Source organism: Manis pentadactyla, chromosome 10 (assembly GCF_030020395.1).
Source record: "Manis pentadactyla isolate mManPen7 chromosome 10, mManPen7.hap1, whole genome shotgun sequence".
NCBI classification, from domain to species: domain Eukaryota; kingdom Metazoa; phylum Chordata; class Mammalia; order Pholidota; family Manidae; genus Manis; species Manis pentadactyla.
In genome coordinates, this window is record NC_080028.1 from 86020669 (window position 1) to 86309026 (window position 288358).

Genomic DNA, 288358 nt, shown 5'->3' on the forward strand with positions numbered 1-288358 from the left:
GTCCAAGGGATACTGAGGCCAGGCCTGAGAGCAAAGAAAGACTAATTTCCATTTGAAAACTTCCTGGGACAAATATAGAGTAGCCAAATTAGAAATGAGACACCGCAATGGGGTCTGAGCCTCTGTGTTTGAGGGCTGCTTCCCCATGTCTGTGCCACTCCCCAACTAATCCTGCTGAGAGGAGCGCCCAGCATCCCATGTGCACCAAGCCAGGGAAGATGGCCTGGGAGCCTGGGTGGGGGACATCTCCCACCCTGCAGGGCCAGGGGTGGGTATCCCAGATGCCCGCAGCAGATGGGCTGGATGCCCAGAGTCTGGATGCCCCAACCTGGATGTAGCTATGATTTCGGATGGACCAGGTAAAATGGAGTTAGGAAGGGAAACAGACTGGGGGAAACTGAGGGACTCACCAGAAAATAGTCCATGCTGCGGAGAGCAGGCTGAAGTCCCAGGTTGGGGAAGGAGGGGGCAGGGCCGTTGATGGCTGCTCAGAGCCCCAAGCTCACGCTCCTTCCTGGTTTTTTTTGGCACCAAATGTAAGATAAATTCTAGCCAAAACAAGCAGGTGATGAGAGGCAACAAAGGGCCAGGCAGTTTATTTGAATGCAATTCCCAGGCGAGGTTCCCCAGTCTACAAAAATAGAGGCTGGAGAAGTCATGCCCGGTCAGGGAGGTGGGGGCTTATAAGGGGTTAGGAGGGGGAGGAGTGGGGAAGCTATCCTAGGGGGCATGGAGAAGTATGATTGGCTAAAGGTGACATGATAGACAACTAGAAACTTTATTTCCTTCCAAGAGGGAGGAGGCTGACATCCGGCTCTTAGTTGGCACATCAGAAGGATGGAATTCAGGAAGAGCTGTCCCCTTTCCATATAAATCATGGGCCTTGGGGTCTGGTCTGTTCTTCTTTTATGGTATCTCTCTGTTCTGTTTGCATGTCCTTGTTTTTCCTTCCTCCAGCCTAACACTTAATTTTTAATATTCAGGAACCTCTTAACAAGTTCACACTCCTAAACTCTTTTTCACATTCTCAAAAAATCCTCAACAGCCTATAAAACTCCCTGGACAACGCACCACTATGGACTTTCTTGTCCCCTCCTGGCATGAGCTGGGAGCTCTGTCCTTTCACTTTATCTCTAAATAAAAGCCTGTACCTTGCTCTCCTATCTTGACTGTTTGTGAAGCTCATTCTTCAGCTCCACAAACAAGAACCCTAGTATCACTGAGGTAACTTACTTTATCTGGGAAATATTCAAACATTCCAGGCCAAGTTGCTCTTGGCTTTTTGAGCTTTAATTGATTCATTTTGAGTCTTTTTATTGGACTTTCTGGCCTTTTTCTCTTTCCACCCCACTCATATGTATTTTCCTGCCTAACAGTTTTATTGCTGCTATTATTGTATGTTATTAGTCTGATCTTAATGCTCCAGTTTCTCACTCAGGGAACATCATAGAAGGAGGGGAATGAGTAGATTGTAAGGCGAGATTTCTGGAGGAGTGGCCTGTGGGTAAAATTGTAACATTTCCAGAATATCTTGCCTTGCTTTAGTGCATTTACATATCCTCAGGGGTGGAGAGAAGTTCATCTCCATATCAGTGGGTAATTACCTGGGCAACTAAGGGCTTATCTGAACCTGAGAGGTTAGGGGGAGGTCCTTGCCTGCTTCTGCTAGAGCAGGAGCAGGAGAGAGATGGCCCTGGACAGTAGTTTGTAAGCAATAAATGGGTTTTAAACTATTTCTCCCTTTGACTCATTTTGGTTTTAGAGGTATTTTGCCCCAGAATTTCCTCTCCCCAGACTTACAATTATATAAAGAGCAAATGTTTGCCTTATATTACTAAATCAACTTGTTCTCTACTTTTGGAAATGAATGAAAAATAACACACACATTATATTTAGGTTGAATATTCCTGATAAACTATATACAAATTTCCAATTATAAAATAAATTAGTTATGGGAATAGAAGTACAGCAGAGGGAATATAGTCAATAATATTGTAAATACTTTATATGTTGATAGATGGTAACTACCCTTATAATGGTGATCAATAATATATAATTGTTGAATCACTATGTTGTACATTTGAAACACACATAACATTGTATATAAAATATATTTCAATAAAAACTAAAAATAATGAAATGGAAAAAGATATGGATTGTGATATAGTTACCCAAAAACTCCATTATCATATTCAAGAGTGATCTTTATAGTTAATTTTGTTTATTATGTGATATAATTATTGGTGATTTCAGTTTAATAAGACTACTGTAGAAAAATAAGATGAATGTCCCTTAGCAGGATAACTCAGTAGCATGTTGAAAAGCAGAAACAAGTTATATTAGTTATCTTCTAAAAGTCAAAAATCTAAACTAAACCATCTATGCATGTAATATAGTTTATGTAATATTATTATTTATTGAATGAATACGGTTAATGTGCTATTATTGTGTTTATTTATTGAATGAACAATTGCCACTAAGTGCCAGGCACTGTTCTAAGCCTAAGAAAAAGATTCTAGTCCATGTAGCTTACATGAAATTTCATATAATAGCCTTTTTTCTTTCCCAAAACTATAAAATCTGTAAGATGATTTAATGACATATATAGAAAACACTGGATATACCATCATGTCCCAAAAATTTCAAACTTTTTCAAGAAGTATTATAATCAGAGATTATATGTTCACAAAAATTTTGAGACTAAATTACAATATTCTGATACACAAAAAAAAATGCTGCCTTTGAAATGAATGTAGTGATAAAATTACAACAGAGACAAACATTGTTCAGGAACAGGAAATATCTGTTCACTATTCCAGATGTTTTTGGAATCAACAAAAATGCTCCATGGTAACATTGTAATAGAATGGGTCATGGTGAAGGTCAACCACACAAACAGGTGTCCTGACATTGTAAATGCAGAAATTTCAGGATGTATATTCAGAAGGAAATTTTGAAATGGCAAAAAACAATCCACCTTATTTTCTAACATGATAAATTTAGTTTTAACATATATCCAAAATTGGTAAGACATACTATTATCATCTAAATATTGCTCATGGTTTCCCATTGTTCTCTGACTCTATCTAACTTCTGAAGTTTTTATTCCAATAAGTTTTTATTCCAACAAGGTATAACAATAAGGCATAGGAGTTCTAATAAAAACTCAATCTTTGATAATAATAAAAACTATCAATAAATCACTATCAGTAGAATTTGATAAGGGAAATTAGTCCTAAGAAATTGTTTATTATATGTGAGAAACACACTCACTGGTCCAAATTCAATAAGTGGACATGGAGACAAAGAGAACAGTGGAGCGAGGCTTTAATGATGGTCTTGCAAGATTGGGTGTCTGGTGGGCAGGCACAACTGGGGAGTTAGGCACCAGTAATTTATTTCCTAGTGCGTAAGTCCCTCCCCTGGTTCCTCATTGGCTGAGTACTACTGGGTTCACATTCTTCCCCAGATGTCACCTAAGCCCATTATATCTTTCCTTTACATTTGTCTTAACCTTATCGGTAGGTTTAGAAAAAATCAAACAGGTATCACCAGACCCATATCAATTCCCCCACCCCCACTTGGCCCAAGCAGCTTCCACCATGTGGCACTTTGTTAATACCTTACTGTTAAAAATGTTGAAACATCCTAGTGGGAATAAATTACATTTAGGTTTTATACTCTTTGCTAACATTATACCATAACATTTTACGCCTATGACTTCCTGACAAATCACGTACATATATTTAGATAAGAAAAATATCATACCTGTGCACTGGAGCCACAGTCAGGGTTAAATAGAAAATCAAGATTTTGTGCACTGTTATACATATTTCTTTTTCATCTTATAAAATATTTATTGAGTGCCATCTCTGTGCTAGCTTCTGTTATGAATACTGAGGATATAGCATCTAAAGTTACCTTCTCTCAAGGAGATCACATTCTATTTTAGGAGAATATGCAATAAGAAAACATTTTAAACAGTAGGAGAGCTTCTAGTGCTATGAAGGCACTCTCATAGGAAGATAGGGTCAAAGAGTAACAGGGCAAAATGGAAATACTGACATCACACAAAATGGTAAGAGAGGACTATTTCTTATGATCTTTTCTCTTCTTTATATTTGTGCAGATCTGAGTCTGCAGTGTTTCAGAGGAAGCCTTCATTTTATGAAAATGCATTATTTCTTCTTCCAGTTGTCTTCTCTTCTTCTCAAATTTCATTGTCTTCTCTTGTTGGACTCTTTTAAGATGCTCAAACTTGTCCATTAGCTGTAAAACAAATGTGCAGTTGTGACTCAAAGCACACTATGGTGGCACATCTCCAGGAATATACTTGTCTTTTTTCTTGTTATCAAACATAATCATCAGAGTTTGATCTTAATAACAGCCTCAAAATTTCATGATCAGAGCAAAAAATCATATATGAAATTTAATTTTTGATTTAAACTTTAAGTGCGTCCCCATTGAGTCCACAGCTATGAAAACCCTCAAATTTAAAACACTTTAGTTTTCCTGAAGTACATTTTCTGTCTACATTTCCCAACAAATCTCACCAAATAAACTTGAAAGATCCATGCTCACTAAAAATACATATATTAAAATATAGCATGAATTAGGACAAATTTGTTGATACTTTAATTAGTAAAGACTTTTTGAAAGAAAGCCTGATAAGTTCTTCATTAACTGAAATTAGGATAATTTTAGAAAGAAAAAACTTAAAGGACCACATTCAGTTACTTTTTATTTACTTGTGAGGTCTTATTAAATCTGTGGGACTTAAAATTAGTCACATGAAGGAGATAATATAACTTTTTTTTTTTTTTTTTAAGGGTAGTTGACAACAGCATTGCATTACATTAGTTTCAGGTGTACAACACAGCGACTCAACATTTATATACATGATATTTCTAGGTACCAGGTATCACCATACCAAGTTGTTACAATATTTTGACTATATTCCTTATGCTATACATTACATCCCGGTTACTTATTTATTTTACAATTGGAAGTGTGTTTATATATATATATATATATATATATATATATATATATACATATATATATATATATATATTGTGAGGGCATCTCTCATATTTATTGATCAAATAGTTGTTAACCACAACAAATCTCTGTATAGGGGGGTCAGTACTCAATGCACAATCATTAATCCACCCCAAGCCCAATTTTCGTCAGTCTCCAATCTTCTGATGCATAACGAACAAATTCTTACATGGAGTACAAATTCTTACATAGTGAATAAGTTACATGGTGAACAGTGCAAGGGCAGTCATCACAGAAGCTTTCGGTTTTGTTAATGCATTATGAACTATAAACAGTCAGTTCAAATATGAATACTCATTTGATTTTTAAACCTGATTTATATGTGGATACCACATTTCTCTATTATTATTATTTTTAATAAAATGCTGAAGTGGTAGGTAGATACGAGATAAAGGTAGGAAACAGAGTTTAGTGTTGTAAGAGAGCAAATGTAGATGATCAGGTGTGTGCCTGTAGACTATGCGTTAATCCGTGCTAGACGAGGGCAATAAACATCCATGTATGCAGAAGATTTCTCTCAGAATATGAGGGGGGAGGTTCTAAGCCTCACCTCTGCTGCTCCCCATTTTCTCACCAGATGGCCCCCTGCGACTATGCCTGTCTTAGGTTGTTCCTCCCTTGAGGAATCTTACCCGTCTCTGGCTAACCAGTCATCTTCCGGGGCCATACAGGGAAATGTGAATTTGGTAAGTGAGAGAGAAGCCTTATCGTTTGAAAAGGTTAGCTTTTTACTTCTTTGCATATTTATGCCCTGTGGCTTCTATGGCCAGCATTTGTCTTGAGGTGTCTTTACCACTTGGAAGAATTATGATACTCGGTAAATTCGACATGTGGCACGAGTTCTATTTAAAGGTTGTGATTAGGTAGGAAGAAGAAAAGCTACAGAAGTAGCAGGCAGAAGAAAACCTGGGAAGATTGATTATTTCTTTGACATATCTTCTTGTAGAGTAACTTCAGCATGGATAGGTTTTAAACGACTAATTAAATTGTGCACACACATTAACATAATAGGAATATAGTTACCTAACCAAAGCATACCTGTAGTTACCAGCCATCTCCAGTGAAACCAAGAAAGCCAGTTAGGCACCTTAGGCATTTGTGAAAACTTATCTATGATATGGTGGATATTGTCCGACTGAACTAAAACAGTCTGAGAGAATTCAGATAAACTAGAACACCCCATTCCTGGGGACTGTTCATATCCCATATGTTCTTTTAACGATAAATAGTCTGTGGTTGTAAGATTTTGGAGTGCTACAATTTGCACTTCTCCTAATTCTTGGTTGAGTTCCAACAGTATAGATCCAGTCCAATTTTTGTTTTACTGCATGCACAGGCCAGCTTAGATATCTCCTTCATCTTTCAGATGGCAAGTCCAGGAACTGGAGGGATGAGTGCATCTACACCTGTGACAGTGTGTGGATCTCTGTTGAAGTTTTTTTTTTTTTTTTTTTTTTTCTGTTCATCTTCTGTCATGAGTCTTCCCGAGAGTGCTGATGTTGGAAGTTCTTTTTCATATCGTATCTTAGTTCATTTTCGGGGTAGCCAAATTAGGCTTTGATCCTCTGTATAAACACAAACAGACCCTTTGCATACACTTTTATATGTCCTTTATATCATTGTGTAGAACACATTAGAGGTCACCACATAGGAACTGCATTTTTTTTTAATCATTAATCTACACTTACATGATGAATACTTTGTTTACTAGGCTCTCCCCTATACCAGGTCCCCCCTATATACACCTTTACAGTCACTGTCCATCAGCGTAGCAACCTGTTGTAGAATCACTACTTGTCTTCTCTGTGTTGTACAGCCCTCCCCTTTCTCCCACCCCGCTATGGATGCTAATCTTAATACCCCCCTACTTTTCCCCCCCTTATCCCTCCCTACCCACCCATCCTCCCCAGTCCCTTTCCCTTTGGTACCTGTTAGTCCATTCTTGAGTTCTGTGATTCTGCTGCTGTTTTGTTCCTTCAGTTTTTCCTTTGTTCTTATATTCCACAGATGAGTGAAATCATTTGGTATTTCTCTTTCTCTGCTTGGCTTGTTTCACTGAGCAAAATACCCTCCAGCTCCATCCATGTTGCTGCAAATGGTTGGATTTGCCCTTTTCTTATGGCTGAGTAGTATTCCATTGTGTATATGTACCACATCTTCTTTATCCATTCATCTATCGATGGACATTTAGGTTGCTTCCAATTCTTGGCTATTGTAAATAGTGCTGCGATAAACATAGGGGTGCACTGATCTTTCTCATACTTGATTGCTGCATTCTTAGGGTAAATTCCTAGGAGTGCAATTCCTGGGTCAAATGGTAAGTCTGTTTTGAGCATTTTGATGTACCTCCATACTGCTTTCCACAATGGTTGAACAAGTTTACATTCCCATCAGCAGTGTAGGAGGGTTCCCCTTTCTCCACAGCCTCGCCAACATTTGTTGTTGTTTGTCTTTTGGATGGCAGCCATCCTTACTGGTGTGAGGTGATACCTCATTGTAGTTTTAATTTGCATTTCTCTGATAATTAGCGATGTGGAGCATCTTTTCATGTGTCTGTTGGCCATCTCTATTTCTTTTTTGGAGAACCGTCTGTTCAGTTCCTTTGCCCATTTTTTAATTGGGTTATTTGTTTTTTGTTTGTTGAGGCGTGTGAGCTCTTTATATATTCTGGACATCAAGCCTTTATCGGATGTGTCATTTTCAAAGATATTCTCCCATACTGTAGGGTTTCTTTTTGTTCTATTGATGGTGTCTTTTGCTGTACAGAAGCTTTTCAGCTTAATATAGTCCCACTTGTTCATTTTTGCTGTTGTTTTCCTTGCCCGGGGAGATATGTTCAAGAAGAGGTCACTCATGTTTATGTCTAAGAGGTTTGTGCCTATGTTTTCTTCCAAGAGTTTAATGGTTTCATGACTTACATTCAGGTCTTTCAACCATTTTGAGTTTACTTTTGTATATGGGGTTAGACGATGGTCCAGTTTCATTCTCCTACATGTAGCTGTCCAGTTTTGCCAGCACCATCTGTTGAAGAGACTGTCATTTCGCCATTGTATATCCATGGCTCCTTTATCAAATATTAATTGACCATATACGTCTGAGTTAATGTCTGGATTGTCTAGTCTGTTCCATTGGTCTGTGGCTCTGTTCTTGTGCCAGTACCAAATTGTCTTGATTACTATGGCTTTATAATAGAGCTTGAAGTTGGGGAGTGAGATCCCCCCTACTTTATTCTTCTTTCTCAGGATTGCTTTGGCTATTCGGGGTCTTTGGTGGTTCCATATGAATTTTTGAATTATTTGTTCCAGTTCATTGAAGAATGTTGCTGGTAGTTTCATAGGGATTGCATCAAATCTGTATATTGCTTTGGGCAGGATGGCCATTTTGACGATATTAATTCTTCCTAGCCATGAGCATGGGATGCGTTTCCATCTGTTAGTGTCCCCTTTAATTTCTTTTAAGAGTGACTTGTAGTTTTCAGAATATAAGTCTTTCACTTCTTTGATTAGGTTTATTCCTAGGTATTTTATTTTTTTTGATGCAATTGTGAATGGAGTTGTTTTCCTGATTTCTCTTTCTGTTGGTTCATTGTTGTTATATAGGAAAGCCACAGATTTCTGTGTGTTGATTTTGTATCCTGCAACTTTGCTGTATTCCGATATCAGTTCTAGTAGTTCTGGGGTGGAGTCTTTAGGGTTTTTTATGTACAGTATCATGTCATCTGCAAATAGTGACAGTTTGACTTCTTCTTTGCCAATCTGGATTCCTTGTATTTTTTTGTTTTGTCTGATTGCCGTGGCTAGGACCTCTAGTACAATGTTAAATAACAGTGGGGAGACTGGGCATCCCTGTCTAGTTCCCGATCTCAGCGGAAATGCTTTCAGCTTCTCGCTATTCAATATAATGTTGGCTGTGGGTTTTTCATAGATGGCCTTTATTATGTTGAGGTACTTGCTCTCTATTCCCATTTTGCTGAGAGTTTTTATCATGAATGGATGTTGAACTTTGTCAAATGCTTTTTCAGCATCTATGGAGATGAACATGTGGTTTTTGTCTTTCTTTTTGTTGATGTGGTGGATGATATTGTTGGACTTTCGAACGTTGTGCCATCCTTGCATCCCTGGGATGAATCCCACTTGGTCATGGTGTACGATGGTTTTGATGTATTTTTGAATTCGGTTTGCTAAAATTTTGTTGAGTATTTTTGCGTCTACGTTCATCAGGGATATTGGTCTGTAGTTTTCTTTTTTGGTGGTGTCTTTGCCTGGTTTTGGTATTAGGGTGATGTTAGCTTCATAGAATGAGTTTGGGAGTATCCCCTCCTCTTCTATTTCTTGGAAAACTTTAAGGAGAATGGGTATTATGTGTTCCCTGTATGTCTGATAAAATTCCGAGGTAAATCCATCTGGCCCGGGGGTTTTGTTCTTTGGTAGTTTTTTGATTACCGCTTCAATTTCGTTGCTGGTAATTGGTCTGTTTAGATTTTCTGTTTCTTTTTGGGTCAGTCTTGGAAGGTTGTATTTTTCTAGGAAGTTGTCCATTTCTCCTAGGTTTCCCAGCTTGTTAGCATATAGGTTTTCATAGTAGTCTCTAATAATTCTTTGTATTTCTGCGGGATCTGTTGTGATTTTTCCTTTCTCATTTCTGATACTGTTGATTTGTGTTGACTCTCTTTTCCTCTTAATAAGTCTGGCTAGAGGCTTATCTATTTTGTTTATTTTCTCGAAGAACCAGCTCTTGGTTTCATTGATTTTTGCTATTGTTTTATTCTTCTCAATTTTATTTATTTCTTCTCTGATCTTTATTATGTCCCTCCTTCTGCTGACATTAGGCCTCATTTGTTCTTCTTTTTCCAATTTTGATAGTTGTGACATTAGACCGTTCATTTGGGATTGCTCTTCCTTTTTTAAATATGCTTGGAGTGCTATATACTTTCCTCTTAAGACTGCTTTTGCTGTGTCCCACAGAAGTTGGGGCTTAGTGTTGTTGTTGTCATTTGTTTCTGTATATTGCTGGATCTCCATTTTGATTTGGTCATTGATCCATTGATTATTTAGGAGCGTTTTGTTTAGCCTCCATGTGTTTGTGAGCCTTTTTGCTTTCTTTGAACAGTTTATTTCTAGTTTAATGCCTTTGTGGTCTGAAAAGTTGGTTGGTAGGATTTCAATCTTTTGGAATTTACTGAGGCTCTTTTTGTGTCCTAGTATGTGGTCTATTCTGGAGAGTGTTCCATGTGCACTTGAGAAGAACGTGTATCCTGTTGCTTTTGGATGTAGAGTTCTGTAGATGTCTATTAGGTCCATCTGTTCTAGTGTGTTGTTCAGTGTCTCTGTGTCCTTACTTATTTTCTGTCTGGTGGATCTGTCCTTTGGAGTGAGTGGTGTGTTGAAGTCTCCTAGAATGAATGCATTGCATTCTATTTCCTCCTTTAGTTCTGTTAATATTTGTTTCAGGTATGTTGGTGCTCCTGTGTTGGGTGCATATATATTTATAATGGTTATATCCTCTTGATGGACTGAGCCCTTTATCATTATGTAATGTCCTTCTTTGTCTTTTGTTACTTTCTTTATTTTGAAGTCTGTTTTGTCTGATACCAGAATTGCAACACCTGCTTTCTTCTCTCTGTTGTTTGCTTGAAATATCTTTTTCCATCCCTTGACTTTAAGTCTGTGCATGTCTTTGGGTTTGAGGTGAGTCTCTTGTAAGCAGCATATGGATGGATCTTGCTTTTTTATCCATTCTATTACTCTGTGTCTTTTGATTGGTGCATTCAGTCCATTTACATTTAGGGTGATTATTGAAAGGTATGAATTTATTGCCATTGCAGGCTTTAAGTTTGTGGTTACCAAAGGTTTAGGGTTAGCTTCTTTACTGTCTTACTGTCTAACTTAACTCGCTTGTTGAGCTATTATAAACACAATCTGATGATTCTTTATTTCTCTCCCTTCTTATTCCTCCTCCTCCCTTCTTCATATGTTGGGTGTTCTGTTGTGTGCTCTTTTTAGGAGTGCTCCCATCTAGAGCAGTCCCTGTAGGATGCCCTGTGGAGGTGGTCTGTGGGAAGCAAATTCCCTCAACTTTTGCTTGTCTGGGAATTGTTTAATCCCTCCTTCATATTTAAATGATATTCGTGCTGGATACAGTAGTCTTGGTTCGAGGCCCTTCTGTTTCATTGCATTAAGTATATCATGCCATTCTCTTCTGGCCTGTAGGGTTTCTGTTGAGAAGTCTGATGATAGCCTGATGGGTTTTCCTTTGTAGGTAACCTTTTTTTTCTCTCTGGCTGCTTGTAATACTTTGTCCTTGTCTTTGATCTTTGCCATTTTAATTATTATGTGTCTTGGTGTTGCCCTCCTTGGATCCCTTGTCATGGGAGTTCTGTGTACCTCTGTGGTCTGAGAGGCCATTTCTTCCCCTAGTTTGGGGAAATTTTCAGCAATTATTTCTTCAAAGACATTTTCTATCCCCTTTTCTCTCTCTACTTCTTTTGGAATGCCTATGATTCTTATATTATTCCTTTTAGATTGATCACTCAGCTCTCTTAAAATTCTTTCATTCCTGGAGATCCTTTTAACTCTCTCTGCATCAGCTTCTCTGCGTTCCTGTTCTCTGTTTTCTAGTCCATTAATGGTCTCTTGCATCTCGTCCATTCTGTTTTGAAGTCCTTCCAGAGCTTGTTTTATTTCTGAATTTTCCTTCCTTAGTTCTTGCATATTTCTCTGCAAGTCCATCAGCATGGTTATGACTTTTGTTTTGAATTCTTTTTCAGGTAGACTGGCTAAATCTATCTCCCCAGATTCCTTCTCAGGGGAAGATGTAGCAGATGCTGAAGCTGTCTGGGTTAGTCTTGTCTGGATCATATTTTTTTGCCTTTTCATGTTGACAGGTGCTATTGACTGTCAGCTGGGAGGGCCAAAATTTTCACTTGCTACTGGCCTTTCTTTACTGGGGCAACTACGACCCCTAGTGGCTTGGTTTGGGTAATTGCGTGTAGAGTGGGTCTTTGTGTCTTGCCTGGCCGGAAGGGAGAAATTTCCCTTTCTGTGGGCGGAATTTGTCTCTGGCTGATTCTCTGCTTTCGCAGCGCCCGGTGGGGTAATGGATGGGGGGCTGCTTGTCTGTTTGCCTCCGTGAGGGGTCTCAGAGCTGTTGCCCAGGGGGTTAGTGCACCCGGTTTTCCCTGTAGTTTCCAGCTGCTGTACTGTGACCTGGGTTGTTTCCGTCAAGCTGTTAAGTCCCTGTCCCTTTAAGACTTTAAAGAAGCCCCCGCTTTTCTTTGTCACAGGGGCATCAGCTTCGGCACCCGCTCAGAGGTCTTACTCCCTGTTCCCCCAGTATCCAGGGCCCCCTGGGCATGTACTGTGTCTGCACTCTGGCCCGGATGGCTGGGGCTGGGTGTTCGGCAGTCCTGGGCTCCGTCTCCCTCCCGCTCTGCCTATTGTTCTCCCGCTGGGAGCTGGGGGGAGGGGCGCACGTGTCCCGCCGGGCCGGGGCTTGTATCTTACCCCTTTCACCAGTCACTGGGTTCTCACTGGTGTAGCTGCAGTCTGGCCACTGTCCTGCGTCTTCTGGTCTCTCTTTTAGGGCTAGTTGTGTTTGTTGTATTTTCAAAAGTATATATGTTTTTGGGAGGAGATTCCCACTGTCCTACTTACGCCGCCATGTTGGCTCCGCCTCGATAATATCACTTTTAATTCCATTAGAGACAGGTCTGGGTCTTTGACATGACTTTACTCAACAACAAAAGGATTATCTGCTCAAAATAAAGTATATTTTTAAAAGTTATGGTTTGCATGGCATAAAACTGAAGTACAGGTTTATTTGCTGATTAACTTCTTGAAAAACAAATAGGCTAGGAGTTCCCATTGCTATATTAATGTCTATTTATTTATTTATATTTATTAATATAAATGGATTATATGTCTTTGAAGAACACAAGCACAGTGTAACATTAATGTTTCTCACCCCAAAGTATACATTAGAATTATTCAATAAGCTTATAAATCTCCCAGTGCTTGGGCTGTACACAGATCGATTGTGTCAGACTATCTGGAGCTAAAATTCAGGCATCAGTGTTTTAAAAGATTCTCCAGGTGATTTTATTATGCAGCAAAGGCTGAGATCCATGGTTTTAAATGATGTATTTCTTCTGCTCCAATCAGCTCTTGGGATTACATTTTCATCTCTGAGAGCCTAATAAGCATGTACGCACAATGGCAAGAAGAATGACTAAAAAGACTGAAGATGTGATAATGTGGCATATATAACTGAAAAAATCAGAGAAAATGTTGAATATGGGAGAGTGAAGATAAATATTAGAGAAAGATAAATTCCACCTTAATATATGAACATCTCAAAAATTAACTACTCTAGTGAAAAAGTCAAACTTTTCCTCCAAATCAGGTAACAAGGCAAAGATATTCCCTCTTACCACTTCTTTTCAACATTGTCCTGGAAATCCTTGCTAATGCAAAAAAGCAAGAGGAGCAAGTAAATTGTATACAGACTGTAAGGAAGATATAAAACTGTCCTTGCAGATAACATGATCATCTATATAGAAAATCCAGAAGAATAATAAAAAAAAACACTTCTGGAACTAATAACAGATTGTACCAAGATTGCAGGATACAAGATTAATATACACAAATTAATTTATTTTTATATATCTGCAACGAAATAGAGGAATTTGAAATTAAAAACACAATGCCAATTGCATTAACACCCAAAAGATGAAATACTTAAATATAAGTATATACAAAATGCATGAGGAAAACCGTGATAAAAAAAATCACAGAACAAATAAATGGTGATATACCCCATGTTTGTGGACAGAAAGACTCAATATTTTCATTATGTCAATTAATTCTTCCCACTTCATCTAGAAATTCAATGCATTCCAGTCAATATCCCAGCAAGTTACTTTATAGATATCATCAAATGATCCTAAAGTTTATTTGTCAAAACAAAAGACTCAGAAGATATAACATAATATTGAGGGGGAAGAACAAAGTTGGAGGGCAGCTGCTACCTGATATAAAGACTGACTATGGTAATCTGACTAAAGTGGAAGAGAAAAATAGAACAGTGGAATGAAATTAATGGCCTACAAATAGATGCACACAAATACAACCAATTATACAAAGCAAGTATGAAGTTAAAAAATCACAACTATACAAAAGATATATAGATTACAACATACTATACATAAAGTATGGGGGAGGAACAATAAAAAAGCAGTACCTTCAGAATGGGTTCAAAATTGAGTAGCCATCAACTTAATATAGGCAGTTACATATTTAGGAAACTATCTATGAACCTTATGGTAACCACAATCCTAAAGCCTATAATAGACACACACACAAAAATAAAGGAATCCAAGCATAATGCTAAGGAAAATCATCAAATCACAAAAGAGAGTATAAGAGAGGAAGAAAGGAACAGAGAACTACAAAACCAAATAATAATTAATAAAATGGCAATATGTACATATCTATCCATAGCTACCTTAAATAGAAATGAACCAAAGACACAAATCAAAAGACAGGTGGCAGAATGGATAAAGAAACAAGACCCATCTATATGCTGAATAAAAGAGACTCATCTCAGACCTAAAGACATATAGAATGAAAGTGAAGGGATGGAAAAGATATTTGATGAAAATAATAGGGAGAAAAAGGCAAGAGTGGAAGTATTTATATCAGATTAAATAGATTTCAAAACAAAGAAAATCACAAGAGACAGAGAAGGATATTATGTAAGGATAAAAGTATCAGTCCAAGAGGTTATAACAATTATAAATATCCATGCATCGAACATAGGAGCACCTAAATTTATAAAAGAAAAATTAACAGATTTAAAGAGAGAAAGACAGTAATAAAGTCATATAATATTTTAATCCCCCCACTTACATCAATGGATAGATCATCCAGACAGAAAATAAATAAGGAAACAGAGACATTGATTAACACAATAAACCAGATGGACTTAAAGTACAGGTAGAAAATTCCACACCAAGCAGCAGGATAGACATTTTTCTAAAATGCATATGGAATGTTTTCCATTTAGACCACATAGTAGGACACAAAAAGAGCCTCAATAAATTTAAAAAGACTGAAATTGTATCAAGCATCTTTTCAGGCCACATTGGTATGAAATAAGAAATCAATTATATGAAGCAAAATAATGCAAAAACACATGAAGGGAAACAACATGCTTCTAAATAATCAGTGGACCAGTGGAAAAATCAAAGAGGAAATCATACAATATATGGAGACAAATGAAAACAGAAACATAACAGTTCAAAATATTTGGGATGCAGCAGAAGCAGTTCTAAGAGGGCAGTATGTAACAATACAGGCCTACCTCAAGAAACAAGAACAATCCCAAATAATCTGATCTCACAACTAAAGGAACTAGGACAAGAACAAAGAAAGATGAAAGTTAGGGAAGGAGGGACTAATAATAAATATCAGAGCAGAGATAAATAACAGAGAATAAGAAAACATACAAAAACTAAATAAAACAAAAAAACAGTTCGTAAAGAAGATAAACAAAACAGACAAACCCATAGCCATACTTACCAAGAAAATAAGCACAAAAAGAGAGAGAATTGAAAAAGGAGAAGTTACAGCTGACACCACCAAAATTCAAAGAATTACAAGAAAATTCTATGAAAATTATAAGCTAAAAATTGGACAAACTTGGAAAAAATGAAAAATTCCTAGAAATGTACAATCATTCAAGATTGACCCACAAAGAAATGGAAAGTCTGAAGAGACTGATTGTCAGTAATGAAATTGAATTAGTAATAAAAAAAACTCCCAACAAACAAAAGTCTAGGACTGCTGGAGTCCGGCTCCAGCGAGTCCAGGGGTTCGTGAAGAAGGAATGGCACCAGCAAGTGAGAACACAGACACTAGCAGAGATGCTAAGTTGGCCTGTTTATTGATAGAAACTTCAAGCAATATATAGGGGATGCGTTACATAAAATCATCATAAAGCATGTGTCATTAGGTGATTTATGGCATAATCTACTTCTCAGAATGTTTCCCTGCTTTCCCAACCATGAAAGGTCATTATGGTCTTTTCCTCAAGATTTTTCTGTTGCTCCAATCTCAGGTTAAATTTCTACAAGGCACCACAATGTCTTTTGAATGTGTCTTAAAACTTGCTTAACTGGACTCCCACCTAGGCTTGCTGTGGGGGCATGTTTTTTCCATAGTTCCCTGAAACCATTTACAGTAGAATGAGCAGCACTCATTCTGTTGATCTTGACTATAACAATGCATGCTTTAATTTCTATAGTAATGATTCATAAGGGGACTCTACCAAGATTTTTCCACCTGATTTTCTGACCCATACCTCATGATGCTCATCTCTTCCTCCACCTGGGGGCCAAGTTAGCCTGGGAGCTGTACCCTGAATTCACCTGAACTTTCTTCTATTCCCAGTCTAGGGATAATAACCCACCGGCCTGAGGGGAATGTGCAGGGTCACAAGCTGAGTTTTATGATTGCTCTATGGTTCCTAACAGTCCTTTCTCTAGGGGATTTTTCTGATTCATGAGAGCCGTTCAAATCTAGGGGAATAGTCAAAATAAGCAATAGAAGAGATATCAGTAGCTTTCCCTTTGAAGGTCCACTGTGCAGCCTCCATCCATTGGCCTCCTGGGCTATGCCATCAGGCAGGCAGAGTAGGTCAGCTCCTGGCACAGGACCATATGGCTTCACAGGTGAATTCTGCCAAATATTTAAGGAAGAGATGATATCCATCCTTCTTAAAGAATCCCAAAAAACAGAAGAGGAGGGATTACATTCAAACTCATTCTATGAGGCCAGCATCACTCTAATACTAAAACTAGAAAAAGATGTGACAAAGAAGAAATAGACCAATGTCCCTTATAAACATAGATGTAAAAATCCTAAACAAAATATTAGGAAACTGAATTCAAAAATACATTAAAAAATGGACCATTGGAAAAGAATGTGCCATGAGAGGTGAGATAGAAACTTCCTTCCAAAACCATATATAATATGAAAATATAGCAAATACAACTGATCCTAAAAGAGCAATGGGAAAGAAGCCTGTGCCAGACTGCCTACATCTGGGAAAAAGAGCAGACTTCACAGAAAAGGGTAAAATAGCAAAGCCACCATCCAGAAGGACTGAATTCCTTCCCCCATCCCAGCTCACCAGTGGGAGGAAGAGAAATGGAGCACGGAGGGGGTGGAGGCCTAGGACTGCTGAACACACAGCCCTGGAGATCTGCAATGGGAGCATGAACCTACATTACATGGTGCTCTGGACATTAGTGGGGCTGGAAAGCTAAAACAGGCAGAATACTTAGAGAGACTGAGGTTCCAGCTGCTAATGGAGAGCAGGAACCCAAAACGGCCACTCTGGAACAAAAGAAATGAAGGCACTCTGAGAGACTTCCCAACAGTGAAAGGGCTGCTAAAGGGGCAAGGATTGAACAGAGTTTGCTGCTCAGGAGAAAGCAGGTGGACAAAATTGTCCCAGTGCACTCAGCCTAGCAGGTTGGGAACTTTCAGGAGCTTCAGGTGCTCCATGCCCTGGCTGGCAACACAGCTCTAATGCCTCCCATCATGATACATAGCCTGCCACACCTTCACTGTGGCCAGTACAAGTTCACAAACCTGTGCACCTGGCATTGAACCAGGACAGCCAGAGGGTGGTCCTGCTTATGGCAGCTACAAGAGCATAGCATACAGGCTTTTCCTTGCACACACAGCCAACCGGCCCTGGCAGTGGAGGAAGGCACTGCAGCCAGGAAGCAGGAAAGAATTCTTCCTCCTAGCAGGCAAGAGTGCTGCTGGCCTGTGACCCCCACGATTGCTCCAGGGACTCAGCAGCTCAAGGGAATAGAGCTTCTGGGCACTAAAGGGTGCCACCTACAAAATGTAATTACTACAAATATGAAATATCAAAAGAACTTGGTACAGACCAAAAACCCACAAACGCCAGAAAGAGAGCCAAGTGAAACTGAACTCACTATCTTCCTGAAAGAGATGTAAAAAATAAAAATAAAGACCATGCCTATGGAGATACAGAAAAGTATTCAAGACTTCAGGGAGGAATTCAAGAAAGAGATAGAAACTTTGAAAAATACAGTGGAGCATTTAAAAGTAAATTAGATGAAGTAGAGGAGACAGTAAATGAAATAGAAATTTAAGCAAAGGAACACGAAGAAGCTGAGGCACAGAGAGAAAAAAGGATTTCTAGGAATGAAAGACAAGAGAACTGTGACCAATCCAAAGTGAACAACATTCACATTATAGGGGTACCAGAAGAAGAAGAGAGAGAAAGGGGATAGAAAATGTCTTTGAGAAGGTAATTGTTAAGAACTTCCCCAATCTGGGGAAGTAGGTAGTCTCCCAGACCATGGAGGTGCACAGATCTCCCAACACAAGGGAGCCAAGGAAGACAACATGAAGACATATAATAATTAAAATGGTAAAGATCAAGGATAGCAACAGAGCATTAAAAGCAGCCAGAGAGAGAAAAAACATCACATACAAAGGAAAACCCATCAGGATATTATCAGACTCAACAGAAACCTTATAGGCCAGAAGGCAGTGGCATGATATATTTAATACAGTGACACACAAGGACCTCAAACTAAGAATACTCTACCCAGAAAGATTATCATTTAAATTTGAGGAGGGATTGAACAGTTTGTAGATAAGTAAAAGTTGAGAGAATTTAACTCCCTACAAAACTATATTTTGGGGGGCTGCTATAGGTAGAAGAGCTCCTAAGGGTAAATAGCTGCCACCAGAGAAAATAAACCTACACTAAAGGAAGTAGACCAATTAACTAATAAGCAAATGTAAAAATAAATCAACTACCCCCAAAGTCAGTCAAGGGATACACTAAGAGTACAGAATATGACACCTAACATACAAAGACTGGAGGAAGAAGAAAAGAGGGGAAAAAATAAATCTTTAGATTGTGTTTGTAGTAGCATACTAAGGGAGCTAAGTTAGACTGTTAGAAAGTAAAGAAGCTCCCCTTGAAACTTTAATAACCATGAATCTAAAGCCTTCAATGGTAACAAGTATATATCTATCGATAATCAGCCTAAATGTAAATGGTCTGAATGTACCAATCATATGACATAGAGTCACTGAATAGATAAAAAATCATAACCCATGCATATGCAGCTTACAAGAGACTCACTTGAAACCGAAAGACATACACAGACTAAAAGTGAAGAGATGGAAAAAGATATTTTATGCAACTAATAGGGAGAAAAACGCAGGAGTTGCAGTACTTGTATCAGACAAAATAGACTTCAAAACAAAGAAAGTAAGAAGAGACAAAGAAAGGCATTACATAATGATAAAGGGGTCAGTCCAACAAGAGGATATAACCATTATAAATATCTATGCACCCAACGAAGAGTACCTACATATGTGAAACAAATACTAACAGAACTAAACGGGTAAATAGAATGCAATGCATTCATTTAAGGAAACTTCAACACACCACTCAGTTCAAAGGACAGATCAACCAGACATAAAATAAGTAAGGACACAGAGGCATTGAAAAACACATTAGAACAGATGGACCTAACAGACATCTACAGAACACTCCACCCGAAAGCAGCAGAATACATATTCTTCTCAAGTGCACATGGAACATTTACAAGAATAGATCATATACCAGGCCACAAAAAGAGCCTCAGGCCATTCAGAAAGATTGAAATTGCACCAACCATCTTCTCAGACCATAAAGCTGTGAAACTAGAAATAAATTATGAAAAGAAAACAAAAAATTCCACAAACACATGGAGGGTTAACATGCTACTAAATAATCAATAGATCAATGACAAAATAAAAACAGAGATCAAGCAATATATGGAGACAAATGACAACAATAATTCAATACTGCAAAATGTGTGGGACTCAGAGAAGGCCATGCTAAGAGGGAAGTATATTGCAATAGAGGCATAACTCAGGAGTGAAAAACAATCCCAAATAAACAGTCTAAAGTCACAATTAATGAAACTAGAAAAAGAATAAATGAGGCCCAAAGTCAGTATAAGGAGGGATGTAATAAAGACTAGAGCAAAAATAAATAAAATTGAGAAGAATAAAGCAATAGAAATAATAAATGAAAGGAGTGGTGCTTCAAGAAAATAAAACAGATAAACCACTAGCCAGACTTATCAAGAAAAAATGAGAGTCTACTGAATAATCTCAATCAGAAATGAGAAATGAAAAATCAGTACAGACACCACAGAAATACAAAGAATTATTAGAAAATACTATGAAAAATTATATGCTAACAAATTGTATATCCTAGAAGAAATGGATAAATGTCTAGGAAAGTACAACCTTCCAAGGCTGGTGCAGGAAGAAACTGAAAATATGAACAGACCAATTACCAGTAACAAAACTGAATTGGTAATAAAAAAAACTACCTAAGAACAAAACTCCTGGACCAGATGGCTTCACCACTGAATTTTATCAAACATTTAGTGAAGACCTAATTTCCATCCTCCTTAAAGTTTTCCAAAAAGTGGAAGAGGAGGAAATACTTACAACCTCATTCTATGAGTCCAGCATCACTCTAAAACCAAAATCAAAGACACCACAAAAAAAGAAAATTACAGACCAATATCTCAGATGAACATATGATGAAAAATCCTAAACAAAATATGAGCAAGACGAATTAAAAAATACATCAAAAAGATCATCCATCATGATCAGGTGAGATTTGTTCCAGGGATTCAAGGATAGTACAACATTCTAAAATCCACTGGCATTATACACCAAATAAACAAAAAGAGGGACAAAAATCACATGATCATCTCTAGAGATGCACAAAAAGCATTCAACAGAATTCAACATTCATTCATGATAAAAACTCTCAACAAAATGGGTATAGAGGGCAAGTACCTCAAAATAATTGTGGCCAAATATGACAAACCCACAACCAACATCATACATAACAGTGAGAAACTGAAAGCCTTTGCTCTAAGATCTGGAAAAAGACAAGTATGTCCACTCTCTTCACTTTTATTCAACATAGTTCTGGAGGTCCTAGCCATGGCAATCAGACAACACAAAGAAATAAAAGGCATCCAGATTGGCAAGGAAAAAGTTAGCTTGTGTTTGCAGATGACATTATATTGTACATAAAAACCCTAAATAATTCACCAACATACTACTAGATCTAATATCTGAATTCAGCAAAGTTGCAGGATACAAATGTAATACTCAGAAATCTGTTGCATTCCTATACACTAATGATGAACTAGCAGAAAGGAAATCAGGAAAACAATTCCATTCATAAATGCATCAGAAAGAATAAAATACCTAGGAATAAACCTAACCAAGGTATTGAAAGACCTATGCCCTGAAAACCAGAAGACACTCATGAGATTAATTAAAGAACATACAAGTAAGTGGAAATATATCCCATCCTCATGGGTAGGAACAATTAATATTGTCAAAATGACCACCCTGCCTAAAGCAATCCACAGATTTAATGCAATAACTATCAAATTACCAACAGCATGTTTCAAAGAATTGGAACAAATTCTTCTAAACTTCATATGGAACCACCAAAGACCCCGAAGAGACAAAGCAATCCTGAGAAGGAAGAATAAAGTAGGAGGAATTTCACTCCCCAATTTCAAGCTCTACTACAAAATAACAGTAATCAAGAAAATTTGGTACTGGCACAAGAAGAGATCCATAGATCAATGGATTAGAATAGAGGGTCCAGATATAAACGCACACACATATGAGAAATTAATATATGATAGAGGAGCCATGAATATACAATGGAGAAATGACAGCCTTTTCAAGAACTGGTTTTGGCAATACTGGACAGCTTTATGTAAGAGAGTGAAACTAGATTAATGTGTAACCCAACACACAAAGGTAACTTGAAATGGATCAAAGACCTGAATGTAAGTCATGAAACCATAAAACTCTTAGAAGAAAACATAGCCAAAGTCTCTTGATTATAAACATGGGCAACTTTTTCATGAACAGCTCCTTGGGTAAGGGAAACAAAAGCAAAAGTGTGCAAATGGGATTACATGAAACTAAAAAGCTTCTTTACAGCAAAGGACACTTTTTGTTCAGTAGAACAAAAACGCCTCCTACAGTATGGGAGAATATATTCATAAATGGCAAATCTGATAAGGGGTTCTCATCCAAAATATATAAAGAACTCACACACCTCAAAAATCAAAAAGCAAATAACCAGATTAAAAAATTGGCAGAGGATCTGAACAGACACTTCTCCAAAGAAGAAATTCAGATGACCAACAGACACATGAAAAGATGCTCCACATTGCTAATTATGATGGACATGCAAATTAAAACCACAATGAGATATCACCTCACACCAGTTAGGATGGCCAGCATCCAAAAGACAATGACAGCAAATGCTGGCAAGGATGTGGGAAAGGGGAACCCTCCTACACTGCTGGTGGGAATGTAAACGAATTCAACCATTGTGGAAAGCAATATGGAGGTTCCTCAAAAAGTTAAAAATAGAAATACCATTTGACCCAGGAATCCCAATCCTAGGAATTTACATAAAGAAAACAAGATCCCAGATTCAAAAAGACATATGCAAGAGGCTGTTTAAGATGGCAGTGTGAGAAGGACAGCAGAAATCTCCTTCCCAAAACATATGTATTTTTGAAACTACAACAAATACAACTATTCTTAAAAGAGAGACCAGGAGATACAGGATAATAGCCAGGCTACATCTACACCTGCGATAACCCAGCGCCTCATGAAGGGAGTAAGATACAAGCCACGGCCCAGCAGTACCTGAGTGTTCCCCTCACCCCAGCTCCCAGTGGGAGGAGTGGAGTCAGAGTGGGGAGGGAGAGGGTGCCCAGGACTGCTAAATACCCAGCCCTAGACATTCGCACTGGGAGCACAGACACACACTGCATGGCATGCCAGATACAAGAGAAATGGGACAGTAAAACCTGCAAGTGGGTCCCCACAGCCAGTGTCCCTGGGACAAAAGAAAAGCAAGTGCTTTTTGAAAGTCTTAAAGGGACAGGAGCCTCACAGCAGGATGGAAGCATCACAGTGCACCCAGGCCAGAAGCTGGGAATCCTGGGGAACTCTGGGTGCACTAACCCCCAGGGTGGCAGGGCAGCTCTGAGGGCCCTAACAGTGAATACAGCCTCCCGCCCATTCCCCATCCGGTGTGGACCCGCCATAGCAGAGCAGCCACCTGAGGCCGGCCACACCCACAGCAACTGCACAGAGCTCCACAGTGGCCTGGGCAAGAATCAGAGACCCTGTCTGCATGCAAATGCCCAAAACAAGCTTCTAGGGTTTGCTGTTTTCCCAGGAGAGGAAGGCCAGGAGCAAGTGGAAAGGGACTTGGTTCTCCCAGATGACACATGAACCAACTGTCTACAACTACCTCTACCACCATGAAAAGGCAGAAAAATGTGATACAGACCAGACTAACCCAGACATCCTCCCCTGAGAAGGAATGTGAGGAGATAGATTGAACCAATATTCCTGAAAAATAATTCAAAATAAAGGTCATGAACATGCTGAAGGACTTGCAAAGAAATATGCAAGAGCTAATTAGGGAGAATACAAAAATAAAACAATCTCTGGAAGGACTTAAAAGCAGAATGGACGAGATGCAAGAGGCCATTAATGGAATAGAAATCAGAGAACAGGAACACAGAGAAGCTGATGAAGAGAGAGATAAAAGGATCTCCAGGAATCAAAAACTATTAAAAGAAGTGTGTGACTGACCAATCAAAACAGAACAATATATGCATTATAGGGGTACAAGAAGAAGAGAGAAAAAGTGATAGAAAGTGTCTTTGAAGAAATAATTGCTGAAAACTTCCCCAAACTGGGAGAGGAAATAGCCTCTCAGACCATGGAAGCACACAGAACTCCCAACACAAGGGACCCAAAGAGGACAACACCAAGACACATAATAATTAAAATGACAAAGATAAAAAACAAGGACAGAGTACTAAAGGCTGCCAGAGAGATAAAAAAGGTCACCTACAAAGGACAACCCATAAGGTTATCATCAGACTTCTTAATATAAACCTTACAGGCCAGAAGAGAATGGAATGATATATTTAATGCAATGAAACAGAAGGGCCTTGAAACAAGGATACTGTATCCAGCACAATTATCATTTAACTATGAAGGAGAGATTAAAGAATTCCCAGACAAGCAAAAGTTGAGGGAATTTGCCTCCCACAAACCACCTCTACAGGGTATTTTAGAAGGACTGCTCTAGATGGAAGCACTCCTAAGGATAAACAGATGTCACCAGGGAGAATAAAATCAGAGCAAAGAAAGCAGAACACTGAAATACTAACTAAAGGCAGAAAATAAAATCAACTACACACAAAAGCATTCAAAGGAAACAAAAAAGAGCACACACACACACAAACCACCACCAAACATACAAAGAATGGAGGAGGAGGAATAAGAATGGAGAAATATAAAGAATCACCACATTGTGTTTATAATAGCTCAATAAGTGAGTTAAGTTAGACAGTAAGATAGTAAAGAAGCTAACCTTGAACCTTTGGTAACCACAAACCTAAAGCCTGCAATGGCAATAAGTACATATCTTTCAATAATTACCCTAAATGCAAATTGACTGAATGCATCAATCAAAAGACATAGAGTAAAAGAATGGATAAAATACAAGACCCATCTATATGCTGCTTACAAGAAACTCACCTCAAACACAAAGATATTCATAGACTAAAAGTCAAGGGATGGAAAAAGATATTTCATGCAAACAACAGGGAGAAGAAAGCAGGTGTTGCAATACTAGTATCAGACAAAACAGACTTCAAAACAAAGAAAGTAACAAGAGATAAAGAAGGACATTACATAATGATAAAGGGTTCAGTCCAACAAGAGGATATAACCAACAAGAGGATATAAACAAATACTAACAGAACTAAAGGAGGAAATAGAATGCAATGCTTTAGGAGACTTCAACACACCACTCACTCCAAAGGACAGATCCACCAGACAGAAAATAAGTAAGAACACAGAGGCACTGAACAACACACTAGAACAGATGTACCTAAAAGACATCTATGGAAATCTGCACCCAAAAGCAACAGGATACACATTCTTCTCAAGTGCACATGGAACATTCTCCAAAATAGTCCACACAATAGGAAACAAAGAGCGCCTCAGTAAGTTCAAAGAGATTGAAATTCTACCAACCAACTTCTAAGAACACAAAGGTATAAAACCAGAAATAAACTGTACAAAGAAAGCAAAAAGGCTCACAAACAAATGGAGGATTAAAAACATACTCCTAAATAATCAATGGATCAATGAACAAATCAAAATAGAGATCAAGAAATATATGGAAAAAAATAACAACAACACAAAGCCCCAACTTCTGTGGGACGCAGTAAAAGCAGTTTTAAGAGGAAAGTATATAGCATTCAGTGCATATTTAAAGAAGGAAGAACAATCCCAAATGAATAGTCTACAGACACAATTATCAAAATAGTAAAAAGAAGAATAAATGAGGCCTAAAGTCAGCAGAAGGAGGGACATAATAAAGATCAGAGAAGAAAGAAATAAAATTGAGAAGAATAAAACAATACAATAGAAAAAATCAATGAAACCAAAATCTGGTTCTTTGAGAAAATAAACAAATTAGACAAGCCCCTAGCCAGACTTATAAAAAAGAAAAAGAGAATCTACACACATAAACAGAATTGGAAATGAGAAAGGAAAAATGATGATGGACCCCACAGAAATACAAAGAATTATTAGAGAATACTGCAAAAAATTATATGCTAACAAGCTGGAAAACATAGAAGAAATAGACAATTTAATGGAAAAATACAACCTTCCAAGACTGACCAAAGAAGAAACAGAAAATCTAAACAGACCAATAACCAGCAAAGAAATTGAATCAGTAATAAAAAAACCTACCCTAGAGCAAACCTACCGGGCCAGATGTATTTACCACAGAGTTTTATCAGACATACAGAGAAGACATAATACCATTCCCCTTAAAGTTGTCCAAAAAATAGAAGAAGAGGGCATACCTCCAGACTCGTTCTATGAAGCCAGCATCACCCTAATACTGAAACCGGGCAAAGACCCCACCAAAAAAGAAAATTACAGACCAATATCACTGATGAACATACATGCAATATACTCAACAAAATATTAGCAAACCGAATTCAAAAAAACATCAAAAGGATCATACACCATGATCAACTGGGATTCATCTCAGGGATGCAAGGATGGTACAACATTCAAAAATCCATCAACATCATCCACCACATCAACAAAAAGAAGGACAAAAATCACATGATCATCTCCATAGACACTGAAACAGCATTTGACAAATTCAACATCCATTCATGATAAATACTCCCAGCAAAATGGGTATACAGGGCAAGTACCTCAACATAATAAAGGCCATATACAACAAACCCACAGCCAACATCATACTGAACAGTGAGAAGCTGAAAGCATTTCCTCTAAGATTGGGAACAAGACAGGGATGCTCACTCTCCCCACTGTTATTCAACATAGTACTGGAGGTCCTAGCCATGGCAATTAAACAAAACAAAGAAATACGAGGAATCCAGATTGGTAAAGAAGGAGTCAAAGTATCACTATCTGCAGATGACATGACAGTGTGCCTAAGAAACCCTAAACACTCCACTCCAAATCTACTAGAACTGATATCAGAATATAGAAAGCTGCAGGATACAAAATTAATACACAGAAATCTGAGGCTTTCCTATACACTAACAATAAATTAATAGAAAGAAACCAGGAAAACAATTCCATTCACAATTGCATCCAGAAAAATAAAATACCTAGGAATAAACCTAACCAAGGAAGTGAAAGACTATACCCCAAAAACTACAAGACTTTCTTGAGAGAAATTAAAGAGAACATGAACAAATGGAACCCCACCCCATGCTCTTGGCTAGCAAGAATTAATATCGTCAAAATGGCCATCCTGCCCAAAGCAATCTACAGATTTAATGCAATAACTATCAAATTACCAACAGGATTTTTCAAAGAATTGGAACAAATTCTTCTAAAATTCATATGGAACCACCAAAGACCCTGAAGAGACAAAGCAATCCTGAGAAGGAAGAATAAAGTAGGAGGAATTTCACTCCCCAATTTTAAGCTCTACTACAAAGCCACAGTAATCAGGACAATGTGGTACTGGCACAAGAACAGAGCCACAGACCAGTGGAACAGACTAGAGTCTCCAGAAATTGACCCAAACATATATGGTCAATTAATATTTGATAAAGAAGTCATGGACATACAATGGCGAAATGACAGTCTCTTCAACAGATGGTGCTGGCAAAACTGGACAGCTACATGTAGGAGAATGAAACTGGACCATTGTCTAACCCCATATACAAAAGTAAATTCAAAATGGATCAAAGACCTGAATGTAAGTCATGAAAAAATTCAACTCTTGGAAGAAAACATAGGCAAAAACTTCTTAGACATAACATGAGTGACCTCTTCTTGAACATATCTCCCCGTGCAAGGAAAACAACAGCAAAAATGAACAAGTGGGACTATATTAAGCTGGAAAGCTTCTGTACAGCAAAAGACACTATCAATAGAACAAAAAGAAACCTACAGTATGGAAGAATATATTTGTAAATGACAGATACGATAAAGGCCGGACATCCAAAATATATAAAGAGCTCACATACCTCAACAACAACAACAACAAAATAATCCAATTAAAAAATGGGCAGAGGAACTGGAAAGACAGTTCTCCAAAAAAGAAATACAGATGGCCAAAAGACACATGAAAAGATGCTCCACATCACTAATTATCAGAGAAATGCAAATTAAAACTACAATGAGGTATCACCTCACACCAGTAAAGATGGCTGCCATCCAAAAGACAAACAACAACAAATGTTGGCGAGACTGTGGAGAATGGGGAACCCTCCTACACTGCTGGTGGGAATGTAAATTAGTTCAAGCATTGTGGAAAGCAGTATGGAGGTACATCAAAATGCTCAAAACAGACTTACCATTTGACCCAGGAATTGCACTCCTAGGAATTTACCCTAAGAATGCAGCAATCAAGTATGAGAAAGACCAATGCACCCCTACGTTTATCGCAGCACTATTTACAATAGCCAAGAATTGGAAGCAACCTAAATGTCCATCGATAGATGAATGGATAAAGAAGATGTGGTACATATACACAATGGAATACTACTCAGCCATAAGAAAAGGGCAAATCCAATCATTTGCAGCAACATGGATGGAGCTGGAGGGTATTATGCTCAGTGAAACAAGCCAAGCGGAGAAAGAGAAATACCAAATGATTTCACTCATCTGTGGAGTATAAGAACAAAGGAAAAACTGAAGGAACAAAACAGCAGCAGAATCACAGAACTCAAGTATGGACTAACAGGTACCAAAGGGAAAGGGACTGGGGAGGATGGGTGGGTAGGGAGGGATAAGGTGGGGGTGAGAAAAAGAGGGGTATTAAGATTAGCATGCATGGGGTGGTGGGAGAAAGGGGAGGGCTGTACAACACAGAGAAGACAAGTAGTGATTCTACAACATTTTGCTACGCTGATGGACAGTAACTATAAAGGGGTATATAAGGGGACCTGGTATTGTGGAGAGCCTAGGAAACAAAATATTCATCAAGTAAGTGTAGATTAATGATAAAAAAAAAAGCAGTTCCTGTGTGGTGACCTCCAGTGAGTTCTACACAATGATATAAAGGGCATATAAAAGTGTAGGCAAAGGGTCTGTTTGTGTTTATACAGAGGATCAAAGCCTAATTTGGCTACCTCGAAAATAAACTAAGATATGATGTGAAAAAGAACTTCCAACATCAGCATTCTCGGGAAGACTCAGGCCAGAAGATGATCATCAAAAAACCCCAACAAAAATCCACGCACTGCTACAGGTGTAGAAGCACTCATCCCACCAATTCCTGGACTTCCCATGGGAATGAAGAAGGAGACATCTAAGCTGGCCTGTGCATACAATAAAACAACAAATTTGACTGGATCTATACTGTTGGAACTCAACCAAGAATTAGGTGAAGTGCAAATTGTAGCGCTCCAAAATCTTACAACTACAGACTATTCACTGTTAAGAGAACATATGGGTTGTGAACAGTCCCCAGGAAAGGGTTGTTTTAATTTGCCTGATTTCTCTCAGACTGTTCAAGTTCAGTTGGACAATATTCACCGTGTCATAGATAAGTTTTCACAAATGCCTAAGGTGCCAAACTGGTTTTCTTGGCTTCACTGGAGATGGCTGGTAATTACAGGTATGCTTTGGTTACTTAACTGTACTCCTATTACGTTAATGTGTGTGTGCAATTTAATTAGTAGTTTAAAACCTATACATGCTGAAGTTACTGTACAAGAAGCTATGTCAAAGAAATAATCAATCCTCCCATGTTTTCTTACACCTGCTACTTCTATAGCTTTTCTTCCTTCCTAATTACAACACTTAAATAGAATTCATGCCTCATATCGAATTAACCGAGTATCATAAATTTTCCAAGTGGTAAAGACACCTCAAGACAAATGCTGGGCATAGAAGCCACAGGGCATAAATATGCAAAGAAGTAAAAAGCTAACCTTTTCAAACAATATTCTTCTCTCCCACTTACCAACTTTACATTTCCCTGTATGGCCCCCAGAAGATGACGGGTTAGCCAGAGACGGGTAAGATTCCTCAAGGGAGGAACAACCTAAGACATGCACAGTCGCAGGGCGGCCATCAGGTGAGAAATTGGGGATCAACAGAGGTGAGGCATAGAAACTCACCCCCGCTGTTTTGAGAGAAATCTTCTGCAACTGTGGATGTTATATTGCCCTTCTCTAGCTTGGACTAACACAGTCTACAGGCACACACCTGATCATCTACATTTGCTCTCTTACAACACTAAACTATGTTTTCTACCTTTACCTTGCATCTACCTACCACTTCAGCATTTTATTAAAAAAATATATAAAATAATAATAATAAGGGAGAAATGTGGAATTCACATATATATCAAGTATAAAAATCAAACAAATATTCATATTTGACCTGATTGTTTAAAGTTCATAATGTGTGAACAAAACCGAAAGTTTCTGTGATGACTGCCCTTGTACTGTTCACCATGTAGGAACTTATTCACTATGTAAGAATTTGTTCACCATGTAAGAACTTGTTCGTTATGCTTCAGAAGATTGGAGACTGACGAGAATTAGGCTTGGGGTGGATTAATGATTGTGCATTGAGCATTGAGTCCCCTATACAGAATTTTATTGTTGTTAACAACCATTTGATCAATAAATATGAGAGATGCCCTCTCAAAAAAAAAAAATGAACAATGGGACTATATCAAGCTGAAAAGCTTCTGTACAGCAAAGGACACCATCAATAGAACTAAAAGGTATCCTAGAGTATGGAAGAATATATTCATTAATAACAGATCTGATAAAGGGTTGACATCCAAAATATATAAAGAAGTCATGCACCTCAACAAACAAAAGCAAATAATCCAATTAAAAAACAGGCAGAGGTGTTGAACAGTTCTCCAAAGAAGAAATTCAAATGGCCAACAGACACATGAAAATATGCTCCACATAGCTAGTCATCAGAGAAATGCACATTAAAACCACAATGAGATATCACCTCACACCAGTAAGGATTGCCACCATCCAAAGGACAAACAACAACACATGTTGGCAAGGTTGTAGAGAAAGGGGAACCCTCCTACACTGCTGGTAGGAATGTAAATTAGTTCAACCTTTATGGAAAGCAGTATGGAGGTTCCTCAAAATTCTCAAAATAGAAATACCATTTGACCCAGGAATCCCACTTATAGGAATTTATGCTAAGAATGCAGCAGCCCAATTTGAAAAAGAGAGATGCACCCCTATGTTTATCACAGCACTATTTACAATAGCCAAGAAATGGAAGCATCCTAAGTGTCCATCAGTAGATGAATAGATAAAGAAGATTGGTACATGTATACAATGGAATATTATTCAACGATAAGAAGAAAACAAATCCTACCACTTGCAACAACATGGATGGAGATATAGGGTATTATTCTCAGTAAAATAAGCCAGGCAGAGAAAGACAATTACCAAAAGATTTCACTCATATGTGGTATATAAGAACAAAGGAAAAACTGAAGGAACAAAACAGCAGCAGAAACACAGAACCCAAGAAAGGACTAACATTTACCATAGGGAAAGGGCTTGGGGAGGATGGGTGGGAAAGGAGGGAGAAGGGGGAGGAAGAAGAAATGAGGCCTTATGATTAGCATCTGTAATGTGTGGGGGGGCATGGGGAGGGCTGTGCAACACAGAGAAGACCAATAGTGATTTTACAGGTTCTTACTACTCTTTTTTACAGTGACTAATGAAGTATGTGGGGATGGGAGGGGTGGAGGATTTGGTGAAAGGGGGAGTCTAGTAAACGTAATGTTGTTCCTCATGTAATTATAGATTAATGATACAAAAAAAGTAAAAAAAATAGCCCATACTAAGCCACAAAAAGGAATGAAATTCTGATACACGTTAAAATGTGGATGAACCTTGAACGCACTGTGCTACATGAAATAAATCGTTCTCAAAGGACAAATATGGTATGATTCCACTTAGATGCCATATGCAGGTTACTAGAGCAGTGAGAATCCTAGAGACCAGAAGCAAATTAGTGGTTAAGAGGGGCTGGGAGAGGGAAAGTGGAGAGTTACCGTTTAATGACTACAAAGGCTCTGTTTGTGTTGATAAGACAGTTTTGGATATGGTAGTGATGGGTGTACAACATTGTGAATGTACTTGATGCCACTGAACTGTACACTTAAAAATGGGCTAAAATGGAAAAAAAAGACTTTTGCACCCCTGTATTTATATCAAAACTATTTACAATAGCCAAGATATGGAAGCAATCAGTAGATGAATGGATAAAGAAGGTGTGGTACATATACACAATGAAATATTATTCAGTCATAAGAAGAAAACAAATCCTATCATTTGCAATATAATCGATGGAGCTAGAGGGTGTTATGCTCAGTGAAATAAGCCAGGCAGAGAAAGACGAGTACCAAATGATTTCACTCATCTGTGGAGTATATCAACAAAGCAAAAGCTGAAGGAACAGAAGAGCAGCAGATTCATGGAACCCAAGAGTGGACTAGCGGTTACCAAAGGGAAAAGGGTTAGGGAGGGTCGGTGGAAAGTTAGGGAAAAGGGGATTAAGGGGTATTCTGGTTAGCACACATAATATAGTGTGGGCACAGGCAAGGCAGTATAGCATAGAGAAGACAAGAAGTGACTCTATAACATCTTACTTTGCTGATGGACAGTGACTGTAATGGGGTATGTGGTGGAGACTTGATAATAGGGGGGAATGTAGTAACCACAATGTTGCTCATGTGAAACATTCATAAGATTGTATATCAATGATACCTTAATAAAAAAAATTCTTCCTTGAAAGTGCAAAAAAAAACCTAAAGAGCACTCTTTAATGTGTAAAGAACTATAAATCAATGAGAGAAAAACTAAGAAACATTATAAACAGGCAACTCTGTGAAAAAATACAAGTAGGAAATTCAAATATGTAAAGACTGAACTCTATAGTACTGGGATATATAGAAACTTACCAGTTTTTAATTATTTGAGAAACTTAAATATGTAATTTAAGTCTAACTAATCCATTTTCTAGGTATGCTTAGAAAGTTTACTTTGCCTCTGTGAGCCACCACTTTCCTGATCAGCTATTCAGAATGTTACTTACTTACCATGTTTTAAATAACTGGTATTCATACTCTGAGAAAACCCAGGTGGGCCTGTTTCTCTGTCACCTTGTCATCTGTGGGTACCTTTACATTCCTTGTTATTTTATTTATATCAGAAATTCATTTGCTTTTTTCTACAGGCATTATAAACCCTATTAAGAACCTTTGCTGCTCATCATTTCCACAATCAATTTTAGGCTGTGGTGGTTCTTCCTGAGGGGACATATTCTTGAAAAATGAGGAAAGAGTGATCTCCAGAGAGCAAAAATGAAGATGCAAAGATAAATACCATAACTAATGGGAATGAGGTAGGGGAGAAATAGAGAATTTAAATGTTTGATTTAGTTTCTGGTCATTCCTACTCTGGGTTTAAGTCCTTATGAGATTCAGCTGTTTCCTGTTCTTGGCTGCTGTAAGATACACTTTAATACTTCTAAAACTTTACCTTTATACCTAAGGTAGTGGAATTCCTGTTCCTTATAGTTCATTTGCTCTGACTGAGATATCTGGTACACAGACCTAGTTACTACCTTGTTTCTATGGAAAAGGAAGTTCAAGTTCATATTTTCCTACTAAAACTAAATTTCTTAAGTTGAAACCATACGTACTTGAGAGCAAGATATTTATAACTGCAAATATATTCCTTTCTCAAATATTTATAATGTGAATATATTCCTTCATCACCAAATATATTGGTGGCAAAAAAAATCAAAACTATATTATATTCTTTTTACATTTCATTAGAAACCAAGTGCAATTCATTGAAAAGGGAATCCACATAATTCACTGACTAAAAGTTCTTTAATTAATCAAGGCTTGCATTAACCAACATTTATGTGCTTATTTATAAAAGTGAAGAAATTTTTCTAGTACAGTATTAGTGTTAGAAAGTAACGACTCTTCACAGAAGTCAAAGTTTCAATTTGTTACAAATCAAACTTTATGCATGAAAATTCACATAAATAAAAGTAAATAGATTTTACAAAATTATTTTAGGGATTATTTAAAAACCAAATTCTCCTCCAACGACTTCTACACAAGGGTATAAAGGGCATATAAAAGTGTAGGCAAAGGGTCTGTTTGTGTTTATACAGAGGATCAAAGCTTAATTGGGCTACCCTGAAAATGAACTAAGATACGATATGAAAGAGAACTTCCAACATCAGCACTCTCTGGAAGACTCATGCCAGAAGATGATCATCAAAAAACCCCAACAAAGATCCATGCACAGCTACAGCTGTAGATGCACTCATCCCACCAGTTCCTGGACTTGCCATGGGAATGAAGAAGGAGATATCTAAGCTGGCCTGTGCATACAGTAAAACAACAAATTTGACTGGATCTATATTGTTGGAACTCAACCAAGAATTTGGAGAAGTGCAAATTGTAGCGCTCCAAAGTCTTACAACTATAAACTATTTACTATTAAAAGAACATATGGCATGTGAACAGTCCCCAGGAATGGGTTGTTTTAATTTGTCTGATTTCTCTCAGACTGTTCAAGCTCAGTTGGACAATATCCACCACATCATAGATAAGTTTTCACAAATGCCTAGGGTGCCTAACTGGTTTTCTTGGTTTCAGTGTAGATGGCTGGTAATTACAGATATGCTTTGGTTATGTAACTATACTCCTATTATGTTAATGTGTGTGCACAATTTAATTAGTAGTTTAAACCCTATACATGCTGAAGTTACTCTACAAGAAGATATATCAAAGAAATAATCAATCTTCCCATGTTTTCTTCCGCCTGCTACTTCTATAGCTTTTCTTCTTCCTTCCTAATTACAACCCTTAAATAGAATTCGTGCCTCATATCAAATTTACCGAGTATCATAATTCTTCCAAGTGGTAAAGATACCTCAAGACAAATGCTGGGCATAGAAGCCACAAGGCATAAATATGCAAAGAAGTAAAAAGCTAACCTTTTCAAACAATAAGGCTTCTCTCTCACTTACCAACTTTACATTTCCCTGTATGGCCCTGGAAGATGACTGGTTAGCCAGAGACGGGTAAGATTCCTCATGGGAGGAACAACCTAAGACAGGCACAGTCGCAGGGGGGCCATCAGGTGAGAAATTGGGGATCTACAGAGGTGAGGATGAGAACCTCACCCCCCCGTTCTGAGAGAAATCTTCTGCATACGTGGATGTTTTACTGCCCTTGTCTAGCTTGGATTAACACATAGTCTACAGGCACACACCTGATCATCTACATTTGCTCTCTTACAACACTAAACTATGTTTTCTACCTTTATCTTGTATCTACCTACCACTTCAGCATTTTATTAAAAATAATAATAATAAAGAGAGAAATGTGGTATCCACATATAAATCAAGTATAAAAACCAAATGAGTATTCATATTTTAACTGACTGTTTATAGTCATAATGCATGAGCAAAACCGAAAGTTTCTGTGATGACTGCCCTTGTACTGTTCACTATGTAACTTATTCATTATGTAAGAATTTGTTCTACGTGTAAAAACTTGTTTGTTATGCCTCAGAAGATTGGAGACTGACAAAAATTAGGCTTGGGGTGGATTAATGATTGTGCATTGAGCACTGACTCCCCTATACAGAATTTTATTGTCGTTAACAACCATTTGATCAATAAATATGAGAGATGCCCTCACAAAAAAAAAAAAAAGGACAGACTTCCAATGGTAAAATAAATAAGTAACCGGGATGTAATGTATAGCATAAGGAATATAGTCAAGATATTGTAACAGCTTGGTAGGGTGATAGCTGGAACCTAGAATTATGTATATAAATGTTCTACCACTGTGTTGTACACTTGAAACTAGTGTAATGTAATACTGTGTGTCTACTACCCTTCAATAAAAAATAATTATTAAAAAAAAAACCAAAAAAAAAAAAACACAAATTCTCCACATGCTGTAGAAAAAATAAAATTACAGAGTATAATGTTTAAAGTCTGTTTCCAAAACCTATAAGGTAAATAGCTATTTTTAGAATAGCAAATATCTTCCAAAAACATCAACTCAACTCTTGAGATTAAAACCCCCAAATTAATAACTTCTAATAAATTCCTATAACAAATGAATACAAATTATATCAGATTAGCAATACTTGCCTCTTTTTCAGCTTCTTTAAATGTTGTTTCTTTCTCCTTTACTCGCTGCATAAATTTCTGTTTCAACTCTTCTTCTTCCTTCTGACATTGATCATAGAACTCCCATCTTTTGGCTTCACAGATCTCTTGAAAACTTAAATTTTTATTATTCTCATATTAAAATGCCAATATAAATAAACGTATAAAATATATGTTGTATGTTAAGTCCCACATAAAGACACTTACCAATATTCTCTCATGTATAGAAATGGACATTCCTTTATCACAAAATGTTAAAAAGTGAAGTTCAATATTGGGTATGAGTTTATACAGAGTATGTATAAAGATACTAGAATTTTGAAATGCTTATAGTGGTGATTTCTTGTTCCTGTCACTTTTCAATATTTCACACTTCTTCACATCTTTTAACAGTGAAATTTGGGGAATCCTCTAATTCATAAGACTCTCAAAATATTTAAAATAAAGCCAGAAAAATTTCAAACTATGATTCATTTAAGATAGCAAGTTCAATTTTGGTTGTCTTCAAAGTACCATAACATATATAACTGGGGTATACTATACTCTCATACTGTTGTAGCCTAAATCCTATTCCTCTTCAGTATAGCTAAATACACCACTGGCTCTCAAACTGTTTTCACTTGCCTTCCATGACATTACACTTTTGTTTTTCCTCCTTCCCTCAATGTCCTTTACAACCTTTGTAAATCATTGCCAATCTCCTTCCTGAACTTCTGTTTCATATAAAATGTAAAAATGAGCAAAATAATGTTTTTCTTTTGGATATGCATTTCACCCTAAACATAAATTAGATACTCATATATCAGCATATAAATGAACCCTTGTATTATGTTGTTCTACTAAGTCTTTCTATCTGTCTGAGGATGATTTATAGAAATTCAAGATGGCCCAGCATGTGAGAAGCATAGTTATTCTTGTTTCCAAATGAGGTGCAGTTGTAGGAGATACCCAAATCATCCTTTAGCTTATTCTAGCAATATCTTAACTCACCTAACTGTCTGGTTATCTGAGGCCACATCGGTAAAGCCCATTTCCTGCAGTCTGTAGCACCTGTAACATTCATAATGCTGAATATGGGTTTGTTCTTTCAGGTCTTCCATATTTGTATAAAGAAGCACATCCCGGAGCTTAACAAAGTCACAGTGATTTTCATTTTCCACTAGGCAGAAATACAATAAAGCCACAATACTCATTATCAATCTCTGGCACACAATGAGCATGCTTGAATGAATACATGCATGAAAAACACATTTAAAATAACAGCTAAGAGATAATTCTGATTAATAGCTATAATTCTTTGAAGCATATAACTATGGTTATGTGGTACACATCAATTAAAGGCAGTTTATTTATAGATAGGAAATTTGCTTTAAAATGATTAGCCAAAGAATATATAGAAAACAGTGAAATAACATGTTATATTATATTATATTACTAATGGTGTAGTTTCTCATTAATAATTGCTAGTATTTTACAAACAATCTTCCAGGTATTTAAGAGTGCTAAAAAAGAATGTATTATAATTCTACTACAGTAATTTCATTAAACTAAACCCTGATAACACAAAGGCCTATACTTTAGTTATTAAAATCTGTTTATGTACCACATTTATGAGACTGAATTAGTCAATATTCAAAAATCAACCAATAAATTCACAAGGCTCTCTTCTATATCTGTCATAACCAGAAGATCGTTTATAATGTTATGTATTGTTTATTATATAGTAATTAAATGTAATGCCCACAAAACATGCTTTTAAGTACTTTTCATAAATTAAAATGTTTCTAATATATCAAGAAAGCAAAAAATTTTGGAAACTAGTGAAGGTAGAGGCAGCCCAATTCCCAATAATTACTATCAAAAGTATAAGAACCAGAAGTATATGACTGCCTATTACAATATTCCAACTCATCATGATTCTAGGTAACAAATATAAATATCCAGGTATAATTTATGCAAATATAAATATTGGCTCAAGTTAAAATATTTTGAGACTATGACATTATATTTATTTTTATATAGATCCATATAAAATTAGATAAATAACATTAGATTACATGAAAATTATACAAATATAATCTTAAAGTCTCAATATATCATTTTAACCAAAGCCAATATTGGTTAACTCTTGCTAAACAATGAAATTATCAATTATTATAATCATTCCAGACCAAGTCTGTTTGCTTTCATATATTTACCTTGTAAAACTCCCCAAGGATACTGACGACCTCTGACCAACCTTTTTCCAACTTTCACCTCATCCATACTCCCAACTACAGCAAAAGGTAACTGTTCCTAGAAAGTAAGAAAAATTTAAATTATGTTCTATTATACCAATATGGCTATCCTTTTACTCTTATTCCTGTTGTGAAAAATAACAGAAGCAAGGACATCATGTTCATAATTAAAACAAAGGATCTGCCCTGCTTCATATTTTATTAGTTGGAAGTAAATATGTGCAAATTGATTTCTGCAGGCATTAGTGTCACACCATGCACACAATTGAAAAATGTCTACTGAGTAGAACCTAAAGCAAGGCAGTCTTCCATGGGGATACAAAGAAAAAAGACTTTTAGCAGACCTATCATTTTTCTCACATTCTTTACCCTGAAACACAAAGATGTTGAGGAAATGATATTCAAATCAGTTTTAACTCTGGTATACAAATTAAAAGAAAAAATATGAAAAATAACTACAACAATCAGTTAATAGATATATAATATAAATGTGTTAATAAATAGCACTGTGTATGTTTAATGAATTCTAAATATAAATAAAGGTTCATTCTGGGCAGTGAGTGGCAAATTTGAAAAGTGAGGTGTAATTAAAGGGAGATATGGAAAGGTGGTAAGTAAAGTAGGAAGAGAAATTGTATGTAAGATGTTTTGAACAGGAAATAGAGGAAGAAATATTTAAGATAGATTCATGATCTGTTGGAAGTTAAATAGATTGTATATCTGAATAGAAGGGTAGATACACAGGAAATATCTAAAGTAAAAGTTAATAAGTATCATGTTAAATATTTAACAATAGTATGTAATCTATTAATTAGCTTTGATAAAATAATCCCTATAAGTTCCCAGAGGTAAAATTAGGTAGAAGAAACCAAATTCTTAGACAAGATCTACAGAAAATATAACACAGAATAAATAAAAATTTTACATTATTCAGCTTTGAACTCAGAAATATTCCCTATTTAGTTCATGATACTTAAAACAAATTGGGTATGAAAAATAAGAAAAGAGAAATGGAAGAAATGAAACAAACATCTATCAGCCACTTTACAATGTGTCAGCCACTTCACAATGATTCTGGCATTTTTACCTCACAAGAAGTATCAATAGAGGTATCAGTGATCCCACAGTGTAGGTAAGTGTACAATCTCAAGGAAGATAGGAAATGTACAGGATCGTGTGGATTTTAAGTAGAGAAGTGAGAACTGAAATCTATGTTTCTCTAACATCAAAGCTTATCCAATGTTGTATATATTAGCATGAAACTTATATAACATGGAAAAAAGAACTTAGTCATTCTGTGTTTCCCTGATACCAAAACATCAAACAGATAGTACAGCATTTCATATTTGGTCCCCAACTGCATGTGCCTGAAATTAAGTATGGCTTAAGCTCCCTCTACCTTCAAGCCCCATTTGAGTAACAATGGCTCTACCTTAGGTGAAGCACATGGAGCAGACTGGGGCCCTGATTATCCTCACCCCAGGTGTGAAACCATGGCTAGTGAGGCAAGCCACAGAAACTCAGGCTGTTGCCCATCTCCCTTGAGCACTCAGTTATTACAGCGGGCTGACACTCAGGAAAAAACTTGCCAATGTCCCCACTTCCAACTCTAGAAATCTTCTCCAGAGATTTTTCCTCAAGGAGAGAGAAGCAGGCCATAAAACAGAGAGCATCTAATTTCCTCCCCAAAAGAGGTGACTTGATTTGCAATACAGGAGAAAGACAAACCTAAGGGCAATCTGAAAAACAGAGAAGTTGACCTCTCGTTTCTTTTCTGGCGTGTAAGGCGGTTGGAATATTACACACCTATTCAACACCAAGAAAAAGGCTTAGAAACTGAAATCAATAGCAGAAAGAAAAATGGAAAATCCAGAAATATGTGGACATTAAATAACACACTCACAAACAACTAATGGGTGGAAGAAGAAATCACAGAAGAAGTTACAATATATCTCTATAGAGAAAAAGGGTAACAAAACTTTTATGTCTCTATAGAGAAAAAGGGTAACAGCAAAGCACTACTACAAGGGCAGTTTATAGCTATGAACACTTTAAAAAGAAAGACCTTAAATCAACAACCTCAAGGAACTAGAGAAAAACAAAATGCAAAACTTGCACAAAAAGGAAATTATAAGTAGAGTAGTGATACATAAAATAGAGAATAGAAACAGTAGAAAGTTGATAAAGATAAGTTGTTTTAGATAAGATAAACAAAATTGATCAACTGACAGATTAAGAAAAAAGGAAAATAGACTCAAATAAAATATGAAATGAAAAGGACATTAAAATGTCACAGAAATAAAAAGGATTACAAACCCAAGAAAAATGTTACAAACAATGTGGATAGTCTACAAGAAACGGATAAATTTCTAGACACACAGTGTACCAAGACAAAATTGTGAAGAAATAGAAAAAGTGAACAAACCTATCACTAGTTAGGAGATTGAAGAATTAATCAAAACATCACAAAGTAAAGACCAGGAAAGATGGCTTCACTGGAGAATTGTATCAAACATTCACAGAGGAATTATAACAGAGTCTATAATCCTCCTGTACTCTTGCAGAAAACATCAAAGAGGAAGAAACAATCCCAAGCTCATTCTATTAAATTAATGCCAAAGCCAAAGTCAATAAAGGAAAAAAAAGCTATAGAGAAAAATCCATGATGAATATTGATGCAGAAAATGTAAATAAGTACTAGGAAACTGAATTAAACAACATATTAAATGATTATACACAATGACCAAGAAGGATTTATCCTGGAATGCAATAATGCTTTATTATATGAAAAATCAATTAATGTAATACACCATGTTGATAGAATGAAGAACAGAAACTATGATCATCTCAATTGATACTTAACAACATGATAAAAGTCAACACATAATAAAAACACTCAACAATCTAGGAATATAAGGCAACTACTTCAACATAACAAACATCATTTATGCAAATTCCACAATGAAAATTTTGAAAATTCAAAAATGAAAACCTGAAAGCTTTCTAATATCCAAGATAAGGCAATGATGCCCATTCTCATCTCTTCTATTCAACTAGCCAGAGCAGTTAGACAAAACAATGAAAAAAGAAATAAAACACACCCAAATCAGAAAGAAATAAGTAAAATTGTCTCTGTTTATGGATGACATGATTTTTATATGTATTTAATTTTTTGAGATATATACAATAAAATGCACAAATCTTGATGTGTATAGCTCAATGCATTTTGCCATGCATATACATTCTTGTAAGCATCACCAAGATCAAGATATTAAACATTTTCACTAATTTTTCCCTTTCACCTATTTTACCCATTCTCCTCCTCTATAAGAACTACATGTATTAAACACATGGAATATATTTAAATTGAGATAAAATTGATGTATAATATATTAGTTTCAGGTATACAGCATAATGATTTGGTATTTGTATGTGTTGTGAAATAGCAGAGACAGTCTGTTTAACATCTATCACCTCACATACTTGTTTTTTCTTGAGATGAGATATTTTAAGATCTCTCTTTTAACTTTCAAATATACCAGTGTTATTAACTATAGTCAACATGCCATACATTACATCCCCAGGACTTATCGATTTTATAACTAGAAGTTTATAATTTTAACTAACTCCATCCATTTTTTTCATGATAAATCATTTAATAACTGATAGCCACTAGCAGACATGTAATAAAGGAATAAGTAACTACGTTTTTGTGTATGTAGAAGAATCAATTATATGTCTCCTTAGAAACATTTTATCTGTTGATAAGAATAAATACAGAAATGCTTCTATAACTAAATCACAATCATTTAACAACGAATTTTAATATGTATTTTCTAGAATTAATATAGTTTGGTAAATTTAAATATCCTACAAAATATAAACAGGCACATAAAGACAGGGAACAGTTTGGTGGTTACCACTGACAGGGGACATATAAAATACGCATATATGAAAGAGTTACAAACTTCAATTTATTAAACAACTTAGTCACAGGGATGTAAGTACAGCACAGGCAATAGAGCTAATAATATTGCATATTTATGGTGACATAATAACTACACTTATCATGGTGAGGCTTTGGTACCATAAACAATTGATGGATCATTTTGTAGTTCATCTGAAACCAATATCATCATGTTTATAATCATTTATATTTCAACGTTTTAAGGAATAAAGGAAGAATAAAATGGCTGATAGTGTCTAAAGGTGAAGAAACTAGAGAAATAGATTCACATCATATTCAGTTCTCATTCTCCTTAAAACAAACATTCCAACATGTGTCTAATTACTCAAGGAAATATGAGGTCACAAACTTATGAATGATTGAAGCTCTTGTTCATGGCAACTCCTTTAATTTTTAAATTGCATTTGTATGTATTTTTAAAAGACCTCATAATCATAATGTTCAAAACTATAAAAACCACTTAACTGAAGGTCTGACAATCAGTACTGCTATGGATTGTTCTGCTACATTGAAAGCCATATAAATTTTTAATATCAGATCTGGGTGACAGATTAACAGGAAGATGATAAGACGATAAAATATAAACATCAGTTTCCATGATTCAACCTCCACATTTACTTTGTCTACTGGAAATTGTTAATGATATATTTGCTCAGAGAAAATGTATAGTATAAGTAATACAGATTATGTATAATGATTTATTTTTACAAATGGAATGAAATTATTTTCTATGAACTATTTTTAATGCCATAGGTCTTCATATTCTTTCCTTTCTTTCCTTCCTTTCTTCATTCTTTCTTTCTGTCTGTCTGTCTCCTGGAAGCTACAGAACTCATTTCGGTTGACAAACAAGTTTTTTTGTTTTCATTAATCTACAATTACATGAAGAACATTATCTTTACTAGACTCCCCCGTTCACCAAGTCCCCCTCACACACCCCATTACAGTCACTGTCCATCAGCATAGTAAGATGCTGTAGCATCACTACTTCTCTTCATTGTGTTGCATACCCTCCCCATGCCCCCACCTACATGCTAATTACACATGCTAATCATAATACCCCCTTTCTTTTTCCTCGCCCTTATCCCTCCCTTCCCACCCATCTTCCCTAGTCCCTTTCCCTTTGGTAACTGTTAGTCCATTCTTGGGTTCTGTAATTATGCTGCTGGTTTGTTCCCTCAGTTTTTCTTTATTCTGATACTCCACATATGAGTGAAATCATCTGATACTTGTCTTTCTCTGCCTGGCTTATTTCACTGAGCATAATACTCTCTAGGTCCATCCATGTTGCTGCAAGTGATAGGATATGTTTTCTTCTTATAGCTGAACAATATTCCATTGTGTATATGTAACACATCTTCTTTATCCATTCATCTACTCATGGACACTTAGGTTGCATCCATTTCTTGGCTATTGTAAATAGTGCTGTGATAAACATGGGGTGCATCTGTCCTTTTCAAATTGGGCTACTGCATTCTTTGGGTAAATTCCTAGAAGTGGGATTCCTGGGTCAAATGGTATTTCTATTTTGAGCATTTTGAAGAACCTCCATACTGCTTTCCACAATGGTTGAACTAATTGACATTCCCACCAGCAGTGTAGGAGGGTTCCCCTTTCTCCACAACCTCACCAACATGTGTTGTTGTTTGTCTTTTGGATGGTGGCGATCCTTACTGGTGTGAGGTGATATCTCATTGTGGTTTTAATTTGCATTTCTCTGATGACTAGCAATGTGGAGCACCTTTTCATGTTTCTGTTGACCATCCGAATTTCTTCTTTGGAGAACTGTCTGTTCAGCTCCTCTGTCCATTTTTTAATTGGATTATTTGATTTTTGTTTGTTGAGGTGCATGAGCTCTTTATATATTTTGGATGTCAACCCTTCATTGGATCTGTCATTTATGAATATATTCTCCCATACTGTAGGGTAACTTTTTGTTCTCTTGATGGTGTCCTTTGCTCTACAGAAGCTTTGCAGCTTGATATAGTCCCATTTGTTCATTTTTGCTTTTGTTTCCCTTGCCTGGGGAGATATGCTCATGAAGAAGTTGCTTATGTTTATGTCCAAGAGATTTCTGCCTATGTTTTTTTCTAGGAGTTTTATGGTTTCATAACATACATTCAGGTCTTTGACCCATTTTGACTTTACTTTTGTTTATGGGATTAGACAATGATCCAGTTTCATTCTCTTACATGTAGCTGTCCAGTTTTGCCAGCACCTTCTGTTGAAGAAACTGTCATTTCCCCTTTGTATGTTCATGGCTCCTTTATTGTATATTAATTGACTATATATGTTTGGATTAATGTCTGGAGACTATTCTGTTCCACTGGTCTGTGGGTCTGTTCTTGTGCCAGTACCAAATTGTCCTGATTACTGTGGCTTTGTAGTAGAGCTTGAAGTTGGGGAGCGAGATCCTTCCCCCCACACAGTTTATTCTTCCTTCTCAGGATTGCTATGGCTATTCGGGGTCGTTGGTGGTTCCATATGAATTTTTGAACTATTTGTTCCAGTTCATTGAAGAATGTTTTTGGTAATTTAATAGGAATTGCATCAAATCTGTATATTGCTTTGGGCAGGATGGCCATTTTAATGATATTAATTCTTCCTAGCCAAGAGCATGGGATGAGTTTCCATTTGTTAGTGTGCTCTTTAATTTCTCCTTAGAGTGTCTTATAGGTTTCAGTGTATAAGTCTTTTACTTCCTTGGTTAGGCTTATTCCTAGGTATTTTATTCTTTTTGATGCAATTGTGAATGGAATTCTTTTTCTGATATCTCCTTCTATTAGTTCATTCTTAGTGTATAGGAAAGCCTCAGATTTCTGTGTGTTAATTTTGTATCCTGCAACTTTGCTGTATTCCGATATCAGTTCTAGTAGTTTTGGAGTGGAGTCTTTAGGGCTTTTTGTGTACAGTATCATGTCATCTGCAAATAGTGACAGTTTAACTTCTTCTTTACCAATACGGATTGGTTGTATTTCTTTGTTTTGTCTAATTGACATGGCTAGGACATCCAGTACTATGTTGAATAACAGTGGGGAGAGTGGGCATCCCTGTCTTGTTCCCAAACTCAGAGAAAAAGCTTTCAGCTTCTCACTGTTCAGTATGCTGTTGGCTGTGGGCTTATCATATATGGCCTTTATTATGTTGAGGTACTTGCCCTCTATGCCCATTTTGCTGAGAGTTTTCATTATGAATGGATGTTGAATTTTATCGAATGCTTTTTCAGCATCTATGGAGATGATCATGTGATTTTGTCTTTCTTTTTGTTTATGTGGTGGGTGATGTTGATGGATTTTCTAATGATGTATCATCCTTGCATCCCTGGGATGAATCCCACTTGGTCATGGTGTATGATCCTTTTGATGTATTTTTGAATTCGCTTTGCTAATATTTCGTTGAATATTTTTGCATCTACATTCATCATGGATATTGCTCTGTAATTTTCTGTTTTGGTGGCATCTTTGCCTGGTTTTGGTATTAGGATAATGCTGGCTTCATAGAATGAGTTTGGGAGTATTCCTTCCTCTTCTATTTTTTGGAAAACTTAAAGGAGAATGGGTATTATGTTTTCTCTGTAGGTCTGATAAAATTCCGAGGTAAATCCATCTGGCCCGGGTGTTTTGTTCTTTGGTAGTTTTTTGATTACCGCTTCAATTTTGTTGCTGATAATTGGTCTGCTTAGATTTTCTCTTTCTTTATTGGTCAGTCTTGGAAGGTTGTATTTTTCTAGGAAGTTATCCATTTCTCCTAGGTTTTCCATCCCGTTAGCATATAGGTTTTCATAGTATTCTCTAATAATGCTTTGTATTTCTGTTGGGTCTGTCATGATTTTTCCTTTCTCATTTCTGATTCTGTTGATGTGTATTGATTCTCTTTTTCTCTTAATAAGTCTGACTAGAGGCTGATCTATTTTCTTAATTTTCTTGAAGAACCAGCTCTTGGTTTCATTGATTTTTTTCTACTGTTTTATGTTCTGTTTTATTTCTTTCTTCTCTGATCTTTATTATGTCCCTCCTTCTGCTGACTTTATGCCTCATTTGTTCTTCTTTTTCCAATTTTGATAATTGTGATGTTAGACTATTCATTTGGTATTGTTCTTCCTTCTTTAAATATGCCTGGATTGCTATATACTTTCCTCTTAAGACTGCTTTCACTTCGTCCCACAGAAGTTGGGGCTTTGTGTTGCTGTTGTCATTTATTTCCATATATTGTTGGATCTCCATTTCAATTTGGTTGTTGATCCATTGATTATTTAGGAGCATGTTGTTAAGCTTCCATGTGTTTGTGATCCTTTCTGCATTCTTTGTACAATTTATTTCTAGTTTTATATCTTTGTGATCTGAAAGACTGGTTGGTAGGATTTCAATCTTTTTTAATTTACTGAGGCTATTTTTGTTACCTAGTATGGGGTCTATTTTGGAGAATGTTCCATGTGCACTTGAGAAGAATGTGTATCGTGTTGCTTTTGGATGTAGAGTTCTAAAGATGTTTATTAGGTCTATCTGTTCTAGTGTGTTGCTCAATGCCTCTGTGTCCTTACTTATTTTCTCTCTGGTGGCTCTATCCTTTGGTGTGAGTGGTGTGTTGTAGTCTCCTAAACTTTGCATTCTATTTTCTCCTTTAATTCTGTTAGTATTTGTTTCACATATGCTGGTGCTCCTGTGTTGGGTGCATATATATTTATAATTGTTATATCCTCTTGTTGGACTGAGCCCTTTATCATTATGGAATGTTCTTCTTTATCTCTTTTTACTTTCTTTGTTTTGAAGTCTATTTTGTCTGATACTAGTATTTCAACACCTGCTTTTTTCTCTCTGTTGATTGCATGAAATATCTTTTTCCAACCCTTGACTTTTAGTCTATGCATGTCTTTGGGTTTGAGATGAGTTTCTTGTAAGCAGCATATAGATGGGTCTTGCTTTTTATCCATTCTATTACTCTGTGTTGTTGGGACCTTTTGCCTCTTTTAGGCTTGTAACCAAGAAAAGGCCGCAGGCTGGAGGTTTCCACCCTCCCTCATTACTTCCGCATTTGTGGCCCATCTGAGTTCCCGCACGCACACTCTTAGCCCTAACTCCGCCTCCCCACCTAACCTAAAACCTAAGACCCTAGTGACAGATGAGATAATCAATTCCCATTGGTTTCTGCTACTTCCTTATCTTCCCCTATATAACTAAGCTTCTGATTCAATAAAGCTGAGTTTGCTGTGCCTCCAAGGCTGACACATCTCCCGGCTTGGTGTGGTTTTGTTTTCCCTGGAGCTCTGGGGAGGGTGACCGAGCCATCGACACTTGCCCTCTCAGCCCCTGGGGATAACATGCTGATTCTGCTTGTCCCCCCCACCACACCTTCTTGCTGCGGAGGAGCAACACTGTGTCTTTTGATTGGTGCATTCAGTCAATTTACAATTAGGGTGATTATTGAAGGATATGTACTTATTGCCATTGCAGCCTTTAGATTCATGGTTACCAAAGGTTCAGGGTTAGCTTCTTTCGTATCTTACTGCCTAACTTAACTCACTTATTGAGCTATTATAGACACTGGTGATTGATTCTTTATTCCTCTCCCTTCTTATTCCTCCTCCTCCATTCTTTATATGTTGGTTGTTTAATTCTGTGCTCTTTTCTGTTTCCATTAACTGCTTTTGTGGGTAGTTGGTTTTATTTTTTGTCTTTAGTTAGTATTTGTTTGGTCTGCTTTCTTTACTGTGATTTTATTTTCTCTGGTGACATCTGTTTAGCCTTAGGAGTGCTCCTATCTAGAGCAGTTCCTCTAAAATACCCTGTAGATGTGGTTTGTGGGAGGCAAATTCCCTCAACTTTTGCTTGTTGGGGAATTGTTTAATCCCTCCTTCACATTTAAATGATAATCGTGCTGAATACAATATTCTTGGTTCAAGGCCCTTCTGTTTCATTGCTTTAAATATATCATGCCATTCTCTTCTAGCCTGTAAGGTTTCTGTTGAGAAGTCTGATGATAACCTGGTGGGTTTTCCTTTGTAGGTGACCTTTTCCTCTCTCTAGCTGCCTTTAGAACTCTGTCCTTGTCCTTGATATTTGCCATTTTAATTATTATGTTTCTTGGTGTTTTCCTCCTTGTGTCCTTTCTGTTGGGAGTTCTGTGTATTTCCATGATCTCTTCGATTATTTCCTCCCCCAGTTTAGGAAGTTTTCACCAATTATCTTTTCAAATACACTTTCTATCCACTTTTATCTCTCTTCTTCTTCTGGTACCCCTATAATGCGAATATTGTTCCGTTTTGTTTGGTCATACCATTCTCTTAGTATTGATTCATTTTGGAGATCCTTTTATCTCTCTCTGCATCAGCTTCTATGCATTCCTGTCCTCTGGTTTCTTTTCCATCAATGGCCTCTTGCATCTTATCCATTCTACTTATAAATCCTTCCAGAGATTGTTTCATTTCTGTAATCTCCTTCCAGACGTCATCCCTTAGCTCTTGCATATTTCTCTGCAGCTCCATCAGCATGGTTATGACCTTTATTTTGAATTCTTTTTCAGGGAGATTGGTTAGATCTATCTCCCCAGATTCCCTTTCAGGGGAGGATGTCTGGGTTAATCTGGTCTGTGTCAAATTCTTCTGCCTTGTCTTGGCGATAGAGATGGTTGCGGGAAGCTGGTGCGTGTGTCAGCTGGGAGAACATCCCTTCTTGCTGATTTGTGCCCTTCCTCTCCTGGAAGAACAGCGACCCCTAGTGGCTTATGCTGGGTAGCTGCATGCAGACGGGGTTTCTAATTCTTGCCAAGCCTCTGTGAAAGAAGCACTGCCCTGTTGCCTCAGGCTGCTGCTCCATTATGTTGGAGTGGCATCAGAGGGAAAACAGGCAGGAAGGTTTCTCCAAACTGTGCTGCCACCCAGTGAGTTAGGGTGCCCGGAGTTCCCTGGGATTCCCAGCTGCTGGGCTTAGTGTCCTGGGATGTTTCTGTCCAGCTGTGGGGTCCCTGTCCCTTTAAATCTTTCAAAAAGCACTAGCTTTTCTTTGTGTTAATGTCACCAGCTGCGGGGACCCACTCGCAGGTTTTACTGTCCCATTTCCCTAGTATCCAGCACCCCACACACTGTGTGTCTGCTTTCCCAATGTGAATGTCTAGGGTTGGGTATTTATCAGTCCTGGTCTCCCTCTCCCTCCCTGCTCAGACTCCTCTCCTCCTGCCAGTAGCTGGCATGATGGGTGCTCGGGTCCTGCCAGGCTGCAGCTTGTAACTAACCCCCTTCATGTGGCACTGGGTTCCTGCACGTGTAGGTGTAGCCTGACTCTTGTCCTGTATCTTCTGGTCTCTCTTTTAGGGATAGTTGTATTTATTGAATTTTTAAAAATATATGCGGTTTTGGGAGGAGATTTCTGCTGCTCTACTCACGCCACCATCTTGGCTCCACCCTCCAACTCCATCCACTTTACTTATCCTCCACATTTCTTTAGCAATCACCATGCTCTGTATCTATGAGTTCAGGTTTTATTTGCCTTTTTAATTCCATATATTTGATGTCATACAGCATTTGGCTTTCTCTGGTCTGACTTATTTCACTTAGTAAAATCCCTTCAAGATACATCAGTGTTTTGATGACAACATTTCATTATTTTTCATGGCTAAGCAATATTCATGTGTGGGAGTGTGTGTGTATAACACTTTTTTTATCCATTCATCCATGGATGGACACTTATGTTTCTTCTATGTCTTGGCTATTATAAATAATGCTACAATGCACATGCAGATTCAGATTAGTATTGTCATTTTCTTCACATAAATACTCAGAATTGGCATTGCTGGGTGATTTGATAGTTCTATTTTTATTTTTTGAGGAAACTTCATACTGTTTTCCATAGTATTTGTACAAATTTCCATTCCCACCAACAATGCATAAGGGTTCTCTACCTCCTCACCAACATAGTTTTTCTTGTCTCTGATAGTAGCCACTCTAACAGTGTGAGGTGATATCTCATTGTGGTTTGATTTGCTTTCCTCTGATAACTGGTGATGTTGAGCATCTTTTCACGTACTTGGCCAACTGTACATATTCTTGGCATCAAGTAGTTTTAAATATGTTAAGTTTATGGTCACTTAACTTTGAAGATGTTCTAACAACACTATATTTTTTATTCTCCATCTTCCATATCATATATATGGTGTCTTCTTGTACACTTCTTAATTTAATGATTTCCAGAACTAATTTTTGGAAATGATTGGTTTTTTCTGGTTTTGTCTTTTAACCTTCATACTAGCTTTTAAATGATTAATCTACTACCTTTGCCATATGTATTACTTTATCAAATTATTTTATGAAACTTTTCATAATTTTATCACTTCAATTTAATGGCATTCCTTCTCTCTTAAAGAAGTCCCTCTACATTTCTTTTTAGGTAGTTTAGTGGTGGTGAACTCCTTTAACTTGGGAAGACTTTTATCTCCCTTTCAATTCTCAATGATATAACCTTGCCAGAGGGTATATTCTCAATCACGGTTTGTTTCCTTTCATCACTTTGAATATATCATGCCACTTCCTTCCATCCTGTTGAGTTTCTGCTGAAAAATCAGCTGTTAGCCTCATGGGATTTCCCTTGTATGTAACCCACTATTCCTCTCACGTTAGCCTTATAGGATTTCCCTTGTATGTAACCCACTGTTCCTTTCACAGCATTCTTTTGACTTTTATCTTTGACATTTTAATTATTTTGTGTCTTGGTGTGGACCTCCTTAGGTTCATTTTGTTTGGGGCCCTTTGTGCTACCTGGAAGTTTCCTTTCCAGGTTATGGAAATTTTCAGGTATTATTTCTTCAAATAATATTTCCACCCCTTTCTCTCTTCTCCTTCTGGGACTCCTATAATACAAATGTTAGGACTTTCAATGTTGTCCTAGTGGGCCCTTAACCTATCCTCATTTCTTGTTATTCTTTTTCTTTGTGCTGTCCAACTTGACTTCTTTCCATTACTCTTCTAGACTGCTGATCTATTCTGCCTCTTCTAACCTGATGTTGAATCTTGCTATATATCTTACATTTAATTTATTGTATTCTTCATGTCCAATTGTTTCTTTTTAAAATTTTCTATGTCATTATTTCTGTTCTCACTGAATTCCTTTATTCTTCTCTCAAGTCTGGTGAGCATCTTTATAATCATTACTTTAAACTCTTTATTGGATAGATTGCTTAATACTGTTTCATTTAATGTTTTTTCTGAAGTTTTTCCATATTGTTTCAAATATGTTCCATGAAAAATAATTGTATGTGGGATTCACATACAAATAATGTATAAAATCAAATGAATAATCATATCTGACTTGATTGTTTATAGTTCATGATGCGTGATCAAAACTGAAAGTTTCTGTGATATGACAGCCCTTGCACTGTTCAACATTTAAGAACTTATTCACTATGTAAGAACTTGTTCACCATGTAAGAACTTGTTTGTTATGTTTCAGAAGATTGGAGACTGTTGAGAATTAGGCTTCGGGTTAACTAATGATTGTGCACTGAGTCCCCTATACAGAATTTTATTGGTGTTAACAACCATTTGATCAATAAATATGAGAGATGCCCTCTCAAAAAAAAATGTTCCTTGGTCTTCTCATTTTGTTTGACTTCCTGTGTTTTCTTTTGTAGGTTAAATGAAAGGGCTATCTTCCCCAGTCTTGAAGTTATAGAGTTTTATAAGAATGTTCCCTGGGTAGACTGTGTAGGTCTGGCAGTTTTTGCTAGATGGCTGGAGGCTGGGTGGGCATGGGCCATTGTGCCCCAAGGCAGAACTCCCAGTGTATGAGCAGGGGGCTTCTCAAGTGGGCATTGGTGTCATATGAATGAAACACTTTTGGTCTCCCAAGGGAGAAATTGGTCATTCCTCACTGTAGGTGGGACTGGGGGTGGAAAGACATGGTCAGGAAGTCTGCTTTGTGGACACTGGCCAGGGCCATGCTAATAGGTGGCTTGGGCAGACTGGTGCCCTCTGGGGACTTCTGAGATTTTGCTGGCCAGTGTCACACTGGTGGGTGAGACACTATCTGTAGGTATCCTGTGGTGAAGGGTCACTATCTGTAGGTATCCTGTATAGGCATCTGCTGGAGATGTACTAATGGATTGACAGGGGAAAAAGGGTATAAGAATGATGAACCTGTGTGAGGCTATGCTATTGATAATTAAATAGGACTTGTGAATCTCTGTCAGGTGTATTTGAGCATAAGAAGGGTCTAGGAAACTGCCTTGATTAAGTCTGGAGCTGGTGTGTTCAGCTTGCCCCATTCATGCCTGTACTATCAATATGCAGGTTGTTATGTGGGAATGGTACTGTTTTTGCTCCTCTCTGCACTATCAATGTGAGTGGGGTATAAACAGTGGTGTTCCCTTTACTCCCATCCATTCTATTAACGTGTGAGGGGAATGTAAACAGTGGTACTCACCGCCATTTCCATTCCCAGAGAGAGAGAAGTTGCCCTGACATTTGGTGGGTACTTTAGTTCTGAAAATTGGTTTCCTTTCCTTATAGCTTAGGTTACCTTTAATCTGCAAACCATGGACTTTTTTTCTGTGTCCCTTGGCAGGCTATGGTCTCTCCCAACTTCAGGGCCACTTTAGGGATGGGGATTCCTACATTACCATATGTCTGTCTCTCCTGCCATTTTATGTGGTCTTTTAATCCCTTATTGTACAGCATGTGTTCACTCAGGTCTCAATGTATGTAGGTATAGATTTGGTGTATACATTAGAAAAGTTGTTTTCAGGTTCTTTCTATGCTGCTACCTTGGAGCTGCTTCCTATATAAACTTAAGAACTGCTCCTAGAGGGAACAAGGAATATGGAACACGTGAATCCATAGAAAAATTATGAGATGGCTTTACAATTCATTGCTTAAATGACTGGCAAAGATATTAATATCTAGAAGCAAGTTATCAAAAACTGTAGGAGGTGACTCCTTCTTTAAATGTAAAAACAGCCAGGGACGTCAAGGAACAAGAAAAATCAAGGACATTTAGCACTACTAAAGGAACAGGATACTTTTCTAGAAAGCTTCCTCAAAGAAAGGAAGTCCCATAAAATGCATGACAATTCAAAATAATTTAACAAGATACAAGGGGGCAAAGATATAGAACTCAATGAAATCAGGAAACAGTACATGAATGGAAAGAGAAGTATAATAAAGAGATGGAAATTGTAAAAAGAATCAAGCAAATTTAGGCCCTATTGAATAGAATGAATAAAATAAAAAATGCAGTGGACAGGATCAACAGCAGGTGTGATGAAGCAGATGAAACAGTGAACTTTAAGACAAGTTTTTCTCCAGTCAGTGGAGAAATAAAAAAAGATGAAAGCAAATGAAGGAGGAATATGGGATAAATAAGATATCTAAAAAATATTTATATATGCATTATAGGAGTCACAAAAGGGGAAGAGAAAGAAAGGGCAGAAATCTTAAAGAAATAATGACTAAAAGCTTCCCAGATCTAAAGAAAGAAATGGGCATCCATGCACATAAAACTCTAGACTCTGAATAGGTTGAACCTAAAAAAGACTTTATAAATACTTTGTAAGTATTATACTTTCAAAATCAAAGATAAAGAATTTTGAAAGCAGCAAAATAAATCAAATTGTCACATACTAGGACAGTTCAGTTATCAGCAAATTTCTCAGCAGAAACTTTACAGGCCAAGAAAGTACTGAAATAAAATAAAAGCCAACTTAGAATACTTTAACCAGAATACATGTGTCTTAGAAATAAAGGAGAGATAAAGACTTTTCCAGAGAAATGAACAGGACTTCATCACCACTAGACCTGCCTTACATAAAATGCTAAAGGAAGTTATTCATCCTGAAATGAAAGGATGTTAATAATATGAAAATATATGAAAGTATAAATCTCAACCTGTAAGTGCATAAAGGTTGAGTTTAAATCTCTTTATTTTGTAATATACATGGTAGAAGACATAACTGATAAAAATAACTATAACTGTAATAATTTATTAACGGATACACAGGATAAAAAGATGCAAATTGTGACATCAAAATAAATTATTGGTGGAGAATAAAAAGCAGTTTTGTATGATATGAAAGTTAAGTTGATGTAATAATATGTTTTATGTAAACCTGTGACATCTACCAAATAAACTACTGGCTATACACAAAAGATAAAGAAGAGGGAATCAAAGCATATCACTATAGAAAATCATCAAATCAAATGGAAAGAGAAGGAACAGAAGAAACAAATAATTCACAAAACTCAGATAATAATTCACAAAATGGCAATAGAAGCCTCTGTCTAGCAATAGATAGTACTTAAAATGTCAAAGTATTAATGAGGATAAAATGAAAGTTCCTGTGGCCAGGATTCTCACCTGGCCCTGTTTGGCTAGCTCACTGCACACATGTGGGCAATATGTTGCTATTGACTCCATATAAAGAGCTCTGCCCAATGCACTGAGTGACAGGATAGCACAGTTGCAGGAGAGCAGAGCAGAGACTGAAGTGGTGACAGCACTGAGGACAGATGCCCAGAAGATGGCTGTGCAGGCATAGAAGCCCAGAGGCAGAGACTGGTTTGTTGCATGCAGACTCACTCTGAGTGGATGGGATTCTAGTGATTGACCTGCCACCATGGAAATAATAAAGTTGGGTATAACCCTTTCACCCCAAGAATGTTCTACTGTCATTTCTTTGGTCACACTGAATCCATAATGAACTTTCCCAGGGCTAAAACCCATTGGCAAGACAATTAGATTTTCTAATCAAAAGATAGAGTGGATGAATGGATAAAAAAATACCTATTGAAATGCTACCTACAAATACGTCAGCCTTAAGGACACAGGCTCAAAGTGAAGGGTAGAAAAAAATCCTTTCAAATTGAAACCAAAAGACAGCAATGGTGGTTATATTATGTTACACAAACTATGTTTTAAGTCCAAATATATAGCAAGGACTAAGTCAGTATATAATTATAAAAAAGATCAATTCATCAAGATGATATCACCATTATAAATATTATATAAATTCAACATTGAAGGGCAGAGGCAAGATGGCAGAGTGAGTAGAACAGTGGAAATCTAGTCCCCAAACCACATATTTTTGAAAATACAACAAAGACCACTCTTCCTAAAAGAGAGACCAGAAGACACAGGACAACAGCCAGACTACATCCACACCTGCGAGAACTCAGAGCCTCATGAAGGGGGTAAGATACAAGCTGTGGCCTGGTGGGATGCGAGCACCCCTCAACCCAGCTCCTGGTGTGAGAAGAGGAGTCGGAGCAGGAAGGGAGAGGGAGCCCAGGATTGCTGAATAGCCAGCCCTAGCCATCCGCACCAGAGCGCAGACACAAAGTGCATGCATAGGGTGCTGGAGACTAGGGAAATGGGACAGTAAGACCTGTGAGTGGGTCCCCGCAGCTGGCGCCCCTGGGACAAAGAAATGAGAGTGCTTTTTGAAAGTCTTAAAGGGACAGGGACCCCATGGCTGGAGGGAAACATCCCGGGACACTTAGCCCAGCAGCTGAGAATCCCGAGGAACACTGGGCACCCTAATCCCCTGGACAGCAGGGTAGCTCAGAGGCCCCTCATGGAGATAAACAGCCTCATGGCCGTTTCCCCTGTGAGGAGGCTCTGCTATATTGGAGCAGCAGCGAGAGGCAGGCCACACCCACAGCAAAAACGGAGCTAAGCACCATAGCCGCCAGCCAAGAATCAGAAGTCCCATCTGCATGCAGCTGCCCAGCACAAGCTGCTAGAGGTCGCTGTTCTCCAAGGAAAGGAAGGCCACAAACCAACAAGAAGGGACGTTCTCGCAGCCGTCACTTGCACCAGCTACAAAAACAATCTCTATCGCCATGAAAAGGCAAAAGAATTTGATACAGAACAAAATGACAACCCCTGAGAAGGAGATAGACCTAACATGTCTTCCTGAAAAAGAATTCAAAATAAAAATCATAAACATGCTGACGGAGCTGCAGAGAAATATACAAGAGCTAAGGGATGATGTCTGGAGGGAGATTACAGAAGTGAAAAAATCTCTGGATTTATAAGCAGAATGGATAAGATGCAAGAGGCCACTGATGGAAAAGAAACCAGAGAACAGGAATGCATAGAAGCTGATGCAGAGAGAGATAAAACGATCTCCAGGAATGAAACAATATTAAGAGAACTGTGTGACCAATCCAAAAGGAACAATATCTGCATTACAGGGGTAAGAGAAGAAGAAGAGAGAGAAAAAGGGATATAAAGGGTGTTTGAACAAATAATTGCTGAGAACTTCCCCAAACTGGGGGAGAAAATAGTTGCTCAGACTACGGAGGCACACAGAACTCCTGAGAGATGGGACCCAAAGAGGACAACACCAAGACACATAATAATTAAAATCGCAAAGATCAAGGACAAGGACAGAGTATTAAAGGCAGCCAGACAGAAAAAAGGTCACCTACAAAGGAAAACCCATCAGGCTATCATCAGACTTCTCAACAGAAACCTTACAGGCCAGAAGAGAATGGCATACATTTAATGCAATGAAACAGAAGGGCCTTGAATCAAGGATACTGTAGCCAGTACGATTATCATTTAAATATGAAGGAGGGATAAAACAATTCCCAGACAAGCAAAAGTTGAGGGAATTTGCGTCCCACAAACCACCTCTACAGGGTATTTTAGAGGGACTGCTCCAGATGGGAGCACACCTAAAAGAGCAGAGAACAAAACACCTCACATATGAAGAAAAGAGGAGGAGGAGGAATAAGAAGGGGAATAGCTCAATAAGCGAGCTAAGTTAGACAGTAAGTTAGCAAAGAAGCTAACTTGAACTTTGATAACCATGAATCTAAAGCCTGCAATGGCAATAAGTACATCTTTCAATAATCACCCTAAATGTAAAAGGACTGAATGCACCAATCAAAAGACACAGAGTAATAGAAGGATAAAAAAGCAAGACCCATCTATATACTGCTTACAAGAGAATCACCTTAAAACCAAAGACATGCACAGATTAAAAGTCAAGGGATGGAAAAGGATATTTCATGTAAACAACAGGAAGAAAAAAGCAGGTGTTGCAATACTAGTATCAGACAAAATAGACTTCAAAACAAAGAAAGTAACAAGAGATAAAGAAGGAGAGAACATAATGATAAACGGCTCCGTCCAACAAGAGGATATAACCATTATAAACACATATGCACCCAATACAGGAGCACCAACATATGTGAAACAAATACTAACAGACTTAAAGGAGGAAATAGAATGCAATGCATTCATTATGGGAGACTTTAACACACCACTCACTCCAAAGGACTGATCCACCAGACAGAAAATAAGTAAGGACCCAGAGGCACTGAACAACTCACTAGAACAGATGGACCTAATAGACATCTGTGGATCCCCACATCCAAAAGCAACAGGAAACACATTTTTCTCAAGTGAACATGAAACATTCTCCAGAATAGACCACATACTAGGCCACAAAAAGAGCCTCAGTAAATTCCAAAAGATTGAAATCCTACCAACCAACTTTTCAGAGCCAAAGGTATAAACCTAGAAATAAATTGTACAAAGAGAACAAAAAGGCTCACAAACACATGGAGGCTTAATAACATGCTCCTAAAGAATCAATGGATCAAAGACTAAATTAAAATGGAGATCCAGCAATATATGGAAAAAAATGACGACAACACAAAGCCCCATCTTCTGTGGGAAGCAGATCTTAAGAGGAAAGTATACAGCAATCCAGGCATACTTAAAGAAGGAAGAACAATCCCAAATGAATAGTCTAATGTCACAATTATTGAAATTGGAATAAGAAAAACAAATGAGGCCTACGGTCAGCAGAAGGAGGGACATAATAAAGATCAGAGAATAAATAAATAAAATTGAGAAGAATAAAACAATAGAAAAAAGTCAATGAAACCAAGAGCGGGTTCTTCGAGAAAATAAACAAAATAGATAAGCCTCTAGCCAGACTTATTAAGAAGAAAAGAGAGTCAACACACATCAACAGAATCAGAAATGAGAAAGGAAAAATCACGATGGACCCCACAGAAATAAAAAGAATTATTAGAGAATACCATGAAGATCTATATGCTAACAAGCTGGAAAACCTAGGAGAAATGGACAACTTCTTAGAAAAATACAACCTTCCAAGACTGACCCAGAAAGAAACACAAAATCTAAACAGACCAATTACCAGCAACAAAATTGAAGCAGTAATCAAAAAACTACCCAAGAACAAAACACCCAGAATTTTACCTCAGATGGATTTACCTCAGAATTTTATCAAACATACAGAGAAGACAATACCCATTCCCCTTAAATATTTCAAAAAAATAGAAGAGGAGGGAATACTCCCAAACTCATTCTATGAAGCCAATATCACCCTAATACCAAAACCAGGCAAAGACCCCACCAAAAAAGAAAACTACAGATCAACATCCCTGATGAATGTAGATACAGAAATACTCTACAAAATATTAGCAAAGCGAATTCAAAAATACATCAAAAGGATCATACACCATGACCAAGTGGGATTCATCCCAGGGATGCAAGGATGGTACAACATTCAAAAATCCATCAACATCATCCACCACATCAACAAAAAGAAGGACAAAAAAAAATTATCATTTCCATAGATTCTGAAAAAGCATTCGACAAAATTCAACATCCATTCCTGATAAAAACTCTCAACAAAATGGGCATAGAGGCAAGTACCTCAAGATAATAAAGGCCATATATGATAAACCCACAGCTAACATCATACTGAACAGAGAGAGGATGAAAGCTTTTCCTCTGAGATCGGGAACAAGACAAGGATGCCCACTCTCCCCACTTTTATTCAACATAGTACTGGAGGTCCTAACCACTTAGGAATACTTAGGAATAAACCTAACCAAGGAAGTGAAAGACCTATACCCTGAAAACTACAAGACACTCTTAAGAGAAATTAAAGAGGATACTAACAAATGGAAATTCATCCCATGCTCCTGGCTAGGAAGAATTAATATCGTTAAAATGGCCATCCTGCCCAAAGCAATATACAGATTCGAAGCAATCCCTATCAAATAACCAACAGCATTCTTCAATGAACTGGAGCAAATAGTTCAAAAATTCATATGGAACCACCAAAGACCTTGAATAGCCAAAGCAATCCTGAGAAAGAAGAATAAAGTGGGGAGTATCTCGCTTCCCAACCTCAAGCTCTACTACAAAGCCACTGTAATCAGGACAATTTGGTACTGGCACAAGGACAGAGTCACAGATCAGTGTAACAGACTAGAGACTCCAAACATTAACCCAAACATATATGGCCAATTAATATATGATAAAGGAGCCATGGACAAACAATGGGGAAATGGTCTCTTCAACAGATGGTGCTGGCAAAACTGGACAGCTACATGTAAGAGACTGAAACTGGACCATTGTCTAACCCCATACACAAAAGTAAATTCGAAATGGATCAAAGACCTGAATGTAAGCCATGAAATCATTAACCTCTAAGAAAAAAACATAGGCAAAAGTCTCATGGACATAAACATGAGGGACTTCTTCATGATCATATGTCCCCCGGCAAGGAAAACAAAAGCAAAAATGAACAAGTGGGACTACATCAAGCTAAAAAGCTTCTGTACAGCAAAGGACACCATCAATAGAACAAAAAGGTATCCTACAGTATGGGAGAATATCTATTCATAAATGACATATTTGATAAAGGGTTGACATCCAAAATATATAAAGAGCTCACACAACTCAACAAACCAAAAGCAAATAATCCAATTAAAAAATGGACAGAGGAGCTGAATAGACAGTTCTACAAAGAAGAAATTCAGATGGCCAACAGACACACGAAAAGATGCTCTACATTACTAGTCATCAGAGAAATGCAAATTAGAACCACAATGAGATATCACCTCACACCAGTAAGGATCCCAATCATTGAAAAGACAAACAACCACAAATGTTGGTGAGGTTGTGGAGAAAGGGAAACCCTCCTACACTGTTAGTGGGTATGTAAATTAGCTCAACCATTGTGGAAAGCAGTATGGAGGTTCTTCAAAATGCTGAAAATAGAAATACCATTTGACCCAGGAATTCCACTTCTAGGAATTTACCCTAAGAATGCAGAACTCCAGTTTGTAAAAGACAGATGCACCCCTATATTTATTCCTGCACTATTTACAATAGCCAAGATATGGAAGCAACCTAAATGCCCATCAGTAGATGAATGGATAAAGAAGATGTGGTACATATACACAATGAAATATTACTCAGCCATAAGAAAAAAACAGATCCTACCATTTGCAGCCACATTTATCAAGTACCAAATGATTTCACTCATATGTGGAGTATAATAACAAAGGAAAACTGAAGGAACAAAATAGCAGCAGAATTACAGAACCCAAGAATGGACTAATAGTTATCAAAGGGAAAGGGACTGGGGAGGATGGGTGTGAAGGGAGGTACAAGGGTGGGGTAAAAGAAAGGGAGCATTATGATTAGCATGTATAGTGTGGGGGAGCATGGGAAGGGCTGTGCAACACAGAGAAGACAAGTAGTGATTTTACAGCATCTTACTACGCTGATGGACATTGACTGTGAAGGGGTATGTGGGGGGTACTTGGTGAAGGTGGGAGCCTAGTAAACATAATGTTCTTCATGTAATTGTAGATTAATGATTCCAAAAAGAAAATTCAACATTACAGCACCAAAATATATAAAGCAAATATCAATATCTAAAGGAAGAAATAAACTATACAATACTAAGGGACTTCAATACAACACCTTCAGAAATGGATAGACATTCTATATAGAAAATCAATAAGGAAACAATGGACATGAATTAAAATTTAGACAAAATGATCCTAATATATATACAGAATAGTTCATCCCCAAACAGAAAAGTACAAATTCTCAAAAAAAAATGGGGCATTCTTCTGTAATAATCATATGTTAGGTCACAAAACAAGTCTTAAAATTTTTAAGAAGACTGAAATCATATCAAAAATCTTTTAATATCTATTGATATTCACAATAATATCAAACTAGAAATTAATAACAGAAGGAAAACTTGATACTTCAAATATGTGGAAATTAAAGAACGCACTCAAATAACCAGTGTATCAGAGAATAAATCAGAAGAGAAATTTAAAAATATCTCCAAATAAATTAAAATTGAAACATATCAAAACAGATGGGATGCAGCAAAAGCAGCTCTCAGACTAGTATATAGCAATAAGTATGTATATTAAGAAAAAAAATCTTATTAATGGTGGCAATATAGGAGGCTCCTGAACTCACCTCCTCTAACACATAGAATCTATAATACATATGGAGCACTTCCTGTGAAAAAATCCAGAAACCAGCTCAGTGACTCCTGCATATTGAGGGAATGAATAAAAAAAAAACTTCAGTTGAAATGAGTAGGCAAAGCTGAGACACAATCTCACCATAAAGCCAAACCCCAGAGAGGCGGCATACTTCCAGAAGGGAACTCCCAACTCCCAACTCCTCCCTGATGAGTAAAGGGTTTGGACCTTATATCTGGTGCCCCAACTTTTAATACATTCACCTGAGAGCAGGGCCTCAAAATATTTATGTCTAAAATGCACTGGGGCTTGCATCCAAGAGACCCACAAGGCTGTAGCAAAGAAAGAAACAGTTTTTCACAGACTCATGTGGACTCACTGTGATTATCCCCCAAGGGCCGAGCACAGGGGGAGCAGGTGAAACCACTCTTTCCACGGAAGAGGGTTATTTGCTTATTTTAACATCTGTAGCCTTTATGGAAAGCTTCTAATTTAACACTCACCTAGGGACAGACTTCAATACTGCCTAGGTATGAGGGAGACCATTTTTGTGCTCTCCATCTTAATCCAGTTCATTGGTATTTCCTAGTCTAGAGCTTCTCTGGGGTCCTAGCTTCTGCAGCTGCCACACAGAAGACACACTCTGATTACCTGATTCTGATGATAAGTGGGACATACATTTTCAGTTCCCACAGAACTGTAACAAGCAAAGAAACTGCCCTTAACAGAACTGTCTCCCCAAGACCAAGTATAGAGGAAACAGACTGACAGCAATTTGTCTGAGAAATAAAACATTCCTTTTCTTAAAAGCTGTTTCATTATGGGCAGGATTCTAATTTAACACTCATCTAGTTGCTGACTGAAATACTCTCCAGAGACCTGGGAGACCAGAAGTTGCCATCTTTATATTCTCTCTATGGAAAGGTGCCCCACATCACAAATAACCAGGGAATTGCAAATAAAAACCACTATGAGGTATCACCTCACACCACTCAGAAAGGCCACTAACCAAAAGACAAGGAATAACAAGTGTAGGAGAAGTTGTGAAGAAAACGGAACCCTCCTACACTGTTAGTGGGAATGTAAAGTGGTACAGCCAGTGTGGAAAGCAGTGTGCAGGTTCCTCAAAACACTAAAAACAGAATTACCACACAACCTAGTAACTCCACATTTAGGGACTTCCCTGAAGAAAACAAAATCTCTGATTCAGGAAGATATATGCAACCCTATGTTAAGTGCCACTTTATTTACAATAACCAAGACACTGAGATAACAAAATGTCCATCAATAGATGGCTGGACAAAGAAGATGTGGTACATATACAAAATGGAGCATTATTCAGTCATGAAAAGAAAGAAATCCTGCCATTTGCAACAACATGGATTGATTTAGAGTGCAATTTGCAAAGTGAAAATGAGACAAGAAAAGACAAATACATGTTTTCACTTATATCTGAAGTATAAACAAAGCAAAACAAACAAAATGAATAAACAGCAGTAGTCTTATAGACACTGAAATGTGACCAGTGGTTGCCATGTGGAAGGTGTTCTGATGGGTCAGAGAAATGGGTGAAGGGGATTAAGAAGCACAAAACCTTAATCATGGTACAAATTAGTCACACTGATGAATGGACACAATGGATTATATAGTCAATAATTCGGTAACATATTTGTATGTTGACACATAGTAAACACACTAGTAGGGGTGAGCATTTAATAGTATAAGTAACTGTTGAAGCGCTATTTTGTACACCTGAAACCAATATAACATTGTATATCAACAATACTTCAATTTTAAAAGAAGAAATACTCAGTGGAAGGGAGAAACCAAGAGGAGTATGGGACCATATTTGGATCCTGAGGCACCTCCTCCTATTGACAGTCCAAGGCAACAAACATATATAACGAAACTCTCTGAAATCAACCTGAATAATAGCAAAGCAATCTTCCACAGCTAATGACATAAACAAGTCACATTGAGAAGGGTAGGAGGGCCAGAACTGCTGTGAGGAACCAAACCCCTGGTGTGGCAACCAAAATTAGGAGGGATGTAAGAGATGTAGAGGTTTTCCCTGAAGGCTCAGGAGATCAAGTCCAGCACCAGACAGCCCCGTTTCTGGGAAACTGCACCAGGAGAACAAGCCCCATAATTTCAGGTTTTGAAAATCAGCAGGGCTTTACTCTAGGAGAGCCAGTGGTCTATAGAATAACAGACTTCTGCTCCTAAAGGGCCAACACACTTGGTATGAGCCCCAGCAAAGTACCAGCAATTTGTAAAGTGCCTGGGTTTACTGTAAATATTTATTGACTATTTCCGGGGCTTGTGCTTAAGATGCAGAGACCTATAGGACTTTTTTCCAGGAGTTGAAGTGCTGGTGTGTGTCATTTTTCTTGCTTTTTTTCATCCTGGCTGGCAGATGCATGTGAGAGTCAGTTCTGACATTCTCCATCTGCGTTGCTAGTACCACTTGCCCCAACCCAGCATGCTTATGTGGATCCACTTCCTCAGGTACTTCTCTAAATAAGCTTCCACACCAGTACACCAGGTGGGAAGCCTCAGTTGGAACCAGAATCCCTTCAAACAACTAATACCCTGCCAAACATAGAAGGTAGCACTGGCAGGGACTTTTGGCTTCCCAAAGTTACTCCTGCATGGGAAAAGGGCTACCAACCTCTTCCACCAGCATACCCTCAGCAGTGTCTGCCAGATCTCTCACCCATCTATGCTGGGAACTAACAACCACCAGGAAGACTACAGTAGCTAGAGCCAGGCCTTTCAAGCAATCATGCAAGGGACTATTCCTGCCCACCAGTGTGATCACAAGCAGTTATAACCAGTCATTGCAATCAGGTGGGCTTGAAGTCAGAGAATGTGATAGCCCCAGTCTGGTTCTTCTTTCTCAAGATTGCTTTGGCTATTCAGGATCTTTTGTGGTTTCCTATAAATTTTAGGGTTCTTTACTCTAGTTCATTGAAAATGTCATTGGTACTTTGATAAACATTTCACTGAAACTGTAAATTGCTCAGGAAGGAATAATAAAATATTAATTAATAAAATAATTAATAAAAATTGCCATATGAAAATATTAATTCTTCCCATTTATGACCATAGCACAGACTTCTGTTTACTTATGTCTTCAAATTCTTTCATCAGTGTCTTATAGTTCTCAGAACATAGGCCTTTCATCTCCTTTTATTCCCAGGTATTGTACTGTTTTTGAAGCAATTGTAAACTTAATTGTTTACATTCTTTTCCTGACTTCTCTTTCTGCTAGATCACTGTTAGTGTATAAGAATTCAACCAATTTCTGTTTATTTATTTTGTATCCTGAGACTTTGCTGAGTCAGATGATTAGTTCTAAGTTTCTTAGTGGAGTCTGCAGGGATTTCTTTATATAATATCATGTTATTTGCAAATAGTGACTGTTTTACTTCTTCCTTGCTAGTTTGGATGCCTTGTCACTTATTTCTTTTTCTTGTCTGATTGCCATGGCTAGGACTTCTTCTACTATGATGAATAAAAGTGGTGAGATTGTGCACCCTTGTATTTTTTTCACATCTTAGTGGAAAACCTTTTAGCTTTTACCATTATGTTAGTTCTGTATATGTCATATATGGCATTTTTGTAATGAGGTATTGTCTTGCGAATGGGTTTCAGCCCCAGGCAAGTTTGCTATGGATTCAATATGACCAAAGAAATTGACAGCAAAACATTCTTGGGGTGAAAGGGATACACCCAATTTTATTTCCAGTTGGCAGGTCAGTCACCAGAATCCCACTCACTCAGTCTGCATGCAGCAAGCCAGTTTCTGCCTCTGGGTCCCTATGTATGCACAGCTGTCCTCTGGGCCTCTCTGCTTGCACAGTCATCCCACACAGCCATCCTCTGGGCCCCTCTGCACAGTCATCCCACATAGACATCATCTGGGCCTCTGTCCCCAGTGCTGCCACCACTCCAGCCTCTGTTCTGCTTTCCTGCAGCCTTGCCACCCTGCCACCATGTCATGTGCAGAGCACTGGGAGGAGCTCTTTATATAGAGTCAAGAGCCATGTATTGCCCACAGGTGTATAGAGCACTAGTCAACCAGGGCCAGGTGAGAATCCTGGCCACAGGAACTCTCATTTTATCCGTGAGTATATTCTCTATACCAATTTTGTTAAGAGCTTTTATCACAGATTAAAGATGGCAGCATGAGAGGTAAAACAGAGTCCTCCTACCAAAACCACATATAATATGAAAATATAATTAATACAACGAATCCTGAAAGAGCAAAAGGAAAGAAGGCTGATCCAGACTTCATACACTTGGAGAAAAGAACAGACCTCACAGAACAGGGTAACATACCAAAGCTGTGATACAGTGGGACCCAAGCCCTTCCACGACCCAGCTCACCAGCAGAAGGAAGAGAAACTGAGTGGGAAGGGAGTGGAAGCCTGGAACTGCTGAACACCTAGCCCCGGAGATCTGCTCTTGGAGCATAAACCTACATTGCATGGTGCTCTAGAGATTAGTGGGGTTGGAAAGTGAAGACAGGCAGAATACCTGGAGAGACTGAGATTCCAGCTGCTTGTGGAAAAGAGGAATCCATCTCTAGCTGATCTGGGACAAAAGAAAGGCAGGCAGTCAGAGAGACTTCCTAACTACAAGAGGGCTGCTGAAGGGGTAAGGATCACACAGAGCTTACTTTTCAGGAGAAAGGACATGTAGACAAAATTGGGCTCACTCTTCCCAACAGTGTAGGAACATTCAGGAGCTTCAACTGCTCCATCACACTGGCTGGCTATGCAGCTCCAAGGACACCCCCACCCAGTGCTAAGCAGGCTGTTGCACCTGCAACTGGCTCACAAACAGGCAGACCCAGCCCTGGCATCAGGCCAGCCAGAGGAAAGCTCAACCTATGGCAGGTACAAACACAAAGCATAGAGGCTTACACCAAAGCATAGTGTGTTTGGCCCACTGGTTCTGACAGTGGAGACAGGCATAGCAGCCGGGAAGCAGGAAACATCTCTTTACTCCCTCTAGGCACCAGCACCACTTCTGCAACACCTGACATTGCTTCACGAACTGAGTGGCTCCAGAGAGAAGAGCTACTAGGCACTAGAGGGCGCTATATACAAGTATGAAATGTCAGAGGAACCTCGTTGAAACCCAAATCCCACAAACCCCAGAAAAAGAATCAAGCAAAACTGAACTCATCAAACTTCCTGAAAGAGATTTCAAAATAAAAATAAACATGCTCATGGAGGTACAGAAAAATATTCACTAACTCAGGAATGAATTCAGAACAGAGATCAAACCATTATGGAATACAATGGAGGGATTTAAAAGCAGAGTAGATACAGTGGAGGAGACAATAAATGAAATAGAAATTATAGAAGAGGGATACAAAGAAGCTGAGGCACAGAGAGAAAAAAGGCTCTCTAGGAATAAAAGAATATTGAGAGAAATGTGCAACCAATGCAAATGGAACAATATTCGCATTATAGGTGGTAACAGAAGAAGATGAGAGGGAAAAGGGATAGAAAGTGTTTGTGAGGAGGTAATAGCTGAAGACTTACCCAATCTGGAGAAGGAGCCACTCTCTCAGGCCATGGAGGTGCATAGATCTCTCAACACAAGGGACCCAAGGAAGACGACACCAAGACATATAGTAATTAAAATGGAAAAGATTTAAGATAAGGACAGACTATTAAAAGAAGCCAGAGAGAGAAAAAAGATCACATACAAAGTAAAAACCATCAGGCTATCATCAGACTTCTCAGCAGAAACCTTAAAGGCCAGAAAGGAGTGGCATGATATATTTAATGCAACAAAGACTACTCTACCGGCAAGGTCATCATTTATATTTGAAGGAGGGATTAAGCAATTTCCAGAAAAGCAGAAGCTGAGATAATTTACCTACCACAAACCATCTTGACACCGTATTTTGGAGTGACTTCTCTAGATGTTACTAATGTTAAATAGCTACCACCAGAGAAAATGAAACCACAGTAAAAAAAAAAGTAGAACAGTTAATTACTAAGCAGATGCAAAATCAAATCAACCAACCACAAAGTCAGTCAAGGGACAGACAAAGAGCACAGAATATGATACCCAATATATAAAGAATGGAGGGGAAAGAAAAAAAAAGAACATTTGGATTTTGTTTGTAATAGCATACTAAGTGAGTTAAGTTAGACTCTTAGGTAGTAAGGATGTTAACTTTGAACCTTTGGTAATGAAGAATCTAAAGCCTGCAATGGCAATAAGTACATACCTATCAATAATTATCCTAAATGTAAGTGGTCTGAATGGACAAATCAAAAGACATAGAGTCACTGAATGGATAAAAAACATGACTCATCTATATGCTGCCTACAAGAGACTCACTTCAAACCCAAAGACATATACAGACTGAAAATGAAGGGATGGAAAAAGATATTTCATGCAACTAATAGGGTGAAAAAAACCGGTGGTGCAGTACTTGTATCAGACAAAATAGACTTCAAAACAAAGAAAGTCACAGAGACAAAGAAGAACATTACATAATGATAAAGGGGTCAGTCCAAAAAGAGGATATAACCATTATAAATATATATGCACCCAACACAAGAGCATGTACATATGGGAAATAAATACTAACAGAATTAAAAGGGGAAATAGCATGCAACGTATTCATTCTAGGGGACTTCAATACTCCACTCACTCCAAAGGACAGATCAACCAGACAGAAAATAAATAAGGAGACAGAGGCATTGAACAACACATAAGAACAGATGGACCCTAACAGACATCTACAGAAAACTCCACCCCAAAGAGGCAGGATACGCATTCTTATCAAGTGCACATGGAACATTTTCAAGAATAGGTCATATACTAGGCCACAAAAAGAGCCTCAGTAAACTCAAAAAGATTGAAATTGTACCAACCAGCTTCTCAGATCACAAAGGTATGAAACTAGAAATAAATTATTCAAAGAAAACAAAAAAGCCCACAAATGTATGGAGGCTTCGCTCCTAAATAACCAATAGGTCAATGAACAAATAAAAACAGAGATCAAGCAACATATGGAGACAAATAACAACAATAATTCAACACTGAAAATCTGTGGGAAGCAGTAAAGGTGGTGCTAAGAGGGAAATGCACTGCAATACAGGACTACCTCAGGAAAGAAGAAAAATCCCATATGAACATTATAAACTCACAATTAACAAAACTAGGAAAAGAATAACAAATGAGGCCAAAAGTCAGTAGAAGGAGGGACATAATAAAGATTAGAGCAGAAATAAATAAAATCGAGAAAAATAATAGAAAGAAACAATGAAAGTAGAAGCTGGTTCTTTGAGAATATTAACAAAGTAGATAACCCCCTAGCCAGATGTATGGAGAAAAAAATGAGTCTACACACTTAACCAGACTCAGAAATGAGAAAGGAAAAGTCACTACACACACCACAGAAATTCAAAAGTTATCAGAGAATACTATGAAAAATTACACGTTAAGAAATTGGATAAACTAGAAGAAATGGACAACTTTCTAGAAAAACACAGCCTTCAAAGACTGACCAAAGAAGAAAGAGAAAATCTGAATAGACCAATTACCAGCAACAAAATTGAATGGGTAATCAAAAAACTACCTAAGAACAAAATCCCTGGACCAGATGGCTTCACTGCTGAATTTTACCAAATATTTCGTGAAGACTTAATACTAATCCTCCTTAAAGTTTTCCAAAAACTGGAAGAGGAGGGAATACTTCCAAATGCATTCTATGAGGCCAGTGTAACTCTAATACCAAAATCAGGCAAAGACATCACAAAAAAAGAAAATTACAGACCAATATCCCTGATGAACATAGATGCAAAAATATTCAACAAAATATTAACAAACCAAATTCAAAAATGCATCAAAAAGATCATCATGATCAAGTAGGATTTATTCCAGGGATGCAAGGATGGTGCAATATTAGAATATCCATTAACATCATCCACCACATCAACAAAAAGGAGGACAAAACTCACACGATCATCTCCACAGATGTCGAAAAAGCATTTGACAAAATTCAACATTCATTCATGGTAAAAACTCTCAATAAAATGGATATGGGGGGCTCAACATAATAAAGGCCATATATGATAAACCCACAGCCAACAACATACTTAACAGTCAGAAGCTAAAAGCCTTTCCTTTAAGATCAGGAACAAGACAAGGCTGCCACCCTTTCCACTTTTATTCAACATAGTTCTGGAGGTTCTTGCCATGGCAATCAGAAAACACAAAGAAATAAAAGGTATACAGAGTGTAAAGATAAAGGTAATCTGTCACTCTTTGCAGATGACATGATATTGTACATAAAAATTTCTAAAGAATCCACTCCAAAACTGCTACATTTAATATCTAAATTCAGCAAAGTTGCAGGATACAAAGTTAATACACAGAAATCTGTTGCATTCCTATACATGAATGATGAACTAGCAGAAAGAGAAATCAGCAAAATAATTCCATTCACAATTGCATCAAAAAGAACAAAATACCTAGCAATAAACCTAAACAAGGAATGAAAGACCTATACACTGAAAACCACAAGACTCACATGAGAGAAATTAAAGAAGATACCAATAAATGGAAACACATCCCATACTCATGGATAGGAAGAATTAATACTGTCAAAATGGCCATCCTGTGTAAAGCAATCTATAGATTCTATTCAATCCCTATCAAAATACCAACAGCTTTCTTCAACAAACTAGAGAAAATAGTTCTAAAATTCATATGGAACCATAAAAGACCCTGAATAGCCAAAGAAATCCAGAGAAGGAAGAAGAAAGCTGGAGGGACTATGCTCCCCAATTTCAACTCTACTACAAAGCCACAGTAAACAAGACAGTTTGGTACTGGGACAAGAACAGACCCATAGACCAATGGAACAGACTAGAGAGCCCAGACATAAAACCAAGCATATATGGTTGATTAATATACAATAAAGGAGCCATGGACATACAATGGAGAAATGACAGCCTCTTCAACAACTGGTATTACAAAACTGGACAGCTATATGCAAGAGAATAAAATTCGATTATTGTCTAACCCCATACACAAAAGTAAACTCGAAATGGATCAAAGACTTGAATGTAAGTCATGAAACCATCAAGCTCTTAGAAGGCAACATAGGAAAAACTCTTCTGAATATGAACATGAGCAATTTTTCCTGAACGCACCTCCTTAAGCAAGGCAAACAAAATAAAAAATGAACACTTGCGACTACATCAAACTAAAAAGCTTCTGTACAGCAAAGCTTATGTACAAAAATACCATCAGCAGAACAAAAAGGCATCCTACGGTATGGGAAAATATATCTGTAAATGACATATCTGACAATGGGTTAACATCCAAAACACATAAAGAACTCATACACCTTCAAAGCCAAAAAGCAAATAACCTCATTAAAAAATGGGCAGAGAATATGAACAGACACTTCTTCAAAGAAGAAATTCAGATGGCCAACAGGCACATGAAGAGATGCTCCACATCACTGATTATCAGGGAAGTGCAAATAAAAAGCACAATGAGATATCACCTCACACCAGTTAGGATGGTCAGCATCAAAAAGACTAAAAGTAACAAATGGTGGCAATGTTGTGGAGAAAGGGGAACCCTCCTATACTGCTGGTTGGAATGTAAGCTAGTTTAACCTTTGTGGAAAGAAATACAAAGGTTCCTCAAAAACCTAAGAATAGAAATACCATTTAATCCAGGAATTCCACTTCTAGGAATTTACCTTAAGAATGCAGCAGCCCAGTTTGAAAAAGACAGATGCACCCCTATGTTTATCACAGCACTCTTTACAGTAGCCAAAAAATGGAAGCAATCTAAGTGTCTGTCTGTAGATGAATGGATAAAGAAGATGTGGTACATATACACAATGGAATATTACTCAGCCATAAGAAGAAAACAAATCCTACCATTTGCAACAACATGGATGGAACTAGAGGGTATGGTGCTCAGTGAAATAAGCCAGGTTGAGAAAGACAAATATCAAATGATTTCACTCATCTGTGGAGTATAAGAACAAAGCAAAAACTGAAGGAACAAAACAGCAGCAGACTCACAGAACCCAAACATGGACTAACAGTTGCCAAAGGGAAAGGGACTGGGGAGGATGGGTAGGAAGGGAAGGATAAGGTGGGAAAAGGGGCATTACAATTAGCACACCTAATGTAGCTGGGATTGACACAGGAAAGGCTGTATATACAGAGAAGACAAGTAATGATTCTATAGCATCTTACTATGCTGATGAACAGTGACTGTAATGGAGTATGTTGAGGGGACTTGATAATAGGGGGCGTCTAGTAACCATAATGTTGTTCAAGTAATTGTATATTAAGGATATCAAAATTTTAAAAATTAAGAATATAAAAAAATAGAATATACATTCCATTCTTACTTGGATTTAAAATTGTGAGGTGAAAGAACATTGCTACATATACATTTTTCCAAATATTGAGTTTTGGGGAAGACAAGCCATAATTTTTATTATCCTTGTGGTTTCATATAAACAATGATGTCAACTGTGCAAATATTAACAAACAGATTATTTTTACCTTATTTATATGTATGCACACACATGCATATTTTTTAAATACACATGGATTATCTAGGATAGGCCATATGATAGGAAACAAAATTAAATTCAATAAATAGAAAAGTATAGAAAAAATTAAAAGTATGACCTCCACAGTGGAATGATATTATAAATCAATAAGGGAATATTGGTACAGTCTCAAATATGTGGTTATGAATGCACACAACCTTAAATACTCAAAATGAAAATAAGGTCAAAAAGAAAATCAGAAAAAATTCTAAGGTAAATGATAATGAAGATACAATACATCAACACTTAAGTGAGGCAGCCCATGCAATGCTTAGAGGGAAATTTATAGATACAAATGCCTACAAAGAAAAAAGAAAGTTCTGAAATCAGTAACCTAACTATCCGTCTTAAGACACTGAAAAAAAGAAGTAGGAACGAAACCCAAAAGAATCAGAATATATGTCATAAAGATTAAAGAAGAAATTAATGAAATAAAGAATAGGAAAATCAAGGAAATCAAAAGCTTCTTACATAAAAGAACAACAAAACCCACAAATGTTTAGCTAGATCAACCAAGATAAAAAGAGAAAACTCAAATTACCAGAATCAGAAATGAAAGAAACACATTACTAACAACACTGCAGAAAGAAAAAAAAGATAAATGTGTACTACAGACAACTGTACACCAATAAATCTGACAACTTAGATGATATGGACATGTAGACATTTCTCCAAAGAGGATATACAAATGGCCAATAAGCCATGAAAAGATGTTCAACATCACTAATCATTAAGGAAATTCAAATCACAACCACAATGAGATAGCACTTCATATCATAAGATAAGCTTGTATTTTTAAAAAGAGAAACAATAACAAGTGGTGAGAATGTGAAGAAATTTAAATATTTACACACTGTTGGTGGGTATATAAAATAACGCAGCCATTGAGGAAAATAGTATGGCAGTCCCTTAAATAATTAAACAGAATTACCATAAAATCTATCAATTCCACTTCTTGACATATACCCAAAAGAACTGAAAGAAGAACTCAAATATATTTACACAGGAATAAAAGGACAAATATTGTATAATTCCATTTTTAGGAAGTACCTTGAGTAGTTAAATTCATATGCAGAAAGTACAATGATCATTTCCAGGGGCTTAGGGAAGGGTAATGGGAGTTATATTTTATTAGATAAGGAATTTCAGTTTTGCAAGCTAGAAAGAGTTGTATGGATAGATGGTGATGGGAGCACAGCAATGTGAATGTATAAAATGTCACTTAACTCTACACTTTAAATTGTTTAAGATAATAATTTCACATTATGTATATTTTACCACAAGTTTTAAATTGTGTTCTGAGAAGAAAACATAAGTAAACCTTGGTTACTTGGAATTGGCAAAATATTCTTATATATGTCGCAAAAACCCAAGCAACACCAATAGATAAATTGGACTTCATCAAAATTAAAAACTTTAGTGTTTTCAAAAGATACCAAAAACAAAGTGAAAAGATGACCCACAGGTTTGGAGAAAATATTTGCAAATCCTGTATCTCATAAGGAAAGTGTATCCAGATTAAAGATATCAATAAAAAAATACTACAATAAAATAAAACTATGATACAACTCAATAATAAATGAGAAAACCTCAATTTAAAATGGACAAATGATCTGAGTAAATGTTTCTCCCAAGAAGATGTAACAACCAGTAGCACATGAAAACACTAAATTTATATAATTCCATTCATATGCTATGTCTAGAAAAGAGAAATCTACAAAGAAGTTGCCTAGGATTGGTGAAGAAAGATGAAGATAGTGGTGAAGAAGAGCTAAAGAAAATAAATAAACCTGGAAAATAAAATAATTCCCATTCATGAGCATGGAATATCTTTCCATTTATTTGTGTCATCTTCAGTTTCTTTCATCAGTCTTACAGGTTTCAGAATACAGGTCTTTCACCTCCTTGATTAGATTTATTCCCACTGGATTTGGGGAGGGAAAAAGGCCTTATTAATAGCCTCTTTGCCAGAGACAAGTGACAATATATTACAAATAGTGTTACTTGTGTTATATTTTTCATTTCCACATAAAACAGAAATTGATTTTCAATAATCAGAATCTTACATTCATTGAAGAGTTCACTTGAGCAGTAGTTCCATCTTCTGTTGGGAACTTGTATATCTGGATGCCATTATTAACCAATTCAGTCATTATCTTACACTTAAATTGCTGTAAATCATTTTTAGAAATTGTATCTGCTTTGGCAATCAGTGGTATAATGTTCACCTGTTAAGAAGGAAGCAAACAAAATCCCACCATTGAGACTGATTGTTAATCATGGAAATTTTACAGTAAAAACTGCACAATTTCTGACAACTTTTTATAACTCAGTATTCACTGGCTGTCATGCCTTCCTCAAAAATTGCTTTCTGTACTCATCAGTACCTCTAAATATTAATCTTTTATCAGAATTCAGGCTTAGAAGTCTTGATTTTATTTTTCTTCTCAAACTTTCTTACACTTCCACAATTTCTGGAGTGAGAAAAATATAAGTAGCAAAGTGAAGAACCCTACTCAATTCATTACCAATTTTATTTATTATTAAATTAAGTGTTAAGAAGTCAGAGACCTTTCATCAAAATAGAAAAAACAGATTAACTTTGTTCTTCTACCTATCATTTCTTTACATCACCTTCTCCAAATTGCATTCTTAATTCTCCACTGTCACAGATCTTCACTCTACCTAGGTGTCTTTGCAGAATATTTGCTTATGCTTTCCAAAGACCTCTTAAAAATAAGACTTTTGTTACCACATTTTAAGTGCTAAGTGTGTGCCTGTGTGTGTTTAGCATCTTGCTGACAAATACATTCATTTGTAATTTATGAAAAGTAATTATTTCATATTGTATATTTCAGCTTGAAATTTTATTCATAAATTTTTCTTCCTTCTTCTACAATATGATCACTCCTGTTTCCACGCATTTACCTTTCTAATTAAGTTTTGTAGAAAATAGCGATATGCAAAGATCTAAAATATGTTTCATTATTGTTAAAATAACATCTTATTAAATCATAGATACACAATGTCATGTTCTGAGATATAGTAGGATGGGTAAAAGTCAGTTTCAGTATGTTTAGTTTTAGATTCTTCAAAGAACATTTAAAAAAATTCCTTGTGCAAATCAAGAGCATCAATATTATAACACAGATGTTGAAACATTGTCTAAAAAAAACTTAAATAACAGCTCTCACAGTAAAAAGCAGACAACTGCTAAGGTAGATTTAAGACTAAAATAAATGTCTTGAAATATCTCAAAAAATTGCGTTAGTGAGAAAGCTGAATAAAGCTATCTTCTAGTGATAGTAAATCACTAACACATGGGAAATGGAAACTTTCCACATCCATAATTCCTCAGGTGTTTATATTTGAGAGCTAAAAGTCACTTATTGCAAGGAGAGCTGATTACCTGGAAGACAACAGATACACACACACACACACACACACACACACACACCCTTGCTCACAGCTTTATGTAATGTGGTCTTACAAAAATTAACAATTTTCTGTATATGGCAATAGCTTGGTGACTACAGCTGCCCATAAAATTAATAATAAAACTGTGTGTTCCTGACTACTTAATGTCCCACTAATCAAGAAACTGAAATTGCTCTTAATTTTAACTAGAAATCTAACTTCCTTAATTAGTTGACATTATGAGATGAAGTACATGTGTTTCTAGCTTGAAAAATACATAGCAAAATTCAGGCTTTCTTTGATAAAGGGAACCGAATTTTAGAACTTTCCTCCCTTCCACTAAATAAAGTTGAAGAAAGCATGTTTTATCAGGGCTAAGTGTAATAAAGAATTTCATGACATAACAGTTTCTTTCATATGTATACAAACCCTCCATATTGCATTCTGCATCCTCTCTGATTGGACCAGTAGCCAGAATCATCAAAAGTTTGTTTCACACCATCAGTGGTACCAGTTAAATATTAATGGTATTATTTATAGAACTATAGAGTACATTTAGTACTATAAGGTATTTTATAGTGTTATAGAGTAAATTCAAATTAAAAAATACAGACAAATGACCATAATCTGATTTATCATTTAATCACAAAAAACCTAATTTTTAATTTTTAACCTGTATCTCATTTTCCTAACTGCTAAATAAATTTGCTAAATAAAATTCCCTGGAAAGAAAGCTAGGGTGAACAATATCAATGTGCTTTGATATATTTGAACTATCAGATGATGTTAGGGACTGAATAAGACTCCCTCCCAGTGCATATGTTGAAGCCCTAATCCTCAGTGTCTCAGGTTGTGACTGTATTTGGAGATAGACAGAATATTTAAAGTGATGATTAAATTAAAATAATGCTTTTATAAGGATAGGCCCTAATACAATCTGACTGATATCTTAACAAGAAAGGGAAATTTGGGCAAAGGGTCATCAGATGTATGCACAGAGGAAAGATCATGCTGAATACATGATGAGAGTGCATACATCTGCCAACCAAGAAGACAGATCTCAGAAGAAAAAAACTTGATGACATCTTGATATGGGACTTCTAGCTTTCAGAACTGTAATAAAAATTAATTATGATGTCTAAGCCATTAAGTCTTTGTGTAATAGTATCCCTAGGAAATCAAAATAAATCATTTAAAGATTAATGGAAAAATATGATATATACACACATTACAAAATAAAAAATTCTTGTATGCAAAGGCTTTAAAAATACATATTCTCTCAAAATAATGATTAAATCTTCATAGGTTGATGGATTTACCAAACACACCTTACTGTCAATGTTCTTCATGGTCAACAGATCAAGGGACTTCAGAGAATGTCCTGTAGGTGAAATGAAGTAAAGGCATACATGTACACGAGAATCATGGTAGTCAGTGAAGGAACGTTTAATTTTCAATTCTTCTTGAAGATAGGCTTCAAACTGGGACTCTATGTAGTCAACTATTGGTTGGTAGCTGAAAAACATTAAACTTTTATAATAACCGATTAATAACATCTGAAGACTGAATTTTCACCATTTAAAAAATAGTTATTATGTGCACTCAGTAGTCTGCCATAATGATAAAAAATATGCATAAGATGTCCTTACAAAGAAACCAATTACAAAACAGTAAAAGGCCCACACTTTGTTTACAGAAATTGCAAAACGATCTATTAATTCAATGCAGCCCCAATCAGAAACCAAATTTTTGAAGTGTATATGTACACAGAAGTGTAAAGGACTAAGAATGCTCAAGATATACTGAAGAAAACAAGACATATGTTCTTCATGTGTCAGATCTTATCATGAAGCTAAACTAATTAATATGGTGTGGTAGATAGGCTAAAGAACAAGAAAATTTTAGGTTGTGAAATAACTGTTCTACATCACCAATGAAGGGTGGATACACAACTGTACATTCTTAAAAACCTGCATAAGTATACACCACAAAAAGTGAGTCTTACTGGATATAAAACTTAAGAAGAGTATTGTCAGGGCATTGTGGCAGCAAATACATCCTTCCTTTTTGTTCTACCTTTTGACTCCAGAAAGTTGAATCCATCCATGAACAAAAGGACCATATGCCATGGGACCAGGAGGATTATTTCCCAACTCTAAGTTTAGTTTTGGCAGACAGACCTCTGTATAGTCTGTGGATGCAGCAGAAGCCAGCAAACCTGCTGCAATTCCTTTTGCCAGTAGTCAGATAAAAACTGAAGAGTGGTGACTTGGGCATGCATCCAGAGATGAGAGACTTGTATAAATTTGGCAACCCAGATGTGAGATTCCAGTGCTCCACTGGGAAAAATTTGGATGCAATGGAAATGATAAGAGAAATTTTGCCAGTGCCAACTGTCCCCCAAGGTAAAATTGCATGGGGCTGGAATAGCCAGTGTCGACATCTCACAAATGGAAAAAGGAGAATGGTGAGTGAGTGTCTTGTTATCCTAGCTGTGCAGGATACAAATGGAGAATAACATTTATGCACAGCAGCACCCAGAATACTGAGGTAGGAACTCCATGACTTGGGGTGAGGGGTTCAGGAGGAGATCAGGAAACAAGTAGATAAGAATATCAAAGGAAATTAAAGGGCATGGTCTGGGCTGACAGACTCAGGACTTCATCAGGAAGTCCACTTATGAACCTATGGATGAAACTTATCTGATGATTTCCACTGAACCCATGGGCACTCCCAATACATGAGTGCCAAACTTACACAAACCTCCACTCTGCAGCTGGTTCTGTGTGCACACTCCTAGTGTGGTGGCAAGAGTGAGACCTGGTAAATAGAGTGTGTCAGAAAAATCAGACCAGGGTCTGTGAGCAAGGAAGAAACCACTTTCTGGAAAAAACATGAGGTGTAACACCACTTTTGGGGAATAAAAGATTCCATCAGCCAACCAGGTGAATTGTAAGAACCAGATAAGACACAAGAGCTCAAGAACTTTCCCACAAGAGGGAGTAAGAAGTGTGGAGTTGAGGTCGCCATACAAAGAGAAAGCATCAAGATATAATAGGATCAATGAATAGTATATCCCCACTGTATGCAAATAGTAAAGATTTGAGGAGGTGTCCATTACCTTAATGCAAAGTCATCAATGCAAAAATACAAGAAACATGAAAAATCAATGAAACATATCATCATCAAAGGATAATTAATAACTGAATCAAAGGAATGGAATTTTGCAATTTATCTGGTAAAAATTTGAAAAGAGCTGCTTTAAGGAAATCCAATGAGATATAAGAAAGAAAATTTTAAAAAATCAGGACAAGAGTGCATGAGCAAAATGAAAAATTCAAGAAAGAGCTAGAAATCATAAAACAAGATAAAGACAGAAATTCTGGAACTAAAGAATTCAATGAATGAATGGAAAAGTTCAATAGAGAGAATCTATTGCAGAATAAACCAAGCAGAGGATAGAATCATTGAGCTAGAGAAAAGGAACTTTGAAATAACCAAAGCAGAGTAGAACAAAGAAAAAAAAAACAAGTGAAAAAAGAAACATAGAGAGCCTTTGTGATCTAAAGGACTCAGTAAAACATAAAAATTAGAATAATTGGAGTTCCAGAAGAAGAAAGGGAGAAGGTACAAAGAGTTTATTGAAAGAAATAATAGCTGAGAACTTACCAAACTTGGAGAGAGATTTAAATATCTTAGGTCACAAACCTAATAGATTTCCACATATCTCAATGCAAAAAGACCTTCTCTAAGACACATTATAATAAAACTTACAAAAATAAAAGATAGAGAGAGTCAGAAAGCAGCAGTAGAAAAAACATTGTAACCTACAAACGAATGTCCCCTAGGCTACTGCAAATTTCTCAGCAGAAACCTGACAGGCCAAGGGTAGTTGGAAAGACATACTGAAAGTGTTGAAAGATAAAAGTTACCAGACAAGAATACTCTATTTGGCAAAGTTACCCTTCAGATATACTGGAGAAATAATGACTTTCCCAAACAAACAAAAAAGCTGAGTAACTTTACCAGATCCACCTTGCAAGAAAAGCTGAAAAATGATCAGGCATAAACAAAAACTGCCAATTAGTTCATGAAAACAAAAGAAAATTTTACATTACACTGGTAAAGGTAATTATACAGCTAGCTTTAGCCATATCAAATTCTGTGATAGGATGGTCTGTTAACTACTTAATAATACAAAAGTTAAGGACAAAAATATTGACAGTAGCTAAACACAGTGTAATTTTTTCATGAATACACAACATAAAAATAGGTAAATTGTGACATCAAAAATATAAATGAGGAGTGTAAAAGCATGAAGCTTTGGATGTGATCAAAGTACCTATCACATATAATATACTCTGTTATTTACTCTTGATAACCACAAAGCAAAACCTAGAGTATATTCTCAAAAGATAAACAAAAGGGTATCAGAACACACCACACACAAAATCACCAATTTATAAATATAAATAGAAACAGAGAAAGAAATAATCCGACTACAAAAGAGCTAGAACACAATAAAATGCATTAGTAAGTCATTACATGTCAATAGTTACTCTATATATAAACAGATTAAACTCACCATCAAAAGGCACAGAATGTCTAGAAAGATAAAGAAAAAAATGAGACCCAACTATGTGATGCATAAAAAAGGACTCATATAAGTTCAAAGTAAAGGAATGGGAAAATATTTATTATACATGTGTAATAAACAAAAATAAAGCAGAGGTGACCATATTTACATCAGAAAAAATATACCAAAGGGGTAATAAGAGACAAAGAAGGTCATTATAAAATGATAAAATGGGTCAATTCATCAAGAGAATATAACAATCATAAATATATACACACCCAACAAGGAAGCACAGAAACATATTAAGCAAATGCTAACAGATCTGAGGAGAGAAACAGACAACCATACCCTTATTATTTTGTAAGGGACTTAAATACTCCACTTTCAGCAATGGATAGATCACTGAGACAGAAAATCAACAAGGAAGCATTGAGCTTGAACCATCATTAGATTAAATGGGCCCGAAAGACATACATAAAATGTTCCATCCAACAGCAGCAGAGTACACATTCTTCTCAAGTACATGAAACATTGTCTAGGACAGATCATATGATGGGCACAAAACAGTCTTAGCAAACGTTAAAAAGTGAAATTCTACCAAATATCTTCTGTAACACAATGATATGAAACTAGGAAAACAACAAGGAAACAAAAATGTATAAGGAAGTGGTGAATAAACAACACACTCCTGAACAGCCATTGGGTCAAAGAAGAGATTAAAACAACAAATGTATTGAATTAATGAAAATGGAGACACAACACACCAAAACCTAAGACATACTGAAGAAAATCCTACAGGGAAGTTTATAGTAAAAACTCATACTAAAATAGTAGAAAGATTATACATAACTTTACACCTCAAGGAACTTGATAAAAAGAACTAAGCACAAAATTAATAAAAGGAAGAAAAATATTAGAGGGGAAATAAATGTAAGAGAGCAGGAAAACAACAGAAAACAATGAAACTGAGGTGGCTTTTGAAAAAAATTAAAAATTGACAAACTTTTAAGAAGACCAAATAGAAAAAAAGAGAGATGACTCAAAATCAGAAATGAAAGAGGATACATTATAACTGATACCACAGATATATAATGCGATCATAGCAGACTAACACATCCAACAAATTGAATAACAAATAAGAAATAGATGAATTACAAGAAACATACCATCTACCAAGACTGAATCATGGGGAAATAGAAAATCTGAACAAATTAAAAGTAAGGATATTGAATCAATAATCAGAAACTTCCCAACACAGGAAATCCCAGGACCAGGTGGCTTCTCCAGTGAATACAAACAAACATTTAAAGATGAATCAATGCTGATTCCTTACACACTCAAAAATTAAGGAAGATGAACACCCTCAACTTCATTTTATAAAGCCAGCATTGCCTTAATAACAAAGTCATAGGACAGTTCAAAAACATTAAAAGTAGAAAAACATCCCCAATGAATATAGATGCAAAAATTCTCAACAAAATATGAGCAATAAACTAAAAGGATCATACATCATGACCAATAGTTTTATCACTGAGATGCAAGGCTAGCACAATATACACAAGTCAATAAATGTAATATAGACTAAAGTATATAAAATAGAGTATTTATGAATATGATAGAATAAAATAATCATATAATTTCCAAAGATGTAGAATAAGCCTTTGACAAAACACAAAATCCCTTCATGGTAAAAACCCTCAATAAAATGAGGATACAGACAATAGGGAGGAGCCAAGATGGTGGCGTGAGTAGGGCAGTGGAAATCTTCTCCCAAAACCATATATATTTTTGAAAATACAACAAATACAACTATTCCTAAGAGAGAGACCAGTGGATACAGTATAACAGCCAGGTTACATCTACATCCATAAGAACTCAGCATCTCACAAAGGGGGTAAGATACAAGCCTCAGCCTGGCAGGACCTAAGCGCTACCCCCAGCCCAGTTATCCAGTGGGAGGCAATGAGTCAGTGTGGTGAGGGAGTGAAAGCCCAGGGCTGCTAAACAACCAGCTCTAGTAATCCACACCAGGAGTGCAGACACACAGTGCACAGTGTGCTGGATATTAGAGAAATGGAAAAGTAAAATCAGAGAACAGGTACCTGCAACTGGTTCCCCTAGGACAAAAGAAAAGCGAGTGCTTTTTGAAAGTCTTAAAGGGACAGGGATCTCACAGCTGGATGGAATCATCCTGGCACACTCAGCCCAGCATCTGGAAATACTGGGGAACTCCAGGCGCCCTAACCACCTGGGTGGCAGCACAGCTATGAAGCCAGTCATGGTGATAAGAAGCCTGCCAGTCATTTCCTGGCTGGCACAGCCCCTGACACAGCAGCGCAGTAGCCTGAGAGCAGTGGTGGTGGAGTGACCTGGGAGTGGGTGCGTGAGCTGATGGCGGCAGCAACTGAACAGCCTGGGAGAGGTTGTGTGTGCCCATGGTGGGAATGGAGTGGCTGAGGAGTGGCTGTGCATATCCATGGTGGTGGTAGAGCTGCCCAGGAGTGGCCAGGACCCCACCAGCTGCCCAGAATCTCCTCCCATGGTGCAGCCACCCGGGTCAGACCCAAAGGCTGCCACCAGTGCCCAGACGCATGGCACAGGCAGAAGAAACTGGGGCAAGGTGTGAAGGGGTGCTGCTCTCACAGGAGAGCACACCCAGTGTGCCTGCCACTCCCCACATGGCTCTGGGTTACCCTGAAGGTGACCCCACCCATGGCAGTTTAGGGAATTAATCCAGAGGCTACTCCAGGAGCTCAGGTAATGGACACAGGCAGTGGAGAAGGGCAAGGAGACCAGAAAACAGGAAGGACTTTGTTTGCCCAGCTGACACATGCCCTACCTGCCTGCAGCTACCTCTATCACCATGAAAAGGCAGAAGAATTTGATCCAGTCCAGAATTACCCAGACAACCGCCAAGAGAGGGCTCAGGGAGATAGGTTTGACCAGTCTTCCTGAAAAAGAATTCAAAATAAAGGTCATAACCATGCTGATGGACCTGCAGAGAAATATGCAAGAGCTAAAGAAGCAAGTAGGGAGGGAGGATACAGAAATAAAACAATCTCCGGAAGAACTTATGAGAAGACTGGATGAATTGCAAGAGGCCATTAATGGAATAGAAATAATAGAACAGGGAAGATGAGAAATAATAGAATAGGGAAGATGAGGCAGAGAGAGATAAAAGGATCTCCAGGAATGAATATTAAGAGAACTGGGTGACCAATCCAAACAGAACAATACTTGCATTATAAGAGTACCAGAAGAAAACAAGGGAGAAAAAGGGATAGAAAGTGTCTTTGAAGAAATAATTGCTGAAAACTTCCCCAAACTGGGGGAGGAAATACACTCTCAGACCATGGAGGCCCACAGAACTCCTAAAACTAGGGACCCCAGGAGGACAACACCAAGATATATAATAATTAAAATGGCAAATATCAAAGACAAGGACAGAGTATTAAAGGCAGCCAGAGAGAGAAAAAAGGCCACTTACAAGGGCAAACTCATCAGGCTATCATCAGACTTCTCAATAGAAACCTTACAGGCCAGAAGAGAATGGCATGATACATTTAATGCAGTGAAACAGAAGGGCCTTGAACCAAGAATACTGTATTTAGCATGATTATCATTTAAATATGAAGAAGGGATTAACCAATTCCCAGACAAACAAAAGTTGAGGGAATTTGCCTCCCAAAAATTGTCTCTACAGGATATTTTAAAGGGACGGTTCTAGATGGAAGCACTCCTAAGGCTAAATACACATCAACAGAGAAAATAAAATCACAGCAAAGAAAGCAGATTAACTAAAGGCAAAAAAAAACCCAACTACTCACAAAGGCAATCAAAGGTAACACAAAAGAGTACAGAATAAACTACCTAACATATAAAAAATGGAGGAGGAGGAATAAGAAGGGAGAGAAATAAAGAATCATCACACTGTATTTATGATAGCTTAATAAAAGAGCTAAGTTAGATGGCTAGATAGTAAAGAGGCTATCCTTGTACCTTTGGTAACCACGAATCTAAAGCCTGCAATGGCAATAAGTACATATCTTCCAATAATCACCATAAATGTACACGGAGTGAAAATGCCAATCAAAAGACACAGATTAACAGAATGAATAAAAGAGCAAGAACCATCTATATGCTGCTTACAAGAGACTCACTCAAACCCAAAGACATACACAGACTAAACGTGAAGGGATGGAAAGAGATATTTCACGGAAACAACATGGAGAAAAAAGGTGTTGCAGTACCTGTATCAGACAAAATAGATATCAAAAGAAAGAAAGTAACAAGAGATAAAGAAGGACATTACATAATGATAAAGGGGTCAGTCTAACAAGAGGATATAACCATTATAAATATATGTGCACCCAATAAAGGAGCACCAACATGTGTGAAACAAATGCTAACAGAATTAAAGGAGGTAATAGAATGCAATGCCTTTGTTCTAGGAGACTTCAACACACCACTCACTCCAAAGGACAGATCCATCAGACAGAAATTAAGTAAGGACAAAGAGGCACTGAACAACACATTAGAACAGATGGACTTAACAGACATCTACAGAACTCTACACCCAAAAGCAGCAGGATACAGATTCTTCTCCAGTGCACATGGAACATTCTCCAGAATAGACCACATACTAGGCCACAAAAAGAGCCTAAGTAAATTCAAAAAGACTGAAATTCTACCAACCAACTTCTCAGAACACAAAGGCATAAAACTAGAAATAAATTGTGCAAAGAAAACAAAAAGGCTCACAAATACATGGAGTCTTAACAACATGCTCCTAAATAATCAATGGATCAATGACCAAGTTAAAACAGAGATCAAGTAATATCTGGAGACAAATGACAACAACAGTATAAAGCCCCAACTTCTGTGGGACACAGCTAAGGCAGTTCTAAGAGGAAAGGATATAGCTATCCAAGGCTATATAAAGAAGGAAGAACAATCCCAAATGAATAGTCTAAAGTCGCAATTATTGAAACTGGAAAAAGAAGAACAAATGAGGTCCAAACTCAGCAGAAGGAGGGATATAATAAAGGTCAGAGAAAAAATAAATAAAATTGAGAAAAATAAAACAATAGAAAAAAATCAATGAAACCAAGAGCTGGTTCTTTGAAAAAATAAATAAAATAGATAAGACCCAAGCCAGACTTATTAAGAGAAAAAGAGAATCTACACACATCAACAGAATCAGAAATGAGAAAGGAAAAATCATGACAGACCCCACAGAAATACAAAAAATTACTAGAGAATACTATGAAAATCTATATGCTAGCAAGCTGGGAAACCCAGAATAAATGGACAAGTTCTTAGAAAAATACAACCTTCCAAGACTGGACAAGAAAGAAAGAGAAAATCTAAACAGACCATTTACCAGCAAAGAAATTGAGTCAGTAATCAAAAAACTACCCAGGAACAAAATCACTGGTCCAGATGGATTCACCACTGAATTTTAGTAGACATATAGAGAAGACATAATACCCATCCTCCTTAAAGTTTTCCAAAAAATAGAAAAGGAGAGTACACTTCCAAACTCATTCTATGAAGGCAGCATAACTCTAATACCCAAACCAAAGACCCCACCAAAAAAGAAAATTACAGACCAATATCCCTGATGAGCATACATGCTAAAATACTCCAGGAAATATTATCAAACTAAATTCAAACATACATCAAGAGGATTGTACACCATGACCAAGTGGGATTCATCTCAGGGATGCTAGGATGGTACAACATTCGAAAAATCCAACAACATCAACCACCACATCAACAAAAAGAAGGATAAAAACCACATGATCATTTCCATAGGTGCTGAAAAAACATTCAACAAAACTCAGTATCCATTAATGATTAAAAACTCTCAGCAAAATGGGTATACAGGCAAGTACCTCAACATAATAAAGGCCATATATGACAAATCCACAGCCAACTTCATACTTAACAGCAAGAAGCTGAAAGCTTTTCCTCTGAGATTGGGAACAAGGCAGGGATGCCCTCTCTCCCCACTGTTATTCAACATAGAACTGGAGGTCCTAGCCACAGAAATCAGGCAAGACAAAGAAATACAAAACATCCAAATTGGTAAAGAAGAAGTCAAACTGTCACTATTTGCAGATGACATGATATTGTACATAAAAAACCCTAATGACTTCATTCCAAAACTACTAGAACTAATATATGAATTCAGGAAAGTTGCAGGATACAAAATTAATGCACAGAAATCTGTTGCATTCGTATACACAAATGATGAACTAACAGGAAGAGAAATCAGGAAAACAATTCCATTCACAATTGCATCAAAAAGAATAAAATACCTAGGAATAAACCTAACCAAGGAAATGAAGGACATATACCCTGAAAACTACAAGACACTCTTAAGAGAAATTAAAGAGGATACTAACAAATGGAAACTCATTCCATGTTCTTGGCTAGGAACAATTAATATTGTCAAAATGGCCATCCTGCCTAAAGCAATCTATAGATTCATTGCAATGCCTATCAAAATACCAACAACATTCCTCAAAGAACTGGAACAAATAGTTTTAAAATTCATATGAAATGGCAAAAGACTCTGAATAGCCAAATCAATCCTGAGAAGGAAGCATAAAGCAGGGGCCATCTCACTTTCCAGCTTCAAGCTCTACTACAAAGCCACCGTAATCAAGACAATTTGGTACTGGCACAAGAACAGACCCAAAGACCAGTGGAACAGAATAGAGAGTCCAGATATTAACCCAAATATATATGGTAAATTAATATATGATAGAGGAGCCATGGACATGCAATGGGGAATTGACAGCCTTTTCAACAGCTGGTGTTGGCAAAACTGGACAGCTAAATTTAAGAAAATGAAACTGGATCATTGTCTAATCCCAGGCACAAAAGTAAATTCAAAATGGATCAAAGACCTGAATGTAAGTCATGAAATCATAAAACTCTTAGAAAAAAACATAGGCAAAACCTCTTGGACATAAACATGAGTGACTCCTTCATGAACATTTCTCCCCAGGTAAGGGAAACAAAAGCAAAAATGAACAAGTGGGACTATATCATGCTGAAATGCTTCTGTACTGCAAAGGCATCCTACAGTATGGGAGACTATATTCACAAATGATAGATCCAATAAAGTGTTGACATCCAAAATTAATATAAAGAGCACATGCACCTCAACAAACAAAAAGCAAATAATCCAATTAAAATATAGGCAGAAGAGCTGAACAGACAGTTCTCCAAAGAAGAAATTCAGATGGCCAACAGACACATGAAAAGATGCTCCACACTGCTAATCATCAGAGAAATGCAAATTAAAACCACAATGAGATATCACCTCATACCAGTAAGGATCACCACCACCCAAAAGACAAACAACAGCAAATATTGGTGAGTTTGTGGAGAAAGGGGAACCCTCCTACACTGCTGGTGGTAATGTAGATTAGTTCAACCATTGTGGAAAGCAGTATAGAGGTTCCTCAAAAGCTCAAAATAGACATACCTTTTGACCCAGGAATTCCACTTCTAGGAATTTACCCTAAGAATGCAGCAGCCCAGTTTGAAAAAGACATAAGTATCCCTATGTTTATCATAGCACTGTTTACAGTAGCCAAGAAATGGAAGCAACCTAAGTGTCCATCAGTAGATGAATGGATAAAGAAGATGTGGTACATATACACAATGGAATATTATTCAGCCATAAGAAGAAAACAAATCCTACCACTTGCAGCAACATGGATGGAGCTAGACAGTATTATGTTCAGTGAAATAAGGCAGGCAGAGAAAGACAAGTACCAAATGATTTCACTAATCTGTGTAGCATAAGAACAAATCAAAAACTGAAGGAACAAAACAGCAGCAGAATCACAGAACCCAAGAATGGACTAACAGTAACCAAAGGGAAAGGGCCTGGTGAGGATGGGTGGGAAAGGAGGGATAAGGTGGGGGAGAAAGAAAGGGGCCTTCATGATTGGCATGTATAATGTGGTGGGGTGGCACGGGGAGCACTGTGCAATACAGAGAAGACAAGTAATGGTTCTACAGCATCTTACCATGTTGATGGACAGTGACTCTAATAGGATTTGTGGAGGGGACTTGTTGATTGGGGGAATCTAGTAAACATAATGTTCCTCATGTAATTGTAGATTAATGATACCAAAATTTAAAAAATGAGAATACAGGGAAAATGTCAACAAAACGAAGGTCATGTATGAGAAACCCACAGCTAACATTTTATTCAATGTTGAAAGGTTGAGGAGAGGGGTTGGAGGAAGATGGCAAAATAGGAGGTCACTATACTGACCTCCTCCCACATACACACACAGGAAGAAGTTATGTGAAATACAACAAACCCTGAAAATGACCAAAGCCTCCAGAACAGATCACGTATACCCAGCAAAGTAGAGAACATGACATCGAGAATCTTAAAGGGGCAGAACTGCAACGAGTCAGGAACCAAGACCTTCTACAGTCTCAGACAAGAAGTTGGGGATAGAGGAACAGAGTGGGTATGCCATAAATGCTCAGGAACCCAGCAGACCTGTACCCATGAATCTGCCCTGGGAAGATGAATCCAAATTGCATTGGGCTTTGAAGATTAACAGGGAAGGACAGCAGAGAGAGTTGTAGTGATATGGGAGGCCCAAATCCTGTCACATGTGAGAAATAGCATGCTCTATCAGTCCTGCTGAAACCCAGATCAGAGGCAGCAGTTTGGAAGATTTATCAGCTGAGGAAATTGCTAGAAGGGAAATTGAATCTGAGAGAAATGTCTCTGGAGGAGTAAGGGCAGGTGGACAACACTTTCCCAGGCCTCCTAAAGTCCAAATGGCCAGACACTTGTGGAAGCCAGCTCTGAATTCTCCACCTGCCTGTGTCTCAGTCCCAGCATTTCCCTGCATACATGCCCCTCCAGCACAATCAGTTCAGCAGTGGTTTCCTTGCTAATGGACAGTCAGGAGGATGCCTTGAACACAATGAATACAAGCAGAAAAACCTCATATCACACAAATGGCATGCAGAGGCTAGGTGTGGGGATCTGCCATTACTGACAGGAGACACACAAATAGCAAAGGGGATGGGTCATTTTTGGCAGAGAGACAGGAAGGTGTACTCTGCCTGCAGCCTAACATTAGTAGATGTGGCTCAACCAAAACAGAGAACTGGGATCTGGAGATCAGGGTGTTCTGTAATTCTGATCATCATGGGATGCATACTACATAGAGCCTCTAATTTCAAGACCAGGTTGTACAGGTGATCTATCTAATACAAAGGAAGAAACATGGAAACAAAATGAGGAGACAGGAGAACTTATTTCAAAAATAAAAATAAAAAGACAAAACACCAGAAAAAGTGCAAAATGAAATAGAGATAAGCAATCTTTGTGATAAAGAATTCAAGGTAAACACCATAAAAGTGCTCACTGAACATAGGAAAAGAATGGATAATCTCAGTGCAAATTTCAAGAAAGAGAAAAAAATTTTTAAAGAACTATTAAGAACTGAAGAAAAAACTGAAATGTAAAATACAATAGAGGGATTAATAGTAGGTTTCAGGAGGCAGAGGAACCGAGCAGTGAACTGGAAGACAGTGTAGTAGAAAGTAACCAAGCAGAGAACACAGAGAAAAATAATTCCTAAAAATGAGAAGATGCTAAGAGAGTTCTGTGACAATGCCAAATGAAAACAGTATTTCCAAAACAGGGGTCCCAGAATGATAGAGAGATAAAGGGGCAGAAAGTCTATTTGAAGAAATAATCATTGAAAAGTATCCCCACCTGGGGAAGAAAGCAGACATCCAGGGCCAGGAAGCAAAAAGAGCCCCTAACAAGATGAACCCAAGGAGGTCCACATGAAGACAATTACAATGATGACTGTTAAAGGTAAAGAGAGAATCTTAAAAGCAGCAAGAGAAAGTCAGTTATCTGCAAGGCCATCAGCAGATTTCTCAGCAGAAACTTATGGCCAGAAGGGAGTGGTATGAAATATTCAAGAATTGAAAGGGAAGAACATACAACAAAGAATCCTCTACCCAGCAAGTTTATTATTAAGAACTAAAGAGATTACAAATTTTTCAGATAAGTGAAGGTTAAAGGAGTTCATAACCACTAAATTGGCCTTACAGGATTATGTTAAAGGGACTACTTTAGATGGAGCTGTTCTTGTCTAAATATTTTTCATTTTAAAAATAAACCTACAGTAAAGATAGACCAAGTATGTACTGAGCCACTATGAGTTCAAAAAACTAAAGAAATAAAATGAGTTATGCAAAAAGTTACTTAGGGATACCCAAAAGATGTAGATTATGACATACATAGCGTGGAGAAGGAAGAAGAATACAAAGTAGTACATTTAGATTGTGTTTGAAATCAGGTAACAATCAACTTAATTAATATAGACTGTTATGTATTTGGAAACTATCTATGAAACTTATGGTAAGCACAAAGCTAAATGCAATAATAGACATACAGAAAAAAAGGGAGTCCAAGCATGACACTAAAAAAAAAAAATCGAATAACAAATAGTATAACAGAGGAAGAAAAGACAAGAACTACAAAAACAGCCAGAAAATAAATGGCAATAAGTATATACCTATCAATAATTGCATTAAATATGTATGGACTAAATGTACCAATCAAAGGACACAGGGTAGCAGAATAGGTAAGGAAACAAGATCCACCTATATGCTACCTACAAGAAACTCATTTCAGACCTAAAGGTATACATAGAAAGTAAAGGGTTGAAAAAAGATATTTCATGCAAATAAAAGGGAGAAAAAGAAGGTGTAGTAGTACCTGTATCAAAACAAAGAAAGTAACAGTAGAAAAAAGACATTATCTAATGATAAAGGAATAAGTTCAACAAGAGGATACAACAAATATCAATGAACCAACATGGGAGCACCTAAATATAAAAAACATCTAAATGGAGAAATAGACAGCAACACATTCATACCAGGGGACTTTAACACTTCACTGACATATCATCAGGATAGAAAATAAATAAGGAAAGAGAGACACTGGATGACACATTAGAACAGATCGACTTAACAGATATATAAAGAACATTTCATACCAAAGCAGTAGGATACACATTTTCTCAAGTGTACAAGGAAATTTCTGCAGCATAGAACACATACTGTAACAAAAAGAGGACGAATAAATTTTAAAAGTTTGATATTGTTTCAAGTATATTTTAATACCAGAGCGGTATGAAACTAGAAATGAGTTACATGAAGAAAACCAAAGTAATAAAGCACAAACACATGGAGACTAAACAACATGCTTCTCAATAATCAATGGATCAATGAACAAATCAAATAGGAAATCAAGCAATCAGTGGAGAAAAATAAAAACAGAAACACAACAGATCAAATACCTCAAAACTGGTTCTCAAAGGGAAGGATATAGCAATACAGGCCTACCACTAGAAACAAGAACATTCCCAAATGAACAATCTAACCTCACAAAAAAGGGAACTAAGAAAAGAATAAAAAGAACACGGATGAATATAATAAAGAGCAGAGAGAAATAAATAACACAGAAATTAATAAAACAATAGAAAAATACCAGTGAAACCAAGAACTGTTTCCTTGAAAAGATAAATGATATAGAGAAGCCCCTAGAGAGACTTAATAAAATAAAAAGAAAAAGGACACAAATAAAATCAGCAGAAAGAGGATACAACAGCCACCACAAAAATACAAATAATTATAGAATTCTACAAAAAAAAATGACATGCTAGTAAATTTGAAAACCTAGAAGAAATGGACAAATTCATACAAACATGCAATATTCCAAGACTGACCCATGAAGAAACAGAAAATCTGAACAGATCAAAATCAAAATGGTAACTGAAAAACTCCCAACAAACAAAATCCAGTACCTGATGGCTTCACAGATGAATTCTACCAAACATTTAGAGAAGAGCTAATACCAGTCCTTCTTAAAGTATTCCAAAAAACAGAAGAGGGAATATTCCAACCTAATTCTATGAGGATAGAGTCACTCTAATACCAAAACTTGAAAGACACGCACACACACACAAAGAAAATTACAGACCAATATCCATGGTGAACATAGATGCAATCCTCAACAAAATATTGGCAGACCAAATTAAAAATTGCATCAAAAGGAACATACATAAAACCAAATGGAAAATTTTCCAGGAAATCAAGGAGGATACAATGTTCATAAATCAATCAATGTGATATGCCACATTAACAAGAGGAAAGATAAAAATCATATGACCCTCTCAATAGATTATGGAAAGCACTTGACAAATTTCAATGTTTATTCATGACAAACACTTTACACAAAATAGGTATAGAGGGAACATACCTCATTATATTAAAGGCCATATATAACAAACCCACAGGTAACATCACATTCAGTGGTGAAAAGCTGAATATTTTTCTTCTAAGATTGGTAATAAAAAATGTATGCCCACTGTCACCACTCTTAATTGAAGCATATTTAATATGCAACAAAGTGATTCAAGTGTTACCAACATTATTAAATCCTCATCCCAATTACTGTAGTCACACTCTAACATAGAAAGATGTTTAGTACTGACTATATTCTCCATGCTTCACTTCCACACCAGGGACCACCACATATTATTGAGATTTTTGTGCCTCTTTATGCCCCTCACCCACCTCATCCACCCACCCTCAACCCCTCACCCACAGTAACCACAAGTCACTTCTCAGTCTATGCATCTACTGCTGTTTTGATCATTTTGTTTTCTTTGCTTTCAGATTCCATTTGTAAGTGAAATCATAAGGTATTTGTCTTTCTCCACCTGGCATATTTCACTTAGCATAATACCTAGGTGCATTCATGCTATTGCAAATGGCAGAATTTATTATTATGGCTGAATAATATTTAATTGTGTATATGTACCACCTCTTCTTTATCCATTCATCTATTAATGGACACTTTGCTTGCATCCATATCTTAGCTACTCATGTGGCAATAAACTCAGGGGTACATACACCTTTTAAAATCAGGTATTTTGTTTTCTTTGGATAAATTCTTAGAAGTGGAATTGCTGGATTTATGGTATTTCTGTTTTTAGTTTTTTGATGATCCTCCATACTGCTTTCCATAGTAGCTGCACCAATTTATATTATCACCACCAGTGTAGGAGGGCTCCTTTTACCCACATTCTCCCCAACACTTCTTATTTCTTGTCTTTGGATAGTGACCATTCTGACTGGTGTGAGATGATATGTAGTAGAGCTTGATGTCAGAGAGCATAATCTTTGTTATTTCACAGGATTGTTTTGATTTGCATTTCCCTGATGATTAGTGTTATAGAACATCTTTTCATGTGCCTGTTGGCCACTTGTATTTCTTTGGAAAAATGTTCAGGTTGTCTGCCCATTTTTTAATGGGGCTATTTGTTTTTTGATGTTGAGGTGTATGACACCTTTATTTCTTTTGAATGTTAACCCCTAATCAGGTAAGTTATTTACAAATATATTTTCCCACAATATAAGATGACTTTGTGATTTGTTCATGGCATCCTTTTCTGTAAAGAAGCTTTTTAGTTTGATGTAGTCCTTCTTATTCATTTTTGATTTTGATTCCCTTGCTGGGAAAACATATCCCCCCCAAAATTGCTCATGTTTATGATCAAGAGATTTTGCCTATGTTTTCTCTCGAAGAGTTTTATGGTTTCATGTCTTATATTTGAGCCTTTAATCCATTTCAAGTTAACTTTTTAATGGTGTCAAGGTGTAACCCGGTTTCATTCTCTTGCATGTACTTGTCTGGTTTTTCCAACACCAGTTATTGGGGGAGACTGTCATTTCCCACTGTATATTCATGGCTCCTTTATTTTATTTTAATTTACCATATATCAATGGGTTTATTTATGGGCTCTCTTTTCTGTTCCATTCATCTATGGGTCTGTTGTTGTGCCGGTACCATAGTTTTTTTTATTTCTGTAGCTTTGTAGTAGAGTTTGATGTCAGGGAGCATAATCTGTTATTTCTCAGGATTGTTTTGGCTATTCAGGGTCTTTTGTGGTTCCTTATGAATTTAAGGATTATTTGCCCTAGTTCACTGGAAATACCACTGATATAATCATAGGGATTGCCTTTAGTCTGTAAACTGCTGTAAGTGAGCCATTTTGACAATATTAAGTCTTCCTATCCGTGAGCATGGGATAAATAGCCATTTATTTGTGTCTTCCTTGGTTTCTTTCATCAGTGTCTCATAGTATTCAGACTTCAGGTCTTTTACCTTGGTTTGTTTTATTCTTGGGTATTGTATTCTTTTTGGTGAAACTATAATTAGTTTCCTGATTTCTCTTTCTGCTAGTTCATTGTTACCATATAGGAATGCAACAGATTTCTGTGTTTATTTTGTATCCTATGATTTTGCTTAATCCAGTTATTAGTTCTAATAGTTTTTTTTTGTAGACTCTAGAGTTTTCTATATATAGTATCATGTCATCTGCAAATGGTGACAGTTTTACTGCTTCCATACCAATTTGGATAGCTTTTATCTCTATTTCTTGTCTGACTACTGTGGCTGGAACTTCCAGTACTATGTTGAATAAAAGTGGATGAATGGACAACCTTGTCTTTTTCCTGTTCTTAGAGGAGAGTCTTTCAGCTTTTCACCATTGAGTATGTTATCTTTGGGTTTGTCATATACAACTCTTATTATGTTGAGGTATGTTCTCTCTACACCCATTTCCTGGAGAGGGTCATGAATAGATGTTGAACTTACAAGATGCTTTTTCAGCATGTATTGAGATGGCCATATGGTTTTTATCTTTCCTTTTGTTAATGTGGTGTATCAGTTTGGTTTATGAATATTGTATTGTTCTTACATTCCTGGAATAAATTCCACTTGGTCGTGATGGAAAGTATTGCTGATGTATTTTTTAATTCAGTTCAGTTTTCTAATATTTTGTTGAGGATTTTTTCATCTATGTTCATCAGGGATAACGGTCTGCACTTATTTTTGTAGTGTTTTTGGTTTTGGTGTTAGAGTGATGTGGAAATATTCCCTCTACTTCTATATTTTGAATACTTTAAGAAGGATTGGTATTAGCTCTTCTTAAATATTTGGTAGAATTCAACTGTGAAGATATCTGGCCCTAAAATTTTGTTTGTTGAGAATGTTTTGGTTACCAATTCAATTTCATGATTAGTAATTGGTCTGTTCAGTTTTTCTGTTTCTTCCCAGGTCAATCTTGGAAGGTTTTACTTTTCTAAGAATTTGTGCATTTCTTCTAGGTTGTCCTATTCATTGATATATATTTTTCATAGAATTCTCTAATATTATTTGTTTTTCTGTGATATCAGTTGTAACTTCTCCTTTTTTCTGATTATGAATATTTGTGTCCTCTCGTTTTACTTGATAAGTTTGGATAGTGGTTTGTCTATTTTGTTTATCTTCTCAAAGAACCATCTGTTGGTTTCATGGATTTTTTCTTTTGTTTTATTATTCTGTTTTATTTGTTTATGCTCTGATCCTTATTATGTCCTTCCTTCTACTAACTTTGGCCTTTATTTGTTCTTTTTCAAATTTCTTTAGTTATGAATTTAGACTATTTTTTTTAAGGATTGTTCTTCCTTCTTGAGCCTGAATTTCTATGCAATTGCCTCTTAGAGATGCTTTTGTGGCACATATTTTGTGCTTTTGCCCACATATTTTGAACTGTTTTATTTTTGTTTTCATTTGTCCCCATGTACTGCTCAATTTCTTCTTCAATTTTTTCACTGATCCATTGATTATTTAGAAGCATGTTAGCCTCCATATGTTGTGTTTTGCTTACTTCATGTAATTTCTAATTTCATACCATTGTGATCCGAAAAGATGCTTGATACAATTTCAATCTCTTTTAGTTTATTGAGGCTCTTTATATGTTCTAATATGTGATCTATTCTGGAGAATGTTCCGTATGCTCTTGAGAAAAATTGCCTTCTGCTGATTTTTGGTGAAAAGTTCTGTATATATCTGTTAAGTCCATCTAGTCTAAAGTGTTCAACACCTCTGTTTCCTTATTTATTTTCTCTCTGGATGTCCATTGATGTAAGTCTGGTGCTAAATTCTGCTAATATGTTTGTGGCTATTTCCCCCTTTAAGTCTCTTTAGTATTTTTTTTATGTACTTAGGCACTTCTATTTTGGGTACACAGATATTTGCAGTCATTATATCTTCTTGTTGGATTGATCCTTTTATCATTATATAACACATATTTGTCTCTTTTGAAATTTTGTGTGATATAAATGTATTCCTGCTTTTGCATGAAATATCTTTTTCTGTCCTTTCACTTTCAGTCTATATATGTCTTTGAGTCTGAAGTGAGTCTTTTGCAGGCAGTGTATAGATTGGTTTTGTTTCTTTATTCAGTCTGTCACTTTATGTCTGTTGACTGGGCAGTTAGCCCATTTACATTTAAGGTAATTATTGACATGTATGTAACTATTGCCATTTTATTTATTGTTTTCTGGCTATTTTGTAGTTCCTCTCTGTTCCTTTCTGCCTCTGTTATACTCTTGTTAGTAGATGATGTTCTTTAGTATTTTACTTGACTAATTTAAAAAAAAATTTTTATTAAGGTATGATTGTTATACACTCCTATGAAGGTTTCACATGAAAAAACAATGTGGTTACTACATTTACCCATATTATCAATGCAGTCACTGTCCATCAGTGCAGCAAGTTGCCAGAGATATTTTGCTTGGATTAATTTTTAAAAGAATTTTTGTGTGCATCTTTTGCAGGCTTTAGGCTGTGGTTACCATAACATTCACAGAATGTTTCCTAAATATAACAGTCTATATTAAGTTGATGGTTGCTCCGTTTAGAACACAATCTAAAAGTACCTTTTTTTATTATTCTTCCTCCACACTTTATAAAATGTCATAATCTACATCTTTTTTTGTATCCTTTGGTTGATATTGCTTATACTTGACTTACTTTTAGGTTTTTCTTAATACACTCTTAGTAGGTAACTGGTTTACTACATTTAATGTAGGTTTGTTTTCACTGATAAAAAAACATTAGATTTAAAAACATTTCCATCAACAGTAGACCCTGTAAGGCCAGTTTAGTGATGATGAATTCTTTTAAGTTTTGTTTATCTGGGAATCTTTTAACCTCTCCTTCCATTCTGAATGAAAACATTTCTGAACAGAGAATACTTGGTTGTAGGTTATTCTCTCAATATCTGAAATATTTCAGGACATTCCCTTCTGGCCTGTAAAGTTTCTGTTGCAAAATCTGTTCAATAGCCTTACAGAGTACCCCTTATGAATAACTGTCTGCCTGTCTTTCTGCTTTTAAGAGTATCTCTTTTTACCTTTAGTATTTGCAGTTCTAATTTCTATATCTTAGTATTATCTTCCTGGGGTTCCTTTTGTTAGGGACCCTCTTCCCTTCCAGGACATTTGTGTCTATTTCATTACCCAACTGGGGAAGTTTTAGCCATTATTTCCTCAAAGAGATTTTTAACTCTATTGTCTCTCTTCTCCTGTGACCCCTATTATGTGAACATTGTTTCTTTTGGAGGTGTCACACAGCTCTCAGCCTCTTCTTATTTTTAGAAATTCTTTTTCTATTATTCAGCTTGGTTGTTTTCCTGATCCCTAATTTCCATCTCATTGATTGTCTCCCTGTCTTCCAGCAATCTGTTATTCATTTCCTCCATTGTATTTTTTCATTTATGTTTTTGTAGTCCTCAGTTCTGTGTGGCTCTTTTCAAATATTCTATCTGTTGAAATTTTCAGATATCATTAAATATTTCCCCAGGTCAGTGAGCATCTATATGATTATTACTCTGAAATAGTCAAAATTGGTAATCTGTAATTCATTTAGAACTCTTTCTGTTGTCTAATTTTGTTGTTTTGTTTGAGACTGCTTCCCATATCTCCTCATTTTTTCTGGGCTTCTATGTTTCTTCTTTTTAATTTGATATATCTGCTATGCCTCCTTCTCTAGAAAATAATGTCTTCCTGTGGTGCATAGGAACTCAAGACATTGCTCAGCAGTGCCTGCTTAACCTTTGTGGTGGAGCTGCAGTTACTTATGGTTGTGAGCAGGGATGCATTTCTGCCTGCACACATGCAGTGGTTGATCTCTGTCAGCAGAGACAGACATCTTACCTCAGTGGGTCCTTTGTGTGTCCTGTGGTCCTAAGATCATTGTGGGTGGGGCAACCATCTGCCAGCCAGGCAGTAATGGTGCTGCTGCTGAGTAATTGGTGTGGTTGGGTCAGGTGAACAGGTGAGTGCCCACATGAGGATTAGCAGCCAGTGAGGGAAAAGGAGGGTTTTGAGCTGGTACTCTCAGGCACCTGAACAGTTGGGGTGATAGAGGACCAAGAAACCTGGGAAAACTTCCTTCTGCATGCTGGCCAATACTAGGCCAAATGGTCCAGGTGGATGGGTTCAGTGGGGACTGTTTAGTGGAGTGTACATTGTGGCTTAGCTGCCATAAAGGAAGATGGAGCATTTGGAGATGATTTATTTTCAGCAGAGGGAGGTCTGTGGGAGTATCATACACCTTCCCTGTATCCTCCAGAGATAGGTACTTCCAAACCCCACCCTTCTGGCACACTTCCCACTGTTGGTAAATCCTTTCAACTGTACCTCACAGCATGCAGCAGTGGAGCATGACTATTTTCCTCAAGGAACAATTACCCTCCCAGAATTCTCCAATTCTCTCTGCAGTCCAGCCCCATTAATCAGCAAAGCCTAATGCAATGTGTCCAGGACCAGATGTGCAGGAGTGCTGATTCCCTCCCACTCCATCCATCTCCCTCCCACAGGCTTGGGCCCTGATCAACATTCTCACCACTTTTATTCAACATAGTCCTGGAAGTCCTGTCCACAGCAATCAGACAAGTAAAAGAAATAAAAGGCACCCAAATTGGTAAGGAACAATTAAAACTCTCTATTTGCAGATGACAAGACAGACAGTTTATACAAAAAATCTTAAATATTCCACCAAATAACTGGATTCAGCAAAGTTGCAGGACACAACATCAAAATACAGAAATCAGTTGCATTCCTGTATATTAAAAACAAATGAGCAGAAAGAGAAATAAAAAAACAACTGTATTTACAATTGAATCAAATAGAGTAAAATTCCCAGTAATATACCTAACCAAAGAGATGAACATGGGTAAGAGGTTGAGGGAGGGTGGATGAGGTGGGTGAGGGTCATAAAGAGAAAAAAAATATGAATCATAATAAAACTTAGTCATGGGGATGAAAGTACATAACAGAGAATATAGTAGTTCTGCAACTTCTTCCTATTATTTTAAATTTGATATCATTAATCAAAATTACATGAGCAAGATTATGGTTACTACACTCCCCCCATCATCAAGTCCCCACCACATAATTTATTATAGTCACTGTCCACCAGCTTAGTAAGATGATGAAGAATCACTACATGTCTTCTCTGTGTTGTACAGCCCCCCCAGTGCCTCCCACCCCCTACATTATCTCTGCTAATTGTAATGCCCCTTTTCCCACCTTGTCCCTCCTCTCCCACCCATCCTCCCCACTCCCTTTCCTTTTGGTAACTCTTAGTCCATTCTTGGGTTCTGTGAGTCTGCTGCTGATTTATTCCATCAGTTTTTCTCCTGTTCTTATACTCCACAGATGAATGAAATCATTTCATACTTGTTTTTCTCCACCTGACTTATTTCACTGAGCATAATAACCTCTAGCTCCATCCATGTTGTTGTGAATGATAGGATTTGTTTTCTTCTTATGGCTGAATAATATTCCATTGTGTATATGTACCACATCTTTACCCATTCATCTACTGATGGACACTTAAGTTGCTTCCATTTCTTGGCTATTGTGAATAGAAATGCAACAAACATAGGGGTGCATATGTATTTTTCAAACTGGGCTCCTGCATTCTTAGAGAAAATTTCTAGTAGTGGGACCTATGGTTCAAATGGTATTTCTATTTTGAGGAACCTCCATACTACTTTCCACAATGGTGGGACTAATTAACATTCCCACCAGCAATGTAGGAGGGTTCCCCTTTCCCCACATCCTCGCCAACATTTGTTGTTGTTTGTCTTTTGGATGTTGGCCATCCTATCTGGTGTGAGATATCTTATTGTGGTTTCAATTTGCATTTCTCTGATGATAAGTGATGTGGAGCATCGTTTCATCTGCCTATTGGCATCTGAATTTCTTCTTTGGAAAAGTGTCTGTTCATATCCTCTGCCCATTTTTAATTGGATTATTTGCCTTTTGTTTGTTGAGGTGTGTGAGCTCTTTATATATTTTGTATGCCAACTCTTTATCGGATATGTAATTTATGTATATATTTTCCCATACTGTAGAATGTCTTTTTGATCTATTGGTGCTGCCCTTTGCTGTACAGAAGCTCTTCAGCTTGATATAGTCCCATTTATTCATCTTTGATATGTTCATAAAGAAGTTGCTCTTGTTTATGTCCAAGAAATTTTGCCTATGTTTTTTCCTAAGACTTTTATGGTTTCAAGACTTACATTCAGGTCTTTGATCCATTTTGAATTTACTTTTGTGTATGGGGTTAGACAGTGATCCAGTTTCATTCTCTTATATGTAGCTATCCAATTTTGACAATACCAGCTGTTGAAAAGGCTGTCATTTCCCCATTGTATATCCATGGCTCCTTTGTCATATATTAATTGACCGTATTATGTTTGGGTTAATATCTGGACTCTCCATTCTGTTCCACTGGTCTTTGGGTCTGTTCTTCTGCCAGTACCAAACTGTCTTGATTACTGTGGCTTTGTACTTGAGCTTGAAGTTGGGAAGTGAGATACACCACGCTTTATTCTTCCTTCTCAGGATTGCTTTGGCTATTCGGGGTCTTTTGCAGTTCCATATGAATTTTAGAACTATTTGTTCCAGTTCATTGAAGAATGCTGTTGGTATTTTGATAGGGATTGCATTGAACCTGTAGATTTTTTTAGGCAGGATGGCCATTTTCACAATATTAATTCTTCCTAGCCAAGAGCATGGGATGAATTTCCATTTATTAGTGTCCTTTTTATTTTCTCTTAGGAGTGTCTTGTAGTTTTCAGAGTATAGGTTTTTCACTTACTTGGTTAGGTTTATTCCTAGGTATTTTACTCTTTTTGATACAACTGTGAACAGAATTATTTTCCTGATTTGTCTTTCTGCTGGCTCATCATTAGTGTATAGGAAAGCCACAGATTTCTGTGTATTAATTTTGTATCCTGCAACTTTACTGAGTTCAGATATTAGTTCTAGTAGTCTTGGAGTTGATTCATTAGGGTTTTTTATGTACAATGTCATGTCACCTGCAAATAGTGACAGTTTGACTTCTTTACCAATCTGTATACCTTGTATTTCTTTGTATTGTCTGATTGCCGTGGCTAGGACCTCCAGTACTATGTTGAAGAACAGTAGGGAGTGTGGGCATCACTGTCTTGTTGCCAATCTTTAAAAAAAAACTTTCAGCTTCTCACTGTTAAGTATAATGTTCGTTGTGGTTTGTCATATATGGCCTTTATTATGTTGGGGTAGTTGCCCTCTATACCCATTTTGTTGAGAGTTTTTATCATGAATGGATGTTGAATTTTGTTGAATGCTTTTTCAGCATCTTTGGAGAAGATCATTTGGTTTTTATCCTTCTTTTTGTTGATGTGTTTGATGATGTTGATGGATTTTCGGATGTTGTACCATCCTTAACATCTTTCTATTTTGACAGATACAATTATTATTGGGTTAAGGATTTAATGTATATGCAACTGTTGTGTCACTATATTGTATACTTGAGACCAATGTAACATTGTATGTCAACTGTACACAATTTTAACTGTGTATTAGCAGAAAAAACAAAAGAGCTCCCCCCAAGATAATATATGGATAAAATGGTATCACAGCTAAATTCTTCCAAACCTTTAAAGAAAGTTCAAAAACTAGACAAGGAAGGAATACTTCCACATTCATTCTATGATGCTAGAGTTACCCTAACACCAAAACCAGACAAAGACACTACAAAAGAAGAGAAATTCATAGACTAATATCTAGGTGTAACATAATCTAAAAATCCTAAACAAAATATTAGCCAAAAATTCAAAAATATATCAAAAGCATCATTCATTTTGACCAAGTGAAATTTAATCCAGGAATGCAAGGATGGTACAATATTTGTAAATAAATCAATGTGATACATCACATTAACAAAAGGAAGGATTAAAATTTATATAAGCTTCTTAATGGATGATGTAAATGCATTTGACAAAATATAACATCCATTCATGATAACAACTCTCAACAGAATGTGCATAGAGAGAACATAACTCAACATACTACAGGCCATATACAACAAAACCACAGCTATCATCATACTCATTGGTGAAAAGCTGAACACTTTTCCTCTAAGATCCGTTAGCAAGACAAGGATGTCCACTTTCACCACTTTTGCTCAACAGAGTCCTAGAAGTCCTAGGCACAAGGACCAGACAAGAAAAAGATAAAAGGCATCCAATTTTGTAAGGCAACATTATAGCTGTCACTATTTGTAGATCACATGATAGCATATGTAGAAAATGCTAAACACTTCATGAAAGAAACTATTAGAACTCACAAATGAATTTAGTAAGATTGAAAGGCACAAAATCAACATACAGAAATCTATTGCATTTCTATTTAGTAATAATATACTAGCAGAAAAATTAAGAAAATAATTCCATTTACAATTGTATAAAAGAGAATAATATACCTAGTAATAAATGTAACCAAAATGTTTAAAGACCTGTACTCTGAAAACTGTAAAACATTGGTGAAAGAAATTAAAGATACAAATAAATGGAAAGCCATTCCATGATTGTAGGTGGGAAGAATAAATATTCTCAAAATGGCCATACTCCCCCCTAAATCTACAGATTTGATGCAGTCATTATCAAAATGTCAATGGCATTTTTCATGGAACTATAGAAAACAATCTTGAAATTTGAATGGAATCACAAAAGACCTCAAACAGAAAGCAATCTTGAGAATGATCAAATCTATGGGTAGCACAATTCCTGGGCTCAAGCTATTCTATAAAACTACAGTGATCAAAACAGTATGGTACTGTTTTGGCATAAGAATAGACACAAAGATCAATGGAGCAGAATAGAGAGTGAAGATATAAATCCATGCTTATGTGGTCAATAAATGAAAGAGGAGTATACAATTGGGAAAAGAAAGTCTCTTTGTAAATGGTACGGGGAAACCTGAAATGCTACATACAAAAGAATGGATTGCTGTCTTATACTATATACAAAAATAAAATCAAAATAGATTAAAGACATAATTGTAAGTCCTCACAGAATTAAACAATAATGAGGAAACTTTGAGACATCAGCATTAGTAACTTTTCTCTGAATATGTCCCCTCAAGCAGAGAAACAAAAGCAAAAATAAATGAGACTGCATCAAACTACAATACTGCTGCACAGCAAAGGAAACCATCAACAAAATGATAACATAAACTACTATATGGGGGAACATATTCATAAATAATACTATCTGATAAATGGCTAATATCAAAAATATATAAATAATTCATAAAAGTCAATACCAAAAAAAAAATCCAGAAAAGAACAAAAAGGAAATAATCTGATTTTTAAAATGTGCTGAGAACCTGAAAAGACATATTTCCAAAAAAGACATACAATTAGCCAAAATTCACATGGAAAGATGATCAATATCATTAATCATAAGGGAAAAGGACCTCAAAACACAGTGAGATATCACCTGCACCAGTCAGAATGTCTACTATCCAAAAGACAAGAAATAATAAGTATTAGTAAGGATGTGTAAAAAAATGGAACACTCTTGTGCTATTGATGGCAGTATAAATTGATGCAGCCACAATGGAAAGCAGTATGGAGCTTCCCCAAAATACTACAAGTAGAAATACTATGTAACCCAGTAATTCCACTTTTGGAGATACAGCCAAAGAAGCCCAAATCATTGACTCATTAAAATAATAAAGATATATATACTCCTGCATTTATTGCTGCATTTTGTACAATAGCCAAAGTGTGGAAGCATCAAAAGTTTACATTAAAGATGAATGGATAAAGATGTGGTGTATATATGAAATGAAATATTACTCAGCCATAAGTAATGATATCTTGCCTTTTGTGACAATATGGATGGATCTAGAGTGCATTAGACTACGTGAAATAATCCAGGCTGAAAAATACTAATACCATGTGTACATAGAAAGTAAAAAACAAACGAACAAAAACAGAAATAGACAGATGGTTGATAAGATTGGATTAAAGGTGGCAGTGTGAGAGGAGAGACAGAGGCTAACTCCTAAAACTGGATACAATTAGAAAATATAGTTGGCGCAACTAATCCTGAGAGAGCAAGAGGAAAGAGGGTGGTGCCAGACTACATATACCTGGAGAAAAGAGCAGACCTCACGGAACAGGGTAACATACCAAAACTGTGGCCAGGCAAGACCCAAGCCCTTCCCCCACCACAGCTCACCAGCGAGAGGAAGAGAAATGGAGCAGGGAGGGAGTGGAAGGCCTGGGACTGCTGAATACCTAGCTCCAGATCTGCCCTGGGAGCACAAAACTACATTTCATGCTGCTTTTATGATACTCGCATGACTACTGGGTAGGAAAGTTAATACAGGCAGAATTCCTGGAGAAACTGAGATTCCAGCCACTTGTGGAAAGCAGGGATCCATATCCGGCTGCTCTGTGACAAAAGCTTAGACCTGTGTGCTCAGCCCATTGGCTAAGGCAGTAGAGACAGGCACAGCAGCCAAAAAGCAGGTAACAGCTCTTTCCACCCCCAGGCACCAAAACTGCTCCCTGTGACCCCCAACATTGCTTCAGGGGTGGAGCAGCTCCAGAGTAGACCTCCTGGACAATAGAGGGTGCCATATGCAAATATGAAATGCCAAAGGAACCTGTTCCAGAGTAAAATTAATATAACTCTGGAGAAAGATTTAAATGACATGGACCTTATGACTCTTCTTGAAAGGGAGTTCAAAATAAAAATCATCAACATGCTAATGTAGATATGGAAAGAACTCAGGAATGAATTCAGTTCAGAGATCCATTCACTGAAGAGTACAATGGATGGTATTCAGGGGTGGAGCAGCTCCAGAGTAGACCTCCTGGACAATAGAGGGTGCCATACGCAAATATGAAATGCCAAAGGAACCTGTTACAGAGTAAAATTAATATAACTCTGGAGAAAGAGTTAAATGACATGGACCTTATGACTCTTCTTGAAAGGGAGTTCAAAATAAAAATCATCAACATGCTAATGGAGATATGGAAAGAACTCAGGAATGAATTCAGTTCAGAGATCCATTCACTGAAGAGTACAATGGAGGGTATTAAAAGCCAGTTGGATCCAGTGGGGGAGATGATAAATGAAATAGAAACTAGAGAAGAGGAATACAAAGAATCTGAGGCACAAAGAGATAAAAGGATCTCTAAGAATGAAAGAATACTGAGAGAACTGTGTGACCAATCCAAATGGAACAATATTCACATTATAGGGATAACAGAAGAAGAAGAGAAAGAGAAAGGGATAGAAAGTGTCTTTGAGGAGGTAGTTGCTGAAAACTTCCCCAGTCTGGGGAAGGAGATATTCTCTCAGGCCATGGAGATCCACAGATCTCCCAACACAAGGGACCCAAGGAAGACAACACCTAGACATATAGTAATTAAAATGGCAAAGATCAAGGATAAGGACAGACTATTGAAAGCAGCCAGAGAAAGAAATATGATCACATACAAAGGCAATCCCACTAGGCTAACATTAGACTTCTCAGCAGAAACCTTACACACCAGAAGGGAGTGGCATGATGTATTTAATACAATGAAGCAGAAGGGCCTGGAATGAAGATTACTTTATCTGGCAAGATTATCATTTAAATTTGAAAGAGGGATTAAACAATTTTCAGATAAGCAAAAGCTCAGAGAATTTACCTCCCACAAACCATCTGTACAGTCTATTTTGGAGGGACTGCTATAGACGGAAGTGTTCCTAAGGTTTAATAGCTGTCACCAGAGGAAATAAAACCACAGTAAAGAAAGTAAAACAGATAATTACTAAGAAAATGCAAAATTAAATTAACTATCCCCAAAGTCAATCAAGGGATAGACAAAGAATACAGAATATGATACCTGATATATAAAGAATGGAGGAGGAAGAAAAAGGAGGAGAAAAAGAAAAGAACCTTTAGACTGTGTTAAGTTAGACTCTTAGATAGTAAGGAAATTAACCTTGAACCTTTGGTAAACACGAATCTAAAGTCTGCAATGGCAATAAGTACATATCTATCAATAATCACCCTAAATGTAAATGGACTGAATGCACAATTCAAAAGACATAGAGTCACTGAATGGATAAAAAAACAAGACCCATCTATACGGTTCCTGCAAGAGACTCACTTTAAACCCAAAGACATACACAGACTAGAAGTGAAGGGTTGGAAAAATATATTTCATGGAACTAACAGAGAGAAAAAAGCAGGAGTTGTGATACTTGTATCAGACAAAATAGACTTCAAAACACAGAAAGTAACAAGGGACAAAGAAGGACATTACATAATGATAAAGGGGTCAATCCAACAAGAGGATAGAACCATTATAAATATCTATGCTCCCAACACAGGAGCACCCACATATGTGAAACAAATACTAACAGAATTAAAAGGGGAAATAGAATGCAATGCATTTATTCTAGGAGACTTCAACACTACACTCACTCTGAAGGACAGATCAACGACACAGAGATAAGTAAGGAGACAGAGGCACTGAACAACACAATAGAACACATGGACCTAACAGACATCTACAGAACTCTACACCCAAAAGCAACAGAATACACATTCTTCTCAAGTGCACATGGAGCATTTTCAAGAATAGATCATACACTAGGCCACAAAAAGAGCTTCAGTAAATTCAAAAATACTGAAATTGTACCAACCATTTTCTCAGATCACAAACCTATAAAAGTAGAAATAAATTATGCAAACAAAATGAAAAATCCCAGAAACACATGGAGGATTCACAACATGCTCCTAAATAACCTTTGGATCAATAACCAAATAAAAACAGAGATCAAGCAATATATGGAGACAAATGACAATAATTCAACACCACAAAATCGGTGGGATGCAGCCAAGGCTGTGCTAAGAGGAAAGTGTATTTCAATACAGGCCTACCTCAAAAAAGAAGAACAGTCCCATATAAGCAGTCTAAACTCACAATTAATGAAACTAGAAAAAGAACAACAAACAAGGCCCAAAGTCAGTAGAAGGAGGGACATAATAAAGATATGAGCAGAAATAAATAACATTGAGAAGACTAAAACAATAGAAAGAATCAATGAAAGCAAAAGCTGGTTCTTCAAGAGTATAAACAAAATAGATAAATGCCTAGCCAGACTTATCAAGAAAAAAAGAGTGTCTACAAACATAAAGAGAATCAGCAATGAGAAAGGAAAAATCGCTATGGACACCAGAGAAATAAAAAGAATTATGAGACAATACTATGAAAAATTATATGCTAACAAAATGGATGACCTAGAAGAAATGGACAACTTTCTTGAAAAATACAACCTTCCAAGGCTGACCAAGAAAGAAACAGAAAATCTGAACACACCAATTAAAAGGCACAAAATGAACTGATAATCAAAAACCTACATAAGAACAAAACTCCTGGACCCGATGGCTTCACCACTGAATTTTTATGAAACATTTAGTGAAGACCTAATACACATTCTCCTTAAAGTTTTGCAAAAAATAGAAGAGAAGGGAATACTTCCAAAGTCATTCTATGAGGCCAGCATCACTTTAATACCAAAACCAGGAAAAGACACCACAAAAAAAGAAAATTACAGACCAATATCCCTGATGAACATAGATGCAAAAATACTCAACAAAATATTAGCAAACCAAATTCAAAAATACATCAGAAAGATCATCCGTCATGATCAAGTTGGAATTATGCCAGGGATGCAAGTATGGTACAACATTCGAAAATCCATCAACATCATCCACCACATCAACAAAAGAAGGACAAAAACCTCATAATCATCTCTATAGATGCTGAAAAAGCATTTGACAAAATTCAACATCCATTCATGATAAAAACTCTCAACAAAACGGGTATTGACAGCAAGTACCCCAACATAATAAAGACCACATATGACAAACCCACAGCCAGCATTATACTTAACAGGAAGAAGCTGAAAGCTTTTCCTTTAAGATCGGGAAAAAGACAAGGATGCCCACTCTCCATACTTCCATTCAACATAGTACTGGAGGTCCTAGCCACAGTAATCAGACAACACAAAGAAATAAAACTCATCCAGATTGGCAAGGAAGAAGTTAAACTCTCCCTCTTTGTAGATGACATGATATTGTACATAACAAACCCTAAAGAATCCACTCCAAAACTACTGGATCTAATATCTGAATTCAGCAAAGCTGAAGGATACAAAACTAATACACAGAAATATGTGGCATTCCTATACACTAACAATGAACTAGCAGAGAGAAAAACCAGGAAAACAATTCCATTCACAGTTGCATCAAAAAGAATAAAATACCTAGGAATAAACCTAACCAAGGAAGTGAAAGACCTATGCTCTGAAAACTACAAGACACTCATGAGAGAACTTAAAGAAGATAGCAATAAATGGAAACATATCCTATGCTCATGGATAGGAAGAATTAATATTGTCAAAATGGCCATCCTGCCTTAAACAATCTATAGATTCAATGCAATTCCTATCAAAATACCAAAAGCATCCTTCAACGATCTAGAGAAAGTCATCCTCAAATTCATATGGAACCACAAAAGACCTCAAATAGCCAAAGCATTCCTGAGAAGGAAGAATAAAGCAGGGGGGATTATGCTCCCCAACTTCAAGATCTACTACAAAACCACAGTAATCAAGACAATTTGGTACTGGCACAAGAACAGACCCATAGACCAATGGAACACACTAGAGAGCCCTGATATAAACCCAACCAAATATCGTCAATTAATATATGATAAAGGAGCCATGGACATACAATGGGGAAATGACAGCCTCTTCAACAGCTGGTGTTGGCAAAATTGGACAGCTACATGCAAGAGAATGAAGCTGAATTCTTGTTTAACCCCATCAACAAAAGTAAACTCAAAATGGATTAAAGACCTGAATGTAAGTCATGAAACCATAAAACTGTTAGAAGACAACATGAGCAACTTCTTCCTGAACCCATCTCCTCGAGAAAGAGAAAAAAAAGCAAAAATGAACTCATGGGACTACATCAAAGTAAAAAGGCTTTGTATGGCAATGGACATCATCAAGAAAACAAAAATGCTTCTATGGTATGGGAGAATATATTTGTAAATGACATATCTGACAAGGGGTTAACATCCAAAATATATAAAGAACTTACACACCTCAACTCCCAAAGAGCAAATAACCTGATTAACAAATGGGCAGAGGATATGAAGAGATGGTTCTTCAAAGAAGAAATTCAGATGACCAACAGATACATGGGAAGATGCTCCACAACACTAATCATCAGGAAAATGCAAATTAAAACCACAATGAGATATCACCTCACACCAGTAAGGATGGCCAGCATTGAAAAGACTAAGAACAACAAATGTTGGTGAGGATGTGGAGAAAAGGGAACCCTCCTACACTGTTGGTGGGAATGTAAGCTAGTTCAACCATTGTGAAAAGCAATATGGAGGTTCCTCAAAAAACTAAAAATAGAAATACCATTTGACCCTAGAATCCCACTTCTTGGAATATCCCCAAAGAATACAACTTCTCAGACTCAAAAAGACATATGCACACATATGTTCATCGCAGCGCTTTTTACAATAGCCAAGATATGGAAGCAACCTTAGTGTCCATCTGTAGATGAATGGATAAAGAAGAGGTGGTACATGTATACAATGGAATACTATTTAGCCAAAAAAGAAACAAATCCTACCATTTGCAACAACATGGATGGAGCTGGAGGACATTATGCTCAGTGAAATAAGCCAGGCAGAGAAAGACAAATGCCAAATGATTTCCCTCATTTGTGGAGTATAACAATGAAGCAAAGCTAAAGGAACAAAATGGCAGCAGACTCAGAGACTCCAAGAATTAACTCGTGTTGTTACCAAAGGGTAAGGATGTGGGAGAGCATGTGGGGAGGGAGGGAGAAGTGAACTGAGGGGTATTATGTTTAGTACACATGGTGTGGGGGATTACAGGGAGAACAGTGTATCACAGAGAAGGGACATAGTGGATCTCTGGCATACCTGCTGCACTGATGGACAGTGACTGCATTAGGGTATGGGTGGGGACTTGATAATATGGGTAAATGTAGTAACCACATTGTTTTTTCATGTTAAACCTTCATAAGAGTGTATATTAATCATACCTTAATAAAAATTAAAAAAGCCCTTCATGAAAAAAGAAATAGATGTTTGTCACTGGAGAAATAGTTGTGGTGGTGGATAAAATAGATGAAGGGGAAGCACAAAATTCCAATTATAATATAAATTGTCACAGAAATGAAAGTACAACATAAAGAATATAGTAAATAATATTCTAATCTTTGTACATTGATAGATGGTAACTACATTTATTGGGTTGAGCACTTAATAATATAAATAACTGGGAAATTACTATGTTGTATACCTGAAACTAATATAATATTGTATTTCAGTTATACTTGAATAAAAATTATAATAAAAGTAGGCATGCTTCCAAACAGCAATGAAAAACGTTTATTGCTAAAAGCCATCTGAACTTTCACTGTTATCTTTTTGCAATGGAGTATCTTGCCTGGATGTTTATGGATGCTGACTTATCAGATTGGTGGCTAAGGTTGGAGTGGATGTGGCAATTTAAAAAAATAAGGAATCATGAAGTTTATATTCTGTTGACTGATCATTTCTCTATAGCATATGCTGCTGGTTTATAACATTTTACCCATATATAAATTTTTGAAAATAGAAGTCAATGCTCTCAAAAAACTTGTGCTCCTTTATCAACTATGTTTTGGAACATTCAAAATCGTTTTTTGTCATTTTGACAATCTTATTAGTATCTACATCAGTAGTAGATCCCATCTCATGAAACCGCTTTGCTTATCCATAGGAAGCAACTCCTCATCCACTGAAGTTTTATCATGAGATTGTAGCAATTCAGTGACAACTTCAGTTGCCATTTTTATTTCTAATTCTCATATCTGCAGTTATTTCTTCCACTGAAGTCTTGACTCCCCCACTAAAATAATCCATGTAGGTTGGAATAAATATCTCCCAAACTGTTAATGTTGATATTTTGACATTTTCCCATGAATCACCTGTGTCCTGAATGGCATTTAAAATGATGATACCAGAAGATTTTCAATTTGCTTTTCCAAGTTTCATCAGAAGATTCACTATCTACACCAGTTATAGTATTACAAAATGTAATTCTTACATAATAAGACTTGAAAGCTGAAATTATTCCTTGACCCATAGGCTAAACAATGGATGTTGTGTTAGCAAGCATGAAAACATTAATCTTGTTATCCATCTCCATCAGAAATCTTTGGTGATAAGGTGCATTGTTAATGTACAGTAATATTTTGAAAGGAATCTTTTGTTTGGAGCAGTACATCTCAACAGTGGATTAAAAATATTCAGTTGACCATGTTTTAAACAGATGTGCTGTCATCCAGGCTTTGTTCCATTTATAGAGCAAGGAAGAGTAGATTTAGCATAATTCTAAGGATCCTAGGATTTTTGGAACAGTAAGTGAGCTGAAAAGCAAAGTCTGCGACTAAGACTGTGAACAGGTTCCTACAGCAAGCTGCCCTAGGACAAAAGAAAAGCAGGCACTTTAAAAGACTTCTCAACAGTTAGAAGGCTGCTAAAGGGGCAAGTGTTTAGGAGAATGAACAGGTGGACAAAATCATCCTGGCACACTCAGCCCAGCAGGCTGGGAACTTTCAGGAACTTCAGGCACCCACTACCTCTAGGTTGGCAATGCAGCCCTGAGGCCCCCCACCATGATAAGCAGTCTACTGCTCCTTCCTCACTGCTGGCACTTGCATGCAAACCACTGTCCCCGCCATTGCTGCAGAGCAGCCAGAAGGCAGCCCTGCCTACAGCAACTAAACAGCTTAACAGAGGCTTCTCCCTGCATACAGCTAACTGTCCCAGACCTAGAGGCTGCTCCCTGTTCGTGGTTAACTAGAACAGACAGCAGACACAGATGCCAATATTGGGAAACACAAAGGGGCTTTGTTCTCATGGCAGAACCTGTGCACTCACCAGCATCCCCTGCCATCACCCTAGGACATCCCAAAGGCCACCCCACCCATGGGAGTTTAGGGGATTAACCCAGAGGCTGCTCCCTGTGCACAGTTAACCAGCACAAACAGCAGAGAAAGGCACAGTGACCAGCAAGCAGGAAGGGACTTTGTCCTTCCAACTAACACCAGTAGCACTTGCCTGTGAACACTCCCATTGCTTGAGGTCTATGAAAAGGCAGAAGAACCTGGTTCAACCCCAAATCCCTCAAACACCAGAAAGAGGACTCAGTGAGACTGAAATCACCAATCTTCCTGAAAAAGAATTCAAAATAAATTATAAGCATGCTAATGGAGCTACAAAAAAATATTCAGGAGCTAAGGGACTAATTCAGGAGGGAGAAAACTAAAACGAGACAAACAATGGATGGATTTAAAAGCAGATTGGGTGAGGTAGAGGAGATAGCAAATGGAATAGAAATCAGAGAACAGGAATACAATGAAGCTGAAGCAGAGAGAGAAAAAATGATCTCTAGGAATGAAAGAATATTAAGAGAACTGTGTGACCAATCCATATGGAACAATATTCACATTATAGGCATACCAGAAGAAGAAGAGAGAAAAAAAAGGGATAGAAAGTGTCTTTGAAGAAATAATTGCTGAAAACTTCCCCTGTCTGGGGAAGGAAATAGTCTTTCAGGCCACGGAAGTCCACAAATCTCCCAACACAAGGGACCCAAGAAAGACAACACCAAGACATGTAATTATTTAAATGGCAAAGATCAAGGACAAGGAGAGAGTATTGAAAGCAGCAACAGAGAGAAAAAGATTGCATGCAAAGGAAAACCCACAAGGCTATCATCAGACTTTTAAGCAGAAACCTTACAGGCCAGAAGAGAATGGCATGATATATTCAATGCAATCAAACAGAAGGGCCTTCAACCAAGAATACTCCACCTAGAAGATCATCATTTAAATTTGAAGGAGGGATTAAACAATTCCCAGATAAACAAAAATTGAGGGAATTTACCTCCCACAAATGATCGCTACAGTGTATTTTAAAGGGACTGCTCTAGATGGAAGTGTGCCTAAGACTAAACAGCTGTCACCAGAGAAAATAAAACCACAGCAAAGGAAGTAGACCAACTGAATACTAACTAAATGTAAAATTGAATCAGCTACACAGAAAGTCATTCAAGGGATAAAAAAGAGTATAGAATATGACACTTAACATATAGAGTGGAGGAGGAAGAAAAAGAAGGGAGATCGAAATTGATCAAAGACATAAAAGAAAGTCATGAAATCATAAAACACTTAGAAGAAAACACACACAAAACTCTCTTGAATATAAACATGACCAACTTTTTCATGAACATATCTACCCAGGCAAGGGAAACAAAATAAAAAATGAGCAAGTGGGACTATATCAAATGAAAAACTTTTGCACAACAAAGAACAACAGTAGGAAAAAAAAGCATCCTATAGAATGGGAGAATCTATTCATAAATGACATAGCTGATAAGGGATTGACATCCAAAATATGTAAAGAGCTCACATGCCTGAACAACCAAAAAGCAAATAACCCAATTGAAAAATGGGCGAGGACCTGAACAGACACTTCTCCAAAGAAGAAATTCAGTTGGCCAACAGACACATGAAAAGATGCTCCACATTGCTAATCATCACAGAAATGCAAATTAAAGCCACAATAAGAAATCACTTCACACCAGTTAGGATGGCCAATATTCAAAAGACAAACAGCAACAAATGCTGGCAATGATGTGGAGAAAGGGAACCCTCCTACACTGCTTGTCGGAATGTAAATTAGTTCAACCACTGTAGAAAGCAGTATGGAGGTTCCTCAGAAACTAAAAATAAAAATACCATTTGACACAGGAATTCCACTCCTAGGAATTTACCCTAAGAAAACAGAATCTCAGATTGAAAAAGACATGCACCGCTATGTTTATCAAAGCACTATTTACAATAGCCAAGAAATGGAAGCAACCTAAGTGTCCATCAGTAGATGAATGGATAAAGAAGATGGAATATTATTCAGCCATAAGAAGAAAATAAATCCTACCATTTGCAACAACATGGATAAAGCTAGAGGGTATTATGCTCAGTGAAGTAAGCCAGGTGGAGAAAGAAAAGAACCAAATCATTTCACTCATCTGTAGAGTATAACAACAAAGCAAAAACTGAAGGAACAAAACAGCAGCAGACTCACAGAACCCAAAAATGGACTAACAGTTACCAAAGGGAAGAGACTGAGAAGGATGGGTGTGAAGGTAAGGATAAAGGGATTAAAGGGCATTATGATTAGTATACATAAGGTAGGGAGGGCACAGAGAAAGAAGTATAGCATAGAGAAGACAGTAGTGACTCTATGGCATTTTACTATGCTGCTGGACAGTGACTGTAATGTGGTATGTGGTGGGAACTTGATAATATGGGGGAATATAGTAACCACAATGTTGCCCATGTGATTGTATATCAATGATACCTTAAATAAATAAATAAATAAGTAGGACTACATCCACCAGACTGAAAGCCTTCTGCACAGCAAAGGAAACCATCAACCAAAGCAATATGCAAACTACTGTATGGGAGAACATATTTTAAAATAATATATCCAATACTTGGCTAATATCCAAAATAAATAACTCATACAAGCAAACAAAAACAAATAACCCAATTAAAAAATGGACAGAGGACCTAAATTGACATTTTTTAACTGAAAATATGCTCCATATCACTAATCATCATGGAAATGCAAATAAAAACCTTACTGAGGTATCAAGTCACACCAATCAGAGTGTCTACTATCCAAAATACAACAAATAAAAAGTGTTGGTGAAGCGGGATTAAAGATAGTGGTGTGAGAGGTGAGACAGAGGCTTCCTACTAAAACCACACATAATACGAAAATATAATTAATACAACTAATCCTGAAAAAGCAACAGGAAAGAGGACTGCGCCAGACTACATATACCTGGAGAAAAGAGTAAACCTAATGGAACAGGACAACATACTAAAGCTGTGGCCTGGCAAGACCCAAGCCCTTCCCCCACACCAGCTCACTGTCAGGAGAAGAGAAATTGAGCAGGGAGGGAGTGGTGGCTTGGAACTACTGAATACCTAACTCTGGAGATCTACTCTGGGAGCAAAAACCTACATTTCATTGTGCTTCTGGACACTAGAGGGCACCATATACAAATATGAAATGCCAAAGGAACCTGGTTCAGACTGAAATTATTAATACAACTCCTGAGAAAGATTTAAATGACATTGATCTCATGACTTTTCCCAAAAGGGAGTTGAAAATAAAAATGATTAACATGCTCATAGAGGTACAGAAAGATATTCAAGAAAACAGGAATGATTTCCAGTCAGAGATCCAACTGGTGAAGAGCACAATCGAGGGTACTAAAAGCAGATTGGATGTAGTGGAGGAGATGAAAAATGAAATAGAAATTAGAGAAGAGGAATACAAAGAAGCAGAGGCAGAGAGAGAATAAAGGATCTCAAAGAATGAAAGAACATAGAACTATGTGACCATTCCAAATGGAACAATATTTGAATTATAGTGGTACCAGAAGAGGATGAGAGAGAAAAAGGGATAGAAAGTGTCTTTGAGGAGGTATTTGCAGAAAACTTCCCCAATCTGGGGAAGGAGATAGTCTCTCAGGCCATAGAGGTGCACAGATCTCCAAACACAAGGGACCAAGGAAGACAACGCCAAGACATATAGTAATTAAAATGGCAAAGACCAAGAATAAGGACAGGTTATTAAAAGCAGCCAAAGAGAGAAATAAGATCACATACTAAGAAAAGCCCATCAGGCTTTCATAAGACTTCACAAGAGAAACATTACAGGCCAGAAGGGAATGGCATGATGTGTTTAATGCAATGAAGCAGAAGGGTGTTGAACCAAGATTACTTTATCCAGCAAGATTATCATTTAAATTTGAAGAAGGGATTAAACAATTTCCAGATAAGCAAAAGCTGAGAGAATTTACCTCCCACAAACCATCTCTACAGTCTATTTTGGAGGGACTGCTAGAGATGGAAGTGTTCCTAAGGTTTAATAGCTGTCACCAGAGGTAATAAAACCACAGTAAAGAAAGTAGAACAGCTAATTACTAAGCAAATGCAAAATTAGATGAAATATCCCCAAAGTCAATCAAGGGATAGACAAAGAGTACAGAAAATGATACCTAATATATAAAGAATGGAGGAGGAAGAAAATGGAGGAGAAAAAAAAGAACCTTTAGATTGTGTTTGTAATAGCATTTTAAGTGACTTAAGTTAGACTCTTAGATAGTAAGGAGCTTAACGTTGACCTTTGGTAACCATGAATCTAAAGTCTGCAATGGCAATAAGTACATACCTATCGATAATCACCCTAAATGTAAATGGACTGAATGCTCCAATAAAAAGATATAGAGCCACTGAATGGATAAAAAAAGAAGACCCATATATATATGCTGCCTACAAGGGATTTATTTGAAACCTAAAGACATACACAGACAAAAAGTGAAGGGATGGAGAAAGCTATTTCATGCAACTCATAAGGAGAAAAAAGCAGGAGTTGCAGTACTTGTATCAGACAAAATAGACTTCACAACAAAGAAAGTCACAAGAGACAAAGACGGACATTATATAATGATAAAAGGGTCAATCCAACAAGAAGATATAACCATTATAAATATCTATATGCCCAACCCAGGAGTACCTACTTATGTGAAACAAATACTAACAGAATTAAAAGGGGAAATAGAATGCAGTGCATTCATTCTAGGAGACTTCAACACTCCACTCACTCTGAAGGGCAGGATCAACCAAATGGAAAAGAAGTAAGGAGACAGAGGAACTCAACAACACATTAGAACAGATGGAACTAACAGACATCTACAGAACTCTACACCCAAAGCAAAAGAATACACATTCTTCTCAAGTGCACATGGAACATTTTCAAGAATAGATCATATACTAGGCCACAAAAAGAGCCTCAGTATATTCAGAAAGATGGAAATTGTACCAACCAGTTTCTCAGACCACAAAGGTATGAAACTAGAAATAAATTACGTAAAGAAAATGAAAATTCCCACAAACACATGGAGGCTTCACAACATGCTCCTAAATAACCAATGGATCAATGACAAAATAAAAACAGAGGTCAAACAATATATGGAGGCAAATGACAACAGTAATTCAACACTGAAAAATCTGTGGATTACAGTGAAGGCCGTGGAAATAGAAAGGTATATTGCAATACAGGCCTACCTCAGGAAAGAAGAACAATCCCATTGTTGAGCAAGCTAAACTCACTATTAATGAAACTATAACAAGAAGAAGAAATGAGACTCAAAGTCAGTAGAAGGAGGGACATAATAAAGACAAAAGCAGAAATAAATAAAATCGAGGAGAATAAAACAATAGAAAGAATGAATGAAAGTAAGAGGTGGTTCTTTGAGAAAATAAATGAAATAGTTAAACCCCTAGCCAAACTTATCAAGAAAAAAGAGAGTCTGAAAGGAAAGGAGCGACACACAGCAGCAATTCACCAGAGAATTCCGCTTTATTGGGGAAAGGTGCTGGGTTATATAGGAAGGGGCATGGGGTGATTGTGGTGTTACTTCTATGGGGCTGGTGGCTATTGGCTAGGTGCTGGGAGTGGGAGTGGGGAGAGAGGTGATTGGTCTTTAGGTGGCGCCAACGGGAACTGAGGACCCGGAAGAGAAGCCGGAAGTTTGCCATCTTACTGGTGGGGGCCCTTCATTCCCCCCTTTCTCCTCTATGGGATTGTGGACGTTGCTTTCTTTCTGACTGCTTCCTGCTGAACGGGGGTGGAGAAGGGAGTGAGGGCTTGAGGATTGGGGGGAAAGGGTTGATAGGACTCCCCACAGTAAGGACGAGTAGATGTGGACTTCTTCAGGTTGGAAATCAATGAATGTTCCTTGTAACTATAGGTCGAGGACTTGTTGATTCCAATGGTACCAGGAGGATATGGGTGCCAGAAGCCAGGTGTCTGTGGCCATTGTTTCAAGGAACAGTTTCTAGTGGAGAGTGGGGTCCATCTCAGCGTGTGGTGAGGAGGTTATGTGAGGGTGAGGGATCTTCTGTGGCCAGAAGCTGATAGTTTCTGAGTAAAAGCTGGTTGAAAGTTGGATTAGAGATTTTTCCGACTTGGGATTTGATGAAGTTCATTATACAGGGTAAGAAGAGACAGGCGAGAAGAATGATTATTATGGGGCCTGCAATGGGCCAGAGTCAGGTAAGGAGGGGGTTTGTTAGTATTGAAGAGAATGGGTTGGAATTGGAAGCAGAGTGGAGGCTGGAGGCAAGGTTGGTGAGTTTGGTAATGTCAGTTTCTACAATGCCAGATTCGTTGATGTAATAGCAGCACTCTTCTCGAAGGAAGACACAGGTGCCGCCCTTTTTGGCTGTAAGCAGATCTAAGGCCCGCCAGTTTTGAAGGGTGACTTTAGCTAGCAAAGTGATCTGTCTTTGGAGGTCAGGGAATCGGCAGTGGATGTCAGGGCTCTTTCAAGTTTGGCCTTGAGATCTCTAATTGCCCATAGAGAGTGACCCAAGACTCCTCCCGAAAACCCTGCCCCAATGGCTGAGGTGGTCAAAGAGATACCGACCGTGATGGGAAGGAAAGCAGCCCTTTTTGTGCATGAGGGCAAGGGAGGTTGGAGCTCAAGAAATTCTGCCATGCTGTAAAGTGTAAGCTGTGGGATTAGGGTGATGAGAATGCAGGGTATATTGGAGTTGGGAGGCAGTGAGTTGATAAGACTTCCATTACACTAAAAGAAGTGTCCCGGTTGAGTGAAAGTCTTAGAGCCGGAGGTAGGGGTGTAGATAGAGACGCAGTGAAGTGCGCTGGAGGGGGGTGGCGCTGGGCCTACACAGTGGTGGATGGTGAGATTATCTGCGTATTTTGGTTCCCATAGGGGTATGTCTGCCGGGGGGGTGGAGGGGTTGTCCTTCTGCATGGAAGGAGTAGTTGGAAATATTAAGGGGCACGGTGGCCAGCAATGGGCGCTGTAGTGATGCACACCAGAAACAATTGGCGGTGTTGAGGGTGTGGTTGAGAAAGATGGTGGTGTCTTGAATAAGCTGTAACTAAGAGTAGGAGGAATAAGAAGATGAAGAAGTGCCATCAAGAGTTTGGATAACGACTTTTTCGGAATGTCCGATATCTGATGCAACTTGAGAGATCTGGGAGTGAGAGGGAATATACTCTCGAGAGATATGAAGGGTACCGTGGCGGGTCAAGGACCCCCCGTAGTAAACTGAGGCTGTGACTCCGGCGGCCCATCGAGAGTCCCAGGGATCTGGGATTGATAAGGAGAATGAGCCATTGGGGTATTTCATGAAACGGTTGGAGGAGTAATACTGTGGGTACTGGGAGTTACTCATGTAGTGAATGGTGCAAGACCAGTAGGGACATCCCCCATAGGTGTCTGGCCATCGCCTGCAATAGGCTTGTCTTTGGTCATAGAGGAAGCAGAGGTAGGGAGAATAAAGGTAGCTGCTAGTGAACACTTCAGTGGAGGGAGGAAAGTGGAGGTATAAAGGCTCAGAGCAGCTTTTCAGAGGGCAGTCTGATGTGGCAATGAGGGCAGTAACTTTTGTTTGATGCTGTGTGTAAGTCTGTCTTACTTTGAATCGAATGAGGAGAAAAAGCAAGAGAGCAGTAAAGAAGGAAAAAGTCATGATTCAGGTAAGGATGGCAATGGGGGTGAACGGGATTTTGGAGGAAAGAGGACATAAGATCAGGAGTCTGGAGGGAGGGAAAGTCTGTAAACTTTTGAAGGTTAAGAGATCTTTAAGGTGATGTGGGGACAGAATGGTAAGGGGCGCCCCGAATGTCAGTTTATGAGCTTCCTTCTGCAAGAGCTGTCCAGCGGCTAATGCCCGTAGGCAGGGGGCTCATCCCCGAACTGTGAGATCTAATTGCTTGGAAAGATAAGCTACTGGGGCAACAGATGGGCTATAATATTGGCCTAGGACTCCTAGAGCTTGACTGGACTTCTCATGAATGTATAATGAGAAGGGCTTCGACAAATCAGGAAGATGGAGAGCTGGGGCTTCCACAAGGGCTCAACGGAGCTTAATGAAGTAGTGTCGGGGTGAGAAGGATAATGGTTCTTTAGGGGGGCCCTTGCTGAGGTCGTATAGGGGTCTTGCCAACAGGGAGAAGTTAGGGATCTATGCTCTAAAATACCCAGCCAGGCCTAGAAAGGAAAGGATTTCTGTCTTGGTTTTGGGAACAGGCAGGTCAGCGAGGAGCGGTTTTCTGTCTAAGGTAATGGACTTTCTTTGTTGAGATAGAAGAAATTGGAGGTAAGTGACAGAAGGGGAAGAGATTTGAGCTTTGACAGGGGATACCCTGTAACTTCTGGAAGCTAGAAGGTTAAGTAGGGAGGCAGTGTCAAGTTGAGACTGTTCCCACGAGGGAGTGCAGAGTAGAAGATCGTCCATGTATTTTAATAAGTGGACTCGGAAGACTTGTGGCAAAACTGTCCAAGTGAGTCGTTCAGAATGTCTTGTGTATGGGTCCGTCCAGGTGAAGGCAAAACAATCTTGGGAGGAGGGGTCTCGGGAGGCTAAGGCAGGGCAGCGATAAAAGGGTGTATGGATTTGGGACTAAGGGATGGATAGGGACAATGGCCATGTTGATGAGGTGAAGGTCTTGGACGAGGCGGAAAGATCCGTTGGTTTTTTAAACAGCTAATACGGGGGTATTAAATGGGGAGTGAGTGGGTCTAAGGTAATTTTTGTTTAAGAGATCTTGGATGATGGGTTGAAGGCCTATGAGGGCTGAAGTGGTTAGGGGGTATTGGGCCTGACAGATATACTGAGAGGGGTCACATAATTTGATGGAGGCAGGAGTACATAGAGCTACGGAGGGGCTTGTAATGTCCCAAATTCTGGGATTCACAGGGTGTATGAGGGCGGAACTGGAGCTTTCATTGGGTAGAGGGGGGTCGTCGGCTATGAGGGCCATTGGAAAGGGAGTACTGGGGGCTGTGGGAGTGGATATAGTTGTGGAAACATGGAGGAGAGAAAGGATGTCTCATTCTACTAAGGGGATGGGACACTGGGGAATAACCAGGAAGGAGTGGGAGAAAGGTATGGGATTGTCTTGGATTGTGCATAAAAGGGGGAGGTTTAACGCGAAAATCTGTTTCCTTCCTACCCTGACTATAGGAGTAATGGCAGGTGTGGTAGGGCCCCGGTATTCCTGCAAGACTGAGAAGGTGGCTATTGTATCTAGGAGGAAGGAGATGGGGCGACCGTCTATTACTGAAGTAACCCTGGGCTCCTATTTGGTGATGGAAATGGTCGGGTGAGAAGCCCCCGGGCCCCGTCAATCTTCTTCTGCCAGCCCCACTACGGTGGGCTTAGAATGGGGGTTGTTCGTCCAGCCTCCCCTTCGGGTGGCTGGGCAATCAGACCTCTAGTGGCCTTTTTTGTGGCATCTGGGGCATAGGGTGGTAGGAAATCTGGGGTAGGGCCGTGCCCTTGACCAATGTCCTTCTTGTCTGCACTTGAAACAAGCTCCTGTGGGGGGCTTGTTTGTAGAAGAGTGCCCAGGTTGTGGTTTTATCAGCTGGGCTAACATTTGGAAATTGGCCTGATCAGCCTTCCATTTATGGCATTCCTTCTCCTCCTCCTGGTTATGGAAGACTTTAAAGGCCACTTTTAAGATCTCAGTCTCTGGGGTAGCGGGGCCCTGTTCTAACTTTTTGAGTTTAGCTTTAATGTCAGGATAGCTTTGAGCTAAGACGTATGTCATAAGGACGTGTCTTCCATCAGGCGTTTCTGGGTCTAGGCTGGTATAGTGTAATAGGGCTTGAGTGAATCTGTCTAGGAACTCGGAGGGAGCTTTTGAAAATTGATTATTTATGAGCTGTTTTTTTTCAGACTTGCTATTAAGCAGCAGGCGAAGATATCTCGAGAGCGGAGACTCACAGTGGTGTTATAATCTCAGTGTGGGTCTTGTTCGGGGACAGATGTGGGGCCAGAGGGATAGGTGGGGTCAGTCCTGTGGGTTTAGGTGGCGTGCGTTTGGGCGAAGTGTCAAACTCATCTATGCTCTTCAGGAAGGAGGGTATTGGCTAGGAGCATGAAAATGTCATGATGTGTGAGGCTGTACGACTGGAGGGTCTATTGAAACTCTGATATATGTTGTGGGATCAGTGGAAAGGAACTTAGGCGTTTGTCAAGTTGGGCTAAATCTCTTAAGGAGAAAGGGACGTGAACGCGCACGATGTCTTCGGATCTTGCTACTTCTTGGAGGGTGGGCGATAATTTTGGGAGGCCCTCAGGACTGAGTCTGAGGAGGACTGAAGGGTTCTGGCTCAGTCTGTGGGGGAGAAACAGGTGATGGGGGCAAAGACAGAGGAGGCTGTTGGAACTTAGAGGGGAGCTGAAAGGCTCAGGCTTGATCTGCAGGGGGGTGAGGTGGGGGAGGAGATAGTGGTGGAGGAAGGGGGAGGGGCTGTTGTAGGAGAGGAGGGGAAGGGAGTGAACGGGAAGCTTCGGTGGGAGAGATGGCTTGCAGGCTAGGAGAACTTGGGGTGAGGTGGGGGAGGAGGCGGCGGCAGCTGCGAGGGAGGCGGGAGGAGAAGGGGAAAGGGAGTGAATGGGAGGCTTTTGCCGGGGAGACGGCTTGCAGGCTAGGAGAACTTGGGGGGAGGCGGGGGAGGAGGCGGAAAACTTTGGTATAGGGAATCTCCTTCCAGTTTTTCAGGCGCTGGCAGTAGTTAAAGAGATTGCAAGTGATGTTAGGATCAAGAGTTTCCCCTGCAGGCCATTGGTTGTTATTTTTTAGGGGCTATGTTGGCCAATCTTGGGAGCAGTATTTGCAGAGAAGTTTTGGTTTTATATCAGGCGTCAGGGAGAGGGTGGCTAGATACTTGAGCAGGCATTCAAGAGGTGAACTTCCAGGTAGGGATGAGGAGGCTCCCATGGCTAAAGGACAGAGAAGGAGACAAACAGGAGAAGACGAACAGAGATCCTCGGACTGGGAACAGACCGCAGGGAGACAAAGGGCGTCCCCGATGATCCTTGGTGGTCTGCAGAAACTCGTATACGAGTCAGTTTCTTAGGAAGTGTGGGTCGTCACCCAGACTTCTCTAAGACGGCAGAGTGCCAGAGTGCGAGGTACCTAGTACTAGGAGTTTTTGGCGGATGGAACAGATTTCGGCAGGTAAAATGGAAGAAAGGAGTGGAAAAGGGAGCGTTCTCATCCACAAAGGAGTCACCTCATTTATGGCTGTTGGAGGAGGGTCCTGAGGGTCTGTCACAGCTGTGAAGGCCTGAGGTGGGGTTTATGGCTGTTGGAGGGGGGGCCTGAGGGTCTACTGCAGCCGTGAAGGCCGGAGACGGCAATTTATGGCTGTTGGAGGGGGGCCTGAGTGTCTGAAGCAGCCGTGAAGGCCGGAGGTGGCAATTTATGGCTGTTGGAGGGGGACCTGAGGGTCTGCTGCAGCCGTGAAGGCCGGAGGCAGGGAGAGTTCTTTCTTCGTCCCCAAGCATCAGGGCCTTGCCTGACGATCACAGTCAATGGCACTGCGATAGCTTGGGGAAGAGTGGCCCACTCTGGGGGAAAAATTACCTAAAGGCCAAAGAGGAGTAGTGAGTGTGAGGAGCCAGCACCAGAAAAAGAGGACGAGGGCAAGCTGCTGCTGGTGTCGGGGGGGAAGACAGGGACGAGTTGGGCTGTCCCGTCTCCCAGGTTTCGGCACCAATGAAAGGAAAGGAGTGACACACAGCAGCAATTCACCGGAGAATTCCGCTTTATTGGGGAAAGGTGCTGGGTTATATAGGAAGGGGCATGGGGTGATTGTGGTGTTACTTCTACGGGGCAGGTGGCTATTGGCTAGGTGCTGGGAGTGGGAGTGGGGAGAGAGGTGATTGGTCTTTAGGTGGCGCCGTTGGGAACTGAGGACCCGGAAGAGAAGCTGGAAGTTCGCCATCTTACTGGTGGGGGCCCTTCAGAGTCTACACACATAAACAGAATCAGAAATGGGAAAGGAAAAATCACTACAGACACCACAGAAATACAAAGAGTTATTAAGAGAATACTATGAAAAATTTCATGCTAACAAACTGGATAACCTAGAAGAAATGGACAACTTTCTAGAAAAATACAACCTTCCAAGGCTGACCCAGAAAGAAAAAGAAAATCTGAACAGACCAATTACCAGCAATGAAATTGAACTGGTAATCAAAAACCTACCTAAGAACAAAACCCTTAGACCAGGTAGCTACACAACTGAATTTCACCAAACATTTAGTGGAGACCTAATTCCCACCCTCCTTTAAGTTTTCCAAAGAGTCAAAGAAGAGGGAATACTTCCAAACTAATTCTATGAGGCCAGCGTCACTCTAATACCAAAACCAGGAAAAGATACCACAAAAAATGAAAATTACAGACCAATATCCCTGGTGAACATAGATGTAAAAATACACAAAAAATATTAGCAAACCAAATTCAAAAGTACAAAAACATGATCATCCATCATGATCAAATATGATTTCTTACAGGGATTCAAGGATGGTACAACATTCGAAAATCCATCATCATCCACCACATCAACAGAAAGAGGGACAAAAGCCACACGATCATCTCCATAGATGCTGAAAAAGCATTTGACAAAATTCAACATCCATTCATGATAAAAACTCTCAACAAAATGGGTATAGAGGGCAAGTACCTCAACATAATTAAGACTATATATGACAAACCCACAGCCAACATCATACTTAACAGTGAGAAGCTGGAAGATTTTCCTTTAAGATCGGGAACAGGACAAGGATGCCGACTCTACCCACTTCTATTCAACATAGTACTGGAGGTCCTAGCCACAGCAATCAGACAACACACAGAAATAAAAGACATCCAGATTTTCAAGGAAGTAGTTAAACTGTCCCTGTTTGCAGATGATATGATATTGTACATAAAAAAAACCCTACAGAATCCACTCCCAAACTACTAGATCTAATATCTGAATCCAGCAAAGTTGCGGGATACAAAATTAATACACAGAAATCTGTGGCATTCCTATACACTAACAATGGAACTAGCAGATAGAGAAATCAGGAAAACAATTCCATTCACAGTTGCATCAAAAATTATAAAATACCTCTGAATAAACCAAACCAAGGAATTGAAACACCTATACACTGAAAACTATAAAACACTCTTGAGAGAAATTAAAGAACATACCAGTAAGTGGAAGTAAATGCCGTGCTCATGGATAGGAAGAATTAATATTGTCAAAATGGCCATCCTGCCTAAAGCAATCTATAGATTCAAAAAGCAATTCCTATCAAAATACCAACAGCATTCTTCAAAGAATGGAGAATATGCTCCCCAACTTCAAGCTCTACTACAAAGCCCCAGTAATCAAGACAATTTGGTACTGGCACAAGAAACGACCCATAGACCAATAAAACAGACTATAGAGCCCTGATATAAACCCAACCATAGATAGTCAATTAGTAAGATACAGGAGCCATGGACATACAGTATGGAAAGGACACCCTCATCAACAGCTGGTGTTGGCAAAACCAGACAGCTACATGCAAGGGAATGAAACTGGATTATTGCTTAACCACATACACTAAAGTAAACTCAAAATGGATCAAAGACCTGAATGTAACTCATGAAACTGAAAAACTCTTAGAAGAAAACATAGGCAAGTATCTCCTGAATATAAGCATGAGCAACTACCTAAACGTATCTCCTCGAGCAAGGGAAACAAAAGTAAAAATGAACTCATGGGACTACATCAAACTAAAAAGTTTCTGTATGGCAAAAGACACCATCAACAGAACAAAAAGGCATCCTACAGTATGGGAGAATATATTTGTAAACAACATATCTGACAAGGGATTAACATCCAAAATATATAAAGAACTTACATGCCTCAACACCCAAAAAGCAAATAACCCAATTAGCAAATGCAATTAACAAATGGGCAGAGGATATGAAGAGGTTGTTCTGCAAAGAAGAAATTCAGATGGCCAACAGATAGATGAAAAGATGCTCCACATCACTAATCATCAGGGAAATGCAAACCACAGTGAAATATCACCTCACACCAGTAAGGATGCTGAGCATCGAAAAGACTAAGAACAACAAATGCTGGCAAGAATGTGGAGAAAGGGGAACCCTCCTACACTGCTGGTCGGAATGTAAGCTAGTCCAAACATTGTACTAAACAATATAGAGGTTCCTCAAAAAACTAAAAATAGAAATACCATTTGACCCAGGAATCCCACTCCTTGGAATTTACCCAAAGAATACAACTTCTCAGATTCAAACAGACATATGCAACCCTATGTTTACTGCAGCACTTTTTACAATAGCAAAGATATGGAAGCAACCTAACTGTCCATCAGTAGATGAATGGATGAAGAATATGTGGTACATATACACATAGAATATTATTCAACCATAAGAGAGAAACAAATTCTACCATTTGCAACAACATGGATGGAGCTGGAGGATATTATGCTCATTGAAATAAGCCAGTTGGAGAAAGACAAATGCTAAACGATTTCTATCATTTATGGAGCACAACAATGATGCAAAGCTGAAGGAACAAAATAGCAGCAGACTCAGAAACTCCCAGAAGGAACTAGTGGTTACCAAAGGGGAGGGTTTGGGAGGGCAGGTGGTTAGGGAGGGAGAACGGGATTGAGGGGTATTATGTTTATTACACATGGTGTGGGGGATCACGGGGAAAACAGTGTAGCACATAGAAGGCAAATAGTGAATCTGTGGCATCTTCCTACACTGGTGAACAGTGACTGCATTCGGGTAAGGGTGGGGACTTGACAATATGGGTAAATGTAGTAATAACATTGTTTTTTAATGTGAATCCTTCATAATGAGACAGGGACTGTGTATATAGTCAGAGTAGGGTGAGGGCCTCTGGAAAAAGCAAGGCAAGGTATTTGCAGTCAGAGCAATGTAACTACATGCAAGGAAATCCCCCTACTAAAACTCTATGATGAACATTAAGCTCTAGAGTCATTCTTCAGTGAGATCAGTTAATGTTCCCCAGATAAAGAAGATTAGCACATGTTTTATTATGCTAATCATTTGTAATCATGTGTAAGATTCACTTTAACATACTAAAAGGCCCAGGCCTATGTGCTGTCTTTCCTCCTTCATATCTGATGAGGTGATTTTGCAAACTGAGCAACTAATTTAGCATACAGATCCAGCTGTAAACAGCTTAGTAAAAGGCAGGAAGAATTCCATCTTAAAGATAAGATTGCATTTTAACACCCAGGAAGTTTAAGAGGCAAGATTTTTTAGCAAATAGACAATACCTCAGCCCACCTTAGGGGCTGGGCAGGCAGCCTTTTGATAAGTTCCCAGACCAAGAAACCAGTATCCCAGAGAGAAATCAAGGCAAAAAATTCCTTATGTTAAGTTAATGTTTAATATTCAAAGACCACTTAACAAGTCCACACCCCTAAGCTTTTTTACACATTCCCAAATATCCTCAACTGCCTATAAAACCCCTAGACAATGCACCACCACGAGCTCTTGCCTCCTCCTGGCTCATGCCAGGAGCTCTGTCTGTCCTCTCACTGTATCTCTCAATAAAAGTCTCCCTGGCTCTCCTACCTTGACTGTTTGCTAAGTTTATTCTTCAACTCTGCAAACAAAAACTCTAGCAACAATAAGAGTGTATATCAATAATACCTTAATAAAAAATAAATATTTTAAAAAGTGTTGGTGAGAATGTGTAGAAAAGGGAACACTTCTACACTGTTGGTGGGAATGTAAATTGGTGCAGCTGAGACAGGGACCGTGGGTGTAGTCAGAGTAGGGTGAGGACCTCTAGGAAAAGACCCCTACCAAAACTCCATATTAAGCAACTAAATGAAGAAAAAGTCACATTACTTCTCTAAAGTAAAATATCAAGCTAAGAATATAAGCATTCTTCAGTGAAGATTAGTTAAAACTAAAAAGACAGGAATAACCTGGCCTGGAAGGTTTGAACATCCCCCAGATAAGAAAATTCCGCAGCATAGCTCATGTCTTGTTTGTATCAATTAAATGAGACTACTGTAAAATTAACTTTAACCTGCTAAAAAGCCCAGTTTATTTTAACTTTATCCAGACGCTACTTTCCCTCCTACAGCCCTTAAACAAGTAATATATAACCTGGGCAATTAATGTCACAGGCAGGCCCAGCCATAAACAACGTAGTGAAGGGCAGGAAGAATTCCATCTTAAGTATAAGAAATTAAGACTATTTAACAAACAGACAATAACTCAGCCCACCCTGAAAGAAAAACAAGCAGCCTTGATTAATACGCTCCCAAACCAAAAAACTGCTATTCTAAGAAAGAATCAAAACAGTAAATTTCTTATGTTAACTCCGCAAAATAGTCTGGAAAACTGATTAGAAACTTAGTGTCTCTTTAAAAATAAACACTTAAAGACCATCTGGTGGAACTCTTCGTCTCTCAACCGTCTATAAATCCCCTAGACAATGCACCACCGTGGACTCTCTTGTCCCCTCCTGGTGTAAGCTGGCAGCTCTGTCCTTTCACTGTATCTCTAAATAAAAGCCTGTACTTTACTACCTTGACTGTTTGTGAAGCTCATTCTTTGGCTTTGTGAACAAGAATCCCGGCATCATCTTTGGGGGCTCGTCGGGGATAACTTCAGAGGTGAGTTTTGGCATCCAAGCCTGCCTTTTCTTTTGCTCTCCTTATAGAAGGAAGCTGTCTGTGGCACACAACATCGGGCGCTTGTCAGCCACTTAAATGGGACTAGCCTGGCTGCCAATCTCAAAGTCTCAAGCGACAGGTTCCCCTGCATCTCCCTCAGTGGATCCCCTGTCTCCCTTGGGAGCTGGGAATGTCAGCTGAGTGGAGGCCAGGATTCCTTTTCAGAGGCATCTTCTTGGATGCAAGGGACTGAGGAAAGCCGTGGGCAACTGCAACAGTCTAGGCTGAGGATACACTTCAGCGGCTTCTCAAAGGCCTGCATGTCTGGAATCAGACCCCGACAGCCCAACTGGGTATCCATGAGGAGCGTCTCTCTCTGTCTCTGACTTCCAGCCTGCTTCTTCAGGCTGCCCTGGCCTCTCAGTGAGGCAGGGGGCATTCCTAACTCACTTGTAACTTCATCAATTTCATGGAGCCCAATGCTCACCGCTGCAAGGTCGGAGGACCTATGCTTAGCTCTTATTCCTGACTAAATGCTGCACTTTTTATCTCATAAAAATGTGTCTGGGCACCCGTTAGCCACTTAAAAGATGATTAGCATCGGCTACCAGTCTTAAGTCTCGGGTGAAAGGTTTCTCGGTGTCTGCCGCTCCTTGACCGCCTGCCTCCAGATGGACGGGAATGTCGGGGAGTGGCTGAGCCGATTTCCTACTTCCCTATCCTTATCTGTGGACTCTGAGGGCAGACCGGACTAGTAGACAGTGGTTCTGAGATCTCAGCCCCGGCCGATTGATCCCATGGCGCTGAGTCAACCTCCGGCTAGGCTGCTGCCTATGCGAGAGTCGCAGATGATACCTGACCTCTTGTCTCAGTGATCAGATTTATTATAATGGGTGACTGGTGAGATAATTCCCAAGCAGTGGCAGAAACTGGTGTTTGAGAGAGTACAGACCCCCCATAAGTGCCCATGGCAGCCCCTGAATTTTATTTCTGGCCTTAGCAAAAAGTTCCCTTGATCCCCATTCAAAGCAGTCCTCTTAGGCCTGCGCCGCTTTCTCCTGTGTAATGTAAATGATGTCTGCAAAGTAATCAAGCTGAAACTGAGACCAACATGTAAATGGCTCTATTCTGTTGATCTCCTTTCATTAGAGGCAGTCGCCCTGCGGCTAGGCATTTCCTTTTCTGCAGCCCTGGGAAAGCAAGACAGGCTTGTGACTTAGATCAGGGCTCTGGCAGCAAGAAGTCACACAGTCCCTGCACTTATCAGACAGGCAGGGGCCTCTCAAGGAAAGCTCATGCAGAGAAAACTAAGGAATCTCCCAAAAGGTGTAAAGTAGGAGCACACTGGTAAGGTCCCACTAAATCCAGAGTTCCAAAGTGACTCCTGCCTAGTGGGAAGGCAAGAGGGAAATCAAGGCAAAGTACAGGCCACACTGGTAAAGAGTGGTTAATTCCAGTAGGCCGACAGAGGGGGTGACTAACCACTGTCACCTAAGCTCCAAGGCAATGGGACGCCCTCACAGAGAGAAAGGCTGATCAGGTGTTAGACACCTGTCTTTCTCTCTCTCTCTTATAGATGGGAGCATCCTCTTCAAGTCTAATGCCAGACATGCCTCTAGCATGCATTCTGAAGAACTGGGAGCAATTCGATCCCCAGACCCTGAAGAAGAAATGCCTTATCTTCTTCTGCACACAAGCTTGGCATCAATACAAACTTTCTGATGGGGAGTCCTGGCCCCCGAGGGAAGTATACTGTATAATAAGGTCTAGCAGCTGGAGTTATTTTGCTGCAAGGAAGAGAAATGGTCAGAAATCCCATATGTACAAGCTGTCTTTGCCCTTAGGGAAAGTAAGGGACTATGCCAGAAAGGTGGATTAATTCCTGACCCTACTCCAAACCCTAATTCAGCCCTATTGGCTCTGCCATGCCCACCTTATCCAGATCCAAGTCCACTTGCTGAGAATCCTGAAAGTCAGACCACAACAGAACTTCCACCCCAAGCATCATTAGCCCAATCACCCTTACAAGCTTCCAGGGGGTGAAGAAAAGACAGTTATACCCATCTTTATTGCCCTTACAGGAAGTAGCCAATGGAGAGTGGGGACCGGCTCAGGTCCACATCCCCTTCTCACTCTAAGACCTGAGACAAATTAAACAGGATATGGGTAAATTTTCAGATGACCCAGACAAGTACATAGAAGCCTTTCAAGGGCTTACTTTAACTTTTGAACTAGCCTGGAAAGATGTTATGCTTATACTGAACCAGACCCTTACTGGAGGGGAGAAAGAGAAAGTAATTAGAGAGGCCTTAGAGTTTGGAGATGAATGGTATACTATAAATGCAAGTGGCAAATCTCCAGAGGAGCTAACCCGAGTCCCCACCCCCTTCTCACTCTAAGACCTGAGACAAATTAAACAGGATATGGGTAAATTTTCAGATGACCCAGACAAGTACATAGAAGCCTTTCAAGGGCTTACTTTAACTTTTGAACTAGCCTGGAAAGATGTTATGCTTATACTGAACCAGACCCTTACTGGAGGGGAGAAAGAGAAAGTAATTAGAGAGGCCTTAGAGTTTGGAGATGAATGGTATACTATAAATGCAAGTGGCAAATCTCCAGAGGAGCTAACCCGAGTCCCCACTGGCTGTCAGGCAGTGCCATTCACTGACCCAGAGTGGACCAAGATACAGACGATGCTGATAACTGGTACAGGAACCACTTTATAACTTGTATTTTAGAAGGGCTGAAAAGAGCACCAGTAAAACCTATAAATTACTCTAAATTATCAGCTGTGATGTAAGAAGGAAAAGAAAGCCCCTTGGCCTTTCTGGAGTGGCTCAGGGAGGCACTGGTGAAGCACACTTATATGTTCCCAGAGTCCCCAAAGGCCAAGTCATTCTCAAAGATAAAATCATCACTCAATTGGCCCCAGATATCAGGAGGAAGTTACAAAAATTGGCATTTGGCCCAGAGCAGAATCTGGAGATCCTCCTGAAGGTCGCCACCTCAGTTTTCTATAATAGAGATGAGGAGGAAAGGAGGGACCCGGATAGGAGAGACAACTGAAAGGCAGAGGCATTAGCCATGGCCTTGCAGAGAGTTAACTTTAGGCCTCCAAGGTTGGAGAAAGGGAGACCAGCCTCAGGGACCGGGCCCCAGGCAGCTTGTTTCCTCTGTGGCAGAGAGGGCCATTTTAAGAGAGAATGCCCTAAAGGTAGGCGCTCCAAGCCACCAACACCCTGCCCAATCTCTCAAGGGACCCCTGGAAGCGACACTGCCCTCAGAGGTGTAGGCAACTGGGGTCGGACTTGCAACAAGGTGGTCAGGACTGAAAGGGCCCGGGGCTATCCATACTGGCTCCTGTCACCATCATAACTCCACAGGAGCCCCGGGTGATTCTCTCTGTAGGAGGCCACACCATCAATTTCCTGCTCGATACAGGAGCCGCCTATTCAGTCCTCCTCCATAATCCTGGCCCTCCCTCCTCCCAGCCAACTACTGTTAGAGGTGTATCTGGGAAGCCCATGACCAAATATTTTACTCAGCTTTAAGTTGTGAGTGGGACTCAGTGATGTTCTCCCATGCCTTCCTAGTAGTCCCAGAAAGTCCAACGCCACTTCTAGGCCATAATATACTTTCTAAAGTACAAGTCTCTGTGCATATGAACATAGAAAGAGATGAGTGATGTCTTCCCCTAGTGGAAGTAGACATTAATCCTGAAGTCTGGGCAACTAATGGAATCATTGGAAAAGCAAAATCAGCCTAACCAGTGCAAGTCCATCTTAAAAACCCTAATTATTTCCCTCATAAAAGGCAGTATCCCTTAAAACCAGAAGTTCGTGAAGGTTTAAAGCCAATTATTAATAACCTAAAAACTCAAGGTCTCTTGATAGCCTGTAACAGTCCCTGAAACACTTCCATGTTAGGAGTACAAAAGCCAGATGGGAGCCGGCACCTTGTACAAGACCTACGATCCATTGATGAGGCAGTTGTGCCCCTATATCCTGTAGTACCTAATCCCTATACCCTCTTATGCAGAATTCCTGAGGGAGCAACATGATTTACTGTGCTAGACCTAAATGATGCTCTCTTTTGCATCCCGCTTGCACCTGAATCCCAATTTCTCTTTGCCTTTGAGGATCCTGTAAATCCCTCAGCTCAATTAACCTGGACAGTTTTGCCCCAGGGATTCAGAGATAGCCCACATCTATTTGGGCAAGTCTTAGCCAAGGACCTGGCCTCCTTTGATTCAAGAGAGGCAGAAATCATCCAATATGTGGATGATATACTTCTCTGCACTACCACAGAGATGGAGTGTCAAGAAAATACTCAGAGATTACTGAACTTTCTAGCTGATTGTGGCTATAAGGTCTCTCGTCAGAAAGCACAGATCTGTCAGCAGCAAGTGAAATATCTAGGCCTTAACCTCTCTCAAGGAACTAGAGCGCTGGGGGAACAGAGAATCCAACCCATTCTCCACCACCCGTTGCCCTCTACTATCAGACGTCTGAGAGGATTCTTGGGCATCACTGGGTATTGCAGAATTTGGGTCCCTAGATATGGGGAGTTAGCCAAATCCCTCTACCAACTCCTTAAAGAAGCCCAAAAAGAAGGCACTGTAAAACTCCAGTTGGAACCTGATGCTATCAAAGCTTATGAGGCTTTGAAGAAAGCCCTGCTCCAGGCCTCCACCTTAAGCCTGCCCACTGGAAGTCAATTTAACCTATTTGTTACTGAGAGATCGGGAGTGGCACTGGGAGTACTAACTCAACCTCGAGGAGAAATGCAGCAACCTGTAGCCTATCTAAGTAAGGAATTAGACCCAGTAGCTAAAGGCTGGCCACACTGTCTGAGGTCTGTGGCAGTCATTGCCCTGCTAGTACCTGAAGCCACAAAATTGACCCTGGGAAGAGATTTGATAGTGCATGTACCCCATAACATCACCAGCTTACTGAACACCCAGGGAGACCTGTGGCTGTCAGACAGCATGCTACTAAAATATCAGTCGCTCCTCCTTGAGGGCCCTGTCACCCAGCTGCGGACATGCTCCACCCTAAACCCAGCTACCTTTCTAACTGAATCCATGAGCAAAGGACCTGAACATAACTGCCAACAGGTCCTTGCCCTAAACTATTCTGTCAGAGAAGACCTAAAAGACACCCCCTTAGAGAACACAGAGCTTGTCCTCTCCACAGACGGCAACTACTTTATTAAGCAGGGCCAGCAGAAAGCTGGCTATGCAGTTGTCACTCTGTGGGATACTATCGAGTGCCAACCACTTCCACCACACATGAGTGGCCAGCTGGCAGAATTAATAGCCCTCACTAGAGCCCTTAAAATAGGGAAAGGAAGGAGAATCAATATATATACTGACTCTAAGTATGCCTACCTAGTGCTGCATGCCCATGCAGCCATATGGAAAGAAATAAATGTTTTAAATTCTGAAGGTTCCCCCATCAAGTGCCATAGTGAGATTAACCAGTGAATACAAGCTGTGCATGAGCCTAAAGAGGTAGCAGTTATTCACTGCAGAGGCCACCAGAAAGGAATGGATGAAATAACAGAAGGAAACAGGTGAGCTGATACAAAATCCAAAGAGGCAGCTCGAGAGACTTATAAGGCACCTATCCAAGCCCCTCTCTTATGGACAGGTGTGCCAGCTGATATTATCCCCAGCTATACTAAAAAAGAGCTGCAAGATGGCCTCTCCAAAGGTGGCTCTCTCCTTCCCTCTGGTTGGCTTCAGACAGAAGATGAGAAAATTTATTTACCTCAAAGTACAGAATGGAAAGTTCTTAAAACTTTACACCAGACTTTCCACTTAGGTATAGAAAATACCTATCAGATGGCCAAAAATATTTTTGCAGGCAATAGCCTATTAAAAACCATAGAGCAAATCACTAAAATTTGTGAAATTTGTCAAAGAAATAACCCATTAAGTAGAAAAGCCGCTCCTCCTGGTTTACAGCAAACAGGCAGATACCCAGGAGAAGACTGGCAAATTGATTTCACACATATGCCAAAGGCAAAAAGATTCCAGTATCTTTTTGTGTGGATAGATACATTCACAGGATGGGTTGAGGCCTTCCCCTGTAAAACTGAACAAGCAAAAGAAGTAGTAAAAGTACTCTTACATGAAATTATTCCCCACTTTGGAATGCCCCAAGGATTGCAAAGTGACAGTGGCCCAGCATTTAAAGCAGCCATGACTCAAGGAGTGTCCCAAGCTCTCAGTATACAGTATAATTTACATTGTGCTTGGAGGCCACAATCCTCAGGTAAAGTAGAAAAAACTAATGATATTATTAAAAGACACCTAAGAAAGCTGTCACAAGAAACTCACTTGCCCTGGCCTGACCTACTACCTTTAGCCATGATGAGTAAGAAATACTCCCAAAATTTCAGGGTTAAACCCCTTTGAAATACTCTAAGGAAGACCTTTCTTAAAGAATGATTTAATCGTGGACAGAGAAGTCACAGAGATAATCCGATATGTGACACACCTCGCTAAATTCCAGACACTCCTTCAAAACCTAACTGAAGGACAGAACAGAACCTCTAGGGAAGCCCTCTTTGAACCAGGAGACAAAGTCCTAATTAAGTCAATTCCTTCTAATTCTCCAACTCTTAATCCAGTCTGCGAAGGGCCCCACACTGTTATACTCTCTTCTCCTATGGCTGTCAAGGTCACAGGTATCGAAGCTTGGATTCACCATTCCAGAGTAAAGGCCTGGGAATGTTCCTCCCAAGACCTCCCAGACAACACAGATACATAAAAACCTATTACCAAAGTTCAAGAACCCGAGTATGCCTGTGAACCTATAGAAGACCTAAAACTACTGTTCAAAAGAAAATCCTCAACTACCAGTATTTGATAAGTATCCCATAACTTCTAAATACTACATGTTTTTTTTCTTTTTTCCTCTTTTGAGTAATCAATATGAGATCAACATTGGTTTTTTATTTGCTACTCTCTAATGCTCCTTTCATAATAAATGAATCTAATTCTTTCTTACTAATATTTGGCCCCTGTATACTTAACCTAATAACACGATTTGTCCTGCCTCGCCTAGAAGCCATAAAACTGCAAATGGTGATGGAAATGGAACCCAAGATGGAAATGCCCACCTTCCGAGGCCCTCTTGACCAACCACTGGTGGAGACCTAACTGCACCCCTTATTGCATCCCTTCTCAGCATGAAGCAGCCAGAGTGGTCATCGCCCCCTACCCCTAGCAGCAGCTAGGGTCTCCATCTATAGAAGGGGGAATGAGACAGGGACTGTGGGTATAGTCAGAGTAGGGTGAGGGCCTCTAGAAAAAGACCCCTACTCAAAACTCCATATTAAACAATTAAATGAAGAAAAAGTCACATTAATTCTCTAAAGTAAAATATCAAGCTAAGAATATAAACATTCTTCAGTGAAGTTTAGTTAAAACTAAAAAGACAGGAATAACCTGGCCTGGAAGGTTTGAACATCCCCCAGATAAGAAAATTCCGCAGCATAGCTCATGTCTTGTTTGTATCAATTAAATGAGACTACTGTAAAATTAACTTTAACCTGCTAAAAAGCCCAGTTTATTTTAACTTTATCCAGACGCTACTTTTCCTCCTACAGCCCTTAATCAAGTAATATATAACCTGGGCAATTAATATCACAGGCAGGCCCAGCCATAAACAACGTAGTGAAGGGCAGGAAGAATTCCATCTTAAGGATAAGAAATTAAGACTATTTAACAAACAGACAATAACTCAGCCCACTCTGAAAGAAAAACAAGCAGCCTTGATTAATACGCTCCCAAACCAAGAAACTGCTGTTCTAAGACAGAATCAAAACAGTAAATTTCTTATGTTAACTCCGCAAAACAGTCTGGAAAACTGATTAGAAACTTAGTGTCTCTTTAAAAATAAACACTTAAAGACCATCTGGTGGAACTCTTTGTCTCTCAACTGCCTATAAATCCCCTAGACAATGCACCACTTTTCCCCTCCTGGAATAAGCCGGGAGATCTGTCCTTTCACTGTATCTCTAAATAAAAGCCTGTACTTTGCTCTCCTACCTTAACTGTTTGTGAAGCTCATTCTTCGGCTTCATGAACAAGAACCCCGGCATCACAGCCACTTTGGAAGATAGTATGGATATTCCTCAAAACACTAAAAATGAAAATCCATACAACCAGTAATTCCACTTCTGTGAATTAAGCCAAAGAAAAATTATTGATTCGAAAAGATATATGCACTCATATGTTTAATGCTGCATTGTTTAAAATAGCCAACATATGTTAGGAACCAACGTGTCCCTCAACAGAAGAATGGATAAGGAAGATTGGCACATATACGCAATAGAATATTGTTTACCCATAAAAAATAATCGTTCTATTTGCAATACTGGTGGTCCTAGTTTTTCTTATTCTATGTGAAATAAGGCAGGCAGAGTAACCAAATATCATATGATTTCACTTATATTGTAGAATCTAAAAAACCACACAAAACAAACAAAATGAATGAAACTGAAATAAACTCACAGACACAGAGAAGAGACTGGTGGTTACCATGTGGGTGGATGTGAAATAGGTGAAAAGGATGAAGAGGCACAAAATCTAAATTGTAGTATAAATTAGTCTTTGGGATTAAAGAACAATATAGAGAATATTGTCAAGAATACTCTATTATCTTTCTATTTTGACAATAACCATGCTTTTAGCGGTGAGGATTTACTTATATAGATAGATGTCAAATCACTATGTTGCAAACCTGAATCCAATATAATGCATATCAACTTGTAAGTCCGGGAAGAGGAAATCCTGGAGCAAAATACCTCTGAAAACCTAAATCAAAGGGAGTAATAAAGGTTAGAATCCGTTTATCACTCACAAACTGCAGTCTGGGGCTGTTTCTCTCTTTCCTGCTCCAGCAGAAGCCAACACCTGGCTCCCCTCCCCTCTCAGGTATAGATAAGCCTTCCTTTGCTCAGGTAATTATCCATTGATATGGAGATGAACTTCTCTCCACCTCTGAAGAAGGATGCAAATGCAGTAAAGCCATACTTCTTTCCCCCTCTGAGTGCCTGTTGATATGCAGATGTACTAAAGGGCCGCCAGATATTCTAGAAATGTTACAATTTTACCCACACAATTATACTTCAATTAAAAAGAGAATGATGCAATTGTTGTAAGGGAGGCACAATCCAAGAATTGCAAGCAGCATGTAGAAACTGGAAAAGGCAAGTAACAGATTCTCCCCAGAGACTGCAGAAGAAAAGCAGCCCTGTCATTATGTTGATTTAGTCTGATAAGACCTATTGCATATTTATGACTTCCAAGATAACACATTTGTGGATTTTTTAAAATATATATTCATTTATGATTTGAAGTATTGTATAAAAAAAGCAAGCAAACAAAATTTTAAGACAGTAATTTATATTTACATGCCTACAATTCTCAGCATAATTAGCATATCACATATCATTTTCAAAGGATAATTATCACATTTACCCATCCGACAGTGTCTTTTAACACAGTGCTATGAGAGATGACCTGATGTTCAACATGGAATTATCATTTCAATATTGATTAGAAAGATACATGTGCGTTATACAGGTTCATTATATATTAGAAATGGATAGCTTGCTTAAAAGTAACAATAATTAGAATTTCTAAAAAACAGAACATAATAATAGTACTTATTAAGTTTTTTAATGTCGATATTAACATAATTTATAATATCTTCTGGGAGATAACAGAGAATCAGGGTATCATCAGAAATGTTTTAAAAAATGATTTGTAAACTAAACCCATAAAATATACATAGATTTTAGAAATAAAAATAATATCAGATATCCCCTTTACTGATTGTTCATATTATCTTCATGAACATGTGATTACTTAGCATTTTATATTTTTGCTTAATAAAGTTTTTTTAATTGTAACAGAAATGTAGCTATGCAATTTTGACCAACCATGAGGAATGCTGTATTAAAAAGCAAAAATGCATTACTGCAGATATATAATGTTAAACGTTTCAATTTGATTTTGTTATTTTTATGATTACAAAGTCACTGTAAATAGAAAAAAACTAATAAAAATTGTTAGATTTGCTTTTTTAAAAAGAAAAAAGCAAGCAGTCCAAGTAAATAAATAGGAAAAGTCAATTTTTGAAAAATTTAAATAACAACACATGTAAAGGATTGAATATAGTGGATTGAAAGATGATTACCAAAAGGATATGCCTGCATCCTAATCCTTGGAACCAGTAAGTGTAATCTTATTTTAAAAAGAGTCTTTGCAGATATAGTTAAGAGATTCAATGTGCGATCATCCTGCATTATCTGGGTACACATTAAATACAATAACAAATGTCCTTAAGAGATGTATGTTGAACATAAAAGAGGGTCATGTGGTGATGGAGGCAGATATTGGAGTGATACAGCCAGAGGGAATGCCAACACCCAACTGAAGTTGAAAAAACTAAGGGAAGATTCTCTCCTAGAGACTCCTAATAGAGTGTGGCTCTGCCAATAACTTAATTTTGATTGGGTTCCTGTACTCTGACAGAATAGCTTTCTGTTGTTTTAAGCTACCCATTTTATGGAAACTTTTATGGTAGATTTAGGCAATTAAGGAGACACCACATGTTGTGTGTCTTATTCCACAATACAATGAAATTCCGAATGCATTAAGCATATTGACCTTTGGCTTAATCCTGCATTAAAAATACTACCAGAAATATTGACTATTAATACTTAAAATTAATAACTATTTAAAGCAAGGTATCATCTGTCTTTGTTTCAGCCCCTTTTCTAGTGTCTATTCTTTTCTTAAGTTTTACACAAATCATTTTCATATTTAAGTTAGAACTTAAGTATTTGTTTAAAAAGTTGCCTTTAGCTAGTGGTATGCTAGTGAATGTTTAAAATATGGATATCTGGAAGGAAAAATAACTTTGATTTGTAGGGTTTGCTGACTTCTGTGGTGTGAATACTGTACTGTATTTTATGTCAATCTACTGAAATAGTATAATTGCATGTAGAACTGAGATGAATGCAATTTGCTTTCACAAGCTTGTATGAAACAGCACACTGCAGAATCTAATGTTAAGTTACACACACAAAAAGTCAGTAAATGAAAAATGTATTCACTTGAAAGCTAACTTTATCTAACTGGAGAGTAATCTATAATAATAAATATGCAAGAAAACCATATCTATGGCTTCCCCATATGTACATAATTAAACTTTGTTTTTTTCCTGTTAAAAAAAATAATAAATATAAATCCATTTCAAAAAGGAGTAAGAATCTAAAGCTATTCCTATATCATAATTTATTTCCCTTTTACACAGATGGTTTACATCTGATATAGGAACTATAAAAATCTTTGTAGTCCCAAAGGAGAAATAAGAAAATTAACTGAAACTGTTAGACAGAAATGAGCAGGATGAAAAGGAGAAAAGGCCCCCCAAAGATGACTCAGGGAGTTGATCAAATAGAACCAGAAAGCCAGAAATGACTCAAAGAGTTAATCAGATGAAGCCACAGGGTCCAAGAGTGACTCAGGAAATGTCCAGGGTTCCCCCAGATAAGAAATATCAGAGGCACAGGCACAGCACAGCCCCTGTCCCCATTTCACCAATCAGAACAAGCCTAGAGAAATGACAGCTGTCAATCAAGGATCTCTCTGCCCTGCCACAAACCACATAAAAGAAGCTTCAGAATGAGAATCCATGCCTGCCTGTCTTAACTTAGGCAGGCCCACTCTGTTACTCTATACAGAGTGTATTAAAACTTACTTTGCTTTCTTGACTTTAGTCTCTCATCTCTCTATATCTGACTTCCCTGAGACACTGAGTCGAGTCCTTTCCTGCCTAACAAATTTTGGTGCTCTGACTCATAGAAAGCAGTAGCAAGTCACTCTTCCTTTCAAGTTCTGTTGGGCAGCCATTTCGGCCAAAAGTAGGCACGGGTTGGCCACACTAAAATGCTACTAAGGCAGGCTGCTGCTAGAAGACTCCCATGACAGGATAAGGTAGCCACAGATTGGAGACAGAGCATTAGGTTCCCTGCCATCTGCAAGACAACATCTGTGCAACCAGGCACACAGTAAATCACACCTAATTCCAACCCCTAGCCATCTCCCAAATAAGTTTTTTGCTGCCTGACACTATCTCCTTTCCAGTTTCCATTTGGTTGAGCCACATTCTGGCTCCCACAAAGACCTTCTGACAACCTTGATATCCACTGTATCTAGCTCCTGGGATCTCAGAAAATGGTAAGCCCCCTTAACCCTTCACCAGGAAGCCATAAGACTAGTTCTCCATATCCCACTTGGAGATGTCTGAGGCGGAATGCATTAAAGTCCTGGGCAGTCGGCTGTGCCAGGACCTATGGGATAGACCCTGGGACACTGGGCTTTCTAACCCATTATGCAGGATTATTTGAGTAATCTGTCCTGTTGCTGGAGATGTATGAAACAGGAATAGATTTACAGGTCTTGGGACCCTGAGACCTCCAGGACAGACCCTGGGATGCTAGGCTCTCTAACCCATTTGTTTATTCCTAGTTGGGAAACCAGGAATCCATTCTAGATAGCATGCCACTGGGCTGAATCCTTTCTCATAGGTCCCAGATAAATGCAGAGATGCTTAAAAAGAAAAGACTAATCTCTTTTGCAACACAGCCTGGCCCCATATCAATTAGGGGGCCAGGAACAGTGGCCAATTAAGGGAAATCTTAACCCTAACACCCTCATGCAGCTTGAACCTTTTATGCAAAAAGCTGGGTAAATGGGCAGACATCCCATATGTTCAGGGTTTCTTCTATCTTATAATCTGAGAGGATCTCTGCTGGACTTGTAAGATAAAAAGTCCTCACACACTTCCAGGCAAAATGGCGGTGTGCATAGGGCAGCATAAATCTCCTAGCAAAACCATATATGTTTTTGAAAATACAACAAATACAACTATCCCTTAAAAAGAGAACAGACAATACAGTACAATAGCCAGACTACATCTACACCAGCGAGAACCCAGTGCCTCATGAAGAGGATAAGATACAAGCCACGGCCCGGCAGGATCTGAGCATGCTCCTCATCCTAACTCCGCAGTGGGAGGAGAGGAGTTGGAGTGGGGAGAGAGAGGGAGCCCAGGACTGCTGAATACCCAGCCCTAGTCATCCACACCAGGAGCACAGACACACAGAGCATGGTGTGCTGGATACTAGGGAAATGGAAGAGCAAAATCTTCAAGTGGGTCCCCACAGCCACCACCCTTGGGACAAAAGAAAAGCGAGTGCTTTTTGAAAGTCTTAAAGGGACAGAAGCCTCACAGCTGGATGGAAGCATCCCAGCACACTCAGCCCAGAAGATGGGAAGCCCAGGGAACTCCAGGGGCCCTAACCCCCTGGGTGGCAGCACATATCTGGGGTCCCTCACGGCAATAAACAGCTTCCTGCCCATTCCCCCTCTGGCATGGCCCTGCCATAGCGGAGCAGCAGCCTGAGACTGGCCACACCCACAGCAGTCATGCAGAGCCTACACCACAGCCACCCAGGCCAGACCCAGAGACTCCGGTGGGGTGCAGCTGCCCAGCACAAGCCTCTATGGGACTCCATTCTCACAGAAGAAGGTGACTGGCAAGCTGGAACAGAATTTGTTCTCCCAGCTGACACTCGTGACAACGGCCCACGACCACCTCTATTGCTATGAAAAAGCAGAAGAATTTGATCCAGACCAAAATCACAGAGACATCCTCCCATGAGAGGGAATCTGGGGAGATAGACTTCAACAATCTTCCTGAAAGAGAATTCAAAATAAAGGTCATAAACATGCTGATAGAGCTGCAGAGAAATATGCAAGAGCTAAAGGAGCAACTTGACAGGGAGAATACAGAAATAAAACAGTCTCTGGAAGGACTTAAAAGTAGAATGGATGAGACGCAAGAGGCTGTTAATGGAATAGATATCAGAGAACAGGAATGCAGAGAAGTTTATGCACAGAGAGATAAAAAGATCGCCAGGAATGAAAGAATATTATGAGAACTGTGTGACCAATCCAAATGGAACAATATCCACATTATAGGGGTACCAGAAGAAGAAGAGAGAGAAAAAGGGATAGAAAGTGCTTTGAAGAAATAATTGCTGAAAACTTACCCAAACTGGGGGAGGAAATGATCAGAGCATGGAAGCCCAGAGAACTCCCAATAGAAGGGACCCAAGGAGGACACCAAGACACATAATAATTAAAATGGCAAAGATCAAGGATAAGGACAGAATATTAAAGGTAGCCAGAGAAAGAAAAAAATGTCATGTACAAAGGAAAACCCATCAGGCTATCATCAGACTTCTCAGCAGAAACCTTACAGGCCTGAAGAGAATGGCATGATATATTTAATGCAATGAAACAGAAGGGCCTTGAACCAAGAATATTGTATCCAGCATGACTATCATATAAACATAAATGGGGGAATAAACAATTCCCAGACAAGCAAAAGTTGAGGGAATTTGCCTCCCACAAACCACCTCTATAGGGCGTTTTAGAGGGACTGCTCTAGATAGGAACATTCCTAAGGCTAAACAGATGTCACCGAGAAAATAAAACCACAGCAAAGAAAGCACACCAAACTAATGCTAACTAAAGGCAAAGAATAAAATCAACTACCCACAAAAGCAGTTAAAGGAAACACAAATAGCACAGAATAAAACACCCAACATATAAAGAATGGAGGAGGAGGAATAAAAAGGGAGAGAAATAAAGAATCATCAGACTGTGTTTATAATAGCTCAATAAGTGAGCTAAGTTAGATGGTAAAATAGTAAAGAAGCTAACCTTGAAACTTTGGTAACCACGAATCTAAAGCCTGCAATGGCAATAAGTGCATATCTTTCAAGAATCACCCTAAATGTAAATGGAGTGAATGCACCAATCAAAAGACACAGAGTAATAGACTGGATTAAAAAAAAGCAAGACCCATCTATATGCTGCTTACAAGAGACTCACCTCAAACCCAAAGACATGCGCAGACTAAAAGTCAAGGAATGGAAAAAGATATTTCATGCAAACAACAGGGAGAAAAACGTTGGTTTTGCAGTACTAACATCAGACAAATTAGAGTACAAAACAAAGAAAGTAACAAGAGATAAAGGAAGACATTACATAATGACAAAGGGGTCAGTCCAATAAGAGGATATAACTATTATAAATATATATGCACCCAATACAGGAGCACCAACATATGTGAAACAAATACAAACAGAATTAAAGGAGGAAATAGAATGCAATGCATTCATTCTAGGAGACTTCAACACACCACTAGCCCCAAAGGACAGATCCACCAAATTCTACACCGAAAAGCAACAGGATACACATTCTTCTCAAGTGCACATGGAACATTTTCCAGAATAGACCACATACTAGGCCACAAAAAAAAGCTTCAGTAAATTCAAAATGATTGAAATTCAACCAACCAACTTCTCAGACCACAAAGGTATAAAACTAGAAATAAATTGTACAAAGAAAGCAAAAAGGCTCACAAGCACATGGAAGCTTAAGAACATGCTCCTAAATAATCAATGGATCAACACCAAATTAAAATAGAGATCAAGCAATATATGGAAACAAACGACAACAACACAAAGCCTCAACTTCTCTGAGACACAACAAAAGCAGTCTTAAGAGGAAAGTATATATCAATCCAGGTATATTTAAAGAAGGAAGAACAATCCCAAATGCAGAGTCTAAAGTCACAATTATTGAAATTGGAAAAAGAAGAACAAATGAGGCATACAGTCAACAGAAGGAGGGACATAATAAATATCAGAGAAGAAATAAATAAAATTGAGAAGCATAAAACAATAAAAAAGATCAATGAAATGAAGAGCTGGTTTTTTGAGATAAGCCTCTAGTTAGACTTATTAAGAGAAAAAGAGAGTCAACACACATCAACAAAATCAGAAAAGAGAAAGGAAAAAGCATGACAGGCGCCACAGAAATACAAAGAATTATTAGAGAATACTATGAAAACCTATATGCTAACAAGCTGGAAAACCTAGAAGAAGTGAACAACTTTTTAGAAAAATACAACCTTACAAGGCTGACCAAGGAAGAAACAGAAAATCTAAACAGACCAATTACCAGCAACAAAATTAAAGCAGTAATCAAAAAACTACCCAAGAGCAAAATCCCTGGGCCATATAGATTTACCTCGCAATTTTCTCAGACATGCAGAGAAGACATAGTACCCATTCTCCTTAAAGTTTTCCAAAAATTAGAAGAGGAGGGAATACTCCCAAACTCATTCTATGAAGCAAGCATCACTCTAATACCAAAACCAGGCAAAGACCCCACCAAAAAGAAAATTACAGACCAATATCCCTGATAAATGTAGATGCAAAAATACTCAGTAAAATATTAGCAAACCGAATTCAAAAATATATCAAAAGGATCATACACCATGACCAAGTGGGATTCATCCCAGGGATGCAAGGATGGCACAACATTCGAAAATCCATCAACATCATCACCCACATCAACAAAAAGAAAGACAAAAACCACATGATCATCTCCATAGATGCTGAAAAAGCATTCGACAAAATTCAACATCCATTCATGATAAAAACTCTAAACAAAATGGGTATAGAGGGCAAGTATCTCAAAATAATAAAAGCCATATATGATAAACCGAGAACCAACATCATACTTAACAGCGAGAAGTTGAAAGCTTTTCCTCTGAGATCGGGAACAAGACAGGGATGCCCACTCTCCCCACTGTTATTCAACATATTACTGGAGGTCCTAGTCATGGCAATTAGACAGAACAAAGAAATACAAGGCATCCAGATAGGTAAAGAAGTTAAACGGTCACTATTTGCAGATGACATGATATTGCACATAAAAATCCCTAAAGACTCCACTCCAAATCTACTAGAATTAATATCAGAATTCAGCAAAGTTGCAGGTATAAAATTAATACACAGAAATCTGTGGCTTTCCTATATACAAACAATGAACTACCAGAAAGAGAAATCAGGAAAACAATTCCATTCACAATTGCATCAAAAAGAATAAAATACCTAGGAATAAAGCTAACCAAGGAAGTGAAAAACCTATACCCTGAAAACTACAAGACACTGTTAAGAGAAATTAAAGCAGATACTAACAAATGGAAACTAATCCTATGCTCTTGGCTAGGAAGAATTTATATCATCAAAATGGCCGTACTGCCCTAGGTAATCTACAGATTCAATGCAATCCCTATCAAATTACCAACAGCATTCCTCAATGAACTGGAACAAATAGTTCAAATATTCGTATGGAACCACCTAAGACCCTGAATAGCCAAAGCGACTCTGAGAAGGAAGAATAAAGTGGGGGGGGGGTATCTCATTCCCAAACTTCAAGCTCTACTACAAATCCTCAGTAATCAAGACAATTTGGTACTGGCACAAGAACAGACCCACAGACCAGTGGAACAGAATAGAGACTCCAGTCTATTACCCAAACATATATGGTTAATTAATATATGATAAAAGAGCCATGGACATACAAAGGGGAAATGACATTCTCTTCAACAGATGGTGCTGGCAAAACTGGACAGCTACATGTAAGAGAATGTAACTGGATCACTGTCTAACCCCATACACAAAAGTAAGTTCAAAATGAATCAAAGACCTGCAATGTAAGTCATGAAACCATAAAACTCTTAGAAAAAACATAGGCAAAAATCTCTTGGACAAAAACATGAGTAACTTCTTCATGAACATATCTCCCTGGGCAAGGGAAACAAAAGCAAAAATGAACAAGTGGGGCTATATCAAGATGAAAAGCTTCTGTACAGCAAAGAATACCATCAATAGAACAAAAAGTCATCCTACAGTATGGGAGAATATTTTCATAAATGACAGATCTGATAAAGGGTTGACATCCAAAATATATAAAGAGCTCACACACCTCAGAAAACAAAAAGCAAATAAGTCAATTAAAAAATGGACAGAGGAGCTGAATATACAGTTCTCCAAAGGAGACACATGAAAGGATGCTCCACATTACTAGTCATCAGGGAAATGCAAATTAAAACCACAATGAGATATCACCTCACACCAGTAAGGATCACCACCATCCAAAAGTCAAACAACAACAAATGTTGGTGAAGCTGTAGAGAAAGGGGAACCCTCCTGCAGGTGGGAATGTAAATTAGTTCAACCATTGTGGAAATCAACATGGAGGTTCCTCTAAAAGCTCAAAATAGACATACCATTTGACCCAGGAATTCCACTTCTAGGAATTTACCCTAAGAATGCAGCACTCCAGTTTGAAAAAGACATATGCAGCTTTATGTTTATTGCAGCACTATTTACAATAGCCAATAAATGGAAGCAACCTAAGTGTCCATCAGTAGATGAATGGATAAAGAAGATGTGGTACATATACACAATGGAAAATTATTCAGTCATAAGAAGAAAACAAATCCTACCATTTGCAACAACATGGGTGGAGCTAGAGGGTATTATGCTCAGTGAAATAAGCCAGGCAGAGAAAGACAAGTACCAAATTATTTTACTCATATGTGGAGTATAAGAACAAAGAAAAAAACTGAAAGAATAAAACAGCAGCAGAATCACAGAACCCAAGAATGGAATAACAGTTACCAAAGGTGAAAGGAAAGGAGTGACACACAGCAGCAATTCACCGGAGAATTCCGCTTCATTAGGTAAAGTTGCTGGGTTATATAGGAAGGGTCATGGGGTGATTGTGGTGTTACTTCTATGGGGCTGGTGGCTATTGGCTGGGTGCTGGGATTGGGAGGGAGGAAAGAGGTGATTGGGCTTCAGGTGGCGCTGGCGGGAACCGAGGACTCAGAAGAGAAGCAGGAAGTTCGCCATCTTATGGGTGGGGGCCCTTCATTCCCCCCTTTCTCCTCTATGGGGTTGTGGACGTTGCTTTCTCTCTGACTGCTTCCTGCTGAATCGGGGCGGAGAAGGGAGTGAGGGCTTGAGGACTGAGAGGAAAGGGTTGATAGGACTCCCCACAGTAAGGACGAGTAGATGTGGACTTCTTCAGGTTGGAAATCAATGAAGATTCCCTGTAACCATAGGTCGAGTACTTGTTGATTCCAATGGTGCCAGGAGGATACAGGTGCCAGAAGCCAGGTGTCTGCGGCCATTGTTTCCAGGAGCAGTTTCCAGTGGAGAGAGGGGTCCATCTCAGTGTATGGTGAGGAGGTTACATTAGGGTGAGGGATCTTCTGTGGCTAAAAGCTGGTAGTTCCTGAGTGAAAGCTGGTTGAAAGTTGGATTAGAGATTTTGCCGACTTGGGATTTGATAAACTTTACTATACAAGGTAAGAAGAGACAGGGGAGAAGAATGATTATTACAGGGCCTGTAATGGGCCACAGCCAGGTGAGGAAGGGGTTTGTTAGTATTGAAGAGAATGGGTTGGAATTGGAAGCAGAATGGAGGCTAGAGGCAAGGTCGGTGAGTTTGGTAATGTCAGTTTCTACAATGCCGGATTCGTTGATGTAACAGCAGCACTCTTCTCAAAGGAAGACGCAGGTGCTGCCCTTTTCGGCTGTAAGCAGATTTAAGGCCCGTCGGTTTTGAAGGGTGACCTTAGCTAGCAAAGTGACCTGTCTTTGGAGAGAGGTCAGGGAATCGGCAGTGGATGTCAGGGCTCCCTCAAGTTTGGCGTTGAGATCTCTAATTGCCCATAGAGAGTGACCCAAGACTCCTCCCGAAAACCCTGCCCCAATGGCTGAGGTGGTCAAAGAGATACCGACCATGATGGGAAGGAAAGCTGACCTTTATGTGCATGAGGGCAAGGGAGGTTGGAGCTCAAGAAATTCTGCCATGCTGTAAAGTGTAAGCTGTGGGATTAGGGTGACGAGAATGCAGGGTATATTGGAGTTGGGAGGCAGTGAGTTGAAAAGACTGCCATTACACCAAAGGAAGTGACCTGGTTGTGTAAAAGTCTTAGAGCCGGAGGTAGGGGTGTAGATAGAGAGACAGTGAAGTGCGCTGGAGGGGGGAGGGGTTGGGCCTACACAGTGGTGGATGGTGAGATTATCTGCTTATTCTGGTTCCCATAGGGTTATGTCTGCTGGGGACGGAAGGCTTGTCCTTCTGCATGGAAAGAGTAGTTGTAAATATTAAGGGGCACGGTGGCCAGCAGTGGGAGCTGTAGTGATGTGCACAAGAAACAATTGCTGGTGTTGAGGGTGTGGTTGAGAAATATGTTGGTGTCTTGAATGAGCTGTAACCAAGAGTAGGAGTGGGGGTAAGAAGATGAAGAGGCACCGTCAAGAGTTTGGACAATAACTTTTTTGGAATGTCCGATGTCTGATGCAACTTGAGAGATCTGGGAATGAGACGGAACATACTCTCGAGAGATATGAAGGGTACCGTGGGGGGTCGAGGACCCCCCATAGTAAACTGAGGCTGTGAATCTGGTGGCCCATCGAGAGTTCCAGGGATCTGGGATTGATAAGGAGAAAGAGCTGTTGGTATATTTTATGAAACGGTTGGAGGAGTAATACTGTGGGTACCAGGAGTTACCCATGTAGTGAATGACACAAGACCTGTAGGGACATCCCCCGTAGGTGTCTGGCCATCGCCTGCAATAGGCTTGTTTCTGGTCATAGAGGAAGCAGAGGTAGGGAGAATAAAGGTAGCTGCTAGTGAACACTTTGGTGGAGGGAGGAAAGTGGAGGTATAAAGGCTCGGAGCAGCCTTTCAGAGGGCAGTCTGATGTGGCAATGAGGGTAGTAACTTTTGTTTGATGCCGTGTGTAAGTCTGTCTGACTTTGAATTGCCATACAAAGGAGGCTGGGGTGGCGGGGAAGACAACAGGAATGAGGAAAAAAAGCGAGAGAGCAGTAAAGGAGGAAAAAGTCATCATTCGGGTATGGATGGCAAAAGGGGTGAACGGGAGATGCGGAGTTTCAAGGGATCAGAGGGATGAGGCATGGTAGAGTAGACAGCATCTTGGGCTGTATCCGAAGGACTCTGGATTGTGACTGATGGGTCTTGGGTGTCTAAAGAAGGTCGGTCCTGGGTGTTTCGTTTCAACCTGGAGATATGAATTCAAGGGGTGACAGAGTTTACAGGCAGTAAGAGCTTGGCGGCCGAGGGGGTGCAGAGAATAACTGGGTGTGGGCCTTCCCATTTTGGGGTGAGAGAGGGCCGATCCTCTGGTGGCTTATAAAACACTAGTTGGCCAGGCTGTAAGACAGGAGGATTTTGGGAGACAGATGGATCAGGAAGGAGCCAATCCTGATATTTCCACAATTCGGTGCGGAGGAGAGAGAGTAGCAGAAGGGCTGTATTGGGAGGAATCGGTCCTTTGTGGGAAGGGAGCCCTGGGGGTAGAACTGGGCGGCCGTACATGATCTCAAAGGGTGACAAGAAGGAAGGTTTCTTTGGGAGGGCCCGAATGCAGAGTAGAGCTAAGGGAAGTAAGTGAACCCATTCAAGGTGTAGTTCTAGAGATAGTTTGGTCAGGATGTCTTTTAGAGTCCTATTGGCTCTTTCTACTTTTCCCGAAGCCTGTGGTCAATAAGGACAGTGTAGATGCCAGGGGAGTGAGAGCGACTTGGAGAGGTTCTGAATGATTTGGGCAGTGAACTCAGGGCCATTATCTGATTGGGGGGAAGTGGGCATCCCGAACCTAGGAAAGATCTGGGTGAGGAGGATAGAGGCAACTGCGGACGCTTGTTTGTTAGTGGTGGGGAAAGCCTCGACCCATCCTGAAAATGTATCTACTAACACGAGTAGGTATCTTGTATGCCATACCGTGGGCATGTTAGTGAAGTCTATTTGCCAATCTGCGGTGGGGACATTACCTTTTTGCTTGATGAGCCAGGAAGTGTCGGGCCTTGAGGGGGTATTAGGGTTATTGCGTTGGCAAATGGTGCACCTGCGGGTGATTTGGTCAAGTAGGGTTTTGTCTTCAGGAGAGAGAAAAAAAGGATTGTAAAAAATGGATTAAGGATTTGGGGCTAGGATGGAACAGATCGTGTAAGAGGCGAAAGAGAGACTCTTTGTCCTGGGAACAGAGGGTGTCTTGTGATAAGGCTAAAACCACAGGGGCAGATGGATCGCTGTCTGGTGCTTCTTCTGATAGGGCAATCAACTGGGCTACTCTGTCAGCTTTATTGTTACCTCTTGTAAAGGGGGAGTCGTCCTTTTGTTGTGATTTGCAGTGGACTATGCCCAGTCGGTGTGGGAGTTGTGAAGCCTCTAGAAGTTTAGTAATTAAGGCTGAATTAGTGATGGAATTTCCTTTTGTGGTGAGGAGGCCTTGTTCTTTCTGTACTGCTGCATGAGACAAGAGAATGTGGAATACGTATTTGGAGTCAGTGTACAGTGTGAGAGACGTGTCCCGGCCAGAGTGCAATCTCTGGTGGCTGCAATGAGTTCAGCCTGTTGATTAGTTGTACTGGGGGGATAGGGCTCGTGCCTTGATGACGTCTTTGAGGGAGACTACTGCGTATCCTGTGTAATGGGTGCCCTCATGTTTAAAGGAGGACCAGATGAGGTTGGAGTGTGAGAGGGCTCCTTCAGAGATCATGGAGTGGCATGGAAAGAAGTTGTGAAGGGCTTCCAGGCAATCATGTGAGGGAGTATGAGGAGAGTAGGGTAGAGGAAGAAGAGTGGCCAGATTCAGGGGCTAGCAGGGGGGGGAAAAATGTCTGGATTTTGGAGGAAAGAGGACAGTAAGGTCAGGCGTCTGGAGGGAGGGAGAGTCTGTAAACTTTTGTAGGTTAAGAGATCTTTTAGGTGATGTGGGAACAGAATGGTAAGGGGCACCCCAAATGTCAGTTTATGAGCTTCCTTCTGCAAGAGCTGTCCAGCGGCTAATGCCCGTAGGCAGGGGGCCCATCCCCAAACTGTGGGGTCTAATTGCTTGGAAAGATAAACTACTGGGGCAAAGGATGGGTCATAATATTGGCCTAGGACTCCTAGAGCTTGACTGGACCTCTCATGAATGTATAATGAGAAGGGCTTCAACAAGTCAGGAAGATGGAGAGCTGGGGCTTCCACAAGGGCTCAATGGAGCTTAATGAAGGAGTGGCGGGGTGAGGAGGATAATGGTTCTTCAGTGGGGCCCTTGCTGAGGTCGTATAGGGGTCTTACCAACAGGGAGTTAAGGATCCACGCTGTAAAATACCCAGCCGGGCCTAAAAAGGAAAAGATTTCTGTCTTGGTTTTGGGAACGGGCAGGTCAGAGAGGAGTCATTTTCTGTCTAAGGTAATGGACTTTCTTTGTTGAGATAGGAGGAATCCGAGGTAAGTGACAGAAGGGGAAGAGATTTGAGCTTCGATGGGGGATATCCGGTAACCTCTGGAAGCTAGAAGGTTAAGTAGAGAGGCAGTGTCAAGTTGAGACTGTTCCCACGAGGGACTGCAGAGTAGAATATCGTCCACGTATTGTAATAAGGTGGACTCGGAGTGATCATGATGAAACTGTTTGAGGTCCTGAGCTAGGACCTGTCCAAAAATATGGGGACTATCTTGGAAGCCTTGTGACAAAACTGTCCAAGTGAGTTGTTCAGAATGTCCTGTGTATGGGTCCGTCCAGGTGAAGGTGAAAAAATCTTGGGAGGAGGGGTCCAGAGGGATAGAAGAAAATGCATCCTTGAGATCTAGGACTGAGAAGTGGGAGGCCAAGGCAGGGATCTGCAATAAAAGGGTGTATGGATTTGGGACTAAGGGATGGATAGGGATGATGGCCATGTTGATGAGGCGAAGGTCTTGGACAAGGCGGAAAGATCCGTTGGTTTTTTAACAGCTAATATGGGGGTATTAAACGGGCAGTGAGTGGGTCTGAGGTAATTTTTGTTTAAAAGATCTTGAATGATGGGTTGAAGGCCTATGAGGGCTGAAGTGGTTAGGGGGTATTGGGCCTGACAGATATACTGAGAGGGGACACATAATTTGATAGAGGCAGGAGGACATAGAGCCATGGAGTGGCTTGTAATGTCCCAAATTTTGGGATTTACAGGGTGTATGAGGGCGGAACTGGAGCTTTCATTGGGTAGAGGGGGGTCGTCGGCTATGAGGGCCATCAGAAAAGGAGTACTGGGGGCTGTGGGAGTGGATATAGTTATGGAAACATGGAGGAGAGAAAGGATGTCCCGTCCTAGTAAGGGGATGGGACACTGGGGCATAACCAGGAAGGAGTGGGAGAAAGGTATGGGATTGTCCTGGATTGTGCATAAAAGGGGAGGTTTTAATGGGAAAATCTGTTTACTTCCTACCCCGACTATAGGAGTAATGGCAGGTATGATAGGGCCCCGGTATTCTTGCAAGACTGAGAAGGTGGCTCCTGTATCTAGGAGGAAGGAGATATGGCGACCGTCTACTATTAAAGTAACCCTGGGCTCCTGTTTGGTGATGGAAATGGTCTGGCGAGAAGCCTCTGGGCCCCATCAATCTTCTTCTGCCAGCCCCACTATGGTGGACTTAGGATGGGGGTTGTTCGTCCAGCCTCCCCTTTGGGTGGTTGGTCAATCAGACCCCCAGTGGCCCTTTTTGTGGCATCTGGGGCATGGGGTGGTAGGAGATCTGGGGGAGGGGAACGCCCGTGACCAATGTCCCTCTTTTCCTCACTTGAAACAAGCTCCTTGTGGGGGGGGGGTTGTTTGTAGAGGAGTGCCCAGGTTGTGATTTTATCAGCTGGGCCAACATTTGGAAATTGGCCTGATCAGCCTTTTGTTTATGGCATTCTTTCTCCTCCTCCCGGTTATGGAAGACTTTAAAGGCCACTGTTAGGATCTCAGTCTGTGGGGTAGTGGGGCCGTGTTCTAACTTTTTGAGTTTAGCTTTAATGTCGGGGTAGCTTTGAGCTAGGAAGTACGTCATAAGGACATGTCTCCCATCAGGCATTTCTGGGTCTAGGCTGGTATACTGTAATAGGGCTTGAGTGAGTCTGTCTAAGAACTCAGAGGGAGTCTCCTCCCTCCTTTGAATTTTGCCTTGGAGCTTTTGAAAATTGACTACTTTACGAGCTGCCTTTTTCAGACCTGCTATTAAGCAGGAGGCGAAAATATCTCGAGAGCGGAGACCCACGGTGGTGATATAATCCCAGTGTGGGTCTTGTTCGGGGACAGCGGTGGGGCCAAGGGGATAGGAGGGGTCAGTCCTGTGGGTTTCGGTGGCGTGCGTTTGGGCGAAGTCCCAAACTCGTCTACGCTCTTCAGGAAGGAGGGTATTGGTCAGGAGCATGAAAATGTCATGATGTGTGAGGCTGTATGACTGGAGGGTCCATTGAAACTCCCTGATATATGTCGTGGGATCAGTGGAAAAGGAACCTAGGCGTTTCTCAAGTTGGGCTAAATCTCCTAAGGAGAAAGGGACGTGAACGCGCACGATGCCTTCGGATTGTGCTACCTCCCGGAGGGGGGCAATAATTTTGGGAGGCCCTCGGGACCAAGTCTGGGAGGGACTGAAGGGTTCAGGCTCAGTCTGTGGGGGAGAAACAGGTGATGGGGGCAAAGACGGAGGAAGCTCCTGGGACTTAGTTAGAGGGGTGCTGAAAGGCTCAGGCTTGAACTGCAAGGGGGGTGAGGTGGGGAAGGAGATGGTGGTTGAGGAAGGGGGTGCTATTGTAAGAGAGGAGGGGGAGGTGGTGGCGAAGGCGGAAGAGGGTGGAGGCGTTGTGGGGGGGAGTGGCTGAAGGGGGAAGCCTGTATGGTGGAGGTTCATCGGCTAGGTCAAAGGTAATCGAAGAGGGACTGGGAGTGTGTGGAGGGGAGGGAGATGGCTTGCAGGCTAGGAGAACTTGGGGTGGGGAACAGGTGGTGCAGAGGCTGGGATTTTGAGCTAGGAGGTGAAAAGCTTCGATATAGGGAATCTCCTTCCATTTTTTCAGGCACTGGCAGTTGTTAAAGAGATCGCAAGTGATGTTAGGATCAAGAATTCCCCCTGTGGGCCACTGGTTGTTATTGTCTAGGGGGTATGTCGGCCAATCTTGGGAGCAGTATTTACAGAGAAGTTTTGGTTTTATATCAGGTGTCAGGGAGAGGGTAATTAGATGCTTGAGCAGACATTCAAGAGGTGAACGTTCAGGGAGGGATGAGGAGGCTCCCATGGCTAAAGGACAGAGAAGGAGACAAACAGAGATCCTTGGACTGGGAGCAGACCGCAAGGAGACAAAGGGTGTCCCCAGTGATCCTTGGTGGTCTGCAGAAACTCGTATACGAGTCGGAATTTCTTAGGAAGTGTGGGTCGTCACCCAGACTTCTCTAAGAAGGCAGAATGCCGGAGTCACGAGGAACCTAGTACTAGGAATTTTCGGCAGAAGGAATGGAATTTTCGGTGGAAGGAATGGAAGGAGGAGGGGGGAAAAGGGAGCGTTCTCATCTGCAAAGGAGTCACCTCTTTTATGGCTGTTGGAGGAGGGGCCTGAGGGTCCGCCACAGCCGTGAAGGCCTAAGGCGGAGAGAGTTCCCTCCTCATCCCTGAGCGTCAGGGCCTTGCCGGACGATCACGGTCAATGGCGCTGCGATAGCTCGGGGAAGAGTGGCCCACCCTGGGGAAATGGAAGGAGTGGTGAGTACATTTATGACCATCGGAGGAGGGGCCTGAGGGTCCGCTGCAGCCGTGAAGGCCTGAGGCGGGGAGAGTTCTCTCCTCGTCCCCGAGTGGTCAGTGGTGCTGCAATATCTCAGGGAAGAGTGGCCCACTCTGGGGGAAAACTTACCCAAAGGCCAGAGAGGAGTGGTGAGTTTGATGAGCCAGCGACGGAAAAAGAGGACAAGGGCAAGCTGCTGCTGGTGTCGGGGGAAGACAGGGCCCAGTTGGGGTATCCTGTTTCCCGGGTTTTGGCACCAATGAAAGGAAAGGAACAACACACAGCAGCAATTCACCGGAGAACTCCGCTTTATTAGGGAAAGGTGCTGGGTTATACAGGAAGGGGCATGGGGTGATTGTGGTGTTACTTCTGCAGCGCTGGTGGCTATTGGCTAGGTGCTGGGATTGGGAGGGGGGAGAGAGGTGATTGGGCTTCAGGTGGCGCCAGCGGGAACCGAGGACTCGGAAGAGAAGCAAGAAGTTCACCATCTTATGGGTGGGGGTCCTTCAAAAGGAAAAGGGACTGAGGAGGATGGGTGGGAAGGGAGGAATAAGGAGGGTGAAAAAGAAAGGGGGATTATGATTAGCATGTATAATGTGGGGGGAGGCACGGGGAGAGCTGTGCAACACAGAGAAGATAAGTAGTGGTTCTACAGCATCTTACTATGCTGATGGACAATGACTCAAATGGGGTTTGTGGGGGGGCTTGCTGAAGGGGGGAGTCTAGTGAACATAATGTTCCTCATGTAATTGTAGATTAGTGACACCAAAGAAAAAGACCTCCTAGCATTCTCTCTGCTCAACTGCCTGCTTTACCTCTATCCCAGTAACCAGGACCACTCAAGGGCAAAGTGTCACTGCCAAACCCACAGGGCCATCAAGAACAGATTCCTGGGTGCTCAAATCCACACCCCAAGTCACCTGCTAAAGTTCTCCCATTAGTAGAAGTGGCAGTTGGAGAATTTGTCACAGTACTAGTCCCCAAACCTTTTACACTAACTGAATGAAAACAGCTTAAAGCTTATCTTGGCAGCTATACTAACTACCGATCCAGATAACTATATTGATCAATTCCAGCATGTCAGTCTAGCTTATGACTTCACCTGGAAATATGTCATAATAATCCTGGGACAGACACTCTCTGACCCTGAACAAGAGAGAGTTATTGATGAAGCCCCAAAATTTGCCATTAGCCTCCACTTATCAGACACTAAATTTCCCATTGGGGAAACAGCTGTCCCCTATACAGAATTGGGATAATAATTATAAAAAGATAATCTGTGGGATAGAAACCACTTTCACTTTTGCATAAAGACAGGGCTTAAGAATGCCAGGCAAAATGTTATTAACTATTCAAAAGTTGCTGCCATTAGTCAAGGACCAGAGGAAAATCCTGTTACTTTCTTAGAAAGATGGAGACACACACTCACTAAATATACTAATCTGGATTTAGACACATATGAAGGAAAAGTAATTCTGAGAGATAAATTCCTCTCACAGTCATCTTCTGACATCAGGAGAAAATTACAATAACAGATCCAGGCAAACCCTAATAGCAGTGTATACGAGCCCTGACCACAGCCAATACTGTGTTCTATGACTGTGATCAGGAAGAAGATGCAAGGGCTCAGGAAAAGGAAAGGAGGAAGGAGACCCGACATACTCAGCTACTAGCCACCCTTGTGGCTCAGCCCATGTCCAGAGGCCCACCAGGTCCTGACCAGAATTCTAAGATAAATAATAACTGTGTCATCTGTCATGAGACTGGCATTGGGCTAAGAGCTGTCCTAATAAAGATAAGCCTCCACAATATCCCTGCTACAAATGTAAGTAAATGGGTTACTAAGCTGCCCTTTGCCCCATGGGCCACAGGACCCTTGGCCATTGGAGCCACCCATAGTCCTTGAGCTCCTCTTACAGGAATGAAGAGGCCCTAGTCAGTCAGCCCCAATCCATGACATCGATATCACCTGACTAGAGCCTAGGGTAACCATGGATGTGGTAGGTAGGACAATTTTCTTTTTAATGGAGACCGTTACCTTCTACTCTGTCCTCAATTCCTATGCCAGACACATATCCTCTCAAACTTGTATAGTACTCAGAATGACAGGGACCCCTACTATTCAGCCCTTCATTCCATAGGATGTCTCCTCCATAGCCATTATTTTTCACACCCACTTTTAGTTGTAAAAGAATGCCCTATTTCCCTCTTGGGGTGAGACATACTAGAAAAATTACACACCAGGATGAAATTAAGCTTTCCCCCAGCTAGTCAGACTCCTCTCCAACTTCTGGTTGTTCCCTAAACCCCCTCATTAGCTTTTCAAAACTGGGAACAGTTTATTAATCCTGATATTTGGGATAAGGGAATCCCAGGAAGGGCTAAGTGTGCCACCCCAGTAGTCATCTAGCTCAAAGATACAACTATGTTCCCTAGCTGCCAAAAACAATGCCCTATAGGTGGAGGGAGCCAAGAAGGCGGGGTAAGTAGAGCAGCAGAAATCTCCTCCCGAAACCAAATATATCTATGAAAATACAACAAAGACAACTCTTCCTAGAATAAAGAACAGAGGACAAAGGACAACATCCAGACCACATCCACACCTGCGAGAACCCACTGCCTCATAAAGGGGGTAAGATACAAGCCCCGGCCCCGTGGGAACCGAGCGCCCCTCCCCCCAGCTCCCAGCGGGAGAAGAATAGGCAGAGCGGGAGGGAGACGGAGCCCAGAAATGATGAACACTCAGCCCCAGCCATCTGGGCCAGAGCGCAGACACAGTGCATGCACAGGGGGCCCTGGATACTAGGGAAACAGGGCAGCAATAACAGTGAGTGGGGACCGGAGGCCTGGCGCGAGAGGACATAAGAAAAGCGAGCAGCCATTTTTTTTTGTTGTTGCTGTTTTGTTTGATGAGCGCTTTTTGGAAGACTTAAAGGGATAGGGACCCCCAATACTAGGGAAACAGGGCAGCAAGACCGGTGAGCAGATGCCTGAGACTGGCGCTGGAGAATAAAGAAAAACGAGTGGCCATTTTTTATTTATTTAAATTTTTTTTAATTTTTAAATTTTTTTTGTGTGTGTGTGGTCGTTGTTTTGTTTTGGCAGGTGCTTTTTTGAAGTCAAAGGGGAAAGGCAGGAAACTTAATCCAGAGGTAGGGAATCTGGGGATCTCTGGGCACCCTAATCCACTTGGCTGCAGGGAGCAGGGAGGACCTTTACAGAGATAAATAGCCTCCCAGCAGCTCCACCTCCAATGCGACGCCACCACCTTGGAGCAGCAGCCGGAGCCAGGCCACGCCCACAGCAACAGCGGAGATAAACTCCATAGCAGCCAGTCAGGAAGAAGAAGCCCTCTCTACGCACAGCTGCCAAGCACAAGCCACTAGAGGTCGCTGTTCTCCCAGGAGAGGGCCACAAACCAACAAGAAGGGAAGTTCTTCTAGCCGTCACTCGTCCCAGCTCTGTAAACTCTTCCTAGCACCATGAAAAGGCAAAACTACAGGCAGACAAAAATCACAGAGACAACACCAGAGAAGGAGACAGACCTAACCAGTCTTCCTGAAAAAGAATTCAAAATAAAAATCATAAACATGCTGACAGAGATGGAGAGAAATATGCCAGAGATATGGGATGAAGTCCAGAGGGAGATCACAGATGCCAGAAAGGAGATTACAGAAATGAAACAAACTCTGGAAGGGTTTATAAGCAGAATGGATAGGATGCAAGAGGCCATTGATGGAACTGAAACCAGAGAACAGGAACACATAGAAGCTGACATAGAGAGAGATAAAAGGATCTCCAGGAATGAAACAATATTAAGAGAACTGTGTGACCAATCCAAAAGGAACAATATCCATATTATAGGGATAACAGAAGAAGAAGAGAGAGGAAAAGGGATGGAAAGTATCTTGGAAGAAATAATTGCTGAAAACTTCCCCAAACTGGGGGAGGAAATAATCGAACAGACCACAGAAATACACAGAACCCCCAACAGAAAGGATCCAAGGAGGACAACACCAAGACACATAATAATTAAAATGGCAAAGATCAAGAACAAGGAAAGAGTTTTAAAGACAGCTAGAGAGAAAAAGGTCACCTATAAAAGAAAATCCATCAGGCTAACATCAGACTTCACGACAGAAACCCTACAGAACAGAAGAGAATGGCATGATATATTTAATGCAATGAAACAGAATGGCCTTGAACCAAGGATACTGTATCCAGCACGACTATCATTCAACTATGATGGTGGGATGAAACAATTCCCAGACAAACAAAAGCTGAGGGAATTTGCTTCCCACAAACCACCTCTACAGGACATCTTACAGGGACTGCTCTAGATGGGAGCACTCCTAGAAAGAGCACAGAACAAAACACCCAACATATGAAGAAGGGAGGAAGAGGAATAAGAAGAGAGAGAAGAAAAGAATCTCCAGACAGTGTATATAACAGCTCAATAAGCGAGCTAAGTTAGGCAGTAAGATACTAAAGAGGCTAACCTTGAACCTTTGGTAACCACGAATTTAAAGCCTGCAATGGCAAAATAGTACATATCTTTCAATAGTCACCCTAAGTGTTAATGGACTGAATGCACCAATCAAAAGACACAGACTAATAGAATGGATAAAAAATCAAGACCCATCTATATGCTGCTTACAAGAAACTTACCTCAAAACGAAAGACATGTACAGACTAAAAGTCAAGTGACGGAAAAACATATTTCAGGCAAACAACAGTGAGAAGAAAGGAGGGGTTGTAGTACTAATATCAGAAAAAATAGACTTCAAAACAAAGAAAGTAAAAGAGATAAAGAAGGACACTACATAATGATACAGGGCTCAGTCCAACAAGAGGATATAACCATTCTAAATATATATGCACCCAACACAGAAGCCCCAGCATATGTGAAACAAATACTAACAGAACTAAAGGGGGAAATAGACTGCAATGCATTCATTCTAGGAGACTTCAACACACCACTCACCCCAAAGGATAGATCCACCGGGCAGAAAATAAGTAAGGACACAGAAGCACTGAACAACACAGTAGAGCAGATGGACCTAATAGACATCTATAGAACTCTATATCCAAAAGCAACGGGATATACATTCTTCTCAAGTGCACATGGAACATTCTCCAGAATAGACCACATACTAGGCCACAAAAAGAACCTCAGTAAATACCAAAAGATTGAAATCATACCAACCAACTTTTCAGACCACAAAGGCATAAAACTAGAAATAAACTGTACAAAGAAAGCAAAAAGGCTCACAAACACATGGAGGCTTAACAACACGCTCCTAAATAATCAATATATCAATGAACAAATCAAAATGGAGATCCAGGAATATATGGAAACAAATGACAACAACAACACTAAGCCCCAACTTCTGTGGGACACAGCAAAAGCAGTCTTAAGAGGAAAGTATATAGCAATCCAAGCATATTTTAAAAAGGAAGAGCAATCCCAAATGAATGGTCTAATGTCACAATTCTCGAAATTGGAAAAAGAAGAACAGATGAGGCCTAAGGTCAGCAGAAGGAGGGACATAATAAAGATCAGAGAAGAAATAAATAAAATTGAGAAGAATAAAACAATAGCAAAAATCAATGAAACAAAGAGCTGGTTCTTCGAGAAAATAAACAAAATAGATAAGCCTCTAGCCAGACTTATTAAGAGGAAAAGAGAGTCAACACAAATCAACAGTTTCAGAAACGAGAAAGGAAAAATCACGATAGACTCCACAGAAATACAAAGAATTATTTAAGATTCTATGAAAAAATAATATGCCAACAAGCTGGAAAACCTAGAAGTAATGGACAACTTCCTAGAAATATACAACCTTCCAAGACTGACCAAGGAAGAAACAAAAAACTTTAAAAATTACGAGCAAAGAAATTGAAAAGGTAATCAAAAAACTACCCAAGAACAAAACCCCCGGGCCGGAAGGATTTACCTCAGAATTTTATCAGACACACAGAGAAGACATAATACACATTCACCTTAAAGTTTTTAAAAAAGTAGAAGAGGAGGGACTACACCCAACCTCACTCTATGAAGCTAACATCACCATAATACCAAAACCCCACCAAAAAAGAAAACTACAGACCAATATTCCTGATGAACGCAGATGCAAAAATACTCAACAAAATATTAGCAAACCGAATTCAAAAAAACATCAAAAGGATCATACACCATGTCGAAGTGGGACTCATCACAGGGATGCAAGGATGGTACAGCATTCGAAAGTCCATCAACATCATCCACCACATCAACAAAAAGAAAGACAAAAACCACATGATCATCTCCATAAATGCTGAAAAAGCATTGGACAAAGTTCAACATCCATTCATGATAAAAACTCTCAGCAAAATGGGAATAGAGGGCAAGTACCTCAACATAATAAAGGCCATCTATGAAAAACCCACAGCCAATATTATATTGAACAGCGAGAAGCTGAAAGCATTTCCTCTGAGATCAGGAACTAGACAGGGATGCCCAGTCTCCCCACTGTTATTTAACATAGTACTGGCGGTCCTAGCCACAGCAATTAGACAAAACAAAAAAATACAAGGAATCCAGATTGGTAAAGAAGAAGTTAATCTGTCACTATTTGCAGATGAAATGATACTGTACATAGAAAACCCTAAAGACTCCATCCCAATACTACTAGAACTGATATCGGAATACAGCAAAGTTGCAGGATACAAAATCAACACACAGAAATCTGTGGCTTTCCTATACACTAACAATGAACCAACAGAAAGAGAAATCAGGAAAACAACTCCATTCACAATTGCATCAAAAAGAATAAAATACCTACGAATAAACCTAACCAAAGAAGTGAAAGACTTACACTCTGAAAACGACAAGTCACTCTTAAGAGAAATTAAAGGGGACACTAACAGATGGAAACGCATCCCATGCTCATTGCTAGGACGAATTAATATCATCAAAATGGCCATCCTGCCCAAAGCAATATACAGATTTGATGCAATCCCTATGAAACTACCAGCAACATTCTTTAATGAACTAGAACAAATAATTCAAAAATTCGTCTGGAAACACCAAAGACCCCGAATAGCCAAAGCAATCCTGAGAAAGAAGAGTAAAGTAGGGGGGATCTCACTCCCCAACTTCAACCTCTACTATAAAGCCATAGTAATCAAGACAATTTGGTACTGGCACAGAAACAGAGCCACAGACCAATGGAACAGACTAGAGAATCCAGACATTAACCCAGACATATATGGTCAATTAATATTTGATAAAGGAGCCATGGACATACAATGTTGAAATGACAGTCTCTTCAACAGGTGGTGCTGGCAAAACCAGACAGCTACATGTAGGAGAATGAAACTGGACCATTGTCTAACCCCATATACAAAAGTAAACTCAAAATCGGTCAAAGACCTGAATGTAAGTCATGAAACCATTGAACTCTTGGAAGAAAACATAGGCAAAAATCTCTTAGACATAAACATGAGTGACCTCTTCTTGAACATATCTCCCCGGGCAAGGAAAACAACAGCAAAAATGAACAAGTGGGACTATATTAAGTTGAAAAGCTTCTGTACAGCAAAAGACTCCATCAAAAGAACAAAAAGGAACCCTACAGTATGGGAGAATATATTCATAAATGACAGATCCGATAAAGGCTTGATATCCAGAATATATAAAGAGCACACACGCCTCAACAAACAAAAATCAAATAACCCAATTAAAAAAGGGCAGAGGAACTGAACAGACAGTTCTTCAAAAAAGAAATACAGATGGCCAACAGACACATGAAAAGATGCTCCACATCGCTAATTATCAGAGAAATGCAAATTAAAACTACAATGAGGTATCACCTCACACCAGTAAGGATGGCTGCCATCCAAAAGACAAACAACAACAAATGTTGGCGAGGCTGTGGAGAAATGGGAACCCTCCTACACTGCTGGTGGGAATGTAAATTAGTTCAACCTTTGTGCAAAGCAGTATGGAGGTACATCAAAATTCTCAAAACAGACTTACCATTTGACCCAGGAATTACACTCCTTGGAATTTACCCTAAGAATGCAACAATCAAGTATGAGAAAGACCAATGCACCCCTATGTTTATCGCAGCACTGTTTACAATCGCCAAGAATTGGAAGCAACCTAAATGTCCATTGAAAGATGAATGGATAAAGAAGATGTGGTACATATACACAATGGAATACCACTCAGCAATAAGACAAGGGCAAATCCTACCATTTGCAGCAACATGGATGGAGCTGGAGGGTATTATGCTCAGTGGAACAAGCCAAGTGGAGAAAGAGAAGTACCAAATGATTTCACTCATCTGTGGAATATAAGAACAAAGGAAAAATTGGATGAACAAAACAGCACAGAATCACAGAAGTCAAGAATGGACTAACAGGTACCAAAGGGAAAGGGACTGGGGAGGATTGGTGGGTACAGAGGGATAAGGGTGGGGAGAAGAAGGGGTTATTAACATTAGCATGCATGGGGGGGTGGGAGAAAGGGGAGGGCTGTTCAACAGAGAGAAGGCAAGTAGTGATTCTACAACATTTTGCTATGCTGTTGGAGAGTGACTGTAAAGGTGTTTATAGGGGAGACCTGGTATAGGGGAGAGCCTAGTAAACATAATATTCATCATGTAAGTGTAGATTAAAGATACCGAAAGAAAAAAAGGCAGTTCCTGTGTGGTGAACTCCAATGACTTCTACACAAGTTTATAAAGGGCATATAAAAGTGTAGGCAAATGGTCTGTTTGTGTTTATACAGAGGATCAAAGCCTAATTGGGCTACCCCAAAAATGAACTAAGATACGATATGAAAAAGAACTTCCAACATCAGCACTCTCTGGAAGACTCATGCCAGAAGATGATCATCAAAAAACCCCAACAAATATCCACACACTGCCACAGGTGTAGATGCACTCATCCCACCAGTTCCTGGACTTGCCATGGGAATGAAGAAGGAGACATCTAAGCTGGCCTGTGCATACAGTAAAACAACAAATTTGACTGGATCTATACTGTTGGAACTCAACCAAGAATTAGAAGAAGTGCAAATTTTAGAACTCCAAAATCTTACAACTACAGACTATTTACTGTTAAAAGAACATATGGGCTGTGAACAGTCCCCAGGAATGGGTTGTTTTAATTTGTCTGATTTCTCTCAGTCTGTTCAAGTTCAGTTGGACAATATCCACCGTATCATAGATAAGTTTTCACAAATGCCTAAGGTGCCTAACTGGTTTTCTTGGTTTCACTGGAGATGGCTGGTAATTACAGGTATGCTTTGGTTATGTAACTATACTCCAATTATGTTAATGTGTGTGCGCAATTTAATCAGTAGTTTAAAACCTATACATGCTGAAGTTACTCTACAAGAAGATATGTCAAGGAAATAATCAATCTTCCCATGTTTTCTTCCGCCTGCTACTTCTATAGCTTTTCTTCTTCCTTCCTAATTACAACACTTAAATAGAATTCGTGCCTCATATCGAATTAACTGAGTATCATAAATCTTCCGAGTGGTAAAGATACCTCAAGACAAATGCTGGGCATAGAAGCTACAGGGTATAAATATGCAAAGAAGTAAAAAGCGAACATTTTCAAACGATAAGGTTTCTCTCTCACTTACCAACTTAACATTTCCCTGTATGGCTCCGGAAGATGACTGGTTAGCCACAGATGGCTAAAATTCCTCAAGGGAGGAACAACCTAAGACAGGCACAGTCGCAGGAGGGCCATCAGGTGAGGAACTGGGGATCAACAGAGGTGAGGCTTAGAACCTCAGCCCCCCTGTTCTGAGAGAAATCTTCTGCATACGTGGATGTTTTATTGCCCTTGTCTAGCTTGGATTAACACATAGTCTACAGGCACACACCTGATCATCTACATTTGCTCTCTTACAACACTAAACTATGTTTTCTACCTTTATCTTGTATCTACCTACCACTTCAGCATTTTATTAAAAAAAATAATAATAGAGAAATGTGGTATACACATATAAATCAAGTATAAAAATCAAATGAGTATTCATATTTGAACTGACTTTTTATAGTTCATAATGCATGAGCAAAACCAAAGTTTCTGTGATGACTGCCCTTGTACTGTTCACCATGTAACTTATTCACTATGTAAGAATTTGTTCTCCATGTAAGAACTTGTTCATTATGCTTCAGAATTTTGGAGACTGATGAAAATTAGGCTTCGGATGGATTAATGATTGTGCATTGAGCATTGACTCTCCTATACAGAATTTTATTGTCGTTAACAACCATTTGATCAATAAATATGAGAGATGCCCTCACAACAACAACAATAAAAAAAGTACACACTTCCAATTGTAAAATAAATAAGTAACCGGGATGTAATGTATAGCATAAGGAATATAGTCAAAATATTGTAACAACTTGTATGGTGATAGCTGGTACCTATAATTATCATGAATATAACTGTTGAATCACTGTGTTGTACACCTGAAACTAATGTAATGCAATACTGTGTGTCAACTACCATTCAATAAAAAATAATTATCTAAAAAAACAAACAAAAAACAATGCCCTATAAACCGTGAGGCTCATAAAGGCCTCCCATCTCTAATTTCCAAATACCTTAAATACTGGCTGCTAGTTCCAACTAATTCACCTTACAATCCTCCAATCCTAAGCATCAAAAAGAAAGACCATACTTATCGTCTAGTCCAGGATCTAAGATTTATCAATGACGCAGTTGTGCCTCTCCACCCAGTGGTCCCTAACCTATACACTCTATTAGGAGCTATCCTACCTGACACCTCGTGGTTTACAACTCTAGATCTCAAAGACAGTTTCTTCTTCATCCCCTTAGAAAAACAGTTACGGTCACTATTTGCTTTTGAATGGACCACTCCAGAAAACACGTCTGGCCAGCTAACCTGAACTTTCCTCCCCCAGGGGTTTAGAGACAGTCCTCATCTCTTTGGACAAGCCTTGTCCCAAGACTTAGCCCACCTGCACCTGGGCACACTCATAAACTATGTAGATCATATTTTAATCTGTTCCCCCACAAAACAAGACTCCATTAGTCATACCATTCAAACCCTTAATTTCTTAGCTGAGCATGGATATAAAGTTTCAAGGGCCAAAGATCAGTTAGTACAACAAACAGTCACTTACCTGGGAATAATCCTTACTCCAGGAAAGAGAGGCCTTTCTCCAGACTGAGTTCAGGCCGTTTTTCCCCTTCTCCAACCTACTACCCACAAACAACTCGGGGCTTTCCTAGGACTAACAGGATATTGCAGATTATAGATCCCAAATTATGGACTCATTACACAGCCTCTCTATGAAGTCCTAAAAGGAAAAAATGACTCTAAAGCTTTAGACTGCAGATTGTCACAGCAAAAAGCTGTAGATATGCTTAAGGATCTATTAACACAGGCCCCTGCCCTAGGACTCCCAAACCCAGCCAGGCCATTCCGACTGTACTCTCATGAAAGAAAAGGAGTGGCCCTCAGAGTTCTAACTCAAAAATTAGGCCAAACTCACCTACTAATTTTCCAATGAAACTAATTTCTGCCACAAAAACCAGGCAGTCTTTTTTATGCAGATTAAATACCTATTTGTGCCTCCCAGCTAATTGGACTGGGACCCTAGTCCACCTGGCCCCAGACATTGATATTGTTCCCAATAACCAATCACTGACCATTCCTCTAACCTCTCACATAAGAGCTAAACAAGCCATACAATTCATTCCTCTCTTAATAGGCTCAGGAATCACCACAGGACTAAGCTTTGGCATAGCTGGACTATCTCGCTGTCCTATTACCTAAGCCCATCCAAAGATTTTCCTGACAGCCTAGAAGAAATTGCCTAAAGTATAACTGTTCAAAATCAGATACACTCCTTAGCAGCAGTCGCTCTTCAAAACAGAAGAGGATTAGACTTCTTGACTGCTGAAAGGGAGGCCTATGCCTCTTTCCAGAAGAGGAATATTGCTTTTATGCTAACCAGTCTGGCCTAGTTAGAGACACTGTCCAAAAGCTTTCTGAACATGCCTCCAGAATCCAACAACTATCAGAATCCTGGGGCAACCAGTCCCAGATTTACAGCTGGGCATCCTGGTTGCTTCCCTTAACAGGACCTCTACTGATGCTTCTCCTAGCCCTACTATTTAGTCCATGCTTACTAAATCTCTTAACCAAATTTGTTTCTTCCAGACTAAAGTCCATCTAGGCCAAAGTCCTGTTCTCATGAGGATTCCACCATGGTACCAAAAGATTAATCAGCTGTCTTCCTGGGACCCCTAGATGGACAACTTACTCTCCTAATCTCCACCCTCCCAACTGTAGGGAGGTGGTCCAAACCGCCAGCCTGATGACACAGTCCAGGCAGTTGGATGGAAGGGATTGCACAGCGGCCTTCTCAGAGGAGCAACCCTGATATCCCTTCTGCTCAAAATGTCTCTCCTAATGAATTCTTTATTTTGGTTTCAATTCAAGCTGCCCCTTCAGGGAAGAGGCCATATCCAATTCTCTCTGAAAATTTTAGGTAGTGGCCTTAAAGGAAACTGGAAAAAAACCATTACTGTCCCTGTGACTACCCCTGATGATGGGAAAGTGAGACCCCATGAGAACTGAACCCAAGTTTATGGGAAAAAGACATGGGAAATTTACCTGGGTCAAGGTTCCTTCCCCCACCCCTATGTGACCTCCAAATAAAATATTCAATGATTAATGGCAACAGGTGTGTACAGAGAACAAATGCTATTCTATGGCTAGCCAGAAAGAGAATAGCCTGATAAACTATAAAACAAATGAGAACAGGGCATTACCTAACCCAAGATCAGAAAAATCTCCATTGTAAGTCTTATTAAAAATGAGTCTGATGCACAGTCCATAAAATTTGTCCCAGCATGCCAAAAAGTCATCATGTCCTTTTAGAGAGAGCCTCTTTCTTTCCTGCTGGAGATGAGGAATGGGAGTGTAGCTATGAAAGAATGAGGGCCCTACATAAAAGTAATAGAATAGTGAACTTTAGATAGTCATCTGTAAAAAAAAAAAAAAGAAGAGTCTGTCACCTACCTAACCTTTGTGAGAGTTTCTGACCGCAATAACTAAAAACCAAGCTTATTTAGAAACAAGTTAACTGCTAAGACCTGCCAAATGATGTAATCTGATTCTACAAACTCATGTAACCATGCTATGTGTCAATTATATGATTAATATCTGTACTTTACTTTATGTAATCAAAGAGTATATAATCAAACTGCTACTTTTCATTAAAGGCCAGGCTCAGCTTTTGCTAGTGTCTGTGTCCTCACTCATTCAGTCAGTTGCCAATGCCATTCATCCTTCAGGGACTCCTGGACTCTCTGGAGCTGGACTCCAGCATCTGACAGTCAGCAAGCAGAGGGACCCAAATGACCATACTGTCCCTCACTAGCAGGAAGCAGCAGAAGTGGTCATCGCCCCTCATCCCAATGATTTGTGTCCCAACTGCTTGAGGGAGGAATGTTAGGCAGAAAGACAGAAATGAGTGGGATGAAAAGGAGGGAAGGCCCCCCCAAAGATGACTCAGGGAGTTGATCAAATAGAACCAGAAAGGCAGAAATGACTCAAAGAGTTAATCGGATGAAGCCACAGGGTCCAAGAGTGACTCAGGAAATGTCCAGGGTTCCCCCAGATAAGAAATATCAGAGGCACAGGCACAGCACAGCCCCTGTCCGCATTTCACCAATCAGAACAAGCCTAGAGAGCTGACAGCTGTCAATCAAGGACCTCTCGGCCCTGCCACAAACCACATAAAAGAAGCTTCAGAATGAGTATCCATGCCCACCTGTCTTATCTTAGGCAGGCTCACTCTGTTACTCTATACAGAGTGTATTAAAACTTATTTTGCTTTCTTGACTTTAGTCTCTTGTCTCACTATATCTTATTTACATAAGACACTGAGTCAAGTCCTTTCCTTCCTAACAAAACTAAGAACCTATACCAGTAAATTTTTGCTGTAATTGGTTATACCAAAAATATCATAAGGAAATAAGACACATGGATACAAAAATATCTATTTCACAACAAAGGAGAACATTCGTTATTCAGTAAAAAATTAAAATCTCATAGGAAACTTTTCAATTACTTTAGAAGACTGTTACAACTTAGTCCATGGAGAAAGAAGGTAAATTAATTGAAGTAAAAACTTTTAAAATTAAAATAAGAAAACACTAACCTGGAGTCTTTGTTTATTTGGTCACCATATCCCACCGTTTCAACAACAGTTAATTTCAACTGAACATTGCTTTCCTGAAGATCATATGTCTGAATTTTAAGTCCAACCTTTGAGTAAAAATGTGAGGATTTTTTATCTTTCAAATTAGTATTAAACAATGTCTCAATCAGTGTTGATTTTCCAATTCCTGTTTCCCCTATAATAAACACAGATACATCATCTTGGGGCATAAGATGGTTGAGAAGAGGTACATTCTGAACAACTAAAGTGGTTTATAGGTTCCTAAATATTTTAAACACTGGGATGTCCTTGAAAGTGTACATGTTGCTCCTGATTTAGTCACTGACATAATATAGAAAGAAAATATACATAGAGCTATATCAGATTTTGAAAAGCAAAAAAAATTTTAAAGAAATAACATCAAATAAATATGGCTAAGAAGATGGAAACCAAAAAAACATGAAGACATGTTCTTGAATGAATAGCACCAGTGTTATGATGCTTAAGATAAGTTGCAATAAGCATTTGGGAGAATTAAGTAATAGTTCTGCTGACTTTGGCACTTACCCACACAGAGAATATTAAAATAGAATCCTTGTTGAATAGATTTCTTGGCCAACTGATGAGGCAAGCAATCAAAACCAAAATGATTAAGCATAGTTAAGCAACGGGTATTTTCTTCTTTTTGCTTAGAGAAAAAAATGAGAAGATTTTAATTAGAATAGAAAATGATACTATTTCAAAATGTAGTGTGTCAAAGAAACTAAACTGATTATCATTTTATTATCATAATTCTGACAACATGTAAATGAAGTAAATTTGTGAGTAAAGAAATCTCTGTTCAGACACACAGACTTTGATATCATTTTTATAAACAGTGAATCTATCTGATCACACTCAAAAAGAATGTTTATACATTTTAAAACAGTACTTGACAGAAGTCACACAAGAAAGCCAATGTATCACTGCAAAGTAATAATTTTCCCTAAAAATTCACATTGTTTTATTTTGCTTCAGTGTATTAACATATATAACTGACCCCTAACCAATATGGGACTTAAGTGTGCTGACTCCTCAGGCAGTTGAAAACCCACATATAATTTTGAATCACCCCAAATTTAACTATGAAAAGCCTACTATTGAATGGAATCCTTGCTAGTAATATTGGAAGTCAGTTAACACACATTTTGTATATGTATTATATACTGAGTTCTTACAACAAACTAGAGAAAGAAATATCTTTCCAAATTGTCACAAATATCCAAGAAATTTTCCAATATATTTATTGAAAAAATTTGTAGATAGTAGACTTGCACAATTCAAAACCATATTGTTCAAGGGCCAACTGTATTTGGGAAACCTAATATACATTAGTCTATGTAGGAAAACCTGAGTTCACTTGAAATTTTTTAAAGCTGCTAAAAATTTTGACTTCACATTTGTCACATGCCAAGAATTTGTGTTATATCAAATTGTTGATGGAATCCACTGCTAATAACAACCTAGAAAGTAGAAACCTATCAATATTATATACAATTAACCAATTGATTTTTTAAGTGGAAAAATAATCAAAGAAAGCTTAACAATATACATTAATCTCACCCCTGGAAATCTCTCCCAAACATCCATAAAAAATGCTTTATTCAATAAAGTGTTTATTACAGTTCTCTAACATCCAAATGTAGGACACCATATTACAGAAGAATATCCAAATAAATGATGATATAGTCATCCACACACTGAGACATTCTTAAGTCATTAAAGATATTTATGTGAAATGCTTTAATAAATTAAAAAATAGTTATATGAAAGTAATAAGTAAAATATTTAACATACAAAATTGTGTGTATATTCCTAGTTTGTAGTGATAAAGTAACCTATCATTTTACATCTGTTCATATTAACAATTAGAAATAACTGTAAATCCACTGGAAGGAAAGAAAAGCAGGCAGAAACAAGATGAAATCAAACACTGGAAATAAGGTAGAATAATAGGTAAAACCATGTTTATTTACATAGTCTGTTTAAGCTACTCTCCAGTAAACAATGTGCTTAGAGAGTAGAGCACAAGCAGAATGACAGTGTTGACCAAAGAAGTAAGTTCAGAGATTAAGATTGCCAAAATACTTATATTTTGATATTGAGAAAGAAATTCTGGAAAAGCAAGTCACAGAGAAAGATGTAAATCTGAAAACTTTGAAACACTTGGTTAACCCAAACTCTTCAAGTGAACATGTTATTTTAAAAAAGCTAAATGACAAGAGAACAGCTGGCATTCTGAAAGTGCCTAGCTGGAATTTCAGCAGTGTCCTAGAAAGTCCTAAGGAAGACACTTTGTGGAATTAAAGTTTCACCCAAGTAAGGCAAGTTTGGTAAACACATTGGACTTTTCACTTAAACTCTTAAAAGCCTTAGTATAAGAATGAGACTATGTTCTTATGGTTCTATGTTCTAAGGACTATGTTCTAATTTCTATGTTATAACTCCAAGTTTGAAGGGTATAACTAAAATCTACCTTTAAAAACCATAGTGCCGAGGCAGAGCCAACATGGCAGCATGAGTAGGACAGTGGGAATCTCCTCCCAAAAACATATATATTTTAGAAAATACAACAAATACAACTAATCCTAAAAGAGAGACCAGAAGACACAGGACAACAGCCAGACCACAACTACACCAACGAGAACCCAGCGCCTGGTGAAAGGGGTAAGATACAAGCCCCGACCTGGCGGGACCCGAGCACACCTCCCCCCAGCTCCCAGCAGGAGAAGAATAGGCAGAGCGGGAGGGAGACGGAGCCCAGGACTGCTAAACACCCAGCCCCAGCCATCCGGACCAGAGCACAGACACAGTGCATGCGTGGGGTCCTGGATACTAGGGAAATAGGGCAGCAAGAACTCTGAGTGGGTGCCAAAGCTGATGCCTCTGTGACAAAGAAAAGCGGGGACTTTTTGAAAGTCTTAAAGGGACAGAAACAGCATAGGTCACAGCCCAGTGGCTGGAAATTACAGGGAAAACTGGCACACTAATCCCCTGGGCAACAGCTCTGAGACCCCTCACAGAGGTAAACAGCCAAAGAGCCCCCCGTCCCCCCCGTCCATTACCCCTCCGGGTTCTGCCTAAGGCAAAACACACATACAGAAAGACAGAAAGGAAAAATCTTACACTTCGGGCAGGAAAGACACAAAGACCCAGCCTACACACAATTACACAACACAAGCCACTGGGGGTCGCAGTTGTCCCAGCAAAGAAAGGCCAATAGCAAGTGAAAAGTTTGGCCCTCCCAGCTGACAGACAATAGCACCTGTCAACATGAAAAGGCAAAATAATATGATCCAGACAAGACTAACCCAGACAGCTTCGGCATCCGCTGAGAAGGAACATGGGGAGATAGATTTAACCAGTCTTCCTGAAAAAGAATTCAAAACAAAAGTCATAACCATGCTGATGGACTTGCAGAGGAATATGCAAGAAATAAGGAAGGAGAATACAGAAATAAAACAAGCTCTGGAAGGACTTCAAAACAGAATGGACGAGATGCAAGAGACCATTAATGGACTAGAAAACAGAGAACAGAAACGCATAGAAGCTGATGCAGAGAGAGATGAAAGGATCTCCAGGAATGAAAGAATTTTAAGAGAGCTGAGTGACCAATCGACATGGAACAATATCCGCATTATAGGGGTACAAGAAGAAGAAGAGAGAGAAAAAGGGATAGAAAGTGTCTTTGAAGAAATAATTGCCGAAAACTTCCCCAAACTAGGGGAAGAAATGGCCTCTCGACCACAGAGGTACACAGAACTCCCATGACAAGGGATTCAACAAGGGCAACACCAAGACACATAATAACTAAAATGGCAAAGATCAAAGACAAGGACAAAGTATTAAAGGAAGACAGAGAGAAAAAAAAGGTTACCTACAAAGGAAAACCCATCAGGCTATCATCAAACTTCTCAACAGAAACCCTACAAGCCAGAAGAGAATGGCATGATATAATTAATGGAATGAAACAGAAGGGCCTCAAACCAAGACTACTGTATCCAGCACGAATATCATTTAAATATGAAGGAGGGATTAAACAATTCTCAGACAAGCAAAAGTTGAGGAAATTTGTCTCCCACAAACCACCTCTACAGGGCATCCTACAGGGACTGCTCTAGATGGGAGCACTCCTAAAAAGAGCACAGAACAAAACACCCAAAATATGAAGAAGGGAGGAGGAGGAATAAGAAGGGAGAGAAATAAAGAATCAACAGATGGCATTTAAAATAGCAAAACAAGCGAGTTAAGTTAGACAGTAAGATAGTAAAGAAGCTAACCCTGAACGTTTGTTAACCACAAACTGAGAGCCTGCAATGGCAATAAGTTCATACCTTTCAATAATTACCCTAAATGTAAATGGACTGAATGTACCAATCAAAAGACACAGACTAATAGAATGGATAAAAATGCAAGATCCATCCATATGCTGCTTAAAAGAGACTCACCTCAAACCGAAAGACATGCACAGACTTAAAGTCAAGGGATGGAAAAATATATTTCATGCAAACAACAGAGAGAAGAAAGCAGGTGTTGCAATTCTGGTATCAGACAAAACAGACTTAAAAATAAATAAAGTAACAAAAGACAAAGAAGGACATTACATAATGATAAAGGGCTCAGTCCAACAAGAGTATATAACCATTATAAATATATATGCACCCAATACAGGAGCACCAACATACCTGAAACAAATACTAACAGAACTAAAGGAGGAAATAGAATGCAATGCATTCATTCTAGGAGACTTCAACACACCACTCACTCCAAAGGACAGATCCACCAGACAGAAAATAACTAAGGACACAGAGGTACTGAGCAACACACTAGAACAGATGGACCTAATAGACATCTACAGAACTCTACATCCAAAAGCAACAGGATACACATTCTTCTCAAGTGCACATGGAACATTCTCCAGAATAGACCATATACTAGGCCACAAAAAGAGCCTCAGTAAATCCAAAAGATTGAAATCCTACCAACCAACTTTTCAGAACACAAAGGCATAAAACTAGAAATAAACTGTAGAAACAAAGCAAAAAGACTCACAAACACATGGAGGCTTAACAACATGCTCCTAAATAATCAATGGACCAACGACCCAATCAAAATGGAGTTCCATCAATATATGGAAACAAACGACAACAACACTAAGCACCAACTTCTGTGGGACACAGCAAAAGCAGTCTTAAGAGGAAAGTATATAGCAATCCAAGCACATTTAAAAAAGGAAGAACAATCCCAAGTGAATGGTCTAATGTCACAATTATCAAAATTGGAAAAAGAAGAACCAATGAGGCCTAAGGTCCGCAGAAGGAGGGACATAATAAAGATCAGAGAAGAAATAAATAAAACTGAGAAGAATAGAACAATAGCAAAAATCAATGAAACCAAGAGTTGGTTCTTCGAGAAAATAAACAAAATAGATAAGCCTCTAGCCAGACTTATTAAGAGGAAAAGAGAGTCAACACAAATCAACAGTATCAGAAATGAGAAAGGAAAATACACGACACACCCCACAGAAATACAAATAATTATTAGAGAATACTATGAAAACAAGAGAATATAAGAGAATACTATGCTAACAAGCTGGGAAACCAAGGAGAAATGGAAAACTACCTAGAAAAATACAACTTTCCAAGACTGACACAGAAAGAAACAGAAAATCTAAACAGACCAATTACCAGCAATGAAATTGAAGGGGTAATCAAAAAACAACCAAAGAACAAAACCACCAGGCCTGATGGATTTACCTCGGAATTTTATCAGACAGACAGGAAAGACATAATACCAATCCTCCTTAAAGTTTTCCCAAAAATAGGAGAGGAGGGGACACTCCCAAACTCATTCTATGAAGCTAACATCACCCTAATACCAAAACCACACAAAGATTCCACCAAAAAAGAAAACTACAGACCAATACCCGGATGAACGTAGATGCAAAAATACTCAGTAAAATATTAGCAAACTGAATTCAAAAATACATCAAAAGGATCATACACCATGACCAAGTGGGATTCATTACAGGGATACAAGGATGGTATAACATTCGAAAGTCCATCAACATCATCCACCACATCAACAAAAAGAAAGACAAAAATGACATGATCATCTCCATAGATGCTGAAAAAGCATTTGACAAAGTTCAACATCCATTCATGATAAAAACTCTCAGCAAAATGGGAATAGAGGGCAAGTACCTCAACATAATGAAGGCCATCTATGATAAACCCACAGCCAACATTATATTGAATAGCGAGAAGCTGACAGCATTTCATCTGAGATCGGGAACTAGACAGGGATACCCACTCTCCCCACTGTTATTTAACACAGTACTGGAGGTCCTAGCCACGGCAATCAGACAAAACAAAGAAATACAAGGAATCCAGATTGGTAAAGAAGAAGTTAAACTGTCACTATTTGCAGATGACATGATACTGTACATAACAAACTCTAAAGACTCCACCACAAAACTAGTAGAACTCATATCGGAATACAGCAAAGTTGCAGGATACAAAATTAATGCACAGAAATCTGTGGCTTTCCTATATACCAACAATGAACCAACAGAAAGAGAAATCAGGAAAACAACTCCATTCACAACTGCATCAAAAAAAAATAAAATAGCTAGGAATAAACCTGACCAAAGAAGTGAAAGACTTATACTCTGAAAACTACAAGTCACTCTTAAGAGAAATTAAAGGGGACACTAACAGATGGAAACTCATCCCATGCTCATGGCTAGGAAGAATTAATATCGTCAAAATGGCCATCCTGCCGAAAGCAATATACAAATTTTATGCAATCCCTATGAAACTACCAGAAACATTCTTCAATGAACTGGAACAAATAATTCTAAAATTCATATGGAAACACCAAATACCCCAAAGAGCCAAAGCAATCCTGAGAAAGAAGAATAAAGTAGAGGGGATCTCACTCCCCAACTTCAAGCTCTACTATAAAGCCATAGTAACCAAGACAATTTGGTACTGGCACAGAAACAGAGCCACAGACCAATGGAACAGACTAGAGAATTCAGACATTAACCCAGACATATATGGTCAATTAATATTTGATAAAGGAGCCATGGACATACAATGGTGAAATGACAGTCTCTTCAACAGGTGGTGCTGGCAAAACCAGACAGCTACATGTAGGAGAATGAAACTGGACCATTGTCTAACCCCATATACAAAAGTAAACTCAAAATCGGTCAAAGACCTGAATGTAAGTCATGAAACCATTGAACTCTTGGAAGAAAACATAGGCAAAAACCTCTTAGACATAAACATGAGTGACCTCTTCTTGAACATATCTCCCCGGGCAAGGAAAACAACAGCAAAAATGAACAAGTGGGACTATATTAAGTTGAAAAGCTTCTGTACAGCAAAAGACTCCATCAAAAGAACAAAAAGGAACCCTACAGTATGGGAGAATGTATTCATAAATGACAGATCCGATAAAGGCTTGATATCCAGAATATATAAAGAGCACACACGCCTCAACAAACAAAAATCAAATAACCCAATTAAAAATGGGCAGAGGAACTGAACAGACAGTTCTTCAAAAAAGAAATACAGATGGCCAACAGACACATGAAAAGATGCTCCACATCGCTAATTATCAGAGAAATGCAAATTAAAACTACAATGAGGTATCATCTCACACCAGTAAGGATGGCTGCCATCCAAAAGACAAACAACAACAAATGTTGGCGAGGCTGTGGAGAAAGGGGAACCCTCCTACACTTCTGGTGGGAATGTAAGTTAGTTCAACCATTGTGGAAAGCAGTATGGAGGTACATCGAAATGCTCAAAACAGACTTACCATTTGACCCAGGAATTACACTCCTAGGAATTTACCCTAAGAATGCAACAATCAAGTATGAGAAAGACCAATGCACCCCTATGTTTATCGCAGCACTGTTTACAATCGCCAAGAATTGGAAGCAACCTAAATGTCCATCGATAGATGAATGGATAAAGAAGATGTGGTACATATACACAATGGAATACTAGTCAGCCATAAGAAAAGGGCAAATCCTACCATTTGCAGCAACATGGATGGAGCTGGAGGGTATTATGCTCAATAAAACAAGCCAAGCGGAGAAAGAGAAATACCAAATGATTTCCCTTATCTGTGGAGTATAAGCACAAAGGAAAAACTGAAGGAACAAAACAGCAGCAGAATCACAGAAGTCAAGAATGGACTAACAGGTACAAAAGGGGAAGGGACTGGGGAGGATGGGTGGGTAGGGAGGGATAAGTGGGGGGAAGAATGGGGTATTAAGATTAGCATGCATGGGGAGTGGGAGAAAAGGGAGGGCTGTACAACACAGAGAAGGCAAGTAGTGATTCTACAACATTTTGCTATGCTGATGGACAGTGACTGTAAAGGGGTTCATAGGGGGGACATGGTATAGGGGAGAGCCTAGTAAACATAATATTCATCATGTAAGTGTAGATAAATGATACCAAAAAAAAAAAGTTCGTTCCTGTGCAGTGACCTCCAATGAGTTCTACACAAGGTTATAAAGGGCATATAAAAGTGTAGGCAAAGGGTCTGTTTGTGTTTATACAGAGGATCAAAGCCTAATTGGGCTACCCCAAAAATGAACTGAGATATGATATGAAAAAGAACTTCCAACATCAGCACTCTCTGGAAGACTCATGCCAGAAGATGATCAAAAAACCCCAGCAAACATCCACGCACTGCTACAGCAGTAGGTGCACTCATCCGACCAGTTCCTGGACTTGTCATGGGAATGAAGAAGGAGACATCTAAGCTGGCCTGTGCATACAGTAAAACAACAAATTTGACTGGATCTATACTGCTGAAACTCAACCAAGTATTAGGAGAAGTGCAAATTTTAGCACTCCAAAATCATACAACTACAGACTATTTACTGTTAAAAGAACATATGGGAGGGCGGAGCCAACATGGCGGCGTGAGTAGGACAGTGGGAATCTCCTCCCAAAAACATATATACTTTTGAAAATACAACAAACACAACTAGCCCTAAAAGAGAGACCAGAAGACGCAGGACAGTGGCCAGACTGCAGCTACACCAGCGAGAACCCAGCGACTGGTGAAAGGGGTAAGATACAAGCCCCGGCACGGCGGGACCCGAGCGCCCCTCCCACCAGCTCCCGGCGGGAGAACAATAGGCAGAGCGGGAGGGAGACGGAGCCCAGGACTGCCGAACACCCAGCCCCAGCCATCCGGGCCAGAGCGCAGACACAGTATATGCCCAGGGGGCCCTGGATACTGGGAGAACAGGGGGTAAGACCTCAGAGCGGGTGCTGAAGCTGATGCCCCTGTGACAAAGAAAAGCGGGGGCTTTTTGAAAGTCTTAAAGGGACAGGGACTTAACAGCTTGACGGAAACAACACAGGTCACAGTACAGCAGCTGGAAATTACAGGGAAAACCGAGTGCACTAACCCCCTGGGCAACAGCTCTGAGACCCCTCACGGAGGCAAACAGTCAAGCAGCCCCCCCATCCATCACCCCACCGGGCGCTGCAAAAGCAGAGAAGCAGCCTGAGACAAATTCCACCCACAGAAAGGGAAATTTCTCCCTCCCGGCCAGGCAAGACACAAAGACCCACTCTACACGCAATTACCCAACACAAGCCACTAGGGGTCGGAGTTGCCCAGTAAAGAAAGGCCAGTAATAAGTGAAAATTTTGGCCCTCCCAGCTGACAGTCAATAGCACCTGTCAACATGAAAAGGCAAAAAAATATGATTCAGACAAGACTAACCCAGACAGCTTCGGCATCTGCTACATCTTCCCCTGAGAAGGAATCTGGGGAGATAGATTTAGCCAGTCTACCTGAAAAAGAATTCAAAACAAAAGTCATAACCATGCTGATGGACTTGCAGAGAAATATGCAAGAACTAAGGAAGGAGAATTCAGAAATAAAACAAGCTCTGGAAGGACTTCAAAACAGAATGGACGAGATGCAAGAGACCATTAATGGACTAGAAAACAGAGAACAGGAACGCAGAGAAGCTGATGCAGAGAGAGATAAAAGGATCTCCAGGAATGAAAGAATTTTAAGAGAGCTGAGTGATCAATATAAAAGAAATAATATAAGAATCATAGGCATTCCAGAAGAAGTAGAGAGAAAAAAGGGGATAGAAAATGTCTTTGAAGAAATAATTGCTGAAAATTTCCCCAAACTAGGGGAAGAAATGGCCTCTCAGACCACAGAGGTACACAGAACTCCCATGACAAGGGATCCAAGGAGGGCAACACCAAGACACATAATAATTAAAATGGCAAAGATCAAAGACAAGGACAAAGTATTACAAGCAGCCAGAGAGAAAAAAAAGGTTACCTACAAAGGAAAACCCATCAGGCTATCATCAGACTTCTCAACAGAAACCCTACAGGCCAGAAGAGAATGGCATGATATACTTAATGCAATGAAACAGAAGGGCCTCGAACCAAGACTACTGTATCCAGCACGAATATCATTTAAATATGAAGGAGGGATTAAACAATTCCCAGACAAGCAAAAGTTGAGGGAATTTGCCTCCCACAAACCACCTCTACAGGGCATCCTACAGGGACTGCTCTAGATGGGAGCACTCCTAAAAAGAGCACAGAACAAAACACCCAACATATGAAGAAGGGAGGAGGAGGAATAAGAAGGGAGAGAAATAAAGAATCATCAGATTGTGTTTATAATAGCTCAACAAGCGAGTTAAGTTAGACAGTAAGACAGTAAAGAAGCTAACCCTAAACCTTTGGTAACCACAGACTTAAAGCCTGCAATGGCAATAAATTCATACCTTTCAATAATCACCCTAAATGTAAATGGACTGAATGCACCAATCAAAAGACACAGAGTAATAGAATGGTTAAAAAAGCAAGATCCATCCATATGCTGCTTACAAGAGACTCACCTCAAACCCAAAGACGCGCACAGACTTAAAGTCAAGGGATGGAAAAAGATATTTCAAGCAAACAACAGAGAGAAGAAAGCAGGTGTTGCAATTCTGGTATCAGACAAAACAGACTTCAAAATAAAGAAAGTAACAAAAGACAAAGAAGGACATTACATAATGATAAAGGGCTCAGTCCATCAAGAGGATATAACCATTATAAATATATATGCACCCAATACAGGAGCACCAACATACCTGAAACAAATATTAACAGAACTAAAGGAGGAAATAGAATGCAATGCATTCATTCTAGGAGACTTCAACACACCACTCACTCCAAAGGACAGATCCACCAGACAGAAAATAAGTAAGGACACAGAGGCACTGAACAACACACTAGAACAGATGGACCTAATAGACATCTACAGAACTCTACATCCAAAAGCAACAGGATACACGTTCTTCTCAAGTGCACATGGAACATTCTCCAGAATAGACCACATACTAGGACACAAAAAGAGCCTCAGTAAATTCCAAAAGATTGAAATCCTACCAACCAACTTTTCAGACCACAAAGGCATTAAACTAGAAATAAACTGTTCAAAGAAAGCAAAAAGGCTCACAAACACATGGAGGCTAAACAACACGCTCCTAAAAAATCAATGGATCAATGACCAAATCAAAAGGGAGATCCAGCAATATATGGAAACAAATGACAACAACAACACTAAGCCCCAACTTCTGTGGGAAGCAGCAAAAGCAGTCTTAAGAGGAAAGTATATAGCACTCCAAGCATATTTAAAAAAGGAAGAGCAATCCCAAATGAACGGTCTAATGTCACAACTATCAAAATTGGAAAAAGAAGAACAAATGAGGCCTAAGGTCAGAGGAAGGAGGGACATAATAAAGATCAGAGAAGAAATAAATAAAATTGAGAAGAATAAAACAATAGAAAAATCAATGAAACCAAGAGCTGGTTCTTCGAGAAAATAAACAAAATAGATAAGCCTCTAGCCAGACTTATTAAGAGGAAAAGAGAGTCAACACAAATCAACAGTATCAGAAATGAGAAAGGAAAAATCACAACAGATCCCGCAGAAATACAAAGAATTATTAGAGACTACTATGAAAACCTATATGCTAACAAGCTGGGAAACCTAGGAGAAATGGACAACTTCCTAGAAAAATACAACCTTCCAAGACTGACCCAAAAATAAACAGAAAATCTAAACAGACCAGTTACCAGCAACGAAATTGAAGCGGTAATCAAAAAACTACCAAAGAACAAAACCCCCGGGCCAGATGGATTTACCTCGGAATTTTATCAGACATACAGGGAAGACATAATACCCATCCTCCTTAAAGTTTTCCAAGAAATAGAAGAGGAGGGGATACTCCCAAACTCATTCTATGAAGCTAACATCACCCTAATACCAAAACCAGGCAAAGACACCACCAAAAAAGAAAACTATAGACCAATATCCCTGATGAACGTAGACGCAAAAATACTCAACAAAATTTTAGCAAACCGAATTCAAAAATACATCAAAACCATCGTACACCATGACCAAGTGGGATTCATCCCAGGGATGCAAGGATGGCACAACATTCGAAAGTCCATCAATATCATCCACCACATCAACAAAAAGAAAGACAAAACCACATGATCATCTCCATAGATGCTGAAAAAGCATTTGACAAAGTTCAACATCCATTCATGATAAAAACTCTCAGCAAAATGGGAATAGAGGGCAAGTACCTCAACATAATAAAGGCCATCTATGAAAAACCCACAGCCAACATTATATTGAATAGCGAGAAGCTGAAAGCATTTCCGCTGAGATCGGGAACTAGACAGGGATGCCCACTCTCCCCACTGTTATTTAACATTGTACTAGAGGTCCTAGCCACGGCAATCAGACAAAACAAAAAAATACAAGGAATCCAGATTGGCAAAGAAGAAGTCAAACTGTCACTATTTGCAGATGACATGATACTGTACATAAAAAACCCTAAAGACTCCACCCCAGAACTACTAGAACTGATATCGGAATACAGCAAAGTTGCAGGATACAAAATCAACACACAGAAATCTGTGGCTTTCCTATATACCAACAATGAACCAACAGAAAGAGAAATCAGGAAAACAACCCCATTCACAATTGCATCAAAAAAAATAAAATACCTAGGAATAAACCTAACCAAAGAAGTGAAAGACTTATATTCTGAAAACTACAAGTCACTCTTAAAAGAAATTAAAGGGGACACTAACAGATGGAAACGCATCCCATGCTCATGGCTAGGAAGAATTAATATCGTCAAAATGGCCATCCTGCCCAAAGCAATATACAGATTTGATGCAATCCCTATCAAATTACCAGCAACATTCTTCAATGAACTGGATCAAATAATTCAAAAATTCATATGGAACCACCAAAGACCCCGAATAGCCAAAGCAATCCTGAGAAAGAAGAATAAAGTAGGGGGGATCTCACTCCCCAACTTCAAGCTCTATTATAAAGCCATAGTAATCAAGACAATTTGGTACTGGCACAAGAACAGAGCCACAGACCAATGGAACAGACTAGAGAATCCAGACATTAACTCAGACATATATGGTCAATTAATATTTGATAAAGGAGCCATGGACATACAATGGCGAAATGACAGTCTCTTCAACAGATGGTGCTGGCAAAACTGGACAGCTACATGTAGGAGAATGAAACTGGACCATCGTCTAACCCCATATACAAAAGTAAACTCAAAATGGATCAAAGACCTGAATGTAAGTCATGAAACCATTAAACTCTTGGAAGAAAACATAGGCACAAACCTCTTAGACATAAACATGAGTGACCTCTTCTTGAACATATCTCCCCAGGCAAGGAAAACAACAGCAAAAATGAACAAGTGGGACTATATTAAGCTGAAAAGCTTCTGTACAGCAAAAGACACCATCAATAGAACAAAAAGAAACCCTACAGTATGGGAGAATATCTTTGAAAATGACACATCCGATAAAGGCTTGACGTCCAGAATATATAAAGAGCTCACGCGCCTCAACAAACAAAAAACAAATAACCCAATTAAAAAATGGGCAAAAGAACTGAACAGACGGTTCTCCAAAAAAGAAATACAGATGGCCAACAGACACATGAAAAGATGCTCCACATCGCTAATTATCAGAGAAATGCAAATTAAAACTACAATGAGGTATCACCTCACACCAGTAAGGATGGCTGCCATCCAAAAGACAAACAACAACAAATGTTGGCGAGGCTGTGGAGAAAGGGTAACCCTCCTACACTGCTGGTGGGAATGTAAGTTAGTTCAACCATTGTGGAAAGCAGTATGGAGGTACATCAAAATGCTCAAAACAGACTTACCATTTGACCCAGGAATTCCACTCCTAGGAATTTACCCTAAGAATGCAGCAATCAAGTATGAGAAAGATCAGTGCACCCCTATGTTTATCGCAGCACTATTTACAATAGCCAAGAATTGGAAGCAACCTAAATGTCCATCGATAGATGAATGGATAAAGAAGATGTGGTACATATACACAATGGAATACTACTCAGCCATAAGAAAAGGGCAAATCCAACCATTTGCAGCAACATGGATGGAGCTGTAGGGTATTTTGCTCAGTGAAACAAGCCAAGCAGAGAAAGAGAAATACCAAATGATTTCACTCATCTGTGGAATATAAGAACAAAGGAAAAACTGAAGGAACAAAACAGCAGCAGAATCACAGAACTCAAGAATGGACTAACAGGTACCAAAGGGAAAGGGACTGGGGAGGATGGGTGGGTAGGGAGGGATAAGGGGGGGAGAAGTAGGGGGGTATTAAGATTAGCATCCATAGCGTGGTGAGAGAAAGGGGAGGGCTGTAAAACACAGAGAAGACAAGTAGTGATTCTACAACAGGTTGCTATGCTGATGGACAGTGACTGTAAAGGAGTATATAGGGGGGACCTGGTATAGGGGAGAGCCTAGTAAACAAAGTATTCGTCATGTAAGTGTAGATTAATGATTAAAAAAAAAAATGCAGTTCCTATGTGGTGACCTCTAATGAGTTCTACATAGTGATATAAAGGACATATAAAAGTGTAGGCAAAGGGTCTGTTTGTGTTTATACAGAGGATCAAAGCCTAATTTGGCTACCCCGAAAATGAACTAAGAAATGATATGAAAGAGAACTTCCAACATCAGCACTCTCGGGAAGACTCATGCCAGAAGATGATCATCAAAAAACCCCAACAAAGATCCACGCACTGCTACAGCTGTAGATGCACTCATCCCACCAGCTCCTGGACTTGCCATGGGAATGAAGGAGATATCTAAGCTGGCCTGTGCATACAGTAAAACAACAAATTTGACTGGATCTATACTGTTGGAACTCAACCAAGAATTAGGAGAAGTGCAAATTGTAGCGCTCCAAAATCTTACAACTACAGACTATTTACTGTTAAAAGAACATATGGGATGTGAACAGTGCCCAGGAATGGGTTGTTTTAATTTGTCTGATTTTTCTCAAACTATTCAAATTCAGTTAGATAATAACCATCATATCATTGATAAGTTTTCACAAATGCCTAGGGTGCCTAACTGGTTTTCTTGGTTTCACTGGAGATGGCTGGTAATTACAGGTATGCTTTGGTTATGTAACTATACTCCTATTATGTTAATGTGTGTGCGCAATTTAAGTAGTAGCTTAAAATACATACATGCTGAAGTTACTCTACAAGAAGATATGTCAAAGAAATAATCAATCTTCCCATGTTTTCTCCCGCCTGCTACTTCTATAGCTTTTCTTCTTCCTTCCTAATTACAACGAATTCTTAAATAGAATTCGTGCCTCATATCAAATTTACCGAGTATCATAACTCCTCCAAGTGGTAAAGATACCTCAAGACAAATGCTGGGCATAGAAGCCACAGGGCATAAATATGCAAAGAAATAAAAAGCTAACCATTTCAAACAATAAGGCTTCTCTCTCACTTACCAACTTAACATTTCCCTGTATGGCCCCGGAAGATGACTGGTTAGCCAGAGACGGGTAAGATTCCTCAAGGGAGGAACAACCTAAGACAGGCACAGTCGCAGGGGGGTCATCAGGTGAGAAATTGGGGATCAACAGAGGTGAGGCTTAGAACCTCACCCCCCCTGTTCTGAGAGAAATCTTCTGCATATGTGGATGTTTTATTGCCCTTGTCTAGCTTGGATTAACACATAGTCTACAGGCACACACCTGATCATCTACATTTGCTCTCTTACAACACTAAACTATGTTTTCTACCTTTATGTTGTATCTACCTACCACTTCAGCATCTTATTAAAAATAATGAAGAGAGAAATGTGGTATCCACATATAAATCAAGTATAAAAATCAAATGTGTATTCATATTTGAACTGACTGTTTATAGTTCATAATGCATGAGCAAAACCAAAAGTTTCTGTGATGACTGCCCTTGTACTGTTCACCATGTAACTTATTCACTATGTAAGAATTTGTTCTCCATGTAAGAACTTGTTCGTTATGCTTCAGAAGATTGGAGACTGACGAAAATTAGGCTTGGGGTGGATTAATGATTGTGCATTGAGCATTGACTCCCCTATACAGAATTTTATTGTTGTTAACAACCATTTGATCAATAAATATGAGAGATGCCCTAACAACAACAACCAAGAAAAAGTACACACTTCCAATTGTAAAATAAATAAGCAACCGGGATGTAATGTATAGCATAAGGAATATAGTCAAAATATTGTAACAACTTGGTATGGTGATAGCTGGTACTTAGAATTATCATGTATATAAATGTTGAATCACTGTGTTGTACACCTGAAACTAATGTAATGTAATACTGTGTGTCAACTACCCTTCAATAAAAAATAATTATCTAAAAAAAAAAAAAAAAAAAAGAACATATGGGATGTGAACAGTCTCCAGGAACGGGTTGTTTTAATTTGTCTGATTTCTCTCAGACTGTTCAAGTTCAGTTGGAGAATATCCACCATATCATTGATAAGTTTTCACAAATGTCTAAGGTGCCTAACTGGCTTTCTTGGTTTCACAGGAGATGGCTGGTAATTACAGGTATGCTTTGGTTATGTAACTATACTCCTGTTATGTTAATGTGTGTGAGCAATTTAATCAGTAGTTTAAAACTTATACATGCTGAAGTTACTCTACAAGAAGATATGTCAAAGAAATAATCAATCTTCCCATGTTTTCTTCCGCCTGCTACTGCTATAGCTTTTCTTCTTCCTTCCTAATTACAACCCTTAAATAGAATTCGTGCCTCATATCAAATTTACTGAGTATCATAAATCTTCCAAGTGGTAAATATACCTCAAGACAGATGCTGGGCATAGAAGCTACAGGGCATAAATATGCAAAGAAATAAAAAGCTAACCATTTCAAAGAATATTGTTTCTCTCTCACTTACCAACTTTACATTTCCCTTTATGGCTCTGGAAGATGACTGGTTAGCCAGAGACGGGTAAGATTCCTCAAGGGAGGAACAACCTAAGACAGGCACAGTCGCAGGGGGGCCATCAGGTGAGAAATTGGGGATCTACAGAGGTGAGGATGAGAACCTCACCCCCCCCTGTTCTGAGAGAAATCTTCTGCATACATGGATGTTTTATTGCCCTTGTCGAGCTTGGATTAACACATAGTCTACAGGCACACACCTGATCATCTACATTTGCTCTCGTAGAACACTAAACTATGTTTTCTACCTTTATCTTGTATCTACCTACCACTTCAGCATTTTATTAAAAATAATAATAATAAAGAGAGAAATGTGGTATCCACATATAAGTCAAGTATAAAAATCAAATGAGTATTCATATTTGAACTGTTTGTAGTTCATAATGCATGAGCAAAACCAAAAGTTTCTGTGATGACTGCCCTTGTACTGTTCACCATGTAACTTATTCTTTATGTAAGAATTTGTTCTCCATGTAAGAACTTGTTCATTATGCTTCAGAAGATTGGAGACTGAGGATAATTAGGCTTGGGGTGGATTAATGATTGTGCATTGAGCATTGACTCCCCTATACAGAATTTTGTTGTTGTTAACAACCATTTGATCAATAAATATGAGAGATTTTACAAAAAAAAAGAAAAAATAGTACACACTTCCAGTTGTATAATAAATAATTAACCAGGATGTAATGTATAGCATAATTAATATAGTCAAAATATTGTAACAACTTGGTATGGTGATAGCTGGTTCCTAGAATTATCATGTATATAAATGTTGAATCACTGTGTTGTACACCTGAAACTAATGTAATACCTTGTGTCAACTACCCTTCAATAAAAAATAATTATCTACAAAAAAAAAAATGTGTGCAGAAGATCTGAACAGACACTTCTCTGAAGAAGAAATTCAGATGGCCAACAGGCACATGAAAAGATGCTCCACATTGCTAATCATCAGATAAATGCAAATTAAAACTACAGTGAGATATTACTTCACACCACTTAGGATGGCCAACATCCAAAAGACAAGCAACAACAAATGCTAGTGAGGATGCTGAGAAAGGGGAGCCCTCCTACACTGTTGGTGGGAATGTAAATTAGTTCAACCACTGTGGAAAGTAACATGGAGATTTCTCAAAAACTAAAAGACTCCACTCAGACTACTTTTCCCTTTCTTCCTTTTACAACAAAGACCTGGTCTATAGTGGAATGGAAAACCAGCACCTGTCCTTAGGGCACTGATGAAAGCAATTTCCTACTGTAGGAAGAGAACACACACAAAAGCCTCAACAACTAGAGGGGATACAGAAATCCTTGATAGATTCAGAATTATACTAGAAAATGGCATTAGAATGTGACACCCCTCGATACAGATACAGAATGTTTGCATAAGACTGACAATCAGATTTAAAAATAATTCTCTCCCAATACTACACCCCTCCTCCATCACCAGGCTAACTAACTGTCAAGTAAAGTAACAATAACTTACAAGAGGCATTCTGTTAACAAGAAGTCTTAAATGTGATAGTAAAGCACTCTTGAGAAAAATTCTCTGGTATATGAGTCCTCACTACAAATACAATTTATTATGAGAGGCATTTGTAGCACATGTTTGCCTAGAATAACCATACTAACAGCAAATCTCAAACATTACCCCACTCTTCATTAGGTAAATATAAATCTTTGTACCAAAGACCAAACTAGAGAAACAGAATTTTGGTTTATAGGCATAAAATCTATTTATCTCAGTCTCTACATGGTTTTGCAGATATCCAGTTTAGCCCCAAAATTATAAGACTTAAAAAGAGTGAATAAAAACTTGAGAAACAAATCAGTTATCATAGCATACTCAGATTACTCTATGTCACAGGTGTTGAAACTATCTGAAAAGGAATTTAAAATAATTATGATTAATGCACTGAGCTCTAATGGAAAATGTGTTCAATGTGCAAGATGAGATAGTTTCAATAAAGGGATTAAAACTATAAGAAAATACAGTGACTATATTAGAAATTAAATATATATTTAATACATAAAGTGACAGAAATAAATGTTTTTGATGGACTTATCAGTAGATTCAACTGTCAAGAAATAATTATTAAACCTTAAATCGATAGGAATTTAAAAAGTGGAAACATATAAAGAATGAGGAAAAAAGACTAAACAGTGTCTAAGAGCTATATGACAATAAAAAATGCTAAGATAATCATTATTTGAATTCCTGGGAAAGAAAAAAAGAACAAAGATGAAGAAACAATTGAAGAAATAATGGACAAGATCTTTGGGTCAGTTGGTATACTGATGCAAGATGACATGCAAGGACATGGGGCAAAGGAAGTGGTTTGTGGGAAAGGTGGCAAATGGGGAATGCAAAGTCCAAGGTGGATTCAACATGAAGGCCTCATGTGAGCACATGTGGGGTCACCTGCCACAGGTCCCTCTGCCCTTTGATGTCAGGTGATCCTAGAACTTCCTCTATGTCTCTGCTTTCTCATCTTATACACAGATCCCTCTGGCAGTGGGGTAAACAGGACCTCAGCACCTAGCCCTTCCACCTTATCACATTCAATTTCAGAAGTGATGTCATCAAATAATTAAGATGGTGACATATGTCATTCCTAACTTCAGACCCCTTCACAGAAAGACCAACTAAACAGCTATATGTAGAAAAGACACCACTGTAAAATTTCTAGAATTCAGGAGTGAGGATGAAGCAACATCCTGGACTGCAGAGATTGAAAAGGACCACATTAGAATGGTAAGAGGCTCAGTTACACCCTGAGTACATCACCCCTCCCCCAGGCCAGCACAGAGCTACACTGAGAGGGCCTCACTAGTCCTATGGCTTTTGTGGCAGGAAAAAGAGAGCCTGAGGTGAACATCCAGTTCACCCAATGTTGTGGCATGTTTCCCAGTATGCCCACTTCAGTCTCACATCACATGATCATGGGGAGAATCTGCAAGATGACCACCAAAGATCACACTGAGACTGAGAGGGGGATGAGTCTCACAGCAACCAGCACTGAAATCTTGGCAGACTGCATTCCTTATCACAGCAGGGCTTGAGTAAAAATCTAAGCCAGTACCCCTGCCCATCTGCTGAGCTTATCAGTTGGCCTAATCTAGCCAAGGAACTGGATGCACAGTTCTGCCTAATTTGAATTCACAGCAAATGAGCCACATCAGAAGAGCCTTTTGTATGACCCCACCCAACACAGAAGCAAACTCAAAGCCCCAGCTAAAGCTGAATATGGATCATAATTCCACCCAGAAAAGAAGCCTAATAAGAGTGCCCAGCAAATGCATAGGCCATCTTATAGCCCCACTTAAAGAACACCAAAGCTGAGACCCCAGCCAATAGCCCTACTCATCTACAGAGCTAAGATGATGATCCTATCTTCCCAAGGAGTTCAGTAGACTATTCTACCTTATTTGGGTTTGCAGGCATTGATCGGTAACATCTGTGGAGTCAGTTGTACAGCCCACCCATGCAGGGAAGCAAATTCACAAATCTGCCCAACTTCTGAATATAGCATCCAGTCCTACCTGAGCAGGTAGCCTGACCAGATAATCTGGGAAATCACAGACCCAATCCTACATCCATTCTTTGGCAGGGAACCAAACAAGCAATCCTATCCAGCTGTTTCCATATGGCAGCACTGTCCCATCTCAGAGCACAAGCAGTGTCCTTGCCCCAAAAGAGACCTCAATAGCAAGCCCCATCTAGCCAAGGGCACATACCACTGAAATGTGCAGAACCACAAGCTGAACTGACTGACAAAGAAGTTCCCCTAATAAAACAAACTTGTAAAGTCTGGAAGAGGAGACCACTTATTCAAATGTGCAGATACCAGTGCAAGGAATCAAGGATCACAAAGAATCAATCAAAGATGACATCATCAAAGAAAACTAATACAAATGTATGAAAGCCTTCATCTGGCAGGACCTGAGCCCTTCCCCCACACAAGCTCACTGGCGGGAGGAAGAGAAATGCAGCAGGAAGGTGGTGGAAGCCTGGGACTGCTGAACACCTAGCCCTGGAGATCTACTTTGGGAGCAGAAACCTACATTGTGTGGTGCTCTGGATGTCGGGGAGCTTGGACAAGTGAAGGGCTTGAGAGACTGAGATTCCAGCCATTTGTGGAGGAGGGGATCCACAACCGACCACTCTGTGTCAGAGGAAAGGCAGGCGGTCTGAGAGTCTTCCTAGCAGAGAGAAGGCTTCTGAAGGGGTGGGGTTTGCATGGAGCTTGCTGCACAGGAGAAGGGAGAGCTGCACAAGGTTGTCTGGGTGCACTATGCCCAGCTGGGAACTTTGAGGGGCTTCAGGCACTCCATCCCCCTGGCTGCCTACTAAGCTCCGAGGAACCCCACTGTGACATGCAGACTGCTGTGCCTTCCTCTTAGCCTGCCGTCACTGGTTTGCAAACCAGCAGTCACTGGGCTGGCATCAGGCCAACTGAAGGGAGGCCCCACCTACAACAGCTGGAGATGCAAATCACAGCTTACACCTGTGTGCTTGGCCCACCAGCTCTGACACTGGACACAGGCACTGCAGATGGGAATTAGGAAACAGATCTTTCCTCCCCCCAGGCACCAGCTCTACTCCCTTATGACCCACTACCTCACTCTAGGGGCTGAACAGCTACAGAGACTGGATCTTCTGGGCACTAATGGGCACCACAGAGAAATATGAAACATCAAAAGAACATGGTTCAGACCCAAATCACACAAAACCCAGAAAAAGGGCCAAATGAAATTGAATTCACCAATATTCCTGAAAGAGAGTTCAAAATAAAAATCATAAACATGCTTATGGAGGTACAGAAAAGTACTCAAGAACTCAGAAACAAATTTAAGTCAGAGATTCAATCATTAAGAAATTCCATATCTGAAATGAAACATACAATGGAGGGATTTAAAAGCAGATTAGATGTAGTAGAAGAAACAGCAAATGGGATAGAAATTACATAATAGGAATACAAAGAAGCTGAGGCACAAAGAGAAAAAAGGATCTGTAAGAATGAAAGAATATTAAGAGATCTGTGTGCCCAATCCAAATGGAACAATATTTGCATTATACAGGTACCAGAAGAAGAAGAGAGAGAAAAAGGGATAGACAGTCACTAAGGAGGTAATTACAGAAAACTTCCCCAATCTGGGGAAGGAGATACTCTCTCAAGCCATGGAAGTGCACAGATCTCCCAACACAAGGGATGCAAGCAAGACAACATCAAGACTTATAATAGTTAAAATGGCAAGGATCAAGGACAAAGACAGACTTTTAAAAGCAGATAGAGAGAGTAAAAAGATCACATGTGAAGGGAAACCCATCAGGCTATCATCAGACTTCTCAACAGAAACTTTATAGGCCAGAAGGGGGTGGCATGACATATTTAATGCAATGAAGCAGAAGGGTCTTGAACCAAGAATATTCTACCTGGCAAGGTTATCATTTAAATTTGAATGAGGGATTAAACAATTTTAAAATAAGCAAGAGCTGAGAGAATTTACCTCCCACAAACCACCTCTACAGTGCATTTTGGAGGGATTCCTATAGATGGAAGTATTCTTAAGGTTAAATAGATGTCACCCAGGGGATAGACAAGGAGAACAGAATATGACTTGTAACATACAAAGAATGGAGGAGGAAGAAAAAGGAGGGGAAAAAATAACTTTAAGGTTGTGTTTGTAATAACATAAGAAATTGAGTTAAATTAGGCTCTTATATAGTAAGAAAATTACCCTTGAACCTTTGGTTACCACGAATCTAAAGCCTGCAATGGCAATAAGTACATACCTATCGATAATCACCCTAAATGTAAATGGTCTGAATGCACCAATCAAAACACAGAGAGTTACTGAACAGATTTAAAAAAAGATCCATCTATATGTTGCCTAAAAGAGACTCACGACAAACGCGAAGACATGCATAGACCGAAAGTAGAGGAATGGAAAAAGATATTTCATGAAATGAATAGGGAGAAAAAAGCAGGAGTTGCAGTACTTGTATCAGACAAAATAGGCTTCAAAACAAAGAAAGTAACAACACACAAAGAAGGATATTACATGATGATAGAAGGGTCAGTCCAACAAGAGGATATAACTATTATAAATATTTATGCACACAACACAGGATCACCTACATATGTGAAACAAATGCTAACAGAATTAAAGGAGGAAATAGAATGCAATGCATTCATTTTAAGAGACTTCAACACACTATGCACTCCAAAGGACAGATCAAACTGACAGAAAATAAGCAAGGAGACAGGGGCACTGAACAGCATATTAGAACAGATGGACCTAACACTCATCCACAGAACACTCCATCCAAAAGCAACAGGATACACATTCTTCTCAAGTGCACATGGAACATTTTCAAGAATAGATCATATACTAGGCCACAAAAAGAACTTTGGTAATTTCAAACATATTGAAATTGTACCAATCAGCTTCTCAGACAACAAAGGTATGAAACTAGAAATAAATTACACAAAGAAAATGAAAAAGCCCACAAACACATGGAGGGTTAATAACATGCTCTTAAATAATCACTGGATCAATAACCAAATGAAAACAGAGATCAAGCAATATACGGAGACAAATGACAACAATAACTCAACAACACAAAATCTTTGGGACACAGTGAAAGCTGTGCTAAGAGGGAAATACATTACAATACAAGCATACCTCAGGAAAGAAGAACAATCCCAAATGAACGGTCTTAACTCACAATTAATAAAACTAGAAAAGGAAGAACAAATGAGGCCCAAAGTTCGTACAAGGAAGGACATAATAAACACAAAAACAGAAATAAAGAAAATTGAGAAGAATAAAACAATAGAAAGAATCAATGAAAGCAAGAGCTGGTTCTTCGAGAAAATAAACAAAAACCCCTAGCCAGACTTATCAAGAAAAAAAGAGTCTACACACATAAAGAGAATCAGAAATGAGAAAAAAAAAATCACTACAGACACCACAGAAATACAAAGAAATGGACAACTTTCTAGAAAAACACAACTTTCCAAGGCTGACCCAAGAAGAAACAGAAAATCTGAATAGATCAATTACCAGCAATGACACTGAATTGGTAATCAAAAAACTAGCTAGGAACAAAACCCTAGGACTATATGATTTCATTGCTTAATTTTATCAAACACTTAGTGAAGACCTAATACTGATCCTCCTTAAACTTTTCCAAAAAGTAGAAGAGGAGGGAATACTCTCAAACTCATTCTATGAGACCAACATTACTCTAATACCAAAACCAGGCAAACACACCACAAAAAAGAAAATTACAGACTTATATTCCTGATGAACATACATGCAAAATACTCAACAAAATATTAGCAAACCAAATTCAAAAACACAACTATAAGATCATCCATCATGATCAAGTGGGATTCATCCCAGAGATGCAAGGATGGTACAACATTCAAAAATCCAACAACATCATCCACTACATCAATCAAAAGAAGGACAAAAACCACATGATCATTTCCATAGATGCTGAAAAAACATTCAACAAATTTCAACATCCATTCATGATAAAGGGCAAATACCTCGACATAATTAAGGCCATATATGACAAACCTACAGCCAACATCATACTTAACAGAAAGAAGCTGAAAGCTTTACCAATAATATTGGGAACAAGACAAGGATGCCCACTCTCCCCACTCTAATTCAACATAGTACCGGAGGTCCTAGCCCAGCAATGAGACAACACACAGAAATAAAAGTCATACAGATTGGTAAGGAAGAAGTTAAACTGTCACTGTTTACAGATGACATGATATTGTACATTAAAAATGCTAAAGAATCCACTCCAAAACTACTAGATCTAATATCTGAATTCAGCAAAGTTGCAAGATACAAAATTAATACACAGAAATCTGTGGCATTCCTATACACTAACAATGAACTAGCAGAAGGAGAAATCAGGAAAATAATTCCATTCACAATTGCATCAAAAAGAATTAAATACCTAGGAATAAACCTAACCAAGGAAGTGAAAGACCTATAACCTGAAAACTACAAGACACTCTTAAGAGAAATTGAAGAGGACACTAATAAATGGAAATTAATCCCATGCTCTTGGCTAGGAATAATTAATATTGTCAAAATGGCCATCCTGCCTAAAGCAATCTACAGATTCAATGTAATCCCTATCAAAATACCAAAAGCATTCTTCAATGAACTAGAGAAAATCGTTCTGAAATTCATATGGAACAACAAAATACCCTGAATAGCCAAAGCAGTCATGAGAAGAAATAATAAAGCAGTAGGGATTATGCTGCCTGACTTCAAGATCTACTACAAAGCCACAGTAATCAAAATTATTTGGTACTGCCACAAGAACAGACCCATAGACCAGTGGAATAGAATAGAGAGCCCAAATATAAACCCAAGCATATATGGTCAATTAATATATGTTAAAGGAGCCACGTATAAACAATGGGGAAATGACAGCCTCTTCAACAGCTGATGTTGGCAAAACTGGACAGCTACATTTAAGAGAATGAAAGTGGAATATTGTCTAACCCCATATACAAAAGTAAACTCGAAATGAATCAAAGACATGAATGTAAGCCATGAAACCACAAAACTCTTAGAGAAAAACACAGGCAAAAATCTCTTGGACATAAACATGAGCAACTTCTTCATGAACATAACTCCATGGGCAAGGAAAACAAAAGCAAAAATGAACCAGTGGGACTATATCAAGCTGAAAAGCCTCTGTACAGCAAAGGACACCATCAGTAGAACAAAAAGACATCCTACAGTATGGGAGAATATATTCATAAATGACATATCTGATAGAAGGTTGACATCCAAAATATATAAAGAACACACCCACCTCAACAAAGAAAAAGCAAATAAGCCAATTAAAAAATGGGCAGAGAATCTGAACAGACATTTCTCCAAAGAAGAAATTCAGATGGCCAACAGGCACTTGAAAAGATGCTCCACGTCGCTAATCGTCAGAGAAATGCAAATTAAAACCACAATGAGATATCACTTTACACCAATTAGGATGGCCAACATCCAAAGGACAAACAACAACAAATGTTGGCAAGGATGTGGAGAAAGGGGAACCCTCCTACACTGCTGGCGGGAATGTAAACTAGTTCAACCATTGTGGAAAACATTATGGAGGTTCATCAGAAAACTCAAAATAGAAATACCATTTGACTCAGGAATTCCACTCCTAGGAATTTACCCTAAGAATGCAGGAGCCCAGTTTCAAAAATACATGCACCCCTATATTTAATGCAGTACTATTTACAATAGCCAAGAAATGGAAGCAACCTAAGTGTCCATCAGTAGATGAATGGATAAAGAAGATGTGGTACATATACACAATGGAATTTTATTCAGCCATAAGAAGAAAACAAATCCTACCATTTGCAACAACATGGATGGAGCTAGAGGGTATTATGCTCAGTGAAATAAGACAGGTGGAGAAAGACAAATATCAAATGATTTCACTCATCTGTGGAGCATAAGAACAAAGAAAAAACTGAAGGAACAAAACATCAGCAGACTCACAGAACCCAAGAATGGACTAACAATTACCAAAGGGAAAGGGACTGGAGAGGATGGGTGGGGAGGGAGGGATAAGGAGAAAAAGGGGACATTACAATTAGCACACATAATGTAGTGGTGTGGGGGAACACAGGAAAGGCAGTATGTAAAGCGAAGGCAAGTAATGATTCCATAGCATCTTACTACACTAATGGACAGTGACTGTAATGTGGTATGTGGAAGGGACATGATAATGGGGGATCTAGTAACCATAATGTTCAAGTAATAGTACATTAATGATATCAAAAAAAGTAATAACAGAATGGTAATACTATGTCCTTACCTATCAATAATTGCTTTAAAGGTAAGTGGAATAATTCTCCAATAAAAAAAACATAGAAGGCTAAATGGAAAAAATAGTCAAATGATATGGTGCCTATAAAAGTATGGCTTTAGCTTTAAGGACACAATAGACTGAGAGTGAAGGGATGGAGAAAATTATTTAAACAAATGTTCACCAAAAGAAAGCAGGGGTAGCTATACATATACTGAAAACTGTGATGATAAAGGGTCCAATCTATCAAGAAGTCCTGATTAAAAAATCAACTATGGTGCGCAATTTAATTAGTAGTTTAAAACCTATACATGCTGAAGTTACTCTACAAGAAGATATGTCAAAGAAATAATCAATCTTCCCATGTTTTCTTCCGTCTGCTACCTCTATAGCTTTTCTTCTTCCTTCCTAATTACAACCCTTAAATAGAATTCGTGCCTCATATCAAATTTACCGAGTATCATAATTCCTGCAAGTGGTAAAGATATCTCAAGACAAATGCTGGGCATAGAAGCCACAGGGCATAAATCTGCAAAGAAGTAAAAAGCTAACCTTTTCAAACAATATGGCTTCTCCCTCACTTACCAACTTTACATTTCCCTGTATGGCCCCGGAAGATGACTGGTTAGCCAGAGATGGGTAAGATTCCTCAAGGGAGGAACAACCTAAGACAGGCACAGTCGCAGGGGGCCCATCAGGTGAGAAATTGGGGATCAACAGAGGTGAGGCTTAGAACCTCACCCCCCCTGTTTTGAGAGAAATCTTCTGCATACGTGGATGTTTATTGCCCTTGTCTAGCTTGGATTAACACATAGTCTACAGGCACACACCTGATCATCTACATTTGCTCTCTTACAACACTAAACTGCTTTCTACCTTTATCTTACATCTACCTACCACTTCAGCATTTTATTTAAAAAAATAATAATAATAATAAAGGGAGAAATGTGGGATCCACATATAAATCAACTATAAAAATCAAACGAATATGCATATTTGACCTGATTGTCTATAGTTATTAATGCATGAGCAAAACCGAAAGTTTCTGTGATGACTGCCCTTGTACTGTTCACCATGTAAGAACTTATTCACTATGTAAGAATTTGTTCACCATGTAAGAACTTGTTTGTTAGGCTTCAGAAGATTGGAGACTGATGAGAATTAGGCTTGGGGTGGATTAATGATTGCGCATTGAGCATTGACTCCCCTATATAGAATTCTCCTGTTGTTAACAACCATTTGATCAATAAATATGAGAGATGCCCTCTCAAAAAAAAAAAACATATATACAAACCAGATCCATCAATGTATAATATATCTTATCAAATGGTGTTTATTTTCCAATGTAAAGATGGTTTTCTATTGCAGAATTTCTTAATGCAATTCACATTAAAATAAAACCCATAGAATAAATATCAAAAAATCAACTATGAATTATAAATTCAATTATAAACTCAAAACCTAAATACATAAATGAAATACTGCCAGCACTAAAAGGAGAAAGAAACAGCAGTACAATAATTGTTGGGGAGTTGAATACTCCATTCTGAATAATACATAAATCATCCAGATGGAAAACCAATAAGGAAACAGTGACTTGATCAACACAGTAGATCAAATGGACGTAACAAGTATATAAAGAACATTCCATTCAACAGCTGCAGAATACATATTCTTCTCAGATACACATAAAACAATTTCTAGAATAGATTACATATCAGGCCACAAAACAAGTTTCAACATATTCAAAGTGATAGAAATAATATCAGGTATATTTTCTGACCACAATGTTATGAAATTAGAAATCAGTAATAGAAGGAAAGCTGGAACATTCACAAATACATGGAAACTAAACATCTCACTCCTGAACAACCAATGGATAAAGAAAGAAATCTAAGTTCAAAAAAATACTGAGACAAATTAAAATGGAAACACAACAGCAAAACTTGTGGGATGCAGCAAAGTTATTATAAGTGGAAAGCTTATAGCAGTAAATGCATACATCAAAAAAAGACAAATATCAAATAAATAAACGAATTTTACTCTTCAAAGAATGGGCACAAACTATGCCCAAAACTAGCAAATGGAATAAAATAATAAATACTAGAGCAGAAATAAATGAAATAGAGAACTGGGAGGAAAAGATAAACAGAACTAGAGATGGATATTTGAAAAAATAAACAAAATGACAAACCCTTAGTTTAATTAACCATGAAAAAAGAGAGAACACCAATAAATTAACATATACATGAAAGGGAAGATGTCACTACTGATTCCAAAGAAATATAAAAGATCTTTAGAGACTACAATGTACAACTATATGCCATAAATTGGATGATCTAGGTAAAAATGGATAAATTCATAGAAATATGCAACCTACCAAGACTGAACAATGAAGGAATAGAAAAACTGAGCAGACCAATAATGAGTAAAATATTTAATCAGTAATCAAAAGTCTTCCAACAAAGGAAAACTCATAACCATGAGGTGAATTCCTGGTAAATTTTGCCAAGCATCTGAAGAATAATCAAAGCAAATTCTTCGGAAATTTTTCCAAAATAAAGAAAAAGAACACTTCCAAACTTGTGAATCTAGCATTACCCTATACCAAAGCCAGAAAAGGACACTTGCAGGCCAATATCCCTGATGAATATAGATGAAAAATTAATAAAAGTACAAGCAAACTGTGTTCAGCAACATATTAAAAGGATCATAAAACATGATCAAGTGGATTCATCCCTAGGATGCAAGGATGGTTAATGTATGCAAATCAATAAATGTGGTATCTCAAATTAATGGAATGAAACATTAAAATAATATGATTATGTCGATAGATGCTGAGAAAAGTATTTCACAAAATTCATCATTCACCCATGAAATGAAAAATTTCAACATATTGGACATAGAAGGAACATACCTCAACATAATAAATCTCACATCTGATAAGCCCACAGCTAACACTATACTCAGTGGTGAAAGGATGAAAACATTTACCTATAATAAAAGTAATAAGAATCCATCATAAACCTGTTACATATGTTAAATTCAGTAAATTTAAGAATACAATGTACAAAAATCAGTTGAATTTTTATATACTAACAACAAACTATCTGAAAAAGAAATCAAGACTACCGTTCTATTTACAATTGCATCAAAAACAATAAAATACTTATAAATAAATTTAAGCAATGAGGTGATAAGATGTTGCTTTTATTATAAGATATTGATTAAAGAAATTGAAGATGACAGAAATAAATGAAAATATATATTATGTTCATGGAATGGAAGAATTAATATTGTTAAAATATTCACACTATCTAAAGTCATCTTTAGATTTAATTTAATCCCTTTTACATCTCCAATGGCATTTTTTACAAAAAGAGAAAAAAACCCTAAAACTTGAACAGAACTACAAAAAACACCATGAATAGCCAAGCCATCACACTTCTTGATTTCAAACTATATTCACATGCAAAAGAATGAAGTGACCTGCTTTACGCCCCTCATAAAAATTAACTCAAAATGTATTAAAGACTTCACTACTATCAAAGATTCCAAACTATAAAAATCCTAGGAGAAAATATAGAGAAAATCTTCTTGACATTGATCCTAGCAATGATTTGTTTTGGAGATGACACTTAAAGCACAAGCAATAAAAATAAATAAATAAAGTGGGACTACATAAGACTAAAATCATCCTGCACAGTAAAAGAAATGGTCAAGAAAATGAAAATGCAACCTACAGAATGGGAGAAAATATTTGCAAATCACATATCTAATGAGGGATTGATATCCAACATATACAAGAAATGCTGGAAACTGAACAGCAAGAATCCAATTAAACAGTGCAAATGACTGGGACATTTTCAAAGAAGAAATTCAATTGACCAACAGGTATATGAAAAGGTGCTCAACATCATGAATCATTAGAGAAATGCAAGTCAAAATGACATCAAGATATTCTCCCACACCTGTTAGAATGGCTATTACCAAAAAGGCAATAACATTGCTGGTAATGATGTAGATAAAAGGGAACACTTGCACATTCTAAGTGGGGATGTAAATTTGCACAGCCAATATGGAAAACAGTATTGAGTTTCCCTAAAAAACTAAAAATAGAACTACCATGTAATCTAACAATTCCATTTCTGCTATTTATCCAAATGAAATAAAATCATTCTCTCAAAGGAATATCTGTACCACCATGTTAATTGCAACATTATTTATAATAGCCAACAAGAACAAAGTACCTGTTCATCAATGGGTGAATGTTAAAGAAATTGCACACACACACACACACACACACACACACACACACACACACACACTATAGAATATTAGCCATAAGAAGGAGAAAATCCTGAGACATCATGGTTGAAACTTGAGAGCATTAATAAATGAAATAACTGAGACAGAGTTAAGCAACAACTGTATGATCTCATTTTTATGTGGAATCTAAAGTCCAAACTCATAGAAAGAGGGAAACTATTGGTGGTTGCCTGAGGTAGGGGTTGGGAATGGGGTAATGTGTGAATATGGTCAAAATGTACATGGTTCCAGGTGTAAGATAAATTAGTTCTGGTGATATAATGGTACTGTAATATATATTCCTAAATTTCTGTGAGTAGCACCTAAAAGCTCTTATCACAAAAAAATGGACCTATGTGAGTATCTGGATGTATTAACTAAAGTTATTTTAATAATTTCACAATATATACATATGTCAAATCATACTTTTATTATGGTTTATTATATATCAAATTATTTATCCAATTTCTCTATATAAAATAGTTATCATATTTGTCAAATGATTTGATAAGTGATTTCTATATCAAATTAGTATGATTTGACATGTGTATATGCAGATACATTATTAAACTAATATATTGTTTTATGTCAATTATATCTCAAACTAAAAAATTTTGAAAGATTAATACAGATACAAGAAGCTCAGGGAACACCATTCAGGATAATTAACAACAAAATGACCTAGACATGTTATATTGAGACTGCTATAACCCAAAGTCAAAGAGAACATTTAAAAACCAACCAGAGGAAGAAGATACATTAAAGAGGAACAAAAACAATAATAATAGTGACCTTACATTCAGAAACTATTACAAGTAGAAGGGAATTGAGCACCACCTGTAAACTGCTGAGAAAAAATTTGACCCTACCATACCAGAATTATATACCTAATGAAAATACCTCTCAATAGTTGTAAATAAACACTTTTTTAAAAGAAATATGGATATATGTTGCCAACAGACCTATTCCACAAGAAACATTAAAGAAGTTCTTCAGGAAGGAGTGGAAAATATCAAGTATCTTGGGTCTAAATAATGAAAGGTACAGAACTTGGAACGAATATAATTTATTTTATGTAATTTATGTAATTGCATGGTTCTATGCATATGATATTTTGGAAATGCACAGCTGTAGAGATGAAAAACAGATCTGGTTGAGGTGAAGAGAGCATAGTCTATACAGAAAATATATAAGGATATTTTTAGGATGATGGAATTATTCTATATGGTACTGTGTCAATGGATCTATTTGTTATAACCCTTAGCATTGAACACCACAGAGAGTGAATTTTACCTTATGCAAATTAAAAATGAAATTAGGATGTTGGGAAATAAAAAATGGATTCCAGATTATAGCAAATGAACCTAATTGTTATGTAAATGAATAAAAACCACACTAAAGATGGAGAAGAAAGGAATAGACCAAATAAATTTTGGAAAGCAATACTTTGACTAGGATAAAGAAAAGGTAAATAAAAATTGTACAGAAATGCTGTACTCTGGTTGGTTGGTTGGTTTTTCACTGAGGCTAACAATTCTGAAACTACTTCACATGTGTACAAGGTTAAAGAATTAAGTTAATATATTTTAAATACTGACAGCAGTTTTCTTACATTTGAGAAAGAAGTTAGAAACTAACAAAAGGAGAATGCTAAAATAAGCCCTGTTCTACTTGATTAGAGTTGGAGGCATTAGAGATATTAGAATGTTGTACAAACATACACACACATCCTCTATATATACATATATAATATATATATTATATATATATAGTGAACATCATTGTTCTGTTATAGAACATATTAATGTCATGTCTCCCTGTACATTATGTACTAAGAATGATATCTTTTTTATTTTTCTCCAAAATCATCTCTATATAGACATAAAGGAATATTAAAAATACCCAAATTGAGGGAACCAAACAAATAATCTTCAGAAGCATCAAAGAAAGTTTCATGAAAGACAAGAAAATACTGAGTAATCCTGTCTAGCACACTATGCTAAGGAGACATGACAACTAAAGACAATGTAGAATCCTGGATCAGGTCCTGCATCAGATAAAAAGACATTAGTGGAAAGATGTGAAATTCAAATAAAGTCTGTGGTTCAATTACTGGTATTGTACCAATATTAAATTCTTTCTTTTTATAACTCTACCAAGGTCATGTGGTACATTAGGAGAATCTGAGTAAGGGGCATATACATAGACTTGATATATAAAATACAAGGTATTTACTTAAATTTAAATTTCTGATAAACAAATTTTTTTAGTATTAGTATGCCACATACAATATTTTTATTTTTTCCTAAGTCTGATAACCCTACATGAATGAGAACTCCATACTAACTTCAAATCTGCTTTTATTTTTGAAAAATGTTAAAGGTGAACCTGACTGTGGCATGAGAATAAGTGCAAGAAGACAGAGCAGTTATCAGATATCTTTAGGAAGACTTTTGTCACCCTGTTTATTAGAAGCTTAGTACAGAGTAAATATTTCCAAAATAGATAATGAAATCAGTTAATAAATAGGCCAATAATTTCAACATTTTGTACCTAAAAATAGAAGCACAAATTAGTTTTACTTAGATTGTAAGGTAATGTGTTTTAGAATACAGAAACAAATCAATGTCAGTATGGGTGATTCAAAGGACAACTTTATCATCTTTAATCAGAAACTGGGTATCTGGAAGCACAACAGTATTTCACATTTGATTACTCTTTCTGAAAATTTAGATTAAAGCTACTGTGCTTTCCTAGAAATTTAATACAGTAAAACTGAATTGGGATTAAATTTGTGTAAAAACTCAAATTGTTTAATGTTCATTGAAGAAAAATCAATTGTATTACTACAATCTAGCACAAGACAACTGAGAAAAAGAAACTTAAAAAGTCAACTTAAAATAACAAACAAACTTAAAATATATCAGTATTTAATTAATACAAGATACATAAAATATTAATAAAAGATACATAAAATGTGATATATAAATTAATAAAGATGTTATAAAAATATGTAAGATATATATTGGAAACTATAAAAGAATGGTGAGTGATTTAGATAAAACTAAATAAATGAAAAACATATCATTTTTACACAATGGAAAAGCCATTAATATTAAGATAACCTTTCTCCCCATATAAAGATTCAAATGCAATCTTAAAGCACAAAAGAATCTGTTGAAATGGCACGTATTGTATATATTTGACCATCAAAATTTTAAATTGTGGGATTATTTTTCTTCATATTCCAATCATATTCTTCCTTTCTACATTACTACCACTTCTTGGATATCTCTTTTATGGAGCTCTTAATTCAGTTCAGTAGTAAGGATAATAGATTTGCTATATCATGTTTTTAGCATAAATATGTCGAGTAGTGTTGTCAAAAATATGAAATTATTGAAAATCTTATCTTCACATGAAAGGATAGGAGTTGGTAGTCCTGAATAAAAGCATGCTTCAAATGCTTTTTGAAACATCCTTTGCAGGGAAAGGGTGGCAAAAAGATGGTGGAACTGGACTGTGAGATGAAAATGCCACTTACAGAGGAAGCAGCTACAATCCAACTAACCCTGAAAATGACCTAAAGACTGCAGAACAGACCATCTACATACACTTGGTGAAGAAAAGAGGACCACACTGAGAAGGGTAAAGGGGCAGAGCCATGATCAACAAGAACCCACGCACTGGGTCCCACAGTCCAGCCAACAAGTAGGAGGGAGAGGAATAGAGTGGGGAGGAGATAAACATTCAGGGATCTGGAACACCTGGACCTGGAGATCTGCTCCAGGAACATGAGTTCACACTGCATTGGGCTCTGGTGATTAATGGGGCTGGACATAAGGCATAGTTGGAGCATTCCAAAGGTCCAAGACTTCTGTCACATGTGGAGTACAGACACACTCTGTTGGTCCCACTGAGACCTAACACAGAGACCAATGGAACAGACTAGAGAACCGAGATATAAACCCAAGCATATGTGGTCAATTAATATATGATAAAGAAGCCATGGACATACAATGGGGAAATGACAGCCTCTTCAACAACTGGTGTTGGCAAAACTGGACAGCCACATGCAAGAAAATGAAACTGGATTATTGTCTAATCCCATACACAAAAATAAACTCAAAATGGATCAAAGACCTGAATGTAAGTCTTGATACCATAAAACTCTTAGAAGATAACATAGGCAAAAATCTCCTGAATATAAACATGAGCAACTTTTTCCTTAAAGCATCTCCTCAGGCAAGAGAAACAAAAAGCAAAAATGAACACATGGGACTACATCAAGCTTAAAACATTCTCTACATCAAAGGACACCATCAGCAGAACAAAAAAGGCATCCTACAGTGTGGGAGAATATATTTGCAAATGACTTATCCAACAAGGAGTTAACATCCAAAATATATAAAGAACTCACATGCTTCAATACTCAAAAACCAAATAAGTCGATTAAAAAATGGGTGGAGGATATGAACAGACACTTCTCAAAAGAAGAAATTCAGATGGCCAACAGGCACATGAAAAGATGCTCCTCATCACTAATTATCAGGGAAATGCAAATTAAAACCACAATGGAATATCACCTCACACAAGTTAGGATGGCAAGCATCAAAAAGACTCAGAACAACAAATACTGGTGAGGATGCAGAGAAAGGGGAACCCTCCTACACTGCTGGTGGGAATGTAAATTAGTTCAACCATTGTGGAAAGCAACATGGAAGTTCCTCATAAAACTAAAAATAGAAGTACCATTTGACCCAGGAATTCCACTCCTAGGAAATTACCCAAAGAATACAAGTTCTCACATTCAAAAAGACATATGCACCTCTATGATTATTGCAGCACTATTTATAATAGTTAAGATATGGAAGCAACCTATATGTCCCTCACTAGATGTATGGATAAAGAAGGTATGGTACATATACACAATGGAATACTATTCAGCCATAAGGAAGAAACATCATGCCATTTGCGAGAACATGGGTGGAGCTGGATGATATTATGCTCAATAAAATAAGCCAGGCATAGAAGGACAAGTACCAAATGATTTCCTTCATAGTATAACTACAAAGCAAAACTGAAGGAACAAAATGGCAAAAGACTCCAAGAAGGGAATAGCAGTTACCAAAGAAGAGGGGTGGGGCAGGGTGGGAGGGGAGGGAGGGAGAAGGGGACCCAGGGGTATTATGGTTGGCACATATGGTGTGTGGAGGATCAGGGAGAAGAAAGTGTAGCACAGAGAAGGCAAATAGTGACTCTGTGGCATCTTACTACACTGATGGACAGTGACTGCAATTGGGTATGTGGGGGATTCAATAATATGGATGAATGTAGTAACCACACTGTTTTCATGTGAAAAATTCATGAGTGTATATCAATAATGTCTTAATTTTAAAATAATATAAAAATGGGAGGACATTAAGAGAACTGCGTGACAATTCCAAGTGAAACAATATTCACAAAATAGGGATACCATGAGGAGAAGAGAGACACAAAGGTATAGAAAGTTCTCTGAAGAAATAATAGTTGAAACCTTCCCCAGTCTGGAAAGGAAATAGACATCCAGGTCCTGGAAGTGCAGAAAGTCCAAAATAAGGTAAACCCCAGGAAGAAAACACCAGGACATACAGCAATTAAAATGGCAAAGATTGAAGCAAAAGAGAAAATCTTAAGAGAGCCAAGAAAGAAGCAGAGAGTTGCATATAAGGGAAACATTAATATCATCACATTTCTTAGCAGAAACTTGACAGACCAGAAGGGAGAGACATGAAATATTCAAATTATTGAAAGGGAAGAACCTAGAACCAAAAGTACTCTATCCAGAAAGGTTATTCACAATTGAAGGAGATTAAAAGTTTCCCAGATAAATGAAGATCAAAAAAGCCCACATTACAGTACATGTTAAAGGGACTTTTGAAGATGAAAATGTTCCAAAGTCTGAATATTTTTCATCAGTGAAAATAAACCTACAGTAAATATAATAGACCAAACACTTACAAAATAAGGATGAAGTTCAAAAAACAAAAGTAGCAAAACCAACCATACACAAAATTAGTCAAAGCTTACACAAAATATGTAGATTAATATATACATGAAGAGCGAAAGATGAAGAAGAAAAAAGTAGTACCTTTAGAATATGTTCAACATTGACCACTCATCAACTTAACATAGACTGTCATATATTTAGGAAATTATCTATAAAACTTAGGGTACCTCAATCTATAATAGATACATAAAAATAAAAAATAAAAAGAATCCAAGCTTAACACTAAAGAAAACTATCAAATCACAAGAAAAGAATGTAGGAAAACAAAAAAGGAAGAGAGGAAGTACAAAAACAAGTAAACAACTAATAAAATGGCAGTAAGTCATTCTTGTCAATATCATATTAAGTGTAAATGGAATGAATGCACCAATCAAAAGACGTAGGGTGGCAAAATGGATGAAGAAACAAGACACACTATATGCTGCTTACAAGAGACTCATTTCAGAGTTAATGACATAGTAAACTGAAAGTGAAGGGATGGAAAAACATATTTAATGCAAATAATAGGGAGAGAAAAAATGGACTAGCAGCACTTGTATCAGACAAAATAGACATCAAAAGAAAGAAACTAAAACAAGACAAAGACACTGCGTAGTGATAAATGGATCAGTCCAACAAGAGTATGTAACAATTGTAAATATCTTGCACTCAACATAGGAGCACCTAAATATATAAAACAAACGCTAATAAACCTAAAGGAGGAAATAGACAAAAACAGAATCATATTAGGGGATTTTAACACCCCACTTACATGAATGGACAGATCATCCAGACATAAAATAAGGGAATAGAGGCATTGAATGACACATTAGATCATATGGATTTCACAGATATATACAGAATGTTCCATCAAAACCAAGCCGAATACACATTTTCCTCAAGCACACACAGAATGTTCTCCAGAATAGATCACATATTAGCACACAAAAAGAGTCTCAATAAATTCAAAACGATTGAAATTGTACCAAGCATCTTTTCAGATTACAGTGGTATGAAACTAGAAATTAATTACATGACAAAAAAACCCATAAACACATGAAGGTTTGCAACATGCTTCTAAATAATTAATGGATCAAAGGACAAAGCAAATAGTAAATACAACCATAGATGGAGGCAAAAGAAAACAAAAATACAACAGTTCAAAATATGTGGGATGCCCCAAAAGTGATTCTAAGGGGAAAGTACATAGCAAAATAGGCCTACCTCAAGAAAGAAGAACAATTTAACCAAACAGTATAAACTTAAAACTAAAGAAAGAAGAAAAAGAACAAATGAAATCCAAAGTTAGTAGAAGGAAGGAGAGATATAATAGAGATCAGCATAAAAATGAATCAAAAATAGAGGAGTAAAACAATGGGAAAAGATCAATGAAACCAAGAGCAGACTCATAGAGAAAATCAAGAAAAGTGGCCCGTAGCCAGGCTTATCTAGAAAAAGGAGAGACAAAAATAAACAAAATCAGAAATGAAAAAGAAGATGTTGCAAACTGAACCCACAGAAATACAAAGAATTGTTAGAGAATACTATGAATAATTATATGTTAATAAATTGGACAACCTAGAAGAATGGGCAAATTCTTGTAGACATACAATCTTCCAAGACTGAGCAAGGAAGAAATAGAAAATCTGAACAAATTGATTAATAGTAACAAAATTGAGTCAGCAACTTAAAAAATCCCAACAAGCAAAAGGCCAGGACCAAATGGCTTCCATGAGAATTCTCCCACATATTTAAAAAGTTAATACCTGTCCTTCTGAAAGCATTCCCCAAAATTGAACAGGAAGGAGAGTTTCCAAATTCGTTCCCTGGGGACAGTATCACCTTGATACCAAAATTAGAAGACACCACAAAAGTAAAATAAAATTAGACTAATTTCCCTAGTGAATATAGATGCAAAAATCCTCAACACAATATTAGCAAGCCAGATTCAAAAATACATCAAAATCATCACTGATCATGACAAAGAGAGATTTATTCCAGGGATGCCAAGATGGTATAACATTTGTAAATCAATCAATATCATCCACCACATTACCAAAAAGAAGGATAAAGCGCATGTCCAGGAGAAAGACAGCAGAGTAGGAAGGCAAGGCAAAACCTCCTCCCAAAACCACACAAAAGAAGAAAAAAACAGCAAATACCACTAAACCTGAAAATGACCTGAAGACTGCAGAACAGGCCACCTACACCTGGGGAAGACAAGACCACACAAAAAAGGGCAAATTGCCAGAGGCAACACTGACTGGGACCCAAGCCATACCCCAAATCCCAGTCCACAGGGGAGAAAGAGGAATGGAGCAGGGAGGAGATGGGAACCCAGCAGTGCTGCACACCTTGCCCAGGTCCTCTCCAGAAGCACAAGTCCACATTACACTGGGCCCTGGTGATTAGTGGGGCTGGACACCAGGATCAGCTGGAATACTCCAGGAGCTGAGACTCCAACTGCTTGTGGAGGACAGCCATGCTCCCATGATCCTGAGACCCAAAGCAAAGGCTGCAGTTTGAAAGACCTTCCAGCAGTAGAAGGTCCAGAGGAGCAAGGGTTGGATGGAACTCTCTCTAGAAGAGAAAGAGCAGATGGATGATACTGCCTCAACCCTCCCTCAGCTCAATAGGTCAGGAAATCTTAGGAGCCACACATGCTCCAACCTCCTTGTTGGCAACTCAGCCCCTGGCTGCCACCCTGCATGCACTGCTGGTGAGCCAACCCACTCAGTCCAGGAGTAGCATTAGACTATTATGCCTGGAAGGGACAGGAAGATTCTCCAAGCTTTATCAACCCCATTTCAGCCCTACTGGGAAGATGCCTGTAGGAGCCAGCCTGAGAGCTCCTTCCTTCCACAAGTGCCCAAGTCTCATGATGTGTCCCAGCATGCCTCAGAGCTATACAACAGCCCCACCCACCACAGTAATCCTGCAGCTCCACCATCACACCAGGGCAGACAGAGGGTAGCCCCACAAGCAACAATCTCAACAGAGACCTCTGCTTGGATAAAAAAGATGGCTAAGTAAACTGCCAGTGCTACAGACTCAGACCACTACCTGCATACAGAGAGGCAGCCCCATTAACTACATACCAACAACAGTTGGGGTTCCCACAAAGTAGCCTTCCCTCAGCCCAACAGGTTGGGAAATCTCATGAGTTCCAGATGCTCCATCACCCTTGCTGGCAATTCATTCCAGAGTTGTGTCCCTGCGCACGCTACTGGGAGCCAACCCACTGGCCTAGCAGCAGCATCAGACCTTGCTGTCTAGCAGGCAGAGGGAGATATTCCCTGTTTTCTTGGCCCTGTTAAAGCCAAGATGGGGAGGTACCTGGAGGAGCCAGCCCCAACACCTTCTTCATCCCTGAAGGTGTCCAAGTCTGGTGCTGCCTCTCCTGCTCTGCCCCAGAACAGCACATAGCCTGCCCACCCCATTAACCCTGCATCCCTGCCATTGCTGCAGGGCAGGCAGAAGGTGGTCCTGCCAACAGCAACCCCAGCAGAAGCTTCTTCTCAGACCACAAAGGCAGTGGCTGAAGCAAACTGCAAGTGCAGACTCAGACCACTACAAAAGACAGACAGAAAGGCAGCCCCACCCACTGCCCACCAACAGCCGGGAATCCCACAAAGTAAAACCAAACATTGGAGACTAAAGTGTCTAGAGCTTCGGGACACCATAGGATGCCTCCTTCATAAAGCCATTACTCTGTAGGGAAGAAAGCATAGCAGATCCATCCAATAATACACAGGAAGACACACAGAAACTCTGACAAAATAAGGAGGCAGAGGAATATGTTCCAAACAAAACTATAGGACAAGTCTCCAGAAAATAGAGCTAAATGAAATGGAGATCACCAATCTTCTTGATAAGATTTCAAAGAGAAACTCATAAACATGCTCACTGATTTACAGAAAAATATTCACAATCTTAGGGAGGACTTCAACAGAGATAAAAGAGCTGATAAAGAGCCACTCAGAGACTGAAATGAAACATACAAAGGAGGTATGTAGATTACTGCAAGCAGAGGAGAGACTCAATAAGATAGAAATTAGAGAACAAGAACACAATGAAGCTGAGGAACAGAGAGAAAAAAGGATCTCCAAGAATGAAAGAATGATAAGAGAGCTGTGTGACCAATCCAAATGAAACAATATTCATATAACAGGGGTGCCAGAAGTAGAAGAGAGAGAGACAAAGGGATAAAAAGTCTCTTTGAGGAAATAATTGTTGAAAAATCTCCCAATCTGGGGAAGGAAATAGATTCTCAAGTCATGGAAGTGCAGAGCAGCCCCATCAAAAAGAGCCCCAGGAAGACAACACCAAAACGTATAATAATTAAAATGGCAAAATCAAGGATAAGGGGAGAGTATTGAAAGCAGCCAGAGAGAGAAAAGATTACTTATGAAGGAAACCCCATCAGGCTATCAGCAGACTTATTAGAAGAAACCAGAAGGGAGTGGCATGAAATATTTAATATACTGAAACAGAAGGACCTCCAACCAAGAATCCTCTGCCTGGCAAGATTCTTATTTAAATTTGAAACAGGGCTCAAACAATTTCCAGATAAATGAAAGTTGAAGGAATTCACCACCACTAAGCCATTCTTACAGGATACGTTACAGAGACTTTTATAGATGGAAATGTCCCCAATAACTGAACTGAACAAAGTTGCAGGATACAAAATTGATACACAGTAATCTGTTGCATTCCTATATACTAACAATAAACTAGCAGAAAGAGAAAGGAAAACAACTCCATTTACAATTGTATCAAAAAGAATAAAATACCTGGAAATAAACCTAACCAAGGAGGTGAAAGACCTGACTCTGAAAATTAAGACACTCATGAGAGAAATTAAAGAAGACACCATTAAAACTCATGGATAGGAGAATTAACATTGCCAAAAATGGCCACCTTGCCCAAAGAAATTTACAGATTCAATGTTATCCCTTCAAAAATACTAATGGTACTTTTCAGTGAACTAGGGAATCCTAAAATTTAAATGGGAACACAAAAGACCATCAATAGCCAAAGCAATCTTTTGAATGAAGAGCAAAGCTGGGGGAATCATGCTCCTGGCCTCAAGATATTCTTCAATGCCACAGCAATAAAAACAGTATGGTAGTGGCACAGGAACAGGCACATATATCAATGGAACAGAATATAGATCCCAGGAATAAACCTTCATCTATATGATCAATTAATATACAACAAAGGAGGCAAGACTATACAATGCTTGGGAAATGAGAGTTCCTTCAATATATGGCCTTGGGAAAACTGGACAGCTACATGCAAAAGAATGATATTGGATTACTGTTTTATACCATACTCAAAAATAAGCTTGATATAGATTAAAAATCTAAATATAAAACCTGAAGCCATAAAACTCCTTAAAGAAAACATAGGTAGTACACTCTTGAACATCAGCATTAGGAGTTCTTTTTTTTTTTTTTCATATGTCTCTCCAGGTAAGGGAAACAAGCAGAAATAAACAAGTGGGACTATATCAAACCAAAAAACTTCTGCACAGCAAAGGAAATTGTTGATAAAATGAGTAGACAAGCTACTGTATGGGGGAATATATTTCTAAATGTAAATTTGATAAAGGGCTAATATCCAAAAAATATAAATAATTTATACAACTCAACATCAAACAAAACAAAACAAATAATCTAGTTAAAAAGGTGACACAAGATCTGAATAGATATTTTTCCAAAGAAGAAATACAGATGGCCAAGAGACACACAAAAAGATGTTCCATATTACTTATGAGGGAAAAGCAAATCAAAACCACAATTAGATGTCATCATAAAATAGAGTTGCTAATACCAATAAGACTTGTTATAACAAGTGTTTGTGAGTATATGGAAAAATGAGAACCCTCCTACACTACTGGTAGGAAGGAAATTAGTACACCCACTAGGGAAAGCAGTGTGGAGTTTCCTCAGAATATAATGATAGAAATACCATGCAACCCAGTAATTCCACTTCTAGGAATTTAAACAGATATATGCACTCTTATGTTTATTGACACATTATTTACAATTGCCAACATATGGAAGCAACCAGTGTCCATCAATAGATGAATGTATAAACAAAATATGGTATATATATATACAACAGATTATTATTCAGCAATAAAAAAGAAATAAATCCTGCTATTTGCAACAACATGGATGAACCTAGACGATATTATGCTTAGTGAAATAAGCCAGGTTGAGAAAGAAAAATCCCATATGATTTCACTTATATGTGGAATCTAAAAACAAAACAAAATAAACAATACAGTAGACTCAGACACTGAGAAGTCATACCTGACACCAATATAATATTGTATATCAACTATATTTCAGTAAAAATTTTCAAGAAAAAATAAAATATCCTTTACATAGATAATAAAATTATGTTTTTTCCATTTCCTGAAGCATTTTAATATAATAGATGTAATACACATGAGAGTATTTGTATAAAACTTGTAGTATCACTATGATTACATCTTAATTAATTTAATCCATTCATCAAACTAAAAGATTAAGATTCCAAAAGCTTACATGATTTACCCAAAGACACAGAGTTGGATACACTTAGAGCTTCTTGATATAGAATTTTATTTATCTTATATCGTTAGTTCCTAGCTCAAAGTAGAACAAATTGTGTCCAGGTGCTGTGCGTTTCCTCTTCACTCTTCTCCTACTCCATTACTTCTGCGTCTGATGGCTCACTCAGGGCAGCCAGTAAACATCCTGCTGCCCATAAATATGCAAACAGCTCTTTTGTGTATACAATGGGTGATATTAAAGCCAGGTGAGAATCCTGGTGATAAGAGTTCCATTTTCTCTTCAGACCCATTGGAAACATCCTGTCTTGTGTCTGGAGGACAACCTCTTTCTGTTAACTGGCTTTGCTAAACTTACTCCCCCTTGCTTGCTCTCTTGCTGTGCACGTAGAAATGTTGCAGATATGGAAGCAGAAAGATATATATTGCCTCCCTTGCCTTTCTTCAAGGCTCAGACCTTGGGAGGTTACTCTCCTCTGAGCCTGCCAGTGTAAAGTAAACCTCAACACTCCAAGACTTCTGAGTGCCGCTTGGTTCTTCCATCAGTGATCCAGTCCAAGTTTTTCCAGTATTTTCCATAACGTTTGGTTCCCTGACTGGGAAACCCAACTGCACTGGCCCTTTGTTGCCACCGGTTTGGGGTAACTGCGGGGAGGTGACAGAAGGGGAAATCGCAACAGAGAAGGCACACCCTGCCTGATATTTCAGCAGTCTCCCACCTGGTCGCCCAGGGCCAGCCCCGCTCGGCTCTTCTTGCCAAACTCAAGGAGACTTGGCAGGTGAGGACCTGGTTCTGACCTGGAATCAGTAATGCCATGGGGCCCCTGATCCAGCTAGTTCCCACCTGTTGGAATGGAAGGGGAGTCTGATCACCTTCCAGAGACTTCTTAGAAGTCTCACAGGTAGACATTCCCATTATGGGGAACATTTAAACTCTGGTCTGAGTGTGTGAGTGAGTGTGCAGGGCAGCTGAAGACATTCAGTCTGTGCAGAATCTGTGATTCCATGGCCTGAGGTAAGGAATCTGAGTTGGCCTTTCACCACATTTGTGGTCGGCCACAACGACATAACAGTGACTTACTTCAGCTGACCTGGCCCTGGACTTATATGGGTGCACCTTAGTCAAAGCTGATCAAAGTCGCCAAGTGGAGCGTGAGTGAATAGGCATCTGATTGGTCTCCTCTCTAGAGGAGGCACCCCTCCCTTGTCTGTTGTTGCAGCACCCTTACATGAACACGCAAACACACAGTTCTTGACAGCATGATCAAAAATTTAAGGAAGGGATTTTCAAAAGACTACAAAGTAAAATTAACTCACAGTAGGTTAAAAACCCTGTGTGAATCTAAATAACCCACCTTTAGTATAGGATGGCCTCTGGAAGGTTCCCTAGATGTCCCAATAGTCTGCCAGGTCTGGCGGGTCATCACTGGAGATCCAGGTCATCCTGACCAGTTCTCATATATTAATGGTTAGGAATTGCCCAGACCCTTCCCCCTTGGGTGCGATTCACTTGCAACAGGCAGTTAGGGTCTTAGTCACCTCAACAAAAAAGCCTACAAAGAATCAACAGAAGCCTGAGACTCTGCAGATTCTTGCTGGTGACCTAGAGGAAGAACTAATATTGCCCCTCCACCTTATGCATCCCCAAATCACCCAGGCTTCCCGGTCCCAGATACCCTGCCTCTCTCAGCCTCCCTGCCAACTCCAGAACCAGTTAACCCACTCTCCCCCAGACCAGCAGCCAGACTGCACACTCGACCAAGAGCAGGTGCCCTTCAGATGCCAGTGCAAGATCTGCAGGAGCCTGAAAGGTATAATAAATATGGGACCACCCAGCCCAGCCAGTTCATTTTTTACTATCAACCCTTCTCCACAACAGACACTCCATCAGAAAAGCCACAAGCCCTGGTTAATCTCATGAAATCCCTCTTCCAAATCCATCAGCTGACCAAAAAAAAAAGCTGTCAACAGCTTCTCCACACCCTGTTCACAAGGAAGAGAGGAGGCAGCCGGGGTCCTTGGTCAGTGTGCATGGGATGAAATTCCTGTTACTGAGGAGCACCTCAAGTGGGACTTCACCACCCCTGAGGGACAGCACTAGATATGCTGATATCAGGATGCCCTCCCCCAGGGGTCAAAGCTGGGTCCAAAAAGCCTATGAACATGAGCAAAGTTTCTCCTGTCACTCAACAACCAGGAGAGTCTCCTGGGGACTATTATAAAACACAGTGTGAAGCTTATCACATCTACAGCCCCTTCAATCCTGAGTCACCAGAGAGCCAATAAATGGTCAGCACCTCATTCATAGCTCAAGTAGCCCCAGACATCAGAAGAAAGTGCCAAACACTTGAAGGCTTTGCCAGGATGAATACCATTCAGCTGATTAAAATGGCCAACAAAATATATCTAAACAGAGAAGTTCAGGCTGACAGAGAGGCTGAAAAAGAAATGAAGAAAAATGCCAGCCTCCTGGCAGCTGCCCTAAAAGAAAGAGAGATGATCAAAAGGCAAAGAAAAGCCAACTACCAAGAGGGGAGGCCTAGGACTCCCCCCAGCCAGGGACCAGTGTGCTTACAGTAAAGAGAAGGTGCATTAGAAGAACAAATGCCCCAGTCGAGGCAAAGCCCTGAAGTCCAGTCATTACCAGGAAGAGCCCCATGTGGAAAGGCTCACTGGCCTGGCAGGAACAGAATCAAACTGACAAGGACCCGGCTCTCTCACTCTTGGCCCCCATGAGCCCATGGTCAAAATGAAAGTGGGGGGCCAAAACATGAATTTTATGGTTGATACAGGGGCAGAACACTCTGTGGTTACCCTCCCTGTAGCCCCCTTCAGTGAAAAAGACTGGAACTGCTCTCGGAGCCACAAAGACAGCAGCAGTATCCCCTCTCACAAGAGGTGAGAGCAGGCATCAGGAACACTTGATCATACTCAGAGAGGTAGGAATTCTAATCAAGTGTCAGTCGCCCTGTAACACCCCACTTCTGCCAGTCAAAAGGCCAAGAGGAAGGTACTGGCCTGTTCAAGACCTGAGAGCCATTAAAAATTTGACTGTTTCTTTATGCCTGATGATCCCAAATCCATACACCCTCCTCAGCCAGATCCTGGAGTCTGCCAAATGGTTCACTGGCTCAGACTTAAATATGTCTTTTCCTGCCTCCAGCTGGTCCCCCAAAGCCAGCTTTTGTATGCCTTTGAATGGACTGAACTGGATACGGGGCGGCAGATGCAGTTGACATAGGTGCGGCTTCCACAAGAATTCAAGAACTCACCCACTCTCTTTGGAGAAGCATTGGCTGCAGACCTTGCCAGCTTTCTGAGGGATGCCACATGCTGCACCATCCTACAGTATGTAGATGACCTCCTCCTTGCCAGTGACACTCAGGAAAATCGTGCAAAAGGCACAAAGGCCCTCCTGCAACTCCTGTCAGACTCAGGATACTGAGCCTCATAGAAAAAAGCACAAATCTTTCAGCAGTGAGTCTGGTACTTGGGCTTCCTCCTCACCCAGGGAGAAAGGGCACTAGGGCCAGAGAGGAAAAAGGTCATGAACTCCTTACCCCAGCTCCAGATGAAGAAGGGCATACAAGAGTTCCTGGGGGCCACCAGGTTCTACAGAATCTGGATTCCTGGATTCTCAGCAATGGCAAGACTCCTCTACAGCCTCCTTGGGGGGGCCATACTGAAAGCCCCCTGTCTGGACAAAAGAGGAAAGAACCACCTTCCCTGGAAATAAAAGCTGCTTCAGAACAGTCACCAGCCCTAGGCCTGCCAGATATAAGAAAGCCCTTCAATCTCTTCATACATAAAAAAGTAGCAATTCTGCATTGCATAGAACATCAAAAGGAAAACAATCCTGTAACACAGGGGAGCCAACTAGCAGATACAGCAGCTAAAACAGTGGCCAATAAAAAACAGATAAAACTCCTTCCCTCACTATGGCCCTAACACCCCCAGTGAAGGCCCCTCCACCCAAGCACACTACAAAAGAAAAGGACTGAGCCATAGCTGAAGGAGCCACCCTAACTAAAAAAAAAAAGCAATATTACATCAGCCAATTGCCAGCATTATGTTGAACAGTAAGTGAGCAGTGCATGACTTGTACCAGAAATAACACTCGATCTGCACCACGACTCCCGGTCAATGTCCAAAGAGCATGAATTATACCCTTTGAAGACCTTGAGATAGACCTCACAGATGTCCAGCCAAGCAGAAGGCTCAGATAACTCTTAGTAATAGTGTGTACATACTGTGGGTGGGTCAAAGTCTTCCCAATAAGACAAAACGAAGCCAGGAGGTAGTCAAAGTCCTCCTGAGAAAAATTGTGCCCCAGTTTAGCCTACCGTCTGTGATTCACAGTGACAATGGACCAGCCTTTGTAGCAGATGCAGTAAATCTCTCAACATTATCTGAAAAGTCCACACTGCATACAGGCCACAAAGTTCAGGGAAAGTGCAGCGAATGAATCACACCCTCAAGGGAACCCTAGCTAAGTTTTGCCAAAAAACTGGCCTCCCGTGGCTGGAACTGCTGTCCTTAGCTCTCTTGTGGGCTCACTGCACACCTGGGACTCAAGGCTTTTCCCCTTTTGAATTAGTGTATGGACACCCTCCCTCGTGTCTAGGAAGCCTCCAGGGAACCTACACCAGATAGGAAATAAGGGAGTAAAAGAACAACTCCAAGCCTTAAGAACCACCCTAAATAAGCTGCAGCAATATACCATAGAAAGAGCCCTGATTTCCTTAGGGACCCCAGTACATTACTTCCAGGCTGGGATCTAATTCTGGATCAAAGATTTTAAAAGGGACCTCCTCAAACCTCAGTAAACTGACCCTCACAATGTTGTTCTAACCACTCCTCCTGCCCTCAAAGTTGCAGGCATCACTCCAGGGGTCTGTCATTTCAAAGTGAAAAAGACCCATAATCCAGATGAGAAATATACATCAGTGGAAAGCACAGGCAGACCTCCAGAATTCTCTCTGCCTCCGCATCTAACGATTCACCTCTGACTCATACCCTCTGCGTGATGTGGATCCTGGCCCTTGCTGGAGTGGTATCTTTCATTATGGGCATTGAACTCTCTGACTATTCCTCAAAAGTTGCCCTTCTTATTGTCTATTGGGTAATCACAGGTTGTCTTGCTGTACTTACCTGTTTCTCCTAACTATACTGAAGCCTCAGCCTGCATCTCCCCACTACCACTCTGTAATGTTATTTTTATACCTTCTTTCCCATTGTAAAAATGAGAATAAGTTAGCATAAGAGTAGCCATCTTAAGGGCCTAGAAGCAGTTTTCTGAAGTTGTGACTTAAAAGAAAAAAAACTGGAACTGGGTAAGGCCTTGGAAAACAAGTTAATCATGAACACCGGGATGGGGGCAGCTGTGGCCTTCAGTCAGCTAACCTTGGTCAGTTAATCCTACATAGCAAGCTTATCGTGCAGAACCTCCCTAAATTGAGGAGTGGTCTTACCTTGCTCTCGCTTAACCCCAGGATGTATGTCTTGCAAAGATAATGTGCAGCTGTAGAAAATTACTAAGAGTTAAGTGTTTTGAAAATGCCATATAAACCCTTGGTTTTGAGTGCTCTGGGTCCTTGTTGAGACCTGCTGCGTCGGGCTGACACTTGGACCCCAGCTAGCTGGTTCCTGAATAAATTCCTCTTGCTTATTGCATCAAGAGACGCCTTCTGTGAGTGATTTAGGGTAGCGCTCTCCTCTGGGAAAAATCCAACATTTGGGGGCTCGTCCGGGATCTGCGCTCAACCCGCTTCACTCCCGAAGTCGCTCTTGGAGGAAGAAGTAAGATTAGTGGCGCCTTGGGTTGTCTGTATTCTGTTTTCTGTTTTTCGGTGAGACCGGTCAGAATTCTGAAAGGGTACCCGTTGTCTGGCAGCCGTCCCGGTCCCGTAAGGGGTCGCGACTGCGGTCGGTAGACGTACTAGGAGCACCGCAGGCTGCAACCCTGGGGGACGCCTCGGGGAGGTTGGGGGGCCAGGGACGCCTGGTAGCCTCCCGTCTGTTTTTCCGGCAAAGTGAACCTGATGAGATAGGGTTGGTTTTTGGGCGCCGAGAGTATCAACCCTCTGATTCCTTTCGGTTTCTGTTTGAGACTCTGAGGAGAACTAAACGCGGCCGCTGTGTGTCTAATTTGTGTGTGTCTTTGTTTTTTGTGTTTTTTACGTGTCTAATTATTGTTATACTGACAATGGGACAGACGCAGACGACACCCTTGTCTCTCATGACAGACCATTTTTCTCAGACGTTAGGGAGAGAGCTCACAATTTGAGCACGGACATCAGGAAGAGAAAATTTCGTGTTTTCTGCACCTCAAGTGGCCATCCTTTAATGTTGGCTGGCTGCCGGAAGGAACCTTATCATTATGTCTCAGTCTGTATGTTTGTGTGTCTAAGTGTGTAAATGAAAATATCTTTCTACCTCCGGATGGTATTAATGAAATTGATTTAAAGACAAGCGCTTGTGAAAATTGGGCATTCTAAAACTTCCAGAAAATCTGATGGAAAATGTTAAGCCTTAATGCTAATTTGGGTTTGCCTGAGGCAGGCATGTCATTGTGGTTATCAGCTGCCAAAGTTTACTTAAAGTCATTTAACTTGATGTTACCAGTTAAACATTTCAAGAAAATGCTTGAAGAAAAGCTTGACTTTGTCTAATGTTTAGTAAAAGTTTTCTAAGTAATCTGGCATAGTTGCTAAAAATAAGTAAACAAGTGTAGCAAATAAACATCTTAATAATAATACTGTATTAATGTATAACAGTGTGTATGTATGCAAACAGCTTGAGAATTTTTGTGGTAACCAAAATTTTTAAAGTTTGCTAAGTTATATAGACATATTTTGTGCCTAATGAGAAATTGTGTTGTAAAGCACATTTCCAAAAATGATAATATATATATGTTCATAGATGAATGCTAGTGTAACAGTTTACGGTGGCCTGTTTTTCAGTGTTCACTGAAAGTTAAAGTATCAAATGATTTTAAGTTCTAATGAAAACTACTTAAATAAGGAAAACATTTCTCTATGCTAAAAGATGTATGTTTTAATAAGAGAAAGTATAAAGAATGGAAACTCGTCTGCATGCTAAAGAATGTGTTTTTTGATAAAAGAAAGTGGCTTTGTTCTAAAGTGCAGCTGTTTGTTAAAGAGGGATGGAGAACAGAGACAAAGAGAGAGCAGTGTAGTGCAGCAGCGTGGTGCCTTTTGTTGTAGCGGATCTGCTCAGCCTGTTGCTTTGGAAGAAGGTCAAGATGTTTAGAGATAAGGCAGGACAAACCCCGGCAAGCCCAGGCATAATTCTCACCCGTTTATGTGCTTGAGACCATGGGGCAAATGAAGAATAAATTACTGTATTCTTACAGATATAGTCATGCTATGTGAAATTAAAGCAAGTGAGTCTTGATATCAAGTACACAGCAAAATTAGAATTTTGTTTCCAGTTAAAAAAAAAAAAACAACAAAAAAGTTTTCTTTAACTGTTAGTCTGCTCTTAATGTTGAAAGATTGCAAAGAGTTCTCTAATTGTTTTATCAAAGCAGTTTCTTTCTCATGCTTAAAGTCTCAGTGAGTTGCCAGAATATTTTTTTAAAAATGAAATCTTAATATTAAAAAGACTAAAAGCTAAAGTTTAACAACTGTGTAACCTTTATTTGCCTTTGAAATATTTTGTTATTGAAAACGATTGCATGGCATGAGAAATTGAATTATTTAAGTTAACAAACCAAAATTTATTCTTAAAAATTAAATTGTGTAGAATCTGGACAAGATTATGTTTCTCCCAGAAAAACAGGTTTCACTGTAAAAGTTTAGATGGGCAAACGTGTGACCACTTTTGAGGAAGGTTGTAATAGATTTTTTTGAGAACCACCAGGTCTTCTTGTTTAATTTATATGCTGTAGATATGTTTGTATGTTTTAAAAAACATGGAGGACTCTCCATATTTTTTAATGCAAATGATCTTATAAGTTGCTATGCAAATTCTATTAAAAGCTCTATCTACTGTTAAAGAGTAAAACATTCTTGAAGCTTTTGTAAGAATAGAAATGGGTTAGCATAAGAGTAGCCATCTTTAGGGCCTAAAAGCCATTTCCTGAGTGTGTGAACTGAAACTGGGTAAGGCTGGGAAAAGCAAGATAATCAATCATGAGCACTGGAATAAGGCAACGGTGACCCTTGGTCCGTTAGCCTTGGTCAGTAAAACCTACATACCAAGCTTATCGTGCGGAACCACCCCGACAAAATTGAGGGATGGTCTTACCCTGACCTCTTGCTTAACCCCAGGATGTATGTCCGCCCTGACAATTGAAGAATGGTTTTATCCTGCCTAACCCCAGGATATAGTATATATGTCTTGCAAGAATAATGTATAGCTGTAGGAAATTACTATGAGTTAAGTGCTTTGAAAATGATATATAAACCCTTGGTTTCGAATGCTCGGGGTCCTTGTTGAAACCCGCTGTGTCGGGCAGACACTTGGACCCCAGCTAGCTGGAATAACAATAAACCTCTTGCTTGTTGCATCGATCTGCCGTGGCCTTGTCTCCTCACTGGGGGGGAAGCGCAGACCGGAATAAGGCCATTGGGTCTTACATTTGGGGGCTCGTCCGGGATTGCGTGCCCCCCCCGGAGGGACGACAAGCCAAGGATCGGAGGCTTGCCCTGGCCAGGTATTACTGTGTTTGTATCCGTATCTGTCTTTTGTCAAATCTGTAAGAACGTTCTGTGTTTAATCAGAAAGTGCCTTGCCGGCTGGTGAGCGCACTCACTGTTTTGTTCGCGAACAAACCTGAAACCTGTACAAGCCTGTGGGAGCTCCAATCTGTTTCTGGGTTGGCATAGACTTAGGCGGACGCGCTGGCAGGTCGCCGACCAGGGGTCTTGGGAGACGTCCCTTGCCCCCGTCTGGAGGACGAAGTCCTCATCTGTGAGGGAAATCGGCTGCCACTGCAGTCCGACAGGCCCTCAACCTGTGGGAGCTCCAATCTGTTTCTGGGTTGGCATAGACTTAGGCGGACGCGCTGGCAGGTCGCCGACCAGGGGTCTTGGGAGACGTCCCTTGCCCCCGTCTGGAGGACGAAGTCCTCATCTGTGAGGAAAGTCGGCTGCCGCTGCAGTCCGACAGGCCCTCAACGTACTTTCAGGTTTGTCTTCGCGGCCGCGGCAGACTTTTCTCTGTAGGCGCCTGTCTGTTATTCGTTGTGTTTATCTTAGCTTTGTTGCTGACGGAAGAAATGGGGCAGACGCAGACGACTCCGTTAGACTTGACTTTAAGACATTGGGGAGACATAAAGAGTAGAGCACACAATCTGTCTGTTCTTGTTAAAAAAGATAAATGGAGCACTCTGGCCTCAGCTGATTGGCCTGGTTTTCAGGTTGGCTGGCCTCCCAAAGGAACTTTCTCTCTTCCCCTTATACAGGCAGTCAAGAAGAAAGTTTTCGGTACCGGATCCCATGCACGCCAGGACCAGATTCCTTACATTCTTGTCTGGGAAAACTTAGTCACAGAACCCCCCTCTTGGGTTCAGCCCTTCTTACCCCACCCATCTTCACAGGTTTTTGCAGTCCACAACGGCCTGAAAGAGCCTAAGAAAGTTCTGCCTCCAGCCCCTGACACAGATCTCCTCCTCCTCGATTCTCCACCTCCATACCCTCCTACCGCTTTCCCCCAACCTGCCGCTCCCCCGGTCCCTATTCCTTCCCCCCCTCTCTCTCCTGTTCCTCCTGTCCCTCCTGTTCCCGTTATTCCCCCACCTCCTCCGACCCCTCAGGCCAGTGGAGGGCAGAACGTCGGCCCCGCCGGAGGGACTAGGAGCCGCCGGGCCCCCTCACCAGGGGCCGCTGTGACGCTTCCCCTTCGAGCCCTCGGCGCCCCCTCTGAGGATGGCCAGCAACTCCTACAGTATTGGCCTTTCTCTTCCTCAGACCTCTACAACTGGAAGACCCAAAATCCCCCTTTTTCAGAAAATCCCAGAGGGCTGACCAATCTGATTGAATCTTTGCTTTTCACCCATCAGCCCACTTGGGATGACTGCAACCAGTTATTACAGGTCCTGTTTACAACAGAAGAAAAAGACCGGATCCTCCTAGAAGCCCGGAAAAATGTGCCGGGAGTCGATGGGCGACCCACTCAGAACCCAGCTATTATAGAAGAGGGGTTCCCTCTGACTAGACCTGATTGGGACTTCAACACCCCGGAAGGTAAGGAGCACCTGAAAGTCTTTCGCCAGGCTCTGATGGCAGGTCTCCGGGGAGCGGCGAGGCGCCCCACTAATTTGGCTAAGGTAAGGGGAGTCCTTCAAGGACCCGATGAATCCCCCTCAGCATTTTTAGAGAGGCTCATGGAGGCTTTTCGGCAGTACACTCCGTATGATCCAGTCAGTGAAGAACATAAAGCCACAGTTACTGTGGCTTTTATAGATCAGTCTAGTAAAGACATCAGGAAGAAATTGCAAAAGCTAGAAGGACTGCAGGACAAAACCCTGCGAGACTTAGTACAGGTGGCAGAGAAAGTGTATCATAATAGAGAGACAGAAGAAGAGAAAGAGGGTAGAAAGCTGCGGGAGACTGAAGAAAGAGAGCTGAGGAAAGAAAAACGGCAAGAACGCAACCTCCATAAAATCCTCACCACTGTTGTGAGAGAAACCAGAGAACCTAAGCCAGGGCCAGGCGGCAGGAGGCAACAGCTGGATAAAGATCAGTGTGCGTACTGTAAAGAAAAGGGGCATTGGGCCAGAGAATGCCCAAACAGGAAAAAGAAACTTCCGCAGTGGGAGAAACCCATTGCCCACCCCAAAATTCTAACCACGCACGGAGACAGTGACTAGGGGGGACGGGGTTCGGAGCCCCTCCCCGAACCTAGGGTAACCTTAACTGTGGAGGGGAAACCTACTCAATTCTTAGTAGACACCGGGGCACAGCACTCAGTATTGCAACAAACTGACGGACGACTTTCAAATCGGAAGTCGTGGGTCCAGGGAGCCACGGGAAATAAATTGTACTCTTGGACCACCGCACGGACGGTGGACCTGGGAACAGGATTAGTGTCTCATTCTTTTCTCGTGATCCCGGATTGCCCATACCCTTTATTGGGAAGGGACTTGCTCACAAAAATGAAAGCCCAGATCCATTTCCTGCCAGAGGGGCCACAGCTTAAAAGGCCCACAGAGAATCCCATCCAGATATTGACTGTGATGTTAGAAGATGAGTATAGACTCTTTGAATTCGAAAAAGAGAACCCAGGCATGGGAGACCTCAACCTGCGGCTAAGAAAGTTCCCCCAGGCGTGGGCAGAGACAGCAGGAATCGGGGAGGCTAAACATAGGCCGCCCGTCTATGTTGAACTAAAACCACAGGCCACTCCCGTAGCCGTTCGCCAGTACCCTATGCCGAGAGAAGCCAGAGAGGGAATCCGGCCACAGATCACCCGATTACTCCAGTTGGGGATATTGCGCAGATGTCAGTCTGCCTGGAACACCCCCCTTCTTCCTGTCAAGAAGCCAGGCACAAACGAATACCGCCCAGTCCAAGACCTGCGAGAAGTTAACAAGCAGGTAATAGACATTCATCCCACAGTTCCTAATCCTTATAATCTTTTGAGTTCCCTGCCACCTCTCCGAGGCTGGTATACTGTTTTAGATTTAAAAGACGCCTTCTTCTGCCTCCAACTTGCGCCGAAGAGTCAAGAGCTTTTTGCGTTTGAATGGAGAGACCCAGACGGAGGAGTGACGGGGCAGCTCACATGGACCCGGCTCCCTCAGGGATTCAAAAACTCCCCCACCCTCTTCGATGAAGCTCTCAACCAGGACCTGGCACTATATCGAGAAGCGAACCCCCAGGTAACCTTGTTGCAATATGTTGATGACCTTTTGCTTGCAGCCGAAACGAGAGAAGATTGCCTGAAGGGGACGGAGAAACTTCTGGCAGAATTAGGAACTCTAGGATATCGGGCGTCAGCCAAGAAAGCACAAATCTGTAAACAACAGGTAAGCTACCTGGGCTATGTGTTACGAGAAGGGAAGAGGTGGCTGTCAGATGCAAGGAAAGAGACTGTTCTCCATATCCCCCCGCCTGAGACCCCTAAGCAAGTCAGAGAATTCCTGGGGACCGCAGGATTTTGCAGGCTATGGATCCCCGGGTTCGCAGAGATGGCAGCCCCCCTTTACCCCCTCACCAAAGCCGGACCGTTCTCTTGGGGAGAGAAAGAACAGAAGGCGTTTGATGCCATTAAGTTGGCATTGATGTCCGCCCCAGCTCTGGGACTCCCCGATGTGACAAAACCCTTCCATCTGTTTGTGGCAGAGAACAAGGGGATAGCTAAAGGAGTGCTAACTCAGAAGCTCGGACCGTGGAAACGGCCTGTAGCATACCTGTCTAAAAAATTAGATCCAGTAGCTGCTGGCTGGCCTGCATGTTTGAAAGTAATCGCGGCAGCAGCATTGTTAGTCAAAGATGCGGACAAATTAACCCTAGGGCAAAATCTAACCGTGACTGCTCCGCACGCGCTAGAAAGCATAATCCGGCAGCCCCTGCACCGGTGGCTTACAAATGCTCGGATAACTCACTATCAAGCCCTGTTGCTCAACTCCGACCGGGTGACATTCTCCCCGCCGACCAGCCTCAATCCGGCCACTTTGCTGCCAGACCCTGATCTTGAACCCCCAGTGCATGACTGTCAGCAAGTATTAGCCGAAGTCCATGGGTGGCGTAAAGATTTGACTGACCTGCCTTTACCAGATGCTGAAGCCACCTGGTTCACAGATGGAAGCAGCTACCTAGATCAAGGAAAGCGTAAGGCAGGAGCGGCTGTAGTAGATGGAGAAAAGATAGTGTGGGCTCAGCCCCTCCCCGAGGGAACCTCGGCACAGAAAGCTGAGCTCATTGCTCTTACGAGAGCGCTAGAACTGGGGTCCAGAAAGAAAATTAACATCTATACAGATAGCAGGTACGCCTTTGCGACAGCACACGTGCATGGAGCCATTTACCAACAAAGAGGACTCCTCACCTCTGAAGGAAGAGAAATAAAAAATAAGCCAGAAATCATGGCACTCTTAGAAGCTCTGCACAAGCCAGCCAAAGTAAGTATAATTCATTGCCCCGCTCACCAACACGGGAGGTCTTACATCGCCGTAGGCAATAATATGGCTGATCAAGCTGCCCGAGAAGTGGCAGCAAAGACTGTAGAAATCTTCCTCTCTGAAACCCAGCCTGAGCCGAGCCTGCCACCCTATCAATATAGCCCAGCAGACTTAGAATTAATCTCCAAAGATCGTACTCACTATTTTGATGAACAGAAGAGAGCCTGGTGCACCCAAGATAAAAAAATCATCCTGCCCCGAGCAACTGCCAAAGCCGTAATTAAACAAATGCACCAGTGGACACACTTAGGAGCGCACAAACTTGTCCAGACTGTTTTAAATTCTGGATGGTATGCGCCGAACCTGCAGCAGATAGCTGAATCTGTAATTAAGCCATGCATTCCTTGTCAAGAAACAAACTCGCCCGGGAAGAAGAAATGGACTGGGAAACGGGCAAGGGGGGACCGGCCCGGACAGTTCTGGGAAGTAGATTTTACTGAAATTAAACCAGGAAAGTATAAGTTTAAATATCTTCTAGTGTTTGTAGATACCTTTTCAGGTTGGGTGGAAGCCTTTCCGACAAGGCAGGAAACGGCTGCAGTAGTAATAAAGAAAATATTAGAAGAAATATTTCCTCGGTTCGGGATACCTAAGGTAATCGGATCTGACAACGGACCTGCTTTCATCGCCCGGGTGAGTCAGGGAGTTGCTAAGTATTTGGGGACTGATTGGAAATTACATTGCATGTACAGACCCCAGAGTTCAGGGCAAGTAGAAAGGATGAATCGAACCCTAAAAGAGACTTTAACTAAATTGACCATAGAGACTGGCTCAGACTGGGTGGTGCTCCTTCCCCTGGCCTTGTTTCGAGCTCGGAACACCCCTACTCATCTCAACCTCACCCCCTTTGAAATTTTGTATGGCTCCCCCGCCCCGCTTACTTGCCTGCATGACCCCCTCCCCGTTACCCAGACTGACAATTGCGATTTATATAATAGGTTGAAAGCTCTCCAGGCAGTCCAAAAAGAAGTGTGGACCCAACTAAAAGCAGTCTACGAGCCTGGCACTCCAGAAGCAGCCCACCCGTTCCAAGTAGGAGACTTTGTGTTTGTAAGGCGGCACCGAGCACAGACCCTCGAGCCACGGTGGAAAGGACCTTACTTAGTGTTGCTGACCACCCCAACAGCAGTCAAAGTCGACGGGATTGTCGCCTGGATCCACGCATCTCATGTGAAACCCGTTACCTCAGCCGAGACAGCTGACGATCATCTCACGTGGAGAGCCCAATCTACTGAGAATCCTCTCCGGCTTAAAATCACCAGAAGACCCCTAAAGTGACCAGGTGCACGTCTAGAGACACCAGCGCCGTTCAGCTGACCCATGCACCGTACCCAAAAACTCTGCTCCAAGATGATCACGTCAGCTGGACAAAGACAATTTACAAAAGCTAAGACTGTGCCGCTCATCTTATATATTTTGTGCCTTTCCCCCATTGCACTCAGTAACCCTAACCCCCATGTTCCTTATCAGCTCACCTGAGAAATAGAGAACTGGGAAACTCATGAAATCTACAACCGCACTTCCCACACCACCCCCTTAGGCACGTGGTTCCCTAACCTGTACTTTAACCTAGACAGAGTAGCAGATTTAGAAAAGAGAGGCGGGAAGGGCAAGAGCCAGCATTCAGGCCCCCCTCTTCCCTGCGCCCCTCAGTTCTGTCCAGTTGTAATGGGAGGGAGAGACTGGCGAGAGAAGCAGCGCCGAGTCTCTGTGAGTCGAAATGGGTTTTATGCGTGCCCGGGGTTTCGAATGGGGCCAGAGAGGCAGCAGTGCGGAGGGGCCGAGTCCCGATACTGTGCACGCTGGAGTTGTGTTACCACCAATGACGGGGAGTAGAAGTGGCAAGTAACCCCCCAGCTCGTCACTCTCTCGTTTGTTAAACCGTGCACCCGAACTAGGTATAGCCCAGACTGTAATCTGCTCAAGCTCCAGTTCACAGAGCAAGGGAAAAAAGACACCCGATGGCAGACGGGGTTAGTCTGGGGCATATATCTTTACCAGACCCCTCCTTTTGGAACCCTTATCCGAGTCAAATTAAAAGTTGAGCCTGTAGTTGAGATAGCCTTGGGTCCAAATAAATTATTGAGACCCGAAGCACCGAAAACCCCTAGACAGCCCCTTAAAGTGACACAGCCCCCTAAGTCCTTTCCCCAGAGCCTGAGCCCAGCTTGGACACCAGCCCCCGCTACAGCAAGCCAGCCATCCCGGCTTCTTAGTCTGATCAGAGGCGCTTTCCAAGTTGTCAATAATACCCGTCCCGAGCTAACTCACTCCTGCTGGTTATGCTATGATGTTGCTCCCCCGTACTACGAAGGTATAGCGTTTGTTAATGCTCTCAGTCAGTCTTCTGACCCCTCCCAGTGTAGATGGCAGCAGAAAGGACCGAGACTCACTTTATCCTCTGTAAGTGGGCAAGGAACCTGCATTGGGAAGATTCCTAAAACTTACACCTCCCTCTGCAACAAGACAGAGGTAATAAGCACCACCCCAACTTACTATATTCCCCCCCCTAACGGGTGGTGGGCTTGCCAAACCGGAGTCACCCCATGTGTTCATTCCCAAAAGTTAAGAGAAACGTCTGACTTTTGTGTTCTAGTACAATTAATACCCCGCCTTATTTACCATCCTTATGACGAAGTCCTGTCCCAGCTAAGCCAGTCCTCGCCCCGAGTCAAACGAGAACCCGTGAGTCTGACTATCTCCCTCTTACTGGGCCTCGGCCTGGGGGCAGCAGGGGCAGCCACAGGAGCATCCTCACTAGTTCTCCAGAACCAGCATTACCACAGTCTCAGAGAAGCTATAGATGCGGATTTAGAAGAAATAGAGAAATCCATATCCACTCTGCAAGACTCTTTAACTTCTTTATCAGAAGTAGTCCTGCAAAATAGAAGGGGGTTAGACATGTTATTCCTCCAACAAGGCGGACTGTGTGCTGCCCTTAAAGAAGAATGTTGTTTCTACGTAGATCATTCAGGAGTAGTAAAAGACTCCATGGCAAAAGTCAGAGAAGGGTTAGCTAAGAGGAGAAGAGAAAAAGAACAAAACCAAGGGTGGTTTGAGTCCTGGTTCAACTCCTCACCTTGGTTAACTACCCTCATCTCTACGCTAGTAGGGCCTTTAATAATCTTAGTATTAATTCTAACCTTTGGCCCCTGCATCCTAAACCGCCTAGTTACTTTTATTAAAGAACGCATTAGCACCGTGCAAATCATGGTGTTGAGACAGAACTATCAGAGTGTTGACCAAACAGATGACCTCTAGTTTCATGATTGAAATAGATACAAGAAGAAGAGGGGAATGTAAGAATAGAAATGGGTTAGCATAAGAGTAGCCATCTTTAGGGCCTAAAAGCCATTTCCTGAGTGTGTGAACTGAAACTGGGTAAGGCTGGGAAAAGCAAGATAATCAATCATGAGCACTGGAATAAGGCAACGGTGACCCTTGGTCCGTTAGCCTTGGTCAGTAAAACCTACATACCAAGCTTATCGTGCGGAACCACCCCGACAAAATTGAGGGATGGTCTTACCCTGACCTCTTGCTTAACCCCAGGATGTATGTCCGCCCTGACAATTGAAGAATGGTTTTATCCTGCCTAACCCCAGGATGTAGTATATATGTCTTGCAAGAATAATGTATAGCTGTAGGAAATTACTATGAGTTAAGTGCTTTGAAAATGATATATAAACCCTTGGTTTCGAATGCTCGGGGTCCTTGTTGAAACCCGCTGTGTCGGGCAGACACTTGGACCCCAGCTAGCTGGAATAACAATAAACCTCTTGCTTGTTGCATCGATCTGCCGTGGCCTTGTCTCCTCACTGGGGGGGAAGCGCAGACCGGAATAAGGCCGTTGGGTCTTACACTTTCAGGGAAGACCTGTAAACTTAAGTACTTTCTCTGCTTTTTTGTATCTGGTCTTGGACACTTATGCTGAGTTATGTTCTTATTATTTTCACTGTTTGTAAGCTATTGATTGTATATAATCTTTAAACCATCCAAATATCCAGCATACCTTTCCATGTCACCACAACCCACTATTGACGCCATGAATGAAATGGCTGGTTAGAAAGCCAAAGGTCATCATTTCTCAATCCCTAAATGAAGAAGTAAAATGCCTGATCTCTTTCATCTCAAAGCATATTTCTGGTCAAATCTGAATATTTGTGTGAAGGAAAGAGACATTTAAATTTGAGATTCTGCTTAAACTTTTAAGTTGAATTTGACTATAGCCATATTCATTCTTTGTATGTATCTCTAACAGGTCTTTTGTATGCCTGGTGATATTATAATCTGCCTTGAGTTTAGACAGTTCTTTCAGCTAAATGTGAATTCTTATTGTAGCTTTTTTCCCCTCCTGAAGATGAAAGCAGAAAAATCTACCATCTGCTACCATTCTCTCAAGAATGCTTGGTAACATAGATTATTTTGACTTTGTATATACTGTCTTTAAAAACTGACAGCAGCAGTCTCCCCTGCTGCCCCACCTTTTTAAGATATCTCGTTTACTGTGCTGGGTATTTAGACAATAAATGTGTAATGATAGACAGTTCTAAAAGAATTAAATGCAAAAAAGTGCTTTTACCTCTAGTTAACTCTGATATTTTCCAGAGGGCCCCTGGAACATGTCAGAAGAATTTTTTCTCATTAGAGAAAGTATTTGACTAATTTAGCTTATTTATCTGATATATATATATTTACCAGGAAAGCACTGTCAAAGAGAATAATGCTAAACTTTGTTACTGAATGTTTTGTATTACAGAAATATCAGAATTTCCTTATGTCAACTGTCTTACAGTGAGCTCTCGTCAGATCTTTGACCATTGTCATTTGTAAGTTTTTTGTCATTTATAGTCACTGTTTTGTTGTTCCTGGACTGGTAAAGAACTGGATTTCAGCAGAACAGGTATTAGTTGCATAAGATTACATAAACTAAAGAAAATGGTTTTGTGTCTTTTTGTTTCGAATGTTGCTGATAGTGTTTTGAGCTTGTTCTCTTAAGCTGACAACAGTTTAGTAGATAGCTGTCTTTATAAGCAGAATTGAGACATCCTTCTCTCTACCTGATCCCTACAGAGTTTAAAAACTTTTGGTGACTGTTTTTGTATTCCATGGCAGTATGTTTATTTGCACGAGTTTAGTAAGAATCTGCTTTCCTTGTGAGAAGACTAATTAAGAACACTGGTTATACTGCCAGAGCTTTGGCTAGAATGTCATATCTGAGAGACATGTGCATGGACTCAGATGTGAACAACTTTAAAGAACTAAGATTGACTTTATAGGGCCAACAAAGCCCCTTGGAAGAACTAGCCTAGTACCTTGCTTGCAGAGTTCCCAGCAGCCTTCCCAGGTGAGTAAAGAAGGTCGCTTCCTGGCAGGTGCAGAGACCTCGAGAAGAGAAGAATTCATCCAAATCTACAGGTACTGCAGGCAAAGCCTGATGGCAGGTCTGGCTTGGCTGTCTGGCCTCAAGAGGCCTTTAAAAGTTCAATCTGAAGTTCCTTGCAAAAAGTTCCAGCAAAGCATATTTAAAAGACCCTGTGTAATCAATTGCTCTTCTTGCTGCACTTGTGCAAATAATCAAGCTAGCTGTTAATTATTTTCTTAACCTAGTTACTTCTAATAAAAATGAAAGTGATTTTAAAGTATTGTTTCAATAATGCAGCCTCCTTCCAGAATAAAAAAATCCAACTCCAGATGTTGCTACATAACCTAATAACACAATTTGTTTTATCTTGCCTAGAAGCCACAAAACTGCAAATAGTAATAGAAACAAAACCCAAGATAGAAGCGCCAGCCTTCTGAAGCCCTCTCAACTGACCAGTGATAGAGACCTAGCTGCACCCTTTACTGCGCCCTCTTCTCAGCACGAAGCAGCCAGAGCGGTCATCGCCCCTTTTCCCTAGCAGCAGCTAGAGTCTCTACCTGTAGAAGAGAAAATGAGACAGAGACCATAGGCTTAGACAGAATAAAGTAAGAGCCTCTGGAAGAAGCGGGGCGGGATATTTGCAATCAGAGCAATGTAACTACATGCTAGAACTCCCCCCCTACTAGAACTATGTTAAACATGAAACTCTAGAATCATTCTTCAGTGAGATCAGTTAATGTTCCCCAGATAGAGAAGAGTAGCACATGTTTTGTTATGCTAGTCATTTGTAATCGTGTATAAGATTCGCTTTGGCATACTGGAGAGCCTGAGCCTGTGTGCTGTCTTTCCTCCTTCAGATCTAAGTAATTTTGCAAGCTGAGCAATTGACTTAGCATACAGACCCAGCTGTAGACGACATAGTAAAAAGCAAGATTCTTTAGCAAATAGACAATATCTCAGCCCACCTTAGAGGCTGGGCATGCAATCTTTTGATGTGCACCCGAACCAGGGCGCCAGTGTCCCAGAGAGAAATCAAGGAAAGAAATTATCTTTAATATTCAAAGACCCCTTCCCCGTTACCCAAACTGACAACCGCGATTTATATAATAAGTTAAAAGCTCTTCAGGCAGTCCAAAGAAAAGTGTAGACCCAACTAAAAGCAGTCTATGAGCCCAGCACTTCAGAAGCAGCCCACCTGTTCCAAGTTAAAAACTTTGTGTTTGTAAAGCGACACCGAGCGCAGACCCTTGAGCCACGGTAGAAAAGACCCTACTTAGTGTTACTGACCACCCCAACAGCAAAGTTAGTAAGATTGCCACCTGGATCCACGCATCTCATGTGAAACCCGTTGTCTCAGCCGAGACAGCTGACGACCATCTCACGTGAAGAGCCCAACCTACTGAGAATCCTCTCCAGCTTAAAAATCACCAGAAGACCCCTAAAGTGACCAAGTGCGCGTCCAGAGACACCAACGCTGTTTAGCTGACCCACACACCGTTCTCAAAAACTATTCCAAGATAACCACGTCAGCTGGACAAAGACAACCTTCAAAAGCTAAGACTGCGCCGTTCATATTGTGCCTTTCCCCTATTGCACTACCAAACAGATGACCTCTAATTTCATGATTGAAATAGTTACAAGAAGAAGAGGGGAATGTAAAAATGAGAATAAGTTAGCATAAGAGTAGCCATCTTAAGGGCCTAGAAGCAGTTTTCTGAAGTTGTGACTTAAAAGAAAAAAAACTGGAACTGGGTAAGGCCTTGGAAAACAAGTTAATCATGAACACCAGGATGGGGGCAGCTGTGGCCTTCAGTCAGCTAACCTTGGTCAGTTAATCCTACATAGCAAGCTTATCGTGCAGAACCTCCCTAAATTGAGGAGTGGTCTTACCTTGCTCTCGCTTAACCCCAGGATGTATGTCTTGCAAAGATAATGTGCAGCTGTAGAAAATTACTAAGAGTTAAGTGTTTTGAAAATGCCATATAAACCCTTGGTTTTGAGTGCTCTGGGTCCTTGTTGAGACCTGCTGCGTCGGGCTGACACTTGGACCCCAGCTAGCTGGTTCCTGAATAAATTCCTCTTGCTTATTGCATCAAGAGACGCCTTCTGTGAGTGATTTAGGGTAGCGCTCTCCTCTGGGAAAAATCCAACACCATCCCTTCCTCCCCCTCACTCCCGGGGAATCTCAGTGTGGTTGCATAAAGTTAGACAAATAGGGGACCGGGTTCAGTGCCTACACCTACATGCCAGCTAAATGTTATAACAACAGCGCCACACTTTGCCTTAAAGACAGGAAAGGTACTGAACTAAAACAATAAATAAATGAGACTCAGACTGTGCAATTAGGGGAGAAAAGAGATCCACTGTCCGCTGGACCTACCTCACCCACATTGGAATGTGTGACAGGGGGAAGTCCAGAACCAAGCACAAAGGGACAGGAATGAAAAGATCAAGCAGGCCCTAAAGGCACTAACTAAAGAGCCAGTTTACCACAAAATATTGACCTCTCAAGATTTTCCATAATAGATTAAGCAGTTTAGTACAACTACTAGGACTGCCTTCAATACCTTGAGTGTCCTCAGCTCCCACTGCACAAAGTTGGTAGAGAGCTGTGCTAAAGACGTGCGCCGAAGGAGGACTGGGATGGGGGGGGGCAGTTGGGGTTACATGTCCCTCCGCTCCTTTCTAATTTTAATTGGCCCTTGTAAAAGGTGCCCATTGCCTCCAATTGTGCAAGACCCCTCTGACATTTGCACCTTCTGAGCTGCAAATGTTAAAATAGAATCCATGGCTAACAACTCTTTTAACTGGCCTTGCTGGCCCAGCAGTTTTGTTGCTCCTTGAACTATTAGTGAGACCCTGCATCTTTAACTAGCTCATTATCATGGAACGCATTTCCTCCATACAACTCATGTATATGCATAGCTGTTATGACCCTATCATAAACCAAGGAGATGATGCCCCCTAAAATGAAGTCTTTAAAGGGGCATCAGAGGGGAAAGTGATAGGGAAAAATTTACAAGGACAGAAATCTAGTCCAGGTGGCTCCCTTTTGCTGCTCTTCTTAGCAAAGACAACAGAAACACCCTTAACTTCCTTCTCCTCTTCACTCCCCTCTCTGCCAGGCACTTACTCTCTATCCTCACTCCCTAAACTTACTCCCCCTTGCTTGCTCATTTGCTGTGCACATAGAAATGCTGCACATACGGAAGCAGAAAGATATATATTGTTCCCCTTGCCTTGGTCGGGGCTCAGACTTTGGGAGGTTACTCCCCTCTGAGCCTACCAGCATAAAATAAACCTCAATACTCCAAGACTTCTGAATGCTACTTGGTTTTTCCATCAGTGATCCAGTCCAGGTATTTCCAGTATTTTCTGTAACACTGATGAACCAGAAAGTTCTGCCCAGGACTCAGTCCTTTTTCTGGCTAGCATGTGTAAAGGCTCAAGGAATCATTTTATTCAGAAATCTCTGTCTCTAGAATTTTTTATTTGTCATTCAATTCCAATTTGTGCTTTTAGAAGATGACATTAATACATGGGTAAATTCTGGGTTACTCTTTACTTAAGAAGAGAACACTGATCCATATAATCTGGAGATTATTATAAAGTAACAGTAATAGATTTGGATACTCCACTCTCCTCTCTAGCCTAGACTCCATTTTGACAGGCTTCTCATTGTTTAAACTGTAGCTCAGGGAGCTACCCAATTAAAGTGCGTTGGAGCCCATTATGTTTTCGGGGTATAGCAAGAAACTTTGGCTTCATTAGTCCCATGTTCTCATCCACAGAGAAAATAGAGCAAGTATGGATTTTCATAGCATTGTTCGGCAGGAAAATAGATATGAGTGGGGTGGAAAGAGAACAAGGTCAGTAAAGCCCCTAGAAAGGACTCAGTTAACCAGTTAAAACTAGAAAGCCAGAAAAGACTCAGAGTTAAAGTTAGTTAAAGCTCAAAAGGTCAAGAGCTACTTGGCCTTGAATGTTTGAATATTCCCCAGATAAAGAGTGGTACCTGAGCACAGCCCATGTCTTCATTGTGTCAATTAGATCATTGTAAGATTTATTCTAGCCTACTAAAAGGCCCACCTGTAAACAGCATAATAAAGACAGTGAGAAGCCACCTTAAAGCCAAAATTGCATTTTGAAAAAAAAAAATGAGGAAGTTTAAAGAGAAAGATTCTTAACATACTCTTTAACAAACAAATAACTGCCCACCTTGGAGGAAGGTCACACAGTCTTGATTGATATGTTCCCAAACCAGGAAGGGGCCCAGAGCAGTAAATTTCTTGTGTTAAGCTAATTTTGCAGAATTACCTAGAGGACTGATAAGAAACGTATTGTCTCATCAAAGATACTTGAGACAAGTCCACATCCCTAGCCCTTTGTCACATTCCTGAAAATTCCTTACAAGATGGAACCCTCAATCTTTCAGTGTGCTCCTCTCTCTAAGGTTGCCCACACTTTCTAAGTGTATAATCTTTTAATCTTAAACTTCCTCTCCAAGCTTTCAGGGTGCTCCTGTCTCTCTGAGGTTGCCTGCACTTTCTAAGTAACTTGAAATAAAACTTTACTCTGCTTCACTACTGTCTTTGTTGCAGTAGGGACAAGAACAAAGAAAAACACACAACACCCCTCCCCGAACATATTCATCACTATGACTAACAAATGTCTTCTTGAGACAGGGACCATGGGTTTAGTCTCTGGAAAATGCAAGGTAGGATTTTTACAGTCAGAGCAATGTAACTGCATGCAAGGAAATCCCCTACCAAAACTCTGTGTTAAACATTAAGCTCTAGAATCATTCTTCAGTGAGATCAGGCAGTATTCCCTAGATATGGAGGAGTAGCACGTGTTTTTATTATGATAATCATTTGCAATCATATGTAAGATTCAATTTAGCATGCTAAAAGGCCCAGGCATATATGCTGCCTTTCTTCCTTCAGACCTGATGAGGTGATTTACAAACTGGGAAACTAATTTAGCATGCAGGCCCAGCTGTAAACAACATAGTAAAAGGCAGGAAACCACCTGAAAGATAAGATTGCATTTTAACACCCAGGAAATTAAGAAGTAAGATTCCTAACTTACTCTTTAGCAAACAATACCTCAGCCCATCTTAGGGGCTGGGCAGGCAGCCTTGTTTGGTATGATCCTAAACCAAGACACCTGGGAAGAAATCAGAGCAGTAATTCCTTGTGTTAATTCTGAATATTCAAGGACCACTTAACAAGTCCACACCCTAAACATTTTTCCCCACATTCCTCAAAATCCTCAACTGCCTATAAAACCCATAGACAATGCACCACTGTGGGCTCTCTTATCCCCTCCTGGTGTGATCCAGGAGCTCTGTCTTCTCACTGTATCTCCCAATAAAAAAACCTCTCCCTGGTTCTCCTTCCTTGGGTGTTTGCTAAGTTCATTCTTTGACTCCATAAACAATAACCCCAGCATCATTCTGATGGGCTAAAAATATTTCTTATATTATTCATTTTTTAAATGCTACTATCTATGTAGAAAAGTTAAATATTTCAGATTTTACTAATTTGGAATTTGTGGCTATTCAAATCTTGTTCTTGAATTCACCTTTTCACCATCTAGAAATAAAGCTGTAGAATCCTTCACTAAGAATCAACCTTATTGAAGATAGAAAGTTAGCATAAGTATAGCCATCTTTAAAGCTTAGACACCATTCTCTAACCTAGAAGGAAGAAAATAGGAAAATATTAGAACCTTGAAAAACAAGTTAGTCAGCCAGTGTTGATTGCAGTGACCTTTAGTTAGCTAATCTCAATCAGTTAATCATACATACCAAGCTTACCTTACTAAGAACCACCCTAAAATTCCGAGGGTGATCTTATCTCACCAGACCCCCAGGATGTGGCGTCAGCCGAAATGTATGTGTTTTTTGGAAAAACAATGTGATGTGCTTGTGGAAAAATACTGCCCTTTTTGAAAATGCTATAAAAACCTCTGACTCTAAGTGCTCGGGGTCCTTGTTGAGACCCACTGCGTCGGGCTGACACTTGGACCCCAGCTAGCTGGTCTCTGAATAAAATTCCTCTTGCTTGTTGCATCAAGGGACGCCTTCTGTGAGTGATTTGGGGCGGCGCTCTCCTCTGGGAGAATCCAACATTTGCGCAGACCAGAATAAGGCCATTGGGTCTTACAAAGCAAATTAAGAAGAAAGCAAGGTAGGCATATAAAAATATAAGGTTTAACCTACTATTAAAAAAAAGTATTTCATGTGTATTTACATGGAACTGAAGTGGTATGTGTAAGATAAATTCTAGCCCAAATAAGCAGTAAACGAGAGGCAACAAAGGGCCAGGCAGTTTATTTTAGCACAATTCCCATGTGATATTCCCTGGTCTGGCCATCACAGGCCAGGGAAGTCACACTCAGCAGGGCAGGCAGCAAGTTTTCAAAGAGGGTAGGGGGAGGCAGAGCTTAGATTTACAGCGGTGTGAGGATTGGCTAGCCTAAGGCACATTTTTCAGGTTGGGAGTGGGCAGCAGCCAGGGACTTTGGCACATCATCAGTGTCCAATGTGCTCACCCCTCCCTCTGGTGCTTCCAACCTTACATTCTAGCACTTTGGTTATAATGGGCACCAACTCGATCTGGCTGCTTCATGCTGAGGGGGCCCAGTAAAGGGTGTATTTAGGTTTCTATCACTGGTCAGTTGAGAGGGCCTTGGGAGGTTGGTGCTTTTATTCTGGGTTTCATTTCTATTACTGTTTGCAGTTTTGTGGCTTCTAGGCAAGATAGAACAAATTGTGTTATTAGCTTAAGTAGCAACATCTGGAGTTGGATTTTCCATCCTGGAAGGATAAAATTGATGAGATTAAGAATGCATGGTGCAATATGAGAACTAGAAATAGTAAAACTTTAATTGAAATGATAGGAGAAAACTAAAACCTCTGGGAAATCATAGCCAGATATTTTGAAGAAGTAGAATTCTGAATCTAGTTTATGTCTCAATGACTAGTACTAGGATTTAGTATGGATAAGGCTGCATTATTGAAACAATACTTTTGTCTAAAATCACCCTCATTTTTATTAGAAGTAACCAGGTTAAGAAAATAATTAACACTTCGCTCTATTATTTGCATAAGGGCAGCAAGAAGAGAAATTGATTACATAGGCTCTTTTAAATGTGCTTTGCTGGAACTTTCTATAAGGAATTTCAGATTGGACTTTTAAAGCCTTCTTGAGGATAGAAAGCCAAGTCAGACTTGCCATCAGGTTTTGCCTGCTGTACCTGTAGATTTGGGTGAATTCCTCTCTTCTCGAGGTCCCCAAGACATCCTGAGGTTCCTGCACCTACCAGGAAGTGACCTTCTTTACTCACCTGGTAAGGCTGCTGGGAACTCTATAAGCAAGGTACCAGGCCAATTCTTCTAAGGGGCTTTGTTGGCTATATAAAGTCAATCTTAGTTCCTTAAAGCTGTCTGTTCATATCTGAGTTTATGCACGTGTCTCTCAGGTATAACATTCCAGTCAAAGCCTTGGTAGTATAACCTGTGTTTTTAATTGGTCCTCTTACAAGGAAAGCAGGTTCTTATTGAACTTACGCAAATAAACATACTGCCATGAAATATAAAAATAGTCACTGAAAGTTTTTAAAGTCTGGAGGGATAAGATACAGAGAAAGATAAGTTTCAATTCTGCTTATAAAAATTAGTCATTTAATAAACTGTTGTCAGTCAGCTTAAGAGAAAAAGCTTTAAACACTTTATCAGCAACATTTGAAACAAAAAGCCACAAAATCATCTTCCTTAGTTTACTTAATCCTATGTAACTAATACATGTTCTGCTGAAATCTAGTTTCTTACTAGTTTAGAAGTAATAAACAGTGAGTATAAATGACAAAAGACTTACAAATGACAGTGGTTAAAGATCTGATGAGAGCTTACTGTAAGACAGTTGTCATAAGAAAATCTGGATATTTCTGTAACACAAAACATTCAGTAACAAAGTTTAGCATCATCCCCTCTGACAGTGCCTTCTAGGTAATTAAGCAGATAAATAAGCCAAATTAGCCAAATAACTTTCCTCAATGAGAAAAAATTCCTCTGACATGTTCTAGGGGCCCTGTGGAAAATATCAGAGTGAACTAGAGGTAAAAAGCACCTTTTTGAATTTGATTTTTGGAAGCTGTTAAAAGTTTTAAGGCACTTGCTTAAATAGCCTAAATAGAAGCATAAGTCACTATGAAACAATACTTATCTATTTTAACCATAATGACAATAAAAGACTTTAAAGGCAAGTTCAGAAGGTTACAGTTGTTAGCAAAGCTTAGCTTTTAGTCTTTTTAATATTAAGATCTCATTTTCTTAAATACTCAGACAAGTCACTGAGACTTCAAGCATGAGAAGCTGTTTTTATAAAACAATTAGAAAACCCTTTGTAATCTTTCAACATTAATGGTTGACTAATAAATCTTTGTTGTTTTAACAAAGAATTCTAGTTTTGCTGTGTACTTGATATTGAGACTTATTTGCTTTAATTTCATATAGCATGACCATATTAAATTCTTCTACAAACTTTCTATAACCATTTTTTCCTGATTTATTTATTTTTTTGAGAGGGCACCTCTCATATTTATTGATCAAATGTTTGTTAACAACAATAAAATTCTGTATAGGGTACTAAATGCACAATCATTAATCAACCCCAAGCCTAATTCTCAACAGTCTCCAATCTTCTGAAGCATAATGAACAAGTTCTTACATGGTGAACAAGTTCTTACATAGTGAATAAGTTCCTACATGGTGAACAGTGCAAGGGCAGGCATAGCACAGAAACTTTTGGTTTTGATCATGCATCATGAACTATAAACAATCAAGTCAGATATGATTATTCATTTGATTTTTATACTTGATTTATATGTGAATCTATAACCTTCTTTTTACATTCAGTGTTGTCCCTCTAAATAAATAGCTGTACTTTAGAACCAAGTTACTTTCTTTTATCAAAAGAAACATTCTTTAGTATGTAGAAATGTTTTCCTTATTACTTTAAGTAGTTTTATTTAGAATTTAAAACTATTAGGTACCTTAATTTTCAGTGAACACTGAGAAGTAGGCTATTGTAAACTGTTACACTAGCATTCTTTAGATTGACAAATTTATGAACACATTTTATAATTTCTGGAACTGTGTGCTTTGCAACACAATCTTACTAAGCACAAAATTTGTCTAAACTTAGCAAAACTTTAAGGTTTTAGTTTACCACAAAGATTCTCAGGCTGTTTGTAGGTATACACACTGTAACACACTATTATTGTTAAGATGTTTACTTGCTACACTTAGTTTATTCATCTCCAACAACTGTGATATTTTACTTACAAGACTTTTACTGAATATTAGACAAAGCCAAGCTTTTAAGTATTTTATTCTTAAAAGATTTAGCAGATAACATCAACTTGAATGACCTTAGGTAAACTTAGGCAGCTGATAACTACAAGGACATGCCTGCCTCAGCCAAACCTAAATTAGTATTAATGCTTAACATTTTTTTATCAGATTTTCTGGAAGTTTTAGAATGCCCAATTTTCACAAGCACTTGTTTTTAAATCAATTTTTATTAATACCATCCGGAGATAGCTAAATATTTTTCATCCACACACCTAGACCCACAAACATACAAACTGAGACACAACAACTACAGCCAGCAACACCCCACACACAAAAACATATACACAGGCAGACAAACCGATATAAAGACTTGAGTCACTGATATCTAATTGTTTTCCCTCTCCTCAGCTTCCTGTCAGTGGCTTCCGGAACCAGAGGGCTGGAGGAGCATGTTCCAGTGAGGGAAGAGGGCGGTGAAGGTGGAAGGAGAGGGGGAGGTGGTGGTGCAGCCACCGGAAAAGGAGAGGAGCAGGATGATGGCATGATTGAGAATGTAGGACTTTAAATAGCAGGAACATGGGGGAGGACAAAGAACTTAAAGATGGTGACAGAGAGGGGTGGGGGTAGGGAGCTGAGAGAGGTGGGAGACTAAGGTCCTCTGGTGGATCTGAAAAGGAAGAAGGACTGGGCAGAGTAAGAAGCTGAAAATCTTTAACTGGAGATGGGGCCAGGAGAACTTGAGTCATTGAACACTTAACATAAAGGTCTGGGTGGGAGCTCAAAGTCCAAAAAGCCTGCACATATGGGATTTCACCCCACTCTCTGCTTCAGTGGCAATAATTAATCAAGTTGGTAAGGAGGCCAAAATCGAAAGTTCCCTCAGGGGGCCAGTGAGATTGATTGTCCAAGGGATACTGAGGCCTGGCCTCAGAGCAAAGAAAGACTAGCTTCTGTTTGTGAACTTTCCGGGACAAATATAGAGTAGCTAAATTAGAAATGAGCCTCTGCTTTTGAGGGCTAGTTCCCCATGTCTGCACCACTTCCCAACTAATCCCACTGAGAGGAGCACCCAGCGTCCCAAGCACACCAAGTCAGAGGAGACAGCCTGGGAGCCTGGGTGAGGGACGTCTCCCACACCACAGGGCCAGGGGCAAGTATCTCAGATGCCTGCAGCAGATGGGCCAGATGCCCAAACCTGGATGTAGCTACAATTTTGGACTGACCAGGTGAAACGGAGTTAGGAAGGGAAACAGACCAGGGAAACTAAGGGACTCACCGGAAAATAGTCTACGCAGCAGAGAGCAGGCTGAGGTCCTGGGTCAGGGAAGGAGGGGGCAGGGCCGCTGGTGGCTGGTTGGGGCCCCGCACTCACGCTCCTTCCCGGGTTTCAGCACCAAATGTAAGATAAATTCTAGCCAAAATAAGCAGGCAACGAGAGGCAACAAAGGGCCAGGCAGTTTATTTTAGCACAATTCCCATGTGATATTCCCTGGTCTGGCCATCACAGGCCAGGGAAGTCACACTCAGCAGGGCAGACAGCAAGTTTTTAAAGAGGGTAGGGGGAGGCAGAGCTTAGATTTACAGCGGTGTGAGGATTGGCTAGCCTAAGGCACATTTTTCAGGTTGGGAGTGGGCAGCAGCCAGGGACTTTGGCACATCATCAGTGTCCAATGTGCTCACCCCTCCCTCTGGTGCTTCCAACATTGCAGTATGCCTAATCATAGATTGTTTTAATACTTCATGGTTGGAAGTATACACAGACTACACCTATTCTAGCAAGTAGGTAATATATATAAAGTAATAGTCTGTAAATTATAAAGGACTGTACAAGCTCTGATACGCTCTGTATTTGCTGAACTCTGTTTTCCATTGGCACTGGGAAGACTTGGCTGAATAAGAAAAATCACTAATCATTGTCATCCTTTGGGACAATCACTAGTGCTTCTGTTTTCTATTATGTAAAAAGAACATTTGTCTAGGTGAACTAAAATTCTTTTATACTGTAATGTTATGTAAGTCAAGAACCTATTTATAAAGAGCCTATAATTTCAATGAGAATAAAATCCATGCAGAAAAATTCAAAATACTTAATATCATACTAAGTACCAAAATTACAGAAAGTCAATAATACAGAGTATCTTTGTGAACTAAGGAAATTGCCTACCTAAAGGGTAAGATTTAAATTGGGAAACTGAAAGAGGAAAAATTTTAAAGATAAAAGACCCCAATAATAAAAGTTTTGAATATGAGGCCAAGGAATATGGATTTTATTAAATGGTAATGTCCACTGACTGGAGATTTTGAGCCAGGGAACAGTAGAAGAAAAATCTTTAAAAAAATGAACAAGACACTGGCATGTAAAATGGTCTGGAGAGGAAACCAGAGCCAGATGACTTGTGGCACCACTTCTCTGATAAAAGTGAGCGGCAATAAAAATATCTGTTTGTATATTGCAAAGGAGATGAGAGAGATGTTATGAATAAAATAATTTTTTAAAAATATGGCTTCTAACCAGATACTATTATCAGAAATAAGATAATTAGAGAAGAAATCTAGTATATTTTGATATGAGAGAAAGATATGTTTGAACTTTGAAATGTTAACTTAAGGAAAGTGTAGAAATATCCTGAAGGTTGTTGGGTACATTTGATCACAATAGAGGCTTAAAAGTAGAAAAAGAGCCAAAGGCTCAAGAATGAGAAATGGGAGTGTCCACTCTCAGGATGTGAATAGATAAGCTTAAAAAGGAGATTATGAATGACCAGGGAGGGAGATAGAAAAAGAATCAACATAGTGTCAATTATAAAAATAAAACTACATGAAATCCAAAAGACTAAAATATATCATGTTTCTTTTTAAAACCCATGGTTTAATGGCAGAGGAAGCTTAATAAATACATAAAGGGGAAAAGAAGCAAGAAATTTAATTGATTGTAATCATAAAGAATTTTATAATTTCAGAGAATAAACCTATGGTGATCAGTGTATTCAGATAAAAGATGGGAAGTTTGAACTTATCTCTCCTGGCCAAACCTTGAAATACTTCATTTCTAATAAAGACATCAGAACACTATACATCATCCCACATTTGCATAGCTCCTGGTATATATATATATATATTTTTGTGCACTATATAGCCTAGAAAAAAATGGGGCAAGAGATGGAGGAAAGAAAAAAGAAAGGGAGAGTGAGAGGAAGAGAGGGGTATAGCAAAAGGAGGCCAAAAGGAGAGAGGGCCAAAAGGAGAGGGGGAGAAATGAAGGAAAGAACCCAAAGGAGAGTGAGTATGCTAATAACAGATCTTGTTAAGGCTATGTGAGAAGAGAGTAGGTCTTAAATGTTATAATCACAAGATAAAATAATGATAACTATATGTGGTAATATATATTAATTAAACTTACTGCGGTAATCATTTCACAAACTATACATATATCAAATCATTTTGTCGAGCATCTAAAACCAATAAAATATTCTATTATACATCAATTTAAAAAATATTATGTGAGAGAACTGAATATTTGAAGTGTGAGCAAATGAAATATTTTAGAGATCCAATAATTAAATGGGTCTATTTAAGTCTTGAATTTCAATATAGAAGTATGAAAAACCAGGCATTCTTACCGATTGACAGTTGGAGTATAAATTAGCATAACATCTTTATAAAGAGATTTGGAATTACTATCAAATTAAAACTGCATATACATCTGATGAAACAATTTGATTTCTAGGGAAATAATCCAACATGTACATGAAAAAGTATGTAGGAGGATATTCAAAGTAGCACTGGTCAGAATTACAAAAAAAAAGAGAGAGAAAGAAAGGAAGAAAGGGAAGGAGGAAGGAAGAAAGAAAAAAATATTGCCTTACAGCAACCAAAAGGGGACTGGTCAATGAGAAAAGTACATCATAACAGCAGAAGTACAGAGATATTAAAAAGAATAAGTTTGATCTCTATATGCTGATAAGAAAATCTGTCCAAAGTTTAGTTTTAGTGATGGTTAAAAATAAGCTAGGTTGAGAGGAGTTTTTCTCTTTCCTGTTGTTTGAAATTTTCTTTTAATCATGTAAGAATGTCATTTTTAATATTTAAAAGAGAGAATGAACTAAATTGTTAATTTTAACAGGGTTTGAAAATGGTTGGAAGATTACTTGCTAAATAGTTGTAGTAAGCATTTAAATATCAGATTGAAGTTTCACAAATTGGCCTTTAGAATCCCTTCTAATTCTAAAATTTTACAATTTTAATGTCAGGTAAACAGGGGAGCATTCACCATGATTTAAGCTAAAGAGGGGGTATGATAGAATCCTGAGTGCCACATTTCAAATAAATCCACCAACCATCACAGAGAGACCCAGGGGTTATCTTGCCTAGGCTACAAGCATCCTCCAGAGGACACATCAGCAAGCCACAGGCCCACCATTACCTGATCCCTCCCCTCAAAGAGACCATCAAAACCCTGGCCATAAACAGCCTCTTGACCTGTTAGAGACCCTCTTTCCTTTGTTCTGCTGGCCAGGACAGAGGGTCCCTCTCAGGTTCAGCAATAAACCTGCTTGAATGTTCCCTTCACATCTCCTCTCTTCTTTCATCTATCCCCTCTTTTTCTATAATCTATCCCCTCTATCCCTTTCAGGGTCAAAGAATATGTGATGCATAAGCCAATTGTTTAGTCATGAGACACAATATGACAGAAGTGTTAAAGAAGTAATGAAGAAGAAAGGTGAGGATTAAAAATGGTGGCCTGAGAGGTGAGACAGTGACCTCCTCCTAAAACCACATATAATATGAAAATATAATTAATACAACTAATCCTGAAAGAGCAACAGGAAAGAAGGATGCACCAGACTGCATACACCTGGAAAAAGGAGCAGACCTCATGAAAGAGGGTAATGTACCAAAGCTGTGACCTGGCAGAACCCAAGCCCTTGCCCCACACCAGCTCAGCAGCAGGAGGAAGAGAAACAGAGCAGGGAGGGACTGGAGGCCTGGGAATGCTGAACACATAGCTATGGAGATCTGCTCAAGGAGCACGAACCTACATTGCATAGTGCTCTGGTGGTTAGTGGGGTGGGAAAGCTAAGAGAGGCAGAAACCTGGAGAGACGGAGATTCCAGATGCTTGTGGAAAACAGGGATTCATATCTGGCTGATGTGGGCAGACAGTCTGGAAGAATTCCTAACAGTGAGAGGGCTGCTAAAGGTACAAGGATTGCAAAGAGCTTACTGCTCAAGAGAAAGGACAGGAAGACAAAATTGTCCAGGTACACTCTGCCTAGCAGGTTGGGAACTTAAACACTCTTCAGGTGCTCCATCCCCCTGGCTGGCTACACAACTCCAAGGCCCCCCACCATGGTATGCAACTTGCTGTGTCTACCTCCTGGCTAGCCTGCACCTGACTCACAAACCGGCAGCTCTTGCCCTGGCATCAGGCCACCCAGAGGGAAAACCCACCTATGACAGCTGCAAGAACAAAGCATAGAGGCTTGCACCTGTGTGTTTGGATCATTGGTTCTAGCAGTGGAGACAGGCATAAGAGCCAGGAAACAGGAAACAGCTCTTTTCTCCCCTCACACACCAGCACCACTACCCTGCAATCCCCAGCATTGCTCCAGGGGATGACTGGCTCTAGAGGGTAGAGATTCTGGGCACTAGAGAGCACCACATACAAACACAAAATGTCAAAAGAACCTGGTTCAAAGCAAAATCTCAACACCAGAGAAAGTACTGAGTGAGACTGAATTAATAAATCTTCCAGAAAGAGATTTCAAAATAAAACATGCTCATGGACATACAGAAATACATTCAAGGACACAGGAACGAAATTAGGATGAAGATTCAATCATTGAAGAGCACAATGGGGGATATTAAAAGCAAATTAGATATGGTGGAGGAGATGATAAATGAAATAGTAACTACAGAAGAGGACTACAAAGAAGCTGAGGCACAAATAAATAAAAGGATCTCTAGGAATGAAAGAATACTGAGAGAACTGTGTGACCAATCCAAACATAACAATATTCATATTATAGGGGTACCAACAGAAGAAGAGAGAGAAAAAGAGATAGAAAGTGTCTTTGAGAAGTAATATTGGAAAATTTCACCAATCTGGAGAATGTAGGTTGCTATTCATATATCATTCTGTTTTTACGAGAACTGACTGCCTTCCTTGGAATCTGTGGTGCATGCCGCAGCTCACTACATCTTAACAGAGATCTGTTTCTTGTTATTGAAAACATCTTGCCCCAGTAACCTCGAGGCAATTACATTCCTGGAGCAAAGCATGTTAATCATTGTGTCTAGAAACTTGTTAACCCACTCAAGAATGTGATTCCTGATCAAATATGAGAGGTGCTCTTTCAGCACCACTCTTGAGCTGTTATGCCTTGAGCCCCCTGGCTGGCCCTTTCAGGTCTTGAATATCTCATCTAGTCTCCTCCCTTGTCTGTGGGTCAGAAGCAGGGAGGGGACTGACAAGTGGCACCCAAACAGGGACACTTGAAACTCAGAGCGGGGAAGCTCCGAAGATTGTTGATCTGGTAAGACTCCCAGGAAAGTGCGCATAGGGACAGGATCGAGACATCAGGGACACTATAATGGGCCAACATGAAACTAAAGCAGATAAACCTGAGGATTATTTAAATTTACTCCGTGCCCTCCTGAAAACACCAGGAGTGAAAACTTCTGAAAAGGACTTTGCTCTACCTCATAAATATGTTAAAAAGTATTGTTGTTGGTTGCCTCCACAGGGAACTCTCAGACAAGCTGATTAGAGTAATGTATTAAGAGATTTCAAAGAGGCTTACAGACAGGGAAACATTATCCCTGTACCTGTTTGGGTGGATCAATAGCCCGTCAATGAAGAAAAACTGGCAGCCTTACATACATTAATTCAAGAGCAACTTCAGTTAGATAGATTAGAATTTTCCACAAGTCCATGGAATTCCCCTGTATTTGTTATCTTTAAAAAAAAGTTAGGAAATTAGAGACTCTTACCTGGCTTAAGGCAAATTAGTGCAGTTCTTAAATCTATGGGACCTTAACAACAAGGCCTCCCTTCTCTGGCTGTGATTCCAAAAGACTGGAACATGGCTATCATTGACCTTAAAGATTGCTTTTTTACAATTCCTTTAACCACAACAGACAGGGAGAAGTTTGCTTTCACTGTCCCTTCCCTGAATTTACAGGCCCCATCAGAAAGATTCCTATGGAAGGTACTCCCTCAAGGAATGCTAAACAGCCCCACAATTTGCCAAATTATGTGCATAGAGCCCTTCAGCCTATACATGAGAAATGACCCTCAGCTATGTCATTCATTATATGGATAATATTCTCATAGCTCTACCTAAACATTTGTCTCTTACAGCTATCCTTTCAGAAACCGAGACTGAATTAAAACCATGGGGCTTAAAAATAGCTCCTGATAAAATACAAATACAATACCCAATGAATTACTTGAGGAACAGAATTCAAGAAAATTCAATAATCTCTCAGAAAATTCAGATAGAGATCATCTTAAAACTTTAAATGATTTTCAAAGATTATTAGGAGATATCAGTTAGATCCAACCGTTATTAAATATTCCTACTTATAAACTGCAACATCTCTTCAATACTTTGAAAAAACCCTCAGATATTAATAGTCTTAGAGACTTAACCTTAAAAGCTGAAGAACTCAAGGAGGTAGAACAACACATTCAAAAAGCTCAATTATTAAAAATTGACTTACACAAAACTTTACTCATTAATTTTTCTTGCTCCCCATTCAAAGCAGTCCTCTTAGGCCTGTGTTACTTTCTCCTGTGTAATGTAAATAGAGCCTGTAAAGTAATCAAGCTGAACCCTCAGACCAACATGTAAATAGCTCTGTTCTGTTATCTGCTTTCCTTAGAGGCAGTCATCCTGGAGCCAGGCATTTCCTTGTCTGCAGCCCCAGGGAAGCAAAACAAACCTGTGACTCAGATCAAGACTCTAGCAATGAAAAGTCACACAGTCCCTGCACTTATCAGACAGGCAGGGGCCTCACAAGGAATGATTAGAGCTCAGGTAGAAAAAACTAAGAAAAAGAACTGAGAGCAATTCGACCCCTAAATTCTAAAAAAAAAGTGTCTTATCTTCTGCACACAAACCTGGCCTCTGTACAAACTCTCTGATTAGAGAGGCTTGGCCCCTGAAAGCAGTATGCAATATAATGTTATGCAGCTAAATATATTTTGCCACAAGGAAAGTAAATGGTCAAAAGTCCCATGAACTACTACAATATGGAACTAGTTTTCTAAATTCTTTTACTGAAAATTTATTCTACATATTAAGTTAATCATTTTTTTGAAAATTGGGAAGTCTTAAACTAGACTCCCTGAAACAGAAGAAATGTATCTTCTGCAATACAGCCTGGCTTTAAATGACTGGAGCTAGAATTGTACTTGCATTTCATTTCCAGGCCCCTGGACACACACAGTCCCTATCAGTTCAGAGCCTTCATCAGCCCTGTTAGTCTGGGGCGATCTAAACCTTAACCCAGTTATGTAAACTGCTCACCCTTAGAGTGTATTCTTGAAAACTGAAGTACTTTTAATCAAGTAAACTAAAAAGAAAGAATGCAATTGAATATTAGTAACTCAAATCTTTATATCAGTTTGTGTATATGTTTTTATATGAAAAGTGTTGCTAGCTGTAGTCATTACATCTCAATTTGTATGTTTGTGTGTCTAAGTGTGTAAATGAAAAATATTTTCCTACCTCCGGATGGTATTAATAAAAATTGATTTAAAAACAAGCGCTTGTGAAAATTGGGCATTCTAAAACTTCCAGAAAATATAATTAAAAAATATTAAGCATTAATGCTAATTTAAGTTTAACTGAAACGGATATGTCCTTATAGTTATCAGCTGCCAAAGTTTAGTTAAAGTAATTTAAGTTGATGTTACCTGTTAAATATTTCAAGAAGATGCTTAAAGTAAAGCTTGACTTTGTCTGATGTTTGGTAAAAGTTTTATAAGTAATCTGGCATGGTTGCTAAAAAATAAGTAAACAAGTGTAGCAAATGAACACCTTAATAATAATACTGTATTAATGTATAACAGTGTATATATCTGCAAACAGCCTGAGAATTTTTTCCATAACCAAAATTCTTAAAGTTTGCAAAGTTATATAGACATATTTTGTGCTTAATGAGAATTTGTGCTGTAAAGGCACATTTCCAAAAATGATAACATATGTTCATAGATGTATCAATCTGAAGAATGCTGGTGTAACAGCTTACAGTGGCCTATTTTTCAGTGTTCACTGAAGGTTAAAGTACCAAATGATTTTAAGTTCTAATGAAAACTACTTAATATAATAAGGAAAACATTTCTGTATGCTAAAAGATCTGTGTTTTAATAAGAGAAAGTATAAAGAACAGAAATTCGTTTTGTTGAGGGTAAAAGAAGGTAATTGTTCTAAAGTACAGCTATTTATTTAAAGGGGGAGAACACTGAATGTAAAAGGAAAGTTGTAGAAAGCTTGTGGAAAAATTGATATAGTCATGCTATGTGAAATTAAAGCAAGTGAATCTTGATATCAAGTACACAGCAAATTAGAATTTTGTTTTCAGTTAAAAAGACAAAGTTTTCTTAAACTGTTAGTCTGCTCTTAATGTTGAAAAATTGCAAAAGGTTTTCTAATTGTTTTATCAAAATAGTTTCTCATGCTTAAAGTCTCAATGAATTGCCTGAGTATTTAAGAAAATGAGATGTTAATATCAAAGGACTAAAAGTTAAACTTTACTAACAACTGTGTAAACTTCTGTATCCGCCTTTGAAGTATTTTGTTGTCATTCTAGTTAAATGGATAAGTATTGCTTCATGGCAACCTATAATCTTATTTAAGCAAATTCCAAAGAAACTTTCTTCTGACAACTTTCCAAAATCAAATTCACAAAGGTGCTTTTACCTCTAGTTAACTCTGACATTTTCCAGAGGATCCCTGGAACATATCAGAGGAATTTCTTCTCCTCATCAAGGAAAATATTTGACTAATTTAGCTTATTTATCTGATATATATTTACCTGGAAAGCACTGTCAAAATGAATAATGCTAAACTTTATTACTGAATGTTTTATGTTGCAGAAATATCCAAATTTCTGTATATCAACTGTCGTACAGTAAGTTCTAATCAGATCTCTAACCATTGTCATTTGTAAATCTTTTGTCATTTATAAGCACTGTTTAATTACTCCTAAACTAGTAAAGAACTAGATTTCAGCAGAACGGGTATTGGTTATATAAAATTAAGTAAACTACAGAAAAATGATTTTATAGCTTTTTGCTTCAAATGTTGCTGACAAAATGTTTTAAGCTTTTTCTCTTAAGCTGACTGACAATGCTCCAGTTTACCTCTCCTCTACACTAAAAAAATTTTTTTTCAGCTATATAATATCACTCACAAAACAGGCATTTCATACAATTCTACAGGCCAAGCTCTAATTGAACATTGTCATTTTCTTACTCTTAAGCATAATTTATTAAAACAAAAAGGGGGATTACTGCCCAATATGATAAAATCAACTGCAGATCAATGATTAATACATGCTTTACATGTCCTTAATTTTGATCTTTTAAAGGGTGATGGACAATCAGCTATGAAAGTGCATTTTTCTAACAATATTTCCTTTTCTAAAACAACAGCAGTTCCTGTATGGTGGTCTCCAATAGGTTCTTCACAATGGTATAAAGGTCATATCAAAGTGTGGGGCAAAGGGTTTGTATCCTTCCAGAGGATTAATGTCTGATCTGGCTACCCAGAAAATGAATTAAGATACGATATGAAGAAGAACTTCTAACATCCACATCCTCCAGAAGAGTTGCTCCAGAGGATGGCCACCAACTTCACCAATGGAGTGAAGCTTCCTGGGTAGTGAAGTTTCTACTTTTGTTTTTGGTGATGGTATTTATACATACACACACTACACAAGCTTGCACTATTACAGCAAGTGTGAGAAATCCACCACATTTAGGCCGAGGAGTAGTTCTTCAGTGTGTATCCACCTGTTCTACTCCTGTAGGTCCTGTAGTATGGAAAAAGAATGGTGAGGAAATATATAGACAAACATCTGGAGGAAGACGTAGATGGTATAATGCTACTGATCAATATAAAGAGAAAATAATCGATATGACATTTATAAAACAGTTTTGACTCGAGAAGACATTGGAAATTATACCTGTGAAAATTTTCAAAAAGGATCTCCTTATATATTATATAAAAGTAGTTATGTGTATTTAAATATATCACTTGTTCCAGAACATAAGTTCTCCTCACCTAATCTGTGGCTGCAACTTGCAAGCCAAGGATTAAATAAGTCATCTTTTTGTGTAGCAGGAGATTCTTCCATTAGTGGATTATTAACAAAGAACTTAATAGGAATAGAACTTCCTCCCCCAGTGTTTACCAATATATCAGGTATAAACATTACCCATTCTCCTAGAACTCTTGTGCTTGATATTCAGTTAAATTTACCTGTCAGTACTACTATAATTTCTGATTGTATGTGTATTAACTGTACTCATATACCTTCTTATTGTAATTCCACTATTTGTGTAAAATGACCATATGGATATAGACTCCCAAATGGTTGGGTGTTTCTGTGTGATAACAAAACCTATTAAGCCTTTTCTTCACGTTACTAAGGTGTTTGTGGTGTAGGACGTATTCTTCCTGCTCTCATAGATCATCCTGGATATACGTGTAGGAGATCTCCTCGAGCGCTACCGTCTGGCTGTGATGACAACTTGAAGTTGTTAAATCCTGCTGCTGTTGCAGTTGCTGCTGCATTCCTTTTGCCAGTCCCCAGATTTGCTACTGGGATGCAAAATAAAATATCTAAGCTGGCCTGTGCCTACAGCAAGACTACAAATCTGACAGCCTCCATACTGTCAGAACTTAATCAGGAACTTAGAGAAGTTTGAGTGGCAGTGCTCCAGAATAATGCTACCATAGACTATTTGTTGCTGAAAAAACGTTTGGGTTGTGAACAATTTCCTGGAATGTGTTGTTTTAATATATCTGATTTTTCATAGATAATTCAAAACTAGTTAGATGATATTTACCATATTATTGATAAGTTTTCACAATTATCTGGATTACCTGATTGGTTCTATTGGTTTCACTGGCTATGGCCAATACTTGTAGGCCTACTTCTTTTATGTATTTGCCTTCCCGTTTTGGTAACATGGGTGCGCCATCTGATTGCTGGCTTAATAAAGCTAATTCATGCATATGCTACGTTTCAAGAAGTCATGGCAAAAAAATAATAATTGCATGTTATTTTCCTGAGAGTCCATGTGACAGATCATTGTATATTTTAAAATTCTGCATCAACTAAGGGGATGACGAGGTGTTTGCATAAATTTTTCATATGCCTCTTTGCTCTATTGCATGTAGTCCCTGTACATTCCCATGAGATGGCTGGTTAGCCAGAGATGGGTACGATTCCGCATGGGAGGAACAACCTAAGACAGGCACAGTTGCAGGGGCCAACAGGTTGAGAGATGAGGGGGTCAACTGAGGCGTGGCTTAGAACTTCGTCCCCCTGATGAGGCATTTCTTGTCACCCCTTCCTTTACCAAGTTGCAGTAGAATAATGGACTTCTCTTCCTTTTTTATTTAAAAATGAGGAAAATGTAGGTTGCTTTTCATAGATCATTCCATTTTTAAGAGAATTGATTGCCTTCCTTGGAATCTGTGGTGCATGCTGCAGTTCACCAAATCTTGACAGAGATCTGTTTCTTGTTATAGCTACCCCCACATTGTCTGGCACCAGGTACATCTTGCCCTGGTGACCTGAAGGCAATTATATGCCTGGAGCAAAGCATGTTAATCATTGGGTCTAGAAACTTGTTAACCCACTCAAGAATGTGATTCCTGATCAATAAATATGAGAGGTGCTCTTTCAGCACCACTCTTGAGCTGTTATGCCTTGAGTCCCCTGGCTGGCCCTTTCAGGTCTTCAGTATCTCATCTAGTCTCCTCCCTTGTCTGTGGGTCAGAAGCAGAGAGGGGAATGACAGGGGAAGAAGATAGTCTCTCACGCCACAGAGGTGCACAGATCTCCCAACACAGGGGACCCAAGGAAGACAACACCAAGACATATAATACTTAAACAGCAAAATCAAGAATAAGGACAGACTATTACAAGCAGCCAGAGAGAGAAATAAGATCACATAAAAAGGAAAACCCATCAGGCTATCATCACACTTCTCAGCAGAAAACTTCAGAGGCCAGAGGATTTGGCATGATATATTTAACACAATGAAGCAGAAGGGACTCGAACCAAGAATACTTTATGCGGCAAGATTATCATTTAAATTTGAAGGTGGGATTAAACAATTTCTAGATGAGCAAAAGCTGAATTTGGCTCCCAGAAACCATCTTTACAGTGTATTTTGAAGGGACTGTATAGACGGAAGTGTTCCTAAGGTTAAATAGCTGTCACCAGGAGTAATAAAAAGGGATAAACAAAGAGTACAGAATATGATACCTAGAACAGAGGAGGAAACAATGGAGGGAAGAAATCCTTTAGATTGTGTTTGTAATAGCATACTAAGAGAGTTAAGTTAGACTCTAAGATAGTAAGGAAGTTAACCTTGAACATTTTGTAACCACAAATCTAAAGGCTGCAATGACATTAAGTACATACCTATCAAAAATCACTCTAAATGTAAATGGTCTGAATGCACTAATCAAAAGACACAGAGTCACTGAATGGATAAAGAAACAGGACCCAACTACATGCTGCCTACATGAGAATCACTTCAAACACAAAGACATACACAGACTAAAAGTGAAGGGATGAAAAGGGATTAAAGTTACTGGCATGAGAGGAGAGACAGAGGCTTCCTCCTAAAACTGGATAAAATTAGAAAATATAGTTGGCACAACTAATCCTGAGAGAGCAACAGGGAAGACGATGGTGTCAGACTGCATACAGGTGGAGAAAACAGCAGACCACACTGAACGGTGTAACGTACCAGAGCTGTGGCTCGGCAAGACCCGAGCCCTTCCCCCATCCCAGCTCACCAGTGGGATTAAGATAAATGGACCAGGGAGGGAGTGGAAGGTTTAAGACTGCTGAATACCTAGCTCCAGAGATGTGATCTGGGAGCACTAACATACATTTCAAGGTGCTTTCATCATACTCTTCTGATTATGGTGTTGGAAAGCTGGGACAGGCAGAGGTCCTGGGGAGACTGGGATTCCAGCCACTTGTGGAAAGCAGGGATCCATATCCAGCTGCTCTGGGATAAAAGCTTATACCTGTGTGCTTGGCCCACTGGTTCAAGCAGTGGAGACAGGCATAGCAGCTGGGAAGCTGGGAACAGCTCTTTCCTCCACCAGGCAGGAATACCGCTTGGCTGTGAACCCCGATATTGCTTCAGGGACTGAGCAGCTCCAGAATAGAGCTTCTGGACACTAGAGGGCGCCATATACAAACATGAAATGCCAAAGGAACACGGTGCAGAGTAAAATTATTAATACAACTCATGAGAAAGATTTAAATTATATGAACCTCATGACTCTTCCTGAAAGGGAGTTCAAAATAAAAATCATCAACATTCCAATGGAGGTATGGAAAGACATCCAAGAACTCAGGAATAAATTCAGGTGAGAGATACAATCATTGAAGAACACAATAGAGGGTATTAAAAGCAGGTTGGATACAGTGGAGGAGATGATAAATGAAATAGAACTAGAGAATAGGAATACAAAAAAGCTGAGGCACAGAGAGAAAAAAGGATCTCTAAGAATGAAAGAATATTGAGAGAATTGTGTGACCAAGCCAAATGAAACAATATTCACATTATAGGGATGCCAGAAGAAGAAGAAGAGAGAGAGAAAGGGATAGAAAGTGTCTTTGAGGAGGTAGTTGCTGAAAACTTCCCCAATCTGGGGAAGGAGATAGTCTCTCAGGCCATGGAGATCCACAGATCTCCCAAGACAAGGGACCGAAGGAAGACAACACTGAGACACATAGTAATTAAAATGGAAAAGATCAAGGATAAGGACAGACTGTTAAAAGCAGCCAGATACAGCCAAAAGATCACATACAAAGGAAAGCCCATCAGGCTAACACCAGACTTCTCAGCAGAAACCTTACAGGCAAGAAGGGAGTGGCATGATGTATTTAATGCCATGAAGCAGAAGGGCCTGGAACCAAGAGTACTTTACCTGGCAATATTGTCATTTAAATTTAAGGAGGGATTAAACAATTTCAAGATAAGCAAAAGCTGAGAGAATTTACCACCCACAAACCATCTCTACAGTCTATTTTGCAAGGACTGCTATAGGTAGAAGTGTTCCTAAGGTTGAATAGCTGTGACCAGAGCTAATAAAACCACAGTAAAGAAAGTAGAACAGCTACTTACTAAGCAAATGCAAAATTAACTATCCCAAAAGTCAATCAAGGGATAGATAAAAAGTACAGAATATGATACCTTATATATAAAGAATGGAGGAGAAAGAAAAAGGAGAAACAGAAAAGAACCTTTAGATTGTGTTTGAAACAGCAAACTAAGTGAGTTAAGTTAGACTCTTAGATAGTAAGGAAATTAACTTTGAACCTTTGGTAACCACGAATCTAAAGCCTGCAATGGCAATAAGTACATATCTTTCAATAATTACCCTAAATGTAAATGAAATGAATGCACCAATCAAAAGACATAGAGTAACAAAATGGATAAAAAACAAGACCTGTCTATATTCTGCTTACAAGAGACTCAGCTCAAACCCAAAGACAGGCACAGACAAAAGTAAAAGGAAGAAGAAAAGATATTTCATATAAACAACAGGGAGAAAAAAGCAGGTGTTGCAGTACTAGTATCAGACAAAATAGATTTCAAAACAAAGAAAGTAACAAGAGAAAAAGAAGGACATTACATAATGATAAAGGGCTCAGTCCAACAAGAGGTTATAACCATTATAAATATATATGCACCCAACACATGAGCAGCAGCATACGTGAAACAAATACTAACAGAATTAAAGGAGGAAATCGAATGCAATGCATTCATTTTAGGAGACTTCAACACACCATTCACTCCAAAGGACAGATCCACCAGGCAGAAAATAAGTAAGGACACAGAGGCACTGAACAACACACTAGAACAGATGGGCCTAATAGATATCTATAGAACTCTACATCCAAAAGCAACAGGATACACATTCTTCTCAAGTGCACATGGAACATTCTCCAGAATAGACCACATACTAAGCCACAGAAAGAGCCTGAGTAAATTCAAAAAGATTGAAATTCTACCAACCAACTTTTCAGAACACAAAGGTATAAAACTAGAAATAAATTGTACAAAGAAACCATAAAGGCTCACAAACACATGGAGGCTTATCAACACGCTCCTAAATAATCAATGCATCATTGACCAAATCAAAATGGAGATCCAGCAATATATGGAAACAAATGACAAAACAACAAAAAGCCCCAACTACTGTGGGATACAGCAAAAGCAGTCTTAAGAGGAAAGTATAGAGTAATCCAGGCATATTGAAAGAAGGAAGAACAAACCCAAATGAATAGTCCAGTGTCACAATTATCAAAACTGGAAAAAGAAGAACAAATGAGGGCTAAAGTCAGCAGAAGGAGGGACATAATAAAGATCAGAGAAGAAATAAATAAAATTGATAATAAAACAATAGCAAAAATCAATGAAACCAATAGCTGGTACTTTGAGAAAATAAACAAAATAGATAAGCCTATAGCCAGATTTATTAAGAGAAAAAGAGAATCAACACACATGAAAAGATTCAGAAACAAGAAAGCAAACATCACAATGGAACCCACAGAAATACAAAGAATTATTAGAGACTACTATGAAAACCTATATGCTAACAAGATGTAAAACCTAAAAGAAATGGATAACTTCCTAGAAAAATACAACCTTCTAAGAATGACCAAGAAGAAACACAAAATCGAAACAAACCAATTAACAGCAAAGAAATTGAAGCGGTAATCAAAAATCTACCAAAGAACAAAAACCCCAGGCCAGATGGATTTACCTCGGAATTTTATCAGACATACAGAGAAGATATAACACCCATTCTCCTTAAAGTTTTCCAAAAAATAGAAGAGGAGGGAATACTCGCAAACTCATCTTATGAAGCCAACATCACCCTAATACGAAAACCATGGAAATACCCCACCAAAAAAGAAAATTACAGACCAATATCCCTGATGAATGTACATGCAAAAATACTCAGCAAAATATTAGTAAAAAAAAGTCAAAAATAAATCAAAAGGATCATACACCATGACCAAGTGGGATTCATCCCAAGGATGCAAGGATGGTAAAACATTTGAAAATCCATTGACATCATCCAGCACATAAACAAAAAGAAAGACAAAAATCACATGAACATTTCCATAGATGCTGAAAAATCATTCAACAAAATTCAACATCCATTCATGAGAAAAACTGTCAATCAAATCAGTATAGAGGGCAAGTTCCTCAACATAATAAAGGCCATATATGATAAACCCACAACAAACATCACACTGAACACTGAGAAGCTGAAAGCTTTACCTCTGAGATCGGGAACAAGACAGGGATGCCCACTCTCCCCACTGTTATTCAACATAGTACTGGTGGTCCTAGCCATGGCAATTAGACAAAACAAAGAAATACAAGGAATCCAAATTGGTAAAGAAGAAGTTAAACTGCCACTATTTGCAGATGATATGATATTGTACATAAAAAGCCCAAAAGACTCCACTCCAAAGCTACTAGGACTGATATCAGAATACAACAAAGTTGCAGAATACAAAATTAACACACAGAAATCTGTGGCTTTCCTTTACACTAACAATGAACTAATAGAAAGAGAAATCAGTAAAACAACTCCATTCACAATAGCATCAAAAAGAATACTATGCCAGGAAATAAACGTAACCAAGGAACTGAAAGATCTATAACCTGAAAACTATAAGACACTCTTAAGAGAAGTTAAAGATGACACTAAAAAGTGGAAACTCATCCCATGCTCATGGCAAGGAAGAATTAATATTGTCAAAATGGCCATCCTGCCCAAAGCAATATACAGATTCGATGCAATCCCTATCAAATTACCAGCAAAATTCTTCAATGAACTGGAACAAATAGTTCAAAAATTCATATGGAAATGCCAAAGACCCCCAAAAGCCAAAGCAATCCAGAGAATGAAGAGTAAAGTGGGAGGGGGGATCTCGCTCCCCAACTTCAAGCTCTACTACAAAGCCACAGTAATCAAGATAGCTTGGTTTGGTACTGGCACAAGAACAGAGCCACAGACCAGTGGAACACATTAGAGACTCCAGACATTAACCCAAACATATATGGTCAATTAATATTCGATAAAGAAGCCATGGACATACAATGGGGAAATGACAGTCTCTTCAACAGATGGTACTGGCAAAACTGTGCACCTTCATGTAAGAGAATGAAACTGGATCACTGTCTAACCCCATGCACAAGAGTAAATTCTAAATGGATCAAAAACCTGAATGTAAGGCATGAAACCATAAAACTCTTAGAAAAAAACCTAGGCAAAATCTCTTGGACATAAACATGAGTGACTTCTTCATGAACGTATCTCCCTGGGCAAGGGAAACAAAAGCAAAAATGAACAAGTGGGACTATATCAAGCTGAAAAACTTCTGTAGAGCAAAATGCACCATCAATAGAACAAAAAGGTACCCTACAGTATAGGAGAATATATTTGCAAATGACAGATCCGATAAAGGCTTGACATCCAAAATATATAAAGAGTCATGCACCTCAACAAACAAAAAGCAAATAATCCAATTAAAAAATAGGCAGGAGAGCTGAACAGACAGTTCTCCAAAGAAGAAATTCAGATGGCTAACAGACACATGAAAAGATGCTCCACACTGCTAATCATCAGAGAAATGCAAATTAAAACCACAATGAGATATCACCCCACACCAGTAAGGGTCACTACCATCCAAAAGACAAACAACAGCAAATATTGGCGAGGTTGTGGAGAAAGGGGAACCCTCCTACACTGCTGGTGGGAATGTAAATTAGTTCAACCATTGTGGAAAGCAGTATGGAGGTTCCTCAATGCTCAAAATAGACTTACCATTTGACCCAGGAATTCTACTTCTAGGAATTTACCCTAAGAATGCAGGAGCCCAGTTTGAAAAAGACACATGCACCCCTATGTTTATCGCAGCACTATTTACAATAGCCAAGAAATGGAAGCAATCTAAGTGTCCATCGGTAGATGAATGGATAAAGAAGATGTGGTACATAGACACAATGGAATTTTATTCAGCCATAAGAAGAAAACAAATTCTACCATTTGCAACAACATGGATGGAGCTAGAGGGTATTATGCTTAGTGAAATAAGCCAAGCAGAGAAAGAGAAATACCAAATGATTTCACTCATCTGTGGAGTATAAGAACGAAGGAAAACTGAAGGAACAAAACAGCAGCAGAATCACAGAACCCAAGAATGAACTAACAGATACTAAAGGGAAAGAGACTGGGGAGAATGGGAGGGTAGAGAGGGATAAGGGCAGGGAAGAAGAAAGGGGGTATTATGATTAGCATGTATAATGTGGGGAGTGGCGAAAAGGGGAGAGCTGTGCAACACAGAGAAGGCAAGTAGTGATTCTACACATTTTGCTACGCTGATGTACAGTGACTGTAATGGGGTTTGTGTGGGGTACTTGGTGTAGGGGACAGCCTAGTAAACATAATATTCTTCATGTAATTGTAGATTAATGATATCAAAAAAAGGGGGGATTACTCCTTGATAGGATAAAATTAACTGCAAATCAACAATTAATGCATGCTTTACATATCCTTAATTCTGATCTTTTAAAGGGTGTTGGGTGATCTGGTATGGAAGTACATTTTTCTGATAATATTTCTTTCTCTTAAAGAAAAAAAGAAGCAGTTCCTGTGTGGTGGCCTCCAATAGGTTCTTCACAATGGTATAAAGGTCATATCGAAGAGTGAGCAAAGGGTTTGTTTGTGTTTATACAGAGGATCAAAGCCCAAATTTTGGCTTCCCATAAAACGATTTAACATACAATACGAAGAAAATCTTCCAACATCAACATCCTCTGGAACAGTCATTCCAGAAGATGATCATCAGAAAACTTCCACAAAGACCCTGGCGCTGTTGCAGTTGTAGCTTCATTCATCCCACTGGTTCCTGGACTTGCCATTGGAATGAAGAAGGAGATATCTAAGCTGGCCTGTGCATACAGTAAAACAACAAATTTGACTGGAACTATATTGTCGGAACTCAACCAAGAATTAGGAGAAGTGCAAGTTGCTGTGCTCCAAAATCTTGCGACTATAGACTATCTACTGTTAAAAGAATATATGGGATGTGAACAGTTCCCAGGAATGTGTTGTTTTAATTTGTCTGATTTTTCTCAAACTATTCAAATTCAGTTAGACAATATCCATCATATCATTGATAAGTTTTCACAAATGCCTAGGGTACCTAACTGGTTTTCTTGGTTTCACTGGATATGGCTGGTAATTGTAGGTCTGCTTTTGTTATGTATCTCTATTCCTATTCTGTTAATGTGTGTATGCAATTTAATTAGTAGTTTAAAACCTATACATGCTTATGTTTCTCTACAAGAAGTTATGTCAAAGAAATAATCAATCTTCCCATGTTTTCTTCCATCTGCTACTTCTAAAGCTTTTCTTCTTCCTTCCTAATTACAACCCTTTAGTAGAATTCATGCCTCATATCGAAAATTACCGAGTATCATAATTCTTCCAAGTGGTAAAGATACCTCAAGACAAATGCTGGGCATAGAAGCCACAGGGCATAAATCTGCAAAGAAGTAAAAAGCTAAACTTTTCAAAGAATATTGCTTCTCTCTCACCAACTTTACATTTCCCTGTATGGCCCCAGAAGATGGCTGGTTAGCTAGAGATGGGTAAAATTCCTCAAGGGAGGAACAACCTAAGACAGGCACAGTCATAGGGGGGCCATCATGTGAGAAATTGGGGATCAACAGAGGTGAGGCTTAGAACCTCACATCCCCTGTTTTGAGAGAAATCTTCTGCATCTTTGGATGTTTTGTTGCCCTTGTCTAGCTTGGATTTATACTTAGGCTATAGGTATAGACCTGATCATCTACATTTGCCCTCTTACAGCACTAAATTATGTTTTCTACCTTTATCTTGCATCTACCTACCACTTCAGGATTTTATTTAAAAAATATATGTGGGAGAAATGTGGGATCCACATATAAATCAACTATAAAAATCAAATGAATGATCATATCTGACCTGATTGTTTATAGTTCATGATGTGTGATCAAAACCGAAAGTTTCTGTGATATGACTTCCCTTGCACTGTTCACCATGTAAGAACTTATTCACTATGTAAGAACTTGTTCACCATGTAAGAACTTGTTCGTTATGCTTCAGAAGATTGAAGACTGTTGAAAATTAGGCTTGGGGTTCATTAATGATTGTGCATTGAGTCCCCTATACAGAATTTTATTGTTGTTAACAAACATTTGATCAATAAATATGAGAGATGCCCTCTCAAAAAATAAATAAATAAATAAACAAATAAATAAATGAATGAATAAATAATAAAGAAAATACAAAAAAACCCATATGATCATCCCCATAAATGCTGAGATAAAAAGCATTCAACAAAATTCAACACCCATTCATGATAAAAACTCTCCACAAAATGCTCATAGACGGCAAGTACGCCAACATAATAAAGGCCATATATGACAAACCCACAGCCAACATCATACTTAACAGCTAGAAGCTGCAAGGCTTTCCTTTAAGATTGGGAACTTGACAACGTTGCCCACTCTCTCCACTTTTATTCAACATGGTTCTAGAGGACCTTGCCACGCAATCAGACAACACAAAGAAGTAAAAGGCATCCCACTGATAAAGAAGGAGTTAAATTGTCACTGTTCACAGATGATATGATATTGTACCTAAAAAACCCTAAAGACTCCACTGCAAAACTACTAGAACTAATATTGGAATTCAGCAAAGTTGCAGGATACAAAATTAACACACAGAAATGTGTGGCTTTCCTACACACTAACAATGAACTAATAGAAAGAGAAATCAGGAAAACAATTTCATTCACAATAGCATCAAAAACAATAAAATACCTAGGAATAAACCTAACCAAAGAAGAGAAAGAACTATACCCTGAAAACTATAAGACACTCTTAAGAGAAGTTAAAGAGGACACTAAAAAATGAAAACTCATCCCATGCTCTTGGCTAGGAAGAATTAATATCGTCAAAATGGCCATCCTGCCCAAAGCAATATACAGAATCGATGCAATCCCTATCAAACTACCAACAACATTCTTCAACGAACTGGAACAAATAGTTCAAAAATTCATGTGGAAACACCAAAGACCCCGAATAGCCAAAGCAATCCTGAGAAAGAAGAATAAATGGGCGGGGATCTCACTCCCCAACTTCAAGCTCTACTACAAAGCCATAGTAATCAAGACAATTTGGTACTGACACAAGAACAGAGCCACAGACCAGTGGAACACATTAGAGACTCCAGACATTAACCCAAACATATACGGTCAATTAATATTAATAAAGGAGCCATGGACATACAATGGGGAAATGACAGTCTCTTCAACAGATGGTGCTGGCAGAACTGGACAGCTACATGTAAGAGAATGAAACTGAATCACTGTCTAACCCATACATAAAAGTAAATTCAAAATGGATCAAAGACCTGAATGTAAGTCATGAAACCATAAAGCTCTTAGAAAAAAACATAGGCAAAAATCTCTTGGATGTGAACATTAGCAACTTCTTCATGAATATATCTCTCTGGGCAAGGAAAACAAAAGCAAAAACGAACAAGTGGGACTATATCAAGCTGAAAAGCTTCTGTACAGCAAAGGACACCATCAATAGGACAAAAAGGTACCCTACAGTATGGAAGAATATTTTTGTAAATGACAGATCCGATAAAGGTTTGACATCCAAAATATATAAAGAGCTCATTCCCTCAACAAACAAAAAGCAAATAATTGAATTAAGAAATGGGCAGAGGAGCTGAACAGACAGTTCTCCAAAGAAGAAATTCAGATGGCCAACAGACACATGAAAAGATATTCCACATCGCTAGTTATCAGAGAAATGCAAATTAAAACCACAATGAGATATCATCTCACACCAGTAAAGATGGCCACCATCCAAAAGACAAACAACAACAAATGTTGGCGAGGTTGTAGAGAAAGGGGAACCCTCCTACACTACTGGTGGGAATGTAAATTAGTTCAACCATTGTGGAAAGCAATATGGAGGTTCCTCAAAATGCTCAAAATAGACTTACCATTTTACCCAGGAATTCCACTTCTATGAATTTACACTAAGAATACAGCAGCCCAGTTTGAAAAAGACAGATGCACCCCTATGTTTATCACTGCAGTATTTACAGTAGCCAAGATATGGAAGCAACCTAAATGTCCATCAGGAGATGAATGGATAAAGAAGGTATGGTACATATACATATGGTATATTACTCAGCTATAAGAAAAAAACGGATCCTACCATTTTCAACAACATGGATGGAGCTACAGGGTATTATGCTCAGTGAAATAAGCCAGGCAGAGAAAGACAAGTACCAAATGATTTCACTCATATGTGGAGTATAAGAACAAATGAAAACTGAAGGAACAGAACAGCAGCAGAAGCACAGAACCCAAGAATGGACTAACAGTTACCAAAGGGAAAGGGACTGGGGAGGACTGGTGGGAAGGGAGGGATAAGGGCGGGAAAAAAGAAAGGGGGCATTACAGTTAACATGTATAGTGTGTGAGGGGTAATGGGAGGGCTGTGCAACACAGAGAAGACAAGTAGTGATTTTACAGCCTCTTACTATGTTGATGGACGTGACTGTGAACCGGTATGTGGGGGGGACTTGGTGAAGGGGGGAACCTAGTAAACATAATGTCCTTCATGTAATTGTAGATTAATGATACCAAAATAAAATTAAGAAAAAAAAGTTACTTATTTCCTGTATGTAAAATTACACAAACATACGCATAAAATAGTGGCATTCTTTGAACCTAACTGAAGATTCTGAAGTTGTAATTTGTTATTTTTTGGTGTTAAAAAGGAAGAGTCTCTTGCACTGCTAAAAATGTCTGCAGACTCAAGAAACATGTAACAATATTTAATCCTTCATTGATATATATAATTTTTGGTATCATTAATGTACAATTACATGAGGAACATTATGTTTACTAGACCCCTTCCATCACCAAGTCCCCCCCGACAAACCCCATTACAGTCACTGTCCATCAGCATAGTAAGATTCTGTAGAATCACTACTTGTATTCTCTGTGTTGTACACCCCTCCCCATACCCCCCCCCACATTATACATGCTAATCACGGTTCCCCGTTTCTTCCCCCCCCCCTTATCTCTTCCTTCCCACCCATCCTCCCCAGTCCCTTTTCCTTTCATAACTGTTAGTCCATTCTTGGATTCTGTGAGTCTGCTGCTGTTTTGTTCCTTCAGGTTTTTTTCTTTGTTCTTATACTCCACAGATGAGTGAAATCAATTGATACTTGTCTACCTGGCTTATTCACTGAGCATGTTACCCTCTAACTCCATCCATGTTGTTGCAAATGGTAGGATTTGTTTTCTTTCCTTCATTGATAGTCAACTCCAATCAATACAAAGTTCATGAATGTCCAAACAAGAATCATAAGCCATTATCATCTAGGTCTGTATCTGTCTACTGAATCAATATTTTGAAACAACACTGTCAGTCCATGGAGAGGAAATCCCAGGGCAAAATACCCCTAAAACCAAAACCAGTTAAAGAGAGAAATAAAGTTTAAAACCCATTTATTTCTTACAAACTGTAGTCCAGGGCCATTTCTCTCTCCTGCTCCAAAGCCTCCCCTTATCCTCTCAGGTTCAGATAATCCCTTGGTTGCCCAGGTAATTATCCATTGATATGGAGACGAACTTCTCTCCACCCCTGAAGAATTCCTAAAGCCAGGTGTGAATTCTGGAAATACTACAATTTTACCAACAAACACATTCTTATTGAAGTGCAAAATGGAATTATATTAGAAAAATATACTCAACTATATCTTCATCATTGGATATTTGTGTGGACATACACATTGGTTTTTCTGCCATTTTACACTGAAAAAAAGCTGAAAATGAAGAGAGGAACACTTTAAAAATTATTTTAAAGTAATTAAAATCTTACAATATAACAGATGAATAACAGAATTTAACATAAGACATCATCCCAGGTTTTGGCTTTCAGTCTACACTTCTGATCTATTTTAACTTATGGATGTTTTGCTAGACAGGTTTATATATAATATTCCACTTATAATATGAAGTAGTGCATTTAACAAACACACAATAAGCATTTTTTAAAAAGGTGAATTCCATTTTGAAATCAAAGAGAAATACATTCTTATTTAAAGTACTCTTTGGGCATGAGAAAAGGAAATAGATAATTTTGCTTTTAAAAGTGCTCAAAGAACCAGGAAGGCAGTTAAAATTACTTAACATTTCAGAACAGCTTACAAACAGAGGCTGGGGTGTTATAATGTACTTACTGGAGAATTAGGAAAGTAAAACTTGTAAAATCTAAACAAGCCCCTTAGTCTGAACTAATTTAAACTGAACTAAATTAATGATAGTTGTCATTTATAAGGCACTTATTATGCACCCAGCATTATGCTGAGTGTTTGTGTGCTCTACTTCTTTTAGGTCTCATAATAGATATACATATTTTTATTGACATACCAGATGAGAAAACTCAGATTCAGAAAAATTAAGTAACTTACTTGCTCAAGATTTCAGCTATGCAGCAGACACAGGTCTGAACTGATTCCAAAGCTGGTGTTGTTTCTACTGTCCCCAGTTATGGAACAAATATTCACTATATTTGCAACAGTTTGCAACAAGGGAGGAGAGCTACAAGAGAGCACACTGTGCTGATTTCACAGTGTAACTGTCCAAGAAGGACATTCTAACCTACTTTTAAGTACAGCACAAAGATACGAGAATATGAGGCATGTTTTTAAGGGAAATATTTTATACAGGTATAGCAGAGAGAAAGCAATGGCCTCTTCATGTTATGTGTTCCGAGGATTATGTCACTTGTTAGAAAAAGTATAAAACCTAAATGTTTTATTCCCACCAGGAGGTTTAAACATTTTAACAGTAAGGTATTAACAAAGGGCCACACGGTGAAATACATGCCAGGAAGTTGCTCAGGCTGGGAGGTGGAGGTGAAATTTTAAGGAACAGGGCTGTGCCTGTTTAGGAAAAGAAATACGTTTTAAACTAGCCTATAAAATTAAGACAAATGGAAGGGAAAACCTAATATGGATATAACTTGCTTAGCTGATGCTGTGGAAAGAATATAAAACCTGCATTTGTGAGTAAAATTGTAACATTTCCAGAATATCTCACCTGGCTTTAGTACATGTGCATATCAATAAGCATTAGAAGTAGAAGGAAGTACAGCTTTAGTGCATCTGCATCATTCCTAAGAAGTGGAGAGAAGTTCATCTCCATATCAATAGGTAAATTACCTAGGTGAGGAAGGCTTAACTGTACCTGAGAGGTGAAGGGGAGGGCCGGTTTTGCAACTGCTGGAGCAGGAGAGAGAGATGAGTCAGACTGCAGTTTTGTAAGCAATAAGCAGGTTTTAAACTTTTATTCTCCCTTTAATTGATTTTGGTTTTTAGAGTTATTTTGCCCAGAGATTTCCTCTCTCTGGACTTAACAGTAGTACTCTACCAATGAGGAACCAGGGGAGAGACTAATGTGCTAGGGAATAAATTACTTGCTTCAACTGCCATAGGTGTGCCTGCTTACCAGACACCCAATCTTGCAAGACCACCATTAAAGTCTCACTTTGCTGCTGTCTTTGTCTCCATATCCACTTACTGAGTTTGGACCAGTGAGTGTATTTCTCACACACTTTAATGTATAGATACACCTCATATTTTTGTCTAATGGTAAATAGTGTTCTCTAATACATTTAGTGTTCTGTTTTATGGTATGGCTTACTCTCATCTAGTAATATATGAAGGTTCTATATTATTTAGCAGAACATTAATTCTGGGCATTCCAGTCATTTCCAGCCTTTAATTCAAACAATAAACATTTAAGCCATGAAAAAAAGGTGTTGTTTCTTAACTTCTTATATTTAATCTCTCTCAGAATTTAGAATATGTCACTATAAATTTGTTGGGGGGGCATTGTGTATTTTCCTTGGTGCTTTTTTCTGCTGTGACAAAGAATTGAAGGGCAGACACAGTAGTGAAGCAGAGTAAGTTTTATTTAAAGTTACTTAAAGAGATAAAAAGTACAGGCCACCTCAGCAAGGAAAGGCATCCTGAAAGGTTGGAGAGAGAAAGTTTAAGATTAAAAAGTTGCACACTTAGAAAGTGTGGGAGACCTCAGAGATAGGAGTGCCTGGGAAGGCTGGGGGTTCCCCCTTTTAAGGATTCTTCAGGAATGTGATTAAGGCCTGGGGGTGCAGACCTGTTAGGTGGTCTCTGAATATTTAGAATTAAATTAATGCAAGGAACTTACTGCTCTGATTTCTTCCTGGAATACTTGTCTTCCTTGTACCCTCATTTATTGGAAATATTCAAACATTCCAGGCCAAGTTGCTGCTGGAATACAAGTGTCTTGCTCTGGGAGCATATCAAACAAGACTACCTGCCAGCCCCCAAGGTGGGCTGAGGTATTGTTTGTTTGCTAAAGAGTAAGTTAAGAATTTTACTCCTTAGCTTCCTGGGTATTAAAATGCAATCCTATCATTAAGATGGAATCCTGTCGTTTACTATGTTGTTTATGACTGTGCCTGCATGCTAAATTAATTGCCCAGGTTGCAAATTACTCGATTAGGGCTGAAGGAGAAGAAAATAGCATATAGGTATAATTTTAAAAAGCTGGGCCTGAATGATTAATACAATAAAGGCATGGACTATTAACTGAGGTACCCTCATTTATTGGAAATATTCAAACATTCCAGGCCAAGTGGCTGCTGGCTTTTTAAGTTTTAACTGATTAACTCATTAACACTGGGTCTTTTTTAGTGGGTTTTCCTGGCCTTTTTCTCTTTCCACCCAGCTCATATCTATTTTCTTGCCTAACAAATTCAAGAGTCTCTAGCTTCAGTTATGCAGATGAAAACATTCTGGAGATCTCATGTACAGAATGGTGATTATAATTAATACTGTGTTGTATACTTGAAATTTGCTAAAAGAGTAGATCTTAAATGTTCTTACCCCACACATAAAAAAATGCTAATTATGTGAAGTGATGGATATGTTAATTACCTTTATTGTGGTTATTATTTTGATGCTGGGGTTCTTGTTTGTGCAGTTGAAGAATGAACTTCACAAAAACTCAATTTAGGTGAGCCAGGGAAAGGCTTTTATTTAGAGATAAAGCAAGAGGACAGAGCTCCTGACACATGCCAAGAGGGGACAAGAGAGTCCATGGTTGGGCATTGTCTAGGGGTTTGTATCTTTAGGTTTAACTGAGGTGTTTAGTTATTATTGGTCCCAGCCTGAATGCTGCCTTTTTTGTTTAACCTATCCCACTTAAAATTGTTTATATTCCTAAATTGGTATTTTTACCCTAAAGAATTAGTGTGACTCTGACTTTGCTTAATGTTTAACACAGAGTTTCATAGGAGTTTTTTGCACATTGTTACATTGTTCTGACTGTAATTATTGTTTTGCTTCTTCCGGAGGCCCTCACCCTACTCTGTCTAAACCAACAGTTCCTTCTCACTCTCCCCTTTACAGATGGAGACTCTAGCTCCTGCTAGGGAAAGGGAGCAATGGCCACTCTGCCTGCTTCCTGATGAGAGGGAATGCAGTAAAGTGTGCAGTCAGGTCTCCATCACTGGTCAGTTCAGAGGGCCTTGGAAAATGAGCACTTCTATCCTGGGTTACATTTCCATCACTATTTATAGTCTTGGCTTCTAGGTGAGACAGAACAAATCATGATGTTAGGTTAAGTAAACAGGAGCCAAATATTAGTATGAGGATAATGATGAACCTGATAAGTAGAATAGTTTTCCACTAAAAAGATTTAGAAAACCAGTCCTTTATTATAGTAGTCCATGGGAATTCTGGGCATGATGTAGCTTGGACTAAGAGAAATGGCCCTGGGCCACAGTTTGTAAGCAATAAATGGGTTTAAACTTTATTTCTCCTTCTGAATGATTTCAGCTTTAGAGGTATTTTGTCCCAGGATTTCCACTCCATGGAGCTACACCAATAAGTAGAATAGATTTCTACCAAAAATATTCAGAAAACCAGTTCTGTATTGTACTCGTCCATGGGAATTCTGGGCCTGACATAGCTTGAACTTGTCAAGTGAGGGCTATTAATTCTGCCAGCTGGGCACTTGTGCCCAGTGGATGTGGCTGGCACTTGATAGTATCTCACTATCTATCTGCGTATGACAACTGCATATCTGGCCTTCTGCTGGCCTTGCTCAATAAAGGAGCTGCCATCTGTGAAAAGGACAAGCTCTGAGTTCTCTAAGGGGGTGTCGGTAAGGCTGGAGGCACCAGGAGAAGGGGTGAGCCTGATGGACAAGCTCAGGCCTCACCAAATGAGGTAAAGAGACTAACAGGTTCCAGTCTGACAACATTCCAGAGCCTGATCGGGTAACACGCCCAACTAGAGCCCTTCCTCCAAGCTAAAAGATTAGTGGTAACTTTCCAGTACCTGGCTAAAGGCCAGTGAGAGACCCCCACATACCCTAGGTGAGCCAATCCTCATGCCACTGTACACCTTTGCTCTACCTCCCACTGCCTTCTTTAAAAACTTGCTGCCTACCCTGCTGGGTGTAACATCCCTGGCCTGTGTTTCAGACTGAAGAACATCACCCTGGAATTGCATTCAAATAAACTGCCTGGCCCATTGTTGCCTCTCATTGCCTGATTATTTTGGTTGGAATTTATCTTACATTTGGTGCTGAAATCCTGGGAAGGAGTGTGAGTGCGGGGCCCCGACCGGCCACTGTTGGCCCTGCCCCCTCCTTCTCGAACCCGGGACCTCAGCCTGCTCTACGCTGCATGGACTATTTTCCGGCGAGTCCCTCAGTTTCCCACAGTCTGTTTCCCTTCCTAACTCTGTTTCATTTGGTCCGTTAGAAATCATAGCTACATCCAGGGGGGCATCCAGCCTCTGGGCATTTGGCTCACCCTCTGTGGGCATCTGGCCCACCCTTGGCCCTGTGGTATGGGAGACATCCCTACCCCAGGCCCCAGGACATCTGCAGGCATCCGGCAGGCACCTGGCCCTGTGGTGTGAGAGATATCCCTCACCCAGGCTCCCAGGACATTTTCCCTGACTTGGTGCACTAGGGATGCTGGGCGCTCCTCTCAGTGGGATTAGTTGGGGGATGACACAGACATGGGGATCCAGCCCTCAAGAGCAGAGGCCCAGACCCCGTTGTGGTGTCTCATTTCTAATTAGGCTACTCTATATTTGTCCTGGAAAGTTCGCAGATGGAAGCTGGACTTCCTTTGCTCTCGGGCCTGGCCTCAGTATCCCTTGGACAAACAATCTTGCTGGCCCCCTGAGGGAACTTTTGATTTTTGGCCTCCTCACTGACTTAACTAATTATTGCCATTGGAGCAGAAAGTGGAGTGAAATCCCATATGTGCAGGATTTTTGGACTCTGCGCACATGCCCAGATTTGTGTGTTAAGTGTACTCCTTCCCAAGTTTTCTTAGCCCAGGCCTCCACCAAAGACCGCCGATCTTTACCCCTCCTAATACTGGAAGGCTCTTCTCTGATGGACTCAGCAGAGGATCTCGGCTACCACCCTTCCCACTCCTCCAGGCACACCACCAGGGCCAGCTCCCTTCCTCAGTGTATCTCTCCTCCATCTTGTTCTCCTTCTCTTCCAGTTTCTCCAAGGTTTTTTTCCACTTCTCTTCCAGTTTCTTCACCATCTCGTTCTCCTTCTCTTCCTGTTTCTCAACAATCTTGTTGTCCTCCTCTTCCAGCTTCTCCACCACCTTGTTCTCCTTCTCTTCCAGTTTCTCCACCATCTTGTTCCCCTTCTCTTCCAGTCGCGCTGCCATCTTGCTCTACAGGTGCTGACTACAGTTCAGATAAAGCAGATAAAACTCTTCCATACCCCAGTCCCCTGCCTTCAAGCTCTGCACTGATTCCCAGGTTGTATCCTCCACTGCCAAGGTCGCCCCCTCCATCCCCTCCTTCAAACCTGCTGCCATCTTACTCACCAAGGCTGGTGCCCAAATGGTCTAGCCCTCCTGTAACCCGCTCTAAGTCACAGCAGTCTCAAGCTCATGTGATGGCTCCTGTGAGGAAGGTAGTGGAAGCTGAAGGAGTAGTGCAGGTTCATGTTCCTTTTTCCCTGGCAGACTTGTCCAAAGTAGAACAACAATTGGGGTCCTTTTCCTCCAAGCCTGTAATGTTCACTAAGCAGTTTAAATATCTCACTCGAGCTTACAAACTCACCTGGCACGATGTACATGTAGTCCTCCAATCCACTCTAACCCTGGAAGAACATGACCATGTCATGGTGGCAGCACAGCACTGTGCCAATGAAGCCCATGCCACAGATGAGTGGGAACCTATGGGCAGAGAAGCTATTCCTCTACAAGAACCCCTGTGGGATTATAATTCTCCTGAGAATGAAGCATGCCAGGATCGTATGATTTGCTACTTATTGGCAGGTATGAACTCAACTGCCCAAAAGGCTATCAATTATGATAAGCTTAGAGAAATTACGCAGAAACCTAATGAAAACCCATCAGAATTCCTCAAGCACCTAAAAGAAACTCTAGGAGCTTTTACTAAAATTGACCCAGCCTCAGTGTTAGGTTCCTCTCTCCTGGCCATGCATTTTATAATTCAGTCAGATCCTGACATCAGGCGCAAGCTTAAAAAGGCTGAGGATGACAAGGGAGCCAAGATGGTGGCGTGAGTAGAACAGCGGTAATCTCCTCCCAAAACCACATATATTTTTGAAAATACAAGAAATACAACTCTTCCTAAAAGAGAGACCAGAAGCCACACAAAAACAGCCAGACTACATCCACACCTGCGAGAACCCAGCACCTTGCAAAGGGGGTAAGACACAAGCCGCAGCCCGGACGGCCCCAAGTGCCCCTCACCCCAGCTCCCAGATGGGAGGAGAGGAGTCAGACTGGGGAGGGAGAGGGAGCCCAGGACTGCTAAATAGCCAGCCCTAGCCATCGGCACCAGAGTGCAGACACAGTGCATGTGTGGGGTGCTGGAAGCTAGGGAAACAGGACAGTAAGAACTGTGAGTGGGTCCCTGCAGCTGGCACCCCTGGGACAAAGAAAAGCAAGTGCTTTTTGAAAGTCTTAAAGGGACAGGGACCCCACAGCTAGATGGCAGCATCTGAGGACACTTAGTCCAGCAATTGGGAATCCCGGGGAACTCTGGGCACCCTAACTCCCTGGACAGCAGGGCAGCTCGGAGGCCCCTAGCAGAGATAAACAGCCTCATGGCTGTTTCCCCTCCAACACAGCTCGGCCATATCAGAGCAGCAGACCAAGGCAGGCCTTGCCAACAGCAACTGTGGAGTTAAACTCCATAGCGGCTGGGAAACAATCAGAAGCCCCTTCTGTGTGCAGCTGCCCAGAACAAGAAACTGGAGGTCGATGCTCTCGCAGAAGAGGAAGGCCACAAACCAACATGAAGGGAAGTTCTCCCAGCCATCACTTGCACGAGCTCCGCAAACTATATTGCCATGAAAAGGCTAAAGAATTTGATACAGACCAAAATCACAACCGCTGAGAAGGAGATAGACCTAACCAGTCTTCCTGAAAAAGAATTCAAAATAAAAATCATAAACATGCTCACAGACCTGCAGAGAAATACACAAGAGCTAAGGGATGATGTCCAGAGGGAGATTACAGAAGTGAAACAAACTCTGGAAGGATTTATAAACAGAATGAATAAGATGTAAGAGGCCATTGATGGAATAGAAAACAGAACAGGAACACATAGAAGCGGCCACAGAGAGAGATAAAAGGATCTCCAGGAATGAAACAATATTAAGAGAACTGTGTGACCAATCCAAAAGGAACAATATATGCATTACAGGGGTATCAGAAGAAGAGGAGAGAGAAAAAGGGATAGAAAGTGTCTTTGAAGAAAGAATTGCTGAGAACTTCCTGAAACTGGGGGAGAAAATAGTTACTCAGACTAAAGAAGCACACAGAAATCCCAACAGAAGAGACCCAAAGAGGACAACACCAAGACACATAATAATTAAAATGGCAAATATCAAGGACAAGGACAGAGCATTAAAGGCATTCAGAGAGAGAAAAAAGGACACCTACAAAGGAAAACCCATCAAGCTATCATCAGACTTCTCAACAGAAACCTTACAGGCCAGAAGAGAATGGCATGATATATTTAATGCAATGAAACAGAAGGGCTTTGAAACAAGGATACTGTATCCAGCACGATTATCATTTAAAAATGAAGGAGGGATTAAACAATTCCCAGACAAGGAAAAGTTGAGGGAATTTGCCTCCCACAAACCCCCTCTACAGGGTATCTTAGAGGGACTGCTCTAGATGGGAGCACTCCTAATAAGAGCACAGAACAAAACACCTAACATATGAAGAATGGAGGAGGAGGAATAAGAAGGGAGAGAAATAATCATCAGACGGTGTTTATAATAGCTCAATAAGCAAGTTAAGTTGACAGTAAGGTACTAAAGAAGCTAACTTGAACCTTTGGTAACCATGAATCTAAAGTCTGCAATGGCAATAAGTACATATCTTTCAATAGTCACCCGAAATGTAAATGGACTGAATGCACCCATTAAAACACACAGAGTAATAGAATGGATAAAAAAGCAAGACCCATCCATATGCTGCTTACAAGAGACTCACCTCAAACCCAAAGACATGCACAGATTAAAAGTGAAGGGATGGAAAAAGACATTTCATGCAAAGAACAGGGAGAAAAAGCAGGTGTTGCAATACTAGTATCAGAAAAAATAGACTTCGAAACAAAGAAAGTAACAAGAGTTAAAGAAGGACACAACATAATGATAAAGGGATCAGTCCAACAGGAGGATATAACCACTATAAGCATATATGCACCCAATACAGGAGCACAAATATATGAGAAACAAAAACTACCAGAATTAAAGGAGGAAATAGAATGCAATCCATTCATTATGGGAGACTCACACAACACACTCACTCCAAAGGACAGATCCACCAGACAGAAAATAAGTAAGGACACAGAGGCACTGAGCAACACGCTAGAACAGATGGACCTAAAGGACATCTATAGAACTCTACATCCAAAAGCAACAGGATACACATTCTTCTCAACTGCACATGGAACATTCTCCAGAATAGACCACATACTAGGCCACAAAAAGAGCCTCAGTAGATTCAAAAAGATTGAAATCCTACCAACCAACTTTTCAGACCACAAAGGTATAAAACTAGAAATAAATTGTACAAATAAAGCAAAGAGGCTCACAAACACATGGAGGCATAACAACATGCTCCTAAATTATCAATGGATCAATGACCAAATTAAAATGGAGACCCAGCAATATATGGGAACAAATGACAACAACAACACAAACCCCCAACTTATGTGGGGCACAGCAAAAGCAGTTTAAGAGGGAAGTATATAGCAATCCAGGCATATTTAAAGAAGGAAGAACAATCCCAAATGAATAGTCTAATGTCACAATTATCGAAAATGGAAAAAGAAGAAAAAATGAGGCCTAAGGTCAGCAGACGGAGAGACATAATAAAGATCAGAGAAGAAATAAATAAAATTGAGAAGAATAAAACAATAGCAAAAATCAATGAAACCAAGAGCTGGTTCTTTGAGAAAATAAACAAAATAGATAAGCCTCTAGCCAGACTTACTAAGAGAAAAAGAGAATCAACACACATCAACAGAATCAGAAAACAGAAAGGAAAAATCATGACCGACACCATAGAAATACAAAGAATTGTTAGAGAATACTATGAGAACCTATATGCTAACAAGCTGGAAAACCTAGGAGAAATGGACAACTTCCTAGAAAAATACAACCTTCCAAGACTGACCCAGAAAGAAACTGAAAATCTAAAGAGACCAATTATCAGCAACGAAATTGAAGTGGTAATCAAAAAACTACCCAAGAACAAAACCCCCAGGCCAGATGGATTCACCTCAGAATTTTATCAGACATACAGAGAAGACATAATACCCATTCTCCTTAAAAGTTTTCCTAAAAACTGAAGAGGAGGGAATACTCCCAAACTCATTCTGTGAAGCCAACATCACCCTAGTACCAAAACCAGGCAAAGACCCCACCAAAAAAGAAATTTACAGATCAATATCCCTGATGAACATAGATGCAAAAATACTCAACAAAATATTAACAAACCGAATTCAAAAATACATCAAAAGGATCATAGACCATGACCAAGTGGGATTCATCCAAGGGATGCAAGGATGGTACAGCATTCGAAAATCCATCAACATCATCCACCACATCAACAAAGAGAAGGACAAAAACCACATGATCATCTCCATAGATGCTGAAAAAGCATCGACAAAATTCAACATCCATTGATGCTAAAAACTCTCAACAAAATGGGCATAGAGGGCAAGTACCTCAACATAATAAAGGCCATATATGGCAAAACCACAGCCAACATCATACTGAACAACAAGAGGCTGAAACCTTTTCCTCTGAGATCGGGAACAACACAAGGATGCCCACTCTTCCCACTGTTATTTAACGTGGCACTGGAGGTCCTAGCCACGGCAATCAGACAAAACAAAGAAATACAAGGAATCCAGATTGGTAAAGAAGTCAAAATGTCACTATTTGCAGATGACATGATATTGTACATAAAAAACCCTAAAGACTCCACTGCAAAACTACTAGAACTGATATCGAAATTCAGCAAAGTTGCAGGGTACAAAATTCACACACAGAAATCTGTGGCTTTCCTACAAACTAACAGTGAACTAATATAAAGAGAAATGGGGAAAACAATTTCATTCACAATAGCATCAAAAATAATAAAATACCTAAGAATAAACCTAACCAAAGAAGTGAAAGACCTATACCCTGGAAACTACAAGGCACTCATGAGAGAAATTAAAGAGGACACTAACAAATGGAAACTCATCCCATCCTCCTGGCTAGGAAGAATTAGTATCATCAAACTGACCATCCTGCCCAAAGCAATATACAGGTTCGATGCAATCCCTATCAAATTACCAACAGCATTCTTCAATGAACTGGAACAAATAGTTCAAAAATTCATATGGAAACACCAAAGACCCCGAATAGCCAAAGCAATCCTGAGAAGGAAGAATAAACTGGGGGGAGATCTCACTTCCCAACTTCAAGCTCTACTACAAAGCCACAGTAATCAAGAGAATTTGGTACTGGCACAAGAACAGAGCCACAGACCAGTGGAACAGAATAGAGACTCCAAACATTAACCCAAACATATGTGGCCAATTAATATATGATAAAGGAGCCATGGACATACAATGGGGAAATGACAGTCTCTTCAACAGATGGTGCTAGCAAAACTGGACAGCTACATGTAAGAGAATGAAACTGGATCACTGTCTAACCCCATACACAAAAGTAAACTCCAAATGGATCAAAGACCTGAATGTAAGTCATGAAACCATAAAACTATTAGAAAAAACATAGGCAGAAATCTCATGGACATAAACATGAGTGACTTCTTCATGAACATATCTCCCCGGACAAGTGAAACAAAAGCAAAAATGAACAAGTGGGACTATATTAAGCTGAAAAGTTTCTGTACAGCAAAGGACACCATCAATAGAACAAAAAGGTACCCTACAGTATGGGAGAATATATTCATAAATGACAGATCCGATAAAGGGTTGACATCCAAAATATATAAAGAGCTCACACAACTCAACAAACAAAAATCAAATAATCCAAATAAAAAATGGGCAGGAAGAGCTGAATAGGCAGTTCTCTAAAGAAGAAATTCAGATGGCGAACAGACACATGAAAATGTTCTCCATCTCGCTTGTCATCAGAGAAATGCAAATTAAAACCACAATGAGATATCACCTCACACCATTAAGGATCGCCATCATCGAAAAGACAAAGAACAACAAATGTTCGCGAGGTTGTGGAGGAAGGCAACCCTCCTACACTGCTGGTGGGAATGTAAATTCATTCAACCATTGTAGATAGCAATATGGACTTTCCTCAAAATGCTCAAAATAGAAATACCATTTGACCCAGGAATTTCACTTCTAGAGATTTACCCTAAGAATGCAGCACTCCAGTTTGAAAAAGACATATGCACCCCTATGTTTATCCTTGAACTATTTACAATAGCCAAGATATGGAAGCAACCTAAATGTCCATCAGTAGATGAATGGATAAAGAAGATGTGTTATGTATACATAATAGAATATTACTCAGCCATAAGAAAAGAACAGATCCTACCATTCTCAACAACATGAATGGAGCTAGAGGGTATTATGCTCAGTGAAGTAAGCCAGGCAGAGAAAGACAAGTACCAGATGATTTCACTCATATGTGGAGTATAAGAACAAAGGAAAACTGAAGGAACAAAACAGCAGCAGAATCACAGAACCCAAGAATGGACTAATAATTACCAAAGGGAAAGGGACTGGGGAGGACGGTTGGGAAGGGAGGGACAAGGGCGGGGAAAAAGAAAGGGGGCATTATGATTAGCATGTATAGTGTGGGACGGGCACAGGGAGGGCTGTGCAACACAGAGAAGACAAGTAGTGATTTTACAGCATCTTACTACACTGATGGACAGTGATTGTGAAGGGGTATGTGGGGTGACTTGGTGAAGGGTGGAGCCTAGTAAACATAATGTTCTTCATGTAATTGTCAATTAATGATACCAATATTAAAAACTAATAATAAAATAAAATAAACTTGCACACACACACACAAAAATGCTCAGGATGGTTCCCAGACCCCTCCAAGAGACCTGGTAGATACAGCATTTAAAGTTTTTCATGCCTGAGAGGATGAGAGCGAGAGGAGGTCAGCTGCCCGAATGGCAGAACAGACTCACGCCATAACAGCTCCTCTGTGGCTGGCTCATGGAGATCGTCGGGTGTCCCTGAAGATTGACTCGAACCTCTGGGCCCTTGCTTTTAGTGCAGCAAAGAAGTGCACTGGGCATGGAAGTTCCCCCAACCAACCATGCAGACCGACCACACCGTGCCCCAGCTGCGGTAAGCGAGGTCATTGGAAAGTAGACTGTCCACTTGGGGGCGGTCCTCCTCCAGTGGCAGAGCCCTGCAGGGGGAGGATTCCCTTGAAGGATTGCCATTCAGACCTGCTGGTCATCCTCGAAGACTGAAGATGCCTGGACTCGGACACCCCGATCACCCTCGCCAAGCCCAGGGCCAAGCTGTGGGTAGCGGGTAAGCCCATCTCCTTCTTAGTGGATACAGGGGCTACCTACTCTGTTGTCCCCTCCTTTAAAGGGCATTTGAACCCTGCCAAGGTCTCCATAGTTGGGGTCATGGGAACCCTTTCCAAGTCTTTAGAGACGGACCCGGTGGCCTGCACCTTCCAAGGCATCCCATTTACCCATTCCTTTCTAGTCATGCCTTCCTGTCCTATCCCTCTGTTAGGACAGGATTTGCACTATAAGTTAGGAGCCTCTATTTCCCTCCCACCTTTTAAATGCTTACAGGAAGCCAGAAACTCCTTCATTGCTTTGGTCAGTGAAGGAGAATTAGACGACAGTAACCTGAGTCTCCCAGCTTCCTGGACTGCTGTCATACTGGTCGTGTGGGACATCTCCACCCCTGTGGTGGCAACCCACCACATCCCAGTTTTAATACTCCTTAAAGACCCATTCCGCTTCCCCTCTTGGCCTCAATTTCCTATTTCACAGGCTTATCGAAGGGGACTACAGCCTATTGTTAATCGTCTACTCTAGAAGGGGCTTTTGTACCAACTAACTCTCCATGCAATACTCCCATCTTCCTGGTAAAAAAGCCTTCTGGAGCATATCGCTTCATTCAAGACTTCTGAATAATTAACGAGGCTGTTATTCCCTTACACCCAGCAGTGCCTAACCCATATACTCTTCTGCCTCAGGCCCCTCTCAGTACCTCTCATTTTACTCTACTGGACCTTAAAGATGCCTTTTTCACTATACCTCTCCACTCAGACTTGCAGCCACTATTTGCCTTTACGTGGGAAGACCCTGTCAATCTAGACAATTGACCTGGACAGTTCTACCTCGAGGTTTTACAGATAGTCCCCATCTTTTTGGACAGGCCCTGGAAGAGGACCTTTCGTGACATTCAACAGGCGAGAGTACTCTCCTCCAATATGTGGATGATCTTCTATTTGCAGCCCCTCAAAGGAGGCCTCGGTTCTGGACACCACATCCCTTCTTAATTTCCTGGCAGACATGGGATACAGGGTATCCCCTGCCAAAGCACAGCTGTCTCTACCTCAGGTTACATACCTCAGGCTAACTTTAACTCACACCACTAAAGCCCTGATGGCGGACCGAAGAGCTGCGATTAAAGCTCTCCTGCCACATACTTCAGGAGCCGAGATACTACCCTTTCTAGGATTGGTGGGTTTTTTCAGATACTGGGTGCTTAACTTTGCCCTTCTGGCCAGACCGCTTTATGCGGCTGCCATGAAGACTCCTACTGGCCCGCTGACTTCACCCACTGAGGTGGCTTCTGCTTTCAATCAGTTGCAGGATGCATTGCTTTCATCCCCCCCATTGATGCTCTCTGACTTAACTAAGCCCTTTACCCTATACACAGCAGAGAGGGCAGGAGTGGCAACCGGAATGCTGGTACAGCCAGAGGGGCTGGGGTACCGCCCCATTGTCTTTCTTTCCAAACAGTTAGATACCACTGCCAGGGGTGGCAACCTTGCCTCCAAGCCCTCGCAGCTGCGGGAAGTCTGGCCCAAGAAGACCTGAAATTAACCAGCCAACAGCCCATTACTGTGTATTCCCCACACCGGTTACAGGATCTTCTGAGTCATAAAAATACCTGGCCTCTTTGAGTCCTTCAAGGGTACAAGAATTCCATCTTCTCTTCATTGAACATCTGCAGGTAACCCTACAAGTCTCTCCACCCCTTAAAATAGCCTCCTTGCTTCCTGTCGGCGATCAGGCAGATCAGCCCACTCATTCCTGTGTAGTAGTTGTAGAGGCTCTTAGGAAACCTAGAGAGGGTCTACAGGACGTGCCCCTCGAAGACCCTGACTTGACTTTTCTTTTTTTGTTGTTATTCGTTTGATTTTATACTTGATTTAAATGTGAAACCCACATTTCTCCCTTATTATTATTATTATTTTTTAAATAAAATGCTGAAGTGGTAGGTAGCTGCAAGATAAAGGTAGAAAACATAATTTAGTGCTGTAAGAGGGCAAATGTAGGTGATCAGGTCTGTGCCTATAGACTAAGTATTAATCCAAGCTAGACAAGGGCAACAAAACATCCAAAGATGCAGAAGATTTATCTCAAAACAGGGGGGGGATGAGGTTCTAAGCCTCCCCTCTGTTGATCCCCAATTTCTCTCCTGATGGCCCCGCTGCAACTGTGCCTGTCTTAGGTTGTTCCTCCCTTGAGGAATCTTATCCATCTCTAGCTAACCAGCCATCTTCCAGGGCCATACAGGGAAATGTAAAGTTGGTGAGAGAGAAGCAATATTGTTTGAAAAGGTTAGCTTTTTACTTCTTTGCATATTTATGCCCTGTGGCTTCTATGCCCAGCATTTGTCTTGAGGTATCTTTAGCACTTGGAGGAATTATGATACTCGGTAAATTTGATATGAGGCACGAATTCTAATTAAGGGTTGTAATTAGGAAGGAAGAAGAAAAGCTATGGAAGTAGCAGGCGGAAGAAAACATGGGAAGATTGATTATTTCTTTGACATATCTTCTTGTAGAGTAACTTCAGCATGTATAGGTTTTAAACTACTAATTAAATTGCGCACACACATTAACATATAGGAGTATAGTTACATAACCAAAGCATACCTGTAATTACCAGCCATCTCCAGTGAAACAAAGAAAACCAGTTAGGTACCCTAGGCATTTGTGAAAACTTATCAATGATATGATGGATATTGTCTAACTGAATTTGAATAGTTTGAGAAAAATCAGACAAATTAAAACAACACATTCCTGGGAACTGTTCACATCCCATATATTCTTTTAACAGTAGATAGTCTATAGTAGCAAGATTTTGGAGCACAGCAACTTGCACTTCTCCTAATTCTTGGTTGAGTTCTGACAATATAGTTCCAGTCAAATTTGTTGTTTTACTGTATGCACAGGCCAGCTTAGATATCTCCTTCTTCATTCCAATGGCAATTCGAAGAAGTGGTGGGATGAATGCAGCTACAACTGCAGCAGCACCAGGATCTTTGTTGAAGATTTTGATGTTCATCTTCTGGAATGACTCTTCCAGAAGATGTTGATGTTGGAAGTTCTTCTTCATATTCTATCTTAATTCATTTTGTGTGTAACCAAATTAGGCTTTGATCCTCTGTATAAACACAAACAAACCCTTTGCCCACACTTTGATATGACCTTTATACCATTGTGAAGAACCTATTGGAGATCACCACACAGGAACTACATTTTTTTTAAGAGAAAGAAATATTATCAGAAAAATGTACTTCCATAGCTGATCATCTGATACCCTTTAAATGATCAAAATTAAGGATATGTAAAGCATGCATTAATCATTGATTTGCAGTTAGTTTTATCTTACCAGGGAGTAATCCCCCTTTTCTTTCTCTCTCTCTTTTTTTTTGTTATCGTTAGTCTACAATTACATGAAGAATATTATGTTTACTAGGCTCTCCCCTATACGAAGTCCCCCCAACAAATTCCATTACAGTCACTGTCTATCAGCATAGCAAAATGATGTAATCACGACTTGTCTTCTCTGTGTTGCACAGCCCTCCCCTTTCTCCCACCCCCCACATTATGCATGCTAATCATAATACCCCCTTCTTCTCCCCCCCTTATATCTTCCTACCCACCCATCCTCCCCAGTCCCTTCCCCTTTGGTACCTGTTAGTCCATTCTTGGGTTCTGTGATTCTGCTGCTGTTTTGTTCCTTCAGTTTTTCCTTTGTTCTTATACTCCACAGATGAGTAAAATCATTTGGTATTTCTCTTTCTACGCTTGGCTTATTTCACTGAGCATAATACCCTCTAGCTCCATTGATATTGTTGCAAATGGTAGGATTTGTTTTCCTCTTATGGCTGAATAATATTCCATTGTGTATATGTACCACATCTTCTTTATCCATTCATCTACTGATGGACACTTAGGTTGCTTCCAATTCTTGGCTATTGTAAATAGTGTTGCGATAAACATAGGGGTGCATCTGTCTTTTTCAAACTGGAGTGCTGCATTCTTAGGGTAAATTCCTATGAGTGGAATTCTTGGGTCAAATGGTATTTCTATTTTGAGCATTTTGAGGAACCTCCATACTGCTTTCCACAATGGTTGAACTAATTTACATTCCCACCAGCAGTGTAGGAGGGTGCCCCTTTCTCCACAACCTTGCCAACATTTGTTGTTGTTTGTCTTTTGGATGTTAGCCATCCTTACTGGTGTGAGGTGATATCTCATTGAGGATTTAATTTGCATTTCTCTGATAATTAGTGATGTGGAGCATCTTTCCATGTGTCTATTGGCCATCTGAATTTCTTCTTTGGAGAACTGTCTGTTCAGTTCCTTTGCCCATTTCTTAATTGGATTGTTTCTTTTTGTTTGTTGAGGTGGGTGATCTATTTATATATTTTGGATGTCAAGCCCTTGTCAGATCTGTCATTTACAAATATATTCTCCAATACTGTAGGGTAACTTTTTGTTCTATTGATGGTGTCTTTTGCTGTACAGAAGCCTTTCAGCTTGATATAATCCCACTTGTTCATTTTTGCTTTTGTTTTCCTTGCCTGGGGAGATATGGTCAAGAAGAGTTCACTCATGTTTATATCTAAGAGATTTTTGCGTATGTTTTTTCTAATAGTTTTATGATTTCATGACTTACACTCAGGTCTTTGATCCATTTCAAATTTACTTTTGTTTACACGGTTAGACAGTTGTCCAGTTTCATTCTCTTACATGTAGCTGTCCAGTTTTGCTAGCACCATCTGTTGAAGAGACTGTCATTTCCCCCATTGTATGTCCATGGCTCCTTTATCATATATTAATTGACCAAATATGTTTGGGTTAATGTTTGGAGTCTCTATTCTGTTCCACTGGTCTGTGGCTCTGTTCTTGTGCCAGTACCAAATTGTCTTGAGTACTATGGCTTTGTAGTAGAGCTTGAAGTTGGGGAGTGAGATCCCCCCAAACTTTGTTCTTTCTCAGGATTGCTTTGGCTATTTGGGGTCTTTGGTGGTTCCATTTGAATTTTTGAACTATTTGTTCTAGTTCATTGAAGAATGTTGCTGGTAATTTGATAGGGATTGCATCAAATCTGTATATTGCTTTAGGCAGGATGGCCATTTTGACAATATAAATTCTTCCTAGCCAAGAGCATAGGATTAGTTTCCATTTGTTAGTATCCACTTTAATTTCTCTTAACAGTGTCTTATAGTTTTCAGGGTATAGGTCTTTCACATCTTTGGTTAGGTTTATTCCTAGGTATTTTATTCTTTTTATGCTATTGTGAATGGAGTTGTTTTCCTGATTTCTCTTTCTTTGGTTCATTGTTAGTGTATAGGAAAGCCACAGATTTCTGTGTGTTAATTTTGTATCCTGCAACTTTGCTGAATTCCGATATCATTTCTAGTAGTTGTGGAGTGGTGTCTTTAGGGTTTTTTATGTTCAATATCATGTCATCTGCAAATAGTGACAGTTTAACTTCTTATTTACCAATCTGGATTCTTGTATTTCTTTGTTTTGTGTAATTGCCATGGCTAGGACATCCAGTACTCTGTTAAATAACAGTGGGGAGAGAGGGCATCCCTGTCTTGATTCCCGATCTCAGAGGAAATGCTTTCAGCTTCTCGCTGTTCAGTATGATGTTGGCTGTGGGTTTATCATATGCGGCCTTTATTATGTTGAGGTACTTGCCCTCTATACCCATTTTGCTGAGAGTTTTTATCATGAATAGATGTTGAATTTTGTCAAATACTTTTTCTGCATCTATGGAGATGATCATGTGGTTTTTTTCCTTCTCTTTGTTGATGTGGTGGGTGATCTTGATGGATTTTCGAATGCTGTACCATCCTTGCATCTCTGGGATGAATCACACTTGGTCATGGTGTATGATCCTCTTGATGTATTTTTGAATTCGGTTTGCTAATATTTTTTTGAGTATTTTTGCGTCTACATTCATCAGGGATATTGGTCTGTAGTATCTTTTTTGGTGGGGTCTTTGCCTGGTTTTGGTATTAGGGTGATGTTGGCTTCATAGGATGAGTTTGGGAGTATTCCCTCCTCTTCTATTTTTTGGAAAACTTGAAGGAGAATGGGTATTATGTCTTCTCTGTATGTCTGATAAAATTCCGAGGTAAATTCATCTGGCCCGGGGGTTTTGTTCTTGGGTAGATTTTTGATTACCGCTTCAATTTCGTTGCTCGTAATTGCTCTGTTTAGATTTTCTGTTTCTTTCTGGGACTGTCCTGGAAGGTTGTATTTTTCTAGGAAGTTGTCCATTTCTCAGGTTTTCCAGCTTGTTAGCATAAAGGCTTTCATAGTATTCTGTAATAATTCTTTGTATTTCTGTGGGGTCCGGCATGATTTTTCCTTTCTCGTTTCTGATTCTGTTGATGTGTGTTGACTCTCTTTTTCTCTTATTAAGCATGGCTAGAGGCTTATCTCTCTTGTTTATTTTCTCGAAGAACCAGCTCCCGGTTTCATTGATTTTTTCTATTGTACTATTCTTCTCAATTTTGTTTATTTCTTCTCTTATCTTTTTTATGTCCCTCCATCTGCTGTCCTTAGGCCTCATTTGTTCTTTTTTCAATTTTCAATAATTGTGACATTAGACTATTCATTTGGGATTGTTCTTCCTTCTTTAAATATGCCTGGATTGCTATATACTTTCCTCTTAAGACTGCTTTTGCTGTGTCCCACAGAACTTGAGGGTTTGTGTTGTTGTTGTCATTTCTTTCCATATATTGCTGGATCTCCATTTTAATTTGGTCATTGATCCATTGATAATTTAGGAGCATGTTGTTATGCCTCCATGTGTTTGTGAGCCTCTTTGCTTTATTTGTACAATTTATTTCTAGTTTTATACCTTTGTGATCTGAAAAGTTGGTTGGTAGGATTTCAATCTTTTTGAATCTACTGAGGCTTTTTTTGTGGCCTAGTATGTGGTCTATTCTGGAGAATGTTCCATGTGCAGTTGAGAAGAACGTGTATCCTGTTGCTTTTGGATGTAGAGTTCTATAGATGTTTATTAGGTCCATATATTCCAGTGTGTTGCTCAATGCCTCTTTGTCCTTACTTATTTTCTCTCTGGTGGATCTATTCTTTGGAGTGAGTGGTGTGTTGAAGTCTCCTAAAGCATTGCATTCTATTTCCTCCTTTAGTTCTGTTAGTAGTTGTTTCACAAATGGTGGTGCTCCTGTGTTGGGTGCATATATATTTATAATGGTTATATCCTCCTGTTCGACTGAGCCCTTTATCATTATGTAATGTTCTTCTTTATCTCTTATTACTTTCTTTGTTTTGAAGTCTATTTTGAATGATACTAGTATTAGAACACCTGCTTTTTTCTCCCTGTAGATTGCATGAAATATCTTTTTCCATCCCTTGACTTTTAGTCTGTGCATATCTTTGGGTTTCAGGTGAGTTTCTTGTAAGCAGCATATAGATTGGTGTTTTTTTTTTTTCCATTCTATTACTCTGTGTCTTTTAATTGGTGCAGTCAGTCCATTTAAATTTAGGGTGATTATTGAAAGATATGTACTTATTGCCATTGCAGGCTTTGATTTGTGGTTACCAAAGCTTCAAGGTTAGCTTGTAACCTTACTGTCTGACCTCACTCGCTCATTGAGCTGTTATAAACACAGTCTGATGATTATTTCTTTCCCTTCTTTTTTCTCCTTCTCCATTCTTCATATGTTGGGTGTTTTGTTCTTTGCTCTTTTTAGGAGTGCTCCCATCTAGAGCAGTCCCTGTAAGATGCCCTGTAGATGTGGTTTGTGGGGGGCAAATTCCCTTAACTTTTGCTTGTCTGGGAATTGTTTAATCCCTCCTTCATATTTAAACGATAATCATGCTGGATACAGTATCCTTTGTTCAAGTCCTTTCTGTTTCATTGCATTAAATATATCATGCCATTCTCATCTGGCCTGCAAGGTTTCTGTTGAGAAGTCTGATGATAGCCTGATGGGTTTTTCTTTGTAGGTG

The 288358-nt window shown here is 39.3% G+C and overlaps 2 protein-coding genes across 5 annotated transcripts; one reads left to right on the forward strand and one right to left on the reverse strand.

Moving 5' to 3' along the window:
• Window positions 1-2112: 2112 nt before the first annotated feature.
• Window positions 2113-218058, reverse strand: SEPTIN14 (septin 14). Of its 4 annotated transcripts, none has more exons than XM_057487180.1 (9): window positions 217591-218055; window positions 170410-170520; window positions 169843-170038; window positions 76825-77011; window positions 74146-74307; window positions 38177-38273; window positions 36969-37137; window positions 35961-36093; window positions 2113-4269 (listed from the first exon to the last, which is right to left on the reverse strand). In XM_057487180.1, exons 1-9 carry the CDS (start codon window positions 217868-217870, stop codon window positions 4090-4092), a joined length of 1515 nt encoding a protein of 504 aa, XP_057343163.1. In that variant the 5' UTR covers window positions 217871-218055; the 3' UTR covers window positions 2113-4089. The 4 variants fall into 4 exon arrangements, with proteins under 4 accessions (XP_057343163.1, XP_057343162.1, XP_057343164.1 ...); XM_057487179.1 differs by having other exon boundaries at window positions 76825-77026; XM_057487181.1 differs by lacking the exon at window positions 217591-218055 and adding an exon at window positions 217306-217543 and having other exon boundaries at window positions 76825-77026; window positions 170410-170523.
• Window positions 218059-219063: 1005 nt separating this feature from the next.
• LOC130679372 (coiled-coil domain-containing protein 86-like) lies at window positions 219064-224874 on the forward strand. Its single transcript, XM_057487981.1, has 2 exons — window positions 219064-219159; window positions 223603-224874. Exons 1-2 carry the CDS (start codon window positions 219064-219066, stop codon window positions 224872-224874), a joined length of 1368 nt encoding a protein of 455 aa, XP_057343964.1.
• Window positions 224875-288358: the final 63484 nt, after the last annotated feature.

Coding starts and splice junctions, on each gene's coding strand:
- SEPTIN14 (XM_057487179.1), bottom strand. CDS start 217,870: ATGCAATGCAGAATTGCTACTTTTTTATGTATGAAGAGATTGAAGGGC. Junction 77,027..169,842: donor CAAATAAACAAAGACTCCAG/GTTAGTGTTTTC, acceptor TTATTATAAAAG/TTTAATGTTTTTCAGCTACC. Junction 4,270..35,960: donor TTAAAGAAGCTGAAAAAGAG/GCAAGTATTGCT, acceptor TTTGTTTTACAG/CTAATGGACAAGTTTGAGCA.
- LOC130679372 (XM_057487981.1), top strand. CDS start 219,064: ATGTGGATCCTGGCCCTTGCTGGAGTGGTATCTTTCATTATGGGCATT. Junction 219,160..223,602: donor CCCTTCTTATTGTCTATTGG/GTAATCACAGGT, acceptor CCATCTTCACAG/GTTTTTGCAGTCCACAACGG.